Source organism: Maniola hyperantus, chromosome 5 (genome assembly GCF_902806685.2).
Source record: "Maniola hyperantus chromosome 5, iAphHyp1.2, whole genome shotgun sequence".
Classification (NCBI taxonomy): Eukaryota; Metazoa; Arthropoda; class Insecta; order Lepidoptera; family Nymphalidae; genus Maniola; species Maniola hyperantus.
Genome location: NC_048540.1, coordinates 1422342 through 1710699, shown reverse-complemented (window position 1 = coordinate 1710699; position 288358 = coordinate 1422342). Strand labels below are relative to the sequence as shown.

General features: G+C 37.6%; 1 protein-coding gene across 2 annotated transcripts; it reads right to left on the bottom strand.

The window, feature by feature from the left end:
• Positions 1-75126: 75126 nt before the first annotated feature.
• Positions 75127-198981, bottom strand: LOC117982363 (netrin receptor UNC5C-like). Of its 2 annotated transcripts, XM_069498628.1 has the most exons (13): positions 198759-198981; positions 181488-181573; positions 162350-162922; positions 149797-149996; positions 142061-142139; positions 118799-118969; positions 115941-115994; positions 104854-105006; positions 85542-85679; positions 83985-84132; positions 82480-82601; positions 80960-81193; positions 75127-80448 (listed from the first exon to the last, which is right to left on the bottom strand). In XM_069498628.1, exons 2-13 carry the CDS (start codon positions 181546-181548, stop codon positions 79280-79282), a joined length of 3102 nt encoding a protein of 1033 aa, XP_069354729.1. In that variant the 5' UTR covers positions 181549-181573; positions 198759-198981; the 3' UTR covers positions 75127-79279. The 2 variants fall into 2 exon arrangements, with proteins under 2 accessions (XP_069354729.1, XP_034824608.1); XM_034968717.2 differs by lacking the exon at positions 115941-115994.
• Positions 198982-288358: the final 89377 nt, after the last annotated feature.

The window sequence follows — 288358 nt, the reverse complement described above, 5'->3', positions numbered from 1 at the left end:
CGTCTTCCACAGTGCGAGGTCGCCATTCCAGCACCTTGCGACCCCAACGTCTATCGGTTATACGAACTATGTGCCCTGCCCATTGTCACTTCAGCTTCGCAACCCGTTGAGCTATGTCGGTTACTCTAGTTCTCCTACGGATCTCCTCATTTCTGATTTGATCACGTAGAGAAACTACAACCATAGCTTTTTCCATCGCCCGCTGAGTGACTCTGAGCTTTCTTATGAGGCCCATAGTTAGCGACCATGTCTCGGATCCATATGTCATCACTGGCAATACGCACTGTTCGAAGACTTTGGTCTTCAAGCACTGAGGAATTTTGGACAAGAAGACATCTCGAAGCTTCCTGAACGCTGCCCAACCGAGTTGGATTCAGCGGTTGACCTCTTTCTCGAAATTGGACCTACCCAACTGGATTGTGTGTTCTAGGTATATATACTCGTCTACAATTTGGAGTGCAGAGCTCTCAACGATTACTGGGTGGGGCCGGACATAAGCATTAGACAAGATGGATTTGATACCAGTACATTATCTACAAGCCATAACAAGTAATCAATGTGTAAATTTTTATTGGAAATAGCCTTTATGTAGCTACTCGTTTTTAGGGTTCCGTACCTCAAAAGGAAAAACGGAACCCTTATAGGATCACTTTGTTGTCTGTCTGTCTGTCGGTCTGTCAAGAAACCTACAGGGTACTTCCCGTTGACCTAGAATCATGAAATTTGGCAGGTAGGTGGGTCTTATAGCTGGCATTAGGGAAAAAATCTGAAAACCGTGAATTTGTGGTTAGGTACATCACACAAAAAAATTTAATTGTGGTCATAAACTAATAATTAGTATTTTCAATTTTCGAAGTAAGATAGAAGAAAGGTGTGCATTCTAAAAAAGATTTTTATTTAAGCATCGTAGTTTTTGAATTATCGTGCAAAATGTCAAAAAAATATGACTGTAGTACGGAACCCTCGTTGAGCAAGCCCGACTCGCACTTGGCCGGTTTTTTTAATAATTAACAGCTAAAACATTGGGGCAGAGCCTTTATTTCCCATTTAAAAAGCTTCTAAACTGTTCAGAATTTTCCCTAACAGCAACATTACGCATTGGAAGCGATTTGGCTGAGCATTACCATAACAAAAACTCGCCCTAATAGCTACGACACGAGTATCAAAACGTTTTATACGGGTGACGTCATTTGACACGTTCACACTTTCTCGAGACGAGATTAATAAGAGTCTGCCGTTGACGCGCTGGCAGATGCAGCAGTCGACTAAGTGCTGCTGGTTAACTAGATCACTAATACCTTTAAAGAAAAAAATCGCCTATGTTCTTGTACCGTACCTACTAATCAAAATAATTGTCATTTTTAAGTAATTAGGTATTTTTTATTTCAGCTAGAGTAAAATTGCTTAAAGTTAAATATATTTAAGACCGAAAAGTTCGCTGTGCGAGATCGGGATTGGCTCCCAGATCCCCAGACTAATCCTATCCTTTATTAACGCTTAATTTTATTTCATTATATTTATCCAAATATGAAAATATTACAATAAAACTTAAAGCTAGCCTTATCTAATTACTATACAAATCATGCCCGCGTGGAAAGGTGCCAAGAATACTGGCTGTATTTCCGCGCTGGACAGCCAGGCTGATCCGCTGCGTAAAAAATGAGCCAGCTCTTCTGTCAGCAGATGAGGCTATTAATTGCGGTGCAATGTCTCGTAAATTTTTTTAGCACTAAGACTCCATGGCCCCAGGGTCTCCACGGCAAACGGAACAAAAGTGTAACTCTCTGTAAGAGAGGCATACTTGGTTTTCAGCTGCTTCTGCTGCGGCTCCCGGTCTTGATACTGTCTCCCTAATATGTTTATTGGAAGAGTAAAAATCAAACTAAATGCTCAGAAACTCGTTGTACAAAGTTTTTATTATACCTACCGAGTTAATTAGTATAATTTATGCTTAATTGAACTTTTATGTGTGGATACGAATCTAAATTACGGAATAATATTGTCGGTCCGTCGTGACGTAAACGTGTTTTTTTATTGTTTCCAATCAGATAATACAAAACAATGCAAACTCTCAAAACAAAAGTACCGTATTGATTTTGTCTCATCTGACATCCTCTTTTGAGTGTTATTGTAATTTTTTATCAGTATTTTTAACGTTTATTTTGTTTGTTTTGTACATTTTTAAGGTTCCGTACCTGAAATGGAAAAAAGGAATTATAGGATCACTTTGTTGTCTGTCTGCCTGTCTGTCTGTTAAGAAACCTACAGGATACTTCCCGTTAATATCTTCTTAGCATTATATCTTATAGCACACGTAGGGGAAAAATTTGAAAACCGTGAATTTGTGGTTACATCAAGTGGGGTATTATATGAAAGGACTTTATCTGTACATTCTAAACAGATTTTTATTAATTTTTAGGCATAATAGTTTTTGATTTATGGTGTAAAATTTCGACAAAATACGATTGTAGTACGGAACCCTCGGTGCGCGAGTCTGACTCGCACTTGGCCGGTTTTTTATTTTACGTATGAAACTTTAAGTACTGCATAAATATAGATTGTTCCGGATATACTCACGTGTTTAGTCAACGTAAACCCGACTAGTTTCGAACCCATCCGAGATCTCAACCGCGACGTGTTTCGAGCTGAGTCCCTGTGAAAAAGGACCCCGGATGGGTTCGAAACTAGTCGGGCTTGCGACTAAACACGTGAGTATATCTGGAATCATCTATATTTGTAATGGAAATCACTCACGATAGTTTAAACGCTAACGCGTATTTTGCCTGTATGACTGCATGGATTATACAAATTACTCTTATACATTTATTACTTCGTATAGACAGGGTTATTGAACAAACAAAATGGCAACGACTCATTGGTGCATATGCACCAATGCAACCTCAGTGACGTCTGGCTTTCAAACGGGTCTTTCATTAGTATCTAAGAGGTGGCGCTGATTTATTTGGTTTCTAAACCGTGAAAAATTTTGTTTGCTTGATATATAAGAGCATGTAAAATATTTTTTATCGTCAAAAATTGGATTGAGAATTATAGTTCGACACATTGCTAAAAAACAAAATTATAATGTATTTTTGTCTTAGGTACGGTATGGTTCCGTTCTTTATTTGCTAAAAATAACATAATCTAAATATATAAAAGGAAAAGGTCGCTGACTGACTGACTGACTGACTGACTGACTGACTGATTTATCACGCACAGCTCAAACTACTGGACGGATCGGGCTGAAATTTGGCATGCAGATAGCTATTATAACGTCGGCATCCGCTAAGAAAGTATTTTTTTAAAATACAACCCCTAAGGAGGTGAAATAGGGGTTTGAAATTTGTGTAGTCCACGCGGACGAAGTCGCGGGCATAAGCTAGTAGGTAATAAAATCAGTTCACTTGTCTATTGTAGTAGGGGTGTGACAGCATGCTTTGATTCGCTGCTAGCTGTAAGGTTTGCATAACCGTTTCCTCTTCAATTATTTATAAAAACGGCATTCAGTACGTCTCCTCTGGCACTTGGATTATTATTAATCCCATCGGAAACCCCTACCATGAGGTAATAAAGCTGGTAATAAAGGTAGCTTTCATGTAAAACAAAATTAAACATCATTAAGCTTTACATTCTGTAGCAAATTATCACTTTATTATTCATTGGTCGATGCAGGCTCGCATTAAATAGTCATCAGAGGCGATAACCTCGTTCGATTATTTATTTTGTAATGTTGAATTGTTTTTGAACATACCTACTGAAATTTGTTTTTGGCTAGTTCAGCCGGAAAGTCAAATATTATGTTTGTAGTTCGGAAAACCTCTAACATAATAATAAGAAATTATTTTATTAACAAAATACGTTTCATAGCAAATTATGACTTTATTATTTACTAGATGATGCCCGCGACTTCTTACGCGTGGATTTAGGTTTTTGAAAATCCCGTGGGAACTCTTTGATTTTCCGGGATAAAAAGTACCTAGCCTATGTCACTCTCCAGTCTCCGAGTCTTAAACTATACCCCATGCAAAAAATCACGACGATCCGTTGCTCTGTTGCGACGTGATTGAAGGGCAAACCAACAAACCAACAAACAAACACACTTTTGCATTTATAATAAGGGTACTGATTTACGTAGAAACCAGTTAAATATCTCGTGTGCTGGTTTTTGTACGCAGTTACCTACATGAAGTTTACCTAGTGGAAGTAGAAAATTTTGGCATCCAGTTCAAAGTTTTGACAGTACGACGTCGAATTCGTATCTCTACAAAACTACTACGACAGTGGGAAGTGTAAAAATGTTTATTCAGAGACCCGTAAAGCACACAGAGCGCCGCGTGTACACGACAGTGCAAATAAAACTGCACACTGCCATCTGCCATTGAGTTAGAGCATAGAACAGCAAACTCCATACAAAAGCCGTCAAATACCACTTAATACAGTACGCGACAGAAAATGTAATATGTATAATGTACATCGGCCTTTAGAATGACATTTTGGCTTTGTAGAGCGTTGTCTCTGTCATTCATACCAGCCGTTTTGTCGATGGTCGATGGACATTATTTTCGGCCACCTACTGTAAAACATACATGAATCTTTTTACCCTTGAAATTATTATTATCATAAAACTTTTGTCATAATAATTCATAACCCAAGAGAAGCCTTATGTATTTCTTTGTGAAATTTCTAGGAATTGTGCTTGGAACTGAAGGTCAAGTTAAAGCTAGGTCGAAATAAAAATACCTACTTTAAGAATATTTTTATTTCATGAATTTTACAGCACCTTGAAAGATTGTTTAAAAAGGATAGATAAAAAGTTGTATTGATGTAGTTGATTGATTATAGTACTCCAATTTAGTCCATTGCGAGATATTGCTGCTCTGTGAACAAGATAACTCTGTGCCCAGGCAGCGGTCAGTTAAAGTTTTACAAGTCCGATCACAACTTGGTCTCCAAATTATTATTCGTGCATCACATTCCAATTCCTGTCACTTTTATTTGTGAGACAATGCTGCTCAAGTCCATGACAACTCTCTGCCCAGGCAGCGCTCAGTTAAAATTTCACGAGTCTAACCACAGCACGGTCTCCAAATTGTTATTCGTGCATTCCAATTCCCGTCACTTTTATTTGCGAGACATTGCTGCTCTAGTCCATGACAACCCTTTGCCCAGGCAGCGGTCAGTTAAAATTTCACGAGACCGACCACAGCTCGGTCTCCAAATTGTTATTCGTGCGTTACATTCCAATTCCCGTCACTTTTATTTGGCACTGTAATTAGAAGTCGCCTTTTTTAATTGGGAATATGGGAGTGCAAGTGTACTATTTACTTTTAGAGCCTTTGCATACCTATTTGGTGACTTTTGCACGCTCTTTTTTAGGGTTCCGTAGCCAAATGGCAAAAAACGGAACCCTTATAGATTCGTCATGTCGGTCTGTCCGTCCGTATGTCACAGCCACTTTTTTCAGAAACTATAAGAGAGCTATACTGTTGAAACTTGGTAAATAGATGTATTCTGTGAACCGCATTAAGATTTTCAGATAAAAATAGAAAAAAAAAACAATCGATATCCATCGCATCTAACGCAGTGTAAGATCGACATCCGCGGCGTGATTACGTAAAACTTTGCAGTAGCGACAGCAACGCGAGAGCAGTAGCAATCCGACAGTTCATTTGCTGTCGCTCTTCTTCTTCTTCTTATTTTGCTTTGTGGCTATTGCTGTCTCTCTCTAACCGGACGTTTGACAGCAATGACCGCGAGATTTACGCCTGTCGCAAACCTGTCGCGAGATAAATAAATAAATAAATAAAATAAATAAAAATCTTTTTTATTCGTATAAACTTTTACAAGTGCTTACGAATAGTCGGATGCATCTACCACTGGTTCGGAATGCCTTTCCTACCGAGAAGAACCAGCAAGAAACTCGGCGGTTGCTCTTTTCAAGATACGTAATCACCCCGCCGGATACGATCCTAGTTTTCTCTATCTTTATTTTCTCGGATTCCTATCGGATGCTGTGTGTAAACAGCCTCACTGGGAATTTTCTGTCCCATCTTTAGTCAAATAACCTGGCTACTACACCAACGAAGCAGTCAGTCATGCCATAAAGAGTTTTGTTATGACTGAACTTGTGGGTTTAATTCAAAACTTTAATTAATAGAAGAGCGGAGAGCCATTCACGTAGCGTTTTAAGTTCCACAAGTAACAAAGTTCACGCTATCACGCAAAGTTTTCCCATTTATAGTTGAAACGAAAATTTTCGGATGAGTGAAAATATAATGAGTAAAGGGTAAATTACCTTCATATAAATATTAGTTTTGTTACTACTTTGTAGATACGTTATAATTACTTTTTACCGAGAAGAATCTGACAAAAAGATTTTTTAAACATGTCCAATAATTAAAAAAAACGCATAGTCATATAGTATCAGAAAAAACCCGGCCAAGTCCGAGTCAGATTCGCGCACAGAGGGTTCCGTACTACAGACGTATATTTCGACATTTTACACGATAAATCAAAAACTATTACACCTCATCATCATCATCATCATCATCAACCAATAGACGTCCACTGCTGGACATAGGTCTCTTGTAGGGACTTCCACACGCCACGGTCTTGCGCCGCCTGGATCCAGTGGCTCCCAGCGACTCGTCTGTAGTCGTCCGTCCACCTATTATACCTACATAAAAATAAATATTTAATATATAAATATATATATATAAATAAATAAATGATTATTATTTTTGCCGTCAAATAACAGTTTTGATCTTTACTTTTGATCACTAACTTGCTAAGCCGCGTGAAAATAAATTGGTATTAATTTCTGCCTTTGATGTACACATAATAATATTGTATACGTTAGATATAAAACTCCCGAAAATCATTACAATTTTTCTCCGAAAAATAATGATTTTCACCAACAAAGGAGTATTATTTTCTACGTTACAATGAAAGTCTTTTAGGATATTATTTTTTACGTTTTTTCTTTTATGCTTCTTTCTTATTATTTTTAGCCTTTTCCTTGTCCGTTTTTCGCAGCTTTGGAGCATCTGGATCAACTAAATTAGTTTCATTATCACCGTTGCTCTGGTGCAGGTTCGTTCGGGAAGACGCTCCAGACACTTTTACTTATGAATTTGTGAATAGGATACTTGAATAGGATAGTTTAAACTTCCTTGACTTTGTGAGTAGAGATTAAGGATTTGTTTAACTCGTGAATAGTAAAATGGCTTGCATTTGGTTGTAAAAGGTAATTGAGATTCATTAGAAGTTAACCTTTTTGTCTGCTAAGACAAAAAGGTTAACTACTTATAAATCTAGCCACCAATCCAAGTTAGCACTTGGCCATAGTGGTAGACTATAACCATATCCATCTCATTCTGAGAAGAGCCCCGTGCTCAGTAGTGAGCCGGCGATGGATTGACAATTAAAATACGCGACTAATTAAAACAAGGAGGTAAAATCATAACGATATCTTAAACCTCAAAATAAATTATACTGGTTTGTTTATTATATCACATCAATGCATGGTGAAATTCGTGAATTTCGTGATTGTGGATGAGGGTCTGAAATTCAGAATTAAAATGACAATTACAGGAAAGATTTCAAATTAATTTCCGCACAAAAGCTCGCATTATCAGGTGGGCGAGGATGAATTATCAGCACACTTCAATGCTCTCCTGAAAATTAAATGACATTTAACGCGTGGCACAAGGTACAAGTTATTTTTTCCTACCATAAAGCACCATTATAATGGCAGCTTTATTGCTACTGCCATCTAGCCTATGGGCTGATAAGTAATATTATTCTAGCTTAAACTTCTACTTATGATTATTTTCTACATCTAATTTACAGTCCAATAACTGTCCTTAGTTTATTCTAACACGTACTTACAATCCACTATGTTTTTACACTTGTACATTGTACAAAGTACGAGTGAAAAAATTAAAAACCCCACTACAATGTACAGGATTATTGAAATGATAAGAAAGCTTCTGATCTTCTGTGACCTGGGCGCAATGGGGCTGGAACCCTCGTAGCTTTAGTTTTAAGTTTACGTTATTAATTTTATTATCACCTAGTACATCATCTTCCAAATCCAACAATAATTGACAATCAAAAAGTGTACAATAGTACCTACTTTGAATAGATTATTTGACTTTGACTTACTTTGGTCGCACATACCTAACACACTTTTTTAGAAACATCAGTTCTTAATTCCCATGTTTTGGTGATAACTCAAAAACCATTTTTGAGCCGGTTTTTAGCAAAGAACGGCAGTAATAAAACGGCAAAGTTAGAAAGGCAAAGCCATAAATAGTATCCGTAGATCGTAATCGTATCGTATACAGAATTGTAAAAGAAATGAATTCACTAGAAGAATGTTAAATATACATGTGAGAGGAAAAAGAGGAGACGGACGACCAAAAGAAAAGGATATGTGTGTTAAAGGGGTGGATAATATGTACGTCGACGGATGACAGACTTCTGTCATCCGTCAACGTAGAAGAAGAAGACATGTTGTGCCCACCCCACTTCGCGTGGGAAAAGGTAAGGAAGAAGAAGAAGTTCGTAATACAGTATTGCTATCAGCTAACATCTTGTACCATATACCAAACGTAATACAAACGAAATTAAATGCACCGACAAAATTCAACAATGGTTATATAATTAGACGTCATAATTTACTCGAAGCGAAATGAGGGTACTCCATATCTCATTTCACCTGACTCTTAGTACCTACTGAAGTCTTTACCTTTGTTGTCAGTAATGAATATTTTAGGAAGTCAGTTAGGAGGTGCTTTAATGAATATTATTGCAGGACTCGTTCGCTTGGTGAAATATAAATCCTTCTTATTCTCTATCCTATGAGAATATGTCTGATTATATATGGTGAAATATTTGTACTAAACCATTCAATGAATGTATATGGGTTCCTGGTATATCATGGATTTCGGCAAAATAGCACCTGCTTCTATCCAACATGCTAAGCTATGCAGATCAGGTTTGATCCCTGAATGACCTCGGCAGTTCACCAGTCGACCAACCACGTTTGAAGGCTTTGAAATTGTCGCATATATTGAATTAGATTATGCCAGCACAAATCCCTGGCGCTTTGAAAAACACACGTACATAAACAATAGCCGCTGAAATCTAGTGAAAAATTCATAGATTCGCAGTTTTAGCTGCCGTATCACTATTTTTTTTTCTATTTTAGGAGTCCGTAGGCAAACAACCTTAAAATTTCATCCTGTCTGAATGAAAGAATGGCTACTACATAAAGCATTCTTTCATTCTATTTTGAGTGTAGGGACCTGATAGATAACCACTATAATTATGTTTGAAATGCTTTGAAAATGCTTTGAAAATAATTAAGGTTTCTTAGACTAAAACTGAAAAGGTGTTTCAATTCTGTTGAAAAACTCTCTTCTGCTCTAGTTTGTACTGTCAAGAATGTATTTGAAGATCTAGACTATTGTAGCAAAGTCCAATTTATCACGACTTTTGATCGGGCAAGTAGATAAATTAGTATATAAATTGTACCTAATAATATTTTAATTGTAATGTATATTATCCAATAATCCTAGACACAGGTAAACTAGTTAGGAGTTTCCACCCACGCAAATGGCCAACTTATAACTTTTAGAGTTTTTGGTTTAGTTATTAAGTAGGGAACTACTTATCTATTTTTAAAATAATTGTGCGGTTTTTTACAAATTTATGTGCATCTATACCTACTAATAAATTTAAAAAAAAAACAAAAAAAATGTGTTTGAAATAAAGGCTTATAATATAAGTAGATGAATTGATAGTCAACCCATCGTCAGCTCGGCACAGACTCTATACCTAAGGAAAAGACAGAAATTACCTACTTTGCCTACGGAACCCTTCTTTGTACTTTACACACACTTGATCGGTAGGTATTTTATTTTATTTTTTAGTTCCTGTTAGGTTTTATTTTTGCCTGAAAACTGCGCAATTCATCAAAATACTACAAATTATTTTGGAAAATTCTACGCCGGAATACTAAAAAAGTCGAGTCGGCTTTTTGTTTATGGTTATCCGATTTCATATTTTTTACATAGGTAGGGAAAGCTTTGAAACGAATATTTTTGACCGACTGTAGAGCGAAGTCCTTGATGAGAGTTTTTCTATTTGTAATACATAGTAAACATGATATTTTTGTGATTTTATGAACTATGGATGACATTTTTTCCAAAAATTTACGCATCATAGACTTCTCTGATAAAAACAGACCAACAAAGCCGTTCTGTATTTGATTTGTGCGTAAAGTAAATAGTGCCTATAGTAAACGGCCAATGCCAAATTTAGGAGAGAGGTTTAATTTTACTGTATACCTACATTTTATTAGACAGACAACGACGTGATTCTATAAGGGTTCCTTTTTTCTCTGGAGATGCGGAATTCTAAAACATCCGTATCTCAGCATGCAATGAAATAAACCAGACAAGATCCATCTCGTGTCCGGATATCCCGACACGTCGCTCGTCGCGGCTCTCTGCGTGACAGTGACGAGACAGCGTGACGGATTGTGGCGAACGGAATGAAATAATGCGAGTGTACTGCTCAGGGAAACTTAATCCGTGTAGGTATACCTAACTATATCATGATGATCAAATTAATGTTGATTTTCTATAATCCCCTTTTCTCTGGAGAAAGGAAAGCCTAAACACATCCGTATCTCAGCTTGCAGTGAAATAAACCAGACAAAGATCCATCTCGTGTCCGGATATCCCGACACGTCGCTCGTCGCGGCTCTCTACGTGACAGTGACGAGGCAGCGTGACTGATTGTTGACAAACGGAATGAAACTACAAAAGTATTATACTGCTGCTGCTCTGAGAAATATTACTATTTAATCTGTGTGTATTTTATTTTACAGCCCCTATCCGATACAATATCATAGACCTTTAAAAAGAGATAGCAGATTTGCAGAGCATTATCTCTGTCGTTGAGACCGACAAAACGTCATATAGGTGTGTCGAAAAGTCATTCTAAAGGCCGATGTACAATACGTAAGTTCGAAGTCCCGCAAATTGCTACTGCGCGTGGCTGCCATTTTAGTGACGTCAACACTAGTGATGGCATATCTTTATTTCGGCTGACGTCAAAATGACGTCATTTCGATGTTAATGAGACATGGTTCCAGCGTAATAGCAATTTGCGGGACTTATAGTAAATACGTTACTTTCGTCTTATTTCGTCGTTAACGAGCTGTAACCCGTCTCGTATTTGTGTGGGGTTGAGCTCGTGTATTACCTCGCTAGTCGTCTTAAGCCCGTCCGTAAACTGAAATTAGGTGCAGCCATCTTTGTACACATGGTTATAAAGGACGGGAAATAACACTGATAAGTATTTCTTCTCTACTTTTATAAAATGTTCTAGTACATGATTTTTATCAGTGCGGTATCGCCTTAGGACCCATTACTAAACATATTATATGCAAAAGTGTGTTTGTTTGTTGGTTTGTCCTTCATTCAAATCGCAATGGAGCAACGGATTGACGTGATTTTTTGCATGGGATTTTTAAAGACATAGGCTACTTTTTGTCCCGAAAAACAAAAGAGCTCCCACAGGATTTTTAAAAACCTAAATCCACGCGGACTAGTCTTCTGTCATCAGCTAGTTGTCTAATACTTCATTGAACTGTGGTCCCGCCCGTTACCACTTCAGCTCAGTGTCTAACACAGAATGATGCCACCGATGTTGGTTGGTCGTTCATTACTGCTTCACTGGGTGTTAGTAACATATTTTTTCGTAGAAAACCTTCAACGGATTAAAAAATGAGCTCAGTGGCTATCATTCAGTGTTAGAAACTGAGTTAGCGAATCAACCCGCAGCAGGTCAGGTCATTGTAGGTTGATTTGACCTAAATAGAGCCTCAATAGCTCAACCGGTATTGGAGTGGACTGAAAACCGAAAGGTCGACGGTTCAAATCCCGCCCGTTGCACTATTGTCGTACCTACTCCTAGCACAAGCCTGACGCTTAATTGGAGAGGAAAGGGGAATATTAGTCATTTAATATGGCTAATATTCTTTAAAAAAAAAAATAACTAGTTATACATGCAGGTTTCCTCACGATGTTTTTCTTCACCGTAAAAGCTAGTGATACTTGATTAGGTACCTAAAACGCACATAGCTACGAAAAGTTAGGGGTGCGTGCCCGGGATCGAACCCCCGACCCCCGATTAGGACAGCTACATATTGGCTATTCTTCAGAGCTGTGTGTTCGAGGCAAAGTTCGACTGAATGCTAGATACAGCACAGCCTTCTTTGATATTTCTTTTCACATGCCGTTCCATTATACACTTTAATCCATTAAATTAAAGTTTATTTTCAATCTCTACAGTATTTTGTCTTGTTTCATTCCCTGCATGTCGTAGTTAAGTTTTAATATGTTAACGTGCTTGCCGTACTAATAGTTCACAATTACGTAGGTCATTGCAGGTAGTTTGACCTAAATACTAGTTACGTATTTTTATTTTATACTAGCTTATGCTCGCGACTTCGTCTGCGTGGACTATACAAAATTCAAACCCCCATTTCCCCCCCTTAGGGGTTGAATTTTTAAAAATACTTTCTCAGCGCATGCCAAATTTCAGCCCGATCCGTCTAGTAGTTTGAGCTGTGCGTTGATAGACCAGTCAGTCAGTCACCTTTTCCATATATATATTTAGGATATATTTCCCTTGCTAGGAAACGAGCCCGGGACCTCTCGCTAACAAGAGGGAGGTCGTAAATTTTTTTAGGTTTTTAATCGTCTAACAAAACAAACAAAAATCGGTTTTAAAAATTTATAATTATTTATTACGCGGCACAAAAGTTTCTTTGTGGCACCGTAATTTATCTAAAGGCATTTTATTACCTCAAAGGCATATTTCACCTTTACCCGAGCAAAATAACTCGGGAAAACAAAATGTGACAAATATTCGTAATCCTCTCGGAATTTTCTTTATAAACAGGCTTCAGTACAAATTACAGGCGCGGGGCATCCGCCCGTTCCGATTCTACAGTTTAATCACTTTTACACGATCCGATATCTGATCTGATCTTATTCGATCCGATCAGATATTGAAGTATCTTTGCTTGTTCATGTCAATTAAGTATAAGGACACAATACTCGTAGTTTCGTCAACTAAGTATTCAAATGTAGTCTGAATAGTGTCGTGGACTGTCGTAATAAAATGATGTGATTTTTTGTATAGCGGTAGTTTTTCAACGCACCGCTCAAACCTGTACGGATCGGGCTGAAATTTGGCACACAGATAGCTATTATGACTAAGAAAGGATTTTTGAAAATTCAACCGCTAAAAGGGTGAAGTAGGGGTTTGAAATTTATATAGTCCATGCGGACGAAGTCGCGAGCATTAGCTAGTTTAATTATATAAAACAGTAAACGAATCCGAAATAAGAAATTTCTTATTTCGGAAATTAATGTTATTAATATCTGTTAATAGACAAAAAACACCGTCATAAAGGTGAAACGACTGTTAAAGAGATCTAGATCTTATACCTCTACGCATCCTTATTAGTAAGCGTCCGATATCCGATCGTATAGTGTGCAAAAGCCTTTACGAGAACCCATTTACGTAAAATTGCTTCCAATTTATTAGGATTCCGAAAATAATTCCGCCGGTCAATACCTTATATTTGGGAGAAATTCCAGACGAAATGCCTTAAAACAAGCTCTCTGTAGATTGTGTACCTGCACTTTAGAGGAATGTGACCCAGATATTTCAGGTATAGGTATAAAAGGAAAAGGGACTCACTGATCTATCAGCTCGAACTAGTGATTGGATCGGGCTGAAATTTGGCACGCAGTTTGCTATTGTGACGTAGGCATCCGCTAGGAGAGGATTTTGGAAAATTCAACCCCTAAGGGGGTAAAATAGGGGGTTGGAGCTTCTATAACTTGAAAATATAACACTCATAGGCCGCAATCACACTTGTAAGTAGCTTACTTACATCATTAACTTACGAGAAATTTACTTATTACACTCTCATAAGAGTCATTTACCATTGTAAATGTAAAACTTACAGGTGTAATTGCAGCTATAGTGTTAGAGTGGACCGAATTACAAATAGTTGAGTATGAAATTCTAGCATTCCATACAATTTCAGAAGTTAGTCTTATTATATAAAAGGAAAAACGGACTGACCGACTGACTGACTATTATTGATCTATCCACGCACAGCTCAAACTACTGCACAGATCTTTCTAGAACTTTCTAGAACTTATAAAAACCCTGCTTTAATATCCTAACGTGCATAGTTAGGATTTTATCGCAAAGATATAAAACCCCGCCCAATACAGCGAATAAGCAGTCAAATAAATCTCCTTTGATGTCCGTGGAATCGCTTTAAAAGAACACTTATCAAAAGATGCCTTGCCGAAATACCATAAAAGTGTAATGAATTGGATCCATGAGATGAAAAACCCATTAAAAGTGAACGGGATATCAAATCGAATAATAAAGGATCTTACCTATAACTCCCCTTTAAAGCTTCGATTATAAAGATTTTTTTCTACAAAAGATAAAAATAAAATCGTTTTTAATTTGGTTTATTTCTATTACTTATACTTTATACTTACTAAATACTTTCAAATTATTTATATAGGTATCTACCTAAGTATATCAGTATCCTTATTATAAATGCGAAAGTGTGTTTGTTTGTTGGTTTATTGGTTTGGCCTTCAATTACGTCGCAACGGAGCAATAGATTGACGTGATTTTTTGCACGGGCATAGCCAAATACCTGGAGACTTTTTATCACGGAAAACCAAAGAATTCCCACGAGATTGTTCGAGAGTAGAGCCTCAATAGCTCAACCGGTAAAGGAGTGGACTGAAAACCGAAAGGTCGCCGGTTCAAATCCCGCCCGTTGCACTATTGTCGTACCTACTCCTAGCACAAGCCTGACGCTTAGTTGGAGAGGAAAGGGGAATATTAGTCATTTAACGTGGCTAATATTCTTTAAAAAAAAAAAAAAATTCAAGGATATTTTAGGTTATTATATTATTGTTTTTTTATAAGCCAAACATCTACATACTTTACCTAGATAAAATTGTGTTGTTATCCATTGTAACATTTTGACACGGAAACGGATTACAAAACACATCAATTGATGGATGAACAAACAGATTTATCAAACGTATTCTGTTTGACGGGATTAGTTATTCTGATCTACCCCCCAGGCACCCACAATGTCAGTCAGGCTTTTGTACAGCTCTAAAATAATGGTGTCAGCTATAACACCTACCTACCTGCCAAATTTCATGATTCTAGGTCAACGGGAAGTACCCTGTAGGTTTCTTGACAGACCGACAGACAGACAGACAGACAACAAAGTGATCCTATAAGGGTTCCGTTTTCCTTTTAAGGTACGGAACCCTAAAAAAGATCCCAACTCAGCATAAATGCTACTACTACTAGTTACTAGATAGTTTACAATTTTCAGTTCCCCAAATCTCCCAAGCCGGTAAAGTCCTGACATCAAACAAAAATATGCAATAAAGCCTTTTTATTTCACCATTAATGAGTTCCTGGACCAACCGTGCTGACAGGGGATTAAGATGCCGCTACCATAGGTTCTCGAACAAGAACAATGTCCTCTCGACCGAATTACAGCCACTTGGTCAATATCCTTAGAGACCAGCCATCTGCGCGAGAGATATTATAGTGCACAAGTGGGTGCGCAAACACAGATGAACTCTCTATTCCCCCACTCCCGTAACCTGATAGGATGAAAATCCGACACGACCGGAAAGAGATCAGGTGCAATACCGAAGGCTTTACGTGTTCTCCGAGGCACGGGCATGGAGGTGAAATACCGCCATTTTCTTACTACGGGCTGGTAAATAAATAACTAAATAAAAGTTTAAATTTAGTCCTGAGGATTTATCTTAACAGAAAAACCCAATACCTAATTATTTTTGACGTGACCCGGCAATTGGATGACAGAACTGAGTGGAAGAAGAAGACATGTTGTGCTGACCCCAAATAACGTGGGATGAAGACAAAAAGAAGAAGAAGATTGAAATTTTAGATGTCATGGTCTGAGAATCCGTAAGACCAGCTTGGTGAACTTCTCATTCTGAGAAGAACCATTCAAACATTCAACTAGGTATTTAATACGGAGCTAAATTACATAAACAGGTCAAAAATTATAAAACAAAAGTTATCAGCATAAAGGAATATGATGAAAGGAAAATGAATAAATAATCACGATTATGATTTTGATGATAAAATTTTTAGAACGTTACATGCCTATATTCTAATAATTACAGGATTTTCCAATGGTAGGGGTCCGTAAAAACTGCAACGTTGCTTGATGGGATAAGTCTTTTTGCTCCTGTCCCGAAGGTGATTTTGCGGAGAAATTAATATCTGCCTTCGAGATTGATTAGACGAGAAAGTTGTTTTAATGATGAAGGAGTTTACCATCTTGAAGGGGATAATTATGCACATCTTTATTACGGTGCGCTTCTTAGAAGTTAGGACTGAGTAATAAAAAAATATTATGGTTAAAGGATGTAGGAAAGTAGACGAACTTTTATTGAAAAATATTTTTACTCTAATTAGTTTGTCACATTAAAATTAAGATATATGTACATAGATTATAATATATAATAATTTAAGATATATAAATGCGAAAGTGTGTCTGTCGGTCTGTCTGTCTGCTAGTTTTTCACGGCCCATCCGTTTAACCGATTCTGACGTGGTACAGAAATACCTTGCATCTCAGACACGGACAATGGACATAGATTTTTGTCCCGAAAAATCAAAGAGTTAAATAAAAAAATAATTAAAAAATCAAATCCCACGGAATGTTTAAAACCTAAATCCACGTGAAGTCGCGTGAATCCTTATTAATAGGGTCTTAGACTGTAGTAATAAAATGACGTGATTTTTTGCATAGCGGTAGTTTAGGGACTATGATTCGTTAGGAAAGAGAATAATTTAAAAAAATCATGTTTTTTATTTATTTTTACATAAAAAATATTTTCTCGCAGAACTTACTCTATTTTCATTGCTGGAGCGAGTCAAATCCAAGCTTTTTATCATTTACATAGTCTTCAACTGTATAATATGATTTCTGTATAAGACTTTATTAAAATGGGAAAGTGTGTCTGTTTGTCTGTATATCTGTCTGCTAGCACAGATCATCCGTTTAACTAATTTTGACGAAATTTGGTACAGAAATAGCTTGCATCTCAATTAAAACCAATTAAATTTTAAAACCCTGAATCCACGCGGACGAAGTCGCAGGCATCATCTAGTAAGTGTTTGAGAGCTTGACAAAATACTCTGAAAGTATCTAAGTATAGTAGATAAACCGGTTGTATAACAGGAAAGGGGATTTCACCGTTACAGTTTCAAAGGGCGTCCAATAGAGAAAACAAAGTAAGCAATAAATTTGATATAATTCCGCCGTTCGCCGCGGTATTACACCGCAAGCCTTTGTTGAAAGCATTTACGTTTTTGTTCAAATGTACATCACTTGGAACGAACGCTTTTGTAATAAAATACTTGTGGTCTGAAAATGTTTTCAATGTTAAACAAAACGTGGAGGAATTAAAAAGCAAGTTAATTTTGATTCTCAATATTCTCAAAGGTACCTTTGCCTCGCAATATAGCTTCAACAGTGAATAGGCATCTTCTAGGGCTTCTAGCGCACTCCTACTGTTTTTTAGCCGACTTTCAAAAAGGTGGTCCTCAATTTGGCCCTTTTTTTAATGCATGTACATTGTACACCGATTATTTCACAGTTTCTGGACCGATTTGCAATTTTTTTAATTAGCATGATTGTCGTCAAGCGCAAGCCCATCTTGCAATAAATAAAAAAGGTGTGCATGTAGTCTGCCAATCCTTGGCTATGGCTAGCGTGGTGGACCATGACCTAAAACCTGATCATTCTAAGAGGAGACCTATCTCGATAGTGTGCCATCGCTGGCACACTATCGAGATAGTGTACCAGCGATGGGTTTGGGATGATGAATTTTGATTATAAAAGAATTTGTATAGGAATAATATTGTCTTCCTGGATGAATTTTAGCCATGGCAGGCAATCGCTACGGATACCAGGAAATACAGGTGTTCTCTCATTGTCCGATGGGACGGAAATTCGACACGACCGGAGAGAGATTAAGTGCAGGACCGACGTCACCAAATTGTATGACAAATAATTGTTTGTCAGCAAATGCCATAACTTTTTGATCCAACCCGGGATTGAAGTCCGAGACATTGTGATCTGTAGACCGAATAAGCAATCTACTATACATATCTCATTTATATCTTTGTTGCTGTATACAGGGTGTAACCAGAACGCTGGCAGAAACGAAGACAGGAGATAGTACTAATGATTACTGATATGATACCACAAAAAAAAACGTAAAAAATATATATAAAAAAATCCTATAATTTTGTTAAAGTTTACGATATATTGCAAACAAAACATCTGGCTGACACTAGAGGTCAACAAACGTTGTGTAAGTAGGCCACTCGGAGTCAATACCGCCTCGTAGGCGGGGCATTGACCCAAGTTTTGCACGCTATACATTGCGGGTTTGAAAAATACTTAATCACTAAAACTACGAAATAACGCAAATGGTTATTGGTTTTGGATCGTGTTTAGGTGCTATAACAATAATGCTAAGTTTTTACTAGCGTTCTTATAGGTACACCCTATATTTTATTTCTTTTTTTCAATAATACTGTTTTGCAACTAAACAGATCATGTAAATGCTTTCCTACTTTAAGTTACAATCCCAGACTTCCTTTCTCCAACTTAAAACAAATACCATCTAGGAAGACATTACCATGCATTTTCATGAGTTATGGCGTCGCTGCAGCTCAGTTATGGCGGAATTAATGGCGTGTGAATAATAAATTAACATCGGAGTTTATCTAAATGTCCCAGCTTCCTTATTTCGAAGTTTGAGCACTATTTCGATTTTATAACACTATAGTTTGGTTAACACTGAGAGGTAGGTATTTAAACTTACTAGATGATGCCCGCGCCTTCGTCCGCGTGGATTTAGGTTGTTTAAATCCCGTGGGTACTCTTTAATTTTCCGGGATAAAAGTAGCCTATGTCCTTCCCTGGGATATAAGCTAACTCTGTACCAAATTTCATCAATATCGGTAAAACGGTTGGGCTGTGAAAAGCGAAAAGCTAGCAGACAGATAGATAGACAGATACACTTTCGCATTTATAATATTAGTATGGATTGTGGATTGGATGACCTCCCTGGCGCAGTCGTGAGCGCTGTGGTCTTATTAGTGGGAAGTCCCGGGTTCGATTCCTGGCAGGGGTTTGGAATTTTATAATTTCTAAATTTCTGGTCTGGGATGGTGGGAGGCTTCGGCCGTGGCTAGTTACCACCCTACCGGCAAAGCCGTGCCGCCAAGCGATTTAGCGTTCCGGTACGATGCCGTGTAGAAACCAAAGGGTTTAATTTAAAAAAAAAACTGCCATATCACTTCCAGGTTAGCCCGCTATCATCTTAGACTGCATCATCATTTACCATCAGGTGAGATTGCAGTCAAGGGCTAACTTGTATCTAAATTAAAAAAAATAAATAAAAAAAAAATTGGATGTAATTCATTTAATACTTTACGCACTGCATTGCGGTCAAAAATTATACCTATAAGTACTAGCTTTTGCCATCTCTTCGAAATAGGCGCGAAATACTTGACTTGTGCTTTCTACATAAAATTTTACGAAATAAAGTTAAATGTAGTAACCTTCTCAATCGAATATCCTTATCTGTTCCACATAGACACTCCCTTAGTTTTATATCCCCAAAAATCTTCCATATACCTTTCACCAAATCTCATCTAGGAAATCAAGCCCCAATTATGCGTATATGTGCAAAATTTAACGAAATATCAAAAAAGATACCTGGCATCGACATATTTCATGACTCAGCTACTGCATTCAAAAAAAAGCTCTTATCATTTTACGGTGGGTTCATCTCCTAAGTAACTTAGTTATTTGTTTAGTTAAGTAGTTAGTTAAGTTCTTTTTATTTGTCTAGATATTTTGCACATGCTGTGTACACATTTTATAGATACATTTATCAGCCTGTGTTTGTTTATAAGTGTCGTAGTTTGTGTTAAATTAATGTAACGTGTGTGTTCCTAATAAATAAAAATAAAAAATAAATGACGTCTTATAGCATCTTATATCTATCTTCTATCTATATATATAAAAGGAAAAGGTGACTGACTGACTGACTGACTGACTGACTGACTGACTGATCTATCAACGCACAGCTCAAACTACTGGACGGATCGGGCTGAAATTTGGCATGCAGATAGCTATTATGACGTAGGCATCCGCTAAGAAAGGATTTTTTAAAATTCAACCCCTAAGGGGGTGAAATAGGGGTTTGAAAAGATAAAAGAAAAAGGTGACTGACTGACTGACTGACTGACTGACTGACTGACTGACTGACTGACTGACTGATCTATCAACGCACAGCTCAAACTACTGGACGGATCGGGCTGAAATTTGGCATGCAGATAGCTATTATGACGTAGGCATCCGCTAAGAAAGGATTTTTTAAAATTCAACCCCTAAGGGGGTGAAATAGGGGTTTGAAATTTCTGTAGTCCACGCGGACGAAGTCGCGAGCATAAGCTAGTTATATGTAAAAAGGTAAGTAAGTTTGGATGTTCATCTTCGAACTAATGGTCCAATTCTGTTTTTTTTTTCATCCCGAGTACTGGCTATAAATTAAATCACAGGGATGGTTGCGGGCAAAAGCTAGGCTATTTATATATCGCTGTAATAAAAAGTTATTAATAGATCGAACGTGTATTAACTTATTCACTCCTGAATTTATGTCCCAAGCGATTCCTATTTTCGCTCCGATCGAATGAACAATCGCATATAAAATGCAGTCAATCAAACTCGGCTCGGCATAGGGTGTAAATAAATAATACCCATGTTAAACATGAACCGTTCAAAGTTTCATCCAACGTTCACTCATAACCATAACCATAAAGTTTCGTACAGACTATGTGATTGTGGTGTGTGGAAATTGTGATAGCCTTAGGTTAGGACGTCCGCCTTCTAATCGGAGGTTCCCGGCACGCACCTCTAACTTTTTGGAGTTATGTGTGTTTTAAATAATAAATATCACTTGCTTTAACGTGAAGGAAAACATCGTGAGGAAACCTGCATGCCCGAGAGTTCTCCATAATGTTCTCGGAGGTGTGTTATAAGAAGATCCATTTCGAAAGTCGAAATAGAATTTGTACAATTTCATCAATATGGTATTTAAAATACCGTATACAGTAGCAACAAATCTCGAACAACAAACTCGTTCAAGTCGCCGGGGCCACATTTTACAGTCGCACATAACTCCGAAAAATTGGACTCGCATGCCCGGGATCGGACCCCGGATTCCCTAAATAGGAGGCTAATGTCTTAACCACTAGCCTAATAATTTACATATTATAGGACTTAAAAAATGTTTATGCACTCCTTGCACAATTCTAGCCTTATTCAGAAAAAAGGAGAATATACATATAAAAAAAACGTGGTGGTTGTTTAACAACGCGCGTACAAAATCCACTCCATGCTCAATTTTTATCTACCCTTATACCTAATATATAATTAGAATATAATAATAAGTAATATATAATTAAATACCTAAAAACTATAGATACATATTAAAAAACCATAACCTAGGTAGTTGTTTATACGCGCGTACATAATATCCCTTCAATTTTATAACAGCCAGCATGTACTTAGGAAGACTCAAGAATGAAACCCAGTCGAATACAATTTCATCAATATCGAGCGCAACTGTGGAAAGCTTATCAAAATACCATATACCTACAGTAGCAACAAATCTCGAACAACAAACTCGTTCAAGTCACCCGCTCCTATTACGTCGTGATTCCAAGAACCTGAAATAAAATGATTTTATTTCATTTTTAGTTTATTTTATAGATACATATTCAAAAAACCCAGATAGTTGCTCAAACGCGCGTACACAACATGCCTTTAATTTTATAACAACCATTGTACTTAGCTACACTCAAGAATGAAACCCAGTCAAAACAGAATTGTACAATTTCATCAATATCGCGCGCAACTGTGGAAAGCTTATCAAAATACCATATACAGTAGCAACAAATCTCGAACAACAAACTCGTTCGAGTCGCCCGCTCCGCTCCCATTACGCCGTGATTCCAAGACCCCGGCCGGGGCCACATTTTGAATGTCGCAAACTTCGCCCGTAACTCCTCCCCTCCCAGAGGTCACGAATTTACCCTTAATTTAACGAAAACATTCCCCATTATACTCGGAAATATACGATATATAATAATACTAGCAGACCCGCCCCGGCTTTGCTCGGGTGGAATTTAGAAAAGGTGGGGTTAGAAAGGTTCGAGGTGGGGGGATGAATTTCCAAAAATCCTGGAACACGTATTTCTTCATTAGTGACCGAAAATCCAAATACCAATTTTCATGCAAATAACTTGAAAAATGACGGACTTTCATACAAACTTTCATCCCCTATTTAACCCACTTAGGGGTGGAATTTCGAAAAATCATTTCTTAGTGGATACCTACTCTTTACAAAGAACACACCCTCAAAATTTCATGTCTCTAGGACCAGTGGTTTAGGCTGTGCGTTGATATATTTGTCAGTCAGTCAGTCAGGACTTTGAATTTTATATATATAGATAAACCACAAATATAAAGTAAATACTAGTTTAGCTAACTTATACTGATACTAGTAGATGATGTCCGCGACTACGTCCACGTGGATTGGGAACTCTTTGATTTTCTCGGATAAAAAGTTGCCTATGTGAATTTTTGCGACGCATGCTACCTCTGTACCAAACTTCATTTAAATGTGGTTAAACAGATGGACCTTTAAGAATCTTGTGGATTTTATTTTATTTTTCGGGATAAAAAGTAGCCTATATCCTTCTCCGGGATGTAAGCTAACTCTGCACCAAATTTCATCTGAATCGGTTTAACTGTTGGGCCGTAAAAAGTTAGCAAACAGACAGACAGACACATTTTCGCATTTATAATATTAAGTATAGATTTGGATATGGATTATAAATGCTAAATTGAGACTGTCTGTATCTGACTTTTTCATAGTCAATCCGTTTACCCTATTTTGACGTGGTACAGCCTCAATAAAGGCTTACAAACTTTTCCTCTTTATATTAATATAGATAGATGAGTGTACTACCAAAGCTGCACTTTCCGGTGCAAGATTATTTGCACTAGCATCTTAGGACCCCAACCTCTATTGGCTCTTTGAAGTTTGAACTATTATGTGCTCCACATTTTGTAACTTCAGTTTCACAACTCATTGAGCTAGTTGGTATGTACCTAGATAAGTACTTTCTATTTTTATACAAACGCAGGCGGTAGGTATAACCACAACTAAGGTTTCAGTGTATTTTTTAATGGATTTTTTTCAGGATTGTGACAAAAATAAGAAAGTGAAAGAGTCTTTGTCATTTACCTATTTTTAAATTCATTTACCTATTTTTTAGAGTCATTTACCTATTTTTAAATTCATACCAGTTTACCAGTTATGTTAATTGATCTAAAAATTGGCGTAAATCACAAAATTCCTTGCGTCACTAATAAAACGAAAAGAGTTACCTACTCGAGTATTGCCTAAGGGGAAATTCAATTTAATTTAATTTGGAACGATACAATTATTAACCAATTAACGTTTGAAGATTTAAGCAGTATTACGGTACAAAAGATAAAACGTATTTAACCCGAATTAATATAACTCGGAAAAGCCCTTGAGATACTTCTTATTAAGGCTGGGCTTACATTGGTCGCGAATGGATTTCTATGATAAAATATAAATTATATGTTTAGGAATCCAAGTAGGTACTACCTACTTAACCTTATATATTTTTAACATCATAGTAATGTATTTGAGTAGTGAGTAATTATCAGCATTAGCAGAGCACTAGGTGGACAGACGACGTCACAGTAATCGCAGGGAGCAGCTGAATTCAGTCGTTGCAAGACCGTGCTGTGTGTAAGTTCCACAAAAGACCTATGTCCAGCAGCGAACGTCTCTCAGTTGACAAATATGATGATGATGGGTAGGCTCATCTATAACTCGTTCATGCTACGGTTTCAAAATGGCATCCTTAATAGTCCGAATACTACATTGTTGTTCCCTTATTCTAATGGAAGCCCACGTGAACTCGCAAAATGATAGACTAATAAAACAATTTATATGATTTTAAATCGACTTAACTTCAAAGAACCTCGATATTAGGCAACAATGGCTTCGTGATTGATGAGAAACATTTTTTACAAGTCTAAAAGATGAAGGCTTTTAAGTATATAAAAAAAAACATTATCATAAAATCTTATTGCACATCCTGTTATACTTATGCTCGCCTGTGTTACAGCTGTAACACTGCTGATAAAAATTAATAGCGATCAGTTGGAAAAGTTAGCTTACTCCAATGTAACCCAAGCTTAAGCTCGCGAAATATTGGAACAATAAAACAAGTTTCGAGTGATGAAGTTACAATTTCTTCGAGTTTACATCGATTTGTAAGTTTCAAGGGGCCCCGGAGTTCGGCAACAATGGCCCCGCGATTGATGGGGCACTTTGTTACTTGCCCCGAAAGGTGAAGACATTTTGGTACGGCGTAAATTAATTATGATGAGCCCTAATGGATTTACAGAAAACGGCCTTTCAGGTAATTTCGGGAATTAACTGACGAATTCTTTTGTTAGTTACGTAATTTTAATTAAATTATATTTCAATTATGCCTTTTGTAACATATTTAAGTACCTTTTAGGTAATTTTCAGTAAGTTACTTTGTAGGTGTACAGATTGAAACGGGTATCTCAAAAAAATTGCAAGAACGAATAGATTAGATGCTCAGGCCGTTACGGTAACTTTTTTTTTACGTGTAAAGCCAGAAGAAGAACAAACGGAAAAACTTTTTAGGGTTCCGTACCTCAAAAGGAAAAACGGAACCCTTATAGGATCACTTTGTTGTCTGTCTGTCAGTCTGTCAAGAAACCTACAGGGTACTTCCTGTTGACCTAGAATCATGAAATTTGGCAGGTAGGTAGATCTTATAGCTGACATTTGGGGAAAAATGGGTTTATAAAAATAAAATAATTTAGGGTTAGATTACACAAAAAAATTAAATTGTGGTCAAATGGTTTAAATGAACTAGCTTATGCTCGCGACTCGGTCCGTGTGGACTACACAAATTTCAAACCTCTATTTCACCCCCTTAGGGGTTGAATTTTCAAAAATCCTTTCTTAGCGGATGCCTACGTCATAATAGCTATCTACATGCCAAATGTCGGCCCGATCCGTCCAGTAGTTTCAGCTGTGCGTTGATAGATCAGTCAGTCAGTCAGTCAGTCAGTCAGTCAGTCACCTTTTCCTTTTATATATTTAGATAACATATTATTAATATTATTTATTTCCTACCCGCAGTTAGGTTATAGTGTCACGTAGTACGTAAGGGACTAGGATCTTAAAATAAGGAAATTCAAACGAACCCGAGGTTTCGCCTTCGAATTTTCCCAACGACCATAATCTCCACCCACAAACGACGTGTACACCCATTATTCGGATAACATGAGAATGTGAAACCATATCCGTATTAACAACATACTCGTAACAACTGCCGGCGTCTATGCCGGAATATTAACTAAAAGCAAAACAGTGTCACACTGTGGGACACACGCGAAATAAACGAGAATTTTCTCGAGCTTCTTAGTGTCTTGGTGTTAAGCTTTGGTTTTAGTGTTATATCTAGGTAGATACACAAGGAAAACATCGGCCAAGTGTGAGTCAGACTCGCTCCCGAATGGATCCGTACCATCGTACAAGAAATAAAACTTTTTTTAGGGTTCGGTACCTAAAAAATTGTCTGTCTCGGTCTGTGTGTCTGTCAAGAAACCTATGTAAGGTGCCCACGAAGGAAAACAACTCGAAGACGATTTCACAACTTTATTTGTCGATTTTCATTACAGAACTACCTGTCTATTAGGCCACACAGCTTTTTATATCGTTTATCATGAATTAACTAAGCTATTAGTCGCAATGACGTGAAGTTACCTTCGTTCGTTTTTAAAGTTTAGGGATTTGTATTGTCAACAACATTTGATTAAATAAATAAATAAATAAATAAATAAATAAATTAATTAATAAATCGTTTATTTCTCAAAAGTATTGGTACAAGATTGAATGAACCACATAAGGTGTTAGTTCAATATTCTTCATTCAATCAATTGTTTTCTTCATATTATACTTAATGCGCTCTAATAATTATGGCCAAAGTATTCAACTCATTACAAATTATAATATTTATAACATGATTACTAACACCTTTTTTGGTCTGGTGGGAGGCTTCGGCCGTGGCTAGTTACCACCCTACCGGCAAAGCCGTGCCGCCAAGCGATTTAGCGTTCCGGTACGATGCCGTGTAGAAACCAAAGGGGTATGGGTTTAATAAAAACTGCCATACCCCTTCCAGGTTAGCCCGCTATCATCTTAGACTGCATCATCACTTACCACCAGGTGAGATTGCAGTCAAGGGCTAACTTGTATCTGAATAAAAAAAAAACCTAGAAGTACTTCCCGTTGACCTAGAACATAGAGCAGAAACAAAGAGGAGTTGGCCTAAGCAACTGTGCACTGTGATTTTCAACTAGGTCCTGACGTCATCACTGTGGGCGGGGCCTTAGTTAGTATGCTGTCTGCGTTCGTCAGGTTCACATATATTGAGACTCGTATTATCGGTGTGTTTTCGCGTTTTTAAGAACAAAAGGATGAAGTGTTGTGTTTTATCGTGTCAAAGTTATTCAGACAGACGTTCTGATGCTATGAATGGTATCACATTTCATTTGTAAGTAATTTTATACGTAATTATTAAATTGTTTCTACACTTATTGACATCTAGTGTGAGATAGCTGAACTATGTAGTGACATCAATATATCGATGTTAGGTCGCTAAGCGAGTAGTTTTGCTACTAACCCGCAGATGGAAAATTGAGAAGTGGGCGGCGTTCCACAACCCCTCACCCCGCAAAATGTCACTCGATATTTCATAGGGAAATCTTAATACAACATCTCCTCTTTGTTTCTGCTCTATGACCTAGAATCATGAAATTTGGCAAGTAGATAGGTCTATAGCAGACATAGTGAAGTTAGCTAAGAACTACACTCTTTATTATCCGCGGTCAGGTGTGCCAGCTGCCAAGAATACTCGATGAGCGAACTAAACTGGGCCGGAGCGTTTAATTAATTTTTAATTGATCTGGAAACTTCGGGGGAATTTTCTTGGTCCGTAATAAGAAGCGGCGCTATTGTGTTGTCGTTCGATATCCGATATTTTGCACGATAAATCAAAAACTAGTTTGCACAAAAATAAATAAAAATCTGTTTTAGAATGTACAGATAAAAAATCACTTTCATATTTTCCACTTGATATAGTTATTTTGAAATTATTAAAATTGAAAATATTATAATTAAAATTGAAAATACTAGACAATTATCATTATTAGTTCATGAACACATTTTGTTTTTTTTTGTGGTGTAGGTACCCACAAATTTACGGTTTTCGGATTTTTTCTTTACTTGTGCTGTTACCTACCTACCTGCCAAATTTCATGATTTTAGGGAACCCCTTACGGAAAGAACCTTTTTTGACAGACAAGCCAGACAGACAGACGGACAGACGGATAGACGGGCAGACAGACAAACAACAAAGTGATCCTACTACTAGGGTGCCTTTTTTATGGAACTCTAAAAAATATAAGTAATGCAGAAAAAAACTAAGGTCACTGCAGCAAAGCACTAGATTCAATGACCACGTGTCCAGCATTTGAATTGCGACAAAACGTTGCAGCGGCGATATTTTATTACTCGTCAACGTAATAGGGTCCTGCGAAGGATACTGCTGGCTCGCCGCCAAATAGGGCATTGCGCATTACTATGCTAAGTGATTGCTGGTGCAGTGTTACACTTGTTAGGGAAATATTCCTATATCAGGTATAAAAATGCTACATACAATTATTATAGATTAGGGGGTCACAACAAGGTAACCATCACCGATATGGATTTTGTTGGGTTCAGAGGATAGAGGGCAACTATCTTGAAGACAAATATGCTACTCTGCCGGCCCTGAGTGGTTGACATAAGTATTTATGGCGCCTGAAAGACGCGTGATCGTTACCAAAAATTACATGATATGGATACGGTTGGTGATGGTATAGAAAGTAAGTACTAATTGTGTACAACATCGTTGTACATCAATAATAATTGTATGTAGCATATATGAGGGGGGGGGGGGGTAGCTAAAATGTGCGTATATCTGTGAAAAACGAAAAATTTATTGCAAGTTTCCCACATGGTTAGCTCGGAAAGTTACACTTTGCCGTATTTATATGGCTCGGCGTACAAAAATTTCATAATCCAACAAGAACACACAAAAGTGTCAATGTACTTCTTCTTCTTTTTGAAATTCTGTCTCCTATGGGAGGTTGGCAATCATTAGGGCTATCTGCATCTTGGACACTGCTGCTCGGAAAAGAGATCGGGTACTCTTCCCGTACCATTGGCGTAAATTCTTTCTTCTTTCTGTTCTTCTTCGGCCGGGTCGTATTTGCTATTTCTCATAATGTGGCGTAGAAGTATTCATCAAGTAGTCATGTACTTAAGTATATTAATTTTAATGCAAAGTCACCTCGATTTTTTTATTTTTTTATTTTATTTACTACAATGCAATACCAACTATTATAATATATTGTATGGTAATACGGTACATACCTACACTGACATGATAATAATATAATAATTTATTCATGAAAAAAAACGAAGTAGGTAGGTAGGTATCTAAAAATGTTTTTATTTAGAACTAGCTTATGCTCGCGACTTCGTCCACGTGGACTACACAAATTTCAAACCCTAATTCACCCCCTTAGGGGTTGAATTTTCAAAAATTCTTTCGTAGCGGATGCCTACGTCATAATATCTACCTGCATGCCAAATTTCAGCCTGATCCGTCCAGTAGTTTGAGCTGTGCGTTGATAGATCAGTCAGTCAGTCACTTTTTCCTTTTATGTATTTAGATTTCTTCTCTTCTAATATTAGAAATTATCAATGGCAAGTTTTAAAATAGAATATAACAGTTCTAACTTTTTAACAATCTAATTTAAAGTTAGTCGATATAAAGTTATCGTTAAACGGACGAGCACGTTTTATCGAAGTTTTAATTCGAACTCTAATTCAATTGTGTTAATTTAACAATCTAATGTTGTTTAGAAATTTAACTCGTAGCCAATGCAATATAATTGACTTTGTTGGTTAAAATCCACACTAATATTAAAAATACGAGAGTGTGTAGGTATATTTATTGGTTTGTCCTTCAATCACGTCGCAATGGACCAACGGATTGACGTGACTTCTTCCATAGGTATAGTTAAATACCTACAGAGTGACATATGATATATTTTATCCCGGAAAATCAAAGAGTTCCCACGGGATTTTTTTAAGTTTAAATCCACGCGGATGAAGTCGCGGGTTTCAGCTATCCATGCAGACGAAGTTGCGGGCATCGCAGCTAGTCCTCATATAAATGCTTGGACCACTTATATTCAAATTATATGCAGCGAACATCAAGGAACTGGTCGGAATAGTTAAAATTACCCAACTTTGGACAGAGGCAGAGGTACCCATATACAGGTATGCGCCGCTACTCAGACTGCTTAGGCCATTCCTTGCATAGTTTGAGCATGGAGCAATTTATAAGCGACAGCGGGTAACAAAATAAAGTACGCTGTTGTTAATTTTAATAGGTTGCATACGCCACGTACCGTGGGCATGCCGAAAAACTGCAATTAGTTTTCAAAAAATCATATCCAATCTTATTTACCTAGTAAATAGGTAAACCAGCATAATAAAACTAAATATATAAAAGGAAAAAGTGACTGACTGATCTATCAACGCACAACTCAAACTACTGGACGGATCGGGCTGAAATTTGGCATGCAGATAGTCATATTATGACGCAGACATCCGCTAAGAAAGGATTTTCGGAAACTCAATCTCTAAGGGGGTGAAATAAGGGGTTGAAATTTGTGTAGTCCACGCGGACGAAGTTGCGAGCAACAGCTAGTGATTATAATATTATGCATTCAACTAGATAACATTGAATTATAAACTACCTCTACTGGCTTATACTCGAGTGTATTGTTGCAGTATACCCGACTAGTTCCGAAGCCATCCAAAGTCAACAGTAAAAAATGTATTGTGGAATTCTTAAAAGTTTTTAAAAGCTCAGCATAAACAGTTATGTTCAAAAACGCTAGTCTCTCATGAATAACACCCAACAATTTAAGAAGAACTTTTCCAATATATGCTACCTCGTAGCGGTCACGGCACCATTGTTGTGCCCATCGGATTTAAAGTCACTTTTAATCTTCAAGCCGTTCTTTAGCTCGAACATTGTGCAGAATTGGCGGGAATTCCTACCATTTTGGAAGTTTAATTTTGATTCTATTGAACCCTCTAACCGGAAATGGGTATTAGATTCTATAATAGAATTTTGGAAATACGATTATATCTTACTAGATCATGACCGCGACTTCGTCCGCGTGGATTTAAGTTTTTAAAAATCCCATGGGATTATTTGATTTTCCGGGATAAAAAGTCTATGTCCTTCCCCGAGAGGCAAGCTATCTATGTATCAAATTTCGTCAAAATCAAAAGATAGGAAATTATATACTAGCTTTCTAGTACTAATAATCTCAAGCCGCGTGCGGACGGAGATACCGTGACGTAGGTACATAGACTATATTACAACTATAAGGGCTCCTTGTTTACTACGGAACCCTATAACGGCTATTTCCTAAAATAACTCTACCAGAAATTAAACTCGTGACCCCTTACTTACTCGACACATAATAATACCACTGAGCCAGAGGAATTAACGTTTATAGTGAGGTACAAAAACAACAGTTCGTCGACCGCCAATTATCGAAACCATCAGCTGTCGCGTACGAAAAATATCTCTATCGACTTTCTAAGGTTTCCGAAATCGATATTCGGGCTCGATTATTAGTATCGAGTTTCCGACATCGAGTTAACGAGGAAAATAATATTCGACACTGGCCGCAGGTGTCGCGTGTCGGGGAATTAGAAAAAAAATCGTAACTTATACCACGTTGACAGGGGAGGTACAACCCAAAGGCATTTGAACTCTATTTTACTAACGATATGGTTGAGAATCTTTTGTGGTGGGTTATGGTTATTTAGGTATTAGCTTAACGTAAATATTACTTATACTGTTTGTCATTGTTTCGGGTGTCATTTTTCTTCGACAAAATGCTCAGCGTATAGAAAATGGAAGGTAACTAATCTTTGTTATTATCTGTGTGAGCAAAACATTGTGTTGGGTAGTGTAGTAGATATCTATTTCTTTTTGTTTATCTGTCATTTTTACAGTAGTTACTAACTACTTTAAATATGAGACATTCTATAACAGTAAAACTTGAACTGATAAGAGAAATTGAACTGTGAAGAGATTTTTAGGCCTGGGTAAAATATCTTAGGTTTTTAACTTTTCATACACTTTTAAAGAAGTCATAAAGTGGTCATAACAGACAAAACGTTATTTAGTTTCATTGGTACACAAACGATACATAGAAAAAATATAGGTACATTGATGTATATTTTGCTTTCTCCGTTGCTTGCTCGCGACTTTCCGGGTGTTCACATCAAATAGACCTTTCGAAAGCAACCTTAGTATTCTTAAAAAATCGGCCAAGTGCGAGTCAGGCTCGCACAATGAGGGTTCCGTACTACAGTCGTATTTTTTCAACATTTTGCACAATAATTCAAAAACATGATAGTTTTTGAATTATCGTGCATAAAAATAAATAAAAATCTGTTTTAGAATGTACAGGAAGACCTTTCATATGATACCCCACTTGATATAGTCACTCACTTCGAAAGTTGAAAATACTAATTATTACCTAGTTCATGACCACAATTTAATTTTTTTTTGTGTGAACTAACCCTAAATTCACGGTTTTCAGATTTTTCCCCAAATATCAGCTATAAGATCTACTTACCTGCCAAATTTCATGATTCTAGGTCAACGGGAAGTACCCTGTAGGTTTCTTGACAGACAGACGGACAGACAGACGGAAAACTAAGTGATCCTATAAGGGTTCCGTTTTTCCTTTTGAGGTACGGAACCCTAAAAAAGATACATTGATTGAGTTTATAATTTGCTTCCTGCTATGCTTGCTCGCGACTTTTCCGGGTTATCACCTCAAATAGACCTTTCAAAAGCAACCTTAGTATTCTTCAAAATCATCTTGTATGTAACCATACAACATAATACTATCGGTCTGCGGTTCCTTTGAGTCTATTGATCTATTCGCCGAAGCATCAAGGAAGTCATAACTGAACGTTAAGAATAGTGGGTGCTTTGAACTTGGGGATTTGCATTTTTATTGTTTGACGGACTCTCGGGCGTAGTGGTAAGCGCTGATCTTATAAATGGGAATATGATGGGAATCAACTCCTGGGGCTATTTAGGAACTCCTTCATCAACATTTTAAGACTTTCAACGGTTAGACGTTTACATTTAGTTAGAAGTCTCTTGCAAGGATAGCCATTCATCGACATCGTGTCATCCATCGCCCCGGCCCACTAATGAGCACGGGGCGGCGGGGTGATTACCTATCTCGCGATAGGCTTGCGACAGACGTAAATATCGCGATCATTGCTGTCAAACGTCCGGATAGAGAGACAGCAATAGCCACAAAGCAAAATAATAAGAAGAAGAAGAGAGACAGCAAATGAACTATTGCGTTGCCACTGCTGTCGCGTTGCTGTCGCTACTGCAACGTTTTACGTAATGACCCCGCGGGTCTCCTCTCAGAATGTCCATAGCTCCAAGCAGGCCAAGTACGACTTGGCAGACTTCACAAAATTTTAATCTTTGAGAAGATCATGGAGAACTCTCAGGCATGCAGGTTTCCTCACGATGTTTTCCTTCACTGTTTAAGCAATATGCTATTTCATTGTTTAGAACGCACGTAAATATTTTTAAAAAGCTAGAGGTGCGTGCCTGGGATCGAACCCCAGACCCCCCGACTAGGATCTGACGTCGTAACTACTAGGCTATCACAGCTATAGAAATAACAAATTCGTGAATTTGTAATATTTAATCGCTTAAAATGCACTGAAAAGTTAAAGGTCGAGATCGAACCCCCGCCCTCCCAAATAGAAGGCTGCCGTCTTAACCAATAGGCTATCACCGCTCAAAATACGTGGAGCTTGACGACCTCCCTGGCGCAGTGGTGAGCGCTGTGGTCTTAATAGTGGGAGGTCCCGGGTTCGATTCCTGGCAGGGGTTTGGAATTTTATAATTTCTAAATTTCTGGTCTGGTCTGGTGGGAGGCTTCGGCCGTGGCTAGTTACCACCCTACCGGCAAAGCCGTGCCGCCAAGCGATTTAGCGTTCCGGTACGATGCCGTGTAGAAACCAAAGGGGTATGGGTTTAATAAAAACTGCCATACCCCTTCCAGGTTAGCCCGCTATCATCTTAGACTGCATCATCACTTACCACCAGGTGAGATTGCAGTCAAGGGCTAACTTGTATCTGAATAAAAAAAAAGCTTTAATTTGAAATAGCACTACCTGAATAGAAACTTCTGAAACGTTTATCGCCAAAGCTTAGTATCTCGCGGAAATAAGTTAGTTATACATATTATGTGTTTTAACTTTTAAGTAAATTAAATATCAATAACGGTGAAAGAAAACATTGTGAGGAAAGCCATATATGCCTGAGAGTTGTCCATAATGTTTTCAAAGGTGTGTGAAGTCTGCCAATCCCACGCCAATCTGCACTTGCAGCGTCTTGAACTATGGCTGAAATCTTCCTCGTTCTGAGAGGAGACTTGTTCTTAGTAATGCGCCGGTGATTGTTTATGATGATGGTATATCACATGATCACGTACAACCCAAGTAGGTGGAGCTTTAATTTGAAATAGCACTACCTGAATAGAAACTTCTGAAACGTTTATCGCCACAGCTTAGTATCTCGTAATTTCCGATCCGGCTGGGGCGTTCGGTCGGTCTTTAGCATGTAGAATTTATGTCGCCACTCCGAATTCCGGATATTTCCGGAACGCGAGCCGTTTCAATTCGAAATCTAGGAAATATTTAGATTTCATTCAACTAGGTTTGGAATACCTACTGTAGATAATACTGTTAAAAATCTATTTTATTAAACTATACCAAACGTTAAAATCGGTTGAACGGATGCGCCGTGAAAAGCTGGCAGACAGACAAAAAGACAAACAATATTAGCATGGATATGGATTTAATGACATTTATTTCACGTTCATACTATTCCATTGAATTAATTTTTAAACTCGGTACAAAATTTTTATACTTTTAAATGGCTTATATCATAAAAATAAATATTATGTATAAAATGTGTGTAAATGACACATCGTTTTTAACGAAAGGGTCTAAAATATTGCATGTACATTGTACATATCTACTTAGGTTTTTTAATATAAATAACGTAGATCTGCTATGAAAGGATTTCACCAATATCACCCGAGCGAAGCCAGGGCGGTTCAACTTGTCGCAATATTATGATTTGTTTCTTTGTTCTGAGGTAGATACTTACAGCGAAATTATGCCCATTCATGCGTACATTCAAAGCCTAAAGTGCATGATAATCTTTGCGGTAGTCCATAGTGTGTTCTATGGCAGTCCATGGGAACTAACAATAGCCCAAACCGCGCACGGTTTCCCCAGAGACCTAATGTACTTTGCCTCATTAATATGTGGCCGGCGCGGCGTCCTAATGTCGGCTGCGCTGTAACCGAAGATATTTAAACGTTTTATGTTATGACAGAAAGGACAAGTCAACTGAAGTCCAATGAACGAGCTTTTGGCTACTATTTCTGCCTAAAAATTATCTTTAAGTTATCGTCATAAAACGTGGGAATTTTAAAAATAAATGGTTATAAAATGCATGCTACGTACGGTTAAAGTAAACTTACTAAAAAACCTTGATCCTACGTAGCATTCTTTTATAAAAGCATTTTTTTAATCATCAGGTTTTTTACCTAAAATATATTTTTATATAAAAATATTTTTTACACACAACGGCTTTTTAAAGATTTACGGTAATGGCATTTTTTTACTATTACAGTGCGACAGTTGGACTAAATATGAGGTCAGGATTTTGATATCAAAGCTGTTTTAACGCATAATTTTTACTAATGCAATTCGCATAATTCTTGAATCGCTGCTCCGGTCCGGTCTTTATTTCCTTCTTCGCACTAGTAATTTTAGTAGTCTAAAGCAGTGTTATAGCCCGCCACAGCATGATCAACTTCTCGGTAAAAGTATATTTTCCCAATATCCGCAAAAACATGGCTGTTCAATCTCGTCCAATAGAGCAACGCAAAAAAGGAAAAGCAAGCCATATCAGAAAGAAAGAAAGAAAGAAAGAAAGAAAAGACGTTTATTTATGCAATTGTGCCACACATTACAACTTAAAGCTAAGAGCTGGTTATTCCGGCGCTTCTTCCACCTGAGAACAAGCAAAAGAAGCGCCGGAACAAACTGTCATATTGTGTGGCACAACCCGAAAAAAGGGTCCCAGCTCAGCATTATGCTGTATGCCTTGTTGCACAAGAACATACAGCGCTGACTTTCAGCTGGTACCCTGAACCGGGTGACGCCACGGAATCATAAACTAATGATAACTAAACATAGCTAATAAAATACACGGAAACATAAAAAAAATCACTAACTAACAATTACTATACTTAGTTATTTAGCACCATACATATTTCAATGTCTAATTATAGTAAGACAAATCATCATCAGTATCACCTATAATATAATAAAATAAAAAAGGTCTCAGGTTGACAGAGGACAAAAACACACGTTAAAAAATCCGCTCTATACCTCAAGACCAATCTCTTTGGCTGCATCGGTTAAAGTTTAATATCAGTAGAATATTGAATGCAATTTTGCATTGCTAAGTATTTAAAACATTCATTTCACATTAATTCGAAATGAGCGCGAAATGTATGCAAATCATTACGGGAAATTACTTTTCTATTGATTTCGATTTAGTTCCGTTGCTTATTGCTTACCATGGAATTAAATGCAAATCTAAATACACTAGGAATTTTATTCGTTTAGTTCCAATGCTGACTATAATTACTCTGACTTAAATTATTAATGACGAAGAATATTATGTCAGGACTCAGGACGTAGAGATGTAGGCATGAGAAATTTCAAGGTTCATACATCCCTAAAAATATCGTAGTCTCCTACCAACAGTCAAAATAGGTAGGTACATCCTACAAACCTACTCCAATGGTGAATTATTGATACTAACTTTTCAGTAGTGAAGTCCATTCAAGTAATTAGGTACTTACTTCATCATCATCATCATCAGCCTGTGGACGTCCACTGTTGGACATAGGCCTTCCCTAAAGAGCGCCACCACACCCGGTCCTCAGCCTTCATCATCCAGCCACTTAGCCAGGTATTTACTTATATAAAGAAAATTCTGTCATGTTTAAATTCATTAGCAGTTGCCCGCGACTTTGTCCGCATATAATTTCTAAGAAATTTTGTAAAAGTCCTCATTTACTCACTCAGTCTAGAACAATTTCTAAGAAATTTTGTAAAAGTCCTCATTTACTCACTCAGTCTAGAACAATTTCTAAGAAATTTTGTAAAAGTCCTCATTTACTCACTCAGTCTAGAACAATTTCTAAGAAATTTTGTAAAAGTCCTCATTTACTCACTCAGTCTAGAACAATTTCTAAGAAATTTTGTAAAAGTCCTCATTTACTGACTCAGTCTAGAACAATTTCTAAGAAATTTTGTAAAAGTCCTCATTTACTCACTCAGCCTAGAACAATTTCTAAGAAATTTTGTAAAAGTCCTTATTTACTCACTCAGTCTACCCATAAGTATTTATTACTAAAAGGTAGGTACGGGTAACGGGACCCTAAGAATACCACTATAGCTGAACTTCATACATAGCATACATATCTTACACCCGACTATACTCACGTGTTTAGTCGACGCTAGCCCGACTAGTTTCGAACCCATCCGGGGTCCTTTTTCAAGGAGTCAGTTCGCGCACGCGTCGCGGTTGAGACTGCGCGCTGCGCGCGGCGCTGCCCGCACCATACATAGCTTTCATAGATAGTACGGCTTTCATACAATCTTCCAAACCCTATTTTACATGTTTACCCTCTTACGGATGGATTTTAAAAATCCTTTCTTAGCTGATGCATAAATTCTAGAAGAAATCAGCGTTCTAAAATAAGCAAGAAATTTAATTATTCTGCGTTATCATTAGAATTTCCAAACAAACATTTCGGCAACGTAAATTCGCCGTGGAATATTTCCGACGAATTCGCAATAACCGCGCCAAGATCGGAGCGCCGGAATTCGGAACAATCTTACGACTGCGTCCGCTTGTATCGAAGTCCGGAATTCCGGAATTATTCTGTTATTGAGTTACCTATTGCCGGAATTAATTTATAGAATAATTTACGAATTGCTTGAACTTTGAAGACCTTTTAACCATATTTATGACCACGACTAAGTTCCAAGTTTATCTCGGCTTTATCTCATCAGAATTTGCTTTCTGACCCAGCGCAGCGACAGTGAGAAGGTTACAAAAAAGCTTGCAAGTTACTTACTAAGTATTACTATCCATATTATAAATGCAAAAAAGTTTGAGTATACTAAAAGTGAAGACACATTAACTCACACATCTATATATATAAAAAGAAAAGGTGACTGACTGACTGATCTATCAACGCACAGCTCAAACTACTGGACGGATCGGACTGAAATTTGGCATGCAGATGGCTATTATGACGTAGGCATCCGCTAAGAAAGGATTTTTCAAAATTCAACCCCTAAAGGGGTAAAATAGGGATTTGAACTTTGTATGAAAGTCTGTCAATTTTGAAGTTAGAATCCTGAAATTGTGTATTTACACACAACAATTATGTTATAAACATAGAAAACGTGTATCATGGTTTTTGAAAAATGTTGCCCCTATGTAGAAAAATAAGAGGTTTGAAATTTGAGTAGTCCACGCGGATGAAGTCACGGGCATAAGCTAGTGATAATATAATTTATTTAAGCCACGAGTTTTCGGTTGACTTATTTTTAGTGAAACGTCACCTTATTAACAGCACGTTAGTCCAGAACTCTATTAGTTTTATCGCAGCATCGCTATCGAGGCTTCACGGATGGCTGGCTGCGTCGTTCCCGCGTCACTAGGTGACTAGTCTGAGAGATCACCGCAAGAATTATTACTCGAGGCTAAACAATTTGCAAAATAGGATGAGGAAACCCATACTTAACATCATAAATGCGGAAGTGTATATGTATGTCTGCTAGCTTTTCACGTCCCATCCGTTTAACCGATTTTGTTAACCCACATGCCAGAGACGGACACAGGCTTTTTATTCTGAAAAAACCGGCCAAGTGCGAGTCAGGCTCACGCAACGAGGGTTCTGTACAACAGTCCAATTTTTTGACATTTTGCACGATAATTCAAAAACTATGATGCTTAAAAATGAAGCCTCATATTTGAGCCTCAATAGCTCAACCGGTAAAGGAGTGGACTGAAAACCGAAAGGTCGACGGTTCAAACCCCGTCCGTTGCACTATTGTCGTACCTACTCCTAGCACAAGCCTGACGCTTAGTTGGAGAGGAAAGGGGAATATTAGTCATTTAACATGGCTAATATTCTTTATTAAAAAAATTAAAAAAAATAAGAATTAAAGATTGAGGTGCCGTCTTTTTGACTACAACGTCCATAAAAGAAACGTGATCGTTGCAAAATGACCCTTATTACCACGTAATAGAGTTCCCCCGGGAATCGTAATGGAAAAACTTCTGTGAGGCTGATAAAGTTGTTCCGTGGTACCGCCGCAGAGTTAGACGCGGGTTAGATCGACTGATATTAGTTTATTGCAGTTTTACAGCTTTTCACAGCTTTGTGTGGAACGTACTTACTTAGATTCAGTTGCACGACAGGTGATTAATGTTACTTTACGATTACCGTTTAACTTTGATCGTCAATGAAATGAATGAATTTATTTATTTCATAGACATCATGTGCCGCTTATAACATTATGTTAAGACTCTACCACTAGCTCGGAAGACAAAATCTACTGAGAAGAGCCGACAAGAAACTCAGCAGTTGCTCTTTTTAGGGTTCCGTACCTCAAAGGAAAAACGGAACCCTTATAGGATCACTTTGTTATCTGTCTGTCTGTCTATCCGTCTGTCTGTCGTGTAATGAAGAAAACCTATAGGGTACTTCCCGTTGATCTAGAATCATGAAATTTTGCAGGTAGGTAGGTCTTCTAGCACAAGTAAGGAAAAAATCCGGAAATCGTGAATTTGTGGGGTTACTTACATCACAAAAAGAATTAAAATGTGTCCATGAACGAATTTTTAAATTCAAAGTAAGATTACTATACCAATGGGGTATCATATGAAACTCCTTTACCTGTACACTTTGCAGCAGATTTTTATTTATTTTTATGCATGTTTTTGATTTATCGTGCAAAATGGCGAAAAAATACGACTGTAGTACGGAACCCTCGGTGCGCGAGCCTGACTCGCACTTCACTAGTTTTTAAATTAGTGTTCATAGTTTAACGCTAACCGTAAAGTAACTTTGGCGACCTGTCATGCAACTGGACCGTACTTAGTTGAGCTTAAATATATACAGTGTGGTGTGTAGACTTGTGTTTCCTGAATTCTAAAATACGACTGTAGTACAGAACCCTCGGTGCGCGAGATTAGCAGCTGACATTAGGGGAAAAATCTGAAACCGGGAATTTGTGGATAGATCACACAAAAAAAATTAAATTGTGGTCATAAACTAATAATTAGTATTTTCAATTTTCGAAGTAAGATAACAACTATATCAAGTGAGGTATCATATGAAAGGGCTTTACCTGTACATTCTAAAACAGATTTTTATTTATTTTTATGCATAATAGTTTTTGATTTATCGTGCAAAATGTCGAAAAAATACTACTGTAGTACGGAACTCTTGGTGCGCGAGTCTGACTCGCACTTGGCCAGTTGTCTGGGTCACTATGAGGAATACATAATAATTCACGCCAAATGCCTCCACCGCGACAAAAGTCACGCGTTTCATTTGCCCGGCTTCATTGCAGTATTGAAACAAATTGGAATGGAAACCTGGCGTTGCTTCCTTTGTACTGCACTCTTGCGTTCCTCTGTTTGATGGAAATTGTTTTGTAGTTGACTGCATTTCCATCGCTTCTGTACTGCATATTTTATAAAACTTATGTTAGGTACTTTAGAGCGATCGCAGTAATTGTCGTTTCTGAACTCGTTTTTAAAGTTCCGGACACTTAGCCTACGCTGTGCGTCCGTCCGTCTGAATAAAAATATATTCTATTCTATTCTGTCTGTCCGTCTGTTGGTCCGAGCCCAGAGGGATGTATCTCGTGAAACAAACTACGTGTTTGGCCAGCGTATTTGTCAAACATGCTTGAAGGGTACGGCTGCGTTTGTCAAACAAATTTGATTGACGACGTGTTTGACAAACATATTTGACCGTTTACGGGGCACTTTACGAGTAGATACCCACCTATTTAGAGATCACTGTTTTGATACTTGCAACGCAATCTTGGAGATAACAATAATAATTATTCTGCAGTCCCCACACCAGAGAGCTGCATGGTACATCCGCAGCGCCGGAACATGCAACAATGCATGTCACCGTCAACGACTTCCGCACGGACAATGCCTGTCATGCGTGTTACATGCACACTGCAGTTGGACTCGCTTTTACTATTACACTAGGGTTGTATCTAAATAACTAGCTGAGTCACCTCGGCTTCGCTTACGTGGAATTTTTCAAAATTAATTCCTAGAGATTTTTCTGTGCGTATAAATTTTTCTGTGCGTGTAAGCTTGTTTTTAAATTCGCGTATACGTTTTGTCATATGCGGATGTTGTGCGAGCGTAATGCAAGTCGTTTCCTTTTCAGAAACCAAATTGCAACCTGTATGATGATGGTAATGATTGACATACACGACAAACAGACAGACAAACTAACAACTCCTGTAAGGGTTCCTTTCTTTCCCTGGAGATACGAAACCCTGAAAATTGACAAACGCCTGACTGGCTGTCGATAACAAAAGCGCAGTGCGAAATATTTTTAGCTCTGCAAAGGATATAATGATATGAAGAATTTCGCAGACGCCTGTTGAAATATGCGTCTCGTACGTATGAGTTATGGATAGGGGGTTTTGGTTCAAAATTTGAATTGTGAATTTTCATACATTATTTATTTGTTGTAGGATATTGTCATTTTGGTACCTACCTAGAGAGTAGATACATATACTAGACTAGCTTATGCTCGCGACTTCACCCGCGTAGACTACACAAATTTCAAACCCGTATTTCACCCCCTTAGGGGTTGAATTTTCAAAAATCCATTATTAGCGGATGCCTACGTCCTAATAGCTATCTACATGGCAAATTTCAGCCTGATCCGTCCAGTAGTTTGAGCTGTGCGTTGTCCCCCCAGACCAGACCAGAAATTTAGAAATTATAAAATTTCAAACACCTGCCAGGAATCGAACCCGGGATTCCTACTAATAAGACCACAGACCACACATACTATTTTATACATTGAAAAGAGCAACCGCCGAGTTTCTTGCTGGTTCTTCTCGGTAGGAAAGGCATTCCGAACCAGTGGTAGATGCATCCGACTATTCTTAAGTACTTGTAAAAGTTTATACCAATAAAAAAGATTTTTATTTTATTTTATTTAGTGCTTACCACTGCGCCAGGGAGTTCGACTAAAGTTTATGCAAACTCTACACGGCGCCTTGTACATCGTATACCTCAGTGTTCATCGCAAGATAAGATATCAGTGTACCCTTTCAGTTCCTTATCGCAATAAAAGGTGTTGGTATTTTATTCGCCTACTGTATGACTACTGCGCGCGCCTTGAGGACGTATTGTGACAAGGTGCCGATACATAATATTACCAATACCTATTGGGTGAGTCAGAGTTCAAAAAGCAGCGATAGCCTAGTGGTTAGGACGTCCGCCTTCTAATCGGAGGTCGGGGGTTCGATCCCGGGCACGCACCTCTAATTTTTCGGAATTATGTGCATTTTAATTTATTAAATATCACTTGCTCTAACGGTGAAGGAAAACATCGTGTGGAGACCTGCATGCCTGAGAGTTCTCCATAATGTTCTCAAAGGTGTGTGAAGTCTACCAATCCGCACATAGCCAGCGGGGTAGACTATGGCCAAAATCCTTCTCACTCTGAGAGGAGACCCTCGCTCTGTAGTGAGCCGGTGATGGGTTGGTCATGATGATGATGATGATTGGGTGAGTCGTACTGGAACTACGACGAGGATTACCTAGAGTTCGGGACAGGTCGAGATGGCCGGTATGAGAGAGGGGGGCTGTGCGGGTGTGCGGGGCGTTTCCATTGCGATGGCCATCTAAACCTGTCAATTCGAAAGAATAACTATACCAAGTGGGATATCATATAAAAGGGTTTTACTTGTACATTGTAAAACAGATTTTTATTTGGTTTTAAGCATTTATCATGCAAAATGACTGTAGTATGGAACCCTCGGTGCATCTAGTCTGACTCGCACTTGACCGGTTTTTACACTTGGGTTAAGGTTGTCACACGTTGCAGTTGGAAAACAGCTGTTTCATGGACGTTGATTTGGTAAAAGAGCTGATTATATTGTGACATAAACTTTTTTTTTTTTATATAAGAATGTTAGCCAAGTTTATCATGCTGACTAATATTAATCGTTCCCCTTCAATTAAGCGTAAAGCTTGTGCTAGGAGTGGGTACGACAATAATAGTGCAACGGGTGGGGTTTGAACCGGCGACCTTTCAATTTTCAGTCCGCTCCTTTTTACCGTTGAGCTATCGAGGCTCTGTAAAATGGAGAAACTAACTGACAAATCTACGTAAATTGGGACTTGGAGATTGAGATTTTGCAGATCCTCACTATGGATGAAAGGGTTCATAGAAATTCTACCTGAGCAAAGTCGGGGTAGTGTAGATAGATCAGTTACCTAATTAGTCGTATCTAGTAGGTATATTACTTTTCTAATCATCATCATCATCATCATCATCATCATCATCAACCAATAGACGTCCACTGCTGGACATAGGTCTCTTGTAGGGACTTCCACACGCCACGGTCTTGCGCCGCCTGGATCCAGCGGCTCCCTGCGACTCGTCTGATGTCGTCCTTCCACCTAGTGGGGGGTCTTCCAACGCTGCGTCTTGCGGTGCGAGGTCGCTATTCCAGCACCTTCGTACCCCAACGTCTATCGGTTGTACGAACTATGTGCCCTGTCCATTGCCACTTCAGCTTCGCAACCCGTTGAGCTATGTCGGTTACTCTAGTTCTCCTACGGATCTCCTCATTCCTGATTTGATCACGTAGAGAAACTCCGCACATCGCTCTCTCCATCGCCCGCTGAGTGACTCTGAGCTTTCTTCTGACTTTTCTAATCACGCCATACTTATTTCGCTTTAACTGGTTAATCAGCGTTAATTATATTATTAATTAACGTTTAGCGTTAGAGGAAACCCCATTAACATTACAGATTTAATCTCACGAAAACAGGCGGTCAGAGGCACCTCCAAACTCGAAGAGAAAACGCTACTTACGTTGTAAACACACGACTGTATAAATTGTTCGAAAACGCAGGGTATTTAATTTATACGCAGGGTATATATTTTTATTTTATGCAAAATTTAAAATTTTATTGGCTACTCTAGCTTATGCTCGCGAATTCGTCCGCGTGGACTACACAAATTTCAAACCCCTATTTCACCCCTTAGGGGGTGGTCTGGTGGGAGGCTTCGGCCGTGGCTAGTTACCACCCTACCGGCAAAGCCGTGCCGCCAAGCGATTTAGCGTTCCGGTACGATGCCGTGTAGAAACCAAAGGGGTATGGGTTTAATAAAAACTGCCATACCCCTTCCAGGTTAGCCCGCTATCATCTTAGACTGCATCTTCACTTACCACCAGATGAGATTGCAGTCAAGGGCTAACTTGTACCTACCTGAATTAAAAAAATAAATCGTAAAAACGCGCGCTTAGTATGCGAGATTCTATGAAACACTGAAATGTGCCGTCACAATCATTTGACGTGTTGTTTTTATGTCAATCGATAATTTAAAATGGTTATCACACTTAAAACTAACAAAGGGCGTGGAATAATTTATATTTGACACAGGCAAATTCCCAATTGTGGGTGCTAGGAATCGCACCCGGGATCTCCGATTTATAAGCCTACAACGCCCGCCACTGCGCCTACCGTGCGTCACGTTCTATCGTGTTGTTATCTCCCGTATGGACCCACAAAGGTGTTCCCTTTAATCTCTCCAGATCCTCATTAATTCGTTTAAGTGACGTTCAGTAAATCCGCTCTGACGTACTTAATGTGAACTTAATTAAGTTTTATTAATGGACTTTCTTTGGAAGCAGTAAAATTCGAATAAAAGCCTGCCTACCTACCTGACCTTAATTTCTTATTCTTCAATCACCTCCCACAAACAGGTGTAAATCATCATCATCATTATCAACCTATAGACATCCACAGCTGAACATAGGTCTTTTGTAGGGACTTTCACAAGCCACGGTCTTGCACCGCCTGAATCGTAGATTTCATGGTATTACCTGATTGGTAGATTTCACACACCTTTGAGAACATGAAGAACTCTGAGGCATGCAGGTTTCCTCACGATGTTTTCCTTCACCGTTAAAAAAGTGATATTTAATTGTTTTTAAAAACGCAAATAACTTCGAAAAGTTAGAGTAGCGTGCTCGGGATCGAACCCTCGACCTCCCGAAAAGATGGAAAGAAGAAAGGGGGGTGTTGGTGTGTTTAACCACTAGGCTATCACCGCGCTTTGCCCATTGCCATTACAGCTTCGCAACTTGTTTAGCTAAAGACTCCTAGGTTCTCCGTAATCCGTAAGCCGTAGGAACGGATTGCGACCTTCCATACAACAATAAGTTAAACCAGTGCTATATTTTTGTCCGTTTGTTTGTTCTTCATTTTATTTTTAAGCCAGATCGTTTGATGTGACGCTCGCACGTTTATTTATTTAGTCTGACACTTCAAAACAAACTGGCACGGGTTAAAAATAACTGCATTCAAAACAAGGGTCAGGTTATGTTGGTAGTGATGTTTTAGCTGCTTGATAAGTCAAAGTCAAAGTCAAAGTTCAGTAGTTCCATATTAATTATTTAATACTAGCTTATGCTCGCGACTTCGCCCGCGTGGACAGTGGACTAAACAAATTTCAAACCCCTATTTCACCCCCTCAGGGGTTGAATTTTCAAAATTCCTTTCTTAGCGGATGCCTACGTCATAGTAGCTATCTGAATGCCAAATTTCAGCCCGATCCGTACAGTAGTTTAAGCTGTGCGTTGATAGATCAGTCAGTCTGTCAATCCTTTTTAACCGACTTCAAAAAAAGGAGGAGGTTCTCAATTCGTCGGAATCTTTTTTATATATTTAGATTTACTACTTTTATAATGCTTCTTCTTTACTCTGCTTGTGTGAGTTTATTCTAAAATAGAGAAGCAGGAACTGGTTCATTGACTCATTCACATGATACAACTGAACCACATTCATCACTTTTACCTTAAATTAGGTATCATTATTTTACGATTTTAATGTCAAAACGTGTTGTTTAATTAAAAATCTGACTATAGAGGAGTCATTCTCATAATTTTTAGAAATGCTTTTATATTATGTCATAGGCGAGAAGCGATGCCGATTTCCGATTGAACGTGGCTATTCGGTCAATCTTATGCATTCGGTAGGTAGATTTGAATAAAACATCCCTTTATAACTTTACTTGGAGATCGTAAATGGAATAGCAAACACGGCGTATGTGTCGTCCGCCATGCATTCATATCGTCCAATTGAGATTCACGTATCTAATAACTTTACTGTTTCGAATGGTTTAGATTTGGGAGTTACATATATATGCTTACTAACACACACACGCTAACGCTGATATTGGTACGGACAAGCAAAGTTTTCTGACACAGGAGTTAGCTCTCTTACTCTTAAAAGAAGGCTCCAACCTCTTTGTGTTACTGCTAACCTAAATGATTTTAATTAAACTATTCTATAATAAAATAACTACGCTTTTCTCCGCTCCACTCCCCTCCACACCCCTCCACATCCCTCCGCTCCGGTTGAATAATTATCAGCTAAAGGAGTCATTCTCATAATTTTTAGAATTTTACAATTTTATGCTTTAAGGTGTCATAGAAGCGATGCCGATTTCCGATTGAACGTGGCAATTCGCTAGATCTTATGCATTCGGTAGGTAGATTTGAATAAAACATCCCCTTATAACTTTACTTGGAGATCGTAAATGGAATAACACGGCGTGTGTGTCGTCCGCCATGCATTCATATCGCCCAATTGAGATTCACGTATCTAATAACTTTACTGTTTCGAATGGTTTAGATTTGGGAGTTACATATATATGCTTACTAACACACACGCACGCTAACGCTGATATTGGTACGGACAAGCAAAGTTTTCTGGCACAGGAAATAGTTCTCTTACTCTTAAAAGAACGCTCCAACCTCTTTGTGTTACTGCTAACCTAAATGATTTTAAATAAACTATTCTATAAAAAAATAACTACGCTTGTCTCCGCTCCACACCCCTCCGCTCCGGTTGAATAATTATCAGCTAGATGAGTCATTCTCATAATTTTTAGAAATGCTTTTAGATGTCATAGGCGAAAAGCGATGCCGATTTCCGATTGAACGTGGCAATTCGCTAGATCTTATGCATTCGGTAGGTAGATTTGAATAAAACATCCCCTTATAACTTTACTTGGAGATCGTAAATGGAATAACACGGCGTGTGTGTCGTCCGCCATGCATTCATATCGCCCAATTGAGATTCACGTATCCAATGACAACTTTACTGTTTCCAATGGTTTAGATTTGGGAGTTACATATGCTTATTAACACACACGCACGCTAACGCTGATATTGTCATGGACGAGAAAAGTCTTCTGACACAGGAGTAGTTCTCCTATTCCTAAAAGAAGGCTCCAACCTTTTTGTGTTACTGCTAACCTAAATGATTTTAAATAAACTATTCTATAAAAAAATAACTACGCTTGTCTCCACTCCACTCCCCTCCACACCCCTCCACATCCCTCCGCTCCGGTTGAATAATTATCATTCTCAGGAGGAGTCATTCTCATAATTTTTAGAATTTTAGAATTTTATGCTTTAAGGTGTCATAGAAGCGATGCCGATTTCCAATTGAACGTGGCAATTCGGTCGATCTTATGCATTCGGTTTGAATAAAATATCCCTTTATAACTTTATTAGGAGATCGTTTAATGGAATAGCTAACACGGCGTGTGTGTTGAGATTCACCTATCCAATGACAACTTTACTGTTTCCTATAGTTTAGATTTGGGAGTGCCAAATTGCTTTTGCTCGAGCGCGCATTGAAAAATCATTTTAGTTTTTATGGCGAAACATGTTTTGACTCTGGTATAATTTGCAGTAGCCTCGTGGTTTAAAGTTGGAGTATAACATGGATTAGTTATGGATTTATGGACTAGAAAGTGCGAAATCGCTTTACTTAAGCAAGAAGACAACTATTTGCTAGCTTTTTATCACTACCCATATTTTAATGGGAAAGTGTGTTTGACGTGATGTTTTGCTTGGATTTTATTTTATTTAGAAATCTCTACTGCACACACATATACAGGAAAATAATACAGATACACATTTGACGACCTCCCTGGCGCAGTGGTGAGCGCTGTGGTCTTAATAGTGGGAGATCCCGGGTTCGATTCCTGGCAGGGGTTTGGAATTTTATAATTTCTAAATTTCTGGTCTGGTCTGGTGGGAGGCTTCGGCCGTGGCTAGTTACCACCCTACCGGCAAAGCCGTGCCGCCAAGCGATTTAGCGTTCCGGTACGATGCCGTGTAGAAACCAAAGGGGTATGGGTTTAATAAAAACTGCCATACCCCTTCCAGGTTAGCCCGCTATCATCTTAGACTGCATCATCACTTACCACCAGGTGAGATTGCAGTCAAGGGCTAACTTGTATCTGAATAAAAAAATAAAAAATAAAATATCAGCTAGTGCTTAGTGTTACAATAAGTTTTGATCCTGATTAAAATTCCTTATAGTGAAATAGTCTAACATAGCGAACCTTATTGAGAAATCATAAATGAACGTATGATTTAACGTGGATTTTGGGGTGCAAATCCGGTATTTGACAACTAGTCAAATCAGTATCTTTTTATCAAACGTAAAAACGCGCGCTTAGTATGCGAGTTTCTATGAAATAATGGCATGTGACGTTGATTTTACGTATTTTGGAAGACCCTCTATTTGATAATCATATGTACACATTTTTGACACAGGCAAATACCGTATTGCTTTCTTTCTGGCCTTCCATACGAGTATTTTTGACCGATTAACGTTTTTAGGGTTCCGTACCCTAGGGAACGGAACCCTATTACTAAGACTCCGCCATCCGTCCATCCGTCCGTCCGGCCAATTAATTAGCCAGTTGAAAGTACCTGAAAAATCAAGCACATTTCAACGAAATGACAACATAGACTACCAAATTAATAAAAAGCTTATAAAAATCTGGTGTCGCTTGTAATATTATAAAAGCTTTCATCGACGATATCGCGTGATACAATCAAAATATGTATAGAGTCATTTCCACTGCAAGTTGCAACTCAATCAATTCACACAATACGTTCTTATCTTGCAACTGACCAATCTTCCCAAAGCCTTTCAAAGGGAAACACCATTAAAAAGAAATCCGCTTACGGATATACCTACAATACCGTAATCAATTCTGAAGTACCCTTCTAATATTTGGGGTCGATTACAACATCTGTTACTGCAAAACTCGACAACTTTACAATCATATTCAGTTTCACAAAAACCAACTTTATCTCTTTATCGTTAAAGACCAAGGTGTACGCATATAAAATAGCAGCAAGCAGCAGAATTTACAGTCTCCACATACCTTAACATCGATACATTATAAATCAGTGCAAAGGATATACGCACTTATGTCAATGGAGTAAGAGTGGTGAATGATGAAAAATTAAACTTTTATAAAACCGACGTTTACCACATGCTAGTCCGTAGCGGTTATTAATATACAATTGGGCCTTTTTTACCCCGACTTTTTGAAGCTTGAAAAAATAAAAATGCGATCTCTTTTTTATTTAACGAAAATAAACGTCGGATTATTTTTATATTTCATCAACAGATGAGATACCTTATTTTTTTATCTTAACTTCTACTTTCATAGGTTTTTGCAAAACAAATAATAGGTCCATGAATGTCTACAAAATGTCTATAATAATCAGGACTTTTTTAAACGTTTTTGCAAGCCTTTGACAATTAAGACTTAAGCTGGTTCTGCTGGTTGGATTTTTATAATGTAGAGTAATGCCCACTCTAAGTAATACCTAAATACATACTAGGGGTGTCACGGATATTCGCATCCGCATTCTCAAATGCGGAACATCTGCATTAATTCAGACATCCGCATCCGCATCAATTAATGCGGAGCTTTTACGGATGCGGATTTATATTAATGTTAATAGACAGAAGATTCTGTAAACATTTTACTTTTATCTCTGTAAGCTGTTTTCACAGACCATACTCTTAGCTGCCTACGAGGCACAAGGGGGAAAAATGCAATTAATTTCATCACAAAAGCCGTCCCGATTCGGGGAGACCAATAACATAATAGTTCGGAATGTCTCACTAGTCACTAACGAGGGAAATATTTTCTATAAATCACTTTGGGAAACTGTTTTTCTTCCATTGTGTAGCTATTGAAAAGCTTCTATGACCGAATCCGATGAAAGATTATGGTATCAATTCAATTAAGGAATCGCAATCAAAACTAAACGAAAAACGCAATAGCAAATATTTTGAATTTTCCTACTTTTCCACTGGCTCTGCAAATAGAAAATACACTTTTAGAAACTTCAAAAAATGAATTTCCCATACTAAACTATAATTTTCTGAAAAGTAGATCTTATAGGCACTTTTGTAAATCTATGTTTTTAAAAAAACACACACAATAAAGTACTCTAACTACTAAAAGCATTGATTTACAATTAAGCACACCTGATACTTCCATTAAAAATAGTAATTTTAAAACTTTAAGCGTTTGAACTAATTTTAAAAGCTAACAAAATTAGCACGTCGGTGACGCGCCCTTGAAGTTTTAACCCACCATCCAATCGCCCAACACGCCTTGAAGTTTTTACTTAAATACAAACCCTTTTCCGAACATAAAATATACAAGCAAAGTTATCTTCTAAAAGGGCTGGACCAGGACAAAATCGCGTGCAGTCAGTATTTACATAAAATAACGCCCTTTATCCCTCCTAAGCTAGGGTCTTCGACCCGGAGGTTTCCACAATTAAAATAGGTCATTCACGGCTTTCCCTAATTCTTGAGATTAGGGGTCTACCTGACCTGGACTTACTGATGTAGGGCTACCATGTTTTTGGATACTTCGAAATCTTGAGGATGTTGCCTTCATTCAAAACCGGCCAGCTTTTTTATTCTTACTAACAATGCCCTGCAGTTCTGGCACGGACATCTGTATTATACAAAATTCAAAGTCCTGACTGACTGACTGACATATATATCAACGCACAGCCTAAACCACTAGTCTTAGAGACATGAAATTTTGAGGGTGTGTTCTTTGTAAAGAGTAGGTATTCACTAAGAAAGGATTTTTCGAAATTCCACCCCTAAGTGGGTTAAATAGGGGATGAAAGTTTGTACGAAAGTACGTCATTTTTCAAATTATTTGCATGAAAATTGGTATTTGGGTTTTCGGTCACAAATGAAGAAATACGTGTTCCAGGATTTTTGGAAATTCAACCCCCACCTCTATTTTCTAAATTCCACCCGAGCGAAGCCGGGGCGGGTCAGCTAGTTCAGTATAAACTGCACGCGGACTGTGCAGTCAGTCGGCAGTTGCGATGCAGTTGTGTTAACTGCAATAAAACTGCGTTCCAACTGCAATTTTGCTGTCAACTTGCAGTCCAAATACAGCCCGCCTGTATAGACCCTTAGGCTGAGATCTATAGTGTACTTTGACTTAAGACATTGTTAAAACGACACAGCGTTATATCGCTGGCATAAAACCGTCTCATTTTAACTGCAACTTAAGTCTGAGCTAAGTCAAAGTACGCTCCATAGAACCATTCCAAAGGCAGGCCGAAGCCTATCAAATACAACCTTTATCGTGCCAATTTCTCCTAAACCCTTCTCGCTAATCTAAATAAAATCTAACATTCAAATGGCAAGTATCTATGCCTCATCACGTGTGAGCTGTGAGAGTGCCGAGGCAAATAATGCTGAGATAAAATCGACATCGTGTCTTGCCATTGTCCTCGGAAAGTACTGTAGACTCGGAGTTAAGAATCTAATTAACATTTTAAATGCGAATCAATTAGAGCCCCTACCATCTGCTTATTTTAATCTTAGATATTCGAAAATGGAAATCTCTCTGCAATCTTCATTAATTTTCAAAGTTCTAAAGGGTACCTGTTTGTTGTTGCAAAACATAAATCTAGACCACACATCTAATATACTGCGCTTTTTATCACACAGGCAAAAGTGAATAAGTAAATGTTATAGTACGAAAAGTGTTAAAAAAAGCCTGCAATAACCTTGAGATTCCCCCGATCCCCGACTGATTTAGTGTGGACAATTATTACCCACTACATACTTATATTATTTTTTTTTGGTTCTAATTGGTTCTGATAGAATGAATGGATTTAGTGATTAACTTTAGTTTGTAAGATGCCACGTCACAGAAATATGAATAATAATTGATGTGAGTTCGATAAATATTATTTTACCAGATTAAAACATCACAATTTCTTTCAGGTAACATAGCAATCGTAAAATTTTTATGAAATAGGTAAAGGAAACTTTAGAATTAATCATTTTCGATAACCAATGGTACTGTATCGATATTTATTCAGTCAATTATGCGTGCGGAGCTTTTAATTTATCGAATAATACCGCTTTGTCCGCATTGGATAATCGATTTAAGTCATGTCCACATCGCTGCTCTAAATGTTTTTCAGTGGAATTTGGTTATTATTATTTTTTTCCGCTTCACTAGCTATTTCCTAGCGTTTACTCCCGTATAGTTTTTCCTCAATTTAAATTTAATCAAATTAGAAAAGTCGTCATCATCATCATTATCAACCGATATATGTCCACTGCTGAACATAGGTCTCTTTTATGAACTGCCAAACGTCACGGTCTTGTGTCACCTGAATCCAGCAGCTCCCTGGGACTCGTTTGATGTCGCTAGTATTCCAGCGATGCGCTTTCTGGTAAAAGTATTTAAAAGTAGTACATAGTGGATATTTAAAAAGTAGTAGGGTATTAATCCAACCCATATGTATGCATGTTTACAGCTATGTTTTTACGTTTTGTTGCTCGCACATAATATCTTTATGGCGAACCGATTTGTACGATAAAAATTTATATGTTTGATTTCGTCTCATGTAAATTTCTGAAAGATCTGATGAAGATCTTTGGGGATAAGAAACTTTATTATTTCAATAGTTAAATGAACAGTATTAAAAAAAAGCATAATAAGTAGCAGTAAACGCACAGACATTTAATTTTTAAAATTCCATTATTTTCCACCATTTGTGTTGTCTAACTAATATCGTTATTAATATTTAAACATTTTGTGCTCGACCAACACAAAACGCGTCACATCCATGTGAATACCTCTCAATCCGGCGTTTGATCGAGCCATGCATTATTAATGAGTGCCGGCGAGTAATTATGGGGTACACAGATTTATAGCTTTGGGCGTTTGGCGTTTGAGGCGTTTCTGAGAAAGTGCGTGGGGTAGATTGATATGTTCGGTTTTTAAATTGTGTGCTTTACCTTGTTTAGGGTGGAGTTTCTACAGGTACTAAGCGACAGTCGTCAGAGATAGTGACGGTGACAAAAAATCGTTCAGTTGCATTATAAAATACACAAAGAAGAATGTTTTATTAGCTTCAAAACAATATGAATCTCTAATAATGATCTACAAATTATAATCCACATAGCGCGTTTGCTCGTATTCTTCTTTATCTCCGGCATTCCTGCTATATACATGTTGCAGTACAATTCCGGAGAGAAAATACTAGACCTTTCGACTACCTATTTAATTATTGTATTACGCAATTGTATGAAATTTGAAATTCACATGATTAATGTAGGTAAGTCTGTGGGTAAATCCCGAAATAAATGGATTTCGAGTATGAATAGAACTTTACATTATTATCGCATCGCAACATTATTGCAAACAACAGTAAAATTATTGGAATTTGCAAAATGTTACAGGAATTAAATTAAAATATAAATATTATTGTGATTTTTGAAAACTAACATATTCATTGAACTAAACAATAGAAATAAATTATCAAAATAAATTATATGTGAATGATGCCAATTTGGAGTGTCGGTCGATCGGAATTGCACCTTATGAGAAAACAAAGACTTTCAATAGTAGGGGCCATCCAAGTGTTAAGTTTCTATTGTGGTCATTGTGGAGATCGCTGGTTGTAACTTGTAAGTTGTAATAGTTTGAAGATAAAAATCAATTATTATTATATTATGAGAGGTTCCTAATCAATTTGGCCTTTACCACTCTGCGGCCCAAAAGTATAGGGCTGTTTATTCTTCCACATCCGTATTTGACCTATAATATAAAATAATTTCATCCTTATCCCACGCTACGTGGGGTTGGGACAACATGTCTTCTTCTTCCACTCACTTCTGTCATTCGGCAACGTAATAACCACCTCTTTCTCACGCATATCCTCTTTCACGCAATCCATCCACCTTTTCTTTGGTAGTCCTCTCTTCTTTTTTCCTTCCACATGCATACTTAACATTCTTCTAGTGACATGGCTTTCTTCCCTCCGCATAACCCCTCATCCTTGACTTAAAATATAAGATATAAGAAGATAAAAAGGACATAGACATTGATCCAACAAAACTAATTCAGAGTCACAATCTCGTGATTAAAATTCGCTACCAGTTCCCAGACACGGCGAAATTAGTCCACTTTGCATTTTAATGGTTTGATTTCTGATTAAAGCGATTAAGAGGATTTTGTATCAGCTATTTAGTCTCATTAAAACTAATTGGAGGGTACATTGACGTCACAACACATACGCTCAAATGTATTTTTATGTGTCACTAGCTGATGCCCGCGACTTCGTCCGCGTGCATTTAAGTTTTTAAAAACCTCGTGGGAACTCTTTGATTTTCCGGCATAAAAAGGCCTATGTCACTCTCCAGGTCTTTAGCTATACCCATGCAAAAAATCACGTCAATCCTTTGCACCGTTGCGACGTGATTGAAGAACAAACCAACATACCAACAAACCAACAAACCAACAAACAAACACACTTTCGCATTTATAATAAGGGTACTGATTATTGGAAGAGGCTATATTCTATCCACAGAGGAAAGTTAGTATAGCACTCTCTCTGTTACGTAATCTTATACGAAATGATAGAGACAAAAATCTCAGTGGACGTAAACAGTTTTGAGTTACCAACATTGTGATTGCACAAACGTATTGTTTTAAAAAAAACATTCGAAGTTCAATTAGAAAACATAGTTTCGTTTGTTGGTGAGCCGTTTTGAGTTACCAACCAATCACAGACGTATTGTTTTAAAAAACATTCGAAATTCAATTAGAAATAATAGTTTCGTTTGTTGGTGAGCCGTTTTGAGTTATCAACCAATCACAGACGTATTGTTTTAAAAAACATTCGAAATTCAATTAGAAAACATAGTTTCGTTTGTTGGTGAGCCGTTTTGAGTTACCAACCAATCACAGACGTATTGTTTTAAAAACATTCAAAATTCAATTAGAAAACATAGTTTCGTTTGTTGGTGAGCCGTTTTGAGTTACCAACCAATCACAGACGTATTGTTTTAAAAAAACATTCGAAATTCATTTAGAAAACATAGTTTAGTTTGTTGGTGACTCAAAATGGTTAACACCAATTCTACGAGCGTGCTTTTTCATGTATATTACGTTGTGAAATAAAAATAAAATGTATAAGGCTGCATACATCGATGCGACTGCATCATTCATCAGTTATGTGACGGATTGAAAATTCTGTCGCTATAATAAAAACCTGCGTGTGTCAGTAAATTTTAACGAAGTTTTGGAGCGAGACCACTAAAGTAATATGATAAAATAATTCGCGTGACGGCAGACAATAAATTTCGTTCGGTAATTTTTGAAACACGATCCTGGAATCGATTTTACTCGTGTTATTAACTTTTTGTGTTAATTTTTTTACAACGGCAGTTTTAGATTGTGTATCTAGATTCTAGACTTCATCTACCTAGACTTCATCTACAGTACCTAGTAAAGTTTTTTTCTTATTATGACTGCAAATGCTACTCAACTATAATACGATCTAGCCCAATTTATGACCAACTAGCTTATGCTCGCGACTTCGTCCGCGTGGACAACACAAATTTCAAACCCTTATTTCATAACCACCAGGTGAGATTGCAGCCAAGGGCTAACTTGTATCTGAATTTAAAAAAAAATTGGAACTAAGTTATGTCGTCACTATATTATGGCTTTAACGGTGAAGGAAAACATTGTGAGGAAACCTGCATACCTGAGAGTTCTCCATAATGTTCTCAAAGGTGTGTGAAGTCTACCAATCCGCACATGGCCAGCGTGGTAAACTATGGCCAAACCCTTCTCACTCTGAGAGGAGACCCGTGCTACGTAGTGAGCCAGCGATGGGTTGATCATGATGATGATGATGATATAGAGGAAATTCATTTCCATTCTTAGTTTGAAAGCATTACAATAATATAAGCAGCCTATACTGTTCACGTCGAAACAAAGTCCGTATACTTCGAACACAATATTGCCAGAGCTTATTTATTGTAAGTAGATACCGTATATTTGTGCCGCGTCATCGTCTACCGCGATCGACAAATAACGAGCTCATTAACTGCTAAAAACCGATTTGTTTGCAGTTAAAGCCTTGTTCACCCTGATTGGGTCTAAGCTAGGCCGAACAGAGAGCGGGAAATTCATAACCGATTTATCACCTTAGCGATTTAATGATTTATTATCTTGATTACCACTGTAAGGTTGCCGGCCTATAGGTGTTTTAGAGGATTTATTTAGGAGAGTGTGCTCAGGAGCTGTTCGACCTTGTCTCCCCCTCACCTTTGATTTTAACTACGGAACGTAAGGTAGAGACCAGGTTAGCTGTTTGGTTTCGGTTGTTTGTAAGTAATGATCACAAAATGGGAGTGTCAAATGGAAAGCAAAGAAGTTATTCCAGATCCAGGGGTGAACCAACAAACTCCTGAAACGCCGGCAACGCAATGGTGGTTCCTCTGGTACTGCAATACAGCCCGTTGCACTATTGTCGTACTTCTCCTAGCACAAGCTTTACGCTTAGTTGGAGAGGAAAGGGGAATATTAGTCATTTAACATGGCTAATATTCTTTAAAAATAAACAATAAAAAAAATGTTCATGGGTGGCGGTAATCACTTCACATCAGGTAACCAGCCTGCTCGTTTGCTCGGTATTTTTATTTAACCATTATTGGTAGTATTTAAAAAAAGCAATCTGGGTATTTTTTTTTAATGGATTCAAGTGGACTAAGATCCAAATTAAAATTAAAGATCAAAGAGAAAGATTTTACAGTTTGTTTGCATTTTTGTTTTGGTGTTTGATAAATCATAATATTTGATTCAATTATTCAAGATTGATATAGGTAGATAAACAATAATAATATTATTAGTCTAAGCACTTCCTTTTTGCTTAGTGGGAGGCTCAAATAAAATTTACAAGTGCTTTTGAATGTAAGGTAGGTTCATTAAAAAATATATATATTTTAGTTAGTCATCCAAAATTAGTAAACCGGGAACTAGCAGAATCTTAAAACTAAAAGAGTTTGATACAGCATATAAGGCTATGGTTTGAAATAGTTTTTCTTGATTCCACTGTTTGTTTGCCCGAGCCCGTAAGCCGTGAGCCCGATAAATACGCTTTGTTAAGGTGAAGATGGCAGTGTTGCCCGCCTACGTGCAATTAAGTATTTAGATAAAGGCCACTTTATAATGCCATACGGGAACGGTAACATGCCACAAGCCGGCTGGTGAGGGGTGCTATACACATCATCGGCTGATCGGCACAGGCGCACGGTACTTCCGGATAAGGTAAATGCAGGTATTACCGACCCATTTAAGAACATTTTTAAGGCGATTTAAATAATTAAGGGTATTGATTGCTTTCACATTTACTTTTTTATTTTTATATGTACATGTACATACAATATATCGAGCCTGTTATGGAAGAACATCGTAACCGACAATAATGAAATTTTACAGGAGAGGTTTTTTTTTTGATTACTTTTTATGTATTACTTATATGTCCCTGATTTTTGTATATATTGCAGTGTACGTAATTCTCTGCTTGTAATTAATCGAATTATTACAAAAAGAGTTAAAAGTTAAAAGTTATGAGCATTTTTGTCGCTTACGATAAAATAACAATTCATAATATCTATATTTTTTTCAAAAATCGTTACTTACGCTATTATTTTTCTATACTACTTAGGCTATTTAAGAGAAAAACTGTAGCATTTGGCAAAGTTTTCTCTCCTATAAGTCCTCTCTCTACTCACAATTAAACGAAAACACACACATAAATCTATTTTTATTCTTTATAAACAATTTTAATTAACTTTCATACTCGATCATTCGTCATTGCTTTCCTCCGGTAGTACGTCTTTGGTATTGCCACCATAAGGTAAGATAAGATATTCCTGTGTATCCAACTAATCCATCAGCCTGTTTGCGTCCAATGCTGGACAAAGGCCGCCTTTCCAAGAGCGCGCCACCAAACATTCCTGTGATATTGTGCAGGAATTATACCTTTGTCACACATTGTATTTCAGTAGGAGTATAAAATCCATAATTAAGGACAATTTTTTTAGGTGAACGCTGAAGCATTGGAAGCAAACTGATCTTAGCTTGATTGGATATTGTAAATGCGAAGGTGTGTTTGTTTGTTAATTAGCTGGTTTTTCGTTCAATTACGCCGCAATGAAACAACAGATCAACGTGATTTTTTGCATGGATATAGGTAGTTAAAGATCTGGAGAGTGACATAAGGTAGGGTTTCAGACAATCAAAGAATTCCCACGGCATTTTTAAAAATCTATATTCACGCGGACGGCTTTCTAATTAAACATACTTACATAAATCTTCAAACATGGGTAACACTTCCCGACACCATTTATAAATTAGCATAACCTTGACGATCTCTTTAAATCAAAAATATTAATTTCACTTAATACTTGCAACTGCACTGAGGGATTTGCAGAACTCAGTGCCCAAGATCCCTATTTTAGGAATGCTGTCAGACATGATTATCCCAAAATATAACTTCCAGAGGTTCTATCGTGTGGAAATCCCAGATAGAGAGGAATGTATAAGCATCAAAATCACTTGGCCATCGGGCAGTCCGATGGCTCAAAGTCAGGTAAGGACGTAGGCTATGGTATTTATGGAGAAAAGCCCAGGGTCAAACTGTATCGTAACCTGGATGCTTACGCATCCATTTTCCAAGCGAAGGTATACGCTATAATAATTGTATAACCCATCCTGCAAAACAGCAACATCAATAAAACGATATATATACATTCGGACAGCCAGGCAGCTCTGCCAGCTCTGTCTTCTGAGGTTGTTAACTCAAGGCTGGTTGAAAACTGCAGAGACACATTATACACCCTGGCCCAATACAACAGGTTGGTCCTACGCTGGGTACCAGGGCATGCTGGAATAGTTGGCAACGAAAATGCAGACATTCTGGCTAAATCAGGCGCAAAGAACGATAGATTGGCCTAGAGCCTGTCTGCGATATTCGTAAGAGCCTGGTTCAGCTTACCCTTCTAACCTATTGCTGTTATGATACACTTAACCTGCAACCTTAAGCTCCAGGGCTTCTGCAGACTGTGCCACGAGTCTGTACTCCATTGCACATAGTCCGCTACTGTCCTGCTCTAATGCATAAACGTAGCATTCGCCTAGGGAAACAAATCGTGTACCCTGAGGATGCTACTTTAATTCCAGTCAAAAAAGTGCTGCTGTATCTGGCGGCCACAGGATTTGACAAGGAAATGTAAGTAGAGATAGTAGAGAGTAACACATTGGATCGGAGACGGTCAAAGTGATACAGGGTATTCAAGAACCTGTCCCAAAACCCAACCCCAAAGTATTAGAAGAACAAGAATACTTGCAACACTTAATTCCGTAACACTGATACCTACTCATGGTTCCACATTTCAAACAATCACGGTACTTTTTAATTTATAAATAATAGAATATCCACACACTGTCGATTTATCATCACAATATCGAAGTCAAATTCAAACTTGAACAGTACGGCGCACGTTTTGTTGTTACACAAAAACAGTTCTAATTTTATTATTTTAATTTAAATGCTAATTACCTCAATATTACTTCATTTAAATAAATAGAAATCATTTAGAATTTGTATAAACAATATACAAATAATATTATAACAAAACGCAAGCAGATTTTGGGTACAATTCAAAACTATAATATTTTATCGTAAGCGACAAACGTTACTTACGATAAGTCGGATACGATAAATGTTTCGTTTCAAATTTGTAAAAGTTTTACTTTTGTCGTTTACGATATAATTAATTTTCAGTTGTAATTTTGCCATTTATGCAAATATCAGCCTAAAAGTCTTTTTATTAGGGTTAAAACTATTTTACCTACACGTTACGTTCAAAAAACGAAATACGTGTAATCTGTCGGTTACGATGTTCTTCCATAACAGGCTCGATATGTATAGTTTCTTTTTATTACCATAAATGCTCCCAAGTAAAAGAATATCTTATAATAAAAAATTAAGTAAGTGAACATGTCGATTGTTGCTAATACCGACCCATAGCACGTTCTTTTTTTTTTTTTTATTCATTATAGATGTACGCTTGACCACAATCACACCTGATGGGAAGTGATGATGTGGCCTAAGATGGTACGCGTTTACCTAGAAGATGCCTATTCACTCTTGTTTTAAAGATACCCGGGTTGTAATTGGTAGGAAACACATATCGCGGAAGAGTATTCCAAACCTTAGCCATACGTATGAGGAATGATGACGCAAAACGTTTCGTGCGTGTAGATGGGATGTGATTGTTGCTAATGCCGACCCATAGCACGTTCTATGCTGCTATTACCGGTTTTGTATGAAGCTAATACCGACTGTTAGGAATTGATACAGTTTTATCCATACTTCCATGCTAACATTATACATACGAAAGTAGGTTTGTCTCTCCGACTTGACGATTTTATTATGATTCTCCGATTTTCTGACGAATATTCTGAGTCGACTATGTGTATAGCATCCCGAAGCAGCCCTAATAGGGACGGTAATAAAGCACATACGTGAGGTTGTCTGGGGTAATAAAGTTGACGAGTATCTTTTTAGCGTGTGTGAATAAAATACATTTTAATGGCACGGTGTTTCTCCACATTTTTTTATCGAGCAAAATGCAAAATATAGATAGATATCGAACTATACTATACTAACACTTATTTCGTAAGTCTAGCTTTTACCCGCGATTAAAGTTTTATAAAAAACGTTTGTAACTTCTCGCTATCATTTCTTACACGTGGGACATGTCAATAATCTTAATCTCAATATATAAAACGTAAAGGTGACTGACTGACTGACTGACTGACTGACAGATCTATCAACGCACAGCTCAAACTAATGGACGGATCGGGCTGAAATTTGGCATGCAGATAGCTATTATGACGTAGGCATCCGCTAAGAAAGGATTTTTGAAAATTCAACTCTAAGGGGGTGAAATAGTGGTTTGAAATTTTTGTAGTCCACGCGGACAAAGTCGCGGGTCTAAGCTATTTAGTTGTAATATAATATGTAGGTAAGATATTATTACAAAGTTAGCTTATCCGTTAGCACCCTTTATATGAAACAATTTACTTGCCGCGTAAACTTGATAAGGAATATGATTTTAATAGAAAAAATATTTGAAAATTCTAAATTTTAACAATTTATGCCCTTTACAATGTTACGTAGTCATTAGTTACTAAGGAGACGTCCTTACTAAGAACGTATGAATGGGCCGCGTGAGAATCCCTGTCCTAGTGAATACTGTATTTTACAGTGGGTTGTCTTCTCCATTCCTAAAAACTTAAATAAATGTAAATAAAACAACCATACGCCCTCCAGGGTTGCGCACTTGCACCTTAGACTTCATAAGTTCCTCATCACCAGGTGAGATCGCTGTCACTGGAATAAAAAAGTCGGGCAAACAATCAGTGGGATAGACTTCCTATCAATTTCTTAGTAGGTACCTACTACACAAAAGGTCAACTAGTCCCATTGAACCTTTGACCTCATAGGTAACCACTACCTTGCTTGCACTACAATGCGGCTTATCTAAAAAGAACTCTTTTATGATACAAGTAAAGTAAAACAATAAAGCCAAAAACAATGAAGTGAATAAATATTTCAATGCGCGCTCCAATTCACAACTTAATTACGGACCGCGCTTGTAGACCCAAAAATACGGAATAATATTATGTATCATCGAAATATTGGCTTTATTATATTCTTCCGGTTAGTTTCGAATGAAATGATTAACGCGATGAAAGTAAAGGTTTTTGTTATGAAAGCTTACGTTTCATAATCTCGTTTCAGGACTCGGACGACGGAGTCCGCCCTCACATGGAGTACTGCTCCCACCTTTGGGCTGGAGCACACCAGTACCAACTTCTTCCATTTGATCGGATCCAAAGGCGGGCTGTTCGACTTGTGGACGATCCCAAACTAACCGGCTCGTTGGAAAGCCTGGAGCACCGCAGAGACGTTAGCTCTCTATGCGTGTTCTATCGCCTGTATAATGGGGAGTGCTCTGAAGAGCTTTTTGACCTCATTCCACCCTCTACAACCGCACCGCGCGCCATCGTAAGGAATTTCACCCTCACCATCTGGGTGTCTGGTGCACTTCGACCGTCCGCTGCGCCAGATCCTTCTTTCCACGCACGTGCAAACTGTGGAACCAACTCCCATCGGCGGTGTTCCCACTAGATTATAACATGGGGTTATTCAAGGGGCGGACCAACAAATTCCTAAAAGGCCGGCAACGCATCGGCAGCTCCTCTGGTGCTGCAAATGTTCATGGGCGGCGGTAATCACTTAACATCAGGTGACCCGCCTGCTCGTTTGCTCGCTATATCTATTAAAAAAAAAAAAAAACGACGGAAGTGCAGTGCGTAATCACCGTTAGGATTAGAGTTACTTCTTTCAAAATGATTTTACAAAAAAAAATCGACATCTCAGATTAGTCCGGCATACATCGTGCGCTTTAGAAATATCACAATTTACGACTCCATAAAGAATCATAAACGTCCAGCTCTTGAATTTCTGATAGAGGACATCTTCATCGAGTGCCGGCCATTAAAAATAATAATTACTTGGCTTTTAATACTCGATTAACATGCGAGTTATGTTTGTCGATAACTAATTAACATGTTAAGTGTACTCTAGATCGATGGGCCTTTAAAGGGCACTATAAAAATGTTATCGTTATATGAAAATGCAATAGATAAATGTAATTATGTATACATTGTATGATGGCGCCGATTCTGTTGTCTTTCTCTAAACTAAATTATGAGTAACTGCATCCTTTTCTCTTTAATATTGCTAAAAAAGGACGGAACATGAATTTTACATTTAAAGACACTAAATTTTAGTGCACGCTACAAATTTAAGCAGTAGGCGCGCGACTGGCAGCTAAAGTCACGAGCTTTGACGTCTCTAAATTAATTGTAAAACTGTCAAACTGTGTCTGTCCTTTTCATATTACATTAATAGAAACAGGATGCGAATACTCTAAAATTTAGTTGTGCTCAGAATCAGTACCAATATTTTAATTCTCACGGAATAGGGAATAAAAAGGATTTTATTTTCGCCGAGCGAAGCCGTCGACTGTTATTATAGAAAGACGAAAACATAATCAAAGGCAGTCTTAGATCAATATTGACTTTTTATTATTTAATTTTATTCCGTTTATAAAAGTTAGGCAGGTACAAGGAAAAGCTTAACTAATTCTTAAACACCGCTTTATTATTTTTTGTACCGGAGCCGTCTAATTAAAATTGACTTTCGAAATGAAATCCTTTTTACAAGAAGGAAATTAATCAGTTCTAAAATCGTGGGTCCGAGTCCGCTTCAAAACCCTCGTCTTAATAAAAGTCCAAATTTTTATCTGTATTGATCGCCTAAGGGTACGTTCATAAAGCTGGTTTTACAAAGTTTCAATCCATTTTAATAACACAGACGATTTTGACGACCTCCCTGGCCCAGTAAAGAACGCGTGGGACTTCGTACGCATGGCTTTAGGTTTTTAAAAATCCCGTGGGAACTCTTTGATTTTCCGGGAAAAAAGTAGCCTCTTGTAAGGGGTTCATTTTTCCCTTTGAGGTACGGAACCCTAAAACTAAATCTATCTCCAGCAGTGAACGTCTGTCGGTTGACCATGGTGATGATGATGAATAGTGTGTACACGCCCTAACTTTGTATAAGTTCCCACCTTATCTGATTCACCTGTCGACACAGTGTAACAGATTCCTGGAGCTGGTGGTTTTATGATTTTGTTCCGTGTGTTTGTTTGTACTTGAATGTTGATATACAGCGGGTGATATATTATAATACACATATAGAATATACATAATATATAGAAGCATAAAGGATAGTTTTGGTACATAGTTTTGGTATAAACTTACACTTACAGAGTCGCTAATCGTTACTTAAGATTAAGTTAAAACGAGACAGATTTATGTGAGAGATATTATACTTAGCTCTGTCTCGTCTTAACTAAACTTAAGTATCGATTAAGTGACTCTGAGTACGGCTGTTAATACTTAATAGTTGTTAAGTATTCAGTATGTTACTTGCTTACTTGTTATCGAATCGATTTTCGAACTTTTTTTGAAAAAAAGTTCGCTAATAGAATAGTTGGCTTTCAACTATTCGTTTGGGATTAGGTACGTAGCACAGAGACAGCCAAATAAATAACATAATATCTCCGTGGATAGATTATAGCAGTTATATCTAGCTGCTTAAATATTCCGTTGCGTTTTAGAGCGGGGGACTTTTTCCTTTTCTCTGATCAAAAGTTCGGACTTTTGTTTGTAGACATTTAGTAGAATAAAAGCGAATGTCGGTTAAAATTCGCCATGCCGTCTGTCGTCTGTTGGCACACGATTGTCCGCTTCCTTTAGCACGAGTCACGCAAACAATGCGACGTGAGCTACCGATAAGGCTGCCCCGTTGTTTTTCTGCTACATTTGTAAGCCAATTTGTGGCTATTTTCTTCGGAAAATTGTTATACGTATAAGGCCTAGATTAATACAATAAGGTTATTTTTTTCATAAATATGGCAAGCAAACGTGCAGGCGGCTCACCTGATGTTAAGTGATTACCGCCACTCCGCCGCCCATAAACATTTTCAGTACCAGAGGAACCACCAATGCGTTGCCGGCCTTTCAGGAATTTGTTGGTCCGCCCCTTGAATAATCCCATGTTGTAATCTAATGGGAACACCGTCAGTCAGAACTGACGCTAGAAGGCAACGAACGTTGCGTAAGACCACTCAGAGTCAATGCCGCGTCGTAAGCGGGGCACTGACCTGAGTTTTGCACGGTATACATTGCGGGTTTGAGAAATACTAAATCACTAAACTACAAAATGAGGCATATGGTTATAGGTATTGGATTGTGTTTAGATAGTAGGTACCTATAACAATAACGCTAAGTTTTTGCTAGCGTTCTGCTGTGTTTCTGCTTAAACCCTGTAGGTATCCTATGCGTCTTTTGATACGCACTTGGCCAGTTTTTAGGGTTCTGTAGTCTGTACCCAAAACGGAGCCCTATTAATTTTACTATGCAGTCTGTCTGTCCGTCATAGGTGTATCTAGCTCGTAGACGAAATGAGTAACAAACGTGCAGTTTTGGTTGTTTTAAATATATTTTTTCCGGAAAATATTGGATTAAATCCATCTTTATGTAACTCTGTTGGTGGTCAACCTTATCAACGAAGATCGCGGTCCCCAATCATTAGACCATGTTAGATTATGCTGTGTGTGGTAAAAATCTCTCGTGTTATCTCTATAGCATCGGAGAGGGAGGATGATCGTAAACATACGTCCCCGGATTGCTTTGTTTTGTACACTAGATAACAATGATAAGACAAGATTGGAGTTAATAGTAAAGACAGTATACCATATTGGGCACAACTTACACAATCGCTAACTCAAATGCGTCATTACAGCGTGTTCTCTGTGATAACCTGTTACGAGTTCGGCCTCCTACTCAGGAGGTCGGAGGTTCGATCCCGGGCACGCACTTCTAACTTTTCAGAGTTATAATCTAGATTAGCTTTACCGATGAAGAAAAACATCGTAAGGAAACGGCGTGTTTACAAAAAAATCATTATAGGCAAACGCTTGACCACAATCACACCTGATGGAAAGTGATGATAAAGCCTAAGATGGGACGCATTTACCTAGAAGATACCTATTCACTCTTGTTTTAAAGATACCCGGGTTGTAATTGGAGGAAACACAGATCGTGGAAGAGTATTCCAAACCTTTGCCATGGGTATGAGGAATGATGACGCAAAACTTTTCAAGTCTGCCAATCTGCACTTGGGCAGCGCGGTGAACTATGGCCTAAGCCATTCTTATTTTGAGAGGGGCCCCGTGCTCAGTAGTGGGCTGGCGATAGATTGATAATGACATCATCATCAACCAATAGACGTCCACTGCTGGACATAGGTCTCTTGTAGGGACTTACACACGCCACGGTCTTGCGCCGCCTAGATCCAGCGGCTCCCAGTGACTCGTCTGATGTCGGCCGTCCACCTAGTGATAATGAGTCATCCACCTATGAGTAGATGATGAAATAATAACAATTAAAAAAGGTAGTTTAAATGCTGGAAAACTGGCCACCAGCCATCCCAACATGATCCTACCACAATAGAAATAGAGACAGCTTATTTGATTATTCCAACTATGTGCAACGACTCTAACCACGACATAATATGCAATATCTGGCCATTACAGCGTGTTCCGAGCTGGAATTTTCAATCAAGATGCATATCTCGCGCTCATTAAACCCAAAACAAACAGTATCCATTCTTAAATTAACAATTGTAGAGCCGTTCGCATCATTCTTCGCCCACTCCTTTGTCCGAGCTATTTGGGATAGTAGTTTGAGTTAGAAGCGCAAGCGTGAATAACAGCGTAAAAGGTATAAGCGGAAGCGTATATTAAATAAAGTACCAGACAATAAAGATTACATCATATCGGTCGAATTGAATCAAATCAAAATTATTTATTTTATGTAGGACAACTATTGTTTCTTAAGCTACGTCTGGGACTCTTGCATATCATGACGTATGTGATACATAATATATTGCGCTCATTAAACCCAAAACAAACAGTATCCATTCTTAAATTAACAATTGTCGAGCCGTTCGTATCATTCTTCGCCCACCCCTTTGTCCGAGCTATTTGGGATAGTAATTTGAGTTAGAAGCGCAAGCGTGGGTAATAATGTAAAAGTTATAAGCTGAAGCGTGTATTTAATTATGGTTATCGTAACCAAGGTCCTCGTAAACCATGTACAGTATCCGAAAGTAACGATTACCCACATATTATGGAACTTTATCAAATCAAAATATTTTATTTATTTCATGTAAGACAACTAGTGTATGTTATGCTACGTCTGTGACTCTACCACCGACCGGTTTGATAAAAACGCTTTCTCATTAACTTGCAGTTTTTATCGCTTACATCATTGATAAAAATTCTCGTCGCTTATGACTCGAGCCCTGTCTCGAACTTGTAAGGTAAGTCACGACCGGCCACCGCGCCAAAAGCTACGTTTGCTCATATCAGAATTCCATTTGCAGTTTTAATCACTTACTCACTTTTCCATTTCACTTATAGTTTTAATCGCTAACGTCTTTGACAAAAACGCTCATTGGTTATGACTCGAGCACTGTATAGAACGTGTAAGGTAAGTCACGACCGGCCACCGAGCCAAAAGCGACATTTGATAATATCGTTCCCGTTTTCCATTTGACCCGTTGGACCTTTGAACGCTATTCGGCTCTGTCCCGAATTGGGCTGCGTTTTGTGGTTTAATTGTTTTATAGTCTCTTACTAATTTGTTAAATAGTCTTATAATGTACTAGCTTATGCCCGCCACTTCGTCCGCGTAGACGTGTATTTTCAAACCCTTTGTCTACTAATAGTCATAAAAAATAGGCTATATCAATCCCCGGTATGCAAGGTATCTTTGTACCTTTCGTTAAAATCAGTTAAACAGATGGGTCGCGAAAAGCTAGCAGACATACTCTTTCGCATTTATAAAATGTTTTGTAAATCCTTTGTCTATTTTTCCATATCCATACGAATATAATAAATATATTTAAGTAAGTAGATGTTATGTCTGCCTGTCCATCACATTTTCACGACTTGACCGAAGCGCGAAAGTGTGCCCGTTTGTCTGTCTGCTACTTTTACACTACTTTGATTTTGAGAAAATTTGGTTCAGAGACATCTGCATCTTGCATCCTGCGGATGCATTGCTACACACGGGTATTTTCCGGGACAAAAAGTAGCTTTAATTTTGTCCCGGAAAATCAAAGTGTTATTTAAAATAACATCTGAATAATGTGGGGGTGAATCAACTTCATGTCCAAAACAACAAAATATTGTTACATGAAAATTTTGTTCACAGCCGTGACACAATGAATTCAACCACAATTTTGGGCAACTAATTTTCGCATTGTTTACTAAAACTGTTTGGCTTAATTTTCCAAATTCATTAGGGGCCTCTAAATAATTTAGCACAAATATTAGATAGTGCTTTGACAGAATCAACCTAATTCTATTCAATGGGGTAGTTTAAGAATTTTATTTTAAGGGATTTTGTAAAAGGAAAAACGGAACCCTTATAGGATCACTTTGTTGTCTGTCTGTCCGTCGGTCTGTCAAGAAACCTACAGGGAACTTCCCGTTGACCTAGAATCATGAAACTTTGCAGGTAGGTAGGTCTTATAGCTGACATTTGGGGAAAAATCTGAAAACCGTGAATTTAGGGTTAGCTCACACAAAATAAAATTAAATTGTGATCATGAACTAATAATTAGTATTTTCAACTTTCGAAGTAAGATAACTATATCAAGTAGGGTATCATGTGAAAGGTCTTCACCTGTGCATTCTAAAACAGATTTTTATTTATTTTTATGCATCAAAGTTTTTGAATTATCGTGCGAAATGTGCGGGGCGTTCCCTCCCCGATTGTTATTTCAACCTGTCGCGTACTATACTGAGCCAGCGATGGGTTGATGATGATGATGATACTACTAAGTAACCGTGTCATGGAAAACAAATTGCGCCCTATTGCCTTTCACAATAAACAAGAAAGTGACAACACTCCATGCCCCAGGAATCGACACCATAATTAATTCGCCACCTACAAAAAGGGCTCCCGGAAGTCCCTCCTGACCTTCTGTTGATGAATTACCCTCCTTAGCCCTTTGTCGCCGTCGATAATAGAGAGAGCCAGCGCGTGCCAGGCCTTCGTTATTTTATAAAAGCTGAAAGTTTCTCTGCGTATTGTCCCCAACACTGGGAGGAACGTTTGTTTAGATCATGGTGGCTTTGGTAGATAACAGGTAATAAAGGTGTAATTTTTTTTACGTCAGAGTATAAAGTCATTTAAAAAAAAAAACTTTGGAATAAGTAGTATTAGTAATCACGTCATGCATTGTCAGACACTGACTGAGATCTATAGAGCGCACTTTGACTTTAATCAGACTTAAGATTGAGTTAAAACAAGACAGATTTATGTGAGAGATATAGCTCTGTCTCGTTTTAACTCTAAGCTAAGTCAGAGTGCGCTCTATAGATTTCACTCTAAGCATCGTGGTAACCTCCTGCCAGACACCCTTAAACTTAAACTTTAAGGATTAACTGTTATTTCCCAAAGCCACCAAGATCCAAACAATACGCAGAGAAACTGTCAGATTTTATAAAATAACTAGGCTATGCTCACGACCTACCTAGAGAGTACCATTATATGTACATTGTACATACATACATATACTAGACTAGCTTATGCTCGCGACTTCACCCGCGTGGACTACACAAATTTTAAACCCCTATTTTATCCCCTTGAGGTTGAATTTTCCAAAATCCTTTTTTAGCGGATGCCTACGTCATAATAGCTATCTACATTCCAAATTACAGCCTGGTACGTCCAGTAGTTTGAGCTGTGCGTTGATAGATTTAGCCAGTCAGTCAGTCAGTCAGTCACCTTTTAATTTTTTATATATAAAAGACGAAGGTCGGGCACGCGCTGGCTCTTAGTCCATAAGCCCTTTGTTGCCGTCGATAAGGGCTGCCCTTTTCGATTGATTAGCCGACATTTTGGTGCCTTTCATTTGTATGGCGTCTTGGAAGAAGCCGGCATAATGCACGACCCTGGTGCGGTGTACGATGAAGGGAGGATTATTGTAAGGGACATTTTACAAAGTTCACTTTGATAAATGACTTGTGGAAATAAGGGTTTACATTTTAGTTATACAGGGTGTAACCAGAAGCGCTGGCAAAAACGAAGACAGGTGAAAGTACTGATGAATACTGATACGATACCACAAAAAAACGCGAAACTATGTTGTAAAAAGTCTTACATTTTATAAACGTTCACGGTATATTGCAAATAAAACATCTGGCTGACGCTAGAGGTCAACGAATGTTGCGTAAGTAGGCCACTCGGAGTCAAATATAATTTGACAAAGTCTCAGAATAGGTACATAATAGTACAGGTACCTAGACTGATTATATACTTCACAGGTACTTAAACGTGAATTAAAGGTGAATTATTGAACTTTAGCTTAAAAACGAAAGTTTCTTAGTAGGTATAACTTTATATACATAAGATACATAAATTTGTAAAGTAAAAGTGATTAACAGTAGCGATTGGCCGACATTTTATCACCACCAGCGTACTTATTTATTGACCCTTTCGTATACATATAAATTCCTAAATGTTGTTACAATAATGTATTCAAATGAATCCCCCAGTGTCTATGCAAGTAAGTGTGTTTGCATTTCAAATGAGAAGAATTAGTTAAAAAACGAAATGGTTTTAAATTTTTAATGGCCTAGTTTAAAAAAAACAATCAAAACGGCAACAGACAGTCACACAAATGACAGTACCTTTGGTCGGAGTAAGTAGGTATCTTACATTGATGTCTTTGATGATAAAAGAACTTAAAGAATTGACTCAAAATTGCCAAAAACTGAGATACTCGTAAGTAGGTTCAATCTTGGTACAATTGTTCTTCTATTATGGTTGATAGTGCAGCGGACCTCCAGATTACCTTTCACATACAATTACCACAATACCTACGTTAATATTGTTAGAAATCGTGAAATCAATCATCCAATATAAAAATTTGTAATGAGTTAAATACTATGGCCATAATTAATAGAACGCATTAAAATATGGTATGAAGGAAACATTTGATTGAATGAAGAATATTGCAACCTAAACCTTATGTGATTCATTCAATCAAATGTTGTTGACAATACACATCCCTAAATTGCATATCTATTTAAAGTAACTTACTTATTAAGCTTGCTAATCGTTAAAATTACTAAAATTGTTTATCTAAGTAGTATTACATATATTTGGTTGTTAACATAATAATGACTTTAATTAAGATACTTTGAAAACGATTCTTAAGGAATGAATGAAGGTAACTTCACGTCATTTCGATTAATATCATAGTTCATTCATGATAAACGATATAAAAAGCCGTGTGGCCTAATAGGCAAGTAGTTCTGTAATGAAAACCGACAAATAAACTTGTGAAATCGTCTTCGAGTTATTTTTCCTTCGTGGTCTCCTTACAATATCTATCTAGTTCTAGTATCATAGCGCTTGAATTCCGTTACTTTAGGTATTTGCTGAGGTCTTATTTTTTAACTGCAAAAAAGAGTATTCTAGTTTATTGCATTAAGTCACATATCGATGCCCCGTTCCACGCTCCGTGGTCAAGCTACATAATTTAATTTTCGAGTCAAAAAGCTTCGTCCTCATAGGGATGACATGACTGGTTCTCAATTGTAAAAATCATAACTTTTATATAATATTTTTATTATTTAATAGGACTCCAAAAGGCTCGCACCCAAAATCGTAAAGTCAGTTACAAAAATGGTAGATATTTGATGATATTATGTATTATAAGTAAAGAAAGGCAAAGCTTTTTGCTTCTTTAGTCTTTCGCAGAGTGGACCTTTTCTTATTTGAGAAGTCAAAACAAATCTCTGGTTACTTTTCACATTTCAAATTCAAATGCAAATAATTTATTCAAAATCTTAAATATATAAAAAGAAAAGGTGACTGATTGACTGACTGATCTATCAACGCACAGCTCAAACTACTGGACGGATCGGGCTGAAATTTGACATGCAGATAGCTATTATGAGGTAGGCGTCCGCTAAGAAAGGGTTTTTGAAAATTCAACCCTTAAGGGGGTGAAATAGGGGTTTGAAATTTCTGTAGTCCACGCGGACGAAGTCGCGAGCATAAGCTAGTCTTAAATATATAAAAGGAAAAGGTGACTGATTGACTGACTGATCTATCAACGCACAGCTCAAACTACTGGACGGATCGGGATGAAATTTGCCATGCAGATGGTTATTATGACATAGGCATCCACTAAGAAAGGATTTTTGAAAATTCAACGCCTAAGGGGTTGAAATAGGGGCTTGAAATTTGTGTAGTCCACGTGGACGAAACGTGTAGTCCCGAGCATAAACTAGTTTAAACTAAACGAAAACTAGATCTTTGGCAGCCCTATCTATAGTAACAGCTTTTCAAAGTACGTGTGTACTGTAGTGGGCAGGTGGTTGTTACGTCACACGTCAGAGAGGTGACTAATTGGCCGTCACATGGCTTTACTTGCACTTAGTTCATTTTTAATGGGAAATTATTTATGCATGAAATGGTTTTGTATTTGAAGGGTAGGCCTATTTTTACCTCAAAAGGAAAAACGGAACCCTTATAGCATCACTTTGTTGTCTGTCTGTCTGTCCGTCTGTCTGTCAAGAAACCTACAGGGTACTTCCCGTTGACCTAGAATCATGAAATTTGGCAGGTAGGTAGATCTTATAGCTGACATTTGGGGAAAAATCTGAAAACCATAAATTTAGGGTTAGATCACACAAAAACAAAATTAAATTGTGGTCATGAACTAATTATTAGTATTTTCAACTTTCGAAGTGAGTGACTATATCAAGTGGGGTATCGTATGAAAGGCCTTCACCTGTACATTCTAAAACAGATTTTTATTTATTTTTATGCATCGTAGTTTTTGAATTATCGTGCAAAATGTCGAAAACATACGACTGTAGTACGGAACCCTCATTGCGCGAGCCTGACTCGCACTTGGCCGGTTTTTTATAAAGCTTTTACTCGGAGCTCGGAACGTACAGGTGCCAGGCCGGCACCACGAAGGAACAGCAGCGGGGATCTCAGCTGTCATAGTGGCGTATCCCCCAAGGGGGGAAAGTGAGCATAAGGGACAAGGAGACATAAAATAATTTGTAGGGAATAACCCTCCTGCAATTCGGCCCACATAACCGAGAGGTTGGTGGGACCCATGAGAGGTGGAGGGTTGTGATGCCCTCCACTTCTCAATAATATGATGTAATAATATGATCAATGATCTGTAATAGCCGTCGGTTGAGACGTCTTCTGTCTAATAGGCAAGAGGTCCCGGGTTAGATCGTTATGTGCGTTTAATTAAATATCACTTGCTGTCAACAGTGAAGGAATACATCGTGAGGGAACTGCATGACTGAGAGCCGTCCATAATGTTTAAAAAAATACTGGGGATTTAATTTAAAAATATCTTAGTAGCAGCCCTAAATTGGGAAGGTCCTGCGCCTAATGTCTGTCCGGTCGTGTCCCATGCTTTCAGCCAAGCCATCATACCAGACCAGAGACAATTTAGTTTAGAAATTATACTTCCCAAATTCCCAAATTGCTGAGAGGAGACCCGTGCTCTGTAGTGAGCCAGGGATGAGTTGATCATGATGATGATGATAATGAAATAGATTTGCTCAAGCCAGATATCTTTTTAGGGTTCCGTAGTAAACAAGGAACCCTTATAGTTTCGCCATGTCCGTCCGTCCTCGGTTAATCTCAGACTATTAGTGCTAGAAATCTGTTTGTAAAATAGATATGATGTTTTGAAATGTTAATTTTTATTTGAGTCAAGTGTCGTCGTCGTCGTCGCCCCCCCCCCCCCCCGCCCCCCGCTCTCTATCAGCCCAATGGTAGTATATAGGAACGTGAAAAAAAATTCACAGCAGTAGTATAATATATAATCAATTTTAAAGGAAAACTATCATGGCTATGTAGGGTTCACAGGTTAAGGAGGTATATCTGTTTTTCGAGGACTGTGACTACGGAACCCTACAATGCGTTTGGCCCGCCACGTACTTGGCCGGTTTTTATTGTTATAGTTGCTCCAGAAAATTCGGTCAAATATTTAAACCAAGGTTTCTGTCCTATTATCATAGGAACCTTCGTTTACAAGTGTTACAATAGTCACGGTAGATTTAATTTTCACGCTTGTCGAGTCTATGAGTTTAGAATGGTTCAAAATTAAAGCTTGGACAAGGTACGAAGCGTGAAATATGAAGACTGATGTACCTTAAACACCTTGTTTTGTTTGGGTTTTCTTCTATTTGTAGTTTGTCGTATTTTAAATTAGATTCTTGGACTCAAAAGAAATGTGCGTAGACTGCAGTAGAGGTCAATATGTAAAGTTTAGATTTTCACTTCTTGCTTGCTTCGATTAGCTGTGTCAGTGGAAATTGACCTAAAGGGACTAACTACACTTATTCAGCTCAATTCAGCTTGTCCATAGAAAGCACTAGTTTTGTATAGAGGTGCATCCGTTCAGCTTTCCGCGTCTATTCAGCTTTCACAGCGAACAGGCAAAAAAGGAGGAAAAAAATGTTTTTATCATGCGCATGCTAACGCCAGGGTCCAGCGCTATTCCCGCGTACAGCGCTGTTCCACTGCATTCAGCGCTATGCAAGTTGCAACTTCAACGTCGAAAATCCACGTACAGCGCTGAACGCAGCGGATCAGCGTTGTATGCGGTGGGACGGCGCTGTATGCGGTGGGACAGCGCTGTATGCGGTGGGACTGCGGTGGGACAGCGCTGTATGCGGCGGGACAGCGCTGTATGCGGCGGGACAGCGCTGTATGCGGCGGGACAGCGCTGTATGCGGCGGGACAGCGCTGTATGCGGCGGGACAGCGCTGTATGCGGCGGGACAGCGCTGTATGCGGCGGGACAGCGCTGTATGCGGCGGGACAGCGCTGTATGCGGCGGGACAGCGCTGTATGCGGCGGGACAGCGCTGTATGCGGCGGGACAGCGCTGTATGCGGCGGGACAGCGCTGTATGCGGCGGGACAGCGCTGTATGCGGCGGGACAGCGCTGTATGCGGTGGGACTGCGGTGGGACAGCGCTGTCCCACCTGCCTGTACGTGGCGCAGGCGGCGTACGATGCTCTACGCGGCTGATAGAAGCGGAACTGTAGTTACCAAAATCGTTCAGCGAAACGCGAATGGAGCTGAATAAATGTAGTTAGTCCCTTTTGCGTTCCTTTGTGGCCCAAATTAAATGACAGTATAGAATAAATGTTTTCGTAAATAAAAACCAAAGTCCACAGTTAAACATAATTTATTTCATATTATTTTAATTATCACAGATCCATTTATTTTAATAGTCATCACTTTAACAAAAATATATATAGTCTACAGCAGTGGTGACATCTGTCCATATACAAAATCATTGTTGCCTTGATTCTGGAGGGATAATATGAGTTTGAAAACGTTTTCTCGTATCGCCTTCTCTACGTTAATAGTACTGAAGTAGGGTTGATCTCCACCCACTGCGTATCATGATATGAGTATTATTTTACATCTAACCACCGTTGATAGAATTGAGCATCGAAACACGTTAGCGTAACATAGTAAGAACGCCTTGTTTTAAAGCTCAAGTTCGTACAAGTTAAAAGTACATATCTACATCTCCAGCAAGCACTCCATGAGTAAACCTTGCAAAATTAAATACGATCGACTGATTATTAAGTCCATTTTACTCTGACTGCTGACGCTTGAAGTTCAACACCATTGGCTATCTCATACTAATCACATAGTTAACCAATTAAACTATTTTTTTTATGGGTCACACATAAGCGAATACACCACGAATAAAGAATCATCTCTACCCACCCCCATTAAGTTTGAGTAAAAAATATTTTTTGATACGCTCCACCAGTTATCAATATTGTTGATCCTAGCAAGTTGGTAAACGTTTTCAAAACTCATACTAGCCCTTCTTTCAAACTACGTGTTAAATGCGATACAAGTATTTACAATCTATTATTCTCCTTATATACAGACGTTAAGTAGAAAAATGTTAGTAGTATTCATAGTATAGGTAAAATAAGTGCCCTAGCCAAAGAGTATTTACTGATGATATCCTCCGCGACTTCGTCCTTGTGGTTTTAAATTTTTTATAGATCCCGTGAAAGTTCTGAGTTTCGGGAATAAAAAATCCGTTAAGGGCCGTGAAAATGTACCAAACAAATAGAGTTACTTGTGATTAAATTAGGGATAAGTATGAATTGTCTTTCACTGATTGTAATAGCAGTTTATGAATTGAACTTTGAATTTATATTAGCTAACCCGTACCAGCTTTGCTCAAATTACTTATTTTACTAGGGGCAACTTTACAACGGAAACCTTTACATGCAAAAGTTTCTAGACCTAGCGCTTTGAACTGTAGGTACGTCGATACTGTCAGTCAGTTAGCTTTTCCAGAATATTAAGTGGAGAACATAAATAAATACTTTTGGCCGAGACATTATGGGCAGTGAACATTTAAAGATTGATTCATAGTGTAGTGCCGATATCAATCTTATAGTAGATATTAATTATCTTTTTAGATAAAAATAAAACTTTTCTCGATTACACAAACGATTATGGTTTTGGTTTAGCATACTACTATTATTTTGTGAAATACATGTTAATATCATAAATGTCGAAAAGAGCCTCAATAGTTCAACGGGTAAAGGAGTGGACTGAAAACCGAATGGTCGACGGTTCAAACCCCGCCCGTTGCACTATTGTCGTACCTACTCCTAGCACAAGCTTGACGCTTAGTTGGAGAGGAAAGGGGAATATTAGTCATTTAACATGGCTAATATTCTTTAAAAAAAAAAAAAAAGTTGCTTTGAATTCGATCAATTTATTCAAACCCGTACTCAGTATTTTTTTATTCAGATACAAGTTAGCCCTTAACTGCAATCACACCTGGTGGTAAGTGATGATGCAGTCTAAGATGGAAGCGGGCTAACCTGGAAGGGGTATGGCAATTTTTATTAAACCCATGCACATTTGGTTTCTACGCGCCATCGTACCGGAACGCTAAATCGCTCGGCGGCACGGCTTTACCGGTAGGGTGGTAACTAGCCACAACCGAAGCCTCCAACCAGAAGAATCCAATATTAATATAATGCCGTCGCTTTTTAAATCGGTTAAATTATTTATCCGAAATCCTTCTCATTTGAGAGGGGAGACCCGTGCTAGGTAGGTACAATGTACATGTACTTGTAATAAGCCGACTATGGATGATGATGACGATTCAAATCGGCACTACACAGCAAATCTAGCTTAGTTAGTAGATTAGTTTAATACATAAATGCATTGGACACAAGTCTTCTCCGTTTTACAGTAAAAAAAAAACAAAAAACACTAAACTAGGTACCTAGAGTTTTATAATTTTAAGCTCAGCATAGTGCATATACAATTTTGTTATTGCCAAAGGTAATGCTGCAGCATCAACAATTTGGCACTTAATCTTAAATGAACCATATCTAATACAGTAACCTTCCAAGTGACAAAACCTCCTATTTTCAAACCAGGTAATTAAGGTTTTTCTTAAAAGTTCCACACTAGGTACTTGTTGTAGCAGACAATCAGAAATAAGAATAAGAATAAGAATAATTTATTTTGAATTTAGAATTTAGACACAAGAAACAAGTTTCCTACCCTCTGCACTAGGAAAACCCTGTATTGCAGATGCGACTTAAATATCTTCCATAAAACATATTATTAATATTTTTCGTTTATTTGTAAATCTGGTACTAATTTTGATGTACTTACCTATCCAATTCTCCCAACTAAATTGATAGGTACTAAAGCTACCTTTGTCGTCAGGGAGCATTATGAAAAGGAAAGAACTATTTTAAAGTAAGGTATCCTCCAAAGCGGAAATGGGCGAAGATTTGTTTAGCACGCCAATCAGATTGTTGATAAGTCATAGATGACGTGGAAAACTATCAAGTAATTTATCAATTACTAGATGATGCCCGCGACTTCGTCCGCGTGGATTTAGGTTTTTAAAAATCCCGTGGGAACTCTTTGATTTTCCGGGATAAAAAGTAGCCTATGTCCTTCCCCGGGATGCAAGCTATCTCGGTACCAAATTTCATCAAAATCGGTTGAACGGATGGGACGTGAAAAGCTAGCAGACAGACGGACACACTTTCGCATTTACAATATTAGTATGGATTATTTTATTGGTCTACTAGACTCAGCTCCGGTTTGGTGGATAGCGGGGCTATACTGCTAAATTTAGCTTAGTTTAATCATTTCCGAGTTAGTATTTTAGCTCAGTTTAGTAGTAGTCACCATAATCTGTACTTAGATAATTACATTTAGACAAAATTGTAGAAACTCAACTTGTCTAAAGAAGGTCCATTTTACTTGGAGAATTATTGTATATATTATATGGTTTAAATCATAATAACCGAATACAAAAAATACACCGTATATAAGCAAAAGAAACAAGAACCAAGCTATATAATTATAGTTTATATTTGAACACTCAAACACTTATAAAAAATAACAAAATTCAACCAACCGTGTTTACCAACTATAAATCGTTGGCGTCGTTCTTTATAAGAAATAGGCACTATTATTGCTACTATAATATAATTTACTCTCCCGCGTATCTACAGCATACATATAATATAGGCTCTATACAAAATAAACTACATACCCACGATTTTACAAAGACCATCGGCCTACGAAACTAATTTTATCGTTTTTCTCTAAACAACATTTAAACTACACATATTATCAACAAACGTTTATAAGACAGACATTAAGGTGGTTACAGACTATCGTTTTTTCTGCGCGTTTCACGCTCGTTGTGGCATAAGCCACGTGGCGAACACGAATTCGCGCTTCTAGGTATAAACCGAAAGTTAACATTTCTAACGCGTCTTACAATTGTAATACAAGGAAATGTTTGAACGCGTTTTCACTACAGCTCTTTTATGATAAAACTTTAGACAATCAATTTTAGATTTGCCATATTATATACATTTTTTAAACAAGTGTAAAACTATCGAAAATTATGTGAGAAATAAAATCCAGCAAGACTGCAGTTACTGTAGGTACGGTACATATTATATGTATCATAAATAGAATTTGTGAAAAGGGCAATCGCCGAATTTCTTGCTGGTTCTTCTCGGTAGGGATACCATTCCGAACCAGCGTCAGGTTAATTTTACGATTCGAAAGCACTTGTAAAGTTTATTAGGACAAAAATCTATTCTATTCTGGATTCACATTAATCAAAGTGTTTTGCAATGTAACGCACAATATACAATTCCTTGTATTACAAATTATAGACGCGTTCTGCTACCGCGCGCAGTCTGTCTAGGCCTTAGAAATGCACTGTATCTGTATTTCCGTATTTAAACACTCACGTATTATGTAGATTACTCGAACTGATTAGGAATTCATAACCAGGAGGGTCTCCCCTGCAGTAAGTCGGCCGCATCGTGCCTGTCCATTTGGCGTAGTGCGGCGGCGAGCCCCGCAGTGGCGCCGGGGCCGCGCTCCCTGCATTCCCACAACTCCAAGATAGCTTCGGTCGGCGAGCTCTTTGTGGCGAACCACGTCGTATAACGATCCACTCCGAGTCTCGCTGCGAGCGCGCGCCAGTCGTTACCGCGAGCGTTCGGAGGATCCAATATAGCACATAGTTGCCTCTTCACCCGAACGCTTAATTTAAATGGGCTCTCAGCGCACTCGTTCACTCCAGTTTCGTTAACAGTCACGTTCCTTTTACCGCCATCGCTCCCGTCCTCGCTTCTACACATTCGAGCCTCCAATAAATTCTCTGTTATGTTAAAACTACGCTGCGATTCCCGAGGTGATCGACCTCGAGGAGATCGGCTTCGCAAATCGTCTACCGATATTCGGAATGTCTGTTTGTAAGATGGATTAGTTCTCTGACACGCTGAAATACTAAAGTCGATATTATCGCAGTCATATGTCCTATCGAGAATGAAACTGCAATGCAGCGCGTTGTAATTCGACCCCCAAACGTGGTTGAAGGGGATTTCTTGGTAACCTACACCCGGTTTAGCTTTCCAGCCCGGGCTTAAATGTTCTAAGTTCAAACACAAATTCGATCCTCCGTCTTGGAATAACAAAGTTTTGGGGCGCTCGAGTAGCACACCTCCCAATTTCTTCTCCTGTTCTTGACAGTAATACGGTGCGCAGGGTGTGTCCTCGAAAACATATAGCCGTATGCTGTATTCTGTACAGGAGTCGCTTAATGAGGCAGGTGCGTAGACGGCTAATTGAAGAGTCTTTACGGCTTTTCCATTAAAACTTTCACCGACTAGTACGAAGGTGGATAGCATGTCTGTTACAAGGAATATTTTCTCTGTGTCCAATTGGGTAAAAACTGGTGTATTTATCGTTTCTTGTCCCAGGTTGACAATTTTCTTCCATTGCGGTTGCAAGTCTGTCTTTGCAGTGTTGTGGTCTATGGCATAAAGTGCAAGGTTCCAGAAGCCGTGTTTGAGACTTGCGCAATGTGGTATTTGAAGGATAACTGACTTATTAAGCTGGAGACGAGGCGGGCCGCACTTAACTACCGGGCTGAGTTGCGTGATACCTGCGGGCAAAAAACCGTTTCAACAAAATGTTCTACATGTTAGCGCGTCCGCCGTAGGCTCGCTTGATATTACTTTGCATAAATTACCCGTTACGATTTCACGGGGTAATTACATAGGAGTTTTTAATGGTTCGTATTTATAGTTTGTATCTAGATTTTCATTATTTATATTAAAGATTTTATCTCCTAAACATAATATACCATAATAGCTTGAAGCCATATTTAAGAAGGTACAATTTTCGTTTATTGAGACGTCAATTTTGGTTTCTTGTTAGTCAAGAGTAAATCATAAACTAGATTGTAATTACCTACTGATTAAAAAATTATTCATGAGTAATAAAAATATCAATTGGTTTTAATTAAAAATCAACAGGTTTTAATTTAAAACTAAGCTTCACCGCACCTACAACTTTCTGGTTTCTTTTGCGAGAGCTACTTATTTGTTTTTTGTAGTTGTTCTTGAAAGATATTGAAACTAATTAACAATAACAACATGTAAGTTATATTTTACCTTTTCCAAACCTCGATCTGTATCTGTCGTCTTTCACAACAGCCAAATAGATCTGCTCTCTGCGACCCCTACTAAGGGCTCCTTCTGGTATAGATAACGCCACCCCAGCGGCCGGTAGAGCGAGTCTTGCTCCAGAGCTGGATACTGCTAGTGATTGCGATATTGGTGAGTTCGAGACGAGTTCCGCTAGTTGGAGAGTCACTGACTCATTTGCTGCGTCATACATTGATCCCGCTAGAACAAAATTATTTAGTAACAGATTTGTTCCTAAAACATGACTTGCGTTTTATAAGAATTACTAGCTTATGCTCGCGACTTCGCGTGGACTACACAAATTTCAAACCCCTATTTCACCTCCTTAGGGGATAATTAATTAATTAATAATTTTCAGAAATCCTTTTTAGCGGAAGCCTTTTTTAATTTTTTTTTTAAATTCAGATACAAGTTAGCCCTTGACTGCAATCTCACCTGGTGGTAAGTGATGATGCAGTCTTAGATGGAAGTGGGCTAACCTGGAAGGAGTATGACAGTTTTTTTATTAAATCCATACCCCTTTGGTTTCTACACGGCATCGTACCAGAACGCTTAATCGCTTAGCGGCACGGCTTTGCCGGTAGAGTGGTAACTAGGCACGGCTGAAGCCTCCCAACAGACCAGACGAGAAATTTAGAAATAATAAAATTGAACCCGGGACCTCCCACAAAAAAAAACTTTTTTATTCGAATAAACTTTTACAAGTACTTTCGAATAGTCGGATGCATCTACCACTGGTTCGGAATGCCTTTCCTACCGAGAAGAACCAGCAAGAAACTCGGCGGTTGCTCTTTTCAAATATTTGATATAGGTAGGTACAAGATTATGCCATGTATAAAATAGTATTTGCAGTCTTATGCGTTGCTGGAACGAGCTGCAGTACCCGTAGTACAAGATTTTACGTCTCACCAAACCAAACCAAATTCGAGAGTCGAAATACTTCCGCGTTACAGTAAACTGGATCTTAAATGCCTTGTTTTAAAGCTCAAGTTTGTCTACACTTCTACAGCCAGCGCTCCAAGCGGAAACATTGCGAAATTAAAATCAGTGGCATTGAATATTTGACTTCAATTCAAGGCTGTTTAGGTCCAATTTACTGTAACGCGGAAGGAAGTATTTCGACTCTCGAATTTGGTTTCGTTTGGTGAGACGTAAAATCTTGTACTACGGGTACAGGTCAAATCCACCCTCTTTTATCATTTAGATAATCTTCAATTGTGTAATAACTAACACTAATAAGACAACAGCGCTTACCACTGCGCCAGGCAGTGGCGTGCACAGGGTTTGAAGCCAGGGTATGCATTAGTTAAGTAGGAACCTGTTTACTGGCAGGTCATAATGAAAAATATGCATTGAGCTATTACAACTGGGGTAAGCAGTGCATTTATGCCTCTATGACCTGCACGCCACTGGCGCCAGGGAGGTCGTCGTGTGACGCCTCATACCCCGATTGTCATCTCGACCTGTCGCCACAGGTATCTACTTACAACTAGTGAAGCAACTGGATGCCGAGTGTTCTGACTCCGTGTACGGCTTGCTGTCGTACTCGTCGCTCTGGCCCTTGCTCGAGGCGCACGGAGTCACCTGATGGTCCACTGGCGACGCGTAACTACGGGCCAAATTATACTATTAACATGTTTCTTTCATTCGCCTTTAGGTCAATACTACTCGTGCGCAATAAGTTGAGACCTGGGGGGGCGGTGACGCCACAGACGCGTGGTTGTACTGTAGACAAAAATCGGAGCGCGTCGTCGTTGCGTGACGTGTAAGCAAGTACGAGACTAAGATGTTAAAAAAATGGCGTTGTCTACAGTACAACACGGGAGCTTGAGGGAAAGTTACAGGGGAAGCTGGCGGAGGGTTGCATTCCAAGCGAGTCTCAACTTATCGCGCACGAGTAGTATTGTTGCTTGACAACCCTAATAGGCTACTTGACTCATATCTAATTTCGTCCAATAAATGATTATTTATTATAGTATTTTGCTTAAGACAACGAAATATATCAATAACAATTATTAAAAACGCAGGATGGATATATAAATCCAATTTAAAAAAATACAATTTTTATTTTTATTTGAAACGCAGAAAACGCTGTCAGCCATGATGTGACGTCATTAAATATGTAAACAAAGAAATGTCATCCCTATGTCACGCGTGGACTAACGTAGTATCCATATTTATAAAATTTAAAGTCCGTAAAAGTTTGTCAGGACTTTAAATTATCTACTTTTTTTACATTCTCGGATGATACAATAACGATAATTACTACATTTTTCATGTAAACTAATATAGAAGTCATGTTTATTAAACTTTGGGAGGTTATGCTGTTGTTTACAAATGCATGACGTCAGAGCACAGATAATCTATCGGCCAAACATGGCCGACAGTGTTTTCACCTGTCTAAGAAAAATATATTTTTAAATTAAAGTTTTACGGTTTTTAGGGCGCAAAAAAATATAGTGTTAATTTTTTTGATCTAATAGGACAAATATTAACCATTTAAGACCTACTTAAAAAAAGTGTCAACTAGCCTATTATTTTTGATGTAAAATTACGTGAACTTCTAGTATTTTTATTTATTTAAATACTACTAGATGATGCCCGCGACTTAGTCCGCGTGGATTTACGTTTTTTGAAATCCCGTGGGAACTCTTCAACTTTCCGGGATAAAAAGTAGCCTATGTCCTTCCCCGATATAAGCTAACTCTATACTAAATTTCATCAAAATCGGTTGAACGGTTGGGCCGTGAAAAGCTAGCAGACAGACAGACAGACACACTTTCGCATTTATAATATTAGTATGGATAGCACTTGCAGATTATGGATGATGAGTAAATATGGAGAAAATTATTTTGTTAATATTTTTACTCAATGGTTGCCTTTAGGACAAAATTTGATGCTTGACAACCCTAATTGTTCCTTCAGTTAAAATTACGTAAACATACAATTTTTATTTATTTTAAATCCCACCAGAAAAGTTCTGAGTTCTTACCTGTTAGTTAGATGTGGGACGTCATAGTGGTGTTCAGTCCTCGGATCCGGCTGAGGGTGCTCGTATCTCGGAGGCCGGTGCTGCATCAGGTCTGGTGCCAATGACAGAGATTGCTTCTCCACAGTCGGGTACATCTCCGGTTGGAAATCTTTGGGAAAGCATAGTATAATAGTATAGTATGTAAGCAATGATAGCCTAGTGGTTAGGACGTCCGCCTTCTAATCGGAGGTCGGGGGTTCGAACCTGGGCACGCACCTTTAACTTTTCGGAGTTATGTGCGTTTTTAGTAATTAAATACCACACTTGCTGCAGAAAACATCGTGAGGAAACCTGCATGCCTGAGAGTTCTCCATAATGTCCGAGTCCGTGAAAATAGGTTCCTTTTTGTTATGTATGGGAGCTTATGACATAATATGTCGTAGATAATCGATGGTATTCTCACGGATGACGGATAGAACTCGGATGACGGAAATGCAGTGCGTAATCGCCGTAAGGGGTACGAAATTTGTGTAGTTCACGCGGACGAAGTCACGGGAATAAGCTAATCCATACTAATATTATAAATGCGAAAGTGTGTCTGTCTGTCTGTCTGTCTGCTAGCTTCCCACTACCCAACCGTTCAACCAATTTTGATGAAATTTAGTACAGAGATAGCTTGCATCCCGAGGAAGGACATAGGCTATTTATCCCGGAAAATTAAAGAGTACCTGCGGGATTTAAAAAAAATAAAAAAATCTCTATTTCAGACCGTGGTCCATATGGTGTTAGTAAATAGTAGTAATATTTAAAGACTTAAAACTATGTTAGTACGTATAACTTACATGTAATTAAAAATAAAAACCTTAATTTAAATATTTCCCGGTACGCACTGAGGCACTAGGTACATACACATGTGTATGTACCTAGTGCCGCAATATGCGGCAGTCAGGCTTTTCACTAACAACCCTCAGTATGGCGTTGTTGCTCCCTCTCACTCTGCGCATCAGCGATGCAACTCGTTTGCGCATGACTGAATAAAAGTCATCCGTATACGCGTATGCAAACATAGCCGATGCACTACAGTGTCGGGGGAGCCCCAACATCACCCTGAAGGTTTGTACGCACCTAAGCGGCGCGGCGCGTCGCTTCAGCGAGCTGCACGTCGCGGCACAGAGCGTCAAAATATCATTTCTATCATTTTGTATGGCGCATATCGCACTAGAGCGGCGCTGCACAGATTTTTAAAAACCTAATTCCACGCAGACGAAGTCGCGGGCATCAGCTTGTAAGAGGCACTTCCTGGATCTAGGTGCCTCTATGGATGCCTAGTCTAGGTCTAGGAAGTGTTTCATGTAACGATATTTTATATGTACAAATATGCACTAATTAACAGCTTTTAATTTTTACAACAGTTTTTTACCTAGATTTTGTTAAATTTGTATAACGCGAACTCGCCATCCTCACATAAACTTTAACAGTTTCCAGAGGATAGCGAACTGTTTATTTTAAAATGTATTAGTGAAATTTACGTGATCAATAAAAAAAAAAAAAAAAAGCTAGTAAAAAATAAAGACTTACCAGTCCTAGTCATAGTATACAGCGAGTGGTCCCGCGTCTTCCTCTGCAGTAACTTGTATACGACAGCTGCTCCCGCCAGAAACACCACCACGGCCACCGCTATGCCGATGTATAGAGGGATATCGCTGTGGGCAGCCACTGTTGACAAAATTATTTGAATTAAAGTAGACTGCCTTCTTTTGGGACGGGTAAGTAGTAACTAACAAAGTAAGTAAGAACAAACAAACTTAAAATCTGTCCAATAAATTAGGCCCGATTTCCACTTAAACAGAGCGGAGAGGAGATGTGTTCAGTAATTATCACGTTATAAGGAAAAGGTGACTGACTGACTGACTGATCTATCAACGCACAGCTCAAACTACTGGACGGATCGGGCTGAAATTTGGCTTGCAGATAGCTATTATGACGTAGGCATCCATTAAGAAAGGATTTTTGAAAATTCAGCCCCTAAGGGGGTGAAGTAGGGGTTTGATAGTCCACGCGGACGAAGTCGCGAGCATAAGCTAGTCTTTTAAAAATTCTGATTGGTGAATCAGTTTTTTTTAAAGCCGACGTGATAATTTTTTTCACGTCTTTTTTTGAGATTTTGATTGGTCTACTGAACAGTTTTTATCATCTTTATTCCGCTTTATTGGAAACCGGGCCTTATTATGCCGTGAATAGAAAAAAACAAACTTGAGCGAAGCCGGGGAGGGTATGCTCATTATATTATTCTAGAATAAAGGATTTTTGCACAAAATATAAAAAATGTAAGTATAATAGTAACTAATATTATCTGTTTTAGAAAAATTGGCAAGATATGGGATATCTAAAAAGTTGCAACGAAAATCACTTTTGTATTAATAATAATTTAATCAAATCGGGGTCATAGGGGTCTGTAAACAAATTAAGTAAATAGGTACACAATATTTTACGCACAGATTTCTTGCAACGAGAAGTCTAGAAAGTGTAAAGTGCAAACAAAGGTTTAAACATTCCTAGGTTTAAACTCACTTTTCACCGTTAATTCGTTTTGCGCGTGTTAAGATTTGTTCCGAGAAAATTCCTCAGAACAAAGCAGAAAGCTAACAGAATACAGGAACACGATTGAATTCTTGTTCTTGCGGGAACCAAGTTCCCAATGTTCCCCGAAACTCAACAAAAGCTGTATAAATTACAAAGTTCTTCACTCGCGAAACTGGCGAACTTTTATTATAAGGAAATATTACAGCGTCACTTTCGGCAGCGAACTTGGTTTGCCTACAATATTACAAGGGATTAAAATGAAATGAATCTATAAAACGAATAGTTTGAGAGTTGGAGAACAACTTTATACAATATTTTTGTAATTGTGACTAGAAAGCCGTGACAGCCTACTGGTATTGTTTTAGAACAGGCGTTATTTTTCGAGTTATTGATATCTACCTATTACAATGATTTATTTCGTTATCATCATCATCATTAATAACATATCAACGGCTTACTACAGAGCACGGGTCTCCTCTCATAGTGAGAAGGGTTTTGGCCACAGTCTACCACGCTGGCCAAGTGCAGATTAGCAGACTTCACACACCATTGAGAACATTATGTGCGTTTTAAGCACGGTTTTAAGCAATTAAATATCACTTTGGTGAAGGAAAACATCATCGTAAGGGAAACCTGCATGCAGCATGCCTGAGAGTTCTCTATAATGTTCTGTGTGAAATCTGAAAGGAGACCCATGCTCAGTAGTGAACCGGCGATGGGTCATCAACCCCACTACTAAGCATGGGTGTCCTTTCAGACTTCACACACCCTTGAGAACTTTATGGAGAAATCTCAGGACCGCAGGTTTCCTCACGATGTTTTCCCTCGCCGTTAAAACAATTGATACTTACATAAACCTCAATAGCTCAACAGGTAAAGGAGTGGACTGAAAAACCAAAAGGTCGACGGTTCAAACCCCGCCCGTTGCACTATTGTCGTAGGTACCTACTCCTAGCACAAGCTTGATGTTTAGTTGGAGAGGGAAGGGGAATATTATAGTCATTTAACATGGCTACTACTAATAATAATAATAATAATATAGCATTTATTTACTGAAAACATTTCATGCAATTACATTTTATCATAATATTCAGTATGTACATATTTAATAGAATCAAAAAAAAAACATGGCTAATATTCTTTTTAAAAAAAATTGCTCGGGATCGAACCCTGGACATCCCGACAACTTAACCACTAGGCTATCACCGTTTTTTCAAAAATCTTCCACCAGCTCTCAAATGAGGCAAATCCATAAAACGACTGTAGGTTAGGTACACCTGTATGATAAGCTTTTAACGCTTTACGAGTTTGGCCATAAAACGTGAAATATGCTCCACCAAAATAACCAAAGGGCCCACCGCGACCAAACCTGACGTCGCGCGTCGCTCCTACAGTATAAGGTGCATTATCGGAATACATACTTTACCATAATATGACAATATAAGGCTGGCCATACATTGGCAACTATTGCGCGGGCAACCAGTTGCTTTATCCGGTTATGCTTTTTTTATCTGATTTTTTTAAAGGGGCTTTTATAGGTGACCCATATACGCTAATCCCATCGTTACAAATTAAACAAACTTTAGTAAAATCTAAAACTGTAACAATTTTAAAGAATCACTAACAAATTCATACATACACTTTCATTGCTGAAACACTCAAAGGTTCGTTTAAAAACAGTTAAAAATATCCGGTTATAAATTTGTTGCGTACCTAAGTGAACGCCTTTATGACGACAGCAGTAGTTGCAAGACACGCGGGACGAAGCGATGCATCACGACAACAGCTTTTTCAAATTATACTAAACTAGATGATTCTTGCGACTTCGTACGCGTGGATTTAGGTTCTTAAAAATCCCGTGGGAACTCTTTGATTTTCCGGGATAAATGTAGCCTATGGCCTTCTCCGGGATGCAAGCTATCTCTGTACCAAATTTTTGTCAAAATCTGTTGAACGGATGGGCCGTGAAAAGCTAGCAGACAGACAGACACACTTCACATTTATATGATTGGTTGCATTTTCCCGGTAGTTGCAATTGCCTCACTAGACTATATTTATTTTATCTAAACCATTTTATATCTCTAATAGCTAATGGATATAAAGAATAATGAATGAAATAATGAAGCTAAATAAAATGGAATAATATGGGATACAATAAATGAGCGGCAGTTTCAACTAAATTATCTCCTGTGCGATATTCAGTAGGCAATTATTGTAGCGCGAGATACTTAACTACTATGTGAGCAACTCATTCGCTATGTGGCCAGCCTAACAGATTTTATTGCTTACAAATGAAATAGGCATCGAGTTTCTGGCAACGGGCCTTAATATTATTTATGTCAGCGCGTCCCAAACTTTACGAGTAGTCTCGCGGCGCATTTTAACGAGTTATGCTCAGGGTTCCGTACCCGAAAGATGCCGACGGGACTCTATTACTAAGCTGTCTGTCCGTCTGTTCTTCTATCTGTCTGTCAGCGGGCTGAATAGCATGAAAAGTAATAGGTAAAGAGTTAAAATTTTGTCAGAGTGTGTATTTCTGTTACTATAATAACAAATAATAAAAGGTTAAAAATGGCTGCCATGAAAACTAAAAAAAAAAAATTAAATGTGTTACTTCTCGTAAGGTGGACGGTACGGAACCCTTCGTGTGTGAGTCTGACTCGCACTTGGCCGGTTTTTTGTGTAATTTCGTGATGTGAAAGGGACGAATTAAGGGACGTTTTTGGTTAACCGTTTTGTTTGGGGAAATGCTTTTAACGTTTTGGTCTACTGGGTTGGGAAGTTCGTACAAAACTTGAGTAGGTGGTTTGGTAGGTTTGGTTTGGTTTGGTAGGTTTGGCCGCGATTACACCTGTAAGTTTTACTCACGTAAGTAGTTGGCTTAATTATTTCACAAAAAATTTACAGTAAATTTACCAATGTTAGTATACTTGTAAGAGTGTTCACATAGTGTCGTAACAGATCGTTCTCCCTTGTGTTGGGGGCAATATACGCAGAGAAACTTTCAGATTTTATAAAATAACGAAGGTCTGACACGCGCTGGCTCTCTGTATAAGATATTGGCGCGGAGCATATAACAGTTTACACACCTTTTGACACCTAGGAACGTGCTTTACTAAAATGGCAGCCCATTAACAGGGTTGCACAAGCAAACACCACCTGTCTATACGTACATGAATCATCAACATTATTTTTCATTAAGCTGTACAGGGTATCTTGCGCCGCCTGAATCCAGCGGCTCCCTGCGACTCGTCTGATATCGTCCGTCTACCTAGTGGGGGCTCTTCCAACGCTGCGTCTTTTGGTGCGAGGACGCCATTCCAGCACCTTGGGACCCTAACGTCTGTGTACGAACTATGTGCCCTGCCCATTGCCACTTCAGCTTCGTAGCCGTGGCGTGTGGAAGTCCCTACAAAAGACCGATGTCCAGCAGTGGACATCTATTGGTTGATGATGATGATACAGGTTGTAACCAGAACGCTAGCAAAAACTTAGCGTTGTTGTTCTACTACCTAAACACAATTTGTAGTTTTAGTGGTTTAGTATTTTTCAAACCCGCAATAAATAGCGTGAAAAACTCAGGTCAATGCCCCACCTACGACGCGGCATTGACCACGAGTGGTCTATTTACGTAACATTCGATGACCTCTAGAGTCAGTCAGATGTTTTATTTGCAATATATCATTAACTTTTACGAAACTATATATATATTTTTTCGCGTTTGTTTTTGTGGTATCATAATATCAGTAATCATCATCACTATCACCTGTCTTCGTTTTTCTTAGCGTTCTGATTACACCCTGTATATTATCTATACTGACCGAAAAGTAGATGCGCTCAAAAGTTAAAACTATTTTTTCTTTTCTTTTTACTACGGCTCGACTTGAAAATGCCTCCAGCGATATACGATAACCATTACGTTCAATTACAGGCACAGAATTTATATCGGAGTGTCCGCCTGTTACACCGAAAAATTATCATTTTAACCAATCGAAAGTTACGATGAAGTCATCACGTTCGATCGAGATAACGATCGGTGTGATAAATGCTTGGGTATTAAAACTAAGTAGTCATTTTGAATTCTTGATTAAGGTTCTATATTAATGCATGAATTCTTTCATTCGGAATAGCAGTATATTTGATGGGTAATCATTATTAATCTCGTCTGATGGGAGGTTACGGACGTGGCTAGTTACTGCCTTGCCTGCAAAGACGCCAAGCGATTTAGCGTTCTGGTACGATGCCGTGTAGAAACCGTTAAGGGGTATGGGTGTAAAAAATCGCCATCTTTTAAAGTTAGCCATCCTAGACTGCTTTGCCATCTGCAGGTCTTCGAATGACTTCGTCGACCCTCTTAGGGGTTGAATTTTCAAAAATCCTTTCTTAGCGAAAGTGTACGTCATAACAGCTATCTGCTTGCCAAATTTCAGCCCGATCCGTCCAGTAGCTTGAGCTTTGCGTTGATAGATCAGTCAGTCAGCTTTTCGTTTTATCATGTGTAAAACATACAACGATTTTTATGTGTGAATTACAGCAAAATATGAAAAACTCTGGACTTAGAATTTTAGACTTGCATTCAGATGATTTTTTTATGGACTATAATCGACACATTTTAAACTGAGTCGTCGAGTTATCTGTCTGTTTCGCTCGCACTTACCTACACCTGTAAGTACGAGCGAAACAGACAGATAATTCGACGACTCTGCAGTTTAAAATGCGTCGACTATAGACATATTACAAACAAACATTTTGATATCGTGTCATAGAGACTATTAGCTTTGAGATATTTCAAAAACACGATTTTTGTATGAAATAGCCGTTCTGTACTAATTCAGTTCAATGACATCCAACAATAAACTAGTGTTTTAGTTCGTAGTTTATTTTCTTCAGTAGCTAAAGTTTTAGCTTTGTTGTGAGTCAACTAACATCACGTTTGAACTTCGCGCGTTTGTTTATTAAGGCTACAAGTCTAAGCACTTACATTTAATCTGGACCCGATACAGATACCCGCATTGTCGCGCAGGACACGTTTGACCTGGATCTAGTCACAGATTTGCAGTTCTAATGCATTAGGGTGGCCGCACACGGTAGTTTAAAGCAGTTATGACTCATGACTGACCGCATTAATATGCGACTGCATAGGGCACTAAAATTTTCCATTCATTGTCATACAAGAGACTGCATAGCAGTAGAGCAGTTGCAACACATACTGTATGTCAACTGTCAAACTGTTGACTGCTTTGGCGAAGTTAATGGAGGTCTTCTTCTCAGACTAGGACGCAATTGAAATCCTCGTAGCTTCAGTTTAATTTAGCGCTAGGAATTATTAACCCTTCTGTTTGGATGTTAACATTTAAAAACCCACTTGGAATAAAATTTCGACTTCCAATTTCTATGTAGCTTCTGCAGAATCTTCAACTGCACTGTGCAGTTGAAAGAGACTGCTCGGTCGTTTCATGTAGATACGTTGTTAAACGATTAACTGCTCAAGCTGCCTATGTACGACCACTCTTATGTGAACCGATTTTAATTTTCTCTTGTACTAGAAAATTGAAAATCTTAGTGCATTCCTTTGGCAGAGTTATTTGCTACATTTTTCAATTAGAGTTACAAGGCTATTGGTTTTCTAAAGGATACAACATTTTCTGAGAGTATTAAGGTCTTCTAGACCCATGGAAAGAGCGACGGAATTAACTAAAAAGCCGTTAACTGCAAGAGAACTCTCAGGCATGCAGGTTTGCATACGATGTTTTCCTTCATCGTGATATTTAATTACTTAGAACGCACATAACTCCGAAAAGTTAGAGGTGCGTGCCCGGGATCGAACTCCCGACCTCCGATTAGAAGGCGGACGTCCTAACCACTAGGCTATCACAGCGGTACGGTAAATTAATAGTACTAGGTACATATTTCAAGAGGATTTACATGCTCCACCACCACGACTTAAAATGCCACCTCAAGAAATATTAAAGCCACTTCGATCAGTCATATATCATTCCTCACTGGAGTCTGTTTTTAATCGATACCATAAATCTCCCATCAAGTTCTGCCTACAACTTTTATGGCAATCTTTATCTCGATAAACCACACATCCGCTACTTGAGCCGGTCGTTAACTAAAATATCGTAAAACTGTGATGTCGCCGGAATTAATTTGCGCGATAGGTATAGCACGCGACAGGTCGGGTTGGCAATCGCGGAGGAAATGCCCCGCACACCCGCACAGCCCCCGCGCTAACCTAGTGCGGGCTATCGCGTGTGACGTGCGGGTGTGCGGGGCGCCCCTTTGCCTCATACCCCCATTGCCATCTCTACCTGTCGCGTACTATACGTGTTTACGCTTATCCGATTAACCCTTCACTGACTTTGGGACGGGCGAGCCCCGTATTAGACACGTACGGGTCTTTACGACCTACAATAACATTGACGGCGGAAAACGTTAAATATTGTGTTACCTCGCCTCAGCTGATTTAAAATTATGTGGGTGGACACTTTGGATTAAAATGTCAAGTTTTTTACTATATATATATAAGTCGTAAAAGCAAAGAAATTCCAGCTCGCTGATGAATTAGACAGAAGATACAAATCAAACGAAAGTAGAAGAGATAGTGCTCTACAAATGTCACTAAAGGGGGCTTGTTTTTCGTGAAAAGTAAAACATACTCGTAATCCATACTTAAATATTATAAATATGAAAATGTGTCTGTCTGTTCTGTCTTTCTGTTTGCTAGATTTTCACGGCCGAGCAGTTTAATACAGAGTTAACTTACATTCCGAGGAAGGACATAGCCTACTTTTTGTCCCGGAAAATCAAAGAGTTTCCACGGGATTCTTAAAGGCCCATCCGCTTAACCGATTTATATGGAAACTTGTATCCCGGAAATTTCAAGTATTTACCTATATGCCAATGCAAACATATTATTGTATCTGAGACTTACATAATTGAAGAGTTTTTATGTGCCATATTAACGCTGAAATATTGAACAGGGTTTTCATTAATTTGATTTATAGCGAAAATTACTGACACTAAAGTCAAGTACGAAATAAAAGGACGCGGTATGAATTGCACCCCGCTGCGCAGTCGAGGGTTATGTTGAAATTTGTACACTGTGTAAACATTTGTCAGTGCCAGTCGTATATCCAGTCCAGTGCAGAGATTTGAGATACAGGATCCAATCGAAATCTACGAACCCTTGTCGCTTAGCCATAGCGTGGTAGGAGGCCATTCTGAATTAAATTCTCCAATTTCCGCTCACGGGAATATAGCCGTATTCTTATTAAGGATTAAGGTTATAATCCTGTGGATATGTGGGTGCAGTTTGCGATCTCCCGCTGCGTTCTCTCGGCGAAATCACAACAAATCATTTATGGAGCCCACCTTCTGTAATGAGAATTGCATTGCACATCCCTTTCGGTACGCCGTGTTTGTATTGGCAAAAGTTGCTGATTGAATTTATAACTGAATGTGAACTTCCACGAGAAAAATAGAATAGTGCATGTGTTGCATTTTATAGTGTTGTGGTCTTATCTATTCTTAGACGCCATGTTTGAAACAATATACTTACGTACGTAAAATCTGACATAAAGCATCGTTTTGATTTTATTTTGTTAGCAAAACCAAAAACTAAATAGGTAGGTAGGTACATACTTAAACATTCTATTGTAAAAGTTACCTTCGGATAATAATAATTTAAAATTATAAATCACCTATAACAGCCAATCCTATTCAAAAAACCGAGAAAATATCACAACGAAACGTCATGGTTAATTAGGTACATTTCGAATGTTCAAAAAATATATCGTTGGTAACTTTACAAAAATAAATGATTTCAAGTATTTATTTTTAATCACTTAAATAGTAATTAGTTAGGTAAGTGATAAATGAATCTGAATAGTTTGTCAAAGAGTCTTAAATATACAACCACTAGCTTATGTTTGCGACTTCGTCCACGTGGGTGTAGTCCACGTGGACGAAATTTCAAGTCCATATTTGACCCCCTTTGAGGTTGAATTTTCAAAAATTCTTTCTTAGCGGATGCCAACATCATAATAGCTATCTGCATGCCAAATTTCAGTCTGGTCCGTCCAATAGTTTGAGCTGTACGTTGATCGATCAGTCAGTCAGTCACCTTTTCTTTTTATATATTTAGATTTTTATCTACTTACATCTTTATTTTGAAGCGTAGCTCAGGAGTCATAAGCTATTACGAATTCTTAGTTTACCGGCCAATTTTTTTATAACCATGAATATTCAAAGTACAACCACTAAATCTGTCATCAATAAAAAAACCACTTGACTAACATTAAGAAAAGAAAGTTCGTGTTTTCGTAAGCTTATACTCATCAATCTTTTAAGTACGTAAACACAGTCCAATACAAAGATTAACACGCATTGTATTTGCATTTGAAAACCTCTCTAGTGCCATCAATTTAATACAACATGCATTTTTACGATGTCCAATATAAATGATAAAGGGTCTAATATTGACCGTAAATCAGTTGTATTAGATTAACAAAACACTTAACATGCTTTCAAAATTACTATTTTTGAATATGCCGAACTCAGTTTAGAAAACTGGTTATAAGTTAAATCCGGCAAACATTGATTTCGCGACAGGTTGAGATAGCAATCGGGGAGGGAACGCCTTGCACACCCGCATATCCCCCGCGCTAATCCTGTGCGGGCGAGCGCGGGTGACGTAGGGGTGTGCGGAGCATCCCACCACTTCATATCGCGATTGCTATCTGAACCTGTCGCGGACATCACAAGTAGCTAATATTAAATTCCACAAAGTTTTTTTCAAATAAGTAGTTTACATTTTACTAACTTGATTCTTCGCGTTCTATACCTACTGTAGATTATTTCTTTAAATAGTTAGTTAATAGGTATTAGTTAATAAATCGTTGCAGCTAGGCACTGAGGACAAACCTCTGTGGTTTTTTCGGTGTTTTTAGTTAAGCTTTTTAATTTGTATGTATTTTGATTGGATGATAAATAATAAAAAAAAACTTTTTCAAAAATCTATTAAGTAGCGTGTTTTATGCTGCTGAAAATGATTTCCTAAGAAATCTTGTGGGCAGCTAAATGCGATTTAATTTTTAAAAGAGTAGGTGATTGCTGGGTTTCTTACCAGCTTTTCTCAGTAGAAACTTCTTTCCGAATCGATGGTAGAGTTCCAGGTGTAGCATAAGTGAGACTATATTATTTTATCCTACATTGAATTTTTCATAGAGTGTCTGTATCTTTAATTTATGATACCTACTTAAATCAACAAAATTACCTAATAATGAGTGGAAAATCAGTTTTTCTTATGTATTATTTTAATTTGTGGCTTTTTCTAAATTAGAATAGTTAGCATCCATTGAAGGGAAACGTATTTGATAAAAAGATATGGGTCTAAAACCGTAAATTGTTTACAATAATCTTAATCTAAATATATAAAAGGAAAAGGTGACTGACTGACTGACTGACTGAATGACTGATCTATCAACGCACTCATCAATCACGCAGATAGCCATTATGACGTAGGCATCCGCTAAGAAAGGATTTTCAAAAATTCAACCCCTTAGGGGTGAAATAGGGGTTTGAAATTTGTGTATTTCACGCGGACGAAGTCGCGAGCATAAGCTTACTTATATAACTTTTTCCAGGTGTACTATTTCGTTCCTAAAACTACATCACCAGGATGAAATTGAAAATTACTTAAATAAAAAAGAAAAGAAAAAAGAAATTCAGTTGTATAGGTAAACAGAAAACGTGTTTGAGAAATGAATGAATTCCCGAAAGGCATCCTAGTTCCAATTTGGAATTGGCAAACGTGTCCGTGGAACAAACGGACCACTATTCCGATGTTTAGGCAACAAAAGATGGGAAAGCCATAAAACTCCGCCATTCCCCCCTTTGTGAGCTCGCAATTAGGCTAATGAAGAGGCCGGTGCAAATGAATGACTCCTCCACGGTCTTCGCGTTCAATGGCTCACCTTTCATGTGGGTAATTTACCGATGCTGTTAGGGTTGTCACTCGTAATTTATGCCTACATAAGAAAAAAAACCGACCAAGTGCGTACTACAATTGTATTTTATCGACATTTTGCACGATAAATCAAAAACTATTACTTTTTTTTATTTATTCAGATATAAGTTAGCCCTTGACTGCAATCTCACCTGGTGGTAAGTGATGATGCAGCCTGCCTGCAGTTGGGGTTATTACGCCTAAAAATAAATAAAATATGTTTTATTTTATTTTTATTTTATTTTATTTTATTTTATTTTATTTTATTTTTAGAATGTACAAGTAAAGCCCTTCCTTATGATACCGCACAGTAATCTTACTTTGAAAGTTGAAAATAGCAATACTTGTTCATAAATCAGTACCCTTATTATAAATACGAAAGTGTGTTTGTTTGTTGGTTTGTCCTTCAATAACGTCGCAAGGTGCAACGGATTGACGTGATGTTTTGTATGGGTATAGATGAAGACCTGGAGAGTGACATAGGCTACTTTTTATCCCGGAAAATCAAAGAGTTTCCACGGGATTTTTAAAAAACCTAATTCCACGCGGACGAAGTCGCGGGCATCAGCTAGTTTTACAATAATAAAGAAAAAAGTAGAGCCAAAAGGGCTAGGTAAATAATAATAATTAATTCTCCTTCAACCGACAGCCCTAGAATGTCAAGTACTGTTTTACTAGAATTAGCTAGTTTCCACTGACCTTTTTACTGCTTTTCAAAGAGCTTATTTAATGGGCATTGCTTTAACCTAAAACCTTTCTATGATGTACCTATTCAGATTTCTGGAATAATTTATGAAAGTATTTCACAAATGGGTTCTATGAGGCTGATTTAGTTTTGACTTTTGAGTATTTGAAATGAAATAAATATTAAATGACTAGCTGCCCAGGCAAAATTCGTTCCGCCTAACAGTCGATTCAAATTTTTTAAATTTGTCTCTCCGTAAGAACCATCCTCGTACTTTAAGGAATATTATGAAGAAAAAAAAATAGCGAAATCGGTTGCTCTCGAGATTTGCGATCAGCAACACATTCAGCGATTCATTTTTATATATAGAGATGTACACCATTGATAAAACATAATACCAGTAATAATATACCAATAATAATAGCAGTTCTATTGAGAAATGATAAAACATAAGTTACTGCAACTGAAGGGCAGTACGAAAGCAATCTAAAGGCAAACATGCCAGATTGTAAATTTATTTAGCGTGAAAGAAAAGCGGTCGTGTAGCGCGTTTAACCAAACATTGGTTGCCCGCAGCTATTTATCAAAACACACGATAAACAGAATAGGAAATTGAAACCGAGTCAACGGGGGCCTGCCAGTGTGATTTATTGCCATTATAAACAAAAATATCCGACTGATCATTTTCCCATTTGCTAAATTGCTATATTGGATTGGGTCGGGGATTATAACGTGAAATAAGTAGGTACATCAAATCTCTTTACTCAATCATGTGAGTTAAAAAATGTATTAGAAGCGTATGACGTCTATTTTCTCGAGATGGACAAAATTTGCCCCAAGCTGAACAAATATATAGGTATTTTAGCGAATGAATACACTATCATAATTTAGTACACTTTTTAATCAACTTTTGGTAAGCACATTTACACAAATACAAGGCAATTAGACGTACAACATGGGAACAATAAAAAAATAATTTTCTTAGAACAAAGTCTAGCGCCGGCCACGATCAGCAGCTAAAGAGTTGACTCAAGGGGTTTCGGTGACAGCTTCTTCTCCACCTACGTCAAGCCAATTTAGTGTATTCATTCGCTAAAGTATTATAATACTTAAATTCAGATAAAATATACAATGAATTTTAAATAACCATTTACATTTAAAAACAGTCGCTGAAAATAATTGAAAAAAAAAAAAGAATTTAAATCGATTTTGACCACATCGGTAATAAATTATGTGGTGCCTCTTTTATATTCCTATGTTTAGGTTAGTAGTCTAGTCCGCAAGCTGAAATGATGATGATGATGAAAAATGAATGTTAAAAAGCTGGAAAGTGACATCCAAAGTCCACGTGGACAAAGTAGTGGGCAAAAGCTCGTCAAGCTCTTAAAGCAAATGTTATCTTAAATGAACAAGCAACAAGCAACAAACAAAACAAGCGTTGTGCGTTTATAAAATAAAACACTATTATGTATTAGAAGAAAATTTCAAATGAATACAAATTATGAAAAAAATTAAGAGCCTCAATAGCTCAACCGGTATAGGAGTGGACTGAAAACCGAAAGGTCGACGGTTCAAACCCCGCCCGTTGCACTATTGTCGTACCTACTCCTAGCACAAGCCTGACGCTTAATTGGACAGGAAAGGGGAATATTAGTCATTTAACATGGCTAATCTATATATATAAAAGGAAAAGGTGACTGACTGACTGACTGACTGACTGATCTATCAACGCACAGCTCAAACTACTGGACGGATCGGGCTGAAATTTGGCATGCAGATAGCTATTATGACGTAGGCATCCGCTAAGAAAGGATTTTTGAAAATTCAACTCCTAAGGGGGTGAAATAGGGGTTTGAAATTTTGTAGTCCACGCGGACGAAGTCGCGAGCATAAGCTAGTATTCTTAAAAAATAATAAAAAAATAATAATAATGAAAGCGTGAATCATCATAAAGTTAGTTTTTTTAAACGCAAATTGTTTGTTGCAAATTGTTATAATAATATGATATGGAAACATCATCGTCATCATGATCCACCCATCGCCGGCCCACTACTGAGCTCGGGTCTCCTCTCTGTTCATAGTCCAACACGCTGGCCAATTAGTAGACTTCACACATCTTTGAAAACATTATGGAGAACTCTCAGGCGTGCAGGTTTCCTCACGATGTTTTCACTTCTTTAATACTCTGTTCAAAAGCTGGACAGTGACATCTTTAAATCCACGTGGAGTGTAAATCCACGTGGATTAAGTCATGGGCAAAAGCTAGTCAACTGTCAAGCTTTGTTTTATTTTTTATTTTTAAAAGAATATTAGCCATGCCCCTTGACTAACATTCCCCTTTCCCCTCCAATCCGGCAACCGCCGAGTTTCTTGCTGGTTCTTCTCGGTAGGAAAGGCATTCCGAACCAGTGGTAGATGCATCCGACTATTCTAAAGTACTTGTAAAAGTTTATTCGAATAAAAAAGATTTTTATTTTTATTTTAATCAAGCGTGAAACTTGTGCTAGGAGTAGGTGCGACAATAGTGTAACGGGTGGGGTTTGAACCGGCGACCTTACGGATTTCAGTCTGCTCCTTTAACCGTTGAGCTATTGAGGCTCTTAAAGCAAATTTAATCTTAAATGAACAAGCATGGAACAAGCTGTTAAAATGCAAACAAAACAAGCGTTGTGTGTCCATTAAAATAAAACACTATACAAATGAAAGCGTGAATCATCACAAAGCCGGTTGTTCTAAACGCAAATTGTTTGCATTTATATGGAAAATGCTAGCGAAATTACACAAATAAGGCCCGTTCGCACTCAGCAAGGACATAAATACAAGATACTCTGCGTTCATTATGAAATGAAAAATAGTATCTCTGCATAGTACACCTATCTCATGACCCGTTCTGATTTATGTTTACGTAATGGATTTGACGACCTCCCTGGCGCAGTGGTGAGCGCTGTGGTCTTATTAGTGGGAGGTCCCGGGTTCGATTCCTGGCAAGGGTTTGGAATTTTATAATTTCTAAATTTCTGGTCTGGTCTGGCGGGAGGCTTCGGCCGTGGCTAGTTACCACCCTACCGGCCAAGCCGTGCCGCCAAGCGATTAAGCGTTCCGGTACGATGCCGTGTAGAAACCAAAGGGGTATGGGTTTAATAAAAACTACCATACCCCTTCCAGGTTAGCCCGCTATCATCTTAGACTGCATCATCACTTACCATCAGGTGAGATTGCAGTCAAGGGCTAACTTGTATCTGAATGAAAAAAAATGGAAGCGTTTCTTTGAAATTTAAGGATTCAATATCCTAGATTTTTAGGAATCCGAAGTCTCACGGGATTTTTGAAAACCTAAATCCACGCTGACGAAATGGCGAGCATCAGCTAGTCTACTCTATCTAGACACTAATATCAATACTAAAGAGGAAAGATATTTTATATTTCTATCCGACTTCTTGTACATATGTTTGTGACGAATAAACTCAAAAACTACTGGACAGATTTCAAAAATTCTTTCGCCATTTGGAGATCCATAAGAAAATTGTAATAAGCCACCCGTACGAAGCCGGGGCGGGTGACTAGTTTATAATAAAGCTTTGCTTCAAAATACTTACACCATCCAATTTAGACACGGACCATAAAGATATATGAATATTTAAGTCAATGTTACATAAGTGTACCATAAAATTTTAGGTCCTCTTCTATATTTAGACGGTATGATACGACCCAGATGGTCACGGCACCCGATTTTAGTATCTCCAATCTTTTAACGTGACCACCCAAAGTGGAGCTTTAATGCTCCTTATCTAAGCTTTGGCCCATCAAATTCTCTTTACCTTTTAGTACTTTCAGAAGGGTCTAGCAATGCTGGTAGGTTAGGGTTACAACTAGCGATGTGCATTGTTGCTACTTTTAAATAATTTTCATTTGGTGAAATTATTATTTGTCTTCGCAGATATTTCACAGGCATTTTTTCACGGAAAGTAGTACTTATATTAATTTTCACACTAACAAACGTTTTCTACATTAATTTAAGTAGGAATTATGATCACTCTTAAGTCTCAATAGCTTTGATTTTTCACAGATGGTTTTTCAGAGAAAATGAATTTTCACACTTACATGATTGTAAGTGTGAAAAGTAGCTTTCAGTGAAATATAGCAAAATATGATTGATTTTGACTTTCATTTTTGAATTCTTTCACTCCTGATGCGAGTATTCTCGCTTGCACGTTCTTTAGTGTCTTGAATCAGGTTTAAACAATAAAGTTCGATGAAATATAGTAATTCACAAAGTTTATGAGATTTCGATTCGTGATTTTTAACAGGCTACTTTTTGTAAGGTAACAAGACATACTGTACGAAGTAGCTTATTCATGTGAATTTTCACATGATCCCTCTGAAATGGTCTTTACTACGAATCCTTGCCGCTTAGCCATAAATAAATAAATAAAAATCTTTTTTATTCGTATAAACTTTTACATGTACTTACGAATAGTCGGATGCATCTACCACTGGTTCGGAATGCCTTTCCTACCGAGAAGAACCAGCAAGAAACTCGGCGGTTGCTCTTTTCAAATATTTGATATAGGTACAAGAATGACATGACGTGATAGAAGGCCATTTTGAATATATATCTTTAATTTCCGCTCACAGGAATATTATCGCCGAGATTTTTCACAGGCTACTGTAAGTAAGATAGCAATGCTTTTTAACCGACTTCAAAAAAAGGAGGAGGTTCTCAATTCGTCGGAATCTATGTATGTTCCCCGATTACTCGAAGACGCCTGGACCGATTTTGAAAATTCTTTTTTTGTTTGAAAGGGTATACTTCAAAGTTGGTCCCATTTAAATTTGGTGAAGATCTGATGAACATCTTCGAAGATAGATACTGGAACTCCTCAACGGATAAGAGTAAATTGCTCGCGATCAGTGTAATAGCTTAGTAATAAACAGTAGATTTTTAACCAGTCATAGCATAATTCCATGGGGCCACTAAAAATTGTGAAATAAATTTTTTTTACAAAAAAAATAAAAACCGACTTCGATACACAAACACTAAAAATTGAAAAATAATTTAATTTATTACCGAATATATTATGTATACAAGAGTTAACATAGTTCCATAATAATATTTTTTGGGGTCGGTGCCAATGAGGTGCCATTGTGGAGTCTCATAAAAATATGAAGTCTAGACGATTCGCGCAGCTAAAGCTAATTGGCACCGGCACCAAAAAGTATTATTATGGAACTATATTAACTCTTGTATACATAATATATTCGGTAATAAATTAAATTATTTTTCAATTTTTAGTGTTTGTGTATCGAAGTCGGTTTTTATTTTTTTTTGTAATATCTAAAGGCTTTTTACGTGATCTTCCACACGCTACCTATGAAATGGCCCATCTCTAGTAACAACCGATAGCCTGTTATGAAGAGGCCAGTCTGTGTTACATTTCATAGTTATGAGCGCGGAAAAGGAAGTGTATTTTTAGTCATGGCATCTGGCTCAACGGAGCCGGACGCTTTTCATGGAATCGGCTTAATTATCATGTCGCGCTGGAAACAGTTTCATAACTTGGAGGAGTTACTGACAGTTGATCATAGGCATCACAACTGTATTTATTTTAAACTGCCTGTTGTGCCCCTGCTTTTTACGCGTAGGATTTATATTTTTTCATTGTTTTCTATGTTTTTCTTGTGTATTTCCAGGTCACCGTTCTTTAAGACATATTTTTCTATCATATATTATACCTACCTATTGCCATTAGCCGGGGTTGTAGACTATGGCCAAAACCCTTCTCATTCTCAGAGACCCAAGCTCTGTATTGAGCCGGCGATGGGTTGACCATGATGATTGCTATAGTGAACTTTTATATTTTACTAGCTTATGCTCGCGACTTCGTCCGCGTGGACTACAAAATTTCAAAACCCTATTTCACCCCCTTAGGAGTTGAATTTTCAAAAATCCTTTCTTAGCGGATGCCTACGTCATAATAGCTATCTGCATGCCAAATTTCAGCCCGATCCGTCCAGTAGTTTGAGCTGTGCGTTGATAGATCAGTCAGCCAGTCAGTCAGTCAGTCAGTCAGTCAGTCACCTTTCCTTTTATATATTTAGACTAAGACTATAACAATCATTCTGTTCCTGATAATTATTTTCATGTATTTGTTACGAATTATGATGCAACGTTTTCCTAAATATGTCTATTATGTCTATTAGGAAAAGAATTTTAAAATCGTTTCAGTAGATCCGGAGATTACTCCATACAAACAAATAAAATCAAGAGTTTTACCTTTTAAATAAAATATAATCTTTTATTTGGGACCATAGCGCACAGCTTACAGTTATGCAAAACAAAACAACACCAAACAAACGTACAGAAAAAAAAGAAACCGAAAAACAAACACGAAGACACAAATATTAACTAATAAGTACGGCTTTCCATCCATACTAATATTATAAATGCGAAAGTGTGTCTGTCTGTCTGTCTGTCTGTCTGCTAGCTTTTCACGATTCAACCATTCAACCGGTTTTGACGAAATTTGGTACAGAGATAGCCTTTATCCCGGGGAAGGACATAGGCTACTTTTTATCCCGGAAAATTGAAAAGTTCCCACAGGATTGTTAAAAACCTAAATCTAGCTAGTGCACAATATTAGTAAAATTTTAGAAACGTACCTACTTATACCATACGATGTGCCCAAAAGTCCATTCCATAAATTTTAAAAATCGTTTCAGTAGATCCGGATATTACTCCATACAAACAAACAAAATGAAGAATTCAACATAGATGTAGATTTCTCCCATTACAGTTGTATAAACAAGGTGGTACCTATTGCGTAAACTTGTGCGTGTTGCAGGAAACGAAGTTGTAATAAAGTTGCAGAGTTTATGAAACGGCGATCTCGGAATTTCGATGGGTCTTCATAACTTCTTCGAGACTCTTAGAGAAATCTGATAAATGGCACTCTTGCGAGTTTCTTTGAGTTATCGACGATAGTTTGCGCAAGTTTCAAAGTTAGTTTGTAGAGTTAAGTAATGAAAATGAATTTTGCTCCCGCTTTTCTAACTAAGTATTATTTCTTTAGAAGTTTTTAGATAAAGCAGCTGCTCGATTGCGGTAGAATGACAGCTACAATGTCACGAATATTGGGCTTTAAGTTTTTTTTAAATAAAAATAGCGAGCAAGCGAGCTGGCGGTTCATCTGATGTTAAGAGATTACCGCCGCCCATGAATATTTGCAGCATCACAGGAGCCGCCAATGCGGTGTCGGCCTTTCAGGAATTTGTTGGTCCGCCCCTTGAATAACCCCATGTTGTATTCCAGTGGGAAAAAGCATTATACAATTGAAGATTGCCTAAATGATAAAAACAACATGGATTTGAACAATGATGTAAGCAGCTCGTTCCAGCAACGCGCAGGACTGCAATTACTTTTCTTATACACGGCATAATATTGTATATCAAATCTTTGAAAAGAGCAACCGCCGAGTTTCTTGTTGGTTCTTCTCGGTAGGAAAGGCATTCCGAACCAGTTACTGTTGACGATTCAAAAATACTTTGTAAAAGTTTAATTGAATAAAAATATTTTCAAAACTGTTAAAGGGAGTTAGTTAAACTTCACAAACCTCCATGCACGCCGCAGTAGTCCCCAACACAGTCCGCATGTTGTACTTGCGCTCCGGAGCACGCATCCCCCATACAAGCACGTCGCCTTGTCTGCCTGCAGTCGGAGCCGCAGACTGACCACTCCGTCCAGACTGCCCAACGGCCAGGTGACGCTGCAAGAGATAATATTGAGTTTAGCATTTGGACAGAATTAATGAAGAGTTATAGTAAATGGGACATGAAAAGAGCCTCCCCGCGTGGTGCTTAGTTTTATAGCGATCACAAGCACCCGGCGTCCTTGGAAGCAGCTACTACATTAACAATTTTTTTTTTATTCAGATACAAGTTAGCCCTTGACTGCAATCTCACCTGGTGGTAAGTGATGATGCAGTCTAAGATGATAGCGGTCTAACCTGGAAGGGGTATGGCAGTTTTTATTAAACCCATACCCCTTTGGTTTCTACACGGCATCGTACCGGAACGCTAAATCGCTTGGCGGCACGGCTTTGCCGGTAGGGTGGTAGCTAGCCACGGCCGAAGCCTCCCACCAGACAAATCAGTAGGCTGACTAATCTTTTTACCACGACGGCTACCTCTATAAGACTGTGTTATCACAGTTGCGGCTTTTTGGGCTCCCATGTTTGAGGTGACCATCGACTCGAGAAGAAGAAGTACAGTACGCAGCCGAAATTGATGAACATCGGCCTTTAGAATGACATTTCAGGTTTGTAGAGCGTTGCATCTGTCACTCATACCCATATGATGTTTTGTCGGACTCAACGACCGAGACAGTGCTCTAAAAATCTGCTATCTCCTTCTAAAGGTCGATGTACATTACTTTCTGCTGCGTACTGTTCTGGGTTTACTAGTTATTTAGACAGATTCAATGGAGAGTTATATTACCTACGCTTATGCTAGGTAGGCACCACGAAAGATGACCTAAATAAATAACCTTAATCAGTTAGATTTTTCAGTAGCTTTTTTTTCTAAAATAGTGGCCACACATAAAACCTATATTATAGCTGGCATCAATACAAACAAAAATATTGTATGAGACAAAATGTTCCAATCCGAGACATAAGCTATCAAAGTGTCACGTTTCCGAGATATAAGCTATCAAAGTGTCACGTTTCCGAGATATAAGCTATCAAAGTGTCACGTTTCCGAGATATAAGCTATCAAAGTGTCACGTTTCCGAGATATAAGCTATCAAAGTGTCACGTTTCCGAGATATAAGCTATCAAAGTGTCACGTTTCCGAGATATAAGCTATCAAAGTTTCACGTTTCCGAGATGTAAGCTATCAAAGTGTCACGTTTCCGAGATATAAGCTATCAAAGTGTCACGTTTCCGAGATATAAGCTATCAAAGTGTCACGTTTCCTAAATATAAGCTATCAAAGTTTCACGTTTCCGAGATATAAGCTATCAAAGTGTCACGTTTCCGAGATGTAAGCTATCAAAGTTTCACGTTTCCGAGATATAAGCTATCAAAGTGTCACGTTTCCGAGATATAAGCTATCAAAGTTTCACGTTTCCGAGATGTAAGCTATCAAAGTGTCACGTTTCCGAGATATAAGCTATCAAAGTGTCACGTTTCCGAGATATAAGCTATCAAAGTGTCACGTTTCCTAAATATAAGCTATCAAAGTTTCACGTTTCCGAGATATAAGCTATCAAAGTGTCACGTTTCCGAGATGTAAGCTATCAAAGTTTCACGTTTCCGAGATATAAGCTATCAAAGTGTCACGTTTCCGAGATATAAGGTATCAAAGTGTCACGTTTCCGAGATATAAGCTATCAAAGTTTCACGTTTCCGAGATATAAGCTATCAAAGTTTCACGTTTTCGAGATATAAGCTATCAAAGTGTCACGTTTCCGAGATATAAGCTATCAAAGTTGTAATACTTTATGAATATTTTGCGAGAATTAGCTACCAGTATGATGATATAGTTCTTGCATTTCACGAGAGCGAGTGCCTCCTCATGCTTGTGTGTAAGTCGTATCGGTATAAGGTACAGTAAATGTGTGCGTTAGCGAGCGCTTGCTCGCGACTGATTGGTCCGACATGCACGCACACTTACGCAATGGCCGTATATACGACGTAACCACAAGTAAAGTTCACTCGCCTTCGTGAATCGCAAGAACTGTAATTGTGAATTAAGCCGGCAAAAAGTCCTATCTGAAAGCTTCCCTGGCTTGCGTTTTGTAAAGTTACATTATAGAAGGTGAACAGTCCCTCTCAAAATATTCATGCGAAGCCGCGCCCGGTCGCTAGTTTATGACAAATCAAATCACATCCTTGGCACTGTACAGTTGTATTCCAATATACCTTTATTACAGAATAGCTGATTCCTGCGACTTCGTCCGCGTGGATTTACGTTTTTTAAAATCCCGCGGGAACTCTTTGATTTTTCGGGATTGTTGTCGTTGCTTGGTACCTACAATATGAATTCACTATGAACACTTCCTGAATCTTGATAACTCAGGCGGGCAGTAACCCTGCAGCATCAGGATTAAGGAGTTGAATCCAGAATTTTTTATGTGACCACGACGTAAACTTTTTTGTTGATTTAAAAAAAAAAATTGCAAATCGGTCCAGAAACCTCGAAAAAATCGATGTAGAAAAAAGAACCACCACCTTTTTGACAGTCGGTTAAAAACCGATGACCTTGAAATATTTACGGAACAATCTCTAAAGTATTCCCTTTCTAACAAAAAAAGAATGAATGAAATCGGACTACGCGTAATGAATTACAACTCAGTATACATTTTAACTTTCATCCCCTCTTCTACGGGAACCATGCTGAATTTCGGGATAAAAAGTATCCTATATTCTTCCTCATAGTATGACCTCAAATCGTACCAAGTTTCATTGAAATCCATTCAGTAGTTTCAGCGTGATGCGCGGCCGTGATACAGACAGACAGACAGACAGACAAAAATGAAAAAAAGTACAGTTTTGGGTTCAGTATCGATTATAGAGTGCCCTCGAAAAAAAATTTTCAAAATATCTTCAATGTACAGAATTTGACCTGTTACAGTTTTATTATAAGTATTGATGATTGATTGATTGATTGATAACTATCCACATGAAACAATGACTATTACGAAATTGATACGTAACGTCGGGCATGCAATGTTATTAATACCGACAGACATGCGATCTGACAATTTGCAAATTCGATACCTGCGCCTGCCGGGGCACTAATAGGCCACTTCCGCCAAAGGTATAAAAATAGCAAACGATTTTTTCAGCACTATGAATCATATTGTATTGATAGGGAATTTTGTAAAAAGTTTTATAAGGCACAAGACACACCATCTGAGTCAAAGCATGCCACCTTTTTTGACAACAACTCAATTTAAGCCTTATAGGTATTTATTTGTAGACATAACGCCGGCAGTGCACGCAAACACGGCGCGCTCCTTGATGTTTGGTTTTCATTATCAACATCATCATGATCAACCCATCGCCGGCTCAGTACAGAGCACGAGTCTCCTCTCAGAGTGAGAAGGGTTTTGGCCATAGTCTACGACGCTGCGGATTGGTAGACACCTTTGAGAACATTATGGAGAACTCTCAGGCATGCAGGTTTCCTCACGATGTTTTCCTTCACCGTTAAAGCACGTGATATTTTAATTACTTAAAACGCACATGACTCCGAAAAATTAGAGGGCCCGGGATCGAACCCCCGACCTTTGATTAGAAGGCGGACGTCCTCACCACTAGGCTATCACAGCTTACGCTATACGAGTACCAATAATTACAACAGTATTTTAAAGTATTAGGCGCTGCCTAGGCCCCTAACTGGGGAAAGAAAACGTTACAGTTGGTTTCAGGCAAGAAAGACGCCACGACCCAGCCCCACTCCACTCTGTTGGTGTGCCTTGCGCGTAAGGGATTAAAATTACTACGTAAAAGCCCCAACAACAAAATACACCGTCGGAGACCTCGTAAAAGATGAAAGGATTAGTTAAATGTATTCATAAACAAAACGGGGAAAGACTATATACAGAAAAAATGATAGAAGAAACTTTTGATCAAAATATTTTCATAAAAATGTAAACTATAAAAGGACACAGTTGTCGCATTCATATCATTGTAAAGTTATAACTCGTGTCTAATAATATCAAGGCGTTAACTCATAAAGTATAGCACTATAAATTGAAATTAAAGTACGCGACGCCCTGTTGGCCCTGTCCGGATAAATCACATGTGTTTTTTACAAAAGAAATAATAGAGTTGGAGTCGTCCTCTTGGTGTGTGGTCCAAGTAATTGAATTGAGATTAGAAAAAAAACTGCATTAACTTATTTAAACTGGAAAATGAGAAACTGATTGACTGTTATTATATACATGAAGATTGAAGAGCCTAACCTAATAGGGTCAGAAACTATAGATTTTGCATGTAGCTTTTAGTCTACAATCTAGCCAACCCATTAAGAAAACAAAGTCAAAGTCAAATGATTTATTCAAAATAGGTAATAAATTACTCTTTTTGATAGTCAGATGTTGTATTTGTAAGATATAGTGGTGATAATTACTAAGCAAACTTAAAACTAAAGCTACGAGGGTTCCAAACGCGCCCAGGTCTGAGAAGCGCCCACAACAAACTCAGCCGGGTATTCTTTTTATTATCACCACTTTACAAAATTATTTAAACTTATTAGAACTATCACATAGCCGTTAAGCAACTCATTCCCAAGCTTGCTTATCATTTAAACAATCCTTTACATTGTAATAGGATTTTTCAATTAGTTTACGTTTTATGAAAACTTTGAACTTGTTGAGAGACATCTCCATTATGTCTTCTGGAAGCTTATTATAAATACGTATGGAATTACGAGCAAATGAATTGCTAACTTTACTTAGCCTAGAGGTGGACATTACAAGTTTATTTTATTTCTAGTACTATTCTACGTCTATTTTACATCTTCTTCACAATTTACATACAAGTCCACTTTAAAAAATAAAGTCACGCCCTTCCTCCTAAGAAATATTACAGCGTTTACCACAATGGCAAGTAAATCACGCGATTTGCTCATATCCTGTACCAATCAATAACACCCACCCGCGTGGGTGCATACACATTAAACTATGTATGCGACGTGCCTTATTAATTAATGCGCACACATAAATCAGTCGAGCTTCGTTAGAGGAGGACTTTCACATATGCCTTTCTCCCGTAAAAAAATTGACGCGTGAAGAATGTAAATAAATTTTAAACGCATAATGTGGCTAATTCCATTGTACACTATCTCTAAACTAAACTAACATGACACGTCTAAATCTATTGCTATCCCTTTCATAATGTTGCTTGCGGTAAAGGATAGCATTAGATTTAGACCTGTTAATTTAGTTTAGTTTAGAGATTGTGTACAAGAGAATCGGCCCCAATGTAGAGTTCCGGCTAAGTCACAACACAAGAAAACGAAAATAATACTACACTTTAACATTTAATTACAATTTTTTTTTTCTTTTTCGATTTTTCTCTAAAATGCATTGCTTTTGCGATATTGAGTATTTTTTCATTCAAAAATGGTTTTGTTGAGATTGTTAGGGTTCCGTACCTCAAAAGGAAAAACGGAACCCTTATAGGATCACTTTGTTGTCTATCTATCTGTCTGTCTGTCTGTCTAGACGTCTGTCGGTCTGTCAAGAAACCTACAGGGTACTTCCCGTTGACCTAGAATCATGAAATTTGGCAAGTAGGTAGGTCTTATAGCTGACATTAGGGAAAAAATCTGAAAACCGTGAATTTGTGGTTTACATCACACAAAAAAAAATTGTGGTCATGAACTAAAAATTAGTATTTTTAATTTTTAGTTCATGACGAAGTAAAATAACTATATCAAGTGGGGTATCATATGAAAGGGCTTTTTACCTGTGCAGTCTAAAACAGATTTTTATTTATTTTTATGCATCATAGTTTTTGAATTATCGTGGAAAATATCAAAAAATACGACTGTAGTACGGAACCCTAAGTCTGATTCGCACTTGGCTGTTTTTTTTATATTCCATTCCAAATTAACCCTTGACTGCAATCTCACCTGGTAAGTGACGATGAAGTCTAAGCTGAAACTTGTAAGGGTTACGGTAGTTTTATTAAACCCATTTACCCCTTATCGATTTCTAGACGGCATTGTACTGGAAAGCTAAATCACTTGGCAGGACGGCTTTTCTGTATTTATTTTAGAACTGAAAGGTTTTACCCAGTTTTACCTAAGAGTATGAATAATGCATAAATTATTATGTACCGTCTTAAGTCTCTGTCCATCTTAAAGAAAGCCGACAATTTTTTACGAAAACACTCAAAATACTTAAGAACACGGAAGTCATTTTTAGGGTTCCGTACCTCAAAAGGAAAAACGGAACCCTTATAGGATCACTTAGTTGTCTATCGTTCTGTCAAGAAACCTACTTCCCGTTGACTTAGAATCATGAAATTTGGCAGGTAGCCAAATTAGGTATATGTCTTATAGCAGACATAAGGGCAAAAATCTGAAAACCGTGAATTTAGGGTTACATCACACAAAAAAATTGTGGTCATGAACTAATCTATATATATAAAAGGAAAAGGTGACTGACTGACTGACTGACTGAATTACTGACTGACTGACTGACTGATCTATCAACGCACAGCTCAAACTACTGGACGGATCGGGCTGAAATTTGGCATGCAGATAGCTATTATGACGTAGGCATCCGCTAAGAAAGGATTTTTGAAAATTCAACTCCTAAGGGGGTGAAATAGGGTTTTGAAATTTTGTAGTCCACGCGGACGAAGTCGCGAGCATAAGCTAGTTATTAATATTTTTAATTTTCGAAGTAAGATAACTATATCTACTGTATCAAGGTATTATATGAAAGGGCTTTACCTGTACATTCTAAAACAGATTTTTATTTATTTTTATGCATCATAGTTTTTAAATTATCGTGCAAAATGTCGAAAAAATACGACTGTAGCACGGAACCCTCGTTGCGCGATCCTGACTCGCACTTGGCCGGTTTTTTGAGAAGTCCTGCGTCTCCGAGGTAACAAGATAAATTGGGTATTACCATAATCGTTAAAACACTGAGCCGCGTTTACAAGACGTTTATTGGGATTTATTGAACAAAATAAATGACATTACACAACTTTTTAACTTATTTAAGTATTTTTTGTACCTTTAACATTACAATAACATTTATTTTCTTTGTACATAATATGTCATAATAATAACTAACAGACAGATTAGAATTACTGACCACCAGAACAAAAATTAAAACTTAGCGTTATTTTATACTATCTAAACACAATCTAATACCGGTAACCATTTGCTTCATTGATTTAGTATTTTTCAAACCCGCAATGTATAGCATTCAAAACTGGGGTCAATGCCCCACCAACGACACGGCATTAACTCCGAGTGGCCTTCTTACGCATCGTTCGTTGACCTCTAGCTTCAGTCAGATGTTTTATTTGCAATCGTGAACTTTTACAAAATGTAGGATATGTTTTTATATTTTTATCGCGTTTTTTAGGGTTCCGTACCTCAAAAGGAAAAACGGAACCCTTATAGGATCACTTTGTTGTCTGTCTGTCTGTCTGTCTGTCAAGAAACCTACAGGGTACTTCTCGTTGACCTAGAATCATGAAATTTGGAGGTAGGTAGATCTTATAACTGACATTTGGGGAAAAATCTGAAAACCGTGAATTTAGGGTTAGATCACACAAAAAAAAATTAAATTGTGGTCATGAACTAATAATTAGTATTTTCAACTTTCGAAGTGAGTGACTATATCAAGTAGGGTATCAGAAAGGTCTTCACCTGTACATTCTAAAACAGATTTTTTTTATTTTATGCATCATAGTTTTTGAATTATCGTGCAAAATGTCGAAAAAATACGGCTGTCGTACGGAACCCTCATTGCGCGAGCCTGACTCGCACTTGGCCGGTTTTTTTGTGGTATCATACCAGTAATCATCAGTACTATCACCTGTCTTCGTTTTTGCTAGCGTTTTGGTTACACCCTGTATATACATCCACGTCAAAATTCGTGGGCATCATCAGCTAGTTCTGCAAGCACTATTATATTGCTATACTATCTTTGTAAAACAAAAGCGACATAAACGTGTGACAACATGGCCCAACTCACACGGGAATAGTCGAACATACTTTAGTCATAATCAATACATAACGTCCTATATGTAGGTATATACATCTACATGGGACATGTGTAAGCAATTAGTGGGCACAATGATCCGGGTTTCACTGAAATAAACGTTCTTGATTAGATTTTATTGTCTACCCGGTTGGTCCAGTTACTACACACTGTAATTACTAACGTTGAGCTATTAATTTACTCAATAATAATTTACTAATAGTAAAATAATAATAGTTTAATAATAGTTTATTTACTTCTTTGATAAAAATAAATAAAATACGTTATTTACTCAAGTTAAGTAACTTATGTCTACCAATCCGCACATGGCCAGCGTGGTAGACTATGGCCAAAACACTTCTTTCTCACTCTGAGAGGAGACCCATGCTCGGAGGACGTAGAGGTCTCAAGGTGCTGGAATGGCGACCTCGCACCAGAAGGCGCAGCATTGGAAACCGGTCCTCTAGCTTCCTTGTCCACCCACTTCCCGCCACCTTTTTAAATTAGTTTGTTTTTAAACCAACTGTAAATATTAAGGGTTCCGTACCTCAAAAGCAAAAAAAATTAACCCTTATAGGATCACTTGGTTGTCTGTCTGTACGTCGTGTCTGTCAAGAAAACCTATAGGGTACTTCCCGTTAACCTATAATCATGAAATTTGGTAGGTAGGTAGGTCTTACAGCACGAGAAAAGGAAAAAATCTGAAAACCATTAATTTGTGTAATATTATTTTGATAAGAGTTTAAGGCAAACACGGGCTAAATGTCGATGTTTTATATGACACAGACCATCAACACAGACATAAAATATTATTGCCCAAAAATTACTTTTGCAAACGAGATGATACAACAATGCAAACATTTTTTTCTGTGAAATCGGACTCGACATTTTTCGAAGCTGTGTGTGTTAAAGCAGAAATCTTAAGCTTTCCTCTCACTGGCAGTAATTTTACTATCGCTATGAAACACTTAAGCCTTTGATGTGACCAGCCGCATATGGTTTATGTTTTACCGTATTAAACTGCGGGATTTTTATAGTTTTAGAACAACGTTTTCCAAAGTTTTTCCTCCCTTGCCCACAATATACTAAGACAGGCGCTTATTTTTTTTGTACTAGGTAAATACATATGGGGAAATGAGGGAGAATTCCAAACTTGGAACATTAATTTTTTTTTTATCTACCATGTGTATGTATCACACGCTGGACCGCGAAAGTCAATAAAATTGGGTATGAATGAATGAATGAATGAATGAATTATTTATTCAATAAAATGCAGGTACAATAGGTTGAAGCAATGTTTGATGAGCCTTATACATTTTACCGTAACTGGTGTTTGAATATTATTACCTTAAATTAAAAACATAAAAATAAGCAGGAATTAAAATACAAGTTATACATAGACTTCATAGTATTTGAGTATATTATGAAAAATAAATTATTTCTCAGTGATTATTAAATAGAGGGTCTTCCAAAATAAGTTAAAATCCACGTCCTTAGTTAGTTTTAAGTGTAATAACCATTAAACTTTTATATTATCGATTAAACTAAAAAAGTACGTGATTACGATGTGACGTCACATGGCAGTATTTCATAAAATCTCGCATACGAAGCGCGCGTTTTGACGTTTGATAAAAAGTCACTGATTTGACTAGATTTCAAATACCGTGTATAAGTTTATAAGTTAGAATATCATTTATTTTAATACTTAGATACTAATTATTTTTAAGGAGCGCCAGCTCGCCAACAAACTAGTTCACCAGTTTGGCGAGAGACAAACAATGTACATATCTGGTATACGCTTGTTATAATTAAATTAAAAAAAAAAACATTTATTTACCGTGAGTATGTAACTTATAATGGGCGACCCAAAGTTTAGAAAACGCTGGATTAGATCAGAGATATAGTCAACGTCAAATAGCGTAACACGTGCTCTGATGTTTACATCTTTCATACAAAGCGTAAGTGGGTGGTTCCGGTCTTGTATTGTTTTAATTGGGAGTTTTATTGACTCGTTTTTTTGTACGAGCGCCGTGTGGTATCGTTGACTTTCACGACACAAAGGCACAAAATGGTACACGGATAAAGAGTAACGTGAACATGAAATAAAAATCATCTACGAACTCTTAGAGTTGAACTACCGGAGCTATCTGTATACAGGGTGTAACCAGAACGCTGGCAAAAACGAAGACAGGTACAGGTACTGATGATTACTGGTATGATACCACAAAAAAAAAACGCGAAAAAAATATAAAAATCCTATAATTTTGGAAAAGTTTACGATATAATTATTGCAAATATAACATCTAACTGACGCTAGAGGTCAACGAACATTGCATAAGTATGCCACTTGGAGTCAACGCCGCGTCGCAGGCGGGGCATTGACCCAAGTTTTGCACGCTATACATAGCGGTTTTGAAAAATACTAAAACACTAAAACTACTGAATGAGGCAAATGTTTATTGGTATTGGATCGTGTTTAGGTAGTATGACATCAACGCTAAGTTTTTGCTAGCGTTCTGGTTACAACCTGTATATATTATACTGTTTGTTAGGCGTGAAGCACACCCACCCACTTTGGTGACTTTATTTGATGCCAAATTAAAGTTGGCTTTTTTACGTTGGCATATCTATAGGGAATTTGTAAAATGAGAACAAAAAACAGAGAATAACAAATAATAATTAATTAAAAAATTAAAAATTATGACTGCCCTACGGTATTGAATTTTTTTCAAAATTTACAATCAGTGTCACTCGGGGTGATGTAAAAGTTCTAATGATACCCCATATATTCAAATCTGTTCAGGAATTAAGAAGTTTTAGTGGATTAAAGAAACAACATACATGTAGATTGAAATCGTTACAGTCCTGTTTTCGGCAGTCGTGTAGTGCCTCAGTGCCTTGTGCCAAAGTGCAAAGCACTCTGTAGATGAGCGTCGCGCCTTATTCTATTTAGTAACTTACCAATTAAAAGTTGTTGTGTATTGTCATACACTTGGAGATCCATGTTGTATCCATCTTCAGAGTAAGCATTAAAAAATAATAACGATTAGTCTTATTGTTTAAGATAACTTATTCCAATCCGCACATGGCCAGCGTGGTAGACTATGGCCTAAACCCTTCTCACTCTTAGAGGAGACCCGTGATCTGTAGTGAGCCGGCGATGGGTTGATCATGATGAACTATCTATCATAGTTATCTAAAGAGTATTCCCTGAATATGAATACATTAATAAGAAAAATGGCTACATCAATAAATTACTTGTTTGATGTTTCGCCGTATATCTAAAGCAAGGAATTCCTCAAAGTATCATAAATCATGCGCCGCCATTGCTACACATTGCCGCCATCTTATACTAATTATACGGACTCTTTGTGCCACCATCAAAGGACTTAATAACTCAGTCTTGGCTCCTACTTCATACTGGGCTCTGTAATTAGGGCGCCTTTACATCATAAGAACCTATCATAAGACATCACTCGTCAATGGAGAATAATATATTGGTGGCGTTCACTGAAGTCCTAATAATAATGTAAAGGCGGCCTTACGCATTTAATGATCTCGTAGAACCTGTAGATCTTTTCATGTACCATAATATTTTGTGAAGACGTTGTCAGACGAGCGAAGCCGCAGACGGTTGCTAGTCATAGATAATTCCCGTTTTTATATTGTATCTACCATTTTACTACACTTAATATGTTGCATAAACTTATTAAATTTGAACTGAATTGCATGCAAGTCAGTCAGTCAATTTCTTGTAGATTCTCTAATGGTGATGTGTTTTGAATAATGATATGACATGTAAAAATAAAAATGTTTAGGGCATAAGGCATAGATAGCGAATTATAACAAAGAAAACTTGTTTCTTGTATACTTCGGAGTCTTACAGAAATTCACCCTCACCACCTGGTTGTCTGGTGCACTTCGACCGCCCGTTGTGCCAGATTATTTTTCCACACATGCAATCTGTGGAATCAACTCCCTTCGGCGGTATTCCATTAGATTACAACATGGGGTTATTCAAGGGTCAGACCAATAAATTCCTGAAAAGCCCGCAACGCATTGGTGGTTCCTCTGGTACTGCAAATTTTCATGGGCGGCGGTAATCACTTAACCACAGATGACCAACCTGCACGTTTGCTCGCCTTTTTTACGTTAAAAAAATATTGCCTTATTTCTCTAATAAATTCGTTTGATAAAAATACGATCGTGGAAGATTACAACACAATTTTTTTGATAATACCTAAGCTATTCGAGAAGACGTGATTATCAGAACGAAAGAAATCAAATAAAAGCGCTATTTAAATGAAACGCTATAGGACAAAGACCTGGAACAAAAAAGTGATGAGAAATTTTTGGAGCGTAACTGTTAGTTTACAGTCAGATGGTAATCTGTAATTGCTTTCTTGCTCACTGTTAGACGGGATAGTATAATGGGCTTATAAGCTCATTAAGCTGTCATGAATTATGAAATTAAATCGTAGACAATGAAATAGTTATCAGGAGTGGGATTTACTCAGAAATGAGGAGATCATTCATCAAAATCAGTTAAACTGTTGGGCCGTAAAAAGTTAGCAAACAGATAGACAGACACACTTTCGCATTTATAATATTAGAATGGAGTGTGGATCACAGACTTACTGTAATTTATTTGAGAAAGTTGCTCTATGACCTCAAGAGCTTTCATTAAATAACCAAACTTTTTACTAGGCATTACTCTATCAATTAGTAAAGTTAATATTTATATCTGTACGACCATTATATTATACGATCGGATAGGTAGATAAAATTGTTTATCACAAGCGACGAATCAACCAAGCAAAAGTTAATACTATTACGGCTAAAGAGCCTTAAAAATCGTACAGTACGCGGCTGAAAGTGATGAACATCGGCCTTTAGAATGACATTTCATCTTTGTAGAGCGTTGTCTCTGTCACTCATGTACAAACATTTTCTTATTCCAGGGTACCACCATCAGAGCTGGTGGTGCGTCTCGGAGAGTACGACCTGGCGAATGAAGATGAACCCGGATTTGCTGAGAGGTACAGTACGCGGCAGAAAGTAATGTACATCGGCCTTTAGAATGACAATTCGGATTTTTCTCTGTCACTCATACCTATATGACACTTTGTCGGTGTCAACGACCGAGACAGTGCTCTCCAAATCTGCTGTCTCCTTCTAAATATCGATGTTCTTTACTTGCGGCCGCGTACTGTATATTCATTACTATAAAATAGGCTGCAGTAAAATCGACCTGTAAAAGTATTCAATAATTGAAAACGTTCGTCCTACTTCCCAGCACTTGATGATTCTACGGCAACGAGGTCAAATATCGAGTGATCTACAAGCGGCGATGCAAAGCCGTTTCCGCTCCTATTTGTGAACTTGATCACGTTGAAAAATGGAATGAACTCGCAGTTTCTTTTCCCATTTTTTTTAATATTTTACTATATATTGTATATCTACAATATCTTTTTCTTTTTATTATTCAAGCACTTCTCGTCTTTTATTAATTACTAGCTGATGCCCGCGACTTCGTCCGCGTGGAATTAGGTTTCTAAAAATCCCGTGGGAACTCTTTGATTTTCCGGGATAAAAAGTAGCCTATGTCACTCTCCAGGTCTTTAACTATACCCATGGAAAAAATCACGTTGATTCATTGCTCCATTGCAGCATAATTGAAGAACAAACTAACAAACAAACGTTCCTCCCAGTTTTGGGGACAATACGCAGAGAAACTTTCAGCTTTTATAAAATAAGGAAGGTCTGGCACGCGCTGGCTCTCTCTATTACATAGCTAATATGTTGTCGTTCAAACGTACCACTTTGACACAGAACGCAATCAGCTGTCTTCTGGACGCTCTGCCCCTGGCAGGGTGCTCCTCCGTTGAGGGGATGTGGTTCCGTACACGTTCTGGAGCGACGCTGCCCCGCCACGCGCCCGTTACACCTGCACTGCGTCCATGGGCCCCATTGACTCCAACCGCCGTTTACTGGGAAACAAAAGGAAGAGTTTTTTATTCTGATACAAGTTAGCCCTTGACTGCGATCTCACCTGATGGCAAGTGATGAAGCAGTCTAAAATGGAAGCGGGCTAACTTGGAAGAGGTATTGGTTTCTACACGGCATCTTGCCGGCACGCTAAATCGCTTAGCGGCACGGCTTTGCGGGTATGGTGGTAACTAGTCACGGCCGAAGCCTCCAACCAGACCACTTCGACACCGGATCATCCTCAGACGAAATTGCTCAGTCCTAGCCTTCCTCTATCCATTCATCTATCCCACCATCCACTATCTTCTACTAAAGGTGGTCATTCCACTATCTTGTTCCTCCTTTACCGTTCTACCACAGAACAGTGACAAAGTCGTGAGTGTTGCCATCCTTGTGTGGTCGACATTTAATCTATTTATACCCGGCTGAGTTTGTTGTGAGCTCTTGTCAGACCTGGGCGCGTGTGGAACCCTCGTAGAGTTTTAAGTTCGCGTAAAAATTATCACCACTATATCATCATATTACAAATGCAACAACCATCAAAAAGTGTACCTAATTTAAATTTAAAATAAACCATTTGACTTCGACTTTGACTTTGACTTTAAAATTAAAAGAAAAATCTCATCTAGGTACCAGTAGATGTGCGTCGGTCCAAAGCAAATACGCACTTTTTTCAATACAAACACAATATAGAGCTTATTTTTCTGAAATCATTGTTTACCCATTTCCAATTTGCTTTTGAAGTAGATTGAAAAAAAAGGTACAAAACAATTTTCATATTTTTCGATGTCATTTTTTGTGTATAAAGGAAAACCAATTTACATTCGATATGAAGTGCCGAATATTTTATACTAAAATACATTTTGTACATTCAAATGGGAATCTATTGTAGGCAACACAGAAAACCTGCCATCTGTCACCCGTGAGTGGAGGTGTGACAGTGGTAGCGGCGTCGGACGGACGCAGCGAGAGAAAAAGATGGACGAGATAAAAGTAATTAAGCGAGATATAAGTACTAGGTGATTAATTAAGCTAGATATAAACTAAGTGGATGTTACAAGTGTACCTGAATATAAGACTGTGGACATCGGAACTGCGTTTGATTCATATTAGGGTCATCCCAAGACTAATAAACCCGGATTGGAGGTTAAGTTGTTTATATCAGAAGATTGGATGTGATTCATGCCCAAAAATGCGGGTCTATCCTGGAAGATGTTAAAAGTGCCTGTACAAGACGCATAGCAACATATTTATTAGGTACTTATATCGGAAATTATATGAAGAAACCTACCTGAACGAATAACAAAGTGAATATGAAATATATACAAACTGCAATGGTGCTACACTATTACTTTGGGAGTACTTGAGTAGACCTGTGTCGAGTTGGAGGACTTGTCTCCAACGCAACTACTCAAGAGATTGGTTTGAGGAAAGCACCTTGCACTGTCTGGAACAAGCAGAAGTACGTAGGTCGATGGGTCCAATGCATCCATTGGTTGTATTGAAAGCGGTGAATCTGTGTACTTACCTTCTTACAGTGGATGTTCATTAAAGCATGGGTGAATATTAAGAGTGCCTAATGTTAGATTACTGCATCAAAATACCTAAGTAGGTATTTGATAAGTTACAATATTACCAATTGATACTTTTAGAACAGAGTAAGTGAAGGCTATAATTATTAATAGTAAGTAGATATCAGCATTATGACTTATTTGAGAGTTCAAAGTAAGGGATTATAGTTTTGTTCTGACCGCTTTAATGGATTATTATGTAGGGACATACCTAGCCCAAGATTTGATCTATGAAGTTATAAGTAGTATTAGTATTAATTTCAAGACTGGATGCAACGCACCGTAGTACTAACACCTTGTATTTTAAAATCGAAATAAGGTAATAAGTGATATGAAATACTTTAAACCAAATAGGCACCTACCTATATTAAAGTAGAATCAAGAAAACAATTAGATTATTATGTAGGTAAGTACTTGATACATGAGCTAGTGTAGAAATATAAAAAATAGAGTTTATTTGCTAGAATGTGGTACAATTTGGTCTTAAATCTGTTTTGATCTAACACATTCAACCAATAACTGAGTGTGCAAATTATTACCTATAGTACATTATCATAGCATAATAAAATGTGAAAATTTAGAATGAATATCTACTTAACTTTATCTATCTAGGAAGTAATGTTAACAATATAATTTTATTCAAGTCTTAATTTAAATCATTCAACAATCATTTTAAAAAAAGAAATATGTACATGTGCTTTAGTTAAAAATAGAAATAATAATCTTACAATAACAACGGTCATATCTACATCAATGGGTCAATCAATGGTTTTAGTGCAAAATTTGGGTTATATACAGGGGTCTGATATAATCAAGTAGGTATGTACTTGATACTGGTGTCACTTAAATGAAATATTTCCGAGATTATTCAACTGTTACCATTTTTTTCATGTTTTGACAACTTTTCTGATGATGTCCACGACCCTGTGACCCCGACTTGACGATGAGGTCGACGAATGTGAGATGAACAAGTGGTTTTGGCCTGCATCTGTGGTGGAGAAGTGCACATAACCTTCAAGTTGTGATTGGAAGCAGTCATGTACCTGCATGGATCGGATAAGAACACAGTAACTCTTGGTGTGAGGCCTGTTGTAATGATACAAAAGAAAAAAAAGCCATCCCGGCCTGCCTCATTATGATGGAGGCTGTAACCTCAAGGTATTGTTATGTAATACAGTAATAAGAAGGTAAGAAACATCTGAATACTACTATGGTTAATTGAGGCAAATCTAGTTTACCTAGTAACTAAAATAAAGTCTTAAAACTTTGAATTGAATAGTCTCAATATGAGTAGTTATTCTTCTTTAATTAAATAATTACATACTTAACTATACACATAGTAATATTTTAGTACAATTTAAGGATAGAATGCCTGAAATATGTGTCAGGTGCATGTGTTTTCATTACCTACCATTTAATGTAAGATTTTTGGATTTGGGTCTATGGTAGGCATGGTATGGTTGTGAGAATGATAGACAGTGATAGGGAGACTAATAGAGTCGATTGCCAGATGCACCCATTGAATACCTATCTACCGACTGAATAGTCTGTATTATGTACTGACAGACATAGATCAACCCGCAGGCCCTGCATAATCAAATATGATTTGAGTTCTCTACTAAGCTACTACTGGACATAAAGAAAAGATTTTGGAAATTAGACCTGGGGTGGATCAGCTAATAAATAATTAATTGGTCCACTAGATAAAGTAGGTAACATTGAACCTATTTTGAATCTGTAGGTTTACTTATTCGACCAAATTAGAGTTATTAGATTACTTTGAATACCTAGTAAGTATAGGGTATGAAATATCAGGTTTGAATTAATCTAACTATGTACATACCAGAAACAGAAAGACATACAACACTCATGCTCACGAAAGTAGCCATGTGGATGTTGGAATTTTATTTGATTCTTATACCAATAAAATTTATATTAAGTGCTAGTATGTACTTTTGTTCCGTTTGCTCACCCTTGTGGAAATTATAAATTACATTTGCTGCAACCACCATTTAAGGAGAGGTGAGGTTATGAAAGGAAAATGAATTGAATCATTATTATATTAACCTAAAGTGAATTTAACTGATCAGATCAGATGAAAATAAATAAATGGACTTGAATTAAAATATTTATTTATCAGCATAACAGTGGTTCTTTCAAATGTTCTTAGAGTTTTATAATTAAAAAAGGTAAAATTATGTGAGCTATCACATTCATATAAAGTCACTAGTAGCTGACATCCTCTTATACTAATAGATGACATGCATTCGTGATTTTTAGAATTTGGAAAATAAAAATAATAATAAAATAAAAACACGTTTCCACTTCTCATGCTCGTAAGGTTCTATTTTACGCAGGCTATAAGAGGACTAAAGTGCGTTTCATGCTGTTATACACAAGGTATTTAGAGGTAAACAACAGTCTCTCTGAATGACATATGGATGAGAAAGAATTTATGTAATTTCTATGGTGCCAGTGAACTTTTGCACTTGTATTGAGGTTGCGACCTATACCTACCTACAAACTCATTACAGCACCCTCATTTAATCCCTACTCTTTTCGGTCAATCTATAGATATGTACTTATAGTAATATTATATTGTTACATTTCCTCGCAATCGAAGTGAAAATCAGTGTTTATAACTCGGCTCAAGTGGCTTGTTTGGTGCCCTTGTTGTACAATCTGCTTTCATAAATCAAAGCCTTTAGGTACTTACTACCTCGGAAAAACACACACTGAACAACAGGTTAACTACCAAGTACATCATATTTACTGTTGTTATTATTGGATTGGCTTACCAACTTAATAGATGATACTATCTGCTGTAATAATAGAAATTAGAAAGAAATACTAAGTTACGAAGTTCAATTTTTATGTACGAGTAAAGGAAACTTTAAAACATGTGTCTCTAATAACAAAAGAGAGTTACGAAGGTGTTATTAAATGAAGCGGCAATGACTGTGGCAATGTTATGTATAACAGGGTCTGGATTGTTGTATTTCTTTATATAGCCTACTAACACATAATTTTATCATATCGTTGTTTCTCGGGTATAAATAATGCACGAATAATTCGATCTCTGACTTAGGTTTAGATCTGAAATAAGAAATGAAATTGTCAGTATACAGAGAAGTGTAAATCTTAACCTTGCAAGCCCCATCGGATAAATAGTGGAGAAACGGATTCCCTACCTTTACTGCCCAAATTTTGACTAGCTATTTGACTTTGGAAAAAGGAGCTTATGAGATGCATATTTTTACTAAATAAATAAATTATTAATATAATTATTATAAACAAAAGACGGATTTGTCTCTTGTGTGTGTGCCCTTAAATTATATTAAAATTTCAAACGAGTTGCACAATTATTATCACCTGCAGACATTACACGTAGGGCGATTGTCTAAAACCTGCATCAATCATTATTGTTCTGATTGGCTGAATTTGTGCGATTCTTGTTGCAACAATGCATTGTGGCCAATAGTGAGCGAGCATTAACCAATCAGAGATGATTGCGATCGTGACATTGTAGCTGTCAAACAACCGCGGTAGAGCCCACGGTGAACTAAAGATGTTTACTACTGTAGATACTCCACAAATAGTTGAGAATATCGATTTGAGTGTTGAAATCAATAGTCTCGATAACTAGTCTTTCAAATCATTAATCAAATTACTGAAAGCCATAAAGCAAATTAAGAAGAAGATTAATCAAATGAGATATTAAGGGAGCAAACACTTAGCGGGTTTGCCATAAACGTTGACACTATAATATTCATTCTATTGACTGTACACAAATAATCGCTTCTGGTGGCTGTCTTGGGGAAGCTAATAAAAAAAATGGTGTTTAATATTGTTATGATATAACGTGTCATTGTTATGAATGTGATTATTATTTTTAGACTCTAAACGAACTGACAACCAGTGAATAAGAGAAAAGGATACCGACTTATGTATGGACTTAGTCCTGGTGCGATAAGCGGTGATCCCTGAGAATATTAGAAACGAATACCGACTTATGTATGGACTTACTCCTGGTGCGATAAGCGGTGATTCCTGAGAATATCTGAAAAGAATACCGACTTATGTATGGACTTATTCCTAGTGTGATAAGCGGTGATTCTTGAGAGTATTTTATGATAACCTAACGAGCAAATAAGAGAGAAGAATACCGACTTATGTATGGACTTATTCCTGGTGTGATAAGCGGTGATTCTTGAGAGTATTTTATGATAACCTAACAAGCAAATAAGGGAAACGAATACCGACTTATGTATGGACTTATTCCTGGTGCGATAAGCGGTGATTCCTGAGAATAGTTGAAAAGAATACCGACTTATGTATGGATTTATTCCTGGTGTGATAAGCGGTGATTCTTGAGAGTATTTTATGATAACCTAACGAGCAAATAAGAGAGAAGAATACCGACTTATGTATGGACTTATTCCTGGTGTGATAAGCGGCGATTCTTGAGAGTATTTTATGATAACCTAACAAGCAAATAAGGGAAACGAATACCGACTTATGTATGGACTTATTCCTGGTGCGATAAGCGGTGATTCCTGAGAATAGTTGAAAAGAATACCGACTTATGTATGGATTTATTCCTGGTGTGATAAGCGGTGATTCCTGAGAATATTTTATGATGAACCAACCGGCAAATGAGAGAAAAGAATACCGACTTATGTATGGACTTATTCCTGGTGAGATAAGCGGTGATTCTTGAGAATAGTTTATGATAAGCCAACAAGCAAATAGGGGAAACGAATACCGACTTATGTATGGACTTATTCCTCGTGTGATAAGCGGTGATTCCTGAGAATATTTTATGATGAACCAAGTGGCAAATGGGAGAAAAGAATACCGACTTATGTATGGACTTATTCCTGGTGTGATAAGCGGTAATTACTGAGAATAGTTTATGTAATATAACTTGTCCCAATTGTGTCAAAGGTTGTCTATTTTATATGTTCCAAATGAGACATATTGTTATTGGAAAATTTAATTCATGTCCCAATTGTGACATACAGCAAGTGGAAATTTTTGATTTTGTAGCAATCGTGCCAAAGGAGGGCAGCATTGACTATAATATAGACCTAAGAATAAGGAATCAAGAATGACAAATGGAAGGTGGCAATACTGACGTAAACAATGGATCGTATTCCGGTGACAAAAGCTGGTCCTAGTAAGAACCAACAAACGAATTGGAAAACGGCTGACGAAGCGTCTGAAAAATGACGAACAATAATAGTCTGGTAAAACCTGATTCGATAATCCCGATGCGAGTGGACGGTGATCTTCAGTATGAACTTCAGCAACTGATCGGGTCGCGATGGTGACAAGAGGGAGTCTAGTTAATTTGATGGAAAACAAGCAGACTAATTCGGGGTCGGCAAGTGGAAAGGGTGTATCCTTTTTATTAATAATAATAGATTTATCTACAGAATAGAGGTACAGAAGTAGATATCATGGTTGGAAATCACTTTACCTGTTCTAGCAGATACTCACTAATGTTCAAGGGTTACTTAAATTCAAATTAAAGTTCTTATAATTGACGTATTCCGTAATGATATATTAATTATGTCTTGCTGAATTCGGTACGTAGTAGCTAGAAGTTGTATAGACCCTTTAAAGTAGATCTAAAATGACATGCTGATTGTAAATGCTAAATATCGGTTCATGTTAATGTACATCTTCGCAGTCACTCATTGTATTACGTTGATGTTTGGTGGAAACAGCACAGTAAAGAGCAAATTCTTAAATACTATTTCAAGTAACATCTATTCCAATAGACTATATAAGCAGTTCGCGCACGAAGGCTTGCTTACTTCACTCGCTAGGTATTAATGTATGGATCGCTGATATGTTATTAAAGCGTATAAGTACACCAATGTATCACGAAATAATTTCCTACATCTTTGTCATTCATTTGTTACACACTGACACGAGACAAGCAACGGTGACCGATGCGGCAATTCACGGCTCAGCATGACGCTGGGTTGGTGCAGCGTTTGGTGCTGTTTGTCCTCAATCACCGTGTTCAAGTTAACCATATTATCATAAGAGGACGAGGGTCTCTGGCATCGTTCGTCCTTACGCGCTCAAGAATGTACAAGAATGGAAGTTTCCAGAAATCAGATTTTATTGTATGTTACATCAATTAAGTCTATAGTGCCATGAAGGACTCGTTGCTTGCGAGACAATAAAATGGGGCAACAAAACGCCGTCTGTTGCGCTCTCTATCGCACTTACGGGGCTTATGGTAGACACAGTTATGCATGCATCTGCCCCTAGTGCAAGGATGATATGGGGCATCACAGGTAACGAGTTTATAATAATACAATAATACCTTGGCTAACATCATTGTGACTTATTTTGTTATATTAATAATAGTATTTGTTGTGCTACAATCGAGATACAGTCAGAGGCAGTCGTCTCAGTTATTTGAAAATATAGGATTACATTTTACACATTGTAGATCTCATAGTGATCTGTACTGTGTGTATCATTATCAATTAGTGGATTCATGTTTCTTTAAATTTCTGGAATAATATGATTATTGGGGTCTCCTTAGAATACATTGTGGTTTGTTTCGATCTTAGTACTTATTAATAATAACAACTACATTTAACCATATTATTATCTTGACTTCGTAGACATAGGTTCAATATTCAATAACTCAATTTGATAGGTAATTATCTTTTATTGTTATTCAAGTAGAGTACAAAATATGGTCACATAATATCTGTGCCGACATCTCTGCCTTTCTGGTCTGCAAAATTATTTTACAATCATTATTCATATACTTACCGATATTGCTTAGTATAATACTACATATATGCAATTAAAGATTGGCATATTGTTTTCTTATTATTTGTTTTACGTTACATACTTATATTGTAATATATATATATATATATATATATATATATATTTTTTTCAACGGTGTCAATCAGTAGGTACCACTTGAGAATAATTAAATGTCAATTCACGATAGTCAAATTGGTAATGCATGAAACACTACAAAGACATTATAATCAAGGTCAACTCATATCAAATATTCATCAATTGTATGAGAACATTGGATTATAAGATATTCTTTTAATTTATTTTTAAGTTTAAAGAAATTATGAAGTCTACAGAAGTAGTTAGGTTCATTAGTATATTGTAAAACTTTGTGATTAATTTTGTATAAAGTGTTAGTAATGGTCAATGGGATCCAACAACTCTTACCATATCTCTTAAAATGTATATACTAGTGAAAATATTGTAATTTGTGTTGCATTAGAGCATTATGTAGGATTAGAATTCATGTCATTACAGTGGTAAGAAGGAAAGGGCAAACAAACTTACTTTAATTGAAAACTGATAGTGACATTGTTTAAAATCATAGAGTACTTAGCACTCAGAATTCAAGTTGGTGATAATTCACTATCCTTCTTTTCTTTCCTCGTTGTTGTTTTGTTTAAGGTTGATTATATTTTATTCGCTTTAAATGCAAATTACCAAAGATGTTTTATAATTCTCATAATTAGTATTGCCACATTTGCCATGCAAATATTTATTCACGTATTACTAAATACAAATACAAACTTGAAGAATATGTAGTTCATAATAATATTTAAAAATAAAATTATTGATTTCACTATAATTTCCTTGTATTAAGTATTAACATAAATTGTGTTGATTTCAATATTTGATTATACTATTGTGAATTGGTTGTATACGTATATCACTAACAATAACTAGATCATACAATTTTCTTAATATCAAGCTTAATCAGAATGACTTATAGTATTTACTATTTACTTATCTCAGTGTGATTTGTTGTGTATTTATAAGAATTAGACTTAAAGATGTTGATTGCAATGTACATAATGATTATTGATACCAGTATTTTGTAGGTCTCATTGGCACTTGTTTTGTGCACTTGTTAAATCTAACAATGTTAGCTTTGATCTGTTAGAGGAATTATTATACTAATCATATTAATTATAATATAGGACTGTTAAGGTATTCTATGTTGCTCCTATTGAGTTATGGGTATGAGGGCATTACCCTCGGTTGGAAGGCCGAGTGGTCAGATATGAGGACATATCTGGAGCAGGATGGACGACTGTAGGCAACACAGAAAACCTGCCATCTGTCACCCGTGAGTGGAGGTGTGACAGTGGTAGCGGCGTCGGACGGACGCAGCGAGAGAAAAAGATGGACGAGATAAAAGTAATTAAGCGAGATATAAGTACTAGGTGATTAATTAAGCTAGATATAAACTAAGTGGATGTTACAAGTGTACCTGAATATAAGACTGTGGACATCGGAACTGCGTTTGATTCATATTAGGGTCATCCCAAGACTAATAAACCCGGATTGGAGGTTAAGTTGTTTATACTATGTCATAATATTGTACCTACCCATACCGACTTCGGTAGAAATTTTTGATCGATAAATATAAATATAATGTAAGTATATTAAATGATCAGGCTCGGGGCTTAAAAGCCAAAAAACCAATCATCATCATGACCATCATTTCGCTATTGGCCGAAATTCACTGTTGCAGCAAGAATACCACGAATTCAGCCAATCACAACCATTTATATTGTAGCAAAGGTGATTATCACGAATTGACAGTTTGGGACGGCAACATAAATATCATTCACCGAAAGTTGTCGGGTGAGCACTGAGTGAATTTATCTTAAAGAAAGTCACTACTTTCTTAAAAAAAGTGGCTGTGACATACGGACGGACAGACAGTCAGACATGACGAATCCATGTGTGATTGTGTGAACCACTACAATGCTATAAAACCATACCTATACAGGGTGTAACCAGAACGCTAGCAAAAACGAACTTAATAATACCTACCAAAAAAAAAACGTGAAAAAATAAAATAAAATAATCCTATATTTTGTCAAAGTTCACGATATATCCATACTTAATATTATAAATGCGAAAGTGTGTCTGTCTGTCTGCTAGCCTTTCACGGCCTATCCGTTCAACAAATTTTTATTTTTTTATTTTTTATTTTTTTATTGAATGGTTTACTAGCGATTTTAACATAAAACTTACTAACTATAATAAATACATAGGTTTTTCTATCATGCACAACTATGTTAAATCATTTAAAAGTAAACACTGCATGCAAATTCCGTATATTGACGAAATTTGGTACAGCGATAGCTTGCATCCCGGGGAAGGACATAGGCTACTTTTTATCCCGAAAAATCAAAGAGATCCCAAGGGATTTTTAAAAACCTAAATCCACGCGGACGAACTACGAAGTAGCGGGCATCACCTAGTTGCAAATAAAACTAGACGCTAGAGGTCAACGAACGTTGTGTAAGAAGGCCACACGGAGTCAATGTCGCGTCGTAGGCGGGGCATTGACCCGAGTTTTGTACGTACATTTTGTTTTTTTTGTACATTGCGGGTTTGAAAGATATTAAATCACTAAAACTATAAAATGAGGCAAATGGTTATTGGTATTGAATTGTGTTTAGTATAACAATCACGCTCAGTTTTTGCTAGCGTTCCGGTTACATCCTGTATAAAAAGCTATTTATGGTCTTCTTTGCAAAAAAATCTATATAGCCCATGTTTAAGTCAAAGTCAAATGACTTATTCAAAATAGGTTTAGTATTAGTTACTAAGAAACTAGAAAACTTTAGCAAAAAGAAAGCTGCCTTCGGGATTAAAATCAATAGGTAAATAGCCACTTAATTAAAGCTTAAAAACCTATAAGATTTTAATGGTCTATAAAGCGAACGAGAGGCAAGTTTTCATTAAACGAAATAAAATGTAATGTAGCCAGCACGCAACGTAGCCCAGTGTGTTGTTATATCTGTTTCAAAGATCGCGCATGTACGACGGACATGCTAGGTCGCGTGCTCAGGTGACCTAGCTAGAACAACGCCTTTTGTACGCCTATTTGAGCGAGTTTTGTGCGTTGAGTTTACTTTTGCGTCGAATTCAGAGAGATTTTTATACCGCCTATTTTATTAAAATCTAGCTCTCTCCTCAATATTAGGTATGCCTTCGAGCCTCTTTGAAAAGTAGATGTTTCTAAGTGTATCAATATTATTCATGTTAAACGGAACCAATATTCTCTTTTCCCCTCGAACTAAGAGAAAAGCTAATAATAATTTGCTACCTGCATGAATTGTTTATTCTCCATATTGTTTTAGGACTCCACATTGGCACCGACTCCAACAATTTTATTATAGAACTACAGTAACTCTTGTATACCTAATATAGTCGCTAATAAATTAAATCATTTTTTAATTTTTAGTGTATGTTTTGAAGTCGTGTTATAATTTTTTTTTTGTAAAAAATTTATTTCCCTATTTTTAAAATATGCTATACCTGGTTAAAACCATACTCTATACTAAGCTATTACACTGACTGTCAGCAATTTACTCTTATCCATTGAGGAGTTCCGTTCTCCATCTCCGAAGATATTCATCAGAGTTTCACGAAATTGAAATGGGGTCACCTCTGAAATATGCTCTACCAAAAAAAAAAAAAAAAGAATCATCAAAGTCGGTTCATAGTTGGCGCAGTAATTGCGTAACAAAGATATAATAAAATAAAACATAGAGTCGAATTGAAAACCTTTTATTTGAAGTCGGTTAAAAATATGTATGAAAGTTTACATCGCGTTTTATATAAGAGTGATGAGATACAAAAGTAATCAAATGCAACATTACATAGATACAAGACAAGATAAAAATATTAAGCAACAAAATATAGAAGGTCATTACGTAAAAATTGCTCCCTCAAGTAACATTACCATAATTTCCTTTCACGTCGAAAGTGGAAGGATGTTTAGCTAAAACGTCGTATAATAGCTGATACTTCCCCAAATTACATGTAATGGGGGTTACATCATCTTAACGGTTATAAATTGTCAGATTTCACACCACATGCCTCTTTGGGAATCAGGATTAATGGACATGCTTTTTTGTTTCGAGGCATCGCGCGCACTATTACTTGTAAGTCGTATGTCATTATAGAGAAAGAGACTGTGAGGGCCAGACCTTCATTATTTTATAGAAGCTAAAAGTTTCTCTGCGCATTTTCCCTTACACAGGGAGGATTTGGATCATTGTGGCATTGGCAGACAACAAAGACGTATAAATTCTATCGTCAAAGTATAAAGTCTTTTTTTTCTTCGAAATGTCATTAGAAGTCGCGTCATGCATTGTCCTACCTAGTTAGTTGCCCACACCTACAAATAAAATAGCTATTTTAGCGTTTAAACTACCGTGAGTGATTTCCATTCTAAATACTATCTGTCCCGGCTTTACTCACGTGTGTAGTCGACGTTAGCCCGCCTAGTTTCGAACCCATTCGGGGTCCTTTTTCAAGGGAGTCCGTTCGCGCACGCGCCGCGGTTTTGACTGCGGGACGCACGTGCCGCTGCCCGTAGAGCCCGTTGTGAGGGTGACGCTAAGACAAGGGCATCAGTCGTGGGACGGGACACCATTAGCTCCGCGTGCCTGGATTTCGGTGACGGTTCCAGTGATGAAGAACAGCAGGAACTGTCGGGAGACGATCGGCAGCTGTCTCCCCCCCCACCCCAGCCACCCTCACAACGGGCTCTACGGGCAGCGGCACGTGCGTCCCGCAGTCAAAAACCGCGGCGCGTGCGCGAACGGACTCCCTTGAAAAAGGACCCCGTATGGGTTCGAAACTAGTCGGGCTAACGTCGACTACACACGTGAGTAAAGCCGGGACAGATAGTATTTAGAATAAAATAGCTGTTGAAAAATAAATTGTAAGTACCTTTAGGTATACTAGGCTTTTTGTGATAATTTAGGACCTATAATCAAGAATTTTCTTACAGGGAAGACAACCCAACCTAACTCCTCTTTGAAGAGCAGCTTCTAATGAAGGCTTAATAAACACAGGAGAAAAAAAACATTTTAATAAGACGACTAATCTACGTAGTATCTTTTGTTAGCTACAAAGGAAGGGTCCTTAGAAAGACCCTCCTATGTCTGAGGCTTCAGGGAAGCCGTTTTAATTTTCTAATTTCCGCACGTCCGTCCGTCTGTCCGTCTGTCACAAAAAGGTCCCCTTATGTTCCCAAAAATTTCGCTGTACTTAAGTAGCTATCAGCGAGAGCATGCCTTTCGTTTTTCGTCTGCTAAATTATTAACTACCCTTCTTGAAAATGCCTAAGAGCGAAGCGGATGACAAAGAATTTTTCTGATATAAATATAAGTTTTTTTATTCATGCGTATATTTATTTTAAGCTTGATGTCCCAATATGGTTTTTCTTTGAACCTTCTATAATAACCCTGTCTAATTATTACCTCCATTATTATTATATGTATAAGTATTAGTTAGGGCCAATCCTCTATAATATACATATTATTTATGAATCGCGTTCGTCGCGCCACCGACACCTCGTTCTTGACGTCTATTTTGTATATTTTGTGGCTCCTAGTGCGTTATAATTAAAAGCGAACAAAAAGTTTTTTGGTCAAAGAAGCCTTTACATATACTTTAGAATCGTTAAAAGAAACCACCTCTTCATTCACCTTTGAAAACATTATGGAAACCTCTCAGGCATGCAGATTTCTTTCACTGTTAAAAAAGTGGTATTCAATTGCTTAAAATAGGTATCGATGATGCTTAAAGCGCACATAACTCCGAAAAGTTAGAGGTTCGTGTCCGAAATGCGAGAGTTATGATAATAATTATGATTGTTTTGGTTAATTATCTTAAATATAAAAATGAATCACTAAATGTGTTGCTCATCGCAAATCTCGAGAACAGCTGAACCGATTTCGCTAATTCTTTTTTTATAATATTCCTTAAAGTATGAGGATGGTTCTTACGGAGAGAAAAATTTAATTCAACCTCCCCCTCAATTTTCTAAACTCCACCCGAGCGAAGCCGGGGCGTGTCAGCTAGTTTATTATAATGATTAGTGGAATGTAAGCCCAGCTCTACCGTAGCATTTATTCCGCATAATAAAAACGCAGCATCGCATTATACCACTTAATTGTTCGGTACCTTTTAACAATGTTCGTTTGCTAAAAGATTTTTCTTTATTAAATTCATGCCATCTATCTTTTATAATAACAGTGATTACACTTGTATAACTTTGACTCAGGTCTCGTCGAACAAAGATTAGCTGAGAATCAATTCCAAAATCCATGGCAAGAATGTAATATTTCAAACCAGTGGCCACCCGTGGATTATACATGAGCGTTCTTCGAGCGATAAAAATTGATTGCCCATTACTCCTCTTTATTAAAGTTAATATAAATAAAGATCTCCGGTCTAATGGGGATTTTTGGGAATCTATTAAAGCTATTAAGTCTGGCATTCGGCTTAATGATAATGGTTAAGACAAGTATGGTTTTGAATATAAAGTAGATGGTCATCGATTTACTTTTTTTCTGGTCGTGCAAATTCGAAGTGGAGAATTAAACTTAATGATCAAACATCGAGTTTTGTCCTTCACTTAGAATTTAATGTTTGTGATAGGTAAGGAAAGGAAAAAAACATAGTAATGGCATATTATCCAAAAATCTAAATATATAAAAGGAAAAGCTGACTGACTCCTTGACTGACCTATCAACGCACAGCTCAAACTACTGGACGGATCGGAATTTAGCATGCAGATAGCTATTATAACGTAGACAGCCAGTAACAATTTTTTTTTTTAATTTAATCCCTAAAGGGGTAAAACAGGGGTTTGAAATTTGTATAGTCCACGTGTTCCCATCATCTATCAGCATCAAGATCAACCCATCGCCGGGACAATACTAAGTATGGGTTGTCATTCAAAATGAGAACGATTTAGGCCACAGTCCACTGGCCGAGTGTGGATTTGAAGACTACACACTCTTTTGAGAATATTATGAAGAACTCACAGGCACGCAGATCAGTCAGTTAGTCACTTTTTCTTTTTATATATTTAAGTATTAGTAGGATAATATTTTAGGCAACAGTCTTTATTAAATTAATTTATCATAAAACGGTATAATACCTACTCGTAGCAAATTAATAAGCTAGTCCTATTAAACTTTATCAAAACAACATAAGCCTTGCCTCGCATCGCATGACAATCAATCACCTGTTATAATTAAACACGCTTTGTATACGCGTTGAAATATTAAAAACTCTTAACTGAAAGTCGCAATGTTATTGTGGTAAGCCCTTGTTCACAAAATTAATACATTGTTGTGAACTTGTTTGTTATTTCGTCACGCACGGGCTAATTGATGGATGGCTTACTGAGGGATTTTCGTTGGGAAAACTCTGTGTGTTTAGGTAAAGTGTTCGTTTAATGAAAATGTTCGTTGCCTACTTTACTTTAGTTCGACATATAGAGTGGGTTTTAGAGAAAATTTTGTTGGACTTTTTGTTGATACTTCATAGTCAAGAACCCTACTTAGCTTAATTTTTTGCCTTCCAGGGCTTCATGATAAAATGATCTCATAATTTATGCAGCAGTGATAGCCTGGGCTCCTATTCTGGAGGTCGCGGGTTCACTCCCAGGCATGCACCTCTAACTTTTTTAACTATGTGCGTTTTAAGTTATTAAGCTTGTTCACAAAATTAATACATTGTTGTGAACTTGTTTGTTATTTCGTGTGATACACAGTGATCCTAGCTGGTTTTCTTCTTGCCTTCTTTGGAACTCAGGCCTTCATCTATATAAATACTAGCTGATGCCCGCGACTTCGTCGGCGTGGAATTAGATTTTTAAAAATCCCGTCGGAACTATTTAATTTTCCGGGATAAAAAGTAGCCTATGTCACTCTCCAGGTCTTTATCTATACCCATGCAAAAAACACGTCAATCCGTTGCACCGTTGTGACGTGCTTGATGGACAAACCAGCAAACCAATAAACCAACAAACAACTAAATGACTGATCTATCAATGCTCAGTTCAAACTACTCGACGGATCGGGCTGAAATTTGGCATGCAGATAGCTGATGACGTAGGCATCCGCTAAGAAACGATTTTTAAAATTCAATCCCTAAGGGGATGAAATAGGAGATTGAAATTTATGTAGTCCACGCTGATGAAGTCGCGAGCATAAGCTAGTTTTAAATAAAACAAACATAATAAACAATCATAGGAAACAATAAAACTAGGTACAAGCGGAACCGAATTTGATAGCAATATCGACCAATTCCATACATTCATTAACATCTATCCATAAGTTCATGTACCAAACAAAGGGCTTTTGCCCTCTAATAATCTTAATTGGTCAGCCTTTACCCGACACTTCAGCTTTAGACCTTTGCTGCGTAGAACAAAGAAACCAAAATCCTGTAGCAATATTTCCTACAATGTCCTACTATTTCGGAAACTCCTCGCACAATGCGCTTGTCATTGCCATGTTGGTTTTTTGGTAACTTACAAGTACCTACTATTAATTCATTTTAGTAGACGTCAGGAAATACGAAACTTTACTTATATGTATGAATTTAATATTTTATTATCAATGGTTAACAAATAAACTATTAATAAACTTAAATCTAAAAAAAAAAATTAAATTAAAACTAAAATAAATTAAATTAAATCTAAAACCTCGTCGAGACCACCGCAGCGAGGCATTGTACCCAAGATGCTGGCAGCATTACCCCTTTGGATGGCCAAACTAATTATTTGAAGGTAGGTAGCTGCCAGCTCTCGGGTCCCCGGTTGACTCGATCTCTTTTCGCAATTTCTTCAAAAAGAGCTCGAGCCCCCGGGCCCCACGGCCCCAAGGTCTCCACACCAAAAGGCACGAATACGAAGCTCCCATTATGTAACTTATAAGTTACAACACAATTAGATAAGTGTGCAAAAATCATACTTTTCAAGAAATCTTAATTTGTGAATTGTAATAATTAAATAACCTGAAACATTTGGAAAAATCTATTTTTTAGGGATCCGTACCTCAATAGGAAAAACGTAACCCTTATAGGATCACTTTGTTGTCTGTCTATCGGTCGTCAAGAAACCTACAGGGTACTTCCCGTTGACCTAGAATCATGAAAGTTGGCAGGTAGGTAGGTCTTATAGCAGACATTCGGGGAAAAATTTGAAACCGTGAATTTAGGGTTACATCACACAAAAGAAATTAAATAGTGGCCATGAACTAATAATTAGTATTATCAATTTTCGAAGTAGGATAACTATATAAAGTGGGATATCATATGAAAGGTCTTCACCTGCGCATTCTAAAACAGATTTTTATTTATTTTTCTGCATCATAGTTTTTGAATTAGAATATGAGAAACACTATTTTAAAATGTCATTCGCTTTTGATCTACGATCGCAGTAAGTATATTTGTTAGGGAACTGTACCTATGATTGTTAAGCTAAGACAAGAGTCTACAATATCCAGAACAACTAATTCCAATTAGAACCTACGTTTCCAAAGCGGAATTTACAGAGTAAACACCCGCTAGGTAACCAACAGACTGCACTATTTGAGTTGGTGTCTGAAGGGTTAGTGTAAGATTGTACATCTCACCTACGTTACTAGAATTCGAGCATCGAAACACGTTGAACGCGTTGAAGTAAAATGGACTTGATTTAAACCTTGATTTAAGGCTTACGTTCGTCCATACATCTACAGTCAGCACTCTAAGCTTGTGAAATAAGAATTGTTGGTACTAAATTTTTAGCCTTAAATCAAGGACCTTTGGGTCCACTTTCATTATCGTCATCATTAACAAATGACAAACGTCGCCTGCTGAACATATGTCTAGCATCATCAAATGCTGAATAAGCATATAGGCACTTTCACATGCTATGGTCTTGCGCTGCCTGAGTCCAGCGACTCCCTGCGTTAGAGGTCGTCTGTCCACATAATGGGGGGTCTCCCAACGCTGCGCTTTCCAGTGCGTGGTAGCTATACTAGCACCTTGAGACCCCAACGTCTATCAGTTTTTCAAACTATGTGCCCTGCTCATTGTCACTTCGGTTACTTTGCTTCTCCTACAGATCTCCTCATTCTTTAACGTAAAAAAACTCCGAACTCTCCATTTCCTGCCTAAAGTACCTACAGTATGTAGTAGTAATGTACGTAATAAAAGTAATGTACATCACGTACATTACTTTCTGTCATGTCATGTACATCGACCTTTAGAAGGAGATAGCAAATTTGTAGATCATTGTGTCTGTCGTTGAGGCCGACAAAACGTCATATAGGTATGAGTATAACCGCAAGACGTAGGGCGAGTTTCCATTCTTATGTCGTCGACATCCCATCTACACGCACGAAACGTTTTGCGTCATCATTCCTCATACGCATGGCTAAGGTTTGGAATAATCTTCCACGATCTGTGTTTCCTACAAATTACAACCAGGGTATTTTTAAAACATGAGTGAATAGGCATCTTCTAGGTAAACGCGTTCCATCTTAGGCCGCATAATCACTTTTCATCGGGTGTGATTGTGGTCAAGCGTTTGCCTATAATGAATAAAAAAATAAAAGTGAGAGAGACAACGCTCTACAAAGCCGAAATATCATTCTAAGGGCCGATGTACCTTTCCGCCGTGTACTGTAATTGTTTCGATGCGATGCTCGAATTCTATCAACGTTGGCGAGAAATGCAAAATCTCATACTAAGCACCCAGAAGGGAAATTAATGAAAATTCCGTCGACAAACTTATCAACGTAATGCTTTTAGAGCGTAACTGGTTCTGTCTGCGTGTAGGCTAAACTTGTCCCCGAAATTGGAATTCGGAAGTTGGGTGTCCAATAACTTTGGTTTACCGTGTTTGATTGGCGAACCGCTTTTTGAAATTTTCAATTAGTTTTAGGTTAGGATTTAATATTGCGTTAAAGTTATATGCTTTAAAAATGAATCATATAGTATTTTGGGGATCAAACAAAACTAAGCTTTTTTCATCAATCATTATCCATTCTAATATTACTTAAGTACATAATTAATGCGAAAGAGTGTCTATCTGTCTGTCTGTCTACTAGCTTTTCACGGCCTATTCGTTTAACCAATTTCGGCAAAATTTGGCACAGGGATATAGCTTGCAGCCCGGGAAAAACATAGGCTACTTTATCCCGGAAAACAAAGCATTACCACGGAATTTGCTTACGCAGACGAATTCGCGGGCGTCATGTAGTATTAAAATAATCCATACTAATATTATACATGCGAAAGTGTGTCTGTCTGTCTGTCTGTCTGTCTGTCTGCTAGCCTTTCATGGCCCAACCGTTCAACTGATTTTGACTAAATTTGGTACAGAGATAGCTTGAATCCCTTTTTACTTTTTATCCCGGAAAATCAAAGAGTTCCCAGGGGTTTTTTAAAACATAAATCCACGCGAACGAAGTCGCGGGCGTCAGCTAGTTTTATAATAATATAGATAAAATTTACTATAATAAGCCTCGAGTTTTTGGACGTGCCATACTCGTACCAGAGGTACTGATTACAATCAGTTAGTGAGGCGCCATATTTTCCAAGATGGCGTGGGCGAAGCATCTCTAATGACTCTCCCATGCGCTTGCGTTCGCAATAATTGCAAGGCATCGGTGCGTGCCCTTTGATCTCGCTAAAGTATAGTTATTACAGACAAGGGAGGGGGAAATGAGCGTTAAAGAGGATTGAGAATTGTCGGTTGTCGGATAAATTGAACATGAAATAATAAAACGTGTTAGACGCCTTGTTAAGGTACCTAAGCCGCCAATAGTCTAGGAGGCGAGTAAATTCTGGTCATCAAGCGTTACTTGGTAAGATTTTTTTTTAAAGAATATTAGTCAAGTTAATTGCTGATTAATACTCCCCTTTCCCCTACAATTAAGCATAAAGCTTGTGCAAGGAGTAGGTACGACAACGGGTGGGATTTGAAGCGGCGACCTTTCGGTTTTCAGTACGCTCCTTTAACCGTTGAGCTATCGAGGCTTTTAAAAGAGCTGGTTATACCATAACCGATGCAAGAGTCGACTTTAGAGCTTAATGGTGTCTCGAATTAAAAAAAGAAAAGAAGTGAAGTCTATTCGATAAAAAAATCAAACAAATTGATGCTCGCTGCGCTCGCTCACTTCCAGTAATTTCTTATTTTCACTATGGTCTCCAGGTCATTGTGATAAGTTTCCAGGGTTCCGTACCCGAAGCGTGCCAACAGGACCCTAATACTAAGCCTCCTTTGTGCGTGCGTCCGTCTGAACTGATCCGGATTTATTCACTATGTTCGTATTATGCGATATCCAGCTTGTTAAAGCAGCGGCCGTCTCTCACACTAAGCAGCTAGTTACATGGTGATCATTTAGTATGATATGCTTTGCTCCACGTTACCTGGCGTAGGAATTAGTTATTTCTTACCCGTGGAAAACTGGTGAAGGATTTATTAAATCCCATTTACATTATAAAGAAGATTATACAGCTGGCAGCTACCTTGGTCAAAGAATTAGTTTGGCCATCCAAAGGGGTAATGCTGCCAGCATCTTGCGTACAATGCCTCGCTGCGGTGGTCTCGACGAGGTTTTAGATTTAATTTAATTTATTTTAGTTTTAATTTAATGTTGTTTTTTTTTAGATTTAAGTTTATTAATAGTTTAATTACTTCTTTGATAAAAATAAATAAAACCTAAAACACAAGAAGATTTTAAACTTCCGATCATATATAAGTATACTTATAGAATTAAGATTGATTTAGATTTTAATTAGTAGGTACATCCATACTAATATTTTAGACTGGCTGGAGTGAAGACTTCGGCGGGGAGGGGCGATGCACGCACAACAGACGGAAACGTTTAAGTGCGGAAACCAGCCCAGAATGAAGATGAAGATGAATATTATAGACGCAAAAGTGAGCCTGTCTGTCTGTCTGCCTGCTAGTTTTGACCGATTTTGACGAAAGGTACACCGTACACAGATAGCTTGTATCACAAGGATAGGCTACTTTATGTAATACTGGAAAATCAAAAAGTTCCCAAAGGAATTTCAAAAAATCTTAATCCACGCGGACGTGTTAAGAAATCGAGTTCGGTTTAAATCTGTGTTTCTGTTCATCATTTTCATTTTGATTTTGCAAACCTGCGCGCGCGTACACGTGTTTACAACACAACAGCGAGCGAGCATCGCTGAACGAATATCACTGAGCGAGTTTATTTTTGAAAGCTTGTCGCTCAGCGAAAAACTAGCAAAAGCGAGTCGTCGCCGGCAGTGTATAACAGTCAGAGAGTAACTTTTGATATATGCATCTCTTTCGTTTACACGGAATGTATATTTATTGTGCGTTTCTTGATAGAGAAAATCGCCGATAGTTAGTTGTTTTCTCGCCGGCGGTCGGACCACTGCCTTATTCGTAAAACACAGTTACAGTCGCTAACTTTAGATGCATAATGTGGCTAATTCCGTTGTACACAATCTCTAAACTAAACTAAAATGGCACGTCTAAATCTATTGCTATCCCTTTCACAATGTTGCTTGCGGAAAAGGATAGCACTAGATTTAGACCTGTTAATTTAGTTTAGTTTAGAGATTGTGTACAAGAGAATCGGCCCCAGTGCTAACATGACCTACTTTCCTAACCATAATTTAAACACTCACGTAATTACATTTGAACATGAAGTCTTAAAATTAATTACTAAAGCATTGTGAAATAGTGGTGTTAATTCCTTTGTACACAACAATTTTAAAATAAACAAAATTAACAAGACTTATTGTTGGTGCCATCCTTTTTAAAATGTTCTGTATAGAACAGGATGGCAATAGCCCCGTGTGAAATTGATTGTTGGTCGAATACGGGTTTAGAATAAGGGCGGATATACACTTATAATATTATGTGACGCATAGTAAAACATAAAGACGTATACAGACTAGCGTTTTTTCTGCGCGTTTAAGCAAACGCGATTAAACGCGCTTCAATAAATTGAACGCGCGTGCACGCGTATATTACGGCGTGTTCGCTAGAACCAGTGCGTCAGTCAAAAGTTACCAATAATATTGATTTTCGTTGCGTGGATTTAGATTTTTAAAAATTCAGTGGGAACTCTTTGATTTTCCGCGATAAAAAGTAGCCTATGTAACTCTGTAGGTCTTTAATTATATCCATGCAAAAATACGTCGAACCGTTGCTCCGTTGCGACGCGATTGAAGGGCAAACCAACGAACAAACACACTACCGCATTTGTAATATGGATAGTGATGCAAGTGTCACAAAAAGCGTGCGGACTTATAGTTTACGCGCGCAAAAAAACGCTAATCTGTAACCACACATTATTTTTCATGACTAAAATCACACTACCAACATCGTAGACGTCTTGATCTAGGGTTAGCTACAGGAAACATTCTAAGAAGTAAAGGAAATCTTAAATATATAAAAGGAAAAGGTGACTGACTGATCTATCAACGTACAGCTCAAACTACTGGACGGATCGGGCTGAAATTCGGCATGCAGATAGCTATTATGACGTAGGCATCCGCTAAAAAAGGATTTTTAAAAATTCAACCCCTTAAGGAGTGCAATAGGGGTTTGAAATTTGTATAGTCCACGCGGACGAAGTCGCGAGCATAAGCTAGTACTAAAAATAAAAAAAGGCTCACCATAAACGGTCAATGTAGCAGATTCTGAAACTCTCTTGCCCGCTATATTGTCAGCCACGCAACTGTAGTTCGCCATGTCCTGATGAAAGAAACAATTCATTTTAGTTAACTTAATGTTGAATTTTTTTTTATTAATATTTTGTAAAGATTTTCTAAATCTGTATTAGATAGGTAAAAGAAAGAGTAGCATTTTAAAGAGAGTAGCTACAATAATTTACTGAGCTATATAAAAGACAATAATAACAAAAATAACCGGCCAAGTGCGAGTCAGACTCGCGCACCGATAAATCAAAAACTCTTATCCATAAAAATAAATAAAAATCTGTATTATAAATTACAAGTAAAGCCCTTCCATATTATGATACCCCGCTTGGTATAGTAATCTTATTTTGAAAATGAAAATACCAATATTTGGTCATGAACACAATTTTTTATTTTAACTATTTTTCGTGATGTAACCACAAATTCACGGTTTTAGGGTTTTTTCCCTTACGTGTGCCAAATTTCAGATTCTAGGTCAACGGAAAGTACCCTATAGGTTTTCTTGACAGACACGACAGACGGACAGACAAACAGACAACGAAGTGATCCTACTAAGGGTTTCTTTTTTCCTTTTGAGGTACGGAACCCAAAAAACAATAATAATTAAATAATCGATCAGCCGTTTAGAGCCGTCAAGTAAGACTATTACTTAAATTACTAATTCACGTTTCAAAAATGTTGTCGGATTTAAAGTACAAATATTTACATACTTGTTTTGAGATCGCGTTACTTTAAATAAGGCAAAAAGATCTTAAAACAAGTAGGTAAGTATGTTTAACTTACAAAACAGAATTTCGCAAGGAGCAAAAGCATTTCCCAACCTGTTTACATTGAAAGAGACTCTAGAGTAACATTAGATGAAGATAGCTCTCTACGCTTAGTAGGAGATTAATTTATGTCTCACCAACGTTGATAGTATTCGAGTGTCGAAACACTTCTGCGTTACAGTAAACTGGATCTTAACTGCTTTGTTTTAAAGCTTAAGTTTGTCTACACATCTACAGCCAGCGCTCCAAGCGGAAACGTTGCGAAATTAAAATCAGTGGCATTGAATTTTTGATGTCAATTCAAGGCTCTTTTAGGTCCATTTTACTCATTGACTCACAATATTACTTCGTATGGACAGGGTTATTGAACAAACAAAATGGCACCGACTCATTGGTGCTATATGTAACACCAATGCAACCTCAGTGACGTCTGGATTTCAAACGTTCATTAGTATCTAAGAACTTAATTACTAATATGTAACTTAATTTATTATTACTTTGTAACTACAATTTTGGTACATGAAAAATAAAAATAAATAAATAAATAAGATGTGGCGCTGATTAATTTGGTTCATCAACCCAGAAAAATTTTGTTAATTTTTTTTTATTCTGATACAAGTTAGCCCTTGACTGCAATCTCACCTGGTGGTAAGTGACGATGCAGTCTAAGATAGAAGCGGGCTAACCTGGAAGGAGTATGACAGTTTTTAATAAACCCATGCCCCTTTGGTTTCTACACGTCATCGTACCGGAACGCTAAATCGCTTGGTGGCACGGCTTTGCCGGTAGGGTGGTAACTAGCCACGGCCGAAGCCCTCCACCAGACCAAAACTGAAACTTGTGTTTCGACTCTCGAATTCTAGCAACGTTGTTGAGACGTAAAATCTTATACTAAGCGTACTGCACGATGTAAACGCATGACTATAAACATTACATTTAATTAAGAAAATGGCTCCAACACCTACAGAGATAATGTTACAGGAGGGGTAACACTGGTTGCAATTAATCCATGCCTCGCCGCAAAGGCTAATTAGTGAGTGTTCTGTGTAGGAAACCGGAGATGGTGTGAGTTATTTGCAATTTTGTCGTCACGGTCCCGGCTAGAGTTGATTACGGTGGACACTGGACCGTGATTGTAATTATGAACGTGGTACGCGAGTACAACTATAGTACACTGTAAACGAAATACTACGAATGTTTACAGCTTATGTACTCTGTACAGGCAAAAAATGAGACCACCGTTTTATAAAAGCTTCATGTCAAATTAATGAAAACGAAGGCTTTTGGTTCTTGTATTATAGAAACATCACATTTATTGTTTTTACTATGAACTAGATTCATTAATACAAAACGACGCATTTATTTTGTTTTCTAAAGAAGTAAAAGTAGGTAACGTTTCAGAAATACCTTGGTTTAGAAATGAAAACTTAAAAATAAAAATAAAATAAAACAAAAATAAAAACTTAATCAACACAAATTATTTTAGATTTGAATTTTATTATTAACAGGAAAATGATTTTATTTATTTATTTTTATTTTAGTTTGCACACACAAATATATACATAGGTACAGAGAAACAATATAAGCTACAGAAAAAACTATACAAGAAGGTGCAAACGACACCTTATTGCTAAAGCAATCTCTTCCAGGCAACCTTTGCTGAAAGAATAAAGTGACCAGTACGTGGGATGGTGCACAAAGAAAACTTAATTAACATAATATAAGTAGTACATTTTATTACAAAGATAATAAAATACACAAAAAAATAAAAATTGCACCTAAACTTAAAAAAAACTGACAAATAACTGGAAGCAAGTTGCTATTAAATTATTGCAACATGAAACTGACGGCAAAAACTCACGAGCATCGCACTATATTAAAACCGACAAGGTTCACAAAATTGAATTAATTATAAAGACAAATGTCCCTTTCCAGTGAAATGTAGAATTAAATTATTCCAGCTCTCAGTGTTTTATCAAGTGCCGTCCATGCGCTTTGAAGGAGCGTACCGGAACGTGACAAAAAGGCGATCGCGACCGGCGACACCGACTTGTGTCGCAATTAATATACGTCCGTCCCGGGCGACTAATTAGTCGCAGTCCCGATAAATAAACATTCGCGACAAGATGCTGCGATTGTCTGCACTCCAACACCAACTCGGATAAATGTTGTTCCTCTTATCAGGCTTCTATCTCGAGTGAAGAAAGAGCCCGATGTTTAATTGTGACCATTTAGTTACGTTCAGTGCATACTTAAACTGACAAGATCAGTGCAGTTTAATTAAAGTGAAGCTTTCCGCTTGTTTATGGAGACAGGAACAAATTGTACGAACTACTAAAGCTGACCAAAGGCTAGTTATCCATTTACATTTTCAATATACATTTGTTCAACAATGTTGTTTAGGTACCTACAGATTAATACTACATTGTGTTTTAGTAGAGTGTAGACTTACAAATAAACTATAGCAGGATTGCAGAGTCAAGTAATTAGTTAAAACAATCCTTTATAGATCACTGTAACTTACAAAAAAAAAAGCTTGGATTTGACTCGCTCCAGCAATGCACGGGGCTGCAATGGCTTGTATAGTACGGTATAATAACATTGTAAATTGAAAAATTAAAAAGAGCAACCGCCGAGTTTCTTGCTGGTTCTTCTCGGTGGGAACGGCGTTCCGAACCAGTGGTAAATTAAAACTACCTGACTATTCATAAACACTTGTAAAAAGTTTACATGAATAAAAAACATTCTATTCTATTCTATTCTATTCTACACCTATTTTGCTATAAATATAGATAAGTATACAAAATATTCCAAAAATGAAATACCTATCAAAAATAATTATGCAAAGCAACACAGCCATTTTCAAAGAGGATCATGAATCATATTTCTCTGATTAATATAAAATATTACTCTTCACAAGCACAAAAAACGTATTCAAAAACCCAGAATATGATTGACATAATAAATAATTTAGCACTAATAATTGCTTCCCACGGTGCGTGATATTGCGGGCGGATGCGGACCAGCCCACACCGCGACGGACGCACCATAGGGCATGGGAAGGGTATCGTCCGTGGTTGCGTGCGTTCTATCAGCAGCGAGTCGGTAACTTCAAAATTGCTTCGAAGCTCAAGACCCACACCACACTGATTGACGCACCGTTGGAAGAGCCTTGTGCGCGGTGCGTGGGTGTCCGTGGTCGTCCGCTCGTGCGTGATAATCCGCAGAATCACACACCGTGGGAAGCTGGCATAAGAGATACAAACCAAGTTGAAATGAGCAAAAAGGATAGAGACACGTGTGTCAGGATGACTGACTCATCATTTCGTGAGTAACCAAATGTACAAGTGGGATTAATTTAGGATTTTCAGCTCTTTCATCTTTAATCCTAATGATAAGTAGGCATATTATGTCAAATTATTTGTACACTTTGTAATGAAGAGAAATTCTTTTTGGGACTTAGTACCTACTTCCTTGATTTTTTAAATCATCGTCTTATTTAATTATTTTTTTCTTTATTTATTTATGGGCTATTATACCTATTTTTAGGTTTAAAAGCTCATGAATAGGTAAATGAAATCTAAAAATAGGTACCAGTTCTTTAGTTTAATGTTTTTTTCTCTACAAGTGGTCGAATACCTTTGAAATCTTATAAATTACCGAAAAAACTGTTTTAGTGTTACAAAAGTTAATGTTTGTTAAGTGTATTTTGTACCTTTTCTTACTCTTTATACTTTTGTTAACAATAAAATTTAACTGTTAAATTAAAAAAAAGTTTGTTAGATTAATTTAATTAGTGAAAAATATGCTATACCATCAGCGTGGTAGATTATGGTATAAACCCTTCTCGTACGAGTCCCGTACTCTGTTGTGAGCTGACGATGCCGATGGGTTGATCATGATGAATATAAAACTATTAAGTAGAAGTACCTACTTAAGTCTTTTATCATAAAATTCTCGTAGCTATCAACGAATCTAAAATGTAAATGAGGATCATCATGAAATCACATCGTATTAAGGCATAAAGCTATCAACAGTTTTATCTATGGTCTGTGGCTGACAATTAATTAAAAACTCATGGAGAAATTGTAATTAAAGACGATTATGAATAAACTATTAAATTAATTGATAGAGAAAGCCATTCAGAAAAGAATGATTAATTTAACAGCAAATAAAATTAATAACTTCCTCTTCAAAAAAAAGAAAGTCTATTTATTAACAAAGTTAAATTTATATTACCGAAATGGAGTACTACTCAATCTCGTTTAGAGCTAATAAAATACTCTTTCTTTACTAGAAAAAAATATTTCAGCAACTATACATTAACAATGATTTTCAGCTATATTAATCAAGAAGATAGACTTTGTTGAGAAAGTAATAGTATCTGTAGTATATGTAGTATATGTTGTATATAGTAAAGTAATAATACCTACTACTTACCGAAAATTAATATCTTTCTAGGGTTGTTTTGGGAACCCTATAGGATCACTATGTGTCTGTCTGTCTGTCCAAGAAACCTACAGGGTACTTTCCGTTGACCTAAAATCATGAAATTTGGCAGGTAGGTAGGTCTTATAGCAGACATTAGGGGAAAAATCTGAAAACCGTGAATTTGTGGTTACATCACACAAAAAAAATTTAATTGTGGTCATAAACTAATAATTAGTATTTTAAATTATCAAAGTAAGATAGCTATATCAAGTGTGGTATCATATGAAAGGGCTTCACATGTGGATTCTAAAACAGTTTTTATTTTATTTTTATGAATCATAGTTTTTGATTTATCGTGCAAAATGTCGAAAAATACGACTGTACCCTCGGTGCGGGAGCCTGACTCGCACTTGGCCGGTTTTTTAAGACCTACACGAAAAATATAATTAGGTACAGATAATTGTTATAGTGCAATAGTTAGGAATTTCATTGAATTATATTATGTTATAAAGACTTGTAGTCTGTTGAATAGAGCACAGGTAACATTCTGCTACAGCAGTGAACGTGAAAATACCAGTAGGGCGATTGTCTAAAACCTGCATCAATCATTATTACAATCTCAATTGTTCTGATTGGCTGAATTTGTGCGATTCTTGTTGCAACAATGCATTGTGGCCAATAGTGAGCGAGCATTAACCAATCAGAGATGATTGCGATCGTGACATTGTAGCTGTCAAACAACCGCGGTAGGGCCACCGATCTCTTGAATGGGTGCGATTTGAATGAAATTTATGCAAATGCTATTCGTATTTAGCGGAAAAGCAGTTTCAATATGCGCAGTCGTAAGTTGTTTTGCAATTCAATAAAATGTAAATATATTAATTTCCAGAAAGTCGTGTAAAGTAAATGCGCAATGCTATCGTGTATTCACAAAAGTCGATGCGGTATCGGGTAAAATGCCGCACTAGGCTGTTTCCTGCACATTTGATGATAAATCTTCAATTTGTAAAAACATATTACGTGAACTGAGAAGCATCTCTAAATTATGTTGGTAGGTATGAGTTTAGTGCTTAGCAGTAGAGAATCTAAATATATAAAAGGAAAAAGTGAACGACTGACTGACTGACCGATCTATCAACACACAGCTCAAACTACTGGACGTAAAATTTGGCAAGTAGAGATGCTATTATGATTTATGACGTAGTCATCCTCTAGAAAGGATTTTTGAAAATTCAACCCCTAAGGGGGTGAAATAGGGGTTCGAAATTTGTGTAGTCCACGCGGACGAAGCCGCGAGCATATTAAGCTAGTCAGTCAGTCAGTCAGTCACCTTTTACTTTTATAAATTACTAGCTGATGCCCGCGACTTCGTCCGCGTGGATTTAGGTTTTTGAAATCCCGTGGGAACTCTTCAATTTTCCGGGATAAAAAGTAGCCTATGTCCTTCCCCGGGATATAAGCTAACCCTGTACCAAATTTCATCAAAATCGGTTGAACGGTTGGGCCGTGAAAAGCTAGCAGACAGACAGACAGACAGACAGACGGACAGACAGACAGACACACTTTCGCATTTATAATATTAGTATGGATTAAGATTATACTAATTAGTCAGATTTTCAAACACGGTAAAATTGAGGAAAGATTTGTCATGAAATACAATCACAATATCCATTTAAGCGTCTTCCGAACTCTAATTAAATTTAATTAGAACAATATCTTTAACTTCGACAAGAAGAAACCTTGGCAATGCGAGAGTGGGGGGTGGTATACCTACCCACAGATAGTTACGGGAGGTAGAAGGGTGTCAATTAGGAAGAGAGAAAAGTAGACGCCACTGTCATGATGAATTATGTCTAATGACTGTATCTTAGCTACTTTTATCACAACTTGACTTCAAATAATTCTTTAGGCAATGTCTCATATAAAATAGCACAAAAATGTTATAGGGTACCTCATACATTGAGCTGAAATTTGGCATGCGGATGGCTATTATGACGTAGGCATCCGCTAAAAAGGGATTTTTAAAATTCAACCCCTAAGGGAGTAAAATAGGGGTCCGAAATTTATGTAATCCACGCGGACGAAGTCGCGAGCACAAGCTAGTCTGTCATATTATCATTTAGAATATACGATCCTTAAGCTACGGCCACACCTGCGCATCACGAACGTGAAATGCGGGAGCATCCACGACGCGAATCTATAGGTACAGTACTTGTACCTATAATTGCGCGACTGTTGTAGTCGCATAAGATCGCGCAGGTTTGGATGATGCTTTTATTAGATAACTAGATGATACCCGCGACTTCGCGTGGATTTAGGTTTTTAAAAATCCCGTGGGAACTCTTGGATTTTCCGGGATAAAAAGTAGCCTATGCCCTTATCCGGGATGCAAGCTATATCTGTACCAAATTTCGTCAAAATCGGTTGAACTAATGGGACAGACAGACAGACACATTTTAGCATTTATAATGTTAGTATGGATTTACTTTGACTTGCCTGTAAAGTAGCTCTTGATATGAGCAAGTTTCCTTCAGCAGATATAAGCACATTGTGATCTTGCTGCAGTGGCTGTCCATGTTTCAGCCAGGAGACCCTCGGCGGCGGGACGGCGGCCGGTGGTGAACAGCGGAGAGACGCAGCCGACCCTGCTTCCACTGAGGTTGGGGATGGTGATACTGCGAACTGCTTCTTGAGATCTACGGTGAAAAAATGTTAGGATTCAAAAACATTGTTATTATATACTAGCTGATGCCCGCGACTTCGTCCGCGTGGAATAAGGTTTTTTAAAAATCCCGTGGGAACTCTTTGATTTTCCGGGATAAAAAGTAGCCTATGTCACTCTCTATACCCATTACCTATCCTATGTCGATGATACCCATGCAAAAAATCACGTCAATCCGTTGCACCGTTGCGACGTGATTGAAGGAAAAACCAATAAACCAACAAACAAACACACTTTCGCATCTATAATAAGGGTATATTTGGTATATTTTCATATAAATGGTCTTGCGCTTGACTGCAATCACACAAAGTAGGCGATGATGCTGCCTGTGCAGCACGCCTGCCCAGAAGTTGCCTATTCACTCTTCTTTCCAGGATAGATACCAATATAATAGGTAGCGGGAAAAACGGAAGTCTTCTGACTTCGTCCGCGTGGACTACACAAATTTCAAACCACTATTTTACCCCCTTAGGGGTTGAATTTTTAAAAATCCTTTCTTAGCGGATGTCTACATCATAATAGCAATATGCATGCTAAATTTCAGCCCGATCCGTCCAGTAGTTTGAGCTGTGCGTTGATAGATCAGTCAGTCAGTCAGTCACCTTTTCCTTTTATTTATTTAGACGAGCTTATGCCCGCGACTTCGTCCGAGTGCAGTACAAGAATTTCAAACCCCTATTTTACCCCCTTAGGGGTTGAATTTTAAAAAATCCTTTCTTAGCGGATGTCTACATCATAATAGCAATTTGCATGCTAAATTTCAGCCCGATCCGTCCAGTAGTTTGAGCTGTGCGTTAATAGATCAGTCGGTCAGTCAGTCACCTTTTCCTTTTATATATTTAGAAGATTACGTAACAAAGAAAGACCTATATTAACTTCTCTCCATGAATAGAGTTATATTATTTATTGACACAGCGATTGTGAATTAGTTACAGACTATATTACAATCAATGCAATTATACGAAAGCCCGCATGTGTCGAAATTAATAACGAAATAATCGACGATATGGAGATCAAACGTCAATATCAATTTATTGGGACATGTGATATCTTCACAGCGCTTGAAGCGAGCGTAATTCAATAATTGATGTTGTTTGTACAATGGATTGCGTATTACAAAACAGGGACGGCCTGGTAACATGGTGCAAGCTATAAAAATACTAGAGAAAGGCCAGAATCTCATGGCAAATAGGCATAGGCAATTTTCGGTAGAACCACGACTTATTTAAAAAAACCGGCCAAGTGCGAGTCAGGCTCGCGCAACGAGAGTTCCGTACTACAGTCTTATTTTTTCGACATTTTGCACGGCAATTCAAAACTATGATGCATAAAAATATAATAAAAATCTGTTTTAGAATGCACAGGTGAAGCCCTTTTATATGATACCCCACTTGATATAGTTATATCTTGCTGCGAAAACTGAAAATACTAATAATTAGTTCAAGACCACAATAAATAATTTTTTTGTGTGATATAACCACAAATCCACAGTTTTCAGATTTTCCTCTTGATGTCTGCTATAAGACCTACCTACGTGCCAAAAGAGATTGCCCATTTTCTTAGGAGCTTTGGGCGCCCCCTAATATAATTGTTATGTCACCATGGTTCTAATTTTATTTTGTAGACAAATAATTAACTCTTTATATTCTGCAAACGATTTCTATTTATTCACCCTGGTTATAAAGATATCTTATTTTTTATATTGCTGATATTGAGGTTATATTTAATTAATACTTCTTCAAAATAAATGCATGTTTACGATTCTAACTGTAATTGTGGATATTTTCAATAATAGAGTGAAAAAAAGTCGTTATAAAACATAATCGTAAAAAAAATAACACATTTAAAAAAAATTTAATTTAAGTTTTGACACGACGACGCCACAAAAGAGCCCGTTCACGGGCGATCTCCTTTCATGATTCTAGGTCAACGGGAAGTACCTTGTAGGTTTTTTGACAGACCGACAGATAGACAACAAAGTGATCCTATAAGGATTCCGTTTTTCCTTTTAAGGTACGGAACCCTAAAATAAATTCAAAACAATTCAATCCCCTATTTCACACCCTTGGGTGTTGAATTTAAAAAAATGCTTTCTTAGCGGACGTCTCAACCATAGCTATCTGCATGCCTTTTAGCCCGATCCGTCCAGTAGTTTGAGCTGTACGTCTATCATCAGTCAGTCAGCTTTTCCTTTTACATCAGTACCCATGCATAATATTATAAATGCGAAAGCGAAAAAACATGATGATAATGATGATGACAGAAGTTAAAATAATCAAATGAACTATTTAAGGATTACAGTCATCTAAAAAAACATTAATAAGGAAATTGGAATTAAATTAATCGCTTCCGCTTATTAATTGTGCAAGCAAAAGTCTTCCCACGTCAATCCTAATCAAAAAAGTCTAACAAGATCGCCGATTATATAATGTAGACCACGTTTCGACCAACGGACGATAATTGATTTTCATTAAACAATTAACCGCTGTTTTGGCGCGTTCTAGGCGATTGGGAGTTAATTAAATAAGGAAATTGGGTTGGTCACAAAAATATCTTAGTCAGGAATGAATGAATGAAAAACCAGTCAAGTACGAGTCGCACTCACACACGAAGGATTACGTACCATAGTACAAGATACCTCTACTTAAAACACTTTTATATGCAATACTACAAGTTAAGGACAGACAGCGCTATCTACATTCGATTTAGTTAATTAATTGTTTGTTCGTGAACACGTCAATTTGGTTGTTTTTCTGTGACGTAACCACAAAAATTCACGGTTTTTGGATTTTTTCCTTCACTTGTCCTATAAGACCTACCTACCTGCCTTTCATGATTTTTGGTCAACGGGAATTACCCTATAGGTGTTGATTCCCATGTCTTAACAGACGCGATAGACAAACAGATAGACATATAACGAAGTGATGCTTAAGGGTTCCTTTTTCCTTTTGAGGTACGGACCCCTAAGAAACCGGGCAAGTGCGAGTCGGACTCGCACACGAAGGGTTCTGAAGTTGCCAACGGACAAGAAGAACAGCGGAGGCTTAGTAATAGGATCCTAACTCCCGCTGGCACCCTTAGGGTACGGAACCCCAAAAAGGATTTTGATCAGAATTGTAATAAGTGCCGTTTTTTTTTCGCAATATCCTCAATTCATAGAAAAGTCAACTTCTCGAAAACTATTATTAAAATAATACACCTATAATAAGGTAGTGAAGATTTTCTCCTCGCACCGGACATCAGACGAGTCGCAGGGAGCCGCTGGATCCATGCGGCGCAAGACCGTGGCGTGTGAAAGTCCCTACAAGTGACCTATGTCCAGCAGTGGACGTCTATCGGTTGATAATGATGATGGTGATGATGAAGATTTTATTGTGTAACGAAATTCCTTATGAAGTTGCCGCATCATGAAATCCCGGATGTTCACATAAAATTTGGCCAGATGGTCCCGGACGCCTTCGAAATTGGAGTAATTTCGGGGAAATCCGTCATATTATTTATATAATAGTCAACTTTTTTACGATTTAATTAACTTTTTGTCTGTTTATATAGATTAGATGTAAGCTACAAAAAAAATTATAAAAATGCAATTATAAAAGCTACAAAATGTGCACAAAATTATATAGTAAAGATTAATGGCGAACTATTCACAAACTGTGATAGTAATAAAAGTTGTGATAGCTTAGTGGTTAGGACGTCCGACTTTTAATCGGAGGGCGGGGGTTCTATCCCGGGCGCGCACCTCTGAATTTTCGGAGTTATGTGCGTTTGACTTTTAAGTAATAAAAGGAAAACATCATGAGGTAACCTGTATAACTAAGATTTCTTTACAATGTTCCCAAAGGTGTGTGAAGTCTACCAATCCGCACATGGCCAGCGTGGTAGACTATGGCCAAAACCCTTCTCTCTGAGTGGAAACCCGTGCTCTGTAGTGATCCGGCGAGCGAGCGAGCGATGGGTTAATCATTGCGCAAAATTGGAAATTTTTGCTTAAGTTTAACACCACGTAAGTTTTAAAGAGAGCGAAATAACTTGCTATTTCCAGGTAGTGTGACGAAGTAAGAGACAGAATTCTGAAATAAGCAAGAAAAAATCTTGTAAAAAGAAAACAAACCAAGAAGTTGCAATTTATGGTGAGTTTCAAAAACAGAATGACAAGTACATTTTGGAAGCGCGTTCAAGAATAGTTTGATAAGTTTCGCGAAGTGTCACATAAATAACAAATGTTTTGAAATGAAACTAATATTCCCTAGTTCACGTAGGTTTGCGCTTGGTGCAAAATGAACGTTTCAACTGTTGAGTGCTTTAAGCGGAGCGGAGCTATAAATCTGGTGAGTGTACGCTCCATTACTGAACTGCGTCCCGCCGATGTAACACCGCATTGTAGCTATTGTACAGTTCGGAGACATCTACATAGAGAATAGCTACCTATAGTTCATTTTTCCTTACTTTGCTTAAAACATAAACAAATTGCAGAAACCTCTTGAAGAAACGCGTAAGTCACGGGATTTTAGACTTTCTGGGGTTAGATTTTTCGCAGATTTAATTCGCGTATAGTGAGTGCGTCTTTTAAGCATTTCAGCGAGAAGCTACATGTTTAATTTTTAAGTAAACTAGGTAAAATTAAGTATACCTAGATGAATTACTCTGGCTGTAGCTCAACGAGTTGTGAAGCTGTAGTGGCAACAGTTTTAGAAACTCACTACATTAGGGTCGCCTGGTGCTGGAGTGGAGACATCGCACTGCGAAAATCGCAAAGATTATAGATCCCCCGCTAGGTGGATAAACGACCTGAGGACGTCGCAAGATACAGACAAAGCTAGACCATGGCATATGGCAGTGCCTACAAGACACCTATGTCTAGTGGTGTAGGTCTGTTGGAGTGGGTGATGTTTATTGGCGAGCTAATGTATGATGGTGTTTATAATCGATGAATTTGGAACCCACCACACATTAGTATTGAACTTGCATCACTTTAAAAGTACATTAACTCCACTAATACCACTTTTCACACCACTACTGTTTTTGTTTGTATTTAGAAATAAAAACTTGTTCAAATAGTTATAACAAGCGTCCAAGTTCACTCCTAGGGCGTTATACACGAATTCATATAAAACGTAATAAAATGTTTGTGTGGAATGATAATATTTTACAGGTTGTTGTTTGTATCTATACGATCCAGAATCTAAGAATCGGAAGTCTGCCTGAGCAGGCATATTCGTTACCTAACTGTGTGCTTGTTAAACGTTGGTACGTCTGTCTGATATGTTTGCTTAGCTGTCGGCCTCTGTACTGTGGTTGCTTTAAAAGAGATTTGCTAAGTCTATTGTTTGTTCTCTATGCATTTTCAACTAGCTGGAATTTTTGTACTGAGATGTAAGCTTCGGTAGCTTTGACAGCTTTTAACTGTCCATTAACATTAACACAAGAATTTGCATGTATTTTAGAGTTAAAGTAGCCTATGTTACTCTCCGTCCTTTGGTTGATTAGTTGCTTAGTTATGGCGTGAAGGAAGGACAAACATACAAACTAACAAACACACTTTCATTAGTATAGATTTTATAACAGAGTCTTAATGAATGTGAAATATAATTTTACTCGCAGTTGTAAACGACAAGGCCCAGGACAGACGTAATAAATTGTAAGCGGACATTATTAAAAGCACGCAAGTCAAAACAAATAAATCCTCGACACAATAAATTATTAACCACAAAGTGTACTTTGTTTTTTGGAAGCACTTATACGAATCGCAAAAACAAACATCTGCCTCCGCGTAAGTCGTGGCGTAAATTCTTTTATCTTAACCGCTTTTGAGATAAAATTTGTTTAAATTTTTCTCACGTTCTACTTCAATGAATTTGTAAAACATTCATAGAAAATAAATGAAATAAATTTCAATTCTTTTCCGTAAACATGTTTATTACATCAGTACCCTTAATATAAATGCGAAAGTGTATTTGTTTGTTGGTTTATTGGTTTGTTGGTTTGTCTTGCAATCACGACGCGTCGCAACGGTGCAACGAATTGACGTAAATTTTTGTATGGGTATATCCTCCAGGTCTTTATCTATCCATGCAAAAAATTACGTCAATCCGTTGCACGGTTGCGACGTGATTCAAGGACAAACCAACAAACAAACACACTTTCGCATTTATAATAAGGGTACTGATCAAAAAGTCGCAAATGTTCTCACAATAGAAAGAAACTCCAAATAAACACATCAAACACAAAGGAACTTCAAACGTATTAAAAATTCTGTGTTCCTAATTATAAATAGCGAAATGCCTCATTTGAATTCTTTTGAAGCTCTGAAAGGCAATCTCCTAAAGCAACAAACACTTCCGAAGGCAAAAGAACGAGATGCTAACACTTGGCAGACTACCAACACTTCAAATTAAGTGTACATTGAAATCAAGTTTCAACACAACATGACTTCAAAGTTCTAACGCGCTGCAGTAAAAACTTGGCGAATTTGGTGACAGAAGCACAAGAATAAGCACGCATACTGTTGAAACTCATAAACGTCTAAATATACATGAAGCAGAAGAGACTTTAATATTAACGTCATCATCATCATCACTATCCGATAGACGTCCACTGCTAGGTATTTGTCTCTTGAAGGGACTTGCACACACTACGATCTTGCGCCACCTGAATCAACCAATTTCCTACGACCTAGTGGGACTTGGGAGTCTTCCAATGCTGCGCTATTCGGTGTGAGGTCACCATTTTAGTATCTTGGAACCCCAAAAACTATCGGCTTTTCGAACTTTGTGCCCTGCCCATTACCAATTCAGCATCGCAACCCGCAGAGCTTTGTTGGATGTTGGTTACTCTGGTTCTCCTATGGATCTCCTCATTTCTGATTTGATCACGTAGAGAAACTCCAAGAAGTGACTCTGAGATTTCTTATGAGGCCCATAGTTAAAATCTTAACCTTCTATTATATAAAACTCAAAGTCCTGACTGACTGACTGACTGATTTATATATAACAACGCACAGCCTAAGCCGCTGGTCCAAAAGACACGGAAAAAACATGAAACTAAGAAAGAATTTTTCGAAATTCCACCCCTAAGGCAAGTCATTTTTCAAGTTAAAATTGATATTTGGGTTAAATAAAAAATACGTAGGAACCGTATTTCAGGATTTTTGAAAATTCTACCTCCACGCCGATTTTCTAAAATCCACCCGAGCGAAGCCGGGGCGTGTCAGCTAGTAGTATTCATATTGCCATGGAATCATCAGAATAAGCACGCACAGTTGAAACTCATAAACGTCTAAATATACTCAAAGCAGAAGCAACTAAGACATTCTGACTTGCTCCTAATTGCGCGAGGCAACCGTGTGTAATAGAAACGTCTCTAAATTTCCATCTCGACAGTTTTAATTGTTCCGCGAGAGCTTTAAATACGCTCCCAAGTGGTATCCATGTAGCTATTAATGATGATACCTACAGGATCGTGCGTGTAAAATTGTCCCAGCTAATGCCGGCTCCACATTATCGGCCAACTGTCCAACATTAACCAACGTGTCCCAACTTACGATCGAACAAAACAGACTCTTCACACATTACGTTGAAACCTCATTCACTATGGAAGAAGTTGTAGTGATAGGTTCTTCTGAGCTATACACACACGTCTGCCTCACTTGAGTGAGGTCTATTTAATTGTTATTAATTGTTGTTTATCTGTATTATTAATATTTTTCTGTGTTCCTTATATAATTTATGTCAGCACTCAGCAACATAAAGGCAATAAAATTTGTTCGTGTGAGTTAGCCAACTCCTTTGATCTGGGTACGATTTACCGCCATCAGAGCGATCACGCGGCAACACGATCCAACATCGTCAAACATGGATGAACTATAGGTGTCCGTAGAACAGAATCTCATGAAACATAAGGAAATTCATTTCCTAAGTTAGCAAAACTGTACTCTGTGAATAATCTATGTACCAGTGTGATAGTGAAAATTATTATTGTTTTTTTAAATAATACCTACATATTATAAACTTCATGATTATGCCGAAAACTTGCCTATGCCCATTTGCCATGAGATTCTAGTCTTACTATATCTCTCTACACGTGGAAGGTTGGACGAATAGTTGGACTGTTGGACGATAGTGTGGAGCCGGCATAAGACTTATTGTAGAAGATTTACAAGCCGCCGTACTTTACTCAATCTCCGAAGTGCGTTGGGAGTTTAATGTTGCAACACATGTTACAGATAAAAGGCCTATATATTTTGTACTGGCACCGAAATGACAATTTATTTTATTTCGCCGGATTAATATGTTATTTATTGTAACAAATGTTAGAGTACTAATGGATATAATTCTTTTTGATGGATTGTGTGAATGAATAATGTTCTCTCTCTTTGAATCGTCATCATCATCATCATCAACCAATAGACGTCCACTGCTGGACATAGGTCTCTTTTAGGGACTTCCACACGCCACGGTTTTGCGCCGCCTGAATCCAGCGGCTCCCTGCGACTCGTCTGAAAATCTGTCGAAGCGATAACAACTCCACAAATGCCCCCCCCCCCTCCCTCCCCCTAATACTAATTTAATGGTTTTTTAATGAAAATATTACAATAAAACTTAAAGCTAGCCTTATCTAATTATCTACTGTACAAATCATGCCCGCGTGGAATGGTGCCAAGAATACTGGCTGCATTTCCGCGCTGGACAGCCAGGCTGATCCGTTGCGCAAAAAATGAGCCAGCCCTTTTGTCACCAGATGAGGCTATTAATCGCGGTGAAATGTCTTGTAAATTTTTTTTAGCATTAAGACTCCATGGCCCCAGGGTCTCCACGGCAAACGGAACAAAAATGTAACTCTCGATAAGAGAGACATATTTTTAACGACATAAAAGAAACAAAATAGTAATCTTTTCTTTGGCTTGCGTTTGTAATTTTCAAGCATATTATTACAGAACTACTAAACGTGATAGGCGTAAATGATAAGTGGCAACTAACACCAGTGGCGGAGACCTCGCACAACGCTATAAATTCAGCCAGCAACATTTCATTTCCTGAATAAGATCCACACTAAGTGAACCGTGTAGATATAGTATAGTATATAGTGGAACACGGCCTCCTGGGTTGCTTTATATGGAAATCTATTGCGGGTCTATAAATCAAAAGGATTAACTGGATAGTCTAATTAGAATTATACGCACTACGGTTGCGAAAACTTCTGTTTAAATCTAATTTATACGGCATTCTGAAGCAGTGGTGAATTATTTTGACAATTCAAAAGCAATGAACCAAAAGTTTAATAATCTATAATATATATTATATAAAGTAAAGAAAATAGTACAATAAAACTTAGAGCTGGTCTTATCGTTTGCTGTTAATAAACTCATATTTACTGATATTGATATCAGAAATAATACGACAAACAGGAATAATATTTTAATGGCTAGTCGTTTAACTATCGCTACAAGTTATAGGACGTGATAATTCTTTTAAACTCGTAAAATGCTTGTAATTATGATATCAATAATTTTCAAATCAGTCAATGTTAGACTTGCCTTGCTCACTCTGAGAGGAGACCCGTGCTCTGTAGTGAGCTGGCGATAGGTTGATCATAATCATGATATCTGAAGGGTTGATTAAGTTATGAAACAAAATAGTTAAAGAACTATGTAACGGTTAAACCATGTTCATGTAACCATGAAAGCAAATGAATAAATAAATCTAAATCATGTCATAATAAATATTTTTTACGACTAATTAATATCCATAGAAAAATAAACGGTTTTACATTATTATTCATGTACCTATATTAAATCATGATCGACATAAATCTATGAAATGGCTTCTTCGACGTTTATTTAATATGCGCGGAAGATTTACATCCATTTTAGATTGAATTTAATCGAAGCTAGGCTTAATGGATTTTTTATTTAAAGTAACAACTACAAATCTTTGTTCTACATGTTTATTACGAATCCGAGGTTTTTAGTTTTATTAATAAAAGCTTTGCGATTAAATACCTTACTTGGATTTTGCACTGATCGTGAATGATTTACTTAGGTTAAGTTTTTTTAAATAGAGATAGCGAGCAAACGAGCAGGCGGGTCACCTGATGTTAAGTGATTACCGCCGCCCATGAACATTTGCAGCACCAGAGGAACTGCCGATGCATTGTCGGCCTTTTAACAAATTGTTGGTCCGCCCCTTGAATAACCCCATGTTGTAATCTAGTGGGAACACCGCCGATGGGACTTGATTCCACAGTATGCATGTGCGTGGAAAGAAGGATCTGGCACAACGGACGGTTGAAGTGCACCAGACACCCAGGTGGTGAGGGTGAAATTGCTTATGGTGACGCGCGATGCGGTTGTAGAAAAAGGTCCGTTCTTTGTGTAGGTACTAAAAACTCATCAGGTCGTCACAACATAAAAATTCTTCAAGAGTCTAGTCTCTATTCCAGACGGTCATCATCATCATTAACATGATTAATTCATCGCCGGTCCACTTCTATGCACGGGTCTCCTCTCAGAATGAGAATCATTTTTAGACTATAGTCAGTCACGCTCTCAGGCATGTAGGTTTCCGTACGATGGTTTCCTGTAGCGTTTAGAAGTGCGTGCCTGAGATCGAATACGCGGTATTATTTTTCGTTTTTAGTGGTGTTAGTATTTAAGCGCCATCTATGAAAATTTTATCGAACTTTGGCTAGAAACTTCCTCATTAAAGAACTGAAACTAGATTCTGCTATCTTAGATAACTCAGTTTCTACTATCTAATATTTAAGTGGAGAAACTGACTGAGTGATATAATACCAACGCACAGCTGATCCAAAAACTCGAGATTTAGCAGTTCCGACTAAGAAAGAATTTCCAAAAATTCCAACTGACCAAAACAGGAAGTATCAGTAAGTCAGATATAAATGAAGATAATATGAATGCATCTCAAAATTATTTCTTTTTTATAGCTGGATAGTTCAGAAGAATACGAGCAATAACTTTATAAAAAGTAAAACAAAATTACCAACTGCATGAAAAAAATGTGAAGATATAACTAAGAACAGTACCTACAGAAAACCGCGTTCATACAAAAAATAAAAATAAAGTTGACTTTCAGTACTCTCTTTTAAAAAGTCCTTTAAAAATACTGAAGTTTTATCAAAATATACGAGGATTTCATGCGGCAGGCTCCTTTATGGCTCAGAGACGACTGCAGTGGAACGGGCGATAAAAGTAGGTTAGCCCAAAATAACGAACGGAAACTCTCAAATTATTAGTTTTGATGAAATGTTGCTGCACGCCCTGTTGGCACCGGAAATATGAATTTTAGAGCTACACCGATATCTAATTACCGTTTATTGACGGTTTTATTGGTGTTGATGTTTGGAGAAACATGATATAATTTGATGTAATCGGTAACATAATTCTAATTATACACAAGAAGAAAAAGTGTTTGGCATAATACTCGATAGTATTTCGTGTCATTGTACGTCTTATTTATTATTGTGTAAGTAATGGGCAGGTCGTTATTTTAGGGTGCCGTACCTCAAGGACCCTCATATTACTAAGACTCCGCTGTCCGTCCGTCTGTCCGTCTAACTGTTTAAGGCTTGAAATTTTCACAGAATTTGTATTTCTATTGCCGCTATAACAAAACACACTCCCACATCATTAACAAAAAATTCACCAAACCTCAGGTGACCCGCCTTATCGGCTCACAATCAAATCATCATATTGATGTATTCATTATATCAGTACCCTTATTATAAATGCGAAAGTGTGTTTGTTTGTTGGTTTATTGGTTTGTTGGTTTGTTGGTTTGTCAGTGGCGGATTTGTCCTAAGGCCCAGTAGGCCCGGGCCTAGGGCGGCTAGATATTAGAGGCGGTCAATCATGACAAAAATCACTTTTTTTTAATAACAAAAAAAATTGCGCCTGCTGCGCTTGCGCTCCTACTTATCATTGGATTGTATTTTACTGACAAATCAAAAGGTAAATTTTTAACCCCCCCCCACCCTCCCCAATCAACTCATGATTAATGAGTGTCGAGAAAGGAGCGGCTGGTACTTACGAAATCCTGGGACCTAGGGCGGCCAAGACTGCAAGTCACCACCGCCACTGTGGTTTGTCCTTCAATCACGTCGCAACGGTGCAACGGATTGACGTGATTTTTTGCATGGGTATAGATAAAAACCTGCAGAGTGACATAGGCTACTTTTTATCCCGGAAAATAAAAGAGTTCCCACGGGATTTTTATAAAACCTAATTCCACGCAGACGAAGTCGCGGGCATCAGCTAGTACATTATAATTAATCGTTAAACAACAGAATAAGTCTAAAATCATTACTTACATGACAGCTCCACAATAGCCGGTTGACTTCTTATATCTCCTCGGCTGCTCCACGCGTGGCAAGTACACGAGAACCTATCTTCACCAAAATACTCCTCCAAATGATCTCTCGTTACATTACACTCCGCTTCAACGATCCTCACACCACTTTGAGGGTCAACAAACTCAAATTGCGTACTCCCAACCGATCGTACATCATTACATTTGAAGTAAACTTGTAAAGCATTCGCTGCACGGCACCTCAGCATAGCTGGTTTGTTACGGACAACATAAGCGTGCTGTGGTTCTAGTAAGAACATCGGAAGATCATCTGTCGAACTCTGTAAGAGATGATCTCCTGATAGAGACGGTAGTTCATCCGCATCGTCTCTATTCTCATGTTCATCTTCTTTATGAGACTCATGATCATAATCTTCTTCTAAATAATCTCTGTGATGTAGGGGAGGATTGTTCTTCTCTGAATTGTATGGATCTAAAGCCTCTACTCCAGCAGGATGTGCGTATTCAGGCCTTAGTGGTATAGGGGGTGTTGGAGAGACTGTACTATGTTCTGGTTCTGTTGAGCTTGACTCGTCTGCAACAAAAGGAAAAAGATACTTTAATGTCTTATAATATAAAAATGAATTACTAAATGTGTTGCTGATCGCAAATCTCGAGAACAGCTGAACCGATTTCGCTAATTCTTTTTTTATAATATTTCTAGAAGTACGAGGATGGTTCTTACGGAGAGAAAAATTAAAAAAAATTGAATCGACTGTTAGGCGGAACGAAGGTCGCCAGGGCAGCTAGTCTAAATATATAAAAGGATTGACTGACTGACTGATCTATCAACGCACAGCTCAAATTACTGGACGGATCGGGCTGAAATTTGGCATGCAGATAGGTACTATGACGTAGGCATCCGCTAAGAAAGGATTTTTGATAATTCAACCCCTAAGTGGGTGAAATAGGGGTTTGAAATTTGTGTAGTCCACGCGGACGAAGTCGCGAGCATAAGCTAGTTTATTACAGTATGCGGCCGAAAGTAATGTACATCGACCTTTAGAATCACATTTCGGCTTTGTAGAGCGTCGTCTCTGTCACTCATACCTATATGACGTTTTGTCGTTTTTTTTTTTTTTTTTATTCAGATACAAGTTAGCCCTTGACTGCAATCTCACCTGGTGGTAAGTGATGATGCAGTCTAAGATGATAGCGGGCTAACCTGGAAGGGGTATGGCAGTTTTTAATTAACCCATGCCCCTTTGGTTTCTATACGGCATCGTACCGGAACGCTAAATCGCTTGGCGGCACGGCTTTGCCGGTAGGGTGGTAACCAGCCACGGCCGAAGCCTCCCACCAGACCAGACCAGAAATTAAGAAATTATAAAATTCCAAACCCATACCCCTTTGGTTAAATCTAACGATTTGGGTAAATCTAAAGATCTCAACGACAGGGAAAGCGCTCTATAAATCTTCTATCTCCTTCTAAAGGTCGATATACATTACTTTCGGCCGCGTACTGTACCGACTTGGACTGGGCAACTGCAGATATAACAGCGATGACATAAGAAGACTGTCGCTATGGGCCTCTTAAAAAAGCTCAGAGTCACTCAGCGGGCAATAGAGAGAGCTATGCATGGAGTTTCTCTACGTGATCAAACCAGAATAGGAGTACCAGAGTAATTGACATAGCTCAACGGTTGCAAAGCTGAAATGGCAATGGGCAGGGCACATAGTTCGAAAACCAATAGACGTTGGGGTCTCAAGGTCCTGGCGACCTCGCATCGGAAAGCACAGCGTTGGAAGACCTCTCACTAAGTGAATAGACGACATCAAACGAGTCGCAGAGACCCATTGGATTCAGGCGGCCCAAAACCGTGGCGTATGAAAGTCCCTACGAGAGACCTATGTCTGTTGATAATGGACAACTGGTACAACAACCCGAACTACGAAGATGCATAAAGTTTTGGGCTTGTTTTTTTAATTCATTATAGGCAAACGCTTGACCACAACCACACCTGATGGAAAGTGGTGATGTGGCCTAAGATAGGACGCGTTTACATAGAAGATGCTTATTCACTCTTGTTTTAAATACCCGGGCTGTAATTGGTAGAAAACACATATCGTGGAAGAGTATTCCAAACCTTAGCCATACGTTACATGAGGAGGAATGATGACGCAAAACGTTTCGTGCATGTAGATGGAATGTCGACAACATAAGGATGGAAACTTGCTCAAAGTTTTGCGGTTCGGTGCTACAATGGTGAAAGAGGGACAAGATCGAAAAGTTTCTGAGCACACTCTCCGAAATATACCTATCCTATTGAGTGTCTGTTTGTAGCAATGGTAAATATCAACGCAGTAGTTTTGTATATCCTTCGAGATTTAAGGCGTCTGATTACAGAAGTGTTAATAGACTCAGCGATACTCGAAATAAATGGCAACTGTCATAATAATACGTCCCCTAAGTAGCGCCATCGATTTCTCCCAAAGCCCGCACCTGGTTTGACGCCTCACTCGCGTCTGTACGCTTAGTATAAGATTTTACGTCTCACCAAATGTTGCTAGAACTCGAGAGTCGAAATACATTACCGTCAAAGTCAAATGGACCTAAAGAGCTTTGAATTGAAGTAAAAAATTCAATGCCACTGATTTTAATTTTGCAACGTTTCCGCTTGAAGCACTGGCTGTAGATGTGAACATTAATAACTTGAGCTTTAAAACAAGGCAGTTCAGATCCAGTTTACTATTTTTAGGTTTACGACACTCGAATACTATCAACGTTGGTGAGACATAAAATCTTGTACTAAGCGTATTGTTTACACGCAAAACATGGCTGAAATTTGGATACCGTATACACTGCTGCTCCAATCTCCCCAATTACTATTCAAAACTAAACTTTAATTCGAAGCATTAAAGGTGAAATTTTAACGATTCAAAATTTAGGCACCCTCGTCAGAATTTTGCTCAGAAACTGTTATCAGTACATAAGTGTGTGTTACTCTTACAACAGTCCTGACAGTAATACCTCAAAGAGAGCCAGTGCGTGCCAGACCTTCGTTTATAAAAGCTGAAAGTTTCTCTGCGTATATGGTTGCAACGATAATAAGTGTCTGGCAATGCATGACATGATTCCTAATACTATTCCGAGGAAAATATTATAAAATATAGACTTTATACTTTGACATAAGATTTTTTCACCTTTATTGTTGTCTTGTTATCTTCCAAAATCACCACAATCCTCCGTGTGTTGGGGGCAATACGAGGAGAAACTTTTAGCTTTTATAAAATAACGAAGGTCTGGCACGCCCTGGCTCTTAGTCCGTCAAGGATTGTATTATTATTTGAAACGTGGAATGGCACAAAAATAAACCGCAACTCGAGTGAAGCGAGGATAACTTAATTAGTTTCACTTCCGTTCAGTGTGTTTCTATTCTATTTCCGATTTCGTAGGGACCGAGCGCTATTTCCTTCTTGACTCTATTTTTCCTTAATGGGATTTGTTTCTATTGATCTTTACCTTATTCTGCAGTTTTAACGACCGTATCAATAGTTATAATTTTTTTAAGATAGTGTTTTTACCTATACTTCAAGGAAATTTCAATTTTTTTTAAAAATACATATCAAAAATTGCAGAACCGGCAGGATTTGAATCTACGTCTCCTGGGATCGCGTCCGTCGCTCTGACCGCTAACCACGGTTCGCTTGCTGCCAGTGACGGTGATATTTATGTTCACTCAGTACTGAAGCAACTGTTGCCATCTAGTAGCCACACAAAGGCCCATATTACAATGCCGCGTGCAATAAAAATTACTTAGACCGTAACAATGTTATTAGAATTCTATTTCGCTGGGGTGTCTCAGGTTTACTTTTCTGTTCTTCCAATAGGCTGGTAAACAAACTCAAAAAAAACTTTCTATGTTATACTTTTATTTAGAAGTATTATTGATAAGTTTTGACCCGAAAAGTTAAGTTTCTTGCCGGTTCTTCTTATTAGAATCTGCTTTAGAATCTGCTTTCTAAAACGGTTAATCGTAGAGAGTTATGATAATATCATATCATATTAAGTGGAACAAGTTGTCGTACTTGAAATAAATAGATATTTCATTTCGAAATAAGATTTATACTATATCAAATTATAAATATTATCAAAGAATAATAGATCTATAATTAAAATTATTATGTAAAAAATAAAACGCTTTATATAAAATAAATATAAATAAGCTGCAATGAAGCTTGAATAAAATAACACCACGGTCAAAAGCTAGCAAGTTATTGTCTTCCAACCTCCAAGAATAGAACGCCCATCAATATTTACGAAGGCTTTAAGCGGCTCCGCTTTATTTATAATCATGAGTTTGGATCGATATTCCTGTAATTTCGGTCCATGTCACATACTTATTTATTCCGATGTGGGTAAGCCAATTATATATGCCATTAAATTAAATGTTGGATCCAAGAATTTGTTTGAGCCTCGTTTATTCCACATCATCATCAACCAATAGACGTCCATTGCTAGACATAGGTCTCTTGTAGGGACAGTGGCGTGCAGGTCATAGAGGCATAAATGCACTGCTTACCCCAGTTGTAATAGCTAAATTGATATTTTTCCTTATGCCCTGCCAGTAAACTGGGTTCTACTTACCTACCCTTGTGCACGCCACTGTGTAGGGATTTCCACATGCAACGGTATTGCACCGCCTGAATCCAGCGGCTCTCTGTGACTCGTTTGATATCTTCCGTCCACCTGGGAGGTCTTCCGATTGCGCTGCGAGGTTTCCATTCCAGCACCTTGGGACCCCAACGTCTAAACGTTTTTCGAACTATGTGCCCTGCCCATTGCCACTTTAGCTTCTGAATCCGCTAAGCTATGTCGGTTACTCTGGTTCTCCTCATTTCATCAGGTTTAATCCAGATTTAATCAGGTAAGTAGAGAAACTACAAGCATAGCTCTCTTCAACACAGTGACTCTGAGCTTTCTTATTTCGTACAGAGCTTTTAAATTATAACTTAAAAATCTGTGACCGCTTCATGAATAACTAATTTGTTCAGTTTAATTAAGTTTTCAAGTCAATTAACATTATTAAGTTAATTTCTTCACAAATATATTTATCTTTATGGTACGTACATAATAATTATTCTAAATTCCTGTTTATTATCGACGACGTCGGATATTGTGAAGCTGTTTGTAATTCAAATTACGAAACCACTCATTTACGGTTTCATCATTCGGATCCACTTTTTTATTGAAGTGTTTATTATTCTTATTAAAAGCGGACGTAGCTATGAATCGAATACAGTGGAAACTCGATTAACCGGACTAATTATTGTCGTTAGGGATTCAGATAATCGAAAATCCGGATAATCGAATGTATTATCTTATTTGCAGGTGTACAACAAAATTGAATCGGTATTCTTCTGAATATCACTTATCGTTGATACACCATACTTATCAGCTAATTCACGACCGGTTTCTCCTTTTCCGTACCTCAAAATAATGGAAAAAGGAACCTTAGATAGGCGAAAACCGTGAATTTGTGGTTACATCATTAAATTTTTTTAATGTGTTTATGAACAAATAATTATCATTTTCAATTTTCAAAGTAAGATAACTATACCAAGTGGGATATCATATGAAAGGGCTTTACCTGTACATTCTAAAACACATTTTTATTTATTTTTATCCATAATAGTTTTTGAATTATCGAAAAAATACGACTGAAGTACGGAACTCTCGTTGCGCGAGCCTGACTTGGCCCGTTATTTTTACTGAGCGAAGTGCTTATTCTTATTATAGGCGGGCGTAGCTATGAATCGAATATAATAAATAAATATGGCCACTTGGTCTCTGCCAGAGACGACTTTCGAGCACGGAGATTTTTTTAAAATATTCGTATCGTGCCACAAATTTGAATTTTACGTGACCATAATTGACTGCTCTTGCACGATATTCTAGTACACAATTATACCTGTTGATATGATTTATGTATGTATCTATAAGTAAATGTTGTTCAAACAAGATTTTTAGATGGAGACATATTTAGATAGAAAACATTACTTACTGCACACCAAATATAAATTTTACTGTAATATACTGCAATTATTTGCAAAAAATACAATGAGCCTGTATACTCAATTTTTTAGTCTTCATCATTATCATAATCAACAGCCCACCACTGAGAACGGATCTCCTTTCAGAATGAGAATGGTTTGAGTCATAGTCTGCCATGCTGGTAGATTGCTATATTGTAAATCACTATCTTTAATAATTGCAAGTATAATAAATTTTTACTAATTGTAATAAGAAAAAGATAAACCTATAATCTATACTCAAAAAAAAATTAAATTAAAACATACTTTAAATAAACCTAACTTAACAACGCTGTCAAAAAGTCCGCCACTGGTTTCTAATGGGCCAAAGGTGCCCATAATAAATAGGCGATTTTTAGAAATTATATCAGTAGATTTTTTCTGACCTATCCAGCAATTAAGTGAGTTAATCAAGTCCTTTGGATAAAAATATTAGCTTGCATAACATTGCTGCTTGCGTATCAACTGTTAAAACCAAAGTTTCGTAATCCATTGCGTGCCTCGAATATTAATTTTAATTTTATACACAACCAATAAACAACGCCATGTTGAAAAGCTTCCAGCTGTGATCTTGAAATCAATTTTGTGTTTTGTAACAAGATTAATATTGTTTGTGGAACGCTTCTGTGTGGTCTTTCTTCTAGTAGCTAAGACGTAAAGAGCCATGAATATTTTATATACCTACATTATATTTAGGGATAATACCTATTATATGGATAATAATTATAAGTTAAATATAATATAGTCGCCATTTTACTATGAATTTTATTAACATACTTATTATTGTAAAAGGCTAGCTCCCGTAGGAATTCCGTTATAACTATTTTTATCTATTTCGTAAAGGAAATCTCTGTGTAAAATTTCAGTTTTCTAGGTCTAAAGATTTGAGCTGGGCGTTGATGAGTCGGTCTATCAATCAGATTTTTTTTATAAACTTAATAATATATTTAAACAGACTTTAGTACGCGTAACGCGACTGGTCGAGATGGCAATTTGGGGTACACCCGCACAGTCCCCGCGCTCACCCGATGCGGTATAGTGAAGTGCGGCCTGTGCTGCGGGTGTTCGGATGTGTCCCCTCGCCTCATACCCCGACTGCCATCTCGACCTGTCGCGTACTTACAGTTCTCCCTACTTTTCTAGCTATGTTTTTCAACAAACTTTATCATGTTAAACTCATATTAAATTGTATTTATTTCACACTAGATGATGCCCGCGACTTGGTCCGCGTGGATTTAGGTTTTTAAAAATCCCGTGGGAACTCTTTGATTTTCCGGGATAAAAGTAGCCTATGTCCTTCTCCGGGATGTAAGCTAACTCTGTACCAAATTTCATCAAAATCGGTTAAACTGTTGGGCCGTGAAAAGCTAGCAGACAGACAGACAGACAGACACACTTTCGCATTTATAATATTAGTATGGATAAATAAGGCATACGTGAACTATTAAAACGTTTCAAAGTTCAAAATAACGCAAAGAAAAATATTTGAACACTTCAAAACGTCAAAGAAGGTTCATAAGATCAATCACCGTTAACTTTCAGAGTGTTAACTGCTACGGTTATTTTAACGAAACCCGTTCCATCATGTTCAATATGAACATTCTGTTAGATGAACTATTACTTGGTACGGTATACAGATGATGAAGTATCCAAATGTGATATATCTGATGTTCCAACTTTATTTTTTACTAGCTGATGCCCGCAACTTCGTTCGGGTGAATTTAGGTTTTCAAAAATCCCGTGGGAACTCTTTGATTTTCCAGGATAAAAAGTAGCCTATGTCACTCTCCAGGTCTTAAACTATACCCATGCAAAAAATAACGTCGATCTATTGCTCAGTTGCGACGTGATTGAAGGACAAACCAGCAAACCATCGAACCAATAAATCAACAAATCAACAAACAAACACACTTTCGCATTTATAATATGGGTAGTGATGTTTATATGAAGTCTATCAATATATTATATGTACCTAAGTATAATTATTGTATAGCTATAGCTTATATGTATGGCTGTGGTAGCCTAGTGGTTAAGACGTCGGCCTTCCAATCGGAGTTCGGGGGTTCGATCCCGGGCACGCACCTCTAACTTTTCGGAGTTATGTGCGTTTTTAAGTAATTAAAATATCACTTGCTTTAACGGTGAAGGAAAACATCGTGAGGAAACCTGCATGCCTGAGAGTTCTCCATAATGTTCTCAAAGGTGTGTGAAGTCTACCAATCCGCACTTGGCCATGCAGCGTGGTAGACTATGGCCAAAACCCTTCTCACTCTGAGAGATCACTTTCATCTGATCCGAACAAAAAGAAACGCTGATGCTTCCCAGCGATTAAATTATCATCATCATGATCAACCCATCGCCGGCTCACTACAGAGCACCGATCTCCTCTCAGAGTGAGAAGGGTTTTTATTATTGTACCTACTTATAATAAAACTGTAACTGCACGATTTCTGTGTTTCTGTTCTGAAAAAAAAAATATCTTGTTCAACCCATCGCCGACCCACTACTGAGCACGGTTCTCTTTTCAGAATGAGAAGGGCTTAGGCCGTAATCTACCACACTGGCCAAATTATATTAGCCACAGTGCAGGAATCCTATTATAGCACGGGTATAAGCTATATCAACAACTTCTATAAGAGGAAGAAATTCTAAATTTGAAGCTTAATTTTGTGAATCAACAGAACTCGTGAACTCGAATGAATGAATGAAGATATGTTTTGATAGTTTCAAAATTCCTTACAGACGAAATAAAATGAGAAAATGAATGCAAATGGAGAAATTCCTTATTGCTGCAGCGCGAGCTGAAATATGTCAGCCTAAGGCAGTGGTCCGACCGCCGGCGAGAAAACGACTAACTATTGGCGATTTTCTCTCTCAAGAAACGCGCAATAAATGGACATTCCATGTAAACGAAAGAGATGCATACATCAAAAGTTGCTCTCTGACTGTTCACACTGCCGGCGACGACTCGCTTTACCAGTTTTGTCGAGCGACGAGCTTCCAAAAATAAACTCGCTCAGCTATATTCGTTCAGCGATGCTCGCTCGCTTGATCACATGAGGTTTGCACAGGATTGAGTGACCGCGGGCGAATGGCGCGAGTAATCGCTCGTCGCACTTGCACACTCGCTTATAGCCCGGCAACAAAATTATCGAAACTACACACTTCCCGCTAATCGCCAACTCGTTTATAGGTTCTAGTTCTACTCGTTTCTCGTTCATCGTCGGCGGTCAGACCACTGCCTTATTGCTGCAGCGCGAGGTGAAATATGTCGGCCTGATGAATGGTCGGATTCCGCGGGCTCCTAACGAGATCTAAAAACAAACTGACTTTCATCTGATCCGAACAAAAAGAAACGCTGATGCTTCCCAGCGATTGGGAGAAGATTTACATAAAGGTTTTCCTTGCCAAAATGTAAGACCAATTGGTCCAAAAGATATGTTCGTATTTATAGAGGAATTATCTACGATCTACCAAAGGTTAAATCGAGAGTCGAGCGGTTAGAATGATGCAGAAGAAATAAGAATTCACACTAATATTATGAATACTAGAGTGTATCTGTCTATCTGTCTGTGTGCTACGTTTTCATTACTCATCCGTTTAACTGGTTTTGACGCAGATACAGCTTGCATCTCGAGGACGGACGTAGGCTACTTTTCTTCCGAAAAATCAAAGAGTTTCCACAGGATTTAAAAATCTAAATCCACGTGGACAAAGTCCCATATTTGGTACAGAGATAGCTTGCATCCTGGAAAAGTACATAGCCCACTTTTTGTTCCAGAAAATCAGTTCTCACGGGGTTTTGAATAAACTAAATCCATGCAGCCAAAGTCACAAGCATCATTTAATGTTTCGCGTGATGCGACGTGGCTTTTGTCAATGTTCGTGGTTGATTGTGCTTTTCACCTACATTAAATGCTAGTAGGTAATGTTTGTACTAGATAGTGTGTCTGCACATGAGTAGATAGTCTATATCAACGTCGTGTGCGGTCACAGTCTACTTTTAGGCGTGTAGCTTCAAGGATTAGAGTCATCTCGAGTAGAAAGGGACCGCCTCCTGTCATTTTGTCCGGCATTCGGATAATTAAGAATGGGATCGACGCTATTTGGGTTCCTTGGGGCTAATGAAATCCAATGGTGGTTTGGTCGGAACGATAATGGATTTTTTTAATTTCTTTCTATTTCATGCATCCGCGCCGATTCTAATCTTATTTGGTTTCCTTTTGGTTTTGCAGTCGAAGTGCCCACTAATTGGACTGATTAATGTTTAGATTCTTCGAGCTGTTAATCAGTACCCTTATTATAAATGCGAAAGTGTGTTTGTTTGTTGGTTTATTGGGTTGTCCTTCAATCACGTCGCAACGGATCGACGTGATTTTAGGGTTCCGTACCTCAAAAGGAAAAACGGAAGCCTTATAGGATCACTTTGTTGTCTGTCTGTCTGTCCGTCTGTCCATCTGTCTGTCAAGAAACCTACAGGGTACTTCCCGTTGACCTAGAATCATGAAATTTGGCAGGTAGGTAGATCTTATAGCTGACATTTGGGGAAAAAATCTGAAAACCGTGAATATAAGGTTAGATCACACAAAAAGAATTAAATTGTGGTCATGAACTAATAATTAGTATTTTGAATTTTCTAAGTAAGATAACTATATCAAGTGGGGTATCATATTATGAAAGGTCTTCACCTGTGCATTCTAAAACATATTTTTATTTATTTTTACGTATAAATCCTTGATTATATATATATATAATCAATATATTATTATATAGGATATTTGAATTATCCTGCAAAATGTCGAAAAAATACGACTGTAGTACGGATTACAGAATCCTCATTGCGCAAGCCTGACTCGCACTTGCCCGGTTTTTTTGCATGGGTATAGTTTAAGACCTGGAGAGTGACATAGGTATATTTTTATCCAGGGAAACCAAAGAGTTCCCACCGGATTTTTAAAAACCTAAATCCACGGGACCAAAGTCGCGGGCATCAGCTAGTAAGATAATAATACTTTTTGGTGCCGGTGCCAATTAGCTTTAGCTGCGCGAATCGTCTAGACTTCATATTTTTATGAGACTCCACAATGGCACCTCATTGGCACCGACCCCAAAAAATATTATTATGGAACTATATTAACTCTTGTATACATAATATATTCGGTAATAAATTAAATTATTTTTCAATTTTTAGTGTTTGTGTATCGAAGTCGGTTTTTATTTTTTTTGTAAAAAATTTTTATTTCACAATTTTTAGTGGCCCCATGGAATTATGCTATGACTGGTTAAAAATCTACTGTTTACTAAGCTATTACACTGATCGCGAGCAATTTACTCTTATCCGTTGAGGAGTTCCAGTATCTATCTTCGAAGATGTTCATCAGATCTTCACCAAATTTAAATGGGACCAACTTTGAAGTATACCCTTTCAAACAAAAAAGAATTTTCAAAATCGGTCCAGGCGTCTTCGAGTAATCGGGGAACATACATAAAAAAAAAAAAAAAAAAAAAAAAAGATTCCGACGAATTGAGAACCTCCTCCTTTTTTTGAAGTCGGTTAATAAATAACCTTTCACTTTGAATTTTTTGTTACATGTATGCCCTACGGTTCTCCTCAGTCCTCATTTCCGATTTGATCGTGTAGGTACAATAACTCCAAGCACAGCTCTCTCTGTCGCTCGCTGATCGGGGCTTTCTTACGAGGCTTCATAGTATTAAATATAAACATACCAGAAGTGAAGTTAAATATTAAATCACGACGCGAATAGGCTTATCGAGAGGTTTACTCTTTATACTAACCTAACTGTAATATTAACTTGATCAGGGAATAATTACTACTGCAACCACTAAATCAAAATGGCGACCTAAACGCATTAAATAGTCGGTCGAGTCTCGAATCGGAACAAGACTGCCTTTAAAAACCACCAACCACCCGTATTTATACAATCGACTCAACATTGCTTTCTCGTAACAGACCATGTGACTTCCGTTTCAAAGGCGGCAATTATTGAATGTAAAGTGCGATAACAATTATTATAGTAACCAAAAACTTCTAAATCACTACTGGTAGGTAACAAAGGTATATAACAACGAGGAATTAATGTAATTAACGACTTGTCCAGTCAAAACAACATAACAACGTAAACAAAACATAACATCTCACATTTGCCACCAATTTGTAACACATTAACGTTAACCTGCCGCTCTTCCAAGATTACAGGATGCTTAGTATGAAATTATACACCTTACCAACGTTGATAGAATTCGAGCGTCAAACGTTGTAGCAAAATGGACTTTAAACACCTTGTTATAATGCTCAAGTTTGTCAATATATCTACAGCTAACGTTAAAAGCGGAAACGTTGCGAAATGAAGGCAGTGGTTCGACCGCCGACGATGAATGAGAAACGAGTAGAACTAGAAACTATAAACGTAGTTTCGACTGCAAGTGCGACGAGCGATTACTCGCGCCATTCACCCGCGGTCGATCAGTCCTGTGCAAACCTCATGTGATCAAACGAGCGAGCATCGCTGAACGAATATCGCTGAGCGAGTTTGTTTTTGGAAGTTCGTCGCTCAGCGACAAAACTAGTAAAGCGAATCGTCGCCGGCAGTGCGATCAGTCAGAGAGCAACTTTTGGTATATATATTATTATTTTTTAAATAAAAAGAACATTAGCCATGTTAAATGACTAATATTCCCCTTTTTCCTCTCCAACTAAGCGTGAAGCTTGTGCTAGGAGTAGGTACGACAATAGTGCAACGGGCGGGGTTTGAACCGTCGACCTTTCGGTTTTCAGTCCACTCCTTTACCAGTTGAGCTATTGAGGCTCTGAATATGCAATATGCATTTCTTTCGTTTACACGGAATGTACATTTATTGTGCGTTTCATCAGAGAGAAAATCGCCGATAGTTAGTCGTTTACTCGCCGGCGCGGCGGCGGTCGGACCACTGCAACTGCCTTAATTAGGTGATACCGAATTTTTGTCCTTAAATTCTGTAAATTCAGGTCCAATTTGCTTTGACGTTATTTTGTTACGATTCGAATTCCAAATTGTGATAGATGTGAGATCTCACACTAAGCGAATAGAAATTGAAACTCGATTCACATTGAAATACGAACCTACACGGCACAGCTGCTGTGAACGAAACAGAAAATAATAGAAGACTCCCCGGAGACGCCATTATAACTCGACTAACAAAGGGATTATCTTGTTTGGGAACCTCTTGACTGGCACTCGACTACTCTTTGTATATATCGTGTTACATTTACAAAGTAAAAGGTGACTATTGAAGCAGTTTTTGTGGGTGTGGCCGGCTTTTATGTTTTTTTTTCTGCGACGTGCTGAGAATCCGTCGGTTTTGATGCTCAAATGATTTTCGAAGGTGATTTCGGATTTGGGTTTGCACCTTGTCGACCTGTTTTTTAGAGGAAGCGATTTGAAGTGAGCTAATCCCTTGCCTTTGTGTGAAGTTTGAAATCTTTCGAGGATAATGTTAGCTAATGTGTTGAGTACAAGGACTTCCACTTATAGTGCATTCAATATTAACTGGCGTGTTTTCACTTGAGGCCGTCATTAGCATTAACAATAGGATTACATTCGACATGCCACGTAAACAATAGGGGTAGTAAACCAAACACTCATAGAGCCCATTCATTTTTAAAGGAGCCGGTTCAACCTTATATATTTAGTTGCAAACCAACCAGTGTTGATACTTTTAAATTCACCCGCTACGACTTAATCCTATTGTTATTGCTAATGACGGTCTCAAGTGGAAACACGCCAGTTAATATCGAATGCACTATACCTATAACTTCAAAATTGTTAAAAGAAATCTTCGATCAACAATAGCTAGGTAGATGTAAGTTGCAATGATATGTGTGTTTTGTTAGTTTGTCCTTCTATAACGCTAAAAAGGAACAACAGATTGATGTAATTTCTTTTATAGATAGGTATTACCTACTAATATACCTCCGCTGTTCGTCTGTCTGCCTGTGTGTCAGCTGACTTCATAGATTTACTTCTGTTATCTATGGCTGACGGTATCTCGTGAACCGTAATGGGTAGAGAGTTGAAATTTTCTCGATATGTGTATTTGATTTGATGACCTCTCTGGCGCAGTGGTTAGCTCTGTGAGCTTATAAGTAGGGGGTCCCGGATTGGATCCCCACCAGGGGCAATTTGGGAATTTACATGGTACTTACTTGGTACACGGTACTGGTCATTTGCTGGCAATCGGAGAGGGAACCCCTCGTACACCCGAGCTAACCGGCGGGGTGATTACGTATCTCGAGACAGGCTTGCGACAGGCGTAAATCTCGCGATCACTGCTGTCAAACGTCACACGTAACATCGGCTACAGAGAGACAGCAATAGCCACAAAGCAAAACAAGAAGAAGAAGAAGAAGAGAGACAGCAATTGATTCACCCTCTCTTTAGAGCCGCAATAGCTCAACCGGTAAAGGAGTGGACTGAAAACCGAAAGGTCGACGGTTCAAATCCCGCCCGTTGCACTATTGTCGTACCTACTCCTAGCACAAGCTTGACGCTTAGTTGGAGAGGAAAGGGGAATATTAGTCATTTAACATGGCTAATGTATTCTTTAAAAAAAAAACACTATCGGACAATCTATAAATTGTCGCATTGCTACTGCTGTCGCGTTGCTGTCGCTACTGCAACGTTTTACGTAATCAGCCCGCCGCGCCGGTGTGCGCGAGCGCGGGTGACGTCCCTCAACCGATTGCTATCTCAACCCGTCGAGAACTATAATAGGTCAGTACCCGTAGTACAAGATTTTACGTCTCACCAAACCAAACCAAATTCGAGAGTCGAAATACTTCCGCGTTACAGTAAAATGGACCTAAACAGCCTTGAATTGAAGTCAAATATTCAATGCCACTGATTCTAATTTCGCAATGTTTCCGCTTGGAGCGCTGGCTGTAGAAGTGTAGACAAACTTGAGCTTTAAAACAAGGGATTTAAGATCCAGTTTACTGTAACGCGGAAGTATTTCGACTCTCGATTTTGGTTTGGTTTGGTGAGACGTAAAATCTTGTACTACGGGTACAGGTTGCAGCCAAAATCTGTAAGTTTTTTTTAATTGTAGACAGTAGTCTACACAACTTAAGAAACCTGTACCTCCGGAGTAATAGGTATTTAAGCCTGTCTGTCTATTAGTTGTAATGTATAGTAGGTACACACAAAAGTCATTAGCGCCACGAGTCTGGCAGGCTTTTTTATAACGAGTTTTTTCATCACCAACCTCACTCAATATCTGAGGATGGAAGTAATTTAAAGATGCCGAAATTTCACTTAAAAGTCTTAGCACCTAATCTCGAGTAAGATAAGGAGGTCGCCGGCAAAAAGTGCCCGGAGATAATTCAAAGATTTCTCTCGAGCAAAAACTTCGAGAAGAAATCTTTTTAGAGGGTTCTGTGTTTACTTTATCTACCATAGTTACTATGTATCTAGAATCTAGATGCTATCTAGATTCAATTAATGCAATTTCTTGATGCAGAGACAGAAATATTTTTCGTAAGAGATTTGACTCTGTTATTTTTTTACTAGATGATGCCCGCGACTTCGGCCGCGTGGATTTCGGTTTTTAAAAACCCCTTGGAAACTCTTTAATTTTCCGGGATCAAAAGTAGCCTATGTCCTTCCCCGGGATGCCAGCTATCTCTATACCAAATTTCATCAAAATCGGTTAAACGGGTGAGCCGTGAAAAGCTAGCAGACAGAGAGACAGACGGACAGACACACTTTCGCATTTATAATATTAAGTATGGAAGTATGGATAGTAGGTATGGATGGATAACGTCTTTTATTATCTTAAGAGCTACATGGATGTCTGCGACTTCGTCCGCGTCGATTTAGGTTTTTAAAAATCCCGTGGGAATTCGTTGATTTCCTGGTATAAAAAGTTATAGTTTGTCACTCGCCAGGTCTTCAGTTATACCTACCTACCCATGCGAAAAATCACGATGATCCGTTGCAACGTGATTGAAGGACAAACCGACAAAACAACACTTTCCAATTTATAATACGTATAGTGATTTCTTAACCGATTTAACCGGCATTTATTTTCGTTTGCATGGTCGGTCATAGAGAATTTTAAATAACATTAACATCACTAAGACTTAAATGAAAATTCGCTTAGAAATAAACCATGTCATGTAAAAGATTCCCAGGGAATCCTAAAAGGGAAGAAGACAGTTTTTAAAAAAGAATGGGAAGATAGCAAAAAGTCACAATATCGTGACGACCCACCGGCGACTTCCGAACACGACTCTCGCATTAACCATCTATAGAAACACAATCGCCTAACGAATTACATTTTATTGTGTGAACACAAACTTACCTTTAGCGTTGTAAGTTGTAACTTAGCTATTTGTATTTATTTTAAGAAATGCTAGCTAGCAATAGAATGATTAATCTAAAGATAATTGCTTTGGGAAAGTCAAATTATCTCTATAATATTATATAAAATTGATTTCGCTTTCTTTCGTGATTCTTTTTACATACCTAATATTCGTTAAAATACGAGGATGGTTGTTATGAAGAGAAAAATTTAAGAAGTATTAAAAAAAATATATAAATTATTAATTTGGGTCATTAATAATGCAAAGTAACCAATCTACATAGTTTTAAAGATAGAGGTGCGCGTAATTCCGCTAGGGACGAAGCGAGTGAAAATAAGTATTGATCAAAGGTTGTTTAGTGCCCCATCTCACACTTGACCGATGCTGCTCCAGATAGAGAAGGGCTTATTGATGAGAACACTTCATCAACGTCCGGGACGTATTCCCGAAGCTCGGATGCACTTGATGCGATGCTTTGTGAGCAAAAGCGCCGCGAGATAAATGCGTTTACATTATCAGCTTTTTGAAATCGGCTAATTTTAACTTAGTAGACTATTGATTACTGAATTATAGTTGTTAATCTAACAGGTTTCATAATAATTATTAGAATAAGTACCCTTATTATAAATGCGAAAGTGTTTTTGTTTGTAGGTTTGTGGGTTGATTGACGTGATTTTTGTATGGGTATAGATAAAGGCCTGGAGAGTGACATAGGCTACTTTTTATCCCGGATTTTTTTTAAAAACCTAATTACACGCAAACGTATACCTACTAAAATTTATAAGCACTTTCGTCTTATCAGAAGAAGTGGTCCTTTTTTAAATCACCATATTTTACTTATTGATTAATAGATCATCTTAAAAAATCTTTAATGGATTCACTCACACATTTTTATCACAGACTATAACACATGCAAGCTATAACGAGTAATGAGTGGTGCTTAAAATGAATATGGTCGAATAAAGCATCAACAGTAATGTTGTAGATGCTCGTATCGGTCGTTATACCCGCCTGCTTTTTGAGTGCATCGATAAAGTATTGGAGCTTATTATAGTTTTGATGCAGCTAGTGCAGCTTCTATCTTGTTACTTTTATTTTAATTATAAGATTCGTGAGACTCTCCAGTAAGAAACCCAACTTTTTAATTAGGGGTCATCTGTTTTCCAGATTTTCTCTGTACCTACTGAAAGAATATACATACTTACTAAACTAAAAATGCAGTGTTATTTTGAACAAAGACATATATAGCTCATGTTCTACTATTTGTGCAGACTGCTGAGTAAAGAAGTACCTGTCTTTCGATACCTATTTGGTTTCTTTGTATCTTTTTTCTACACATTTTTTTTAAACCTTGGTCGTTATACATCAGTAATGACCATAAAAAATTATCAACTTTTTATCCAATTCAGTTCATTCTTTACGGAACGGTTTCGTACACTTGGTCCGATTTTTATTTATCATCATCATTTTCATCTCAACCCATAGCCGGCCTGCTACCAAGCACGGGTCTCTTCGAAGGATGAGAAGGGTTCAGTTGTATTGTCAGTGTGTATACATTCTGTTTCTCAGAAAAGAAGTAAGGTCTGGCGGTTCCAGGATCTTGCTCTACACCTAACTTTGATATCTCTTCTTAAAATGGCACGTCATAAAACATTCAAGGATTCATTCGCATCCGCTTGAAGACGCCTCAGCCCTCAGTCATCTCCGTGCAGTTACTCGTAAATGCACTTAACTCAGACGTAAAAAGATTCGCTAGTTAATGGAAGTCTCGGCTATTTGCTCATAACGTTCGCGTAAATCAAATGTTGGGGGACATTCTGTTGCAGTTTATTACAGATTCATGTGTCGTGACTTAATGTAACGTTTCATCTTGAATTAAATTAATGTTTTTCTGTCACACTTCGTAATATAGAGCCTCGATAGCTCAACGGGTAAAGGAGTGGACTGAAAGCCGAAAGGTCCCCTTAGGGAAGTATTTTATCAACACCGTTTCTTAGCTGACACCTACATCCTAGGAGGAACCTACCTTCCAAATTTCAAGTTTGTAGGCTTTTTAGTTTCTGAGATTTCGTGATTAGTCAGTCAGTTAGTCAGTGAGTGAGTGGTATTTCGCTTTTATATATAGAAAGAAGATAACCTATCAATTGGAGCCTCAATAGTCCAACGGTTAGAGGAGCGGGCTGTAATCCGAAAGGTCGCTGGTTCAAACCCCACGTTCTACGTTACCTATTATCGTACCTACTCCTAGCACAAGCTTTACGCTTAGTTGGAGGGGAAAGGGGAATATTAGTCAGCATTATAAACTTGGCTAATATTCTTTAAAAAAAAATATATAATTTACTAGCTGATGCCCTCGGCTTCGTCTGCATGGATTTTTGTTATTCAAAATCCCCGGGAACTTTTTGATTTTCCAGGATAAAAGTAGCCTATGTGTCAATCCAGGGTATAATCTATCTACAATCCAAATTTCAGCTAAATCCGTCCAGTGGTTTTTGCGTGAAAGAGTAACTAACACAAATTAGTGTGACTTAGATGACGCCCGCAACTTTATCTGCGTATAATTAAGAGTTTCAAAAATCCCGTGTAAAATGTTTAAAGTAACCTTAGTATCTTTTCGGGTCTTTAACTATAGGTAATAGGGTCCGGTTGGCACCCTTCTAATAAGTACGGGAACCTTTAAGAGTTAAAGTATAGTCAAAGAGCTCACCATGTTTATCCGCGACGACGGCGACCACCCATAGCACGAGCAGCACGCTCCCGCGCGCCATCGCCTCACATGCGCGCACGCATCACCTAAAACAATAACCCCTTGTTTGAGTACGTGAAACGGTCACCAATATTTGTACAGAACTGTGTGGTGTTTGCTCGAACAAAAAGGCATTTTAAAAGGCAAAGACAAGGATCGTTGTGTACTAAGACATTTCCGTAAAAATGAAGAATCCTTTTTGTACGGTTTACTATTTTTTTTAAAGTGCCTCAAATGCAGGATTACTCTAAAAGTAATTTTGGTTTAAAGTACTTAATTACCTACTTATACGTAAAGAATTTGAAGCTTTGTCAATATCAACCCACCTTTGAACTTCGCCGCAGTCGGATGAAAACTGTATTGACTTTTGTACGTGATCACAGTTTCTAGTAAGTAGGTCTGTCTGTCTGTCTGTCTGCTAGCTTTTCACGACCCAGCAAGTTAACCGATTTTAATGAAATTTGGTACAGAGTTAGCTCACATCCCATATTTAAGTTTCTTAGAATCCCGTGGGAACTTTTTTTTTCTTTTCCGGGATAAAAAGTAGTCATCCATATTCGGTTTGTATCCGTGATTCTTCGAAGTCGCCGTCATACAATTATACGTACATCCGATTCTCATTTTTTTCACGGAATCACGCATGAGTGCACAAACGCCCATAGACTACTTTTTATCCCGGAAAAGAAAAGAAAAGTTCCCACTGAATTCTAAGAAACTTAAATATGGGATGTGAGCTAACTCTGTACCAAATTTCATTAAAATCGGTTAACTTGCTGGGTCGTGAAAAGCTAGCAGACAGACAGACAGACATACCTACTTACTAGAAACTGTGTTCATCATCGGGCATGGGCATCGGGCATCACGGGCATCATCTACCTACATAATCTAATTTATAGATTCTAGTAGGTTTATTTTATGCAACCAAGCAAAAAACTACCTACCACAAAACAAAATAGCAACAAAAAGCCAAATCATAGCCCAAAGTCATGTATTTAAGTAAAACAGTTGAACAGTTTATTCTAAAAAAGGGTATATCTAAAAAATGTTGTCTAAACAAAACACAAAGTGACTTTAGTTAGCGTAGAGTTTGATCATATTTCAACGATAGCATTCAGCAGTCGTTTATTCTGTGTTGAATGCGGTAAGGACACTATTTCCTTTTTACTTCAGAACCGGCCCGCGCTGGCCTACAATGTTAGTCTAAGAGCTAGTAACCGATTACTTTAAAACGTTTGTACCAACCAACCCAACTTCTTCAATTCCTAACTCCGCTCTTTTCGCAACTTCGTCGATGTTTAAAATGCCATGGAAACTCAATCATTTTAATGGGTAAAACGTTACTTATCTTACTCTGCAGGTTTTTAACAGTATGTATGCAAAAATCACGTCATTCCATTGATAGATTTTTTTTAACAATATTTAAAACATGTTATAATTAATAATGTAAAAATTCAGATACGCGTTGTTTAGAAGTTTACGATTACTTTAGCCTCTGAAGCTATCGCTAAAACATATTCGACGACACATGTATTTTTAAAGTGACATTCATAATATTATCATCGAAATCGTTATTAATAGTTGCTATTGAGCTTGGTATTTATTTTAATATTATAACTTTTTTTTACATTTCCTGTAATATTATAGCGCTAATTCATATAACACACAGTCCTGTTGCTAGAGATAACCAAATTGGCATAAGTAGAATCTAAAAGTATATAGGTACTATCCTTTTTTTAAAGTTCTGGGTGAAAAAAGATAGCACTACAGTACAGTATACAGCATAAGTCCCGCAAATTGCTAATGCGCGTGGCCGCCATTTAGTGACGTCAGCACTAGACTAAAGTTTCGAGCTGATAGCATATTTTTACATAGAAATACGTCAAATGACGCCATTTTGATGTTATGAGACATGGTTTCAGCGCAAAGCAAATTTGCGGAACTTATACCTATTATCGAGACTTTGGTAGAACTCAGCGCAAATCTCTGTCTGAAGTTTGACTGGTATAAACATTTGGAACAAAACAGTAACTGGCTCTTACACCACGTCCCTTGAAGGCATTATGTGTTTTATTAGCCGCATTGTCAAGCGTTCTTTTGACACGAAACGTTGTGAAAACCTTTCGAGTCATAGTAAATCATGACACGACTGTAGGGAAAATAGTTTATAGCTTTGCAACTAACTAATGTAGTTTCGAAAGTCTTTGTTTGCTTGGGTATATTTTAACTTAATAAATGCTTCAAATAACCTTCGACTGTATCTTTCGATTTTTATAGAGATGACTAAACGCGTAGATCGTGATTTTTGTTTTTTGTTTTTGTAGTAAATATTAAAGGTACTATGTATTCTGTGTCGTACTTAGAAAATTGAAAATACTAATTAGTAGTTCATGACCACAATTTTTTTTTGTGATGTAGCCACAAATTCACGGATTTCAGATTTTTCCCCAAATGTCAGCTATAAGATCCACCTACCTGCCAAATTTCATGATTCTAGGTCAACGGGAAGTACCCTGTAGGTTTCTTGACAGACAGGCAGACAGACAGACAGACAGACCGACAGACAGACAGACCGACAGACAGACAGACAGACAACAAAGTGATCCTATAAGGGTTCCGTTTTTCCTTTTGAGGTACGGAACCCTAAAAAAGACCTGGCAGCACTTGTCTTTACATTTCCAAATTTCAGGCAAATAGTAGACGGAGTGCAGGCCTGTTTTTTATACTCATTCGTAACTTTTCTTTTTTTGACCTAAACAACGTTTATACATACGCTCTAAAAACATTCATACAGTTGATGGCTAATAATATAGGCTACAAAATAGACTCTACCAGAGAAATCATACTTCAGAATAAGTACTATAATTCTCTCAAGTTCAATCGCTTGGAATAAAATTAGAATTAGCAGTGCAAGTAAGTTGTATCACATAATACACAATTGGTAATATATATCCAGTTATTTATAAAAAAAATCCAAATACGACTAAGTATTTTTAAGATGAGTAAAAATTAAAAAACATTTGAGGTCCTCATTTGTTCTTTCATTTGAATTTTGAAGTGTCACACGCACAGACTATTTAACCAACGGCTAGAATAGAAGAATTTACATAATTATTTAACATACCTATTTAATTTATTTGTAAGTCTCTGAAAAAATTCTCACTCTCCGAAATCTTACCTTCAATTTCCATAATCTACCTTCTTACTTCTCAAATCTTAACAACGAGACTAGCCACGTATTATCTGTCGGGCTTTTACTACAAAGAATTTTTGTGTGGCACCACTCCGTAACTAATTGGTCCCTTTAGGAACTTTTCGGGAAAAAATAAACGAACGTGTCCGTGGGCCCGAGCAAGAAATGTTGTAAAACCGCTTTGAAATCTGTCGAACGGTTAAATAATAGAGTTCGACACAAATCGCTCTGGAATTGACTGGTTTATGTTGCGCTTGTGAATAATTTTGACGCTTCTGGTCTATAATTCTCGCTGGAATTTATTAAACTGTACAATCATTAATGGTAATAAAACTGTTGGTAGTTAGTAAGTGTTGCCGGCAAATAATTTTCGCACAACTGATTATTGTAGGTCTTTATTATACTGAGGAAGATTTTTATGCTATTACTAGCTTATGCTCGCGACTTCGTGCGCGTGGACTATATAAATTTTAAACCCCATTTAACCCATTTAGGAGTGGAATTTCGAAACTTCCTTTCTTAGTGGACACCTACTCTTTACAAAGTACACACCCTCCAAATTTAATGTGTCTATGACCTGTGCGTTGATATAAAGTCAGTCAGTCAGTCAGGAATTTGTATAATATATATATTGTATAGAAAAAAAAAAGAAGATAAAACTTTTGGCAGTTAGTAAGTGTTGCCGTCAAATAATTTTCGCACATCAGAATTGTACTTAGGTCTTTATAATACTGAGAAAGTTTTTTTTACGGTATTATCATAATTTTGTAACACGAGTAGGTACCTACTAACAAGATAATGCAGCATTTCTTAGCGCATGTTGCTTAAAAATAAGTTTAAACCAGTCAAAAATGTCAGCCAGGCATTTAAATCATAATAGGCAGTTTATTCTGTAGATTGTAGAAGCAGTCTATTCTTTCAAGGTTTAACCTTTTAGAACAAATGTTTTTGTACGTAGTATATACATTATATATTATATACATAGACATATATACAACAAATTATACAATAAACATAATGTCGGTTTCATTGTGAGCAAATATTTTGTTGATAATGTAGCTTTCTACTTTCTATAGGTGAAAGAATTTATAAAATCGGTTAAGTAAGTAGCTTTTGAGTTCAACAAACAAAAAATCGAATCTTTTTTAATACTCTTGAAAAAATATCGTCAATAATTATGTATTTCTACAAACTAATACAAAAAATATTAAACTATACCGCATAAAGCTTCTTCTTGAATCACTCTATCTATTGATAAAAATCCTTAAATCATTATAATCCATTGCCTAGTTTAAAAGATCTAAGCATACATATTTTAGGGGACAGACAGCGGGAAGTGACTTTATACTATGAAGATATAGATACTATGAAGACTATAAATTTGATGTAAGTCAAACGTGGGCGGTCCTGTAATCTCTAATCAGATAGCACATAGCACAGTAGCACCTAGCGGAGCCTTTCATAATTACCCGAGCGATAACGACACAGATAACAGTGTTGAAAGATTACGCTGATTAATGCTCGTGTAAACGCCATTAATATATTACCAGCATTAAAAGTGATTCATGGAGGTTTATATAAAGTTCTGGCTGAAATTTGTAGGAGGACTAGCTGATGCCCGCGACTTCGTACGCGTGGATTTAGATTTTTAAAAATCCCGTGGGAACACTTTGATTCTCCGGGATAAAAAGTAGCCTATGTCACTCTCCAGGTCTTTATCTATACCCATGCAAAAAATCACGTTCAACCAACAAACCAACAAACCAACAAACAAGCACACTTTCACTTCGTACGCGTAGATTTAGGTTTTTAGGATTTCGAAAATCCCGTGGGAACTCTTTGATTTTCCGAGATAAAAAGTAGCCTATGTCCCTTTCCAGGTCTTAAACTATACCCATGCAAAAAATCACGTCGATCCGTATCTCCGTTGCGACGTGATTGAAGGACAAACCAACAAACACACTTTCACATTAATACTAGGGGTAGTGATATTATGTACCTGCCATAGAGAATTCAACCTCAAGAGTACGCATATATACTGTACGCGACAGAAAATAATGTACATCGGCCGTTAGAATGACATTTCGGCTTTGTAGAGCGTTGTCTCTGTCACTCATACCTATAATATGACGTTTTGTCGGTCTCAACGACAGAGATAATTCTCTACAAATCCGCTATCTCCTTCTAAAGGTCATTACTTTCTGCCGCGTACTGTACAAGGTTTTTCATTTTGCTGTTGGTGGGGGACAGGGGAGAATGCTTTGTTGTGATTGGTGGACTCAAAAGTCACGTAATCAAGACAATGTGGAATGAGGGCACGTGGAGGGCACAGAGGGTACCGAACGGGCGTGGGCCGACCTTTTTATGCTAAGCAACTGCCTAAGCTTGGTGTGCGGCTATTAGGCGTCTATAGTACCAAACTTATAGTCTATTTTTTATCCCAAAGACCAAACATATAGCTAGAAATGTCAAACTTAAAATTATTAGCTTAACAAAAAAGTATAAATGGTTGTTAAGTTATTGACGTTAACATTCGTTGTGAATAGAATTAGCCGTAAAATCCACAATTTGTCTAACTTTCTAGTCATTAGTCTAACGAGTTATGGACGTAAACTGAAAGCTCGCAAATTGCAGAGTAAATATTAAAGTTCAGTGGTTCAGAGTTATCTAGTTACCTTGTATGGATAATAATGAATAATGAGTTAGGCTTGCAGAACAGAAAAATTAAATCGGCTTCATCACCATCAACCCATCACGCCGGCTAACTATTCAGAACGGATCTCCTCATTGAATGAGAAGGGTTTAGCTATAGTCCACCACGCTGGCCAAGTGCAGATTGGCAGATTTCACACCTTTGAGAACATTATGGAGAACTCTTAGCCCTCGGGCATGCAGGTTTCCTCACGATGTTTTCCTTCACGACTAAAGCAAGTGATATTTAATTTCATAAACCCCACATAGGATCAAAAAGTAGGAGATGCATGCCGGGATCGGACCCCGCATCTCCCGAATAGGAGCTATGCAGCAATGGTATGCTACCATTGCAATTTTTAATGTTTAAGTAAGCTTCAATCCTCAAGAGTTTAACTTAATAATTCTTTTTCCAAACTGATACTAGTACGGAAAAAGAAAGAAAAGTTCCGGTTTAAAGTTAAAGTTTTCTTCAATATTCAAATCCCGCAGGCTTAAACTTGCAAGTTTGGAAAACTCAGTTTGCTTAATAGAAATAAAAGTAGCAAGTTTTAAGAATGCCACTTGAACCAACCAAGGGACAATATTAAACTTAACAAGAACACTGGCCAGCTTTTCAATTTCATTTAGAAAAAATAAGTATTTTTAAATCGAATCAAATGGTTTATTCAAAATAGGTACCTAATAAATTACACTTTTTGAAAGTCCGTTGTTGCATTTGTAAGATGACGTAGTGGTGATAGTTTAGATAGGTGAAAAAGTAAAGCTAATAACAAACGTAGGTAAAAGAATCAATCTTTATTTAGATTTTTTCTAAGATAAAACTCTGTACATGCAGATCTTATATCTAGAGAAATTCTAGGATACAAATGCCTTCCAACTCGTATTACAAATTTTATTTTATCAGTGACCTTTGTATTCCCAGCCACCAACCCGCTTTCTTTATCTCATAGACTCTGTGACCCTTGTAGATATGTAGGCAAAAATGCTCGACTTTATTGCCTATTTAGCTTAATACATAATAAGCAGCGGGAGCAGTATGTCCCAAAGGCTTGTTTTATTTGAGATAAGGCGAACTTCCGTCGTCCTTATCGCCTTCGTAAGCAACTCCCCAGCTTTTGCATGTTTTATAACGTCTCATACCTAAATACATATATGAAAGGGAAAGGTGACTGACTGAATGATTGACTGACTGATCTATCAACGCACAGCTTAAACTACTGGACGGATCGGGCTGAAATTTGGCATGCAGATAGCAGATATCTATTATGACGTAGGCATCCGCTAAGAAAGGATTTTTGAAAGTTCAACCCCTGAGGGGGGAAATGTGGGTTTGAAGTCGGAATAAGCTAGTTATCGACTAAAGCTAATGAGGTACCTTTGGATAGGGGATAAGGCAAAGAAAGTCTTCTACTTTACTCTTTGCCATCTTACAATAAAACAATCATCATCATCATCTTCTTCAACTCATCGCAGGCCCAAAATACAGGTCTTGTCTCGGAATGAGAAGTAATTATAGTCTACCACGCTAGCTAAGTGCGGAATTTGGTGGCTTCACAGGTTCACACACCTTTGACAAGACTTCCTACAAGAAACCTATGTCCAACAGTGGGCACCCATTGAGACGATCTCTGATCGAGTTTGTCGTTGATTGATCTCGATAGGTGTCAGGAATTTAAAGCCTAGGTTTCATTTTAATACTAGAGCGTGAGCGATCATTTAGGTAATTGCACCAGCTAAGTTAAGAAAGAAAGAAAAACGTTTATTTCATGAATTGTAATCCATACTAATATTATAAATGCGAAAGTGTGTCTGTCTGTCTGTCTGCTAGCCTTTCACGGCCCATCCGTTCAACCGATTGTGACGAAATTTGGTACAGCGATAGCTTGCATTCCGGGGAAGGACATAGGGCTACTTTTTATCCCGGGAAATCAAAGAGTTCCCACGGGTTTTTTAGAACCTAAATCCACGCGGACGAAGTCGCGGGCATCATCTAGTAGTTAATAATGTAGTTGATAGCATGGGTCTCCTCTCAGAATAAGAAGGCTGACATAGTGCAAATTGGTAAACTTCACACACCTTTGAGAACATTATGGAGAACTCTCAGAGTTATGAATTGGACATAATAATATTATAAGCTCTTGTCGAAGTACTTTGTTTCATGAAAAATTCCACTATAGTTGCATATATACTGTAGTACACATATATATATATATATATATATATATATATATCTGTTGTCAAACTCATTTTAGGCAATTTTCAGCTAGTTCCTAGCATAAAAGATAATATTAAGTTCTCGTATTATAATCATCGTACACGTCTCGTTAGTTTTGTGTCAGTCAAAGGCATTATAACTCCTTTGAAAGCAAAATGTATCTTTGCTAACAGAGTTACCTTCACTGTCTGTTAGTCGCTTTTACAAAGCCTCATTATGTACATACGAGTATGTTTACTGTAATAATATGAAGTGAAGATATTCATTCAAAAGCTGTGATAACCTAGTAGTTAGGGCGTCCGCCTTCTAATCGGAAGTCGGGGGTTCGATACCTCTAACTTTTCGGAGTGCGTTTTAAGTAATTAAACAATGGTATTAAACGTTTAACATAAAACAAAATTTTATTGAGATTAGTTTTATATCAATGGAATAAAACTGGTTTTTCTCCTAATGATCGTGTAAAAAATGCGTTTTTTTTTTTAATCGAGCCAAATTGTGCCAATCGTGTTTAGGCTCCCATAATTCACTAAAGAATATCTTTAGTGAATTATGATAGCTAGATGATACCCGCGACTTCGTCCGCGTGGATTTCAGTTTTTTTAATCCGGCATCGTCTAGTGTATAATATGAATCATTTGTGGATATGAAGCTTGTTAAGAAAAGGTACCAAGTGACAAGGCAACAAGATGATCCAGCATAAAATCATAATTAGCGGCATATTATAAACATTCAATACAAGATGAACAAAAAATGCATTGTGTAGAATTTTCAGCGTTTTACAAGACACGACACGACAAGATTTTGATGTAAAGCTAAGTACCACAGACGTCTGGAAGAATTTGTAGACGTTAGAACATGATAAAAATGTAGTAAGTAACCAAGTATTAAGTACCTACAATAATTGTAGAGACAAAATAAAATTTAAGGCAAATAACTATTATTATCTGCTGCAAAAGATTGAAGATGGTTTCATTATTTCAAGAAATAAATATCTCAATTCCCAAATTAGCATCGACAGAAGATGTTTTCCGCAGATAATTACCAACTACAATTTCTACCATCTAAGCGAAGCGGCGTGATCATTTCAGTGATTTCAACCGATGAATATCCATCCACAAATGGAATGCCCCTTGTAAGGATTTCCAGACAGCACACTACAGGCTTTTTTCCGCTATGTCGGAGATAATTTATCTCTGGCTATTTTCAGCGATACAAAATCATGTAAGTACCTACTTATCGTGTGTTCAACAAAATCATGCAGCTATGCGATACGACAAGTCGCAACGTATAAAATCACCTAGAATACAATCATAAAAGATATTAATCTTTGTTCACGACAAATAAGGCCTTACATACGATCAAACAGCCTTCGGCGCGCTATCCACTCCGCTCGTACAAGTTACTCGCATGAAATAATGGAATAGCTTAGAGCTTTAGGGCTGCAGTTGTAATCCAAGGTTTTATTGGCAATTTAATAAGGCATTCAGAGTTTTGTAAGCGCCCAATCATGTTTAGTGGCCACTACGTAGTACGTTTCTTAATCGCTATAGGTAGATACCTTCACGAGTATGAGATACTAGATGATGCCCACGACTTCGTCCGCGTGGATTTAGGTTTTCAAAAATCCCGTGGGAACTCTTTGATTTCCCGGGATAAAAAGTAGCCTATGTATTTGTTACATTAATGTTAGATATTAAGTACAAGATTGTGACACTTAAATAGCTACCATTGTAATTAATGTAAACAGTTGTAATTCTCGATATTTAAGTGAACTATTGTGTTCTTTATTGAGAAAATAAAATATGTCTTTAAACCGAAAAAGTAGCCTATGTCCTTCCCCGGGATGCAAGCTATCTCTGTACCAAATTTCATTAAAATCGGTTGAACGGATGGGCCGTGAAAGGCTAGCAGACAGACAGACACACTTTCGCATTTATAATATTAGTATGGATGATAATGATATGAGCAATAGCGTAGATTTTTTAAAATTCAGATACAAGTTAGCCATTGACTGCAATCTCATCTGGTGGGAAGTGATGATGCTATTTTGCTAGCGTTCTGGTTACACCCTGTATTTATATTATGAAACTAGTGGATGTAACCGCATCAACAAAAAAATCATCGGCAATGACAATCAAATATCTCTCACGTATCTCCTCTCTAGAAGTCGCCTTATTAGAGTTTTTTCCTCGTATCTGCAAGCATCGCCACGTGACTAACATGTGTGTGCCGCATTAACCTATATTCCCAAACGCATAATGGGTGCGTTTTATCTGATCTGAGGAGCTCCCATCAAAAGTCGGTTGTGTAAGTCGTAAAAAGTAAAGGTAGAATTAAGATTAGGTAAGCTTTTTCTTGGATTGGAATGGAAGAGTTTTATTTAAGCAGGTATAGTACACGACAGGTCGAGATGGCAAACGGGATATGAGGCGGGGGGACGTCCTGCACACCCGCACGTCATCCGCGCTCGCCCGCACTGGGTTAGTACGGGGGCCAAGCGGGTGTGCGGGGCGTTCTCTCTGCGATTGCCATCTCAACCAGTCGCGTATTATACATTCCTTTTATGATGTAGGCACTCACTTATAAAGGGCTTTTGGAAACTAGAGCGATGATAACCTAGTGGGTAAGACGTATGCCTCCAAGTCGAGAGGTCGGAGGTTCGATCCCGGGCACATGCATCTCTAACTTTTCTAATTAAATATCACTTGCTTTTACTGTGAATGAAAACATCGTGAGGAAACTTACATGCCTGAGAATTCTCTATAATGTTCTCAAAGGTGTGTGAAGTCTGCTGATCCACACTTGACCAGCGCGGTAGTCTATTGCCAATTACTTCTCATTCTGAGAGGAGAACCCTGCTTATTAATAAGCCGGCAATGGGTTAATCACTAACCCTATTATAAATGCGAAAGTGTGGCTAATTCCTTTGTACACAATCTCTAAACTAAACTAAAATATCACGTCTAAATCTATTGCTATCCCTTTCATAATGTTGCTTGCGGAAAAGGAAAGCACTAGATTTAGACCTGTTCATTTAGTTTAGTTTAGAAATTGTGTACTAGAGAATCGGCCCCAATATTGTTTGTTGGTTTGTCCTTCAATCACGGAGCAACGGACCGACGTGATTTTTTGCATGTGTATCTACGGTTTAAGACCTGGAGAGTGACATAGGCCACTTTTCATGTCGGAAAATCAAAGAGTTCCCACGGGATTTTTGAAATCTAAAGCCACGCGTACGAAGTCGCGGGCATCAACTAGTCATGACTATAAGTGCAAATATGGAGAATGTGCTATTTCTATAAAGTATGAACCAGAATATCCAAGTTGGGGAGTTTGTAGGCACACGGTTAATCAAATTACCAAATACGGTCGCTTGGTTGGTGGTCGGCAGGAATCAAATTGGGTCGTCTATTACTACGACCTGCCTGACCTGTGATATTAAACTGAATGTTGTGAATTTGCTAAAAATAGCACTATCTTTCGAATTGCTGTCATCTATAAAATTGACTTTGACTTTGTTCAGACTATACTCGATTCCGTAAAACCTGCATCAATCATTAGGTATTACAATCGCAATTGTTGTGATTGGCTGAATTTATGGTATTCTTGTTGCAACAAAAAATTGTACCCAATAGTGAGCGAGCGTCAACCAATCGGAGATGATTGCGATCGTGACATTGTAGCTGTTATTCTACCGCAATCGCGCAGCAGAGTTTTTGTGCATTCAAAATAAACTGGCGTGATTCCACTTGAAATCGTCATTAACAATAACAATAGGATTAAGTCGTGGCGGGTGAATTCAAAAGTATTGCAACACTGGTTGGTTTGCAACAAAATATTATATAGGTAGGTACATAAGGTTGAACCGGCTCCTTTAAAAATGAATGGACTCTATGAGTGTTTGGTTTATTACCCCTATTGTTTACGTGGCATGTTAAGAATATAATCCTATTGTTATTGCTAATGACGGTCTCAAGTGGAAACACGCCAGTTAGTATTTAATGCACAATACCTACACTATCAACTTTTTGCGCTAATTTATTTAGACTTATAGCTACGACTCAAGATAATTTCAGAGCTGAAATTAGCGCTTATGTAGACTTATGTCCAACATTATCATTTCTAGAAATTGCATAATCTGTTTAAAGAGTAATTAATAATAAGAGCTGTGCCGAAGAAGCATTTCTCGATAATAAAAGATTTATAGAGTTCTGTCAACGATAAGAAATTCGGTCACAAAGTTATCAAACGATAGTTAATAATTGTGTTGTTATCATTATAAAAGCAAATATTATACAATCGTAAACATCTATTTAAATTTACTTTCATAAAGTTTTTTTATTATAAAAATAACTAAGTAAGTAGGTACTTAAGTAGTAATTATGAAAATATAGCCTTCATTTACAGGTTTTTCATTTTGACCAACTCTAAAATATGTACCTAAGGTCAATACGTTATCCTCCATGATTTTTAGGGTTCCGTACCTCAAAAGGAAAACGGAACCCTCATAGGATCACTTTGTTGTCTGTCTGTCTGTCTGTCTGTCTGTCTGTCTGTCTGTCAAGAAACCTACAGGGTACTTCCCGTTGACCTAGAATCATGAAATTTGGCAGGTAGGTAGATCTTATAGCTGAAATTTGGGGAAAAATCTGAAAACCGTGAATTTAGGGTTAGATCACACAAAAAAAAATTTGTGGTCATGAACTAATAATGAATATTTTCAACTTTCGAAGTGAGTGACTATATCAAGTGGGGTATCATATGAAAGGTCTTCACCTGTACATTCTTAAACAGATTTTTATTTATTTTTATGCATCATAGTTTTTGAATTATCCTGCAGAATGTCGAAAAAATACGACTGTAGTACGGAAACCTCATTGCGCGAGCCTGACTCGCACTTGGCCGGTTTTTTTTCATTAATTACAAATTGTATTACGGTATGTTGAGTTAAATTGCTGCTACGAATTTTGTTTACCCTTTCAGTGAAAAGTTACCTGTAATTTCCTTACCTTTTATAGGCCCAGCTAAGGAAAAAATACTTTAACTTTTTACGTTTATCGGCTTCCTCGTACAATATAATATAATCCTCCCAACCTAAACCGAGGACAGGCTTCAGAAGCGTCTAAGTCGACGTTTTATCTTTTATTAACTTAAGGATTTCCCTTTTATCGAAATCTTTTTCGATATTCCCTCCGGTAGCCAAATACCGAAAGAACCGAAGGACTAAATATTTCAATAAAATATGTTGTAAGTAAGCCAAAAGGGTGTAGATAAGTAAAAAGAAATAAGTAAAAAGTTAGTAGACAAGGACAATGGAAATAAATATTTTTGTGCTGAAATGTTTTTAGCTCATCCTATGTCTACAGGGTGTAACCAGAACGCTAGCAAAAACTTAGCGTTATTGTTATACGGCTAAGGTTTTGCTAGCTGTTACCTGAACACAATTCAATATCAATAATCATTTGCCTCATTTTGTAGTTTTAGTGACTTACTACTTTTCAAACCCGCAATGTATAGCGTGCAAAACTCAGGCCAATGCCCTGCCTACGACGCGGCATTGATTCCGAGTGGCCTACTTACAAAACGTTCGTTGACCTCTAGCGTCAGTCAGATGTTTTATTTGCAATATACCTACCTATCGTAAACTTTTACAAAATTATAGGATTTTTTTCGCGTCTTTTTTGTGGTATATCAGTAATCATCAGTACTATCACATGTCTTCATTTTTGCCAGCGTTCTGGTTACACCCTGTATAGTAAATTCTTCTTTAGACGAATAATTATAAAGACCAAATTGACTTCTATTTATCCTGTTTAGACTCATAGCAAATAAACCTGCGTGGTTTCAGCTGGAGTCAACAATTAGGTACCTACATCTAAAAATTGTATTTTGAACAATTCCGAATAATATGTAAGTACGTAAGTAAAATGTAATACTTTTGAATTTGAATAATGAGAAGCAGAATTTATGATCTGATATTTATAGACAAACACATCAGAAAATAAAAAATAATACCTACCAAGGCTAAGGAATTAAGTCCAAAATTAAACATTTATAATCATGAGCCATCTCCAACATTTACTTTTTTTTTAGTTTAGGGTCCTTTGTCATCGTCACCAGTCCACTACTGAGCACGGGTCCCCTCACAGAATGAGAAAGTCTCCTCTCAGAGTCAGTAGTCATTAGTCTTGCAAAAAGCTATCCTGTCCTAGAGCCGTCTTTTTATTTTAGACTAGATGATGCCCGGAACTTCGTCCGCGTGGATTTAGGTTTTTGAAAATCCCGTGGGAACTCCTTGGTTTTCCGGGATAAAAAGTAGCCTATGTCACTCTCCAGGTCTTTATCTATACCCATGCAAATAATCACGTCAATCCGTTGCACCGTTGCGACGTGATTGAAGGACAAACCAACAAACAAACACACTTTCGCATTTATAATAAGGGTACTGATATCTCCATTCAAGTCCTAATTTTGTGCAAGCATTTACGTCTTTGGTGACCTGGAGATTTATTACCTAACGTCTTCCTTTTGGGAACGAAAAAATCTATAACAATCAAAAAGTTTGTTAAAAGAACCTCCTATTCCCAAAAAAGATTAACAATAGCGGTCGAGACTAAGCTTCTTGGCAGACACTAATTTGTCTTGTGATCCGCTACGAACTTAATCAGAGGAAAAATAAAAGGAAAACCTTCCGCCTTGTTAAAGGGAGACCTAAAGATGAGACCGACTTTGTAAGGGAATCTCTTGTAAGGGAATATCTTTAAGTATTTCTGCTAAATAATACCTAACTCGAGTATATAATATTATCTATCTAATAGCTGATGTCCAGGACTTTGTCCGCGTGGATACTGGACAACAGCAGACGCTATCTTTGTTAATTTAACTTTTTAATTTAAGATATTAGATAGGTATCGCGGTTTGGTACAGGCAATCCCAAAATCAAGAAAACACAAGATTTAATCATACCTAGCTTTCTGCTCCATATTACATTTCTCACTTAACTGCCCTTTTCATTTTATACACCGTACTACATATATTTTGAAGCATGAAATTCCGGTCTAAATTAGCAAAATAAAATAAATTTCAAAATTTTATTCGGTACAGTAAATCCTGTGTTGAACAAATGTAATGAGCGGTTGACGTATAGATATACAACTAACTACTTAAACCAAAGTAGAGAATGCAAAAGGAGCAGAAATAGAAAAGCGAATCCTAGCTCTGGGAGGCTGAGATCTATAGAGCGCACTTTGACTTTGCTCAGACTTAAGATTGAGTTAAAATGAGACAGATTTATGTAAGAGATATATCTACATCTGTCTCGTTTTAATTCTGTCTTAAGTCTAAGCAAAGTCAGAGTGCGCTCTATAGATTGAGCACACGTAAGAAGAAGAATTTAATATTACTCAAGTATTGTAACATTGTGTTGAATAATATTCAAAGCAGGGAACAAAAAATGTTGTAGCGCTTCGGCCTTCTGCCTCGGGTCAGCGGCTCTTGTAATATTTTGAGCAAAAAAATCGATTGTTATTGTTTTGTTATGAATTTAAATTAACGATGCCTCATAAATATTAATGCTTCTACCTAATTGGAGTGTAAATTAACACATGTTATTAAGAAACGAATTGTTGATAAGCTTATTTAATTTTATTCAAGAAACATTGTTTGATTCTGGCCTTACGTTTTGCTGCTTAGTAAACAGTTTCTATATATGACAGATTGCTATCTTCTTGTTTACCTTCCATTTGAGTAAGATCTTACCTGGTAGGTACAGTTACCTAGTAAGTGATGATGCAGTCTAAGAGGAATCATCATCCATCCACATATTCCCGTGACTTCATCCGCATGAACTACACAAATTTTATATCACTATTTTACCTCTTTGGGTATTTCATTTTCAAAAATCCTTTCTTAGTGGATGTTAACGTCATAATAGCTATCTGCATGCCAAATTTCAGCCCGATCCATCCAGTAGTTTGAGCTGTGTGTTGATAGATCATTCAGCCAGTCATTTAACGTCATGTAGAGAGCGAAATGGTCATATTTCCGGATTCAAGCCTGAACTTTAGTTAGCAGGACTGTTGCTCTCAACCGGTTGTAGAGTTCAGATGGCAATCACTTTGCGTGAAAACTAGTAGCCGATCAAATATGGGCTTAGCATAAGAAGGCTCTATTCAACATCAGGAACATGATAGTTGTTGGTATAGGTAGACCAGAATCTCATGAAAAATATGGAAATGAAATTCCAAAGTTAGCAACACTGTACTCTGTGAATAACTTATGAATATAGTTCTGTGGTGAATATTGCTACTCAGTGTTATAGTGAAAATTATTTGTTTTTTTTAAATACATGAATTTGCCGAAAATTTGCCTATGCCTATTTGCCATGAGATTCTAGTCTGACTATATTAGAATGGAATATATCATGAAAAGACTGAATAAGTAAAAAAAAACTTAACGTTAATACCTACCTTACCCTTACTTAGTTGATTTACGACATTTAGTTGATATAAGATGCGAGATCTTAATAATAATTTAACGTTTTTCAGTCAGTCAGAAATACGTTTAAAAAGTTATCTCAAGTTTCAAGCTCATTACCAAACTAAGCTATTTAGACTTATCAAAGTTCTATGACAAACAAAATAACAGACAATTTAATTGAACGTGATAGTAAGTAGTTAACTACATAATAAAAAGGCGCGACGAAATGATAATAGCCGTTACGACTTACTAACAACTCAATCAGTTTAATCAGACAACCATTGCTATTGTAATTTGTAAAGATCGAAAGTAGAAAAATTCAAAACGTAACCATAGACAAAATTCCTAAATAATAATAGCTTTTTGACATGTCTGAATAATAAAATTCATAAATTAAATCGATAATTAAATTACCAATCACAACTATGTATTTATAAACTAAGGAAGGAAATAGAAGATAATATAGGTACGTACTAAGTTAACACAACTTTGTAAGCTACTCATAAAATTAAGAACATTCAAAATAGTTAAAACCACTGACTTAAAAATAAGTCAACGAACCCAATTATTCAGTGAAGTGAAGATAAAGTCAATCTGATTAATTCATTAACAAATAACTAATTACATAGAGGTAGAAATGTAAAATAGAACTTACACCATAGAAACAAAATCCAAAATGGTAATCAACACTGATAAATTAGTCACTAATTATTCACCGAATCCCATTTATTTAGTGAGGTGAATAGTACAAAGTCACATCACACCGTAACTTAATCAGATTTCACTTCACGTATGCAAATGACACCAATGAAAACAGTTTCCACAAATACGCGAGTTCGAGAACGAAAATTCCCGTCACACCGACACGTCGTTCTCCCGCCGTGGACGCGATTCAACTGCCTTAACCGTTCCAAACAGAGCCCAGAGGGGAATTGGGAATGGAGGGGAAGGGGACACGGGAGTCACTCAAACTGAGGAGATAACTTTTGATCTTTTTGGAGCCATAGAAGATTTTAATGACACACTCACATCTGGAGAGACAGAAAAAAGTGCACGTTAAGTGTTAATGCATGTCAAGGGCTTGGGAGAAACGACGTGTTAGGAGTAAGTGGAACGAAGGTTGCGGGTGACATTTCCAAAAATAACCTAAATGACGACAAAACTCCTGCATTGATTAGCCTGGGGTACTAGAAAAGCTTTTAGGCGATATCACAAATCAGAAATAAGGGTCCTAACTTAACACTTTCATACATTCCGGCTCCGCAAAGAGGGTTTGTGCTTTGTACCAACGACTTCTCTGATTAATTTACTTAGATCCGTTTTTTTAACAATGTTGAAAAGCTAGATTCCCATACATACAGCATTTTCAAGCTTTCGTTGTGGTTATAAATCATAGAAATGCTTAAAAAGCTCGATATTGCGTTGACACATTCGAATTCATTTGAATGAACTAAATTATTTTAAAAGTAGGTAATTTAAAAAATTCAAACACGACTAACTACCCTGCCAAAAAACTAAAGAAAAAGTAAAAGTTTTCATATTTGGAAATGGACCATAAAGCCGCCATATATTATTTGTTTCAAAAAATCACTCAGGATGTTGTGAGAATTTTAACGATACCCCATATCTACATCCAAATCTGTTCGGCATTTAGAAGTTATGGTGGAGTAAAGAAACATACATACATACACAGATATGTATGAACCTTGAAAACATTCAACTCCTCTTGTAAAAAAAAATTATCATGTACACTCTTGCCTTAACGCATTAGGATAAAAAAGTCCAATTTCCATTGATTAGCCGTAAATCTGGGGATACAACCAAAAGGTTTTAGGCGAAATTAAAATCTTCCCGGCTGGAATATTGGAGGGAATACGAGACGTAATATTGCGATGTACATTCTTTCGTATTATTTTCACATCATCGCAGACGTTGAGGCAGATATTCTGTGTCCGTTCAATAAAAACGCAGCTAAGTCACGCACGGTCGATTTTGAGATTTTGACACCATTTTTATAGCTGAATTTTTTTAACAACCTTGTTGAAGCTTTGCAGCTTTCCGCTTGCTGGTTTGCTATCAGCAGCTGCGTGGGTATGGTTGCCGTTGTTAAATGTAATATTATAATAGACTACGTATATTAATTATAACCTACACTCACCCAACCCTGCAAATGTTCTGGTCTTCAGCTCGGTTTTATACATAAATACTGAACAAACCTAATTATACAATCGCATTTCTACCGTTTGTATTTTTCGAGATAAGTGATGATTTTGCGTAGTTCATTACATACAATATCAGTTTGTTGGTGCAGCATGTTGTTATGCTATACGAAACACTAAAAAATATCAACAAGAAAATTAAAAATGGATGGCACTAAAAGTGAGGCCTTAGGTGGCTTTAGGTTCAAATCACACTCGTTAGGCTACTTACTAAAATAAAATTGTCGTAGATAGCCTATTTCAATACTAGTTTTTAGTCTTTTTTTAACTAGTAGGTAGGTACCATTTTCCAAAGGTTACAAATCTCGAAACTGGCTTTTTGATCTTAGCTACATTTTAGCTAACGGACGGTAGATATTGCACAAGGCAGTTTTTGTCACAGCCCTGCACATGTCAGGGGTAGCAAAGCACAAAGGGCTGAGGAGCCGAGCAGGTACAAAAGATCCCATTCCCAACCCCGCTTCAAGTTACAACGGATTCATAGATTGATGACGAGAACATTGTGGAGTTAAGAACCCAAAAATTTAAAACTGCATTGTGCTTTACGTGTAACAAAAGGGCACAAAGCATCGGATCGGCTTCTGTTATTAACGTATCGTTTATCGGTTCGATAATTCTCTCACTTTCGAGTAATACGAAATGCATTATTCTTGAGGGTTTCTTGGCTAATAATTCTGTAGTACAGATGTTTTGTGGGCGTACCGTTATGAAGATTACGTATAGTTCATTCAATATTAACTGGCGTGTTTCCACTTGAGACCGTCATTAGCAATAAAAATAGGATTAAGTCGTGGCGGGTGAGTTCAAAAGTATCAACACTGATAGATTTGCAACAAAAAATATACTTAAGGTTAAAAATGAATGGGCTCTATGAGTGTTTGGTTTATTACCCCTATTGTTTACGTGGCATGTCGAATGCAAACCTATTGTTATTGCTAAAGACGGTCTCAAGTGCAAACGCGCCAGTTTATATTGAATGCACTATACCTACAAATAATTTTTCTGGCACTAGTTGTTATTATGTCAGACAGTTCCTCTTATACATGTTTGGGACTTCAAAAGAATTTTACCATCGAATTAAAATTTGTCATGTTTTTTCCACAATTTCATAAATAACGCATGTTTTGTATTGTCATAATATTTTAACTCTGCTAATTTATTGAATAGTTGCAAACTGTAAAAGAGACAAATTAAGCTTACATGATAAATTTTATGATGCAATATAAAATTGTGCCAGACACCTGAACCAGTTCTGAATAAATTTCATGCTTTAAAATTTCAAGATAGATACGTTTAAAACACATCAGTAAAATGATGAGTTTATTTTTGTAAACTGTCGCAAATAATGTAGATATAAATTATGAGCTAAAGAAAACAAAAAATCAAAGTTACATGGGGAAACACAACACAAAGTTAAAGGTAATATTTAATATCTAGTAATGATAATTTTAATCCTATTCTTATTGTATCTACCAATATAATATATAAATCTACTGTAATATTTACCATTTTATTGTACCTAAAATTGTATTTGCAATACCCTGACAGGGTCTCATGTATTTAGCTTTTAGCTTGAAGCACCCACCATCAATTATTGTAAATGTACATGAAAGCAAATAAATAAATCTGAATCTGAATCTGAATCTTTGAGTCCGTGTAACTTGGAAACTACGTATAATATAATGCATGCTATACATTATTTTACGGAAGCGTGAATAACCAAAGACACGGATAATTATTAATAACTGATTTGTAGAGTAGAGCCATTGAGTTTGATGGCTAAGTAATGAGAATCAAACTTCTTTTATATGCACCAAGTATAATATGCTTTCGGTCATTCGGAGTCCAAGCACAACTTTATTAGTCCGATATATTACTTATTGTGTCTCATGCAAAAATCTTTGTCGCAATGATTGTAATTGAACTGCTCTTATAAAAAACTAGCTTACGCCCGCGACTTCGCCCACTCATACCCCTGTTTGACCCCTTTGAGTATTGAATTTTCAAAAATCCTTTCTTAGCGGATGCCTACGTCGTAATAGCTATCTGCATGCCAAAGTTTAGCCCGATCCGTCCAGTAGTTTCAGCTGTGCGTTAATAGATCAGTCAGTCACCTTATTTATCCTTTTATATATTTAGATACTGATTTGATCTGACTTTCTTTTGTTGTGATTGTTTTGATTTTTATTGAGTAAAACATTTTAGGTGCGACTTGAAATTTTTTAGATCTTTTCGTTCGTATGTAAAACGGCTGAAAAACAGAACAGCTGTTTTAAGCTGCTACTTTCATCGAGGTGCTGAAGTAGCAAATGTGGTGCCGTAGATTAAAAATTTAGTTTTACTTCAACCACGTGTTAGGTTACCACAGCCACAAGTTACAACCATTATTATTATTAAATATTTTATTAACACTATTCAAATATTTGTCGCATACAAAACAAACGCGACTTCTGACGACCAACACAACACAACACTAATAAATAGACACACGACCGCAAAATCTGTATTCAGCACTCGTGGCGATAAGTCATCAAACAGTAGTGTGTGCTTTGAAATAAAAGCCACAAAGCAAGTCACGGAAGGTAATGAGTAATGATATAAAACCAAAGATACATAGTTACTTAGAAATGTTATTGCTAATAATTGTCTAAAAGTTATTTTGAGAGTTTCTTTGTGTCCAACACAACACAGAATTATTAAATAGACACACGACCACAAAATTTGTATTAGCACTCGTGGCGATAAGTCATCAAACAGTAATGTGTGCTTTGAAATTAAAGCCACAAAGCAAGTCACACGGAAGGTAATGAGTAATGATATAAAATCAAGGATGCATAGCTACTTAGAAATGTTATAGCTAAGTGTCTTACAAATATATATTTTAAAAGCTTCTTTGTGCCTGCAAATTTCCCTATGAATTTAATACCTTAATAAATTGAATACTGCCCCGAGTGGATTTACCTATTAACTGACTATTAATGATTTTCTAATTAACTAATATTATAAACTTTACAAATAATTTGTATCTTTAAAGAATTCTTCCAGGCTATATTGCATTGGTTTTGAGTTACATATTATTTCGTAACGGTTTAAGCAAAAACTCTTGTTACTAATTCTTGCTACTTACCTGAAAGTTTAGTATAAAATTATTAGTAGAGTATACTAGGCTAAAATGTTCATAAACGAAAAAAGTGTTTGGCTAAACTTCACGTTTACTTTTAACACCTATTTTATAAGGCACTTTTCATTCAACATACAAAACTATAAGTGTATTATCTAGTATAATGTATCTATGGTAATGAGTAATGGACTCCAGTTCATTACTCAACGCCCGAGAGTTTAGCCGTCATCTGTCATCGGCGTCTCTCAGCGCGTCGTCTATAATGGCTCTATGTTCCTCCAATGTTCCTTCACTTATCTCGTGAGGAGTGTGAAACGCAAGGATATTTGAACTTAGTGACAGATAGGACAATATGACAAAAGTAATTAGCCATGTAAAAGCAGGCTTTTGGCTACTTGTTTGTCTGTCTGTCGGTCTGTCAAGAAACCTACAGGGTACTTCCCGTTGACTTAGAATCATGAAATTTGGCAGGCAGGTAGATCTTATAGCTGGCATTTAGGGAAAAATCTGAAAACCGTGAATTTGTGGTTACATAACATAAGAAAAATTAAATTGTGGTCATGAACTAATAATTAGGATTTTCAATTTTCAAAGCAAGATAACTATATCAAGTGGGGCATCATATGAGAGGTCTTCACCTGTGCATTCTAAAACCGATTTTTATTTATTTTTTTACTTCTTCAAAGCGCCATCTATGATAGATTAACTTTGATAAGAGAAAAGTCTCTTGGCGGATATTTTTCGTAAAAACTATTTTCAGAACCGACGGTAAAGTCTCAGACGTAGCATAAATGACAATAGTATAGAATAAGATATTATATACGGCAGGACAACATACATGAAATAAATAAGTTTGAAGTTTTTCTTTTGATTTTTAATATTTTTTAAAACTTTGAAGCGCTAAAATAAAAAGATATGCATATTACATAGAGATCTACTAATAAAACCAGAAATACTTACGTCAGTAATCAAAAGTCTAGAAAAAGAGAGCTGCAGGCTGTATTACTTTAAGTATCTCCGAATTTTTTTCAAATTAAAATATTCTTACGAGCACGAAAAAACCAACATCGTAATATTTTGTTTTTTGTTAAAAATAAATAATAATAATAAGTTTTCCCCTCCAATAATAATATGGGTACCTTCAAGACAAGAGTGAATAGGCATCTTCTAGGCAAGCGCGCTCCATCTTTGGCTGCATCATCACTTGCCACCAGGTCTGATTGCTGCCAAGCGCTAGCCTATAATTTTTTAAACAGATAAATAAATAGCCCCTTTATACTTTAACTAAATATCTTTGGTGAAACGTTAAAATTTAGATAACGGTGAAGTCGGCACAGCTTGTGTCTTGTTTGTTTAGAACGTCTGTTTCAACCGCAATAATATGAATATTCACATTTAGGTTTAAATCTGTACTTTATCATGTTAGCTTTCATAAAACTTGGTGTTTGGACATCAAGCCATCGCCGGCTCACTACAGAGCACGGGTCTCCTCTCAGAGTGAGAAGGGTCACAGTCTACCACGCTGGCCATGTGCGGATTGGTAGACTTCATACCTACGTCCTACACCTTTGAGAACATTAGGGAGAACTTTCAGGCATGCAGGTTTCCTCACGATGTTTTTCTTCACCGTTAAAGTAAGTGATATTTAACTACTTAAAAATACATAACTCCGGAAAGTTAGAGGTTAGAGGAACCTCTGACCTCCGATTAGAAGGCGGACGTAGTAACCACTAGGCTATCAAGCTTATATAATATAGTATAGTAACCTAATACTTACCCCAAAAAGAATTCAACCCTTACTTTATACGTTTCTTGAACGTATATGCCAAAGATAATGTCAGAAAGATTTCTCCTCTCTTTATAATATTAAGCTTGGATTTCACGTCATTTTTTGCCACGCTTCCCTACTTCGGGATACTGCGTGATATAATAATATGATCTTTAAATAAACGCTCGTCTCAAACGAGTTCCAAAAACCCAATTTTATTGAAAACAACTGAACCCTTTGACTGGTGTTTTTTATAATCGCTGGGTGGTGTTTTTAGGGTTCGGTACTACAAAAGGAAGAATTGAAGTATTTTACTCTTCCGTCAATTCTTATTTAGCGAAGTCCTTTATGTAATAGGCATAACTTAGCTTATGCCCGCGACTTCATCCGCGTGGATTTTTTTTTTGAAAATTTCGGAGGTACCTACTCATCGATTTACAAGATTAAAAAGTAGCCTATAATAGCCTTCTCCGGAATTCAAGTTATGATCCTTAGGTTTAGTGGATAGGTCGTGAAAAGATAATGAACTTATAGTTTGACTAGCTTATGCCCGCGACTTCGTCCGCGTGGACTACACAAATTTCAAACCCCTATTTTACCCCTGAGGGGTTGAATTTTCAAAAATCCTTAGTTAGCGGATGTCTACGTCATAATAGCTATCTGCATGCCAAATTTCAACCCGATCCGTCCAGTAGTTTAAGCTGTGTGTTGATAGATCAGTCAGTCAGTCAGTCAGTCAGTCACCTTTTCCTTTTATATATTTAGACTAGCTTATGCTCGCGACTTCGTTCGCGTGGACTACAGAAACTTCAAACCCCTATTTCACCCATTTAGGGGTTGAATTTTCAAAAATCCTTAGTTAGCGGATGTCTACGTCATAATAGCTATCTGCATGCCAAATTTCAGCCCGATTTGTCCAGTAGTTTGAGCTGTGCGGTGATAGATCAGTCAGTCAGTCAGTCAGTCAGTCACCTTTTCCTTTTATATATTTAGATTATCCTTAGCTCACCAATGCTTTTCTGATACATGTTAAATAGCATATTATACTGTACGGAACCCTTCCTACGCGAGTCTGCTCGTTGCTAACAGTTTTTTGCGTTTAACTGCCTCACTTATGAGTTTTACAGCCGGTTATGTCAACTGCACGCCATATGCGTACAGTCGTACACCCGTTGAGATTGCAATCTCATTTTTGGCCTCGAGGAATTTATCACCTTTTCAATACTTAATTTTCATCGCCTGTACTGATAAGAGGGTTCTTACGATCACATTTTTGGTAATCCTTGTTGCAATTTGGGTTTCAACAATTAATCCATGTGCCAAATATTATGATTTTGAAAGTAGGTATGCCTATTGGTCTGACTACTAACCTTTTCACAACTCGATTACTGAAACGATTTTGACGAAATTTGGTATAAAAATAACTTCTACCTCGGAAAGCGAGCGAGTTTTTTAAACGTTCCACGTGGATGAATTCGTGAGCATCAGCTCGCACTGTATGTCAATGATGTTGTTTAAACAACAGCACAAAAGTAAGTTTTTAAAACAGACTGACATTGTAATTGAAAAGTGGAGAAAAGTGTATTTTTGTAATAACAAAAAAAAGTTAAAACCAAAGGAAAATAAAAATAAAAAAAAACACTGTGTACTAAATCAAACGGGTTTGTACGGATCCCTTAAGTAAATTATAATTTCATGCTTGAATACACTTTCTTTAACCGCAAAACAGTAAAAGATGTTCGTGCGTCTGTCACCGATCCTCCGATCTGATAAGCGATATCTGTAATTTCAATCGATATGTCATAATTAATTTAATCAATTAAAATTCTTGCTTCTCGTAATGGAATCTTGTATGGGCAGTAATTAATATTTATTGACGACCTCCCTGGCGCAGTGGTGAGCGCTGTGGTGTTAATAGTGGGAGGTCCCGGGTTCGATTCCTGGCAGGGGTTTGGAATTTTATAATTTCTAAATTTCTGGTCTGGTCTGGTGGGAGGTTTCGGCCGTGGCTAGTTACCACCCTACCGGCAAAGCCGTGCCGCCAAGCGATTTAGCGTTCCGGTACGATGCCGTGTAGAAACCAAAGGGGTATGGGTTTAATAAAAACTGCCATACCCCTTCCAGGTTAGCCCGCTATCATCTTAGACTGCATCATCACTTACCACCAGGTGAGATTGCAGTCAAGGGCTAACTTGTATCTGAATAAAAAAAAATAAAAAAAATATGACAATGTCTCTATAACATTATGGTTATGTATTTTGTTGTTTTCAAAACTTGATTTCGGTGTTCTGATTTGTATTAAGTAGGTAGATACTACTAGAGTGAACCAGAGTGAGTGAACTCTCGGTTTGATCCTGGATCGACGATAATGAGGAAGTTTCAGGGCAATGTTCGATAAAATTTTCATAGATGGCGCTAAATAACCCCACCGAACGTTGCCCTGAAACTTCCTCATTATGTCAAATATTAGGCTATGGTGACTGAAATCATACAAAAATAAGGGCTATCTGCGTCAAATGTACTAACATATTTTGACGCCTGCCAGTGACGTCATAGCCTCGACGTTTTGTTAGAAGTCCCCCCCCCCCTAAAAAATTATATTTACCGCCGCACTCAGAGTCGCTAATCGTTACTTAAGATTGAGTCAAAACGAGACAGATTTACGTGAGAGGTATTTATTAGCTCTGTCTCGTTTAACTCGTTTAATCAAGTAACGATTAAGCGACTCTGAGTACTGTTAGTAAATTTTTTGCAAATTGTTGACATTTCAGTGCTTCAGTGCTAAATATAGGTCAGTAATTCATTCGATGTCTTCGTGCTAATATTGCAGCCAAATGTCTTATTATTGGACAATTTTATTACAGCATAATCTGCTGGATTTATAAGAATTAGAAATTTAGGGACGCACTCGCTCGCGGCTCCCTTCTCTCCCGAATTCCCGGCCGTTTTAAACCGCAAAATATTCGGAGATAATTAAAAAGCTCCGCTGATTGCTTTCTCCCAGTTTCTACTTTCTTCCGAGTACGCTAATTAATCCATACAAATTGTAGGCTCCAAGCGCCCTACTGATTGCTTCTGACCACTACATTTTTTACATAAAAGCTGTGATAGGACGCTGTGCTGTGATAGGTTAGGACGTCCGCCTTCTAGTCGGAGGTCGGGGGTTCGATCCCGGGCTCCCTCTAACTTTTCGGAGTTATGTGCGTTTTAAGTAATTAAATAACATCGTGAGGAAACCTGAGAGTTCTCCATAATGTCCTCACTTCTCAAAGGTGTGAAGTCTACGAATCCGCACATGGCCAGCGTGGTAGACTATGGCCAAAACCCTTTTCACTCTGAGAGGAGACCCGTGCTCTGTAGTGAGCCGGCTATGGGTTGATCATGACGATGATGATGACTACATTTTGTACCCCGTCTTCTCGCAGTCACCCATCCGCTCGTCGCGTCGCCTCGCTGCGCCAGGCTCCATAGCTCTTAACGTGACGTCACAAATACTATAAATTATTGACGAAATTGCTGCCTTTTCAGAAAATGTATCTTTCATACTATACGAGTAATATACCTATTATATTATAGAGCTTGCAAGGCAATTAAACTGGTAGCGCCATTGACGTTATTCAAGTAGATAGATACATGTTTAGATGCTCAGGACGCATTGTTATGCAAGCGTCGTCTCGCGTCACCCATCCGCTCGTCGCGTCGCTGCACCAGGATAGTTATTGGGAATTTGTCCACGCCTGCAGGCTGCATCGATGCCGACTTTATAGCCAATTTGCGGGGTCGCAGGAATTTTGATGTCGAGTGAAGTTTTATAACACTGTTGAAGTGTTTACCTGATACGGTGAATGTGGTGATACCAAAATAAGTTGACAGAGTTTTAAGTAAGCAAACCTCTGTTAGCTTTTTTTTTTTTTTTTTTTTAATCTTTTATTAACAGGCTTTTACATTTATGTATGTCCTGTTAGCTTTTTATTTCATAAATTAATATTTGAGGCTATTTGACTAAAATAAAGAAAATACTAAGTCTTCATTTGACTCAAATTTAAATATAAAAAAATATATGTCTTGATTTGAATAAATTCAGTATAAATATTTTTACAAGTCATGATACTAAAATCATAAAGTCTATAAATAAGAACTTTTGGCGGTATTAACGCCCAGTCTTGCTCTGTCAGTATTGACGCGTTTTAATATCGGTCCACGACCGTAAATTTACGAATTACCTAATAAAGTGAATCATCAATAATTGCTAAACAAGTAAACGAAATAAAGTCACGGTAAATAACTAATAGTGCTCGAGAGAAATAAACGTTTTAGGTACTAAACGGGCTATGTATGTCTATCATTTCATCGAGGAACCTGGCTACGATGTTACACATTATAATTAATTGTCACTGTCACTTTTTAAAGTTAAATTAAATACTTATAAGGATTGAGCATGTCAACCTAGTTATAATTATCATAATAAGTACTTACTATAAGTACCTATGCCGCTTATTTTCAAGATTTCTAGAACCAAACGAAAAAGCTTGAAATGATTCATTTACATTGTGGATTTTATTGGGTAAGCAGGTAGGTACAGCGTCCCCTGCATCGATTAAAACAAAACTTTCGCAGTTCAAAAACAATAATTATGTAATCCAGACATATTTAACACGTTTTTTCATTCTACTCGAACTTTGATCTTGTTCCAGGTACCTACAACTTCTCGAATCTATTTTAGGCGAATCCAAAAGAAAACGCTAGTATGCAGTTATGCTGTATCATCTTTCGGGTCTCTAATACAACACAATTGTCGGCATTGCGTATCAATTCAATAAGAAAGTAGTGATTCTATTGAGAACTAAAACCAGCTAAATCATCCTACATCGCAAAAGATGTTGATAATCTAAACTCGCTTTTTATCAAACCCAATCTAAAGTCGTCTGTTCTTAAAAAAGCCGGCCAAGTGCGAGTCAGCCTCGCGCACCGAGGGTTCCGCAGTACAGTCGTATTTTTTCTACATTTTGCACGATAATTCAAAAATTATGATGCATAAAAATAAATAAAAATCTGTTTTAGAATGTACATTGTAAAGCCCTTTCATATGATACCCCAATTGATATAGTTATCTTACTTCGAAAATTGAAAATTCTAATTATTATTTCATGACCACAATTTAATTTTTTTTTGTGATATAGCCATAGGTAACCACAAATTCACGGTTTTCAGATTTTACCCCTAATGTCTACTATAAGGCCTACCTACCTGCCAAATTTCATGATTCTAGGTCAACGGGAAGTACCATATAGGTTTCTTGACAGACAGAGAGACGGACAGATAGACAGATAGACAGCAAAGTGATCCTATAACGGTTCCGTTTTTCGTTATGAGGTACGGAACCCTAAAAAAGAAGATATTAGGTTTTTCTTACAACGCGTATGGCTGGTGATTTAAATTGAAAGGTATCTGGCAGAATCACAAAATGGTTAACGGTCAAGAACTAAAAGCCTTTACCCTCTTCTTAAAGAGGAGATGCTATACGTGATGACCCCATCTGCTGAAATACTGGACCATTGGGTCAGAATCATGAAATGTTAACATGCAGTTCTGGTTTTTTATTTGGTGCGCCGTAGTCGTCACCGTCTCAACCTATCACCGGCCTACTGTTTTTTCTCCGAATGAGAAGAATTTAAGCTTTAGTCCACTACACTGCTCTAGTGTGAATTGGCGTACCTACTTTACACATTTTTGCAAATATTATGAAAAATTCTCAGCTATGCAGGTTTTCTCACGATATTTTTCTTAAATCAAGTAATATGTAATTGCTTAAAAAGTACATAGCTTCGAAAAATCAGGGTTTGTGTCCCGGGATCGAAGTCTTTCGTAGTGTCAGATTAATAAATATATCAGCCAGAATGTTGTGTTTCTTTCAAAATATTGATATTTTTGGATTTTAAACTCGGCACGCTATTCCAGTGGCAATTGGAAGTGGGTGATATTACATTTTTTCTTAAAGGTAAGTCCAGGTTTCCTCAAGATATTTATTTAACTGTAAGCCGTTACTTTCACTACACATTGTAAATATGTTTTAAGTAGTTAGTTGCCAAAGTTTAGATCTAGCTAGTATTTATTTGAATCAGAACCGAACAGAACCTTCCATGAATATATCCACGCGTTATATGCCATCATTGATTTCACGATAAAAGTGTGATGAATTGATATCACTTACAGAAAATGACAGAAAGTTTGTGTTACAAAAAAACAGCTTTACAATGAAATAAAAGATGCCATGTCTTCTCTTCTCTTACGTGTAACTCAGTGTTCAAGAAGCATCAAATCGTGACTGTAGTTGACGCAACGCCATTGCAACGTCCAGTAAATTAAAATATTAGGAGCCGTGAAAGCGTACGTGCAGCACGCGACAGGTCGAGATGGCAATCGGGGAGGGAACGTCCCGTACACCCGCAAAGCTCGCGTGCTAAGACGGTGCGTGCGAGCGCGGGTGACGTGCGGGTGTGCGGGGCGTCCCCCCGCCTTATACCCCGATTGCCATCTCGACCTGTCTCGGACTATACTTGCACCGTAAGTAGGGCTTTAACCAATTGATATTGTTTATTTAATGGTTAACTCACGTCCGTTCTAATAGGTTTGATATTTCTCCATTGGATAACATCTAGCATGTCAGATTTGTTTTATAGGTACTTGTTGGGAATTAGACTGATTCATAAATAAACCGGTGTAGAAATATACAAATACAAATACAAATTTCTTTATTGCGAATATGGGTAAACAGTTGAGATGTTACAAAAACAAAAAGGTACAGCCAAATTCTGCCTATTAGCATGCAATATGTTATGTTATACCTAGCATCGATGTTATGTTATACCGAGCATATAGTTCTTACAATTTTGGTTGAATAGTATAGACCTACTTCGATCCTTTCAATTACATAGTGTAACACCCATTTTCTTTCTCTAACCTTAAATCCCAATTGTGCACTGTGTATCACGGACTTTCGCAAAGTAACGCTTGCTTCTATCCGACAGTGAAGAAAGTTAATTTAGTTCTGTGCTTAAAAACGCCTTTTACATGCAAATTGCAAAGTCCATTGTGTCTACTTAGCCTAAATAACGAAGGAAATCTAATTATGGCTGCCTAAATATCTAACGGAGAAACCCATTACCACAGTAAGGCAGTGGTCCGACTGCCGACGATGAACGAGAAACAAATAGAATTAGAAACTAAACGAGTTAGCGATCAGCGGGAAGCGAGTGTGTAGTTTCGATAGTTTTGTCGCCGGGCTGTAAGCGAGTGTGCCAGTGCGACGAGCGATTACTTGCACTTTTCGCCTGCGGTCGCTCAGTCCTGACTCCTGTGCAAACCTGCGCGCGCGTTACACGTGTTCAAGCGAGCGAGCATCGCTGAGCGAGTATATTTTTGAAAGCTCGTCGCTCAGCGACAAAACTAGTAAAGCGAGTCGTCGCTGGCAGCGTGAACAATCAGAGAGCAACTTTTGATATATGCATCTCTTTCGTTTACATGGAATGTACATTTATTGTGCGTTTCTTGAGAGAGAAAATCGCCGATAGTTACTTAGTCGTTTTCTCGCCGGCGGTCGGACCACTGCCTAAGGTATCCAGTACACTTTCCTCAGTAAAATAGGATAAAACTGAGTTACACCGTACTGCATTATACATACTTAAAATGTAAAAGGGAATTAAGTTGCTCTTACGGTTTGGCTCCACTATCGATATTCAGCAAATGATTCGTGAATAACGTCTAGCTGACGGCATCGTATCGTTCCACACATTTTTGCTAACCCGAATAGTTGTTGCGAATATAGCTTTTTTTTTGTCCCGCGGGAGCTCTCAGGCAGCAATCTATAGAGCGCACTTTGACTTTGCTCAGACTTAAGTTTGAGTAAAAACGAGACAGATTTATGTGAGAGATATAGCTCTGTCTCGTTTTAACTGTCTTAAGTCTAAGCAAAGTTAGAATGCGCTCTATAGATCTCACCCTTAGTTTTAACGGCATAATATATCTAGCACACCACAGGAAGGACTATTCGCTGTAACCAAGACTTTTACCAAACCAATTTAAAAATTCGCCAAGCAGAAAACATTCGCCGTATCCCGAACAGCATGCCAGTTGATTTGCCGAATGCCGAACTATCGTTGCCCGAACTAGAACCTTTTGTGCCGAATTCCGTAAGTGGAGCCATTGGAGACCATTCCGTTACTGTAGGGGTAAGCTCATTAACCCAGTAAGGACTCGGATTACGTTACATACTCCCTTATGCGTCGTCATTTCACCTCACTTTGTATCGTTCCGACATTCTTCTAACTAAAAAACCGTCCAAGTGCAAGTCAAACTAGCTCACTGAGGGTCCCGTGCTCGGGTATTTTTTTCGACATTTTGTACGATAAATCAAAAAATATTATAGATAAAAATAAATATAAATCGCTTTTAGAATGTACAGGTAAAGCCCTTTTATATGATACCTAACTTGATATAGTTATCTTACTTCGAAAATTGTGACCAGTTGATTTGAATGCCAAACTATCGTAACATTTGCCCGAGCTCGAATTATCTGCCGAATTCTGTTAGTGGAGCTGTACCATTCCGTTACTGTAGAGGTAAGCTCATTAACCCAGTAAGGACTCGGATTACGTTACATACTCCCTTATGCGTCGTCATTTCACCTCACTTTGTATCGTTCCGACATTCTTCTTACTAAAAAACCGTCCAAGTGCAAGTCAAACTAGCTCACCGAGGGTCCCGTGCTCGGGTATTTTTTTTTCGACATTTTGTACGATAAATCAAAAAATGTTATAGATAAAAATAAATATAAATCGCTTTTAGAATGTACAGGTAAAGCCCTTTCATATAATACCTAACTTGATATAGTTATCTTACTTCGAAAATTGTGACCAGTTGATTTGAATGCCAAACTATCGTAACATTTGCCCGAGCTCGAATCATCTGCCGAATTCTGTTAGTGGAGCTGTACCATTCCGTTACTGTAGAGGTAAGCTCATTAACCCAGTAAGGACTCGGATTACGTTACATACTCCCTTATGCGTCGTCATTTCATCTTACTCTGTAGTCTGTATGTATGTTTTGTAGTTGTATTTCTTGGCGTAAGTGCCTTAACTCCTCTTTATCGTATTAACCATATAGGTCAAGCTTGTTTTGCTGAAGAAAGCCGTATGTAATCTTATTTGTCTTATGCTTATTTTATCTTGAATCTAGATACTGGCTCTAGTCTAAACCTACTCGACATACCTACCCACAGTAGCCCGTAAGTTTTTAAAGAATATTAGCGAATATTCGACGACCTCCCTGGCGCAGTGGTGAGCGCTGTGGTCTTAATAGTGGGAGGTCCCGGGTTCGATTCCTGGCAGGGGTTTGGAATTTTATAATTTCTAAAATTCTGGTCTGGTCTGGTGGGAGGCTTCGGCCGTGGCTAGTTACCACCCTACCGGCAAAGCCGTGCCGCCAAGCGATTTAGCGTTCCGGTACGATGCCGTGTAGAAACCAAAGGGGTATGGGTTTAATAAAAATTGCCATACCCCTTCCATGTTAGCCCGCTATCATCTTAGACTGCATCATCACTTACCACCAGGTGAGATTGCAGTCAAGGGCTAACTTGTATCTGAATAAAAAAAAAAAAAAACTAGACACTGGCTAAGTCTAAACCTACTCGACATACCTACCCACAGTAGCCCGTAAGTTTTTAAAGAATATTAGCCATGACCCTTGACTAACATTCTCTTTTCCCCTCCTAGTAAGGGTGAAGCTTGTGCTAGAAGTAGGTGCGACAGTAGTGCAACGGGTGGGGTTTGAACCGGTGACCTTTCGGATTTCAGTACGCACCACCCGTTGAGCTATTGAGGCTCTAAAGGAAGTTCCAATCCGCATTCGAGATTCCAGCATCAAGCGAGATTTTGAAACCACTTTCTTGAATTTTACAATTTTTTCTGTAAATACTCAAAAAATTCGGCGCGCTACGTTTGCGTTTTTGTTTATGTCAATGCAATTTCGTCCACGTAGATTTAAGGATCCCATAAGAATTTCTGAAAATCTGTAGTGGTAGTTTTCCTTAAAGAGATTTATAGTAATAATCAAATAAGATTCATGACTTATATTATATTAGCTGATGCCCGCGACTTCGTCCGCGTGGAATTAGGTTTTTAAAAATCCCTTGGGAACTCTTTGATTTTCCGGGATAGAAAGTAGCCTATGTCACTCTCCAGGTTTTTTTTAAATCCGTGCAAAAAATCACGTCAATCCGTTGCACCGTCGCAACGTGATTGATGGACAAACAAACAAACCAATAATCCAACAAACAAAGACACTTTCGCATTTCTAATAAGGGTACTGATGCCGTACTAAAAGCTCCAATCCATTCCATCAGCCTGTATGCAATATGCATTCTAGACATAGGCCTTTTCAAGAGCGCGCCACCAAACACAGTTCTACGCCTTCATCATCCACCCGCTTCTAAAAGTTATTTTTAACGAATTTTCGAAGGTAATTAAACAACTAATCTTTCTCAAACTAATCTTGTTCTCTAGACAGCCTTGAATTTCGAAATATTCCTAATATTAGACTTGTACTAACTCAAACACAAATCGTAACATTGAGGGAACAGGAGCAATCGGAAATCGCTTAGACTCTCCGAGCAGAAGTTTGTTGGTCAACAACCGATTCTGTTTTGATTACTTTCAACTAATTGCTATTACTTTAAAATTCTTCTGTGATAGCCTAGTGGTTAGAACGTCCGCCTTCTAATCGGAGGACGGGGGTTTCATCCCGGGCACGCACCTCTAACTTTTCGGAGTTGTGTGCGTTTTGAGTTTTGAGTAATTAAATATCACTAGCTTTAACGGTGAAGGAAAACATCGTGAGCAAGCCTGCATGCCTGAGAATTTTCCATAATGTTCTCAAAGGTGTGTGAAGTCTACCAATCCGCACATGACCAGCGTGGTAGACTATGGCCAAACCCTTCTCACTATGAGAGGAGATCCGTGCTCTGTAGTGAGCTATTGATGGGTTGATCATGATGATGATGATGTTAGGTATGAGAAAATTTGGCGAAAATAATATAGATACTATCTGTCCCGGCTTACTCACGTGTGTAGTCGACGTTAGCCCAGAACCAGTCCCAGTCAAAACCGCGGCGCGGGCGCGGACGGACTCCCTTGAAAAAGGACCCCGTATGGGTTCGAAACTAGTCGGGCTAACGTCGACTACACACGTGAGTAAAGCCGGGACAGATAGTATTTATAATGGAAATCACTCACGGTAGTTTAAACGCTAAAATAATATAGGATACCTGAAATCTTTTAGTAAAGGCTTTCCGTTCCATTCAAAGCACAGAACCCTGAAAGAAAGTTACGAGATAAAAGTCTGTAGATACCAAACTCTTTTTGCCTAAATAATATTACGCTTTCACTCGCAAACTCGTTGAAATTTTCCTTATTTAGGAATACCTATCTAATATTTTACGTGACTGCTCCGATAATATCTTGCCTAAAGATTCCATTAGGCCCTTTGCACGTTTTTTAGGGTTCCGTACCGCAAAAGGAAAAACGGAACCCTTATAGGATCACTTTGTTGTCTATCTAGTCTGTCTGTCTGTCCGTCTATCAGTCAAGAAACCTACAGGGTACTTCCCGTTGACCTAGAATCACGAAATTTGGCAGGTAGGTAGAGGTCTTATAGCTGACATTAGGGGAAAATCTGAAAACCGTGAATTTGTGGTTACATCACGCACAAAAAATTAAATTGTGGTCATAAACTAATAATTAGTATTCCCAATTTTCGAAGTAAGATAACTACATCAAATGGGGTATCATATGAAAGACCTTCACCTGTACATTCTAAAACAGATTTTTATTTCTTTTTATGCATTATAGGTTTTGAATTATCGTGCAAAATGTTGAAAAAATACGACTGTACTACGGAACCCTCGGTGCGCGAGTCTGACTCGCACTTGGCCAGTTTTTTTTACTCTGCATCCTTTTGTTAAAGAGTAATCTCTCGTAACGGTTATGCTTTCCGGTTACACTTACATTTTAGAGTTCTGCAAAAAATTGTAGATAGGATTTAAAAATAACTTTATTTGGTGCAATTTGGTAAAATATTCGTGACGTAACGTATGTTTTTTACCTAGAATCATGAAATTTGGCAGGTATATCACAAGTAAGGGAAAAAATCTGAAAACCGTGAATTTATGGTCACATCACGGAAAAAATATTAAAATGTGTCATGAATAAAAAATTTGTAGATATTTTCAACTTTCAAAGAAAGATTACTATACTAAGACTGGGATATCATATGAAAGGGCTTTACCTACCTGTATATTCCAAAACAGGTTTTTATTTATTTTTATTATGCCAAATAGTTTTTGATTTGTCGTACGAAATGTCGAAAAGATACCATTGTAGTACGGGAACCGGTGTGCGGATCTAACTCGCACTTGGCCGCTTTTTTTTACAACATTATCATTATCAACCGTCCACTGCTGGACATAGGTCTCTTGTAGAGACGTCCGCATGCCACGGTGATGCCTGGATCCAGAATTTATATCATTGATCCAATATTCGTAAAAATCACACGCACAACACACGCTAATATTCACATATCGTTAACGTTACTTATGAAATTAGTTAACGTTAAAAACCTCTACTTTTTATGACCAGCGTCGAACTTACAGCAAACTGGCTGAAAGTTCTAAGTTTATCTATGCATTGACGCTTTTTTCCCGCTTTCAAGTTGATATTGTGGCAAGAAACATGCACCTTTTGAGACCATTTCTGTTTTTTGTGCTACAATATAGTTTTTACGATGGTTGCAACAGTGCGTGTTTTTATGTGAACAAAAGTTTTTGCTTTAATTTTGTTATTGAAAATCTCCGAATTGGCCACGGCTCGTGTCGAAGTATAACCACATGTTATGTTTTTCGCGGAATATCTCTACAAGAACTGTTACTAGATGTTTTGCTCATAATTATCTACATCATTTATATTTTTTGTTTTCCCCAGAAGCCTCTATACTCGTGTAATACAGTACGCGGGAGAAAATAATGTACATCGACCTTTAGAAAGAGATAGCGGTTTTGTAGAGCATTGCCTCTGTCATTGAGACCGACAAAACGTCACAGTTATGAGTGACAGAGACAACGCACAACGCTCAACAAAGCCGAAACCTCTTTCTAAAAGTCGATGTACATTATTTTCTGTCACGTACTGTACTTTATAGTTCCTAGTACCTAAATATTCTGTCTTTAATTAAAGCGACGTCTTTACATTTTTTTCTTCAGCTCAATTCAAAAAATCTTTTTTTTTCTATCAAAAGTTTTTCATAGTTCGACAACATTATCTATTTTTTATGCAAAATAAATAAAACATAAATAATATCACATACTTTTTACCATAATTAGTTAACTAGTTTTGTCCTCGGCTTCACCCACCTTATTAAAGTTGCCTAGGTATTTTTGTCTCACTTAAACATTTTCTTTTTAATCGCAAAGGTTTTTATTCTTGCATTTGAAATCAAATTGACTAAACTGTAAAGCAAACAACACAGCATTCAACATTTCCAGTAGTTTCAATTTAAATCATCAGACGTCGACTTGCGAGTCAAAACGTCGCTTTCGGAGAGATCCCATGTTAAAGAGCGTTTGAATAGCAACAGTTTATAGTACCAGTGTAACATGGTGCAGGAACTAGGAGCCAGTAGGCGTGGTAGATGCAAAATTGCAGGCCCCCGGCGATAGACAAATGGTGTTCGTGCACCGACCGCACCAGTAGCACACGACGCGAGCCCGAGGCCCGTGTTTATTATTCAAAGCCCCAGCGAAATATGTCGCCCTGGTACTTTGAAAGTTTTAAGCTACGACGCGCGCTTGTCTTCCTTGTTCCTTACAATGAATTTGAAAGTTTACTGAACCCATAGTTAATGGAAATTATGGTTCAAGTTTCATAGTAATTAATTAGGTTCCATGATGGCACGTAGAAACAGCTCTATAACTTCTAAACTAGGTATTGTCTAACTAGAAGGTTATGCTTATGTAGAGAAACAGTTATCTTCACTTCCACATGTATGACCCTGGCCTGCTACGTGGGGTGCTGCAAAATGTGAAATAAAAGCTCCAAAAGCCATAATTTCTTACAAAATTATGGAACCCTCGTAGGTACTTGAACAAACAAATCATCATCATCATCAACCCATCGCCGGCTCACTACAGAGTACGGGCCTCCTCTCAGAGTGAAAAGGGTTTCGGCCACAGTCTAACACGCTGGCAATGTGCGGATTGGTAGACTTCACACAGCTTTGAGAATATTATGGAGAACTCTTAGGCATGCAAGTTTCCTCAAAACGTTTTCCTTCACCGTTAAAGCAAGTGATATTTAATTACTTAAAACGCACATAACTCGGAAAAGTTAGAGGTGCGTGCCCGGGATCGAACCCCCGACCTCCAATTAGAAGGCGGACGTCCTGACCACTAGGCTATCACAGGTTAACAAACAAATACTTGTTCGATATTACTACCAAAATCTCAGTCTATCAGCAATTTAGCACTTTCACATCATCATCGTCTTTTTCCATTACCATAAAATTCATCATTCTAAAAATTATCATCATCATAATCGTAATCATTTATTTATTTTGCTCAGATTCTGAAAATTATCATCATCATAATCATAATTATTTATTTAGCTTGCTTAGATATTATGGTAGGTACATGTATATTATTATTTACATGGGGTCTGAGCAAAATAAATAAATGATTATGATTATGATGATTATCATCAGCTTAGAACGAGTAAATAAAAAATTGAAGTTTGTTACCAAAAATGTTGTCTTTACCAAAAATTTTCACACAACTTCTCCTAGATATTATTTTTGTTAAATTTAATGATTTTTAAAGTTGTAGTTTATCGACATGTCAATCTGTTTATTTAATCGAGTTTTGACGGATATCAGTGTTTGTATAACGATTGCAATCTGAACTCCGCGACCAGTTTTGAAACAACATTAGTTTATAGTTGTCTACCAAGAAGGTTAATCACTAAACAGATATCTAAATAAACAATTATTTTTAAAACCGGCGAAGTGCGAGTCAGGCTCGCGCAACGAGGGTTCCGTGCTACAGTCGTATTTTTTCGACATTTTGCACGATAATTCATCAAAAACTATGATCTTAGTTTCATGAAAATAATCAAAAAATGATGAATTAGGTTTTCAAAATCCCGTGGGAACTCTTTGATTTTCCGGGATAAAAAGTTGCCTATTATGTCACTCTCCAGGTCTTTATCTATAACCATACCAAAAATCACGTCAATCCGTGGCACCGTTGCGACGTGATTGTAGGACAAACCAACAAACCAATAAACACACACACTTTCGCATTTATAATAAGGGTACTGATTTCTTGTACTAAGCAATAATTCACTTGCAGTAAGCCGTAGGTAAAACAAAGAAATCTTGTAAATGATATATCACCCAAGTACTTCTGTAGGTACATGGTTAATTTACGAACGTTTCCGCGAAATTGGCGCCAAAGGCAGCCTTGCGTGACTCCAAGCTGCAATCTGATCGTAAAATAGGTCAAACCGAACGCGAAATGAATATGTTACTATTGTTATCTACGAAGCAGGGTTATCGCGACGTAAGATCGCAGCGGCTATTACCACGGGCTCACTATGGACAATCACGAAGAATATTATGCTGCTAATCTATACATATGAGTAATTTCAATGAAATCTGAGTATTTACAGGATACAGGAGGTTGATTTTAAAGGCCCAAATATTTTTTATTTTTATTTTTTATTCAGGTAAACGTTAGCCCTTGACTGCAATCTCACCTGGTGGTAAGTGATGATGCCGTCTAAGATGGGAGCGGGCTAACCTGGATGGGGTATGGCAGTTTTTATTGGTTTCCTTTGGTTTCTACACGGCATCGTACCGCAACGCTAAATCGGTTTTGCCGGCAAGCGATTTAGATATTTGCTGTATTGTGGTTGTTCGCCTATGCTATGTGTGTGTGTGTGTGTGTGTGTATAGTACACGAAAAGTCGAGATGGCAATCGGGGTGGGGACGCCCCGCACACCCGCACAGCCCCAAAGGAAATGGGTTTATTAAAGTTGCCAATATCCCTTCCAAATTAACCCACTTATGTCGTCTTCTTAAAGACTGCATTATTACTTACCACCTGGTGAGATCGCAGTCAAGGGCTAACTTTTCATCGAATAAAATAAAAGTTTATATTTCTCCAAAACGATCATAAAATCCTATAAGCTAAAGTAGTCGGCAAATATCTTGCCATGTAACGATTGCCTCGAGCGATTCACATAAAATTCAATAAAACATGTGCTTATAAACCTCGCGATAATCAGCGCCTTTGCTACAACGGCGCTTTGCGGTATTACTATGAGATAGGCGCAACGTACAAAGTAATCAACTGGTAATTATAATGGGCAGAAGAGGTAAGAGGCAAGTCGTTTATTGATAACTGCGTACCTAACCTCAACTTTATGAAGGTATAAATCCCGCAAATTGCTAATGCGCGTGCCCGCCATATTAGTGACGTCAGCACTAGACTGAAGTTTCGAGCTGATGCTAAGTACCTATATGTTTACTTAAATATAGTCAAATGTCGCCAAAATGACGTAATTTCGATGTTAATGAGACATGGTTTCAGCGCAATAGCAATTAAAACGACGGCCATGCGCATTAGCAATTTGCGGGACTTAACCCCAAAGAACTCTGTCCTTGTCATGTCTATCAAAACGACACTCATAAAGCAGAAATGACAAAGCAGTGTTTAAAATAGAAAAAAAACGAATCTGTTTATAAACAATCTTATATTTAGCGGGATTGTAAGCAAAATAAAAGGACGCACAGACGTCAAATAAAACATCAGTGATAATCCCTCAGGACAGCGCCGCGGCTGGAGATATTATGATTTATTTAGGTAAGGAAACAAGTAGCGATGGGAATGAAAATGATTTAAAAGTAGCATTATTGCTACTTTTCATCATCATTCCATGATCATTTGATGATCAGAAGGGCTGGCTCATCTTTTGCGTAACGTATAAGCCTGGCTGCCAGCACGGAAATGCAGCCAGTATTCTTGGAACCATTCTACGCGGGCATGATTTGCATAGTAATTAGAAAAGGTTAGTTTTAAGTTTTATTGTAATATTTTTATTTAAATAAAACTATTTTTAGATCATTTTCATTCGGTCAAATTAGTACTTTTCTTCACAGCGATTTCACAGGTGATTTTTCAATTTTCGCACTTATAATGTTTTGCTACGTCGTTGATTACGATACGATGGAATAGCACCAATATAATGATAATAATATTTTTTTATTGAATAAAAAGACGAAGACATACAAGAACAAATTTCCAACTCTGTATTTTGCTGATGGCTTTTCAGGGAAAGTGAATTTTTGCACATAAATGATTATACGTGCGAAAATTAGCTTTCTGTGAAACGTAGCCAACGATTCTTTTTCACTTTCAATGTGAGTGTTTTCACTTGCACGCTCTTTAGCGTTTTGGATATGGACAGTAGGTACTCGATGACTGTACGAGCACAAAATTTGAACAGTAACGCGGGATTACTTTTTGATTTTGGATCAACTCCCAGATGCCGACGTGTTTTATCAAAAAGATGCAGCTTTCATAAAAGCAATTCTTTTCTATTTAAATAGATTTTATAGTTAAGTACTTTTGTGTGTTAAGTGATTTTTTTAGAATGTAATTACTAATTAGCTGTTAATAACTTTGCATGTACACGCTTTGGTTAAGACTGTTAGTGTATATTGTTTAAAATGTAATAATAAAAATAAAATAAAAAAATAAAATTACATAAAATAATTTTCAAACATTGTGAGATTTTGATACGTGATCTTTCACAGGCAAGTTTTTAAGTAAGGTAGCAAGCAAACTCATTACGAAAAGGCTTTTCACATGCTTTTTCATATGCTACCTGTGAAATGATCCATCTCTACTAACAAGTTGTGAAATATAAGAGGAAAACCGACGTGAAAAATTGGTCCAGAGTTTTTTCCTCGGCCCCGTATGCTAGGATTTATGTTCTGGATCAGCTTAGTATGATGATGGATATTGGTACGAAAATTGTGCGAATAATTGTTTAAATATACCTACCAGCCTACCGTGATAGCCTAGTGGTTACGATGTCCGCCTCCTATTTAGGGTGGTCAAAGGTTCGATCCCGGGCACGCACTTTTCGGAGTTATGTGCATACTGCATATCAAGATCATGATCAACCCATCGCCGGCTCTCCTTTCAGCATGAGAAGGGGTTGGCCGTAGTCCACCATGCTGGCCATGTGCAAATTGGCAAACTTTACACACCTATGAGATCATTATGGAGAACTTTTAGGCATGCAGGTTTCCTAACGATATTTTCCATCACCGTCACCTAATAAATTTATAAAAAAAATATTATTAAAAAAGTAATGCTATACAGTCGAAGAATATTTAAATGATAAGAAAGCTTGGATTTGACTCGCTCCAGCAATGCACGGGGCTACAATTGCTTGTACAGTAGGTATGGTATAATAATATTGTAAATTGATCTCTTGAAAAGAGCAACCGCTGAGTTTCTTGCTGGTTCTTCTCGGTAGGAACGGCATTCCGAACCAGTGGTAAATAAAACTAGTTGACGATTCAAAAGCACTTATAAAAGTTTACTTGAATAAAAACCTATTCTATTCTATTCTATTGTTAAAGCGAGTGATATTAATTTCTTAAAACGCACATTAATTTTACGAATTCATATTTTCGAATTCTGAAAACCTACACGATCAACTTTGCATTGAGTGACAAAATAAAATATTACCCCAAATGTAACGGTTTCACGAAAAAAAACATGTGTTGATCGAATTAAGATACCGCAAACAAAACTGAGACCGCCGCAGCCGAGGTGGCCGGGGGGCTCAGAATTTACATAAAGATCCTCACCACAATTTGTATTTTGGGTAATAAAATGCGAGAACATCATATTTGGACACGGAATTTTGCGGTAAAAGAAAATAAGACTCCGAAATTCGTATAATAATATTACATATTATTTACTTATGTTTTTCGTAAATAAAAAAATATTATGGTATTAAATTGCAAAGGATTGTAATCCCTCCCATATTATAGTGGTATATGTTTTCTTGAGACAAATAATGCGGTGGGTTCCTAAATCTTTCTCACACGACTCAACTAATTTAATAAAAAAACAAAATCAAAATCGGTTCATTCGTTCATCTGTATCGTAACTCCTAAGCTGCGATACCACAGACAGCTATACATAGATAAACAGACACACAGATACGTCAAATTTACAGCACTTGTTGTCGGAGGCACGATTTGGACTCGTCATTAGGTACAACTGAATGCTTCTGGTCTGTTTTATACCGTTTTTCTTGGAAATGAGTTCATAAATATTGTATTGAATGTGCCAAAAACGTCCGGACTAAAAAAAAGTATTTTGATTAAAAGTCTAATTACACCATTTTGTTCGTCAGCTCAAGTTATACCCTATTTTTGCTTCGGTTCTGCGCTATATAAATGTGTCCCTAAGCCCCAGTCTAAGCATACCTAAAATATATCGCCTTTTCACCTCAAAGCAACTAGTCACAAAAAAGGCTAGCAACGTAAAAGGAAGACAATTTCACTGCGCCATTTGCTAGAAGGGCGGCGATATAAATCTGCGACAATGGTCACTAGTAAATACTGAGCCCGGGTCTCCGCTGTATCCTCAGAATGAGAAGGGTAAGTCCATAGTCTACCACGCTTATCAAAGGCGAATTTGCAAACTTCACACACCTTTGAGAACATTATGGAGAACTCCCAGGCATACAGGTTTCTTCATGATGTTTTCTGTTACCGTTAAAGCAAGTGATATTAATTAAGCTCAGAAAAGTTAGAGGAGCGTGCTGAGAGCCCTCGACCTCCTATATAGGAGACAGACCTCAGAGAAGAGCCTCAATAGCTCAACCGGTAAAGGAGTGGACTGAAAACCGAAAGGTCGTCGGTTCAAACCCCGCCCGTTGCACTATTGTCGTGCCTACTCCTAGCACAAGCCTGACGCTTAGTTGCAGAGGAAAGGGGAATATTAGTCATTTAACATGGCTTATATTCTTTAACAAATAAAGACTAGTCTAAGCATATCTAATACATTACCTTTTCACCCCAAAGCAACTAGTCACACAAAAGGCTAGCAACGTAAAAGGAAGACAATTTCACGGCGCCATTTGCTAGAAGGGCGGCGATATAAATCTGCAACAATGAAAAATTGGGACATAACGGGCCTGTACGTGACGGGAAACCGAGGTCCGAGCAATGGCTGTTTCTGTTTCTGCTCTATCTTTTCCGTAATACTGAGTTTGTGTAGGTAAAAATAGCTTGATCTATTGCACTGTATATGATATAGGATTCATTCAATAAAATTTTTTGTAGACTGTAGAATAAAAAACCTCTGTTACAAAATCACTATAATACCTTTTCTTTTGGAAATTTTTGAATACTTAAAATAATGTAAGACCTTCTAGGCTTCTAGATACAGAAGGATCTCTCAATAAATAGCGACTCTTGTCAATAAAGTGCAACTCAGCTTGCACAGCGCTGCGGCTTAAAAGTAAACGCCTCTCTTTCTATCACGTAAACTATTACTCACTTTGCTCTTTCTCATTAGCCATGGAATTTCGAAATTGCTTTCGTGTAGCAATAATAAGTTTATTTACAACTCTTATAGTTCATTTTTAAAATAACTGTGTGATATTATAGGCAGACGGACAGACGGACTGGACGAAAGTCAAAATCAAATCATTTATTCAAATTGGGTACACTTTTAGAATGTCAATAATTGTTGAATTTGCAAGTTGATGATGGTGATAATTAATTAGGTAAACTTAAAACTAAAGCTACGAGGGTTCCAAACGCACGCTGTAAAAGTTCTTCTTTTGTAACGGAACCCTAAATAGCAAATAAATTTAATTAAAATTACAAACGAATTCCCGCGGCGATGATGAAAATCTACAACGTTATCTAAATGAAGATACAATAAATTTGAGTTCGTATACCATTATAGATTTAATTTTTTTTTTGAAAAAAACGTACCATAGCTTCACAAAAAACAATACCCTGCTAAGATTCCCATAGACGGGCCATAAGGTTCAATCAATCAATGTCCCTAAAAATAAAAAGGTGAGCTAACACGACCCACGTTAACTAAAAAAAACTAAACAAAAAGTTTAGTTTTTTTTCGTTACCCGACTGCGGATTCGTTACAAACTATTAGTGATTCGTTTTTGAATTCTATTTCAGTTAATGCATGTTTCAGAAATCAATATATTTTGGAATTGTTACATCTTTGTTTTTTTTTAATGGGGGATGAATGATGTAAATAGAATGATCTTTGATCTGCTCATCATTGAGTCAGACAATGGAGTAGCAAATCTTCTTTTCGTCATTACAAGTAGGGTTGCCAGGTCGCCAAACCTAATAGCCGGACAGACCAGCCAGTTTGGCCGGACATTTGGGTAGAAAGGCCGGACACCCTACATTATTGAGGATTTTGTGTCTTAGTATTAATAGGTACGACAAAAAAATTGTATGTGAAACCTAACAAAACCTAACAAAAGCCGGACACCGTTTATTTTGGCCGGACACGCAATCAAAAAGCCTACCTATGTCCGGCTTTATCCGGACGCCTGGCAACCCTTTACAAGTATGAAATTCAAACGAATAGGTCAGTTATATACCCGAACAAAGCTGTGCATTTCAAAATGCTGCAGTAGTAGGTACTTACATGAAAGCTCTTACGCTATGACGGTAAAAATATAAAATAAACTATACCAACTGATTACGAAAAGATGACTTTAAATGTTTTTAAAAGAAAACTTAATAAATTACTTTTAGAAGAATGTTATTACGACGCTAAAGAATATTTAATGTAATAATTGTTGACTTAATAAGCGTGGATTTACTTAATTTTAATTGTAGTGTATTCTTTTAATATGTTGTGATAGCTGCTCTCTCCTTCATAATATGGGTTACATAATGTACCTACTAGTTAATACATCATCATCATCATCAACCAATAGACGTCCACTGCTGGACATAGGTCTCTTGTAGGGACTTCCACACGCCACGGTCTTGCGCCGCCTGAACCAGCGGCTCCCTGCGACTCGTCTGATGTCGTCCGTCCGCCTAGTGGGGGTCTTCCAACGCTGCGTCTTCCGGTGCGAGGTCGCCATTCCAGCACCTTGGGACCCCAACGTCTATCGGTTTTACGAACTATGTGCCCTGCCCATTGCCACTTCAGCTTCGCAACCCGTTGAGCTATGTCGGTTACTCTAGTTCTCCTAGTTAATACATATACTTCTTAAATGTCTTTGGTTACATAACTACCATTTGTATAATACTAACTAACTAATAGTAATAATGTAACTAATACTAAACTAATATAATGTACAAGTATCAAGATTATCCAACCGTATAAAACATAATGAGATTATGTATTACGTGTACCGTAATCACGGATTCACAAATGAATTTGAGCATTAATGGATAACGAGATTATATTACGAAATCTTGACTAACAAGTAACAACTCAACTGTTACACACTAACGACATGTCGTACGACAAAATATTGTTATACGGTAGCCTAATTCTTTGTCATTGAAATAGATTCATGATAGTGGTAGTGACTTGACCTATGACCTTGACCTTGAATATCATAAGAGCTGCAGGCAGTGGCGTGCACAGGATTTCAAGCCAGGGTATGCATTTAGGTATGAACTTGTTTTACGGCAGGTTATAATGAAAAAGTGAGCATTGATTTCTTACAATGAGGGTAAGCAGTGCGTTTATGCTTCTATGAGCTGCACGCCACTGGCTGCAGGTTAGATTACATGAAATAAAGATATTTGAATATGAAATAATTACTTAATTATATAAATCTAGAAGCGGAGTTTAATGACAGCATTGAATTGTGACAAAATAAAATAACAATTTCTTGCTCAAGTCTTTTTCATTGGAAGGGTGGTCAAACTTTTATTTAACTGTCATTACTGGTAAAGCAGACAAAGTCAAACCTTGGGGACGTAGTCCGGTCGGATGAAATCCATACCACTCTTGATAGCAAGGTCTACGAAGTCCTCATGTTGGAAAGAACCAAGGCATATGGCGTTACATCGATCACCTTTCCCCAATCTTTTGTAAAAGGAGTTTAGACCCTCAGTGATAGGAAACATGGCACAGAGAGAGAGAGAGAGAGAGAGAGAGAGAGAGAGAGAGATTATACTAGAAAAAACGTATCATTGATCGATTCAACTCTTACATCTTAGCCTGCATCATCACACACCAGATGATATCGCACTCCGAAGCGTGAGCCGCTGGCAGTTCCCGATCCTTTTCGATCTCAAAAGAATGAAAGAGATATAACAGATAAGAATTGTCATGATAGAAAGAGAGATATTTGTTAAACTTTAGATCGCAGTGAGAGATGAATTTGCACATTACTGGGTCGTAAAAAGAGTCGTTATTTGTTTAAACATACCTGTAAGGTAATATTTAGTGTTCTGTGAAAAGAATCTCAATACATCTAGATGACAAGACAAAAAGTCTCCAGTGTGATCCTGCACTAAGATGCAAGATCTTATTAATTCCCTCACATTCGTCACTCGCATGTAAATGTGCTACACCCTCACATTTGACACACGCAATATTCCACAAAAAATTATGATTACCTTTCTCTTTGACAAGTGCTGTATGTCTTGCACTTGGCGTTCCCTTCAGAGTTCAGAGGTGTAGCCCAAGGACAGTCTTAGGCCCCCTAGCGAAAAGGGCCTTGATATTAGGTCAAGGTTAGTCAAAGTCAAAGTCAAAGTCAAATGATTTATTCAAAATAGGTAATAAATTACTCTTATTGATTGTCTGGTATAGTGTTAGATTTGTAAGATATAGTGGTGATAATTATAACGCAAACTTAAAACTAAAGCTACGAGGGTTCCAAACGCGCCCAGGTCTGAGAAGAGCCCACAACAAACTCAGCCAGGTTAGATCCAGGACCATGTTATGTTGCTGCAGTATGCTTCATGAGAGTTGAAACCCATCATTACCCATATTACAAATGCAAAAGTCTGTTTGTTTGTTGCTTTATTTGTTTGTGCTTCAATGAAGTCGCAACAGAGCAAAGGATGTGATTTGTATGGGTTTAGACCTGGAGAATGACATAGGACATAGGCTACTACTTTTATCCCGTAAAATCAAAGAGTTCTCACGAGATTATAAAACCCTAATCCATGTGGACGAAATCGTGGGAATCAGCTAGTCCATACTAATCCATACTTCCATACTAATATTGTAAATGCGAAAGTGTGTCTGTCTGTTTGTGTGTTTGTCTGTCTGTCTGCTAGCTTTGCACAGCTTGCAGATACCGAGACTTTTACCGAGAGTTACCTTACATTCGGGGGAAGGACGCTACGTTTTGTCACAGAAAATCAAAGAATTCCCACGGGATTTTTATACATAAATACATTAGGTACATGACCTCCGAGAATATTGCGAAAAAATTAACAAGTTTAAAGGACCCCACAAAAAATTATGCAGAGCCAAGGACAAGCTACGCCCCTGGTTTTACTCCCCTTTGATGCTTCGCGCAGTTATCTACGGAATGAATGAATATTTATAAAAGCCGAACGCATTTTTATCGCTTCGTCTTATACGGGTTGGTAACGACTTGAAATCGGGCGGGCGATTCCTAAACTTGGAGTCAAAATCTTCGCAAGAAGTTTTCGTTAGAGATTTAGGGTACTCGCGCACTAGTTCAAGTCTTGTACTAATGGATCTGTATTTTTATGACTGAGGCAACAAGGGTCGTATATTGTATCAAAAAATCTGTATGTATAACATTCAAAGTCCTGATTGACTGACTTATAATATAATTATCAACGCACAGCCTAAACTACTGGTCCTAGAGACATGAAATGTGGAGGGTATGTTCTTTGTAAAGAGTAGGTATCAACTAGGAATGGATTTTTCGAAATTTCATCCCTAAGTGGGTTAAATGGGGGCTTAAAATTTATGAAATCCACGCGGATGAAGCTGCGAGCATATAACCTATATATATAGTAGTAATATAACCATTGCGTTATAATTTCATTCATGATTATAGGGTTTGGAATACTCGCTCGAGATGTTTCAATGTTTCCTACCAATTATAATCCGGGTATATTTAAAAGAAGAGTGAAAAGGCATTTTCCAAGTAAACACGTCACATCTTAGGCCATATCATCACTTACCATCCGGTGAGATCGTTGTAAAGCGTGTACCTACCAGTACCCTTATCTTAAATGCGAAAGTATGTTTGTTTGTTGGTTTGTCCTTCAATTACGTCGCAACGGTGCAACGGATTGACGTGATTGTTGCATGGGTATAGGGATAAAGACCTGGACAGTGACATAGGCTACTTTTAATCCCGGAAAATCAAAGAGTTCCCACGGGATTTTTAAATAACCTGATTCCACGCGGACGAAGGCGCGGGCATCAGCTAGTAATGAATAAAAAATAAACTTTCTTGAAGCATACTAATTGAATATTTAGTTAGATCGTCACGTTTGGTGCTCTATTAGAAAATAGTAACTACATAAAGATCGTGACCGCATTGTTTGTGCTTTTGTCAACAGTGCGCGAACACCCTAAGGATTCGAGTATGAAAGCCGTCCCACCAAACTTGGTCATGTCCGTCGAATGTCAAATGTATTTTGTTTATTATACTTTCAAATCGCTGAATTCCTGAACCGTAGTTTTTAGGTCGAGTTCGTTACGTTCCCTATCCTTATTTCGATATAAAGCATTTATAGACATTCCAACTACCTACTCCAAATTAGGGCCCCAATTCTCATATTTAAAATGAGTCTACTTTCAGCGCACTTGAGAGTTGAACGTAGCCCATACAAACGGAATTATTTTTTAAAGAAAGAAAAAACGTTTCTTATTAAAGCTGTGCCACAAATAACCAGTTAAACCTACGGGTTAGTTTATCCCGGCGCCTCTAAAACTTGAGCAGCAAAGTCAAAAGAGCTCAAGCAGAAGAAGCGTGCTTCTCATTTAGAATAGAATAGAATAGAATAGAATGTTTTTTTATTCATGTAAACTTTTTAAAAGTGCTTATGAATAGTCAGGTTTAATTTACCATTTAAATATGAACTAATCAATCGTAAGGAAATGCCTGTGGTTTTCCAAATTTCCGTAAAATTATTAAGTTCCTAACTACATAGTTTCAAAGTTACAAGGGTCCAAAATTTTGTTTGTACAGAACGCGCTCTGAACACAATTCTCTTAAATAACAGAACTGTCATCACTAAAACACAATACTCACCACCTACGTAGCCTTTCAAATTGCATTAGAAGGTAAAATTCTGGAAATATTTGAAGAAGAAAATTGGGGTCCGAGTTCAAAGTTCAAACATAATTTTTCATTTTGGTTTTTTTTTAGTTGGTCGGTTAGTTGGCAAATCACGTTGAATCCACTTCCAAACTAGTTAGTTTATTATCATCACTACCTAACTACCTGTATCTAGGTTGGGACGACATGTTGGCACGTCTAAAAACGCTTTAAGCTTTAGTCGTGAGCTTTTAAATCAAAATTTTATTCATCGTGCCTGAGCATCTCCGCTCGAAGCTTTATAGGTTTTATTTTTTAATTAAAACGCTGCATTTGGCTGTTGAAAACAAGACTAAGCAGATATATGGGATAAATGTGCTGCAATATTAAAACTATGAGAGCTTTGCTGCAAATCAAATAGTCATACATACTTTTATTTAGCTAAGCAAGCATATTTTTGAAACATTAATAATTTTAGTCGAGATTTAGTGGTGGAGATGGCAATCGGGGTATGAGGCGGGGGCACCCTGCACATCCGCACGTCACCCGTGCTATCCCGCACCGCGCTAGCGTGGGGGCTTTGCCATCTCGACCTGTCGCGTAAAAAAAAATTTTTTTTTATTCAATTAAACTTTTACAAGTACCTACTTTTGAATCGTCAAATCCACTGGTTCGGACTGCCGTGATAGTCTAGATTCGGGAGGTTGGGGGTTCGATCCCGGGCACGCACCTCTAACTGTTCCGAATTATGTGCGTTTTAAGCAATTAAGTATCACTTACTATAACACTGAAGGAAAATATATTGATATCACAGCGTCATAATGGGATTTTTCAAAAACCTAAATCAACACCAAGTCGCGGGGATCATCTAGTAATATTATAAGTTATACGATAGTTGTTGTTAGTTACCACTAAGAAGTTGAGTTATTATAAGTTTCCTATTAACGAAGAAACTTACACAAAAAGCCATTTCATCAAACTTTAGCAGTAGGTATATTATTCGGCCAAGGCTAGCTGGGACGAGACTTATAATTTTGTTATCAGCACATCTATTTTTGTGTTCGTAAGGTTTTAGCGTAAGTCCACATTAACGATGTGTCTCTCGACTAAATGTTGCTAGGTCTGTTTCAAAGTCAAATTCAAATATTTTATTCAAAATCTAAATATATAAAAAGTAAAGACGACTGACTGACTGATCTATCAACGCACAGCTCAAACTTCTGGACGGATCAGGCTGAAATTTGTTTCGCAGATAGCTATTATGACGTAGGAATCCGCTAAGAAAGGATTTCTCAAAATTCAAATAGGGAGTTGAAATTTGTTTAGTCCACGCGGATGAAGTCGCGACCATAAGCTTACTAGCTATTATATCTAAGCTATTATAATAAATTACAATTTTTGATGGTCGGTTGTTGAATTTGTAAGATGACATAGTGGTGATAATTTTCACGCGAACTTAAAACTAAAGCTACGAGTTTGTTCTCAACGTTGTTGTCCAGAAGCGGCGAATCCAAGGCGAAGCGAAAGCAAAATTTTTTAGTGGGTAAACTCATCGAAAAACTCAACACATAAGAAAATTAAGACAAAAAGTCGCAAGTGTGTTTTCAACCTTAAAAATTTGTTATCATCCCATCTATCTGTCTGCTCGTAACTTTTTATTCTTCTCGGCCCTCACGAGTAGTTATTGTTTTGTTTCAGCGTGTACCTCCATCTTGGATTTTGACTTCGTTTTGTGAACGGCAGATTTTAATTGCACCCTTGCTGATTTATTACTTATTAAAGCAATTTTATACTTTACCGTACCTATTACCTACCTATACAAGATGTTGGCTTGAGCTTTGACAGATTCATTAATATTTTAATCGAAAAGTAATCTATATCTACTTGTACAGTTGATCCGCCCCGGCTTCGCTCAGAAATAGCTCAACGGGTTGTAAAGTTGAAATTGCAATTAAAGATACCTAGTTAAAAATAGTCTTTAGGTGCTACAATAGTGACCTCGCACGGGAAAGCGTAGCGTTGGCAGACCCCCCACTCGGTGGGCAGACGATATCATACGAGTCGCAAGGAGCCGCTGGATTCAGGCAACGCAAGACTGTGGCGTGTAGAAGTCTTTACAAGATAGGTATGTCCGGCTGTAGACTAATATCAAATTGTCCCTAGCGAAGCCGTGCGGATAATAGTGCTATAGTCCATACTAATATTATAAATGTGAAAGTGTGACTGTCTGTATGTCTGTCTGTCTACCTCTCTATCTGTCTGCTAGCTTTTCATGGCTCATCCGTTTAATCGATTTTGATGAAATTTGGTACAGAGATAGCTTTCATCCAGGGGAAGGGAAAATAAAAAGCTGTGGTAGCCTAGTGGTTCGGACGTCCACCTTCCAATCGGAGGTCAGGGGTTCGATCTCGGGCACGCACCTCCAATTTTTCGAAGCTATGTGCGTTTTTAAGTAATTAAAATATCACTTGCTTTAACGGTGAAGGAAAACATCGTGAGGAAATCTGCATGCCTGAGAGTTCTCTATAATGTTCTCAAAGGTGTGTGAAGTCTGCCAATCCCAAAACCTTTCCCACTCTGAGAGAAGACCTGTGCTCTGTAGTGAGCCGGTGATGGATTGATCATGATGATGATGACAGAATTTTTCTAAACTTAAACCCATACGAAGTCGCAGGCATCAGCTTGTAATAAATAAATAATCTGAGAATTTATCAGCATATTTAACGTTCAACGCTACGTCTGACTCAACTTGCTCGTGGAGTAGGTACCGGCCTCTAACCCGCCGCTCCCACTAGACACTGACTGATGTATCAATACATCATCTCAGTACGTGAGCCGCCCAAGCGATGGCGAGAGGCTGGATATACGAATAACATTTTCGAGACACAAAGTTCACCTCAGTTTTGGAGGGAAGTAGACCTTGAACTTTTCTGTAACACCTTTTTAGGGTTCCGTAGCCGAATGGCAAAAAACGGAACCATTTTAGATTCGTCATGTCTAAATTTTCTGGGTTCCCCAAAATTAATTTTTTTTCATCAAACCCATAGGTTGGGGTATTTATGGATAGGTCTTCAAAAATTATATTGAGGTTTCTAATATGATATAGATATTTCTAAACTGAATAGTTAGCGCGAGAGACACTTCCAAAGTGGTTAAATGTGTCCCCCCCCCCCCCGTAACTTCTAAAATGTGTCCCCCCCTATCTTCTAAAATAACTAAAAAAAAAATTATGATGTTCATTGCCATGCAAACTTCCACCGAAAATTGGTTTGAACGAGATCTAGGAAGTAGTTTTTGATTCGAGAACCCTCATTGCGTGAGCCTGACTCGCACTTGGCCGGTTTTTTATAGTTCAATACATTCGCTAATTACTGAGACAAGCATCACAAACTCCAAGTCATGGGAAGTCAAGAGATCAAACATGTTTCTATAGGTTAACGTTTTTATTAGTCACTAGCTTATGCTCGCGACTTCGTCCGCGTGGATTACACAAATTTCAAACCCCTATTTCACCCCCTTAGGGGTTGAATTTTCAAAATCCCTTTCTTAGCGGACGCCTACGTCATAATAGCTATCTGCAATCTGCATGTCAAATTTCAGCCCGATCCGTCCAGTAGTTTGAGCTGTGCGTTGATAGATCCGTCAGTCAGTCAGTCACCTTTTCCTTTTATATATTTAAGAAGACTTCGTATGGACAGGGCTAATTGAACAAACAAAATGGCACCGACTCAGTGGTGCTTTAGCACCAATGCAACCTCAGTGACGTCTGGATTTCAAACGGGTCGTTCATTAGTATCTAAGAGGTGGCGCTGATTTATTTGGTTCCAAAACCGTGAAAAGTTTTGTTCGCCTGAACATAATATCTTGTCATTTATATCGATGCTGGGTCTAAAAAACTTTTTCTTTAACTCAAGTTAGAGTAAGTAGGTACCCTTTACCTAATAAGTAGATTCTTACATAGAATAAACAAGATTCTGAGGAATGACTCTCAAACGTAGATTGAGTAAAACAGCTAGATTAAAGTACTGTGTAGCCGCGTATGAGATAGCGATAGCACGACGTAACGACGTAACACGACAATTATTACCATTGTTTAGTAGTCAATATTCGTTTTAACTATTAACCGATCAACAGTATTTGTATTAAACGTTTTTATGAGAAAACAAGTAAATAACTAATGAGAAATACAATGACGCCACGAATTCTCAAAGTTTGTTTTGCAACTAAACTTGTATTCCTTCCTTGTAAAAATCGGTTACACGATAAGGGACAAAAAATAGGTTAGCTGCGTCTCTGTTTATCACATTTGTAACTTTATCTGTGCTCTCTTTTTAGTGTGAATGAGAAAGCAAACGTTCCTTTATCTAGCTTTATTACTCTATCTACGCTCTCAAATGATCAGTACCCTTTACCTAGATTCTAACATAGAATAAACAAGTAAGTAATTCTGGGGCATGACTGTCAAATGATCAAATAAACCGGTAGCGGACTTGAAAACATATTCACGTCAAAATTTCGAGCGACGTCGGCACAGATTTTATAATTTCATTCAAGCATTCATTTGTAGAGCCCGTTTATATTGCTACCGTACAACGGCAAGGCATAACTTTGTGACACTTGTTTTTTTTTAAGAGACTACAATGCTTGGCTGAAATCAGCCCTGCTGACACGTGATGAAACAGCCTATTATGGAGCGCACATAAAGATGCCTATTCACTTTTGACTTGAAGGTAAAACAACTAATTATTATTGAAACTACCTGTATGATTTGGTTGAATGTTTTCTTTTTTATAATGGATCAAACTCATAGTGCCGTGGCTTAGCTCTTCTTGAACTACTCAAAACTCCACAAGTCAAATTATTAATAGAAAAACTGTCACTTAAGTACCGTTCTTGATACTTTGCACTATCTAATAATACAATCTCAGGACAGAATTCAATGATGGACTGAGCTAATCTTCCAGTAAAACAATAATAATGCTGTATATGTGTGTGTACATAATGTACCTATGTTCACACATACATGCTCATACATACATACAACTTACCACATAGAGATATCTACGTCGTTTATGTATATCACAATTTTAGCAATACAAATTATAAAACTTCACAAAGCTTAAGCACAAATTCAAGTAATTTGCTGAGTAACCTATAAATGTAAGTTAGTTATATTTTTTCGGGTTGTGTCACACATGACAGTTTATTGAGGCGCTTCTTCTGCTTGAGGTCTTTTGACTTTACAGCTCAAGTATTAGAGGCGCCGGGATAACCCAACCCGTAGGTTTAACTGGTAATGTGTGGCACAGCGTTTCTTTATTCAATCAAAATTCGTAGTAGATTCGACTTAATGTAAACGTGGCTTAAGCGTACGCATTTGCGATTATGGTTGCGAGATAGCGTCAATTTTGAAGTTTCCTGCGATAAGGCACGTTCGCTGGAAGGGTGTTAAAAGTTGACTTCCTCTCGCGATTTCAATTAAAACTCCTCTTAATGTTTACGAATAATATAATAAACAAAGTATTAGCGCTCTTAACGTACATAACAGGTAATTTGACATACGTATTTTGACATTAGCTAACTCATGCCGGTTTCTTGTAGGGACCTACATGTTTATTTTTGAAAAATGTAAATATAGGTAGGTACTTATTAATAATCACTACCCATATTATTGACTAGCTTATACTCGTGACTTCGTCCGCGTGGACTACATAAATTTCAAATCCCCATTTAACCCACTTAGGGGTTAAATTTCGAAAAATCCTTTCTTATTCGATGCCTCTTTACAAAGACCACACCCTCCAAATTGTATGTCTCTAGAACCAGCGATTTAGGACGCACAGCCTAAACCGCTGGTCCTAGAGACATGATGACATGACATCATATATAAGTCAGTCAGTCAAGACTTTGAATTTTATATATGTATATAGAAGATATGCAAAAGTGTGTATGTTTATTGATTTGTTGGTTATTGTCCTTCAATTACGCCGCAACAGTGCAACGGATCGACGTGATTTTTACAGTTATAGACCTGAAAAGTGATATAGGCTAGTTTTCATCCCGAAATATTATAATCATAATATAATTTCTACGGGTCGCGAGCATCAGCTAGTATTTCAATATGAAACATTTCCATAATTAATTTCAAGAACTTTTTAACTTGGGTACGTGTAGAAATATCTACAAAAATTATTTCGAAAACTTATTTTAGAATTTTATTGCCCACCGATTTTTTTCAACACATATTATTACCAACACCTAATTTTTTTTAACATCTCAGAGTAATACGAACGGCTGTCCTGAATCAATCATCGTTCAGTTTAGGTAATGATCATGCATTTGCTTGAAATTTTTTCAACCATTTATTTTTTTACGAACACATAACATTACATGGCATAAATGAGTAAAACCGAACAAGGATCGAGCGAAAGAATCGACTTGACATGCATTTAAGGATTTTGGGTCCAGTTGCACGACAGGTTACAGTTAAGTACCTACGTTATGATTACGGTTAAACTTTGACTGTCAATAAAAGTTAAACGGTTTGAACAAATCAGGTTTTGTTACTTTGGATGAAAGTTTTACCACAAACCTTTAACCACAGTTAATAGTAAGTACTTTCCAGATACTCCGCAAAGATGTTTAAATAAAATGTATAAATAAATAAATGAATCTTGTTAAAATCCAATAAAGTGCAATTCAGTTTGCACAGCAATGTGGTCAATAATTTAGCAATACGTCTCTTTCTATCGCATAAACTCTTTCCTCTCTCTCTAAGATACATTTACGCAAGGGCCGTCAAAGAGGCGCGCCGCTCTATATAAATTAATCCTCGGATCTCGTTACCAAGTGAGTCCGACCTGTCACTGAGAGAACACACGTCATATAATGGAGATGTTATGAATATTGACTTTTGCAACCCATTTTCCTTTTTATTGACCGTCAAAGTTTAACGGTAACTTTAATAGAACTTTAACCGCCATTCATGCAACTGGACCCGAGACCGCTTATCTTTTTAGGGCCGACTTTTTCTTAAATCCTTCATCCCGGGTGGTCCCGGTTTTACAAAATCGGATGATGAAATCGCGAGTAAGACCTCATAATTCCTTTTAAGGGACTTGTTCCTGATGCGTCGAAGTTATTTCTTAGGCTTTTAATTTTTTGTGTGAGCTATGTGTAGAGATAAAACGTTAAGATGATATTAATTTATGTAACTAAAGATGTGATACGCATAGGTACTTACCTCAATGATTTATACCTGTACAGAGAAGCACTAGAGGCCGTAAATTTATAACTATTTAAAATGCAATTAAAAAAAAAATGGCCGACTTTAACGCGTGATTGAAATAAAACTAAACGCGCATTAGATTCCATTTTTGCATATGACAATTCATAAGCAAAAGTGTTTTAATCATAATATAGTTAGCAATTAAATTGAGCTTTTAATATCTACTTACCTGATACTTTAAAACACCTCGGTAAAAGATGGCGGCTTCAAAACCGATGTTCTCCTTGACGGCCAGTTTGGATACAGAAATTAACGTCCGAAAAAATCTGAGTTCGTACACTCATTTGTATTCGTAAAAATGAATCAAATGAGTGCACAAACGGCCTTTATTATTGTTAGTAGATATTTATGTAATGTCATCATCATCATCATCATCATCAACCGATAGACGTCCACTGCTGGACATAGTTTAGTTTAGTTTAATATTCTTTATTGTACACCAAAAAGAAAAGACACAAAAAGAAACATGTAAAAGAAGAACATACAATCAGCGGCCTTATCGCTGTGAAGCGATCTCTACCAGGCAACTAGGTTGAAGAGGATTTAAGGGCTAGTGAAAACTGGGTTTAAGGTGTACGTAAGTTGTTAGGGAACATAAAGATAATAATTATAATATAAGTAATATGTATATTAATAGGCACAGAAATGCCTTAATACTAATATATAGATAAAGATATACACAGGTACATATATAATACATAATATATATACTACATAATATATATACATATATTAATATTTAATATAGTGATAGATGAATAATAAATATACAACAATAATATTATGAGTAATATTGATGTTTTAATTGTAGGATAATATATTTAATAATGACATAGGTCTCTTGTAGAGACTTCCACACGCCACGGTCTTGCGCCGCCGCCTGAATCCAGCGGCTCCCTGCGACTCGTCTGATGTCCGTCCACCTAGTGGGGGGTCTTCCAACACTGCGTCTACCGGTGTGAGGTCGCCATTCCAGCACCTTAAGACCTTTAACGAACTATGTGCCCAGCCCTTTGCCACTTCAGCTTCGCAAACTTGAGCTACGTCGGTTAGTCTAGTTCTCCTACGGATCTCCTCATTTCTAATTTGATCTCGTAGAGAAACTCCAAGCATAGCTCTCTCCATCGCTCTTATGTTCTTATCTTCTCTAATATAAAAATGAATCGCTGAATGTGTTGCTGATCGCAAATCTCGAGAACAGCTGAGCTGATTTCGCAAATTCTTTTTTCATAATATTCCTTGAAGTACGAGAAAATTTTTAAAAATTAGGCGGTATGAAGTTTTTATATCGATTTATTTTGATTCCCTAAAGGATAAATTATTATATTTGTTGCACCCAGGAAATCAGTGTATATTCCAAATTGATAATAAATATATTTACAGGAATAATACCTGTTTAAATTAAATTCAGGTGTAATAATTAAAAGTAATTATTTGCTGCATACAACAGTTCATGCTCGTGGGAATTCAATAGAAATTAAACGTATTCAGTTGATTGAGTGCAATACTGGTATTATAATACATATTAATTACAATATTAATAACTACATTAATAGATATTATTGTGTTGTTTCGATTGATATTAAATTATGCACGTCACATTAACACATAACGGCTCCCGGTCTTTTATAATTGTCTCACAGAATAACCATCATCATCAACAACCGATAGATGTCCACTGCTGGACATAGGTCCCTTGTTGGGACTTCCACACGCCACGGTCTTGCGCCGCCTGAGTCCAGCAGCTAAATGCAGCGGCCGCTGGAACGTTCATAAAATTGAACAACATTGTGGGAATAAATAATTCAAATCCGTACTTAAATAATAATATTATGAGCGGGAATTCAATGCATACAGAAACACAACTCACGCCTCGTATATCACAATATTCAGCGTAACGTATTTCAAATATTCAACTACACCCATAATTACCACCAACGGTCCGAGCTTCTTTATACCAAAGTCAAAATCATCAAGGGAGCATAATAAAGGCAACACTTCATATTTGTTATTGCGAGGACCGCGGGAGGGTCCCATTCATATTCAAATTACTTTCAAATCTACAACTATTATTATCCCCCAGCATTGTGTAGGTCCTTAGGGACCTATATCATTATTCTTCGGCGTCCTTCAAATAATTCCCGCTTACGAACTACGTCAGCTGAGCGACTATTTGTCTTATCGTTTACTTTTTTTAAATACTATTTCAAAATCGTTGGCTTTATCACTGTCGAAATTATCGGCTATAATTTAACTTACCCACTAGCCTAATCCAAGGGCCATAAGACTACTGCAAGTTTGCTGAATTTCACTGATCGTTTGGCGCAAACTATTTTTTATAGTCCTTCTGTGACGTGAGGTAATTAAGAGCATTGAAATGTTTTGCAATAATTTATTAGCAAATGGCCCCAGTCACAACAATGGAACAAAATTTGGTACATTCGATGAAAGAGGCATACCTACACATATTATTATCTAACTTAAGTGTGTGCACTGTGCATCTTAATTTTCTTTTTAAATTTGATATGTATGTGTATAGTATATTTTTTTTGTCACGCGACAAGTCTGTGGTGTGATCTCGCTAAGAGCATTGTAACGTTCGACGCCGTCCGACGCGTGGGCCAAATTATTGTCAAGAGGGCGATCCGAAAACGTTTTATTTCAATTTACTACCTATTTACCTTCCCGTCCCATTCACGGCACAACTAATATAACGCTTTGTGGTGAATGAAAATTATAGTTCGGATAGTAAAAAATTTCATGCGGTGATTTAGTGGCACTAAAATTTTTAATTCTATAATTTTATTCTTTGAGGAGGCGACGCTAATAAATTCTGGAGTTTCGAAAAGGAAATTATAGAGTCCGCCAACATCCATTAGTAATAAAACATCGGTCGTTAGATTCGAGAACTCATCGGCTTCTTTAGAGCGTAATTTATGTGCAGGTAAACATTTTTATGTTCCATTAATGTACAATTTTGAGTCTGGTATCGGATTCTCTAATGCCAGTGGCGCCTGAATTCCGGATGGCGGCGGACGTTCATACAAAGTTGAGGCCCAAATAAACACCAAGTTTTAGCACCCACCCCCAGTCACGTTGTTTTTTAAATAAGCAACCTCTGTTATGGTAGGATTACCATCGGGTAGTTTCAAAATATTGACTCGATTCATCACTACTGGTGGGAATGTCTTAACATAATATAATTTAAAAGGGATACTGTTAAAAGGGATATTGGTGTTGTAATGTTTTTTTAGAGTTTATACATTCTATTTTGATAGCACCTTATTCGTTATTATAACTTTTTGTTTCAATTGAGTAGATAATTAAGATCACATTTCACAAAATTAGCCAGTTACCTTATGCTTCTATGTCATAGAAATTTTCTAAAGGTTTTATTCTAAAAGAAGTAGGTATGCTGTACTTTTTGTTGTTGCAGTCTAAATATATAAAAGGTAAAAGGTGACTGACTGAATGACTGACTGACTGACTGATCTATCAACGCACAGCTTAAACTACTAGACGGATCGGGCTGAAATTTGGCATGCAGAGAGCTATTATGACGTAGACAACCGCTAAGAAAGGATTTTTGAAAATACAACCCCCAAAGTATAATACCCCCAAAAAGTAAGTACCCCCAAGGTAAAATAGGGGTTTGAAATTTGTGAAGTCCATGCGGACGAAGTCGCGGGTATAAGCTAGTTCATTATAATATGGGTTTTAGACGGTGAAATTGAGAAGCCAAATACCAAAGTGTACGTACTTGTAACGAAAATATAAACAGAAAGTGAAACTGCGACCACACCGCGATATCACGATATCTCATTCAACATTCATGACGAGTCCGAATATAATGCTTATGTCATTCGGATGATCCATACAAACAGTTAAAGGAGTAAAAACGACCATGATGCCACATTATAAACTCATATCACTGCCCGTTTCCGTTGATGGTGTTAGAATGATAAATCCAGGATATGACAACACTAAAGCTATTGTTTCAAAGGTAACAATGCGCAGACAAACAAAAAACACGAGGACGAGCGGAGAGAATAAATCTAAATCGCATTTGAGGTTCGAGAACTGGTCTAGTGACTTTTTTGTGTTCATTTCGAGGTGCATCGGCTAGTCACCTTATCGACAGTCTTCGATGGGTTTGGATTTTTAGATTTTTTAGGGTTCCGTACCGCAAAAGGAAAAAAGGAACCCTTATAGGATCACTTCGTTGTCTGTCTGTGTGTAAAAAGATGGGGGACAGGGGAGAACGTTTTGTTGTGATTGGTGGACTCAAAGGTCACGTAATCAAGACAATGTGCGGAATGAGGGTACCGAACGCAGACTTGGGCAGACTTTTATGCTAAGCATCTGTCTAAGTTTGGCGATCGGGGGTGTCCGGCTATTAGGCGTCTATAGGTGGGGGTCTGTGCTAGCAAAACTTCGAGGATTCATCCACACTGGCAGGTGTCAAATGTGGGCTATGAAACGACTAGGTATGTGACATGGGCAGTCGTGGCACTTTGAAAAAGATTTTTTAATATTTTTAAATCTTTGATTTTACGTCACCCCTAGTCCTCAAATATGTACCTAAATATCTGATGTCGATTCAAGATCAAACCGAGAGCTGACTCACTCTAGTTCACTCTGGTAGTATCACAAAGCTACACCTACGACCGATAGGACCCTGCTTTATCAGTTATTAATTACACGAAGTAAAGTTTATCCTCTTATCATAATGAATGTTACATTAATTATATTTCGGGTCGTTCTGGTCACTGACTCCACTTGAAGTAGTTCGTGGAAGATACGAGTGCTCGAATTTAATGAGGTTTTATTTTTTACTACCTTTTTTCCTAGCTAGTAACTCAGCTCTTCCCTAGTTTTACGAGTATAATAATATACAGTCAGAAAAAGCCTTGCCTAAAATATTATTTATATATTATAATGTGGTAAAGTTAAAAAAAGTAGAGCATTGTTAATTCACAATACATATTTTGTTCCATAAATTTGAGAAAACATACTAGTACATAATTTAAAAAAATTACTAATCCAGCTGCTGCACTTATACGTGATTAGTCAAAGCTGGTCAAAGTAAGCTCGACTAGATTCGATCTCTATGATTCGAACCACATTCGAACCCATCTGGGGTCCTTTTTAGGGTTCCGTACCTCAAAAGGAAAAACGGAACCCTTATAGGATCACTTTGTTGTCTGTCTGTCTGTCTGTCTGTCTGTCAAGAAACCTACAGGGTACTTCCCGTTGACCAAGAATATCATGAAATTTGGCAGGTAGGTAGATCTTATAGCTGACATTTGGGGAAAATCTGAAAACCGTGAATTTAGGGTTAGATCACAAAAAAAAAATTAAATTGTGGTCATGAACTAATAATTAGTATTTTCAACTTTCGAAGTGAGTGACTATAAATCAAGTGGGGTATCATATGAAAAGTCTTCACCTGTACATTCTAAAACAAATTTTTACTTATTTTTATGCATCATAGTTTTTGAATTATCGTGTAAAATGTCGAAAAAATACGACTGTAGTACGGAACCCTCATTGCGCGAGCCTGACTCGCACTTCGCCGGTTTTTGACAGGGACTCTGCTCGCGACTATACGCGACGTGATTTAAACGCTAAAACACTCGTAATATCTTCTACTACACTTTAATAGACATTTTTATTTCCAGTGAATATCCAAAGAAATTAAAATGAAAAGCAGAATTCTTGACTTAATGGACGAAATTAATATAATAAAATAAATCTATCTTTAATCTCTCCATAATATGATACCTACTAGTTAAGCAATGCTGTTATTTTTTTTAAATTGTATGAAATCAGCATTGTCCACAAATCTGCAGTCAACGGCTAACTTGTATCTGAATTAAAAAAAAAAATCTCAACTACTTACCTAATTTAATTTCGATGAAATGTTTCGTGTATAGGCGTTTATGCACTCATCCGTATTCGGTTCGCATTCGTGTTTTTTAAGCGATCCGTTTTTTGCTTACATAAAAATACGAAAACGTACCGAATACGGATGAGTGCACAAACGCCCTAACAGTAAATAATTCACCTATCCAGCTGTAAAGAGTTTTATACAAGCACTTCGCATGTTGATAGACTTTTTTCGAAGACAAATTTATTCCTCCCGCACGAATGCTTTCACTCAAACAGCGGTCACCCGTATTGATCGCGAATTTTTGCCCGCACGCTCTCTGTGATACATGTGTGATGGTTTTCCATATGCAAATTAGTTTGTGTCCCCCTATAAAAGTGTAGTATTTGTTTTGGATGTCTGACCGCTCAGTATGTTAGTATGAGATGTCACTCACCTCTTGATTTGATCTCACCAACGTTGGTAGAATTCGACCGTTGAAAACACACGACACGACACGACACGACACGTTGACGTAAGGGAAAATGAGTAAATTGTGACGATGAACAATTTCGATTTTATCGATCAACTGTGATTGTTAAGCAACGTTGACCCTAGGCCTAGATGGGTGTTGTGGGGTTTGAAGGTCCGAATTGGACCTTAACGTTTCCTCCGTGCCCCGTAGAGCACGTTAATCTGTCAGTCTCGATTATTAACACTAGAATCTGGTAATAACTTTAAAAGCCTAATAGTCTAAATCCCGCTCTTTTAATCGAGTTGTATGCGGAAAGATTTAGAAACCCACCGCATTATTATCCCAAGAAAACTGCTACTGTTATGTGATTAATGAAAGGTGACGATCGTCAGCAATGAGGACACACAGAGAGAAAATATTTAAAGAGAGAAAATACCCAAATGTCCATGAATTAAAGTCAAAAATTCAGTATCACCCATTTTAATTTCACAACGTTTTCGCTTGGAGCGCTGGCTGTAGATATATGGAAGAACTAAGGCTTTGAATCGAGTCCGTTAAGCTCCATTTCACTTTAACGCTGAAGTGCTTCGAATATCGAATTCGATGGTGAGAAAAATCTTATACTAAGCAAACTGTATGGCTTTAGATTTATATTCGACACCAGCACGGATTTTAATTTGTACAGATCTATCTGTATTGTTGACCTCTCTGGCGTAGCACTGTGATCTTATAAGGTCCGTGGTTCGATTCCCGGCAGAGGAAATTTGAGAATTTTTTAACTGTATCTGGGCTGGTCTAGTGGGAGGCTTATCACCATATTATTAGCGGGAAAGCCGTGGTACTACGTGATTTTGGGTTCCGTACGTTCTATACGATCGATGGCGTATAGATACCAATTATGGGTCACTAGCTGGTTAGGTTTTTAAAAATCCCGCGGGAAATGGGAACTATTTGATTTTCCGGGATAAAAAGTAGGCTATGTCACTCTCCAGATTTTCAACTATTCGAAAAATCACGTCGATTTGTTGCTCCACTTGCTCCGTTGCGACGTGATTAAACGACAAACCAACAAACAAGCACACCACTTTCACAATTGTATTAATTATTATAATAATATGGGTGGTGACATCATCAAATGACCCATCAACGGCTCACTACTAAGAACGGGTCTCCTCTCAGAATGAGAAAGGTTTGGCTATAGTGTAGGTACCAATTAATTAGGGTAAGTGTTTAATAAAACTGCGATACTTTACTTTATTTTCTATCCTTTAAAGCTTCCATAATGTTTTTGTCGTCATCACCTTCGGATCGTTTTACTACATCGATTATGAACCGATTTGGTGCGATCATCGATATCGAGAGCACGTCGTTTTCAGAAGTGGGATCGTCAATTCAACGGAATTGCTTTCAAGAGCAAGCGTGCAGTACCGACTGCTAAATTCGTTTTTGTTTCGAATTCGATATGATGTTGTAACTCGATTTGGCCGGTGTCATTGTCAATATAACTGAAATTAAATTTCCCCAACGATGTTAAACGTTACACTAGATACGGCGGCTTCAAATTAAGTAGTAACAACATAATTGTTCCCACAAACCGGTGTCGACACTCCTGTCAATTGTAATCCGCTTTAGATGTATGTCCGTTTCTATTTTGCATCTGGTATAAAAAATGTTAATCATTTAACACTCAATATTAAAAAATCAGAAGAAAATATGTTTAAAAATAAGTTAAAAAATTGGTTAGTAAGTAAGGCATTTTATAATATTAGTGAGTATTTTTATGAAAATTATTAGTGTAAGTATATTATGTAAGTAGATAGAAGATAGATTTGAAAATTGTAATGTTAAAAATATTTTTTTGTAGTATTGCACGCCACAAAGTGGCAAACTGTTAGGACTATTAAAACTTAGTACCTATAACACCTGAACATGTACACAGTTATCGCAATAAAATTTATTATATTCTATTCCATAAACATAGTAAGTAAGTTAGAACAGACTAAACCTATTCATGATAAAAGAGTTATCGCGCAAATTTAATTTTGACAAACGGACTGCGTCTAAAGCTGATTACGATTGACAGGAGTGCGGACATCGATGTTTATTGGAACATGTTGCTATGAAGACACATCTAGTGGAACATTTATATCACTGAATTTTCCATTCACGTTTTTAACTTAATTAATATCTGAAAACAATGCTAGACTCGTTTCGCTGCACTGTTGCTAGTTACATACACATTATATTCGTATGCAAATATTGAATTTTATAATCATTGTAATTCAGTTTTATTAATAGGAATTAATGACGTGTAAAGTATCAACTTTCAGCATGTATTTAAAATACATGTAAGTACATATAATAATTTATTTATTCGCCGTACCTGTGCCTCGGGGCGTCAATTTGTTCGTATCGAAATTTTTTTATGTCACGTTGCTTGGCACGCTTTGGACTTCTTGTGCCATATTATTGAAGAATGATCTTATCACACAGTTTCGAGAGAAAAATCATGACTTAGAAAATATTTACTGGAGTATAGGTAGGTATTGCTGAACTTAACAAAAAACAATGAAATAACCTTATTGCAACATTCGGAAGGTATACATAATATTTCTTTTCGTCACAATAAAAGGTGTGTTTTTATGCATTCGGAAGCTGCTTATTATAACGTAAGGCAGCGTCAGACACCTAGGATCTGAGGTGACGTTGGTCGTGTAAAAATATCATATAATATTTTTCACCGTATACCAACGCCTCGGGGCGTCAATTTAATCGCATCGAAATTATTTTATGTCACGTCGCTCGGCACGTTTTGTACTGCTTGTGACATTTAATAAACAATATAGATGCGACAGAAAGTTTCGAAAGAAAAAATCCTGATTAAAATACCTAATACTTATTGCAACAGTAAGTAAACCTTTTAATTGATTTCTTTGTGTCATGAATGACATAGATTGACATTATCATCATCATCATCATCATCATAGACTAAGTCTATTGGACAGATTTTACATTAGTACCAATGTAATTTTATATCAATCATGAACTTAGTCTGCATAACATTCAGAAACTGATTGTGCCGCGACGTCAAACACGTCGACGTGACGTTGGTTGTGTAAAATTATATTTTCGCCGTACCTACGCCTCGGGGCGTCAATTTATTCGCATCGAAATTATTTTATGTCACGTCGTTCGGCACGTTTTGAGCTGTTTGTGACACGTTGTGAAATTTTTTGGTTCGCGGTTTCATGTCCTTTATAGATTTATATAGCTGGGGCAGGTCAACTAGTGAGTAAGTAAATACGAGCCTAGATAAACTTGAATCAATTTATCAGGCACCTATGGAACTAAAGAACTAGAAGAGCCACAAGAAGCCACAAAGAAACGTTTCTCTGTTTCATTGTCAGTGAACCGTTTTGCACACCCCTAGTGAAAGTTGCGCAATATCCTCACAGAGCTTAATCAATGAGTTACTATCTCAATAAGAAGAGTTTAGTGACTAATGAGCTCGTTATAAAGTTTCATACGCCAGCGCTAGTTGTAAAATAAAGATGACATTGTAGAATAAGATAATATGTAGGTATATAACGTACCTTTGAGTATACGCGTTAAATTTATCCGTACTCATAAATTTTTTTTGAGAAGGTATACGAATTTTATGAACTATACTTTTATTTTTATTAACGTTTTCAAAGTTACCGCTAGAGAACGCAATGCGGTATTTTTTATTCGGTTATAAGTTAACCCCTTTGACGGTAAGTGATGATGCAGTCTTACATGGAAACGGGCTAACATTTAAACGGCAATATCAATGTGGCAGTTTTATTAATATCAAACCCATTCGACATTGTGATTAAGTCATTGGGTATTTGAATATATCAAAAATAAAATAATTTCTTAGTGATTATTTAATAGAGGGTCGTCCAAAATACATAAAATCCACGTCCTTTGTTAGTTTTAAGTGTAAAAAGCGTTTAAATTACCGATTAAACTTAAACAGTACTTCATTATGATGTGACGTCACATTCCAGTATTTCATAGAATCTTACACACTAATCGCGCGTTTTGACGTTTGATAAAAAGTCACTGATTTGACTTGTTGTCAAATACCGTATTCTGTTGTAGGTATATATAACACAATCTCAAATTTATTCTAGCGCTATTAACTTCCCCGCATGAAGCTTTACGAAAAGAGTAATAATATATTAATTTAACCCGTCATTTACCAAACCAATCCATCAGCCTGTTTGCGTCCACTGCTGGACATAGGCCTTTCCAAGAGCGCGCCACCAAACACGGTCCTCCGCCTTCCTCATCCATCCACTCCCCACCACCTTCTTCAGGTCATCGGGCTGGAGATCGTCCCACCATTGCGCTTACCGGTACGCGGTCTCCACTCCAGAACACGTCTGCCCCATCGGCTGTCGGTTCTGCGACAGACATGACCTGCCCATTGCCACTTCAGCGTGCTAATCCTTTGAGCTATGTCGGTCGCTTTTGTTCTACTCCGAATTTCCTCGGTCCATCTTATCAAACATGGCCAAACCAAACTGTCAAAGATCAAAGCGACTAGCGCCTAGAAGTTGTGTTTATCGAAGCTCTAAAGTCTAAAAGTTAGCTAATCTGGCAGCCCTATTGTAACTCGAACCTCTCACAATAGTTCTCACGCCTAGGGTCCCTGTTCTAATTAATTAGAACGACTTTTCATTTGTTAGCTCGTGGGTCGTGGGTGGCGCAAACAATTACTGGGGCGATTCTGTAATCAAATGCAACGCCATACGATACGGCGGACACAGTAAAGTAACCATACAGTGGGGTAGTGAATTTTATATGCAAGCTTTTTTTTCTACACTTAAATCTTGCCATTGTAGCCTTACGTTACTTACGTCTCATGGGATTTTTAAAATACCTAAATACACGCAGACGAAGTCGCAGGCATCATCTAGTCAGTACCTTTATTATAAATGCGAAAGTGTTGTTTGTTGGTTTGTTGGTTTGTCCTTCAATCACGTCGCAACGGTGCAACGGATTGACGTAATTTTTTGTATGGCTATAGGTAAAGATCTAGACAGTGACATAGGTTACTTTTTATCCCGGAAAATCAAAGAGTTCCCACGGGATTTTTAAAAAACCTAGTCTCACGCGCACGAAGTCGCAGGCATCAGCTAGTAAAAAATAAAAAACAGCAAGACAGTAAACTCAAAATGGAAGCAAGGTATTGGTCGCCTGCTATTATAGACATTTTCCTACTGTTGATTGCTAAACAGTGTTCTAGGGCGCTTACTCATTTTTGAAATGGATTTTTCCTAAAAGTCGTTTTTTAATTATAATAAAGGGTTTGATTTGAAGGTAATATAAGTGGTTCTTTATAAATATCATGAACCCTTCTGTTTGTACTTGGTAATCATTTTACAAAAAAACACATGTCCTTTTTTTCACACCTATTTTTTAAAATAATCGCTATGCAAAAGATTATTATTCTAATAGGCTACTTGACAATTTTTTTAAGTTGGTCTTAAATGGTTAATATTTGTCCTATTATATCAAAAAAATTAACACTATATTTTTTTGCGCCCTAAAAACCGTAAAACTTTAATTTAAAAAAATATTTTTCTTAGACAGGTGAAAACACTGTCGGCCATGTTTGGCCGATAGATTATCTGTGCTCTGACGTCATGCATTTGTAAACAACAGTATAACCACAGGGTTATACTGTTGTTTACAAATGCATGACGTCAGAGCACAGACGTGTCTATGTCAACTTAAAAAAATTGTCAAGTAGCCTATTATTGATATTCGTTTGTATAGGTGTGAATTAACATTTTTTTTTTATTTTCTCAACTGGATACTGAATCCAAGCCTCTCACACTGACGACGTGAAAATCGGACTAAGCGCTTGCTTCGCTCGGCCTACCGTTATTCATGACTATAACTGCATAGACTTCTCTGAGTTTAAGATTAATTTGGCAATGGCAGTCGATGTACCTATAAACCCAGGTACCTAAAGCCACGTCCATCCATATTAATACATTCATACGAATCCATACTTAATAGTATAAATACAAAAGTTTGTTTGCGTGTCACGGCCCATCTGTTTAACCGTTTTTGACGTACGTAGCTTTTATCGCAGGGAAATCAAAGAGTTGCCACAGGATTCTTAAAGAGCCTAATTCCATGGATGAAGGCGCTAGGGTGCAACCCTGGAGATGGACATAACCTACTTTTCATCCTAAAAAAACACAGAGTTCCCACGGGATCTATCTAATCTATTTAATCTATCTCATCTATAATATTCTGATAGATATCCATGAACACAAAATAATTTTCTCATGAGATTTAAAAAATCCCCAAACATGGCAATTTATACAACCTTATACACAACCTAAAGATAACTACGTACATATTTTGTTATCCGTGGGGACCATGCTAGTTTATATTATCTAAACTGTAAAGCCATAAAGTAATTATACATAAAGTGTTTTTCCTTTACATTTATCAAGTACCTACCAGCCATACAAAATTTACTTCACATTATATAAAATTTACACTCACGATTAAATTTTATGACTTTGCACTCATCTCTAAAAGGAAGTATAAATATATTTTAATTGAATAGGTATATCTTAAGTTTAAGTAAGCCCTAATGGTGTATTAACACTGACCTCTTCTAACACAAGTACGCTAGATCTGCGATTGCAGACCTGTTACAGAAGCTACTTGATTTTCGGCACTTTGGCAATTGGCAGTGAGCGTCATGTGAACTTACTTGAAACTAAATGTAATGATGGGGCATCTGTCAACATGAAGACCATTGTGTCAATTTTGATTCCCGGTGCGCTCGGTGGAGCGCTTCAAATCGGCACATAAACCGGCATTTTCAGTTCGAAATTCAAAATGGGCAATCGGTAGGTACATTGCGTTATAAAAATAGACAAATAAATAAAAATCAGTATTCGTTGTATTTCGTATCCAAAATCGGTATAAAGAAACATCTTATCGATTTTATGAAAATTTGGGATGCAATTATTACCTGCTTAGATAATAATAATTGGATCCCGAATTTTGGAATACTTCGGTAGAAATGCCGAAAAGTCGGTAAGTTCGAGACCACTGGTCATTTTGTATGGCACAACTCTTTCAGCGTACTTTTATTATGTCCATTTTAGGGTGTATTAAAAATCCCCGAGTCTCGCAAGTCGCAGACTATTAATAACCGTTCAGACGCATAAATAGATAGACCCGGGACGGTCATTAATTTGCATATTCCGTCTCTATAGGACTTTTTCAGTTGAACAAGTCCCATATTTTAAATCACTAGTTCTTGGCACGAGAGACCGGAATAGGGTTGCTATCGAAATTGAATCGATAGCAAAGTCGAAAATGGAAATAACTCTTCAAACTTTTTAGTATTTTTCAACAGAGTAAAAAAATCCATGGGTATTAAATTTATGAAAAGGTATTTTTGACGTTAACAGCCTAGTGGTCAGGACGTCCGCCTCTTATTCGGGAGGTCGGGGGTTTGAATCCGAGGGTTCGATGCCCGCGACTTCGTACGCGTGGATTTAGGTTTTTAAAAATCCCGTAAGAACTCTTTGATTTCCCGGGATAAAAAGTAGCATATGTCACTCTCCAGGTCTTTAATTATACTCATGTAAAAATCACGTCGATTCGTTGCGACGTGATTGAAAGACAAACCAAACAACTCTGGTACCCAAGTGTTACTTACACCCATATTTTCACGGTAAACTTTGGTGTGCCAAATTATGTGGGTCGTAAAGGCATTTTTTTACGAATTTGATAAAACGGAATATACAGATCGATAGAGAATTAAAAATAGAGTAAAACAGTGTCAAAATGTCATTTTTACCAAATGTCCTTTACGACCTTTGAGCCAAGAGGTATTGATATGGGTATTGATGTAGCAGGTATTTTACACCATTTAGCCAACACTGCAGAATAGGTAGTATCAGAGCTTAGTTTAGGATCGCTAAATGAATCAAGCGCGGCAATTCCTAGCGAGAGAGAATCCTGCAGTCTCCCTGCATAAAGTAAGCATAAATATCACGCGTTTTATCGATAAGGCCATGTGTATGGTGCTCGAGCGGAGAGGTGACGGGGTTAAAGGATTTATGGACGTTTTAAATGTTATCGGCCTGAGTTAGTGATGCGTTTGAAATGAGTTGGAGATCGTCAAGTTTAAATGTGATTAGTAGCGGTATAGTACGCGACAAGTCGAGACGGCATTCAGGGTATGAGGCAGGGGGACGTCCCGCACACTCGCATGGCTGTGCGGGTGTGCGGGACGTTCCCTCCCCGATTGCCATCTTGACTTGACTATACCTGAGTAACGAAATTGTTACGAGTTGAAATCCAATTTCAAGAGTATAGACAACTAATTCAGACAAATAACGTAACGTAGACAGTTACGTAAGCGGCAACCAGAAGGATTTTTGAAGGAAACGAAGATAGGCTTTTACTTAATTTATATTCTTAAATCTTTACATTTTAACTTAACCTAACGTCTGCACTCTGCACCGAGGTTAGATGCAAAGTTTTACATGGTGACGACCTAAATCTAATCTAATCTAACCTAACTAAGAGGCTGCGTCGAGGTGTGACGACAGACTGCCCCTCTTCACATCTCTCACTTAAACAAATAAACTCTAATAATGACATGTTTAAAAAGCTATCTGATGCCCACAACTTCGTCCGCGTACGTAGATACCTATAGATTTTTAAAATCCCGTAGGAACTCTTTGATTTTCCGGGATAAAAGTAGCGTAAGTCACTTTCTCTCTCTCCTTACTTTAAGTAGTCTTCTTGACGACCTCCCTGGCGCAGTGGTAAGCGCTGTGGTCTTATTAGTGGGAGGTCCCGGGTTCGATTTCTGGCAGGGATTTGGAATTTTATAATTTCTAAATTTCTGGTCTGGTCTGGTGGGAGGCCTCGGCCGTGGCTAGTTACCACCCTACCGGCAAAGCCGTGCCGTCAAGCGATTTAGCGTTCCGGTACGATGCCGTGTAGAAACCAAAGGTGTAAGGGTTTAATAAAAAAACTGTCATACTCCTTCCAGGTTAGCCCGCTCCCACCTTAGACTGCATCGTCACTTACCATCAGGTGAGATTGCAGTCAAGGGCTAACTTGTATCTGAATTAAAAAAAAAAAGATCTTTAACTATAGCCATGCAACAATCACGTCGATTCATTGCTCTGTTACTTCGTGATTGACTGACAAAGCAACAAGCAATTATAATATGGATTGTGATAATGCTAATGCGTCTGTACCTATTTCCAACGGCTGGTAGCATACCACCATATTTTGAAGCAATGTTCTCCATAATGTTCTCGAAGGTGTGTGAAATCTACCAATCCGCACTTGGCCGGCGTAGTGGACTATGGCCCTACCTTTTAATTTTGAGAGGAGACTCATGCTCAGTGGCGAGCCGCTAAGCGTGAGCTCTACTATAGTAGCCACTGAAGATAATAAAATTGTGGCATTTGACCTTTTATTCCAAAAAGGGCTAACAATATAAAACCATCCAAAACACGAGTTGATCCTCTTAGCAATTTTTTTTGTACCCTTCCATCGAACTAGCGCTTGTTTCGTTCCAAACATCGACAAAAATCCAACAACACACCATTCTTACACACTCCAGCCGCGGGCTGAACTATTTTTACTAAAAAAATTGAAAAAAAAAAAACCAATTCGCCGCTTCCACACTACAATAAAACCCCGGTCGGTTTCGGGCTATCCGTATTTCACAGGCGGTCTGCATTTAATAGCCGGCGGTACCCCGATAATTTTATTATTGGTGAATTTTTTTAGAGTTCCGTGCTCGAAAAAGAAAAACGAGACACTGGGCCTTGGCGTAGTGGAATTCATTATGAAATCTCCTCGGGGACTTTCGCGGAATTTTATTCAGAAATCAAATTAATCAAATCAAGAAAAAATTGGACCTTGAAAATGACAATATTTTTTTATAATCCTAACCTCTCGAGAATATATACACACTACACAGGTATTAAAACTACATAATTAAAACTAATATTATTATTATGAGGTTTAGTTTTTCGAAAATAATAACACTTGACAAAAAATATAATGGTGGTGGCATACGTAACGTCTTTTTTTGTGCTGGACGGGACGGGACGATTTCTTGAGTCTTGAGTTGACATTATTGCATATAAAAAATATATAGAGGCAAAATATGCAACGCAACGATGTCAAAAAGCTCTTTTACGTATAGTGAACGCCCCATCCCCCCCCCCCACTCCCCTCCCCCCTTAACTTCTAAACTAAACTATTGAAAAGTCCGAATAAAAATTGAGATTTAGCCGATTTTTATAACAGTAAAACGATTATTGTGATAAAATTAAGTGATTCGAGTTTCGACTAAGATATTATTATAAATAATGTGTGTAGACCTCCGGCGTCATGTCCCTTCTACTTGGAAGTTTTTTTACTTAATTACGGAACACTGATTGTGCAAGAACATTTTGCACTTGTCCAATTTTTTTCTTTTTCCTCTGCCAATGACGCCCTGGCCTTTAACAGGATAAAATAATAGCGCCGATAGTGAAAGTCACTTCGGGTGGTCTGTAATGGGTGTTTTTAATTGTGTGTTGCTAATTGGCTGGGTTATAATTCATCTAGTCAGCAGCCATATACGATTCTCGAGAGATTTTTTTTGATGACAATATATAAAACTAGCTTATGCTTGCGACACCCCCTTAGGGGTTGAATTTTCAAAAATCCTTTCTTAGCGGATGTCCTACATCATAATAGCTATCTGCATGCCAAAGTTCAGCCCGATCTGTTCAGTAGTTTGAACTGTGCGTTGATCAGTTAGTCAGTCAGTCAGTCACCTTTTCTTTTTATATATTTAGAAATATTTGAGAGCTTATTTTGATGTGAATATAATATAATATAAAAATATCTTAATAATATTATTCAAAATAAGTTATAAATTACACTTTTTGATAGTCGGTTGTTGCCTTTGTAAGATGATAGGATACCTAGTGGCGATAATTTTTACGCGAACTTTTAAAACTAAAGCTACGAGGGTTCTAAACGTACCCGTGTCTGAGAAGAGCCCACAACATACGCACACACAAATCCCAAAAAACGTATTGCTTGCTTGGTTGGTGGTTTTTCCTGCATGTTTAGCAGTGGGAGGGCAGGCGGTGCTTGTCGCATGCTGCATGTTGCACCATACAGATTTTATCTGTTTCAGCGGATTATAGCGAATTAAGCTTTTAGTTCATTGTATATCATGGATTTCCGCAAAGTAACGCCTGCTTCTATACAACATTTTTTTTTTCACATACAAGTTAGCCCTTGACTGCAATCTCACCTGATGGTAAGTGATGATGCAGTCTAAGATGATAGCGGGCTAACCTGGAAGGGATATGGCAGTTTTTATTAAACCCGTACCCCTTTGGTTTCTACACGGCATCGTACCGGAACGCTAAATCGCTTGGCGGCACGGATTTGCCGGTAGGGTGGTAACTAGCCACGGCCGAGGCCTCCCACCAGACCAGACCAGAAATTTAGAAATTAGAAAATTCCAAATCCCTGCCAGGAATCGAACCCGGGACCACCCCCTAATAAGACCACAGGCTTACCACTGCGCCAGGGAGGTCGTCGAAACATTTAAACTATTGAGATTATTAAGGTATTGTAATAACAAAGTCAATTAATCATAATAAGCAAAGCGTGGGAACACCAACCATATTTGTACAAATGACTATATTACTAACCAAAATTAACAAACAATAATCGAACCCAATATACTTTATTCAGCCTATAACACAAAGTTATATAATACACTCATTAATACTAATTTGGTCTTAATTCGGTTGTAATAAGGGTGATTAGAATGGTAAATCGGTTATGACACAATAGTTTAGGGGTCAAAATGAAATGTGTGGGCAACTACAATGAAATAAAATGGTTGAACGGACGGGACTCTACAATGGTAGGGTTCAAATCGATTAGTAGCGTGATAATAGCATCTAAAAGGGTTGACAATGATTTATGGAATTAGAAGAGACTTGGAATTGGATAGAGACTTTTTATGAATCTTCTAAACATAAAAAAGGAAAAAAAACTGTGTGGGTCACCGGTGGGGGGATTTTTTTATAATGATTATTTTTATTCTCAGGTAAACAAACCCATTGTTACAGTTAAGTAAGTAATACAGAACAAAAAGCTGACTAGAAAGTACTTAGTCACTTTTTACACATTTATATGCATTTATGTGATATATTTTCACGTTTTCTATTTTCGTGAAAGAAAATGTCGGTACTTGTGGAATCTATGTGCCGGCCCTAAGCCAGCAGTATAAAAGCCAACCTTATTAAACCGTTGTGTTCCCGTGACCCAGTCACCAGGCGATTCCTTACCTTCCTCCAGTTGGCCGGCTGGTTGGGTAGCTGGCTGGCTTCCAGCAGGGTACATAAACGCATTTCCCAACGATAAAAAAAAGGTTTAATTACTACCACTTATTATCTATGACACCTGTTTATTAAGGCCATTTATTTCTGTTGTTTGCATTCAAATAAAATACAAAATTTAATAAATTCAGCTAGCTTATGCAATAAAATTGTTAACATTATGTTTGGAAGTTCAATAAATTATATAGAGTCAGGACGAAATATAAACAAAATAAATTAGCATCGTCCCAGGAATTCAAAAATTGTAGTATCTGCACATTTTAACCCCATGTTAGATCACTTGCATCGATCAGGCTAAGCCCTTACTGCTTAATAACCTATGGGTTACTGTGATATTTTTTAACATGTTCATTTCAATCAATACTTTTTTAACAACCTACAACATTCAGGCGCCGTGCAATGGCGATGCTATGTTCGAGAGTCTGCGACAGGTTGATATGGCAATCGGGGTATGAGGCGGGGGGACGCCTCGCATACGTCACCCGCGCCCGCCCGCACTGGGTTGACGCGGGGACTGTGCGTGTGTGCGGGGCGATACCAGTGAGATTGCAGTCTTGCTATAACCTAACCTAACCTAATCCACATACAAGCACCAAGGTCTAAATATATAAAACGAAAATGTGACTGACTGACTGACTGACTGATCTATCAACGCACAGCTCAAACTACTGGACGGATCGGGCTGCAATTTGGCATGTAGATAGCTATTATGATGTAGGCATCCGCTAAATAAGGATTTTTGAAAATTCAACCCCTAAGGGGTGAAATAGGGGTTTGAAATTTGTGTATTCCACCGCGGACGAAGTCGCGAGCATAAGCTAGTAATAAATAATAATACATAGACGTACTATTACTATGGTGCTAAGTCCTAAACGTTAAATCATTCTAAACACACCTCAACATCCTCTTCGAATTCCCATTCAAGGAGACCGAACTAAAATTCCGTAAACGCAGCCATGAATCAACCTCCAAAACATTTTGACATATCTACACGTGTTTGATACAGAGTGGGCAGTAAATAAAATTCGCACTCGAAGCGACACAAAAGCCTAATATAAATCATTCATAGCACTCAACACTTTACGATTCGATTCAAAAAACGATTCAATGAATCGCAACAATGAAATTTGCCGTAACAAAGGATATGGGTGCGTCCAACTTATAGACGAAACGCTTGTTTCATAAAATGTCAGGACTATTATTTTTATATATTTTGTCCTAGCACAACATCCATTTTTTTAATTTGAAACTACATATTTGAACTTTTGAAGCCATTGATAAATTATTACAAGATTTAAAATTGCTATCTGTCTGAAAAATCTACTGTAAATCTGGCTGTTTCAGAGTAATTTTTTCCAATACATACTGCATGAGTTTAAGATTATATTCAGAATTTTAATACTTATGTGATAATAACCATGACAGCTGATAGCTTAACGTGCTTGCACGCACGAAAACTAGCATTATTAAGCCACGAAGCCACGACTTTATGAGCGTGGAATTTATGATTTTTTTAAATTTTTCTGTAGGTGTAAGATATTTTACGTTTTGGCCTGGTATAGTAATATTATTCACACCAAGACGCCATCATCGTCACAGAATTTGATATAAATGCTAAATATTACAAAGACCATCTAGTGACTCTATCAATAACCAAGCCAAAGAGGTTACAAACTTCCACAATCATAACATAAACTTTATTCAATTCAATTCAAATTTCTTTATTGCGAATATGAGTAAACAGTGGAGATGTTACAAAAACAAAAAGGTAAAGGTACAAATTCTGCCTATTAGCATGCAATATGTTATGATATACCTAACAACGTGTACATAGTTTTAATAAAGTTAGTCTCATTAAATTTAAATAATAGTACTACAAATGTCAAAAATTAAAATAAAACTGAAACTTTTCTAAAAGGTAATCATTAATCGAGTAATATGGGTTTTCTAACATTTTTTTTTCAATTATTTAACTTATTATTTTACTGAACTGAAATGCGCTAAATTCTTATAACTTGAATCGAATTAAAACAATAAGAATCGCCATAACAGAGCCCTCGGTTTATAAGCTAAAAATAATAACATTCTGTGGCACAATCATGCTTAAAGCTATTGTTTTTAATGCATATAGAATTGCTAACGAAACTTATCTTTTGTTTTTGTGCAAATTCGATCGGAAAACGCAGTAATAATATTGTTATGTTTTTAGCACTTCTGAACACGCGTCAAAATTCGGGGTATATTTTAGCATTTAGTACAATGGCACACATAAACACTTATTATGTATAGACATAGCATCTGTCCACCCGCCGTCCGTCCTATTATTATTATGTACTAGCTTATGCTCGTGACTTCGTCCGCGTGGACTACACAAACTTCAAACCCTTATTTCACCCCCTTAGGGGTTGAATTTTCAAAAACCCTTTCTTAGCGGATGCCTACGTCATAATAGCTACCTGCATGCCAAATTTCAGCTCGATCCGTCCAGTAGTTTGAGCTGTGCGTTGATCAATCAGTCAGTCAGTTAGTCAGTCACTCAGTCAGTCACTTTTTTTTCAGTCTTTTATGTATTAAAGATTTATCTTTATGCCCAATAGTTTTGATTTATCGTGAAAAAGTCGAGAAAATTCGACTGTAGTACGGAACCGTCGCGCGTCGGCCTCGGTGCGCGAGTCTGACTCGCACTTGGCCAGTTTTTTGTTGTCATCTAACAACCTAGTGGAGGATCTACCAAAGTTATGCTTTCCAGTGCAAGGTCGCCAATCCAGCACCTTGGGACCCCACAGAACCGATCAACGAGTAACTTATTGACAGCGTTATAACAAACGTTTCAATTTTTTTCGCTCAATTGAATTCTTATTCAATAAGTAATCATTCAATCATGACTCGAGAGGTTTAGGAGTTCGTGCAATTTGTAACTTGTATATTTATTTTATTGACAATTTGGTCCCACGTATTCACAATAGGTATACAGGCATTATTTTCTACGAACTTGTTGTTCAGTCGTGTGAAAGGTGTGTGGAAGTGACCTTTGGAATCTTTTGTTTTGTGGGATCATATAGTTTCACACAATGCCGTTACAAGGATCTTATAGTCGTAAATCGAATTCAGCAAGAGTACCTACTATCAGGGTATAAGAATAAACACACCACACACAGGATTTTGTTGAAATTTGGTACAGCGATAGCTTGCATCTCGGGGAAGGACATCCGCTACTTTTTATGCTGGAAAATCAAACATTTCCCACGGGATTTTTAAAAACCTAAATGCACGCGGACGAAGTCACGGGCATCATCTAGTTATTAATATTTATTAGTGGAAACGTGAATAAATTCTTCAGCACATTTAGGTTTTGAAAATCCCATGGGAACTCTTTGAATTGAAGCCTATGTGCAAGGCGCCGGGATGCAATCTCGTTAAAATCAGTTGACCGGATGGGACGTGAAATGCTAGCAGACAGACAGACATACATACACTTTCGCATTTATAATATTAGTATGGATATTGAGAGATTTAATGCTTTTGCTAAATATGAGCAAGGCATTTAGGACCTATCTTATTAATGAAAAAAAATTGTGAGATAGTTAAGAAAATAATTAAATAACTTATAGATAGCGTTTCATTATCGTATCTAAATAAATACCATTTCATAAAAATCTGTTTATTGCGATGTCCAAGAACGCAGTGTTACACAATACCAATTAGGGAGGTACATGAACCCTCTTTCCACCCGAGCTATCTTATTTTGGCAACGCTTAGCAAATTGCTTCTAATCTCTCCGGGTCCCGGATATGAGACCCTCATGGCATTATCCACTAAGCAATCTATAGGGAGGCCCGATGCAGCGATTAGAGACTGCGCTTGCCCGAGCGTACACAAGCGGCTGATAAGGGTCTGATAAAGCCTAATGCAACGATATCCTACCCCCTGTATCACCTATAAACACCGTTGCTAATACTCCCCTATACCCATCATACATTGCCTGTTCCGTAATGACAATTTTGTTTTAAGACTCTATAAACAGCAATGTATTAATTGGAGATGAATAAGAGTCTGTATCACCTGATTTCCTATCAAAACTGCTACCATCATCAACATGCAAGCTATCACATTAATTGTACTAGTGGCTAGACTGTTGTACCTACTGATGATGCCACCAGTACAACTTTGATATCTTAATGTATATAAAAGTAAAAAGTGACTAACTGACTGACTGATCTATCAACGCACAGCTAAAACTACTTGACGGATCGGGCTGAAATTTGGCATGCAGGTAGCTATTATGACGTAGACATCCGCTAAGAGGACTTTTGAAAATTCAGCCCCTAAGGGGGTAAAATAGCGGTTTGAAATTTGTGTAGTCCACGCGTGTGAAGTCGCGGGCATAAGCTAGTACGTAATAAGTGCTTATCTTTATTTTCACTGCAAATATTTCGTAAGACTCGAAAAGCGTCAAATAATAATTTCTCGTTTCTCACGTGGTAGGGTTACCAGGTCTTTAAACCGAAAAGCCGAACAGACAAGCCAGTTTAGCCGGACATTTGGGTAAAAAGGCCGGACCACCTTAATTTTTTAGTCTTAATCACGACAAAGTAAATTACCAAGGCTTTTTATCATTTACTTTAAAATCTTAAATTCTAATGAAAGGACAATAAAATTAAATGAACCAGTTTTCTTTTTCAATAATTAATCATTCATTAATTTAATACTATTGCAATTTGCAATGGAAAACAAAATTAAACCAATTAAACCATTCTTAATTTGATAATAATAACTATCAATGTGGCTAATTCAGTTGTACACAATCTCTAAACTAAACTAAAATGGCACGTCTAAATCTATTGCTCTCCCTTTCATAATATTGCCTGTGGAAAAGTTTACCACTAGATTTAGACCTCTTAATTTAGTTTAGTTTAGAGATTGTGTACAAGAGAATCGGCCCCATTGTTTACTTTACTTACTATTGTTACAAAATGTAAAAAGTAGTCAAATTTAAAAAGCCTAACAAACGCCGGACAGGCCGGAAACCGTCTAATTTGGCCGCACACGTAACCAAAAAGCCTGACTGTGTCCGGCTTTATCCGGACGCCTGGCAACACTACTCACGTGTGTTCGTAAACGTTAAACCATGTCGCTAATTCTTGTTATTTGTTCGCGAAATCGTTTAAAGTTTTGAACATTTTGTAAACAGTTTTACACTGCGAGTTATTTGTTTTACACGGACGTAAAGTTTTAACTTTCTGATGTTAATTGTCAAATACCTACCCAGTTTTGAAATATTTTATTTGTATATCTGTAAAATAACGAAGGTCTGGCACGCATTGGCTCTTGCGTGGCCAGTGCGTGCCAGACCTTCGTTATTTTAGAAAAACTGAAAGTTTCTCTGCGTATTGTATTGTATTGTATTGTATTGTATTGTACCCAGCACAGGGAATAATGATCAGCGATTATGAAGTTCGGATCATGGTGGCTTTAGGAGTTTTTTTTTTTTATTCACATACAAGTTAGCCCTTGACTGCAATCTCACCTTGTGGTAAGTGATGATGCAGTCTAAGATGATAGCGGGCTAACCTGGAAGGGGTATGGCAGTTTTTAGTGAACCCATACCCCTTTGGTTTCTACACGGCATCGTACCGGAACGCTAAATCGCTTGGCGGCACGGCTTTGCCGGTAGGGTGGTAACTAGCCACGGCCGAAGCCTCCCACCAGACCAGACCAGAAATTTAGAAATTATAAAATTCCAAACCCCTGCCAGGAATCGAACCCGGGACCTCCCACTAATAAGACCACAGCGCTCACCACTGCGCCAGGGAGGTCGTCAAGGAGATAATAGGTAATGAAGGTGTAAAAATCTTAAGTCAAAGTATAAAGTCCAATTTTTTTTATATTTCCTTCGGAATAGTATTAGGAAACCAGACACTTAGCACTTAGTTAAGTAACGTGGCAACCCCCTGCCAGAAACACTTAAAGTTTAATAAATTGTAAAAGTTTAAGGGTGTCTGGCAGGGGGTTGCCACTACACCTAAGTGTCTGGCAATGATTAGACTTTATATTTTGACGTAAGATTTTTTACAGCTTTATTATTTGTTATCTCCCAAAGCCACCACGATTCAAACTTCATAATTGCTGATCGTTCCTCCGTGTACTGGGGAAAACACACAGAGAAACTTTCAGCTTTACTAAAATAACGAAGGTCTGGCACGAGCTTGCTCTCTCTCTCTATTAGTTACCGTTATAAATGTCAAATTCAAAAAGATCCAAAAGAGTGAATAGGCATCTTCTAGGCAAGCGCGCTCCATCTTAGGCGACATCATCACTTGCCACCAGGTCTGATTGCAGCCAAGCGATAGTCTATAAATTTAAAAAAATATCTAAGTATTTCTACAAAGCACTTCTGTACCTTGTGCAATTCAGTCAACATAGATGCAGATGCTTGCGACTTTCCATTATTGCTGAATATGTGATTAGAACTTACAGCCTCGACGTTTCTTCCCGGAATTATCTTGAAGACGATTTATATGGAAATCCGAAGTTTACTCCAACTCCATGCGACATAGCCGGCCCATAAACTATGTTTATCTGACGTTGTCTGAATGCTTTTATGATTGTGAAGAGACATACAATATGCAGGCACAAGCACTAAAATCTCCACAGCTAAAATATATAGGCATTAAAAATTGCATGTTCTTTTACATTTTGATAAAAACTGGTCAAGTACGTACCTACTCCGTGTGGATATACCTATAGCATGTAACCAGAAGGCTAGCAAAACCATAGCGTTATTGTTATACTACCTAAACACAATCCAATACCAATAACCAAGTGTCTCATTTTGTAGTTTTAGTGATTTAGTATTTTTCAAACCCGCAATCTATAGCGTGCAAAACTCGGGTCAATGCCCCGCCTACGACGCGGCATTGACTCCGAGTGACCTACTTCCGGAACGTTCGTTAACCTCTAGCGTCAGTCACATGTTTTATTTGCAATATATCGTGAAATTTTACAAAATATAGGATTTTTTATCACATTTTGCGTTTTATTTCGTGGTATCATATCACTGATCATCAGTACTATCACCTGTCTTCGTTTTGCCAGCGTTCTGCTTACAGCCTGTATAATCTATAATATAAAAATGAATCACTAAATGTGTTGGTCTTCGCAAATCTTGAGAACAGCTGACCCGATTTCGCTTATTCTTTTTTATAATGTTCCTTGAAGTACGGGGACGGTTCTTACGCAGAGAAAAATTTGAATCGACTGTTAGGCGGAACGAAGTTCGCCAGGGCAGCTAGTGTATTATAAAAACTGACTTACTTATTGTGACTTTTGTTGAAAGTCGCCTTTTATATTTGCATTTTGCCTTAAAAAAGGAGCAGAGGAACTGCTCATAGACAGTGTCTCAACTTTCGGCTTCAGCTCAAAATGTTTGCAAATAGTTCTCAAACAAGTAAAGCAACAAAAACTGCTCACGAAAACATTGTGAAGTTTGCGCTGAAAGCATAGTTGAATATTGAAATTTTTCGTAACTCGCCTCTGTATGATAAAATTGTTTTTGCAATTTTCGCATGTCAGAGAATTTTTTTCAGAGTTTTTGAGGACATTTTGAACAACTCGGGTAAAGTAAGAATTTTACCACTGGTATTTAGACAAGGAATGATATAAAAATCATAAACACGTCTGCCCTGCCAAACAACGAACTAAAAAGTAAAAAAAAAATACATTTTGAAAATGACGCCATGCAGCCACCATAATCATTTTTTTCAAAATATACCAGTGTTACTTGGGACTTTAACGCACATAACTCCGAAAAGTTCAGGATTGAAATCCAAAACCTCGGAAAAGGAAGCCGATGTCTAAGCCTAAGTTTATTCAAAAACTTAAAGTCCAGATTATCCTAAGACCTAAGAGCTACTGACTAACATATAATACTAGCCGATGTCCGCGACTTCGTACGCGTGGATTTAGGTTTTCAACAATCCCAGTGGAACTCTTTGATTTTCCGGGATAAAAAGTAGCCTATGTCAGTCTCCAGGTCTTTATATACCCATGAAGACGACGTTCGACGACCTCCCTGGCGCAGTGTTGAGCGCTGTGGTCTTAATAGTGGGAGGTCCCGGGTTCGATTCCTGGCAGGGGTTTGGAATTTTATAATTTCTAAATTTCTGGTCTGGTCTGGTGGGAGGCTTCGGCCGTGGCTGGTTACCACCCTACCGGCAAAGCCGTGCCGCCAAGCGATTTAGCGTTCCGGTACGATGCCGTGTAGAAACCAAAGGGGTATGGGTTTAATAAAAACTGCCATACCCCTTCCAGGTTAGCCCGCTATCATCTTAGACTGCATCATCACTTACCACCAGGTGAGATTGCAGTCAAGGGCTAACTTGTATCTGAATAAAAAATAAAAAAAAATGCAAAAATCAGGTCAATCGGTTTCTCCGTTGCGACGTGATTGAAGAACAAATCAACAAACAAACAAACTCTCGCATTTATAATATGGGTACTGATGTACGCGTACGCTGTACGTGTGTGTGTGTGTGTTACGCGTAGTATCCAAAGTCCAAAATGAAGTATTAGTCTGTACCTATTAGTCATCAGTTCATCACATACTTGATTAATTTAGCCTAATTAGTAGCCAATTAAGTTTAAATATAACCGTCCTTCGACTCAATAACTGCTGTAACACAGTACGATTGGCTAACAATTATAATCAGAGCACTCCATATTCCAGATAATGGTTGGGAATCAGGTCAATCAACTCGGCCTCTTAACAGAGGACTCTCCGTCGCACCCTCCATACAAGCGTAGTTTGGTTCTCCTTTGAATATTAACCAATCAACATTGACTTATAAATTACTTCGTATGGACAGGGTTATTGAACAAACAAAATAGCAACGACTCATTGGTGCGTAAATGTTAATTATGCACCAATACAACCTCAGTGACGTCTGGAATTCAAACGGGTAGTTCATTAGTATCTAAGAGGTGGCGCTGATTTATTAGGTTTCTAAAAAATTTTGTTCGCTCTACCAAATTATCTGGTCATTTATATCGATGGCAATCAAATTCGCTGTATCTACCAAATTCAAGAAACGGACCAACAAATTCCGTAATCACTTAACATCAAGTGACCCGTCTGCTCATTTGCTCGTTATTTTCATTTAAAAAATAATTTGAGACGGAGTTTGATTGGTTAGTATTTAAATAACAGGCAAACTACGTGTGTCTGGAGCACACTACGATTAGGCCCCTCTTAACGGCGAAGCAAGTCAAATGATAACTGACATGACGGAATTAACTTGACGACTTTATTTAGAGTTCAAGCAATTGTTAATTTCCTCCAATGAACTAATGGGCCAAATCCTCTTTGTCAACTTTTGTAATTGGTTGATTGAGCCCTACCTCGATGGATGGTGAAAGAGTGAATTGGTGAGCGTGAATATGGGTTACAGTGAGGTAGGGTTCTATAAATTTTGTTTCGGATTAAAAAAAACTTCTGTATTGCTTGATACTATGACAAATAATAAAAAATATAGGATATGCTTTAAAAAAAAGGGCGAAGGGAGGTCGAGGAATGTTTTTAGGATTAAATAATCTTTCAGGTTTTTTTTTCATCGTAAATGAAAGGAGTGCATCTTCTATTCATCCATGCAAAAATTCGTCAAATACTTGCTCCATTGTTATGTGATTGAAGGACAAACCAACAAACCATCAAACCAATAAACCAACAAACAATCACACTTTCACATTTATAATAAAGGTAGTAATTTGGGTAGTGATATCCAAAACAAATTGACCTAAAGTTGCATTAAAACTTCTGGTGGGAACGAGTTCTTCGGCCTGTGGTATGACAGATACCTACTCAAATACCATTCTAAATGAAATTTCATGTTCATTTTAACGGACATGTTAAACAACACGATTCTATTATGTGCGGTACAGTATTAAGGATAATTCACGTTAGACCGTGCCGGGCCCGGACCGTGCCACGTCGGCACACACAGATTGGTTTGTATGAGGTCACATAACCGTGCCACGTCTGACACTCGTATTCTGTGTATATATGTATATTACTATGAGGTGTCACAGTGCGCTCGAACGCACAGTGTGGATTCCACCAATCAGATTATTGAAAACTAGCAACTTCATCCGCTTGGACTATACAAATTTAAAACCCCTATTTCACCCCCTTAGGGGTTGAATTTTCAAAAATCCTTTCTTAGCGGATACCTACGTCATAATCTGCATTGACATCTGCATGCCAAATTTCAGCCCGACCCGTACAGTAGTTTGAGCTTGTGCGTTGATAGATCAGTCAGTCAGTCAGTCACCTTTTCCTTTTATATACTTAGATTGACGTGACACAGTTATCTATTTGGTTGAACCTACACTATGCGTTCGAGCGCACGCTGAGACCTCATAGTATTTATTGCGAATAAGGGTCCGTGTAAGTCTTTCGAGCCTAGACCGTGTTCCGTTTCTTCTTATAAAATTGCATTCCGTAGATCGTCTGCGCGTCGGACGTGCCTCGAACGCACGGCTTGGGCCCGGCACGGTCTAGCATAAATCATCCTTTAGAAAACTGGTTCTCTTATTACAAATCAGATATCTTACGGCCTTTCTCATTTTGTATCCCTTTACGACTTCTATACTGCGATGATAATTTTCGTGAGATTCACTTTTAGCTGATAATATAACACGACTTTTGTTTTTAACCGACTTCCAAAAAGGAGGTGGTTCCTCAAATTCGGCCAGTTTTTTTTTTTAATGTAAGTATGTACACCGATTTTTTCGAGGTTTCTGGACCGATTTGCAAATATTTTTTTAATCAACAGGAGATGTTTCCGTGGTGGTCCCATAATTTTTTTTGGATCCAACTCCTGAATTCTGATGCTGCAGGGTTACTGCCCGCCTAAGTTATCAAGATTCAGGAAGTGTTTATCCATCCATCCATCCATCCATCAGCCTGTTTGCGTCCACTGTTGGACATAGGCCTTTCCAAGAGCGCGCCACCAAACACGGTCCTCCGCGCCTTCGGAAGTGTTTATAGTGAATTAATATTGTAGGTACCAAGTTACTACTTTATGCTTAGACTCCTAGTCCCAACTCCTCAACCCTGATGATGTAGGGTATCCCTCTTATACTATAGTGCGCTCCTGTCCTATTGCAATAGCCGTCCATATAATCTTATGCCGTAGAATATTTTACAGTTTATTATCATCCGATTTTATTATCCAATCCTTTTATAGTTTAGACTGAATACGTACGTGTTATTGACGCATCGACTGCTTTATATTGGTAGAACATGGCATCGTAAAATTTTAAAGGTGACTACCCATATTCATACAGCAATATGCAGCAGCTTTTCATACAGCAATAGCAGCAAAATATTGCGGAGATACCTATTATGCTTTTAGCGGATTACATTGAATAGTATTTGAAGTTAATAAGACACTAGCCGGCAGAAAATATTGGACATCTACCTTTAGAAAGGGATTTCGGCTTCGTAGAGGGTTGTCTCTGTCTCTTATACCTGTGTAACGTTCCATTCCCCCCAAATCATAGACTTGTAGACAACAGTCAGGGAGCGTTAGGACGTGTGTATCAAGAACACCATTTTTTTTTTGTCTAGGAGGAGGAATAATCCCTAATGGACTTCTGTCTATCGACAGGGTGTGTCCGACTCGCACGGACTAAAAAGACCTCCCCCTCTGCGAGATCAGCACGGAACCGTGTAACATTACTTCGTGCTGACCCTCTGGTTGCTCTCTCTCCTTTTTTTCTTGTTTTTCTCTATCTTCCCTTCTCATCATTATGGCTCTCAGCATCTGACCGTATCTGTGCCACTCATTCTCGCTTGACATCATACGGGCTACCAGATTTTGGGCGTTGACACTGTCATTTGCTCCCTGTGCTGCTTCTCTAAGATCCGCGCACGCGGGACACTCAAAAATCGCGTGTCTCGGGGTGTCTTCCTCTCCACAAAAGTAGCAATTTATCAACAACACCATCTAACACTAGCTAACGTGCCACAGCTTTGTTTGCATGGAATTGCTGCACCAATATACACCTATCTACTGCGAGCTACTATCTTCAATTCCGAACCGAAGTGCATTTGGTACGCATTACAGAGAGCTTCCTAGATATCGAGCTATCCAATCGAATTGTTCCAATACACTGATCTCGAGTCGAGATAACAAGTTGGATTTCTCGTTACAGTAAGGCCCCTTTATACATTACGATAGTCGCGTGCGACCATACCTCGGTCGCATGCCAGTAAAATACGTCATGTTCGCTAGACGAGGTTCGTACAACGTGGCTAATTCCGTTGTACACAATCTCTAAACTAAACTAAAATGACACGTCTAAATCTATTGCTATCTCTAAGTATCGTAATGTGAAGCTGTGATAGCCTAGTGGTTAGGACGTCCGCCTTCTAATCGGAGGTCGGGGGTTTGATCCCGGGCACGCACCTCTAACTTTTCGGAGTTATGTGCGTTTTAATTTATTAAATATCACTTGCTTTATCAGGTGAAGGAAAACATCGTGAGGAAACCTGCATGCCTGAGAGTTCTCCATAATGCTCTCAAAGGTGTGTGAAGTCTACCAATCCGCACATGACCAGCGTGGTAGACTATGGCCAAAGCCCTTCTCAGTCTGAGAGGAGACCAGTGGCCCTACCGCGGTTGTTTGACAGCTACAATGTCACGATCGCAATCATCTCTGATTGGTTAATGCTCGCTCACTATTGGCCACAATGCATTGTTGCAACAAGAATCGCACAAATTCAGCCAATCAGAACAATTGAGATTGTAATAATGATTGATGCCGGTTTTAGACAATCGCCCTACCGTGCTCTGTAGTGAGTCGGCGATGGATTGCTCATGATGATGATGAAATCTATTGCTATCCCTTTCATAATGTTGAAAGAACATGTGTCACTCCTTAGTGACACATCTTCGAGATCTCTAAGTATCGTAATGTAAGATGGGCTTAATTCGACGAATGTTTATTCAAATCAAATCGTCCTCGTCTTTTAAATCGACTTTTTTTTCATCTCAAATATTGGTTCCAGTCAAAGAAACTATTATTTGATCTACACTCGATCTCGGGTGCGGTTCCTGGAAACTGGTTGGATGCTGTACAAATATACGCGTGAATCTGTGTGTTCAATATAATCACCTAATCTGATACGAATGATACTTTGACACCTATCTGATTTATATACAGGATGTAACCAGAACGCTAGCAAAAACTTAGCGTTATTGGTATACTACGTAAACACAATCCAATACCAATAACTATTTGTCTCAGTTTGTAGTTTTAGTGATTTAGTATTTTTCAAACCCGTAATGTATAGCGTGCAAAACTCAAGTCAATACCCCCACCTACAACGCAACATTGACTCCGAGTCCGTTCCGTCCGAGTCCGAGGCCCACTTACGCAACGTTCGTTGACCTCTAGCGTTAATCAGATGTTTTATTTGCAAGTTTTTTTTTTTTATTTTTTTTTTATTCATTATAGGTGTACGCTTGACCACAATCACACCTGATGGGAAGTGATGATGTGGCCTAAGATGGGACGCGTTTACCTAGAAGATGCCTATTCACTCTTGTTTTAAAGATACCCGGGTTGTAATTGGTAGGAAACACATATCGCGGAAGAGTATTCCAAACCTTAGCCATACGCATGAGGAATGATGACGCAAAACGTTTCGTGCGTGTAGATGGGATGTCGATGACATAAGGATGGAAACTCGCCCGACGTCTTGCAGTTCGGTGGTAAAATGGTGAAGGGGGGACAAGATCGAAAAGTTCCTGAGCACACTCTACGAAATTATTATTATTATTATGAAGCAAAGTATTATTATGAACATTTACAAAATACAGGATTTTTAAATATTTTTCGTTTTTTTGTGATATCATATACATATATATTAATTTGTTCTAGATCTGTATGGTATTGTGTGTTGGTGGTGTACCTATATTGCTTGCTTTTCCTGCTTCTTTAGTAATGGGAGGGCAGGTGGTGCATATTGCACGTGGTACCATACAGATTTGTCTGTTTTGGCGGATTATAGCAAGTTAATCTTTAAATCTAAATATATAAAAGGAAAAGGTGACTGACTGACTGACTGACTGACTGAATGACTGACTGACTGATCTATCAACGCACAGCTCAAACTACTCGACGGATCGGGCTGAAATTTGGCATGCAGATAGCTATTATGACGTAGGCATCCGCTAAGAAAGGATTTTTGAAAATTCAACTCCTAAGGGGGTGAAATAGGGTTTTGAAATTTTGTAGTCCACGCGGACGAAGTCGCGAGCATTAGCTAGTTCAATCTTAAAATTGCTTAGTACCAATATCCGCAAAGTAACGTATACTTCTATCCAACATAACACTGCATTCATCTTAAATTGCATGATCACCGACTTACTTTACCACCAAGAACAAAGTTCTGCTTGTAAAAATATCCAAAATGAATGTAGGTCAAACAAATAATACTCCACTAAGAATCAACATTCACGTTGCACCCACATAGTCTCACTGTTTCCATTTGCTAATTTTGGCATGTAACCCTAATTGTGTTTTCTATGTACCATCCTCTGATTATGATCAGCTCCTTCTCTACACATTTTCTAATACACACCTTCCATTACTGCTTTCAAACAGTTACTTTACTCAATATGTCTGTTTGAAACAGCAATGTATATAGAATGCTAAGTAATAAGGTGGTACTAAGTTCTTAGTTCCAAGGAAGCTCCTAATTGAAAGTTACTTGGTGGTGTGACATTGGTCCCTTAATAAATCTGATGGCCGCAGGCTGTATTGTGCTTTGTTAGTTGTCAGATTAGTGGCTCCCTCGGCGCCTAAGTAACAAACTAGGATTGTGCTAGTCAGGCTAGCTGGTTGTTGTCGGGATCGCAGGATTGAGCGGTTTTTTTTTTTTTTTTTTAATTACCAACATAAAGAATGTTTAACAAATCCAATTTAGACACAGCAAAAAACCCCGAAGGTTTAAAAAGTGTGTCATTCCGTCTACTTCTTAATACATAATAATAATAATAGTGTTTCTATAAACAATATAAATTGTTTATAGAAACCCTTATTACATTACATTTCATACAAAAATGGGGATCATTACAATTTGTTAATATAATAGGATTTTAGCTTATATTTTAAATTAAATCTAGTTGGTGCTCTTATGAGGATAGTTTTTTTTTTTAAAGATTATTAGCCAAGTTTATCATGTTAATATTCCCCTTTCCTCTCCAATTAAGCGTAAAGCTTGTGCTAGGACGACAATAGTGCAAACTGCAACGGGTGGGGTTTGAACCGGCGACCTTTCAGTTTTCAGTCCGCTCCTTTAACAGTTTAGCTATCGAGGCTCGAGTTTGGATAATTATATTGCGACAAGCTTATACTCGCGACTTCGTCCGCGTCGACTGCCAAATTTCAAACCTCTATATTACCCCCTTAGGAGTTGAATTTTCAAAAATCCTTTCTTAGCAGATGTCTACGTCATAATAGCTAACTGTATGCCAAATTTTTATGTCACTCTCCAGGTCTTTGACTAGACCTGTGAAAAAAATCACGTCAATCCGTTACTCCGTTGCGACGTGATTGAAGGACAAACCAACAAACAAACACACAGGGTACTGATGGTGATAATAAATGATTACGTAAGTAAATTTAAAACTTAAAACTAACGTGGTTAGTACTAAGAAAATCACTAGTACAAAGGCAAGGTAATATACAAAACTGTCAAAGTCAGTGAACTGAATTAGTGAAGGAATCCAAACATGTTGACTTACTCTAGCTAGAGCCATTAAACTGGTGAATCGTTAGACGACGCGACGTCAACGCAGAAAGTTGCTAACTACAAAAGTTTCGGCAGTTAACGAAAGAGCCTGCGTACAGACAGATAAGTAGGTCGTTAGTGCTTCTTTGATCGATGATTGGAATGATACGTGAGTTTGTTCACCTCCAAGTTTTCTAATTAGAAGAATCATCATCATGATCAACCCATCGCCGCGCCGGCCCAACTGAGCACAGGTCTCCTGTCAGAATGAGAAGGGCTTTTAGCCATAGTCCGCCATGACACCGCTGGCCAAGTGTGGATTGGCAGACTTTCCCACACCTTGTTTTTTTTTTTAAAGAATATTAGCCATGTTAAATGACTAATATTCCCCTTTCCACTCCAACTAAGCGTCAGGCTTGTGCTAGGAGTAGGTACGACAATAGTGCAACGGGCGGGGTTTGAACCGTCGACCTTTCGGTTTTCAGTCCACTCCTTTACCGGTTGAGGCTCTTTGAAAATATTATGGTGAACTCTCACGCATGCAAGACTTCTCACGGTGTTTTCCTTCACCATTAAAGCATTACGACCTCCCCGGCGCAGTGGTAAGCGCTGTGGTCTTATTAGTAGGAGGTCCCGGGTTCGATTCCTGACAGGGATTTGGAATTTATAATTTCTAAATTTCTCGTCTGGTCTGGTGGGAGGCTTCGGCCGTGGCTAGTTACTAACTTACCAGCAAAGTCGTGCCGCCAAGTGATTTGCCGTTCCGGTACGATGCCGTGTGGAAACCAAAGGGACATATGGGTTTATTAAAAACTGCCATACGCCTCCACCTTAGACTGCATCATTACTTACCACCAGGTGAGATTGCAGTCAAGGGCTGTATCTGAATTTTAAAAAAACAGTAAGTGATACCTATTTTATTAATTAAACTCCGAAAAGTTAGAGGTCCGTGTGGGATCGAACCGCAGACCTCCTGGCTAGGCGGCCGACTTCTTAACCAAAAGGCTATCATGGCATTTCCAGGTCCACATATCTGTCCAACTGGCGTATTATAAGAAAGAATCCTAATCGTCAACAATTTTAAGCTGCGAGTAATTCTAGTTCAGTCAAACATTTAATTACGTTCAAACCGATTCATAAATCTATTGCTCGAGCACGGTCGTAAAGTGTCATATTAGTTTCTACGCAATAAACCACGTAACCTGTGGCGACCGACCGTTAGTACGTACGTAACTACTAATAAAACGGTTCAAATGTGTACTCAACTATTGTTAAAATTGTTAAGAAGAACTGGCTGACTCACCCCGTCATGGAAATCTTGAAATCTTTCCATTACGGCTGCAATAAATGTAACCATTTTTCATTTATATATTGTAGTAGGTAGATAGAATAAGAATAAGAATAATTTATTTTGAATTTTGAATTTTGAATTTAGACACAAGAAACGAGTTTCCTACCCTCTGCACTAGGAAAACCCTGTATTGCAGAAGGCAGTTACAAGTTTTCTAAAACTAAGGACTTAATATATCTATATATATAAAAGGAAAAGGTGACTGACAGACTGACTGATCTATCAACGCACAGCTCAAACTACTGGACGGATCGGGCTGAAATTCGGCATGCAGATAGCTATTATGACGTAGGCATCCGCTAAGAAAGGATTTTTGAAAATTCAACTGCTAAGGGGGTGAAATAGGGGTTTGAAATTTTGTAGTCCACGCGGACGAAGTCGCGAGCATAAGCTAGTTATATCTAATATTATAAATAGATACTTGAAGGAAATAATTTTTAACGCTACGTTTTTCTGTGCGAGGTCGCCATTGCAGCCCATTGCCACTTCAGCTTCGCAACCCGCTGAGCTATGCCGGTTATTCTGGTTTTCCTACGGATCTCCTCGTTTCTGATTTGTTCACAGAGAACTGAGAAACTGAAAGCATAGCTCTCTCCATCGCCCGCTGAGTAAAACTGAGCAGATCCATATGTCCTCATTGGCAGCACGCAGTGTTCGAAGACTTTGGTATTCAAGCACTGAGGAATTTTGGACAAGAAGACATCCAAAAGCGTCCCGAACGCTGCCCAGCTGAGTTGGGTTCAGCGATTAATCTCTTTCATTAAAAAAATGATATTAGGTATGTATGTATGAATTTCAAAATTGATATCGATTATTTATGTTTGATATACTATCAGACTTATAGAAGTACTAGATAATGGCCGCGACTTCATTTAGGAAATCCCGTGGGAACTCTTTAATTTTCCCGGATAAAAAGTAGCCCCTATGTCCTTCCCCGGGATGTAACCTAACTTTGTACCAAATTTCATCAAAATCGGTTGAACTGTTGCGCCGTGAAAAGCTAGCAGATGGACAGACACACTTTCGCATTTATAATATTAGTATGGATTAATTAATTCCAACTTTTGTGAAATTAAAACCAACTTAACTTGATCGCGTTAAAAACTAATGTCCAATAAATTAGTTGGGGCATATAAAGGCGGAATTTACGCGTTCCGCGCGCTAATGGTGGCGCTTGTATAAATCAAACGGCAATAATTGCGGTGATTTATACGCCTATAGATAATTAAATTAGCGTCACAAAGGGAGCAGGAATTAATCACGTCAAACACATTACGTTGTTTAGATAACGCACAGTTAAATCGTGACGGTGTAAATGGGCTATTTAGAAAATGTAAAAGCATGGTTAACCTTAATTTGGCTGAAAAGGTGTTTTTGTTCATTTTACAAACTTATAAAACAGCTGTTCTCTTTTTCTGATTTATTTATTACAAGCTGATGCCCCCGCGACTTCGTACGCGTGGATTTAGGTTTGTGAAAATCCCGTGGGAACTTTTTGATTTTCCGGGATAAAATGTAGCCTATGTCCTTTTCCAGGTCTTAAACTATACCCATGCAAAAATCACGTCGATCCGTTGCTCTGTGGCGACGTGATTGAAGGACAAACCAACAAACAAACACACTTTCATATTTATAATAGGGGTAGTGACAGTGGCGTGCACAGGTTTGAAGCCAGGGTAGGCACTAGTTAGCTAGGAACCTGTTTATTGGCAGGTCAAAATGAAAAATATGCATTGAGCTATTACAACTGGGGTAAGCAGTGCATTTATGCCTCTATGACCTGCACGCCCCTGGGTAGTGATACCCTACTGCTATTATTATTAGAATTAGTAATAAACATTTTTTGCAGTAAAGCTGCTGATGTTATTCTATCTGTATAATTTATCGATATATCGATTTATTGCACATAGCTTAGATTAGATCCAACGAACTTTAAAAAAAAATTCAAACATACCTAGGTATACAGGGTGTAACCAGAACGCTGGCAAAAACGAAGACAGCTGATAATACTGATGATTACTGACATGACACCACAAAAAAACGCAAAATAAAATACATATTAAAAAAATCCTATAATTTTGCAAAAGTTTACGATATATTGCAAATAAAACATCTGGCTGACGCTAGAGGTCAACGAACATTGCATAAGTAGGTCACTCGGAGTCTATGCCGCGTCGTAGGCGGGGCATTGACCCGAGTTTTGCACGCTATATATTGTTGGTTTGAAAAATACTAACTCACTAAAACTACGAAATGAGGCAAATGGTTATTGGTATTGGATTTTGTTTAGGTAGTATAAAACAATAACGCTAGCAACCATACTAATAATAATGCAGAAGCCTGTCTGTCTGTCTGGTAGCTTTTCACGGCCCATCCGTTTAACAAATTCTGACTAAATTTGGTACTAGATTGTTTTTATCCCGGGAAAGGACATTGGTTACTTTTGATTCCGGAAAATTAAAGAGTTTCTACGAGATTTTTGAAAATCAAAATCTAGTGGACGGAATCACGGGCATCATCTAGTTATTATATTATAATTCCTCTTATATTATTGGCAAATACCAAAGAGAGTGTGATAAAGGATAGGTATCCTGGTATACATAACATAAGTATGTACATATATTGAAACATTCTTCATTATGGAGTCATTAAAGGACAAGGCGCCAATTGAGAGCAGATATAACACATTTTATAGCACAATAATTGCAATTTCTCGATAAAGGAGAGAGTAACAGCGTGTAACACACACTTTAACTGATAGTGATGTCAAATGTCAATCGATAAGCGGTATCGATATGCGGTGAACGAATGTTACCATACGAATTGTCGTATTATAACTGAATAACATCCGTTTTTTTGGACTTTATTGTTGTTTATAGGCGATCTTGTTGTTATTTTCATTGGAATGTTATTTTCTAAGTATCAATAACCTATGACTTTGTTCACATTTTATTGTATTGTATGTAACACTAATAACGTTGTCCGCGTGGATTTGGGTTTTTTAAATCCGATCTCAAGAATGACGGTTATCTTGGTGGCTAATTTCGACAAAATTGATTCATTTGACAAATTCGAAGACCACCCTGGCGGAGTCAGTGGTAAACGCTGTGGTATTATAAGTAGAAGGTTCCGGGTTCAAATCCTGGCAGGGGCAATCTGGGACCCAGAGACAAACCTCCAACTCCCCACCAACCTCTCGGTTATATGGGCCGAATCGTGGGAGGGTGCCCGTTCGATACTTGCTCTTGGCGTTTTCCCAGGGCGCCTTCTTGACTCCCTACAAATTATTTTATGTCTTGGACAATTTGAGACTGTATATTGTCAATTGCCTCTGGTCTGGTCTGTCCGGTGGGAGGCGTCGGCCGGGGCTAGTTATCACCCTACCAGAGAAGCCGTGTCGCCAAGCGATTAAGCGTTAGATTTAGCGTGTAGAAACCGATCAAGGGTATGGATTTAATGTACCTAACTACCTAATATACCCCTTCCAAATTAGCCCGCTTCCATCTTAGACTGCATCATCACTTACCATTTGGTGAGATACCAGTCATGGTCTAACTTGTCTCAAAGTAAAATTATAAAAAATCAGTGGTAAGACTCTCAGTTAGATAATAATCGGTGCTAACTGATTCGTAATTCAGTAATTCGTAATTAGTTCGTAATTAAGTCAGTCCTGAGTAGAAACCAATTAAAACTCAGCAGTTTTACAGACAGACATACCAATTCTGTTTTCGTTTAAAAATATAGAATATATTATTATCTACTATGTGTTATCGATATCCATTAATTTGACATCACCAATTCCAAATGTTTTTTCGATCATTACAAACTATATTTTATTTCGAATTCTATTTAAAATAATATCACGTTTCCCATAATGCTTTATCATTTGAATCATGTATAAAATATTAAATAATAACCGATAATATAATATTGCATTGGTTATTATACTACGCAGTTTGGTTTGGTATAGAAATGTTTTATTTGTATTTGTTTTTATTTGTATACTAGCTGCCGTGGCGAACTTCGTTCCGCCTAACAGTCGTATCAAATTTTTAAAACTTTTCTCTCCGTAAGAACCATCCTCGTACTTCAAGGAATATTATAAAAAAAGAATTAGCGAAATCGGTTCAGCTGTTCTCGAGATTTGCGATCAGCAACACATTTAGCGATTCATTTTTATATATAGAGATCAACGTTTTATTTGAAAAATATTAACTTTTCGTTTTCATTCAGTTGTAGATTCGACTGGAAATATTTTTAATTATGACCTTTCTACATTTTCTGTTGAAACGATTTTTAGTCACATTGGAATTTATAGTTAGGTTAGGCCACGTCTAGAGGTCTTTATTTATTTGTCGCCCGTCCAACTTCGATAGCTGATATATTGGATGCGAGTTGGTCTGCATAGTTATTACTTATTTCACAACTGATGGGTACTGTGCAATATTGTTGGTTCATCTTTGCCAGTTACAAAAGTTACCTTTCTTTTTTGTAACCAACTCACTAAAATAATAATGATAAATAATATAATTTTTTTATAAGTATGTACTTTGTCTATCTCACAAATGCAAGCAATCTCTGTATCAGATTTCGTAAAAATCTTCGGTTTAACGGATGGGGCATTTATAGGTTACAGACTGACAGACACACTTTCTCATTTATAATATTAGTATGAATGTATCAGACCTTCTATTTTCAATCTCTTTAGATACTGTAAATGTCTTAAATAACTCAACAGTAAAAAGTCACGGCTGCAACTATGATAAGATAGTTTGTTATTTGATAATAATCTGTTAATTTAAATTCAACTTTATAATATTATCTAAATGATTTATTGTTAGTGAATTTGTTGTTAGTTATTTTAGTCATTTCATCGCACTCAGTATTGTTATTAGCATTGATACGGGCACTGTTTACACTTAGCAAACTTGTGACAAAACGTCGAGGCTTCGACACCACTACCTACCTATATTTTACCTACATTTGACGTTAGATAGGCTATGAAATGACGAGAAAAACAATGAAATATTTGACCAATGTCGATTTCAAGATCAAACCGAGAGTATCCTTGCTCTTGCTCACTCTGACAGTACCCATAATTCGTGAAACGGTTAACGCACGTTTGTCGTAAAGGTCGTCGCACTCATTGTTATTGGCATTGATACGGCCACTCTTTATTGTAATAGTGAATGTTTAGTACTCATTTGCAAGGTGGTTACTGAAGACGGATGAATCACGTACAAGTAACAAGAAAAAAATGGTAATATGCCATTTTATTGATCCGGCCATTTTCATCAGAAAATGGCCGGATGTAAGGAAGTTGACATATCTACGCATTCTGTTGCAAATTTCTCAGAAATTGTATTTATCTATGAAGTAATGAAAAAATTTACAACCACTCGTTGGATGTTTTATTTTAGTTTTTTTTTTTTTCCTTAATGTTGAGTGCCAATAAGCTACTCAATTATATTACGATCTAGCCTAATATATGACTAATAAGTAATTTTATTTTAACCTAAACTTATAAATTATCTTATATACTAAGAAATTGTCCACTGACGCATCTTAGTCTTTCTTGGTTAGAGATACACTTTCTTCACGTGTTCTTTCAGCACATTACACTATGTACAGTTCAAAGTCAAAAGGTTTGGTCCTTTTTAGTCTTTTCACTGTCTCCGTTACGTCAAGCAGCTGGATTGCTTCAACGTTAACGTGGTGGTGAAGCCTATAGTCGTGGGATTTTGCAAATTTGGTGATAACTTTATGGACGTATTCAATTTGAAGGTCCCGATGAATATCGTCATTTCTGATGTACCAGGGTGCATTTACAATATTCCTGAGTACTTTGTTTTGGAACCGTCGGATGATTTGGATGTTACTTTTTTTGGCACAGCCCCACAGCTGTATGCCATAAGTCCAAATGGGCATCAGGACTTGTCTGTACAAAAGAATCTTGTTGTGTATTGACAGCGAGGAATATCTACCAAGTAGCCAATACATCTGTTTATACTTTATATCAAGTCCTTTCCTTTTTTTCTTGACATGAGCTTTCCAGCGCAACTTCACATCAAGTGTCATACCAAGGTATACACTTGATGTGAAGTTGCGCTGTGGTATACAAGTTTTTTATTTAGAGACCAAAACTTGTCCTTGTCTGGTCTGCAACACATACATACATATAGTAAACTGGGTCGCATGTGTATAATGCAACATAGGTTCGAGCATGACTTAGTAAACTATTTGAGCTTGGAGCAAATTTACTGTGAAACGGTATGCTAATGCAATTTAGTCCCAACATGACGGCGCTGTTTCCAAAATTAGAGTTTACTAGATTACTGGACATTTTGAGTTTTTACCACGGAAAATAGAATGCCAAGGGTCACTGGTAGAGATCTCTCATTGAGATAAAGTGCTTCCCTGTCCACTTTCACTCTCTTTTTCTCTTATTTGCAAATGTTTTTGGTAAATAAATATAAGATTGTAAAGTAGCTAAATACACATGTCCTTTGTGGATCATACCTATAGCTAATCGCAAATCTTTACTATTTCCAATGTAATAGATAAAAAAATATACCTATTATAAAACTCGACTTCCAAAACCACTAAAAAGTAAAAAATAACTTTTGTTTCTACACGTGTGTGTATGTTGAAGTCGGGCGAGCATAAATAATAAAAGCAACTAGATATCAAAGCGTGAAGCTTACTTAAATTTGTAACTTACAAGTTACAAGTATAAGTAAGTCTTAAGATATTCTATTTAATACCTACATATTGTATTGAGATCTAGACTACAGATTACCTGCGGTTAAGTTACCTTGACATGTTGCAGGTGTGACCTAAGCGAATACGAATGTTTGTCAGTCAGTACAAAAAACTTGTTTCTAACAAAATATCTAACTTGATTACAGTATACCTACCTACATACTTGCAACTTTTTGCTTGAAAAAAAATCAAAGCCGTGCCACCAAACGATTCTGCGTTCCGGTACGATGCCGTGAGAAACCAAAGGGGTGTGGGTTTAATAAAAAAACAAAAAACTGCCATACCCCTTCCAGGTTAGCCCGCTTTCATCTTGGACTGCATCATCACTTATCACCAGGTGATATTGCAGTCGAGGGCTAACTTCTGTCTGAATAAAAAAAAATCGTCTGCCTCTTATTTTATTTCTATCATAAGGTACCCTTATATTGTTGGTTTGTTGTTTTGTCCTTCAATCACGTCGCAACGGTGCACGGAACGGTGGAACTGGAGAGAGACAGGCTACTTTTTATCCCGGAAAATCAAAGAGTTCCCACGGGATTTTTTGAAACCTAATAACACGCGGACGAAGTCGCGGGCATCAGCTAGTAAAGCATAAAATAATATGAGCGTCGTCTTTGACTAAACGTAAGGGTTATCGCACAATCTTCGTGACTTGTAATTCCCGAGTCCTACATAACACAACCTTTGTACGTGTAACGCAACATTAGCGATTTCTAATCGAATTCATGTTGCGGTGTAGGCCGAGACTGTCCTATCAGCGGGGAGCATTAATAAAACACGTGCTATTGACATTTGACAAGGAAGGCTCGGTGTATAGTTTATAAACGATAAGGAATACCTTTACACTTGACGACATAAGAATAGGGATGATAGGTACCTATTAGTCGAATTAGCAATTTTTTTTTAAAATACATATAGCGAGCAAACGAGCAGGCGGGTCATTTGATGTTAAGTGATTACCGCCGCCCATGAACATTTGCAGCACCAGAGGAACCGCCGATGCGTTGCCGGCCTTTTAGGAATTTGTTGGTCCGCCCCTTGAATAACCCCATGTCATAATCTAGTCGGAACACCGCCGATGGGAGTTGGTTCCACAGTTTGCACGTGCGTGGAAGGATCTGGCGCAGCGGACGGTCGAAGTGGACCAGACACCCAGGTGGTGAGGGTGAAATTCCTTACAGTGGCGCGCGGTGCGGTTGTAGAAAAAAGAGGGAGGAAAAACTTTTTATTAAACGTCAAAACTCTCGTTTCTGTTGATGATTATTTTTATCTACACTAATATTATAAAGAGGAAAACTTTGTTTGTTTGTTTGTTTGTTTGTTTGTTTGTTTGTACTGAATAGGCTCAAAAACTACTGGACCGATTTTAAAAATTCTTTCACCATTCGAAAGCTACATTATCCACGAGTAACATAGGCTATATTTTATTTTGGAAAAAAATAGGGTTCCGTAAGATATTTGGGTTTTTCGGACACAAGGTGTAAAAAATCAACCAGAAAAGTTACTTATTTTGCGTACGCTGCCTAAACTATAAAAGATATCTACACTAATATTATAAAGAGGAAAACTTTGTTTGTTTGTTTGTTTGTTTGTTTGTTTGTTTGTTTGTTTGTACTGAATAGGCTCAAAAACTACTGGACCGATTTTAAAAATTCTTTCACCATTCGAAAGCTACATTATCCACGAGTAACATAGGCTATATTTTATTTTGGAAAAAAATAGGGTTCCGTAAGATATTTGGGTTTTTCGGACACAAGGTGTAAAAAATCAACCAGAAAAGTTACTTATTTTGCGTACGCTGCCTAAACTATAAAAGATAGAACCATAAAATGTTCTAATTAATTGTAGATCTTATAAATATCTACAAAAAAGTCCGCGACACACTATACCCATCTATGTCGAGTGAGGCACAGCAACCATTTTTTTATTTAAAAATCTTGAATTTTTTTTGGACTACATTTAAACGCGTTTATTTTACTCATGCTATTAATCCTTATCAAAATAAATGATTTCATCACTAAGAACAGTTTATGGAGATAATATTTGGTCTTTGAATGATTAAAATTGGACGTTTGGTTTTGAAGTTATGGCGAAATTAAAATATTACGATTTCTGCTGCACGGCCCGTTGTCTACACTAATATTATAAAGAGGAAAACTTTGTTTGTTTGTTTGTTTGTTTGTTTGTTTGTTTGTTTGTACTGAATAGGCTCAAAAACTACTGGACCGATTTTAAAAATTCTTTCACCATTCGAAAGCTACATTATCCACGAGTAACATAGGCTATATTTTATTTTGGAAAAAAATAGGGTTCCGTAAGATATTTGGGTTTTTCGGACACAAGGTGTAAAAAATCAACCAGAAAAGTTACTTATTTTGCGTACGCTGCCTAAACTATAAAAGATAGAACCATAAAATGTTCTAATTAATTGTAGATCTTATAAATATCTACAAAAAAGTCCGCGACACACTATACCCATCTATGTCGAGTGAGGCACAACAACCATTTTTTTATTTAAAAATCTTGAATTTTTTTTGGACTACATTTAAACGCGTTTATTTTACTCATGCTATTAATCCTTATCAAAATAAATGATTTCATCACTAAGAACAGTTTATGGAGATAATATTTGGTCTTTGAATGATTAAAATTGGACGTTTGGTTTTGAAGTTATGGCGAAATTAAAATATTACGATTTCTGCTGCACGGCCCGTTGTATTATATAAAGAGGTAATGTCGTTAAGTTTGTTTGTAGGGGGTAATCTTTAGAACTACTGAACCGATTTTAAAAATTCTTTCACCAGTAGAAAGCTACATTATTCCTGAGTGACATAGGCTATACGGGATCTTTAAAAACCTAAATCTACGCGGGCGAAGCCGCGGGGATCAGCTAGTATTATATAAAGAGGTAATGTCGTTAACTTTGTTTGTAGGGGGTAATCTTTAGAACTACTGAACCGATTTTAAAAATTCTTTCACCAGTAGAAAGCTACATTATTCCTGAGTGACATAGGCTATACGGGATCTTTAAAAACCTAAATCTACGCGGGCGAAGCCGCGGGGATCAGCTAGTTCTTTGTATAAAATACAATTTTAGGGTTCCATACCTCAAAAGGAAAAGTAACCCTTATAGGATCAATGTGTTATCTTTCTGTCTGTCTGTCAAGATACCTATAGGGTAGGTACTTCCCGTTTTGCCGTGAATCATGAAATTTTTTCATTTGCTTTCTCGCTTTTGAACCTTCTTAAAATAGTTTTTTACATTTTCCTCTTCATGTTTTTTAAATTTGTGTCTTAGGTTCTTTAAGATTTCCCTCTATTTAGGGAAATCTTAAAGATGTAATAAGCGGAAAGATTTAGTAGTACAACTTAAAATTATTTAAATTTGGGGGTTTTAACAACTCTACATAATTATTTTGAACTGGACGCGACTACACCCCATCGCACTTGAACAAGGACTGAAAAATCGTCACATAGGTGATTTGACTAATTTGCGACAGAGATAACGCTGCCGAAATTAGCCGACTGTCTCTTTCTAAAGGCCGATGTTCACCACTTTCGGCCGCGTACTGTATATTAAATTTGTCGTACGATATAAAATCATATCGTCAACAGTGTAGAAGATTCCGCTCAAATCTTAGCTCCATGCCGTTATCCACTAAGCGTGGACAAGTACATGATCGGTTGACAATTTGACGAGAGATTAATCTAGCATCAGTAGGCGGTTGCACCATGGGAACTGTTCGGGTGAGGAATCGTTGCGCGAATGTTATCAGTACACTGTCACGGGATGATGAAAGAAACATGAATTACTCGAGAAGTGCGTTTATAATGTCGTTTGGGATGACTAGCATAACCGACAAGAAATGTTTCTTTATCGAGTAGACAAAAAAGTACTTATTGAAAAAAACTGGTCGAGTTGTATGACAGACTGACCGTTAAACTTTAACCGTCAATAAAAGCAAAATGGGTTGCACAAGGATTTTCAACTTTAGACCATTTAATCCATAACCTTAATCATTGTGGTATGAATACTGGCGTTACCATTTAACTTTTATTGGTGCCTAAAGTTTAACGGAAGTAATTTTACAAAAATTACTTTAACCTCCTGTCATGCAACTTGACCTTAAAGTCGAGAAATAACCTCATAATAATAGCTATATAAGGCGTTACTTATTTTACAGAAGAGGTTTTTATAATGGCTACGCTAGCTTTTGGTTTGACAGATAAACAGACAGACAGACAACGAAGTGATAGGATCACTCAAGGGTTCCTTTTTCCTTTTGAGGTACCTACGGAACTCTAAAAAGAAAAACGTCTTTACGATGGTTGTGCTAGACCAACAGAGGTCATTTCTTTCGGTCTTCCAATTCGACACGGCACACTCGATGTTATCCGAAAAAAGCGTGTAACTGAACATAACTCAAAGACAATCGATGAACTAAAAAAATAACATTATTATCGACCACAGAATTCAAAATAGATAATATAGAAACGGTTACATTTTAACAACGTGATGGGTAGTGAAACGCCAATGCACATTTTTTATAAACACCGACGTTTGCTCAACATTATCGTTCAATTTACATTGTTTTAAACTCAAGAGATATTGGGGCCGATTCTCTTGTACACAATAGATTTAGATGTGTCATTTTAGTTTATTTTAGAGATTGTGTACACAAGAGAATCGGCTCCAATATATGCTTTCGGATTATTTCTATACTCTAGTGTATAGTAAATATAGTGATGTCCACAACTTCGTCTGCGTATAGATTTAGAATTTAAAAAATCTCGTGGGAACTGACCTGGTATTAATGAATGTCAATTTTTTCAACTGATTGGCGTACAGCGACGCAAACAGGCATAAACGGCTGTTTCTAAGATTGGAGACTAATATCCTGACTCCTGAGTCACTGAATTCACAGAACCAGCGAAAAGTAACTATTTCTATTACTTAGCTGTTAGAATTCAGTGGTTTATCATATACGAAGAATCAAAAGCCGCCGACAAACATGACGCGGCAGAACAAAAGGGGCACGAACAAAAAAAACAAAGAGGTCATTAGCATGCATGATTGTACTGATGCGGTATCGATACACTAAGAGCACTAGCAATACCCGATTGCACTTCTATTACTTATTTAGAGTTCTGTGGTACAAATAGCTACATGCCGACTATCAAACGCCGCCAATGAACATGGTGCATGAAAAAATTGATCAAGTGCGAGTAGGACTCGCACACGAAGAGTTCCGTACCATCATACAAGAAATAACACTTTTATTTTTATTTTCTTGGCAGCCATTTTGAAATTTTTATGTTTTGTTCTTATACTTAGCGGCAATAGAATACACGTTCTATGAAAATTTCAACTCTCGATATACAGCCCGCTTACAGACAGACGGACGGACTTAGTTATTACTAAGTCTCCGTTGTCAGTCCGTCCGTTGGCACTCTTCGCGTACGGAACCCTACAATAACAAAGAAGTCATTAGCATGCATGCCTGTACGGATGCGGTATCGATACACTACAATACACTAACAGCACTAACGATACCCGACTGATTAGCGACTGACGCAACTGACTGACGAAACTGGGGCAGTAGGTATTGATGTAAAGTGTAACTTATCAATATCATACACTAGCAACCCGCTCCGATACAGATTTTTAATTTTTAGGGTTCCCTACCCCAAAAGGAAAAACGGAACCCTTATAGGATCATTTTGTTGTCTGTCTGTCGGTCTGTCAAGAAACCTACAGGGTACTTCTCCATTGACTTGGAATCATGAAATTTGGCAGGTAGGTACCTAAGTCTTATATATAGCAGATACTTCCTTCTTCTTAATTTGCTTTATGACTTTCTTCAGTAGATATATAGCAGATATAAGGGGGAAAATCTGAAAACCGTGAATTTAGGGTTGCATCACACAAAAAAAAAATTGTGGCCATGAACTAATAATTAGTATTTTCAATTTTCGAAGTAAGATAACTATAATATCAAGTGGGGTATCATGTGCAATCTAAAATAGATTTTTATTTATTTTTATGCATGATTGTTTTTGAATTATCGTGCAAAATGTCGAAAAAATACGGCTGTAGTACGGAACCCTCGGTGCACGAGCCTGACTCGCACTTGGCCGGTTTTATTTTCCCAAAACCACCAGCAGAATAGTAGTTAAACAAATTACATGATTTTAACCTTAGGAAGGAACCATGAAGGAAAACATCCTATGGAAACCTGCATATTTAATTGCTTAAAACGCACATAACTCCGAAAAGTTAGAGGTGCGTGCCCGGGATCGAACCCCCGACCTCCGATTAGAAGGCGGACGTCCTAACCATTAGGCTATCACAGCTTATGCATAAGGTAAAAACGCATAAAATATATTATTAAAACACATTTTTCGTGGGAAGGAAACAGTGAATGCGACAAATAGGTTACTTGTATGCAAAACCATTAATATGCGAAGCCTTTCACGCACTGCAGGGGGCCTGGGGGCTTAATACAGAATGTTATTTATTCCTTATCTATTAAGAACTGTGATTTAAACGATACCGGCATTTGCATTAACGATCTGAGCCGTAAATTTTCCCATTTCAATTCGGACGTACCTACAATAAACAACACGTTTTCAATTATTGTATAATAGCTTCCTAGTGGTTTGTATTGCTTGGTACATGATAAATTGCTGAACTCATTAGTGTGAGTAGTAGCTCAATAGTACCTGGATTTCGTTTGCG

Coding starts and splice junctions, on each gene's coding strand:
- LOC117982363 (XM_069498628.1), bottom strand. CDS start 181,548: ATGGCGCGCGGGAGCGTGCTGCTCGTGCTATGGGTGGTCGCCGTCGTC. Junction 115,995..118,798: donor TTGCGTTCTGTGTCAAAGTG/GTACGTTTGAAC, acceptor CTTACTCTGAAG/ATGGATACAACATGGATCTC. Junction 82,602..83,984: donor GTCCCACATCTAACTAACAG/GTAAGAACTCAG, acceptor TTTGGCCCGTAG/TTACGCGTCGCCAGTGGACC.